The sequence below is a fragment of the Solea solea genome, chromosome 15 (genome assembly GCF_958295425.1).
Source record: "Solea solea chromosome 15, fSolSol10.1, whole genome shotgun sequence".
Classification (NCBI taxonomy): domain Eukaryota; kingdom Metazoa; phylum Chordata; class Actinopteri; order Pleuronectiformes; family Soleidae; genus Solea; species Solea solea.
In genome coordinates, this window is record NC_081148.1 from 5,224,168 (window position 1) to 5,499,773 (window position 275,606).

General features: G+C 39.4%; 11 protein-coding genes across 27 annotated transcripts in view; 8 read left to right on the plus strand and 3 right to left on the minus strand.

Annotated features, from left to right (window-relative positions):
- The window catches only part of LOC131474071 (pro-neuregulin-3, membrane-bound isoform), a 408,827-nt gene extending 384,224 nt beyond the window's left edge, over window positions 1-24,603 (plus strand). Inside the window, exons 6-9 of the mRNA XM_058651810.1 lie at window positions 1,349-1,475; window positions 12,743-12,864; window positions 16,818-17,003; window positions 22,950-24,603. Of these exons, the coding sequence (XP_058507793.1) occupies window positions 1,349-1,475; window positions 12,743-12,864; window positions 16,818-17,003; window positions 22,950-23,574 (1,060 nt within the window). The 3' untranslated portion in view covers window positions 23,575-24,603. The remainder of the gene's footprint in view (window positions 1-1,348; window positions 1,476-12,742; window positions 12,865-16,817; window positions 17,004-22,949) is intronic.
- Window positions 24,604-82,565: 57,962 nt separating this feature from the next.
- Window positions 82,566-87,843, minus strand: cbr1 (carbonyl reductase 1). Its single transcript, XM_058651828.1, has 7 exons — window positions 87,721-87,843; window positions 87,055-87,169; window positions 85,796-85,965; window positions 85,123-85,230; window positions 83,386-83,594; window positions 83,242-83,295; window positions 82,566-82,820 (listed from the first exon to the last, which is right to left on the minus strand). The coding sequence occupies exons 2-7, from the start codon at window positions 87,165-87,167 to the stop codon at window positions 82,647-82,649; spliced, it is 828 nt and encodes a 275-aa protein (XP_058507811.1). The 5' UTR covers window positions 87,168-87,169; window positions 87,721-87,843; the 3' UTR covers window positions 82,566-82,646.
- Window positions 87,844-87,879: 36 nt separating this feature from the next.
- Window positions 87,880-96,405, plus strand: setd4 (SET domain containing 4). 2 transcript variants are annotated; one of them, XM_058652191.1, is made up of 14 exons: window positions 87,880-87,919; window positions 88,915-89,014; window positions 89,137-89,232; window positions 90,334-90,371; window positions 91,719-91,807; window positions 91,891-91,936; window positions 92,030-92,127; window positions 93,732-93,791; window positions 93,892-94,021; window positions 94,115-94,289; window positions 94,732-94,810; window positions 94,939-95,019; window positions 95,639-95,762; window positions 95,851-96,405. In XM_058652191.1, exons 1-14 carry the CDS (start codon window positions 87,884-87,886, stop codon window positions 96,031-96,033), a joined length of 1,335 nt encoding a protein of 444 aa, XP_058508174.1. In that variant the 5' UTR covers window positions 87,880-87,883; the 3' UTR covers window positions 96,034-96,405. The 2 variants fall into 2 exon arrangements, with proteins under 2 accessions (XP_058508174.1, XP_058508173.1); XM_058652190.1 differs by having other exon boundaries at window positions 91,891-92,127.
- Window positions 96,406-97,012: 607 nt separating this feature from the next.
- cryzl1 (crystallin, zeta (quinone reductase)-like 1) lies at window positions 97,013-104,447 on the minus strand. Of its 2 annotated transcripts, XM_058652192.1 has the most exons (13): window positions 104,267-104,447; window positions 103,868-103,945; window positions 103,084-103,156; window positions 102,947-102,991; window positions 102,274-102,342; window positions 101,823-101,956; window positions 101,230-101,341; window positions 101,053-101,073; window positions 99,860-99,961; window positions 99,654-99,769; window positions 98,752-98,857; window positions 98,329-98,374; window positions 97,013-98,035 (listed from the first exon to the last, which is right to left on the minus strand). In XM_058652192.1, the coding sequence occupies exons 1-13, from the start codon at window positions 104,330-104,332 to the stop codon at window positions 97,939-97,941; spliced, it is 1,065 nt and encodes a 354-aa protein (XP_058508175.1). In that variant the 5' UTR covers window positions 104,333-104,447; the 3' UTR covers window positions 97,013-97,938. The 2 variants fall into 2 exon arrangements, with proteins under 2 accessions (XP_058508175.1, XP_058508177.1); XM_058652194.1 differs by lacking the exon at window positions 101,053-101,073 and having other exon boundaries at window positions 104,267-104,446.
- A 415-nt stretch (window positions 104,448-104,862) lies between these two features.
- On the plus strand, window positions 104,863-157,545 carry itsn1 (intersectin 1 (SH3 domain protein)). 7 transcript variants are annotated; one of them, XM_058652372.1, is made up of 47 exons: window positions 104,863-105,046; window positions 111,796-111,840; window positions 112,733-112,792; window positions 115,915-116,007; window positions 116,988-117,051; window positions 117,198-117,358; window positions 117,776-117,961; window positions 119,358-119,436; window positions 119,721-119,821; window positions 119,911-119,974; window positions 120,055-120,192; window positions 120,417-120,511; window positions 120,818-120,957; window positions 122,149-122,271; window positions 122,555-122,704; window positions 123,695-123,835; window positions 123,962-124,049; window positions 124,159-124,298; window positions 132,591-132,727; window positions 132,837-133,114; window positions 133,567-133,787; window positions 134,054-134,068; window positions 135,155-135,399; window positions 135,588-135,762; window positions 135,858-135,944; window positions 136,045-136,193; window positions 136,571-136,650; window positions 136,744-136,916; window positions 137,029-137,074; window positions 137,346-137,467; window positions 138,917-139,040; window positions 139,573-139,770; window positions 147,174-147,295; window positions 147,894-148,000; window positions 148,790-148,891; window positions 148,996-149,077; window positions 149,506-149,604; window positions 149,956-150,039; window positions 150,868-150,951; window positions 151,548-151,679; window positions 151,786-151,866; window positions 152,262-152,383; window positions 152,489-152,571; window positions 153,052-153,135; window positions 153,702-153,766; window positions 153,921-154,029; window positions 154,132-157,545. In XM_058652372.1, exons 3-47 carry the CDS (start codon window positions 112,765-112,767, stop codon window positions 154,278-154,280), a joined length of 5,346 nt encoding a protein of 1,781 aa, XP_058508355.1. In that variant the 5' UTR covers window positions 104,863-105,046; window positions 111,796-111,840; window positions 112,733-112,764; the 3' UTR covers window positions 154,281-157,545. The 7 variants fall into 7 exon arrangements, with proteins under 7 accessions (XP_058508355.1, XP_058508354.1, XP_058508356.1 ...); XM_058652371.1 differs by lacking the exon at window positions 111,796-111,840; XM_058652373.1 differs by lacking the exon at window positions 111,796-111,840 and having other exon boundaries at window positions 139,576-139,770.
- Window positions 157,546-160,287: 2,742 nt separating this feature from the next.
- LOC131474090 (pyridoxal kinase-like) lies at window positions 160,288-181,745 on the plus strand. The gene is made up of 11 exons (XM_058651827.1): window positions 160,288-160,688; window positions 168,373-168,427; window positions 172,442-172,546; window positions 173,336-173,419; window positions 174,654-174,688; window positions 175,037-175,122; window positions 175,767-175,812; window positions 175,939-176,050; window positions 176,155-176,291; window positions 176,394-176,460; window positions 177,020-181,745. The coding sequence occupies exons 1-11, from the start codon at window positions 160,608-160,610 to the stop codon at window positions 177,133-177,135; spliced, it is 924 nt and encodes a 307-aa protein (XP_058507810.1). The 5' UTR covers window positions 160,288-160,607; the 3' UTR covers window positions 177,136-181,745.
- Window positions 181,746-182,478: 733 nt separating this feature from the next.
- Window positions 182,479-190,624, plus strand: plekha3 (pleckstrin homology domain containing, family A (phosphoinositide binding specific) member 3). Its single transcript, XM_058650760.1, has 8 exons — window positions 182,479-182,805; window positions 183,713-183,829; window positions 183,937-184,086; window positions 184,815-184,936; window positions 185,376-185,480; window positions 186,519-186,562; window positions 187,984-188,066; window positions 189,163-190,624. The coding sequence occupies exons 1-8, from the start codon at window positions 182,766-182,768 to the stop codon at window positions 189,270-189,272; spliced, it is 771 nt and encodes a 256-aa protein (XP_058506743.1). The 5' UTR covers window positions 182,479-182,765; the 3' UTR covers window positions 189,273-190,624.
- A 2,920-nt stretch (window positions 190,625-193,544) lies between these two features.
- Window positions 193,545-199,077, plus strand: LOC131474136 (uncharacterized). Its single transcript, XM_058651876.1, has 3 exons — window positions 193,545-193,633; window positions 194,525-194,580; window positions 196,431-199,077. Exons 1-3 carry the CDS (start codon window positions 193,630-193,632, stop codon window positions 197,382-197,384), a joined length of 1,014 nt encoding a protein of 337 aa, XP_058507859.1. The 5' UTR covers window positions 193,545-193,629; the 3' UTR covers window positions 197,385-199,077.
- A 7,522-nt stretch (window positions 199,078-206,599) lies between these two features.
- On the plus strand, window positions 206,600-221,951 carry LOC131473542 (protein phosphatase 1 regulatory subunit 1C-like). Of its 2 annotated transcripts, XM_058650807.1 has the most exons (6): window positions 206,600-206,766; window positions 208,974-209,031; window positions 211,166-211,203; window positions 212,407-212,461; window positions 216,285-216,488; window positions 217,850-218,970. In XM_058650807.1, the coding sequence occupies exons 1-6, from the start codon at window positions 206,629-206,631 to the stop codon at window positions 217,903-217,905; spliced, it is 549 nt and encodes a 182-aa protein (XP_058506790.1). In that variant the 5' UTR covers window positions 206,600-206,628; the 3' UTR covers window positions 217,906-218,970. The 2 variants fall into 2 exon arrangements, with proteins under 2 accessions (XP_058506790.1, XP_058506791.1); XM_058650808.1 differs by lacking the exons at window positions 216,285-216,488; window positions 217,850-218,970 and adding an exon at window positions 220,809-221,951 and having other exon boundaries at window positions 206,615-206,766.
- Window positions 221,952-223,281: 1,330 nt separating this feature from the next.
- Window positions 223,282-255,782, minus strand: nckap1 (NCK-associated protein 1). 7 transcript variants are annotated; one of them, XM_058650798.1, is made up of 32 exons: window positions 255,450-255,782; window positions 250,131-250,148; window positions 244,205-244,315; window positions 240,681-240,767; window positions 240,503-240,559; window positions 239,848-239,990; window positions 239,351-239,441; window positions 239,017-239,154; window positions 238,260-238,308; window positions 238,002-238,158; window positions 237,598-237,654; window positions 237,145-237,241; window positions 236,208-236,314; window positions 235,949-236,081; window positions 235,048-235,129; window positions 234,792-234,850; window positions 234,488-234,633; window positions 233,801-233,933; window positions 233,593-233,736; window positions 232,490-232,629; window positions 232,094-232,225; window positions 231,609-231,827; window positions 230,716-230,846; window positions 230,151-230,248; window positions 229,673-229,766; window positions 229,109-229,191; window positions 228,492-228,572; window positions 228,303-228,396; window positions 228,102-228,218; window positions 226,757-226,866; window positions 226,062-226,151; window positions 223,282-225,342 (listed from the first exon to the last, which is right to left on the minus strand). In XM_058650798.1, the coding sequence occupies exons 1-32, from the start codon at window positions 255,555-255,557 to the stop codon at window positions 225,226-225,228; spliced, it is 3,423 nt and encodes a 1,140-aa protein (XP_058506781.1). In that variant the 5' UTR covers window positions 255,558-255,782; the 3' UTR covers window positions 223,282-225,225. The 7 variants fall into 7 exon arrangements, with proteins under 7 accessions (XP_058506781.1, XP_058506784.1, XP_058506780.1 ...); XM_058650801.1 differs by having other exon boundaries at window positions 233,593-233,712; window positions 240,681-240,773; XM_058650797.1 differs by having other exon boundaries at window positions 240,681-240,773.
- dusp19a (dual specificity phosphatase 19a) lies at window positions 254,914-268,975 on the plus strand. Of its 2 annotated transcripts, none has more exons than XM_058650805.1 (5): window positions 254,914-255,205; window positions 257,432-257,675; window positions 261,994-262,040; window positions 263,600-263,752; window positions 268,693-268,975. In XM_058650805.1, the coding sequence occupies exons 2-5, from the start codon at window positions 257,459-257,461 to the stop codon at window positions 268,873-268,875; spliced, it is 600 nt and encodes a 199-aa protein (XP_058506788.1). In that variant the 5' UTR covers window positions 254,914-255,205; window positions 257,432-257,458; the 3' UTR covers window positions 268,876-268,975. The 2 variants fall into 2 exon arrangements, with proteins under 2 accessions (XP_058506788.1, XP_058506789.1); XM_058650806.1 differs by lacking the exon at window positions 254,914-255,205 and adding an exon at window positions 256,509-256,595.
- Window positions 268,976-275,606: the final 6,631 nt, after the last annotated feature.

Below are 275,606 nucleotides of genomic sequence, written 5' to 3' on the forward strand. Positions count from 1 at the left end.
GTATGAGTATGACTCATTTTGTTAGTGTGGTTAGCTGGTAACTGGTTCATGTGAGGATTCGCCACATCTCTTGTTTTTAGCTGTACAGGGTAGATGAACATCACTGCTCTTTCACGCTACTAAGACTGAAGATAATGTGCATTTTATTTAATATGTATAATTACCATAAACAACCAGACTCAAGAATTTAATATAACATTATTTTCTTTAAAATCCCTGAACCTACCGTAAACTGTTGTGTACAGGACTATTATAGATTTAGAATGAAGCTGACTACGTAGCAAGAGTTGCTAATGTTGGTAAAGTGATGAAGATGTGATCTCCCCAATTATTTGGTGCACTTTGCCCAAAAAACAAAACAAAAACAAACAGCATTAACAGGAAGAACAACCATCTCTGAGAGCTTTGTTTGGGCTGTGAAGTGTTTGAGCTGATTGTTAAACGTGATCTGATTGGCTGATGCTCAGAATGTTGAACATTTGCAATGGACCTGCACTGCAGTTCAGTGGTGGTAGCACTGCTCCATTCGAAGTGAATGAGAAGCATTTATGTTGGCACGTGTGTGTGAATCCAGCGTTAAAGTGGCATTAAATAGTACATACATATATATATATATATATACATATATATATATATATATATATGTATATATATATATATATATATCCCAACCGCTGGTCCCTGGGTCATTGTTTGTCCTTGACTCCCACTGTTGGTTCATAACGTACTTAACCCTCCTCCAAAGTCCTTCCCTTTCTCTGATGCTCTGATCTGATCAGTGCGGACCTTGTCAAAGTCTTTCAGGTCTGTCCTCCCTTATCTTTGAACAGGTTCAACTGCTTTCATTGTACCTGATGTCTCTTGAAGCAGAGGAGGACGCCCATTCAGACAAAACATCAAATACAGTAGAGGAAAACTGACAAAAGAAGACACAGAAATAGACAGTAACAAGTAGCTCTCTAAGCCTTACAAATCACCACTCCTCAAAAGAAAGAACCACAAGAACCACACATAAAACAAGTAAAAAAAATGTTTTACAAAATGACTACAGGAAGGAACCAGTCATATGATTATGAAATAATCATCATATTTAGTAATGTAATGTTCTTTACTATCTTATCAACTGTACATATGTGAACTATACTGATGTGTTACACCAACAGATGCTTTATCTTGTACATTATGTGTATTATACAGTTTAGGAACTCAGCAAGACTTGATGATTGCGTAACTGAGAGCATGTAATGATTGGATGTGGTGAAAGCCTGCAGACCTGCTGAGGATTTAATAATGTGTCTATTAGGACTCCTATGAAGTCAAATCTTCAACATAATCTCTCTGTTTTTAGGAGACGCAGAGAGAAGCTCCAGGCTCATCTGAAGGAGAGTCGTAGTCTGAAAAACTACTCTGCTAACTCCCATAATGCCCTGGATGTCAAGACGAGGTCTCCGAACAACAACCTGCAAATGCATGAGGTAAAAGAAACACTGTTTTTACTTTTGCCATCATGATTTTTCCGTACATCTGATTTTATTACCCCAGAATGAAACTATTGATATCAGGAGCAGGGTCAGCTCTACAGGACCACCATGTTTTTATGGTAGCCTACAATGGACAAACTAACATCTTTTGAGTTTTTTATCCTGTAACTGAATTCTGGATAGGTTCAGTGAGGTGAGGCATAATAAGCTGCAACATGCCACTTCACCAATAAATGTTGATAGATTTTACACACTGTGCCTTTAAAATGCCATTGATTATCAAGAACACTGACTTTTTGTCATGTTTTTTTATGAACTACCATTACCACTCTTTATGTTACATGCAAAAACATCTCATAAACTTCTATTCAGTAATAGTTATTTTTCATTTTCAGTGAATATATGTTTATTATTTTATAGAAAATAAATAAAAAGTTAATTCATTCATTCATTCATATTGGCTAACTGAGGCCAATCCAATGACTTTTTGTTATAATGGGGAATGAAAAAAAAAAGGTTTATAATGGTTTCAGTGGGTATATTTTATTTTCTGAAGAAGGTGAAGAACACAACTATCTGTTGTACACAGTTCACTATTTTAGACACGTCATTAGAGCATAGGTTGAAATGTAATCATAGATGAATAAATAGATATAAATATATGTATATATATATATATATACGTATATATATATATATATATATATATAGATATAAATTAATTGAGTGTGAGAAAGCGGAAAGGTTGTTGTTTTTCTGTGTAGTACGCTTCTGATGCAAAACACACAAGGAAAAGTGTGGCTGTGACACCCCTAATAATTATGATCACAAATCCGACACGTGCAGTTTACTCAGCTTTTTACACCTCAGGATGTTTGCATCTATCATTGAATTCATCAACCCCCTGTAGTCTTCAGCTGCGTTAATCAGTATGCAACCCCATCTTCACCTGGACACTTCCATCAGGCTCACAGGTCTTTGAGCGAGCGAGCAGGCCAGCAATCTTTTAGCGGTTTGGGAGCACAGCGCTGGCGAGCAATGTCATTCATCATCGTCTGAGTCTGCTGTCATCACATTACTCCCTGTTGTGCATCTTTGAGTAGCTGGCATGGAAAACATTACCTTAATATGATTGTCAGTCAAATGCACATCTGCCATTACCTTGGGAGAACGTGTGTGTATTTGTGCACTATCATGCAGAAATTGACCTTTTTTTTATAATGTGTTACCTATGTATACTACACAGGTTTGACAAGAAGCTTTATCAAATAAATTGTACGTTCCCTCTGAGGGCATGATTTAAATGTACAATTATGTAAATGTGGCGCACTGTACAACGAGGGACTCTATCATCACAAACACAATATGCACAACATAGATAAATCCAAAGGCAACAGAAGCAGAGACATTCAAATTACTGGTCATCATTGTTGGCAAATTTGCAATCGGTCACTCACACTGTGTTCAGAGGTGGTCAAGGCTGCATTATGACCACATGTGTCTCGGACATGACCTTGTGACCTGGCCAAGACAGTCACTATCCACTGTACCCTCACACCCGACATACACTGGTTTACATGCGTCATCACTATTACAGTGGGTGCAGTCGTATTTCAGTCACACACAAACACACTGACTTGTCTGTCATTAGTGTTCCAGCAGCACAGACAAAGAGTAATTATGTTGGGATGTGGTTTTGCATTATGTTTTGTTCACGTAAGATCTAGTGATCACTCAAGACATAGAGAGACGTTTACAATTCATAGTAACAGTTCAAAACAGTCCATGTCCTAACTTACATGATTATTCATCCCATTAGTCTCTGCTTATTTGGCACATTACGACATAAAGATCAGCACAGTTTGTTTTTTAAAAAAGTAAACATTGTTACTTTTAGAGCCAGGAAGTTGTGTAGCATTCTTTAAGTCATGGTGAGAAGGTCAAGGTGGATGGATGTGGATATAATCACACTCTGACACCACAGCACATTTGTTTGGGACCTGTCCCCATCCCGTCTCCTATCATCAGTCAACTCAAGTTTCTTGCAACAGTGGGGACATTAGCTCTGCACTGCCAGCACTAGAAATCTTCCCTGATCCTGTTTGTGTGTAAGTGACCCAAGCAGAAGTTCTACAGATTCAAATATCTTCTATGGAAATGGGTTTGGAAATTCCCATTTATTTTTCCAAATAATCTCACAACACATTTGTCCTGAATACTGATACTATACTGAGTTATCAGTTGCGATCATTTGGAAACATCAGAATTGCGCAGGCTTTAGACTGTTATTCAGGACAGCGTGTGAGCAATGTGTTTCATGTTAGTTCATTCTAAGACCATCATAAACTGTTTTCATCTACTTCCAATAACTCTGACTCAAAGCTCAGAGCAGAAATATGCTGCCTTTAAATTATGACATGTTTACTGTTTAAACATGTTTAAAATTCCATTTAGCCTCAGACCTCAACATAATTTATAAGCTCTGAGTTCTTAAAAAGTGATATGTTAACTTTATATTCAGTTTATATTCATTTTATAACCTCTGCCAGGGAGCTTGTATTTTTTGGCTGTGCTTCATATGTTTAAATACGTTTAATGACATATTGTGAGGATATAGGTTTTGGTGGTAATCCAGATAACTGCCTCAGAAGGGACTATCATCAGCCATTTTAGGTAAAAAGTAGGGATGTCACTTTTTATATGAAACTTGGATATCTGTTCAAAGTTGGGGGACAAAGTTCAAACTGGAGCATTAAAAACCCATTTGAGTTCAGAATATACAGCCTAGAGCTGTACCAGACTGTCTGAAGTAATTACTGTGGGTTTCAGCAGAGGGCGTGCCCTGCACAGTTTGGCTATAGATTTAAAAATTAGACAGTAGCTATGTTTACATGTGCAAAACTTCTTCATTCCAAAAAGATTATCTCCGATTGGACTTTACAATCCCATGGTTTACATGGATGCGAAATTACAATTATCTGATTGTGGTGTGCGTACACATGCATCGAGCGTTCATTCAGAATGAACTATTATATGTATATAATAACTAATATTGTGCAGTGTTGTCTTATTCTCCAGAAGTAGAAGCAGAAAAAGAAGAAGCTTCACTTCAGCTTCCGTAGTAAACAAATGCTGCATGTGCGCCCCGTCGCTGTCCGCTATCTGCCTCATTTTCCCTTCTCTTGACTTTGGTTACTTTCATGTTAGTTCATTATTTTTTTATGGAATGGAAATACAGCACTACCAAAGTGGAAATGCGTCATGTTTATGTGGATCTGACACGTGATAGCAGATAGTCATGACTGGATCGAATGACATTTGGCATATTCAGTGGAGCTCTGGTAGGTGACGTCGCACAACCAAGGAAGCCACATCCCATTGACTTATACAGGAGACAGCACATAAATCAGGCAACATCTCAGAAAACTCATCTCTTCGCCGGCTGCTTTCATCATAAAAGTGAAGATTGTAGATAGCTAGATTGTGCCCTGGGATGCCAAAGTAGTCATAGACCCTATAGAGAGGCAGTGGAGAAGGCATCACAGACCTTCACAACCTTGCTTCACTGATTGTAAGAATAATAATAAATAATAATGGTGTCATTCTTGTTTGTGTGTGCACAGGCAAGGGGAATATCAGAATATATTCAAAGGAATAGCATGTAACAAATTATTTGCTTGAATTTAATTGTTGGAAAAGTGACAAAAGCATCAATGAGTGTCTTGTTTTTCGGCCTGTGTCGAGCACACAGCTGATTACGTGTCAGCACCTCACACAACCACACTTCAAAAAACCTCACTTTAAAGCCTAATAAGGACATTGTTGCCCGAGGACCTTGAGTTTGGGTTCACATAGGGTTCATATACTGTATTTAAAATGTAGCCCAAAGTGGACAAAGGCTTGAAAGCAAGCTGTACAGTCTGGCTTTCATGAGGACGATGTGTCAGGTGTGCCTCCTCATATCACCCTCAAACTGAATACAGTGGCAAACTTCCCAAACTTGCTTTTAGATCAAGGGAATGGCTGTATTCCAACCCTCTCTATGAATTAAGATCTTATGGGCTGTAAAATTGGAAATTCTATTATCAAAGTAAAACCAGTTTTAGGTTTGAATGTAAGTTCGAATGTAAAAAAAAAAGAAGCATTTATCAAGATTAGTAAACAAAACCAGCAGCTAGGTTACGTAAAAACCCCAAATAAATCAAAAAACATGATTTAAGCAGACTCTACCCTTGTGTTCAAAGCCTTAGCTATTTCTATTATAAGTACTACTTTTCACTTTTTTATTTTAATATATATATTTTTTTATCTTTCACATTATGAAAGTTAATGAGAGAAATGTTCAAGCTTTTGCTCCTTGAACTCCCTCCTGTCCTTTCAGCAAGGACTTTCATTCAAACTGGTTATGGGTTTTTGAGGCTTTATAAAGGATGTGACTGTGGCCAGCTGGAGTGATTCATCCCTCCTTTATCTCGCAACATAAAATCTTTTCATCTTTTGTTTTATATATACATATATATATATATATATATATACATATATATATATATATATATATATACATATATATATATATATATATATATATATATATATATATATATACATATATATATATGTATATACATAGGAGCCTCAGTTGATTTTTTCAGTAAAACTGAGGCAATCTGATGAAAACTATTTATTTTTTCACCAACTACATAAACACACCAGAGCAAAAAGTACTCCAAATGTTAAAAACAAAGGAAAAACGTTGTATTTTGTGACTTCTGTACAATTATTGCTACTTTATATCACTACTATAAATGCAATATAAAATGAATCATAACTTTGACTCAACAACATATAAGTAAAAAATGTTTTGCATTTTTTAAAATCTGAATATGTGACCTATAAACACACACCCACAGGATGTCCATATAAGGAGTTGTGTATTATTCCCACGGCAGTGTGACCAGGAAGGGTTAATTTGACAGAAATATATAAAGGGTGACATAAATGGGACATTTTCCATGTTTGTTATCTTTTTTTATGTATTCCACTTCCTTTGTCGGTTACAGTTGCATTCTTTGATTGTGTTCTATTTATGTAGATCCTCGAATGATTGATTGACTCATTCTTATTCACGCTTATTCAAGCACACAATAACACAACCAGGGTGTGTTTTAAGACACCTGAACAAAAAAAAATGTACCCATCTAACATTTAAAAACAAAAGCTACTGATGATGTTCTGTCTTCTCTAGAACATAAGTGTGTACACAGAGATCTTTGTCTTTTACATCAAGTTCTTCTGTGTAATCATTCTTTATGAGATAGTATTTCATATTTCAACTTCATGAAGTCATTCATGCTCCATGCACAAGAGTCAAGATCCACTTCTGGCTCGGTGTTCAGTAAGATGAGATGTTCATGATTGTTGTGTTTAGATCCTGTTCTGGTCCGTCCAGGTGTGTGCCTGATTAAATGTCTAGTCGGGTCTGACAGAGTCTGCAGTTGGGCTCACATGGGCAACACTGCGGCTCTGCTGAACTCACACTCACGCAATAACTCTCAGCTTCACGTAAATCACATTTGCTATTTGGAAAATGTGATAAAGAAGGGAAAATCAGATAAGTAATCACAAAGGCAGCAGCCTTAGCGGTGGATGTCTCACCTCTTCTCTCATCTGACACTTAATGAGAAACTACAGTATAGTTAACGTTACCATAACGATTCTGTCACACTACGTAGAGTCAGAATGAGGCACATCTTCATGAGATGGGCTCTGGAATAAGTTTGACGTATTGCAGCTATTTGCTGAGTATAAATGGCACAAAATTGCAAATTATTCAGAGTTTAAAATTATTCAATTTTGACACGCCTTCACTATTCACATTAGGAGCAACCCGATTAAGTGGATGAATTATAAGGACTAGATAGACAATTGCATCATGTGAGGAAAGCGGTGGCATCCGGCGATGGTGAGTGGGACATTTTACTTGATAATAAAGAAAATAAATACAATATAGTCAGCGCTAGAGAAAACACTGATTTTAAAAAGATTAAATGAATGAATCATACCAATATCCTTTAATGAATGAACAACTACAGTGGATTCATGTTAATCATGGACACAGTAGCATCATGTTTCTATACATTGAGCTGCCATATTGTGTGTGTGTGTGTGTGTATTTATTATACTGATATGTGTGTCCTCTGCAAAGAGTAGTTGCACATCCCACTAAAATGTTATTAAATCCCTTTGATGGATTACTACAAGATTAAGAAAAAAAACAATAAATATGTGGATATTTTGGTTTTTATTTAGCGAATTGCTCTAAAAGCACTGATTCATTAATCACTGTTAATTGACTATAATCTCTAATACTAATTTTTATCTTTGAAATGTTCTTTCAAATATTTCATTTGTGCTTTTTGAGGAACTTCTGTTTTTATTCGACTTATTTATTTATTTATTTTGCCTATACACGTCCAAAATCACATGGATTTGTTGTCTGCAGGCAATTAACTACCAAAATGTCTGAACACAAAACAACTCTTGTAGGGTCAACAGCGTAAAGGAGCACACATTTAAATAAATGAGCCATACACAACAAGCTGCTATGCTTCGTCACTATACTTAATAACAATAATATATGTTTTTGTTATTTGTTTGAAAGTTGCTGCTGACAAAAGCAGCAGCAACTTTCCAGTTGTGGCCAGTGAGAGAACATGAGCAGCTCTGATTAGCACCGCAGGTCCATTCACGGCAAGTATTTGATTATGCCGGGAACTAAAGCGTGTCTCTAAATGAGGCCGTCTTCAGCTTTTAACATCCCATCACGATTTCCACAGGTGTTCCACCAACTGTCTGTCACTGCTGCATAATTAAAATGTACTCTATCTTTCTCTGTCATTAACAAGACTTGGCGAGTGTGTGTGTGTGTGTGTGAGAGAGAGAGAAAGAGAGAAATCACACATGTAATATCTGTAATATCATACTGTCCCCAAATAGCCTGTCAGTGTTAAAAAACTTCACTTTACGTGTCACTATCTCAGAGATTAAAACATCTATTACAGAGAGCACACACACACACACACACCAATCCATTAATATACACCGTTACATGTTCCTTCTGCACCACAAATGTCCAGACTTGCCATAAAATCCCTGTCAAAAGCTAAACCGCTGAGATTCCTCGGCCTGCAGCTGCGCGAGGAAAACATTATATTTTTATTGATGGTCTCTATAAACAGTCCGTAATGCTGCGTGACGCATGCACACAGTTTGTGGTTTATTTCCTCAAGCCAAATCTGTTTTCATACGGAAACAAAAAAAACGGATGCTGAAGCGCAGAGTGTCAGTGATAACAGATTGGAGGCACTTTTGCCTTCTTTGAGCTGTTAGAGAGCAACAGATAAATGAGTGTCTCTGTTAAAAAAGACAGAAAAATCTAAGTAATGTTGAGTCTGTAAACTTGGACACCCCCGCGTTTAGTGTGGGACTCGCAGTGGAAATGTGTTGTTTGTTTGTTGATGGTTTTTTTCCATCCATCTATTGATTAACAGTTAACGGATTCTACTCGAATTGATTGATTGTCAGGTCACCAGCACTGTTAAAACTTCATATTTTTGTTTTTATCATATGATAACTTGAAACAATGACGTTTTTAGACTTTAAAGTACAAATAGGCGATTGTCGGGTAGGAATTCATCTATTTAATGTGTAATCCAATGATTTTATTTTGAAATCGGATCACACTTGCAGAATCACAGGTAAAACAATCAAAGCTGAAATATTGTGACTGGATCAAGTTACACAAAAACTGGATTTAACACTTCAGTAGTATCTTACCTATTTCTTCAAACCCCAAATGTCCAGTTTAAATTATGTAGGTCTCAAGTCAGAGTGATTCGGATAATATTTGCTTTACAATCTTTTAAAAGCTCCTGTAAAAATACAGAATTAATCCTAGCTCATTAATTTCCCTCAGAGTAAGTGCTTTTTGCCAAGTTATAAATTAGCCATTACTGTTTCGGGGCTGTAACACCATTGCTGATGACAGCATTCTCCTCCTCCTCCTCCTCCTCCTCCTCTATGGGCCTCACCAACACACAATCACGTACGTTACCCTGCAGGAGCTTCTTCAAGTTTGAAGTGTACTTTCTCACAGTTGACAGGCTCTTACCTATTCTTGTGTTTTTCACTAACACGTTGAAAATAATGTGAATACCTCCACGAAGGTGATTATTTCTGTTCTGTCTTCTCACTCGCTGAGTTGCCACATACACAGCCAAGTGCCTGACTGTCTACCAAACACTATGGAGGAACTGAAAATGTATTTTTTTTTATAATGTTATAATTAATTAATAATTAATTAATTACTTTGTGAAAAGAACAACTTAAAGTTGGTCTTAATGATGAACAGAATTTTTTTTTTTTTAAATAGTTTGTGTGCGGCATCCTTCACCTGAAAACAGGCTCCGTCAAGCAATATCAGATCCTGACTGAGGGAGCGTTTGTGTGTATACAGCAGCAGCACAGGTGGTGGGGCGGAGACAAGAAGTGTCAATTCCATCAAACTGCTGAATGGCTGGCCTTTTTTTAATGGTAGAATTCTCTTCAGAATATTTGTGTATAAATAAATGTATTGCAGGGTCACACAGCAAGACACTGGGAATTGACTGTATGTGTGAATTTGAGAGTGATGGTTGTTGGAGGACACCAGTCACCAGGCACCAGTGGCCCCACAACCCTCATGTGGAGGATAAAGCAGTAGACAATGAGTGTTAGTTTACTAGATTACGTGGAAAAAGTAGTCCAAATACTCTATAGTGACGTGTATATGTACATGTAGCATATGTTGCTGCTGGACCAGAAAAGTACAACTTCAGTGGTGTGAAATGAGCACAAGTCACTTGTGTTTCACTTGGTACCAAATGTAAAATAAGGCCTTAAATCTAAGTGAAAGAGTTACTAATGAACCTGCTTTTTTTAAATTATTCATCTTTTTCCTGCTTCATGCTGAGATATTGTACTTTTACACTAAAAAAAGTCATATTGGGAAAGACCATATGCCACAGTTTTAGCACAAATCAGGCTCCAAATGTCTGCGTGGTCACGTAACCATGGCAACACGTGTGATGCTAATGAGCCTGGTGTTCTGTGGAGAGCCTTCAAAAAGGTATTAAATAAAAAAAGAGTCTCACCTTCTATTACCAAGGTCTACAAATGTCTGTGTGAGAAGGAAAAAACTGTCAATGCCACATCGATGCAAACCATAAATGATGAATCTCTGCACATCTTTTTTATCTTTCTCATTTAAAGCCTGAAACACGTTGTCTCACTTGTTATTTTGAGATTTTCTCTGTTTTGTTGCTGAGTGACTCAGCATTTTTAACAACAGAGCAAAGGGAATGATCAAAGAACTGCTTTGTTTGGGAATGAATATTCAAAAAAATAGTTATAATGGGAGGGGACTGGGACCTACTTACAATGCTATGACTGTATATGTTGAACTTGTGGTATGAAAACTGAATGATGGGAGGAGGGAGGAAAGGAGGGATCAATGTGGATGGGAAGGGGATTCAAATGAACAGAAAGCAATAAAGTTAAAGATTTACAGCAGTGTTAAAGGAAGAGTACAGTATACTCACTCACTCACTCACTCACTCACTCATCGTCTACTGCTTTATCCTCCACAACCTCCACAAGGTTACTTCCTAGGTTCAACCCCCAAAGACGACATGTCGATGCAGCGTCTTTGAGTGAATATGCAAAGAGTTAAACATGAAAACCTTTTAAAATGGTTCAACACCCTGAGACTCTAAAGTGTTGAAGATTGTTTTATTCCCAGGAATCTATTATATTGTTCATATATTTATAAAAAGCGTTACCAAGATGCAGTATAAGTTCCATGAAAGTATGGAGGAGGTCTGCATTCAAATATATCTCGGGGCTTGTAAATCAGCATTATTCAGTAGGAAAGAGTTACATTTCTCAGACATAGTCAAATATTACCAGAAACAAATTGTTCTATTACAGGATTCTGTTCAAGAAATGTTATAAATTACAAAATAGACACAGAAAGGCACTGAGGGCGTGGATTTTTACAAATCAATATTCCCACTGTGCTGCACCAAGAGCTCATTATTGCTAAATGTCAAGTGAGGTTAAATCTACTTAACGGCAAAGATAGGACACGGAGCTGCAAGGTTCCTATGCAAATGCATGGACTGCTGCAGCCGAACTTACAACAGCAGCCCAGTTTCAATTCTGTGCTCCCTTTTTTCACCTTTCCATGTTACACCAATTATGATCCCCCTCCAATCACAAGAGAGATGTTCCAATGTGAATGTGGGAGGTCAACAAATCTGGTGACAACCTGTTACTGCATATGAAAAAGAGTAATGTGTCATTTAAATCCCTGTGGCTTTTTTTAATTGGTTCTGATTAGAAATATTAAATATTTGACGGAATTAAATTAAATTAAATAATTCCATAATTAACAGTGGATGAATGCAAAGACCGTAGATTTGAAGGAGAGACTGTGTCAGTGTCACTTTTGGATCTCACCAGGATGTGACCATAAAATGTTGAATCTAATTTGTGTTTGAATCATTTTTTGTTGATTCAAAGTTCATTATTGTTCAGCAACAGCAAATATCTGAACTGCACTCAAACTCAAGAAAGCAACTCAGGATGAGATGTAAACACCGCTATACTGAGTTGTATGGCGCTGATTTCATATCTTATAGTGACCTCATATGGTTTGAATGTAACAGACATTTATTTAAAATGTAAACACTACAGTTTCAGTACAAATCCGCTGCGTATGATTTTCTTTTTTTCCCCCACAGAATACTGTTCATCCACAGAGCAGGAAGCTTTCAAATGTAACTTGATTCTATCAAGTTATCAGCAGCCTCCCCCTCCCTCTCCCTCTCCCTCTCCCTCTGTTCCACACAGTGCAATTCACCTCAATTGCCCCAAAAGGCCAGAATGATGTTGAGGAAAGTGAAAAGAAAGACAGATATGAATGTAACATTTAGACTCTGGCAATCAGCTCCCAGAATCAAGGCTGCAGTCAAACCCCACCCTGAGGCCTTGCAGAGTGTGAGATAGAGCACAAGGGGGTTAACAAGGGAGAGCTTAAAAATCTCACAATACCCTGCCTAAAAGAAGAGGAAAAAGTTTTATCCTGACTTTATTTCACATGATTTATAAAAGAGCAATAAAACCCTGCCGATCTTTTTTATTCCTCTCATTTGTCTGTGCAGTGCTGCAAACGGTCCGCCCAGGCCCGCCAGGGAAACGTGTGCGAGTCCAGCCTTGCACACTGCAACATCACGACCGCGGCCACACCGTCCGGCTGCTCCAGAGCCACGGCAAAGCACAGCAGGTACGACACACAGGAGACGCCAGTGGGTACAATATGCACGCGGCAACAGGCAGTAACGCAAACAATACTCCCTCCCTTTAATCGGCAGGGACGCGGTGAGAAGGAAAATTTAATCATCTACATTAGAGTGCAGCCAAAGCTAATTGCTAATTAAAAGAAGAATAATAATGATTATAATTAAAGCTATCAGCATGTAAATAAGCACAGCTATAACAGTCATGAAGGAACACAGAAGACATTGGACGGAGATGAGATGGGAAGCACACATGCGGGGATTTATGAGCCGGCACAAGTACGTCAATTCCAGTGAGCTATTTTCTCACACTGCTCATGATGTGTTGGAGCTCGAGGGGCTTTGGCATGTTCCTCAGCAGCAACACAGTCCAACAGACACTCATTCACACCCAAGTGCGTACTTCAGAGGTTCCATTTGTGTCTTTGCCAAGGCTGGATTCTACAATAACAAACAGAAGTGTATGCGGGCAACTTTGAACCTGTGTGAACCCGCTAACCAAAACAGTGATTAGTAACATTCCCATTGCCAGTGGATGTTCGGTCCTGCGCTGGTTTGTTTTTTCACCCCTGCGTGAAATGTGACATCAAACGTGCCGGAAACACAGTGAGTAGCATTAAGAAGGGAAAACAACAACACTGTGGAGCTCGGTGACAAAAACTGTGTTTACATGGGACACAGCTCATCTGAATAAAAGCCTCATCGGAATAGAAATATGGATGAAAACAGGAGGCGAATTGAAATAACTTGAAATAACTTGAAATTGTCGATGTGAAATAGTGGGACAAACTTAGTAAAAAAGAATAATGAACAGACACAAACATGTTGATGCATCAGAACAAATCTTTTCAGAATGAAGACATTTTGCACATGCTAAAATAGCACATGCATTTTTCTTCCCTTAATTAATTGTTCCATTCATCAAATTGATGAGATAAAACGAAATACTGCGCTCTGCTCTGTCCCATGTTGTTAATCGTTCATCACAAAAGCTATGCTGGAAACCTGCAGTGATTTGACCATGGAGCGTTTGCCAAAACAATCCAGTTAACCTTAAGTTTAAATGTTTTGTTTTATGGTCACATTTTCAATGAATAATATATAAACCTCTCTGGCAGGTTTAGTATTTGTATATGTGAAACAAAACCCTTTTGTTGATCCAGATAAAGATGAGAAAATGTGGCCTTGAGGCTTTTTTGGCCTTTGTTCTCTTTCATTATTTCTTTTAGCAGCATTCCTACCTCACACCAGCCTCGCACTACATCCATAGTTGCTGCCAAGATACTCCAAAGCAGTCTTGAGTTAATGACCATTTTCAAGGGAATCGTGGCAAGTTAAACAACCCAGAAATATGATGAACTGACTAAAAGCTCCACTGCTCAAACCTTTTGACCAAATTCCTACAAGCTTTCTCTGTTACATTCTGACTTCTGACTCATTCTGTGAAGAGTCGAGTCACTCAGTGGGAACTCTGTTGCTCCTGCCACAAACAACATCATCATTTATTTGTTTGCGGTGGAATCAGCTTATGCATCGACGAGAACGGAAGAGCGTGTTATGATCCCGTGGTTCCAAACAGCCAGAAAGAACCAAGCACAGGCTAATTGTTTGTTTATACAAAACTCTGCCAACACTCTGAGGTGCAGAGTCTCCAGCACAAATCTCTCTTTCAAAACAGAGGGGTTAAATATGATCGGAGGCTCAGAGCCAGAACACACATTCAAATATAATCACAGCATGAAGCTGCTTCAGTTCACTAATACACGCAGTCTCTTCAGAGGCCTTCACGAAGATCAGAAAAACAATGCTTTTTAATTACTTCAGTGTGACTGATTCACGGCGTCGCCAATATTTAGCTTAGTGAAGTTCAGTTTAGTTTTGATTATGTATGATATATACTGATTATATTGATCCCACATCAGGGAAATTCACTTGTTAAAGCATTAAAATGGTCAGAAGGGATTTAGAATAAACAGTAAAATATGACAAAAGTATGAGATTTTCAAAACTACAGATACAAAATAAGAAGAGCAATAAAATATGACAAAAAGGCATAAAACTATATAAAAAGTTATGAAAAATATAACATAATTGAGATATTTACATACATACAGTGCAGTGACACAGACTTTGTTACTAAAACTGATGTAGGTTTTAATACCAACTAGTAACTTTTCAATAATAATAATAGGAACTGTTGATAAATAGCATCATGTGTCGATAGTTTCATAATAATATTATATCATAATGAAAATTAAGTGAGACTCTGTCTCCAGTATTGGGCAAATCAGAGCCCCAATGATTCACAAACACTGGGTTGGAACCCACAAATGGGTCATGGTAGGATTTTTTTTCTGGGTCCAGAAACAGATATTCAGAATTTTTCCAACCTCTTTTTTACCATTTACATTTATATACTTTAAATAATGTGCATAAGCAAGTTTTGATTGATTTACCAACATTTTAAACAATTTGCTTCCCAATTCAAAAGGTAAATTAGTTGCTACATTATTCTTAAATGTGCTTGGGTCACAACAGCTTAGGCTGCAAAGCAACGTAAAGATGAGTCTCAAACAAAGTCAGATAATGCAATAAATAATGTCAACACGGTATGGAGAGATTGCCTTTGTCACTGGTCACATAACAGTGAGTGCTTCTGGTCATGCTTAGTTGGTGGATAGTGTGGATTAAGATGGAGGGCCTCACTCCTTAAACAGTAACCACCTGGTTATGAGACTGTCCTCCAGCATATCAGCTTACTACTGTGATCTTGTTCTGCTTGCTTTCTACTCCAAGATCTTCTCCAGGAGCCATCTTAAGACATTCTGTGGAACATTATTGCACTTCTGCAGAAGGATGCAGCGAACCTTTCCCTGTCTACTTGGACAATTTTCTCAGACCTGGTATTAGCGTCAATTCAGAGTGATCTGATCACACACAGGTCTGAACACTCACAGTCTGCCCTGAATGTGTCCTCAGATCCGAGGATTTGAGGACACGTCCTGATGTCCTCTGACACCTCAGCATGAGCAGCACTTTGACGTCTGTACAGTCAGACTCGTAAAAGGATCATTTGTCATGATCAGACATGACATCAGTGTGTATTTGAATAAAGGGCAGGTGAAGCCTGATCCAGTCTCATATGAGGTCACAGGATCAGAATCTTTAGAATCCATCAGATCAACAGTGGATGTTAATACCAGGTCTAACCAGGGGCCAATACTTTCCATCTTTCATTTAAGCAGCACAGTCACACTCGGCAACAGAGTGTGTAACTACTATCACCTGGAAAATGAGCTGCATACTATATCTTTCTTTTGCTTTTACGTTCCCCGACTGTTAAGCACGTTGACAGATCCTGTTGTAGATCCCAAGTTTAGTGCCTGGGTTTTATTAGAGGCCATGTATTGATAAAGACGTCACTTCAGACATAATACTGATTACAGATCTTTCACAGGTCCAATTCTGGACCTACTCCAAAACTGAACCATTGAAGAAATGAAATGAAGTTCAAAAGGAAACAATCTAAATCCATACACAGCCAGAGGAGGGTTGTGATGAAAGGCCTCATTAAACAAGCCGCCAAAAACCAGAAGGTGCAATAAATTCAATGAATACATTCTGTCTCACCTTAACAAATGGTGTCTTCTTCCCTTAGATGTTGATGACACGACTTGTAATTAGAGCGGACGGCTGACTCATCTCTGATCCACTTTCATACTGACACACAAACCTGAGGATCCTCAGCAATATAACGACAATAGACTACGAGGGTTTTATTTGGACATTGACCAACTCTCCGCCAGATGGGCAGTGGATATTTAATGAATAGCTACACATAATAAATAGCAACTGTAACTGCATTTGCCAGACACTGTATATAACATAATATGTGTCATAACTGACAATAACGCATGCTTTTTTCTTTTTTTTTTCTCAGGAGTGGGTCGTTGTCTCACAGCCCAGATCAGAAAAGTCGTGCAGCCCATTGGTCAGCTCCACGCAGGACCCCGCCCATTCCCAGAGGAAGACTCAACCCCATTGGGGTATCCAAGTATTCAGGCCCCGCCTACCAACACCTGCAGGAAGTAGACTCAACCGAAAAAGATGTCGAATCACAAAGACGGTGAGGAAGAGAAGTGGGATTTAGGGCGTATTCCAACTTCAAATGTATTGTTACGGAATAAGGTTGTTAAGGTTTCGGGGTTTTCTTCACTAGTTGAACGATTTAATTTTAATTTAATTGTTAACAGTAAATGATTATGAAATATTGTTGTGTTATACATATACTGTACATTAGCCGCATGTGACATTCATGAATCACAAAGGATAAAACTAATGCTGCTTACGCCTCAATCCATGCGCTTCACACCCAGACGAGCGAGTTCACTGCAGTCAAAGTCATCATGGTTGCAGCCACACACACACACACACACACACACCTGATTCACGACGCTATACCCCAGCAAAGTTCCACCTCATCTCACACCTGTTTCCATGGTCTTTGGCTTCGTCTGCTGCTAATTACGTTATTGCTGTGCTAATTAGCTGTTTGTTTGTTTTTTTTTATTACTGTGCTGGTGTAAATCTTAATTACACAGCATGAAAGGTCCAGTACACTATACACAAACTAAAGGGTATCCTTGATTGGTTACATTCTTATCAGCAATTACTTAACTACCACATGGAAATGTGACATCCAAGGTACTTCAAATGGTTCTTGCTGTTCGATGTTTTCTTCCACTAAGGTTAATGTAAAAAAAACCTTGCCATGTTTCTTCGTTAGCGGTTGTGTACGTTGACATTATCAATGTCGTCTTTCTTTTGTTCAGAAACAACAAAGACATAAATCCATTTTCCCCCCGTTGTTTTCCAATGTGCTGAGCGAGGATGACAACGAGGTCATGAAATGTCGTGGTCTTGCTGTACAGTGACAACAGTTGAAAGACGCAGGCTGCACGGCCACGTCTTTCTCTCCTTCACTTAAATTCGGACTCTCTGTAGCAGGGCTACACTCGAGCGTCGTGGCCAGGGGAAATGCGAATGATCAGTGGAAACGATTAGCAAGAAAATGCATTCACCGTGAGAGCTGCTGTGCTTTGACCCATTTTTATTTGGTGGGTCATGAGTCAGTGCTTTCACCACCTGGGCAGACAAGCTTCACTTCAGGCACTCAGGTCCCAGCAGCTCTGGCTCAGGATAAAGCTCCACATGACCCACATGCATACTAATAGGAATAAGAAAAGGAGACACTATCACGCTCCTTAAGTGTCTATGCCCACACACACAAACGCAGAGGGGACAAAGGAATGATTGCCGCTGCCATGTGTGTCCAGTGTGCCCACATTCCCTTTTATCTTAATCATTATTGAATAACTTTTATTTAAATGTCACGATCTAGGGGCGCAGGAGCTGAGACTCATATTTTAAACAGTTTTATGTTGCACTTCCATCATTCTATTCCATTGTGATTTAATAGAGCAGTTTATAACCTTGTTTTGAAAATCCCTTTGTCAAGTTATTATTGTTATTTTTTGCCCCCATAGTCACCCACAGACGTTGTTAAAATGATCGTTTTAGTACGACTAAAACCAGACAGAAATACTATTATTAATGTTTTATTTAACCTTTATTTAAACAGGAATAAAACTCAAGCACAGATACAACCAGTCAATCATCAATCAATCATTTGAATAAAATCCATTTAAATGCATTCAGGCAAAACATCTACAGCCAGATGTTTCCGACTCTTTAAAAGTGTCCAGTGAGACGATTAACCTTGAGTTTCAGACAGTTGTGTAGCTTGTAGCAGGCAGAGGGAGTCGCATATATGCCTTCTTTTGTCCTAATTCAGTACAGAGTAAGTCCTGGAATTGAAAACATGAACTCCCTGTAGTATTCTGATGGATGTGGGCCTGAAGATATGGTGGGAGCATATTGAAATGTGTTAGTGTTAGGATCTGTAAGTAACATCCCACACCAACACACAACAAGCAGTGGTGTGCTTTAAAGTGAGTGATGAAGTGGGCCTAAACTAATCAGCGTCCCCCTGTTTCAAAGACCAGTGGCTAACACTGGTTGGGAGATGATATAGTTTTGCATGTGTACACAAACAAACAAGCTGAAATGGAACATCTTGCCACCTAGTGTTGTGGAAGTGGAAGTGCGCTTGTTTACTGGGACAAGGACAGTTTTTCAATGAAATTTCGTATTCAAGCTGTTGCCGTAGCTCAGTTTGACTTAACAGTCGGAATAGTAGAGGAAAGTTCTGTGCAGCGCCGTGATATTGATATGTTGAAGAGTGTAGAACTAAAAACAATTTAAAAAAAATAGAACGTTAAAGTGTATACATTCGAACAACCAGTAAATGTGTTCTCATGTATTGAGTGGAGGCCATATCAGTAAGTTGTACATTAAAAATGATGATCCTGTATTTTAGGGTCATAAACTCAATGAAGAAGCATGTTGGTAGGTCACATCATGACAGCACGGAACGGTAACATTAGCTGTGACGATCTTTCAAGTTTAAAGTCAGGAATAAAAAGAGAATTAAACATTTACTACACGACACATGAGCACTGTGTGGTTTGACCCTCTGGTTGACTCAAGGGCCCTTTGGTTACCCCACATACCCCAGGAACCTGGTGAAGACCCCTAACGACCCTCTGGTCGGGCCTTTGTGTCGAGTTTGCTCTCTGGGCCTCAGCCAGAATGTCACTCAGGTGTCCTGCGGTCACTTAAGTGTCTTTTTAGTCGGCACGTATTCCCGCGCCCGTACAACATCTGTTCACATTGAAATTCCCTCTTATTCAGAGAAATTCACTGAAGCTGCATTTCAAATCCGACATTTTAAGACATTCAAATGAACAGGTTTCTGCAAAAAAAAAAAAAAGGCCTCGGGTAATTTTTTGCTGAGTCATTCCATTCATTAGTCACACATTTAGGCACTCACCGTGACTGAGTCACTGACCTACACTCACTCAGACACTCACTCACTCACTCACTCACTCACTATCTGATTCAACAGCACAGCAGATGGACACACAGAGAGCGGCATTCCCTCTCCCATTCTGGGTTGCCATGGAGACGTTTGACCGTGACTGCACACACACACACACACACACACACACAGAGACTGAAATAAAGAGACGAGAAGTTTGAATCCCTTCTGGCACACAGGGACAGCACACAGAGATAAAGTGAAGGAGGAAAAACCTCCACCAGCAGGGAAGTAAAAGGATGTGATAGAGGAGTGTGCAGATAGCATGTGACAGTGTAAAGAGAGGCTGCCTGCTCTTTCCCATGCCTCTTACAGAAGTCTTGTGTTATCTCAACAAAATGGCTGACAGGGAGAAAGAGTGTCCCGTGTTGTTACTACTATTTTAAGATAAAGCTGTCTCCAAATCAGCTGACGGAGAGACTGCGTGCAATTTCGTATTCCCGTACACACTTTGCAGATTCTATTTTAGAAACGTGCCAGTTCCTTTCTCTCTCAACCTGTTTTTTTTATTTTTTTCAGTTATTACTTATACGTCCTTGACTTATACGTGCTTGTGTGTAGGTGGCGCTCCTACGCACATGCATGAATGTTCATATTTGACTTCCCTGGAACATGTTGTCAGTGTCACAAGGCCAGTGCAGCACATGATCCATAAAGAAATGATCTGCAGGAGAACAAATGAATGGAAAATAACTGTTAACACGTATGTAATGTAAAAGATAAGAGCCTCGGTCACTTATCTCACCTCACTGGCTCACATCCTCTCCCTCTCTCTCTCTGTAATACCACTATAGTTGCTCCCACACTGCTCCAGGGTCTATATTTGAACTCTGCTTCATAGATTTTTGCAATCTGATTGTGTTTCAACACATCAGAAGAGAGATTTGTCTGTGAATGTTATCTCGGGAATTAGCACCCTCACATCATCCTCTGTTATCGCTGGCACGATCCTCTCTGTGGGCTCGCTAAACCTCCGCTGTGCTTTTCACAGAGAGGTTTTCACGTCTCGGAAAAAATACTGCAGCGATAAAACCAGGATGTGATTTCCTTTGAGTCTGAAAATGCACCTTCTCCACCCACCTCTGTTTTTGCACACCTTGATGGAAAATCTAAGCGTGCGTGTGCATGTGCGTGTGTGTGTGTGTGTGTGTGTGTGTGTGTGTGGAGGGAGGGTATTACAAAAGAGAGAGAGTCAAATTTGGACATAAAAAAGAGTGGCTTTCACAGAGGATTATAAATTATTACATAGAGATAATGAGACACAGCTGGATTAAGTCTCTGAAAACAATGGACGCCTGGTCAGTCTCAGAGGGAGGGACACAGCGAGAGATTATGTCTGGGCTCAAGGAAGTTCGATCAAGACCTGGATCTAGAGCTGAGACTTGCTGAGCCACTTCTGAATGAAAACACACTTCAAATGCTTCAAAAGCTTGAGGTTGGCATCTCTTAAAACATTTTTTTTTTGGGTTTTGAATCCAAATGATCAAGGTCCAAGTTATTTCACAAAAGGCTCACCCAGTAAAAACTAGGATGTATTCTTTGCTTTGTCTTACGGGGAGACAGGTTTTTCCTACAGGAAAGTATAGGTACAGCTTTGTAAAACACTAAAAAAAACAATGATTATTAAGTATACCAGCTCCACACAACTCCCTCATAACATATTATGTTTATGACTTTTGTTTCTGATTTAATTCAGACAATCAGAGAGAGAATATGCCCTTTACCTGAATTATAACCTACGCAGGGTTTTCCTGTAGTTGCAGCCTCTACTTTCTCCACAAACAGCTGCTTAAATAGTTTTAGAACAATATAATATATATGTTTTTCATGTTTTTCACTAATGCAGCCATGATAGGTGTCAGTTGTGTGTATTATTGCTGTTAGAATGTCAATATCGTTGTAAATAAGAGAGAATGCAACAGTGACGCGTACACCAAGCATGTTCAGCGTGTTGCTGAAACCTGGTTTCATAAGCCTGAGAAACCAACTGTGAACCCAGTAACAACGTTTCAATAAGCCCTGCCGCGTTTTACTTTGCTGTAACATTAAAACGTGGCTGTTTACCCGAGTTCATGGAGCCACAACATCACCATTCGGTGTTCAGGCTCAGATTGCATGTGCACAATATAATGAAAATCTCCGAGTGGAAAAGGATCCCTGCAGGGGGCAAAGCAGCAACATGATCACTCACAGCAGTGCATCCTTTTCTCACAAACAATTAACTCCAGAGTCAGTCCTATTCCATTCCAATTAGACAAAAAACTCGTCTCGTCTTCTTCTAAACACAAACTGATAGTAAATCTCAGAAGGACAACTTCTAAATATGTAACTTTCTGCAGCACAGCGGTGAAAGCCAAATCTATTCGTTTGTGGTTGAGAGAGAAACCGTCATTGATGGCCAGCTGTATGCAAATGTTACCAAGCAACCGATGAAAGAAACAAAAACAAGCAAGACAGTCGAGTGCAGATGTGCAAAAACAAGAAGAGAGGAACATGTTTAAGGGATGAGTGCGGGGAACAAAGACCTGAGGTGAAGGTGTGACTTGATGCACAGAATAAAAGCTTGAAGATTTACACAAACTCAGACTAAATCAATTTCAAAGTTAGTGGTCGTGACCTAAAACTGATTATTAGAAATAAGCACACACAATGTGTGACTACCACAGCTGAACGCTTTAAACCCTCCGTGTTATCAGCTTGATTAGGGTTGTTAAATCAATAACATTAAATGTGAACTCGCTGTTACCTCTTATGTCAGAGTGCTATGTGTCTGTGTGCACTGAATCGCATATAAAGAGATGAAAGAAAGACGTCAGACTCATCGTTCCTCTCTTTCAGCATCCACGCTTAGCCTGTGAGATGGCAAAGGGCGGAGAGCTGTCCTTGTGGAAAGGGTTCAGAGCGTGGGAGGTTGAAAAGATGGAGTTGAAATCTCTCTCAAAGACACACTGACTTCTCCTCTCGAGTGCAAAAGTTTATTCTCCCTTCAATAACCTTTGTTCTCTTGTTTGTTTTCTCTGTTTGTCTGTGTCTCGTCTGTCTTTGCTTCCCGTTTCTCGCCCTCCCGAGCAGCCAAATGCGAGGAGAGAACCTGTGCGACGGCCCCACACAAGACGCCCTCCTCCATATGCAACCCCCTGTTGCTATAGAGACGACGTCACCATCTCCCTGTAGCAGCCGCAGGGAGATATCTTTAGGCCCCCGCGCTCCCGCCGAGCACAACGATTCCATTCACGCCACCCGCAGCTTGCGGAGGCCCCTACGTCGTCACGCCCAGTCCCCGCCTCCTCCGTTCCGCTCGTGCTCCATCCCAATCATTCCCTCTGTTCAGTGTCACCATGACAACGAGGCGTCATGTATGCAAACCATACCCTGCAAGGATGAGAGGAGAGGGAAGGCGACACACGTCAATTTGTCGTCCACTTCCTGCTCGTCCACTAGCGGCCAGCGTCAGGACGAGGTGGCCGTCCTGCTGGAGGAGGCGCAGGAGCAGCTCATGGCGTTGGCACTGGCTCACAGGAAGCAGGAAGACGTTGGGATCGGCTGCAGCGGCGCAGCGGCGGCAGCCAGAGAAACTGTTTGCTTCCTGAACCTTAACGGAGGAAGCGCCGCGGCGTTGGGCTGCAACGGCCCGACGCAGACCCAGTTACTCAGCCCCAGCCTATCACACAGAGACCTGGGCCACACCGGCCAATGAGAGACAGACTCCCATGAAGACTTTTTGGGTTTGAGTTTGTGGTGTTCTGCATCCGTGCAACGAGCAATGGAAACGCCAAATTGACAAAAAAAGAAAAAAAAAAGGAAAAAAAAAATCTAATAAATCATGGAAATGTGCTGATGATATGCATAATGTATGGATACAAACCTACAGACACTTCTCCAGTGACCGCATTTACACAGACTACTGAAAAAAGAATATTTACAGTACATGCATTTATTTACAAAACAAGAAACACTTCTACTTAGACAAAAAGAAAACCAAATAGTCTGTCAAATCCATGGTGTTTTTAATTGTAAAAAGAATATATAAATATATATATATAAACATATATGGATATAAATATATGGAATTCAAAAAGTGACCAAGTACAAAGTTGAAGAACACAGGAATGATGTAACGATGTTTTCCTTTTTTTTTGTTTTCTTCTCCCTGTTTTGTATTAACTGTCATCATTTTGGTTCTGGCTCGGAGCTCACGACACGCCGCACATCCGCGAGCCAGGGGTTTGATTCCGTGAACCTGTGCTGACTTCAAAATGGCTACCGACTGAGGGAGGAGCCTCCACACCAGTTTTATCTGCCTCCCTTTTGCCTTTTTGAAAACCTTTCTATTCCGCCAAGAATGACAGTGACCACACTTTGTTGGTTTTAGGACTCCAAACTAAAGCCGTGGTGCAGAGAGGGAGGAAGAGGAAGGGGAAGAAGAAAGAGAGGAAGAGACTTTTTTCGCGGATTGTTACAGACAGCTGAGACGCCGACTCCCTTTTGACCACTGTTTCAAACAAATCTATAATTTCTTTTTTGTTACAAATGATATTTTCACACTTGCGCACACACTCACCTGTGCATTATTGTTGTGTTGAGTGTTGAGTGGACGGTCAGATGAATGCACAGGACCAAGAAAAGATCCAGTGGTAAGAGGGACCACAGAAGATAATCAGACTTTTTAGTTTTCATTTTAGTTTACGTTGTTTTCCATTCTTGGTTATTAATGAACAATGCTGCTTTCTGGGGGCTGGTGGTGGTGGTGGGGGGGGGAGGGACACATGGTTTGGGGACTGAAATAAGAAATAAATGTCTCTGTGTTGTATCCAATGAATTGGAACTTTTTGAATCTCTGTATGAAATTGCAGCCAAATGTCTCTGGTGAAAAAGAGTTTTTTTTATATAATTCTGGTTATTTTAAAACAGCGATTGTGTTACTTGATTGCTTGGATTACAGTTAGACTCCCCAACAGCACCTGTTCAACATGCATGCTGGGTAACATCGGTCTGGATAAACATTTTTGGCCTTTTCTCACACAACTTGGTTGGTGATTACTTGTTCATGGTTTCAGGATGCAAAAACTCTATTTTTTAAAGTGTAGTATTATTCCCATCCTCCGTACTGCACAGCCATGTTTCCAAAGTATTGCTACAGTATATCTACATGTCAGAAATGTTTAAATCCATATATCTTTTTCTTTTTTTTAACATCATTTCTGAAGAGCGGCCATCTCTTACTAATGTCATGAATATAACAAATAAAGAAGGGATTTTACAAAATGATCAGTTTTCACGTAGAGCAAACGCAGCATGTGATTGTGGATGTTTGGGCATCAACTCAATGGGACTAAAGTTTCAGCTTTTATTTAGATGAACGTTTGATTAACTGGGCTTCCATCCAGCTGCTTCACATTTATCACACGTGTATTTCTGATGATTCTATTGAAGTCAATATAAAATCATATTTCTCCATCGAATACATTATGAGCATTATTGTACTTTTATTTAAGGTCAACAGAAAAATACAAGACGGAGTGCCTTTAAATGAAATCCTTGCTGTTGGAAGAACGCTTATAGTAAATGACTCCTGGTGTTATTGTGGCTGTTATCTGGTGATGAATTACCCTCTTTAGGAAGGACCGAATATTTTAGGGCTTCTGGTGTAGGAGGAGAACATCTGGGCCATTTTTTTCTCTGTAATTTTCAGCAACCAAGTTGAAATTGAGCAAAATATCTATGACCAGATGTTTTTTTTCCACACCTGGCAAGTTTTTGTCAAATCTCTAATACCTGTTATGAATTCAGATAAATGGAAATCAGTCTTTAACGATGATTGACCAGATTTGACTGACTGAAAGTGTTGCAGCCTAAAGTGACGCTGGAGTCCAAAGCACATTTCAGTATTTGTGGGTCTAAGTTCTCTTCCATCAAGCTTCTGACCTCCTCTGTGTTTGATGTCAATCATCAGAATGAATATGAATAGAACGTTTCCATTGAGGATTTATTTTGCTCATAATCAAATCTCAACATTGTTGGATGGAACCACAGTTACTGACTCCTGGATGTTTTATATTTTGGATATGAAATAATTTCATAATTCTTTTTTTTTGCATTGATACTCAATGTCTCCATCTTACAGGCATTTTCTAGTGTGATATAGTGTATATTCTCTTCTTTCTATGGCACTTTCTTGTGTGTGATCAACGCTCTTCATTGTGATTCACAAATGCAACCGTCCGGATGAATTAGCTGAGAATTCACTCATCAAACCTTCCCCCATTTTTATTATAAACACTTGAATGGCAAGGCCACATTTATTTCAAGCAAAAAAAATCAAACCTGAGCTTTCGTCTCTTTCTTTGTCCCATTTTCTATTGACGGCTTTCTTTACTACACTGCCATCATTCCCTGAAAAGGCTCGTTTTTCGGTATCAGATTGTTAAACCTCAACAGTTTTGGTTATTTGATACTGAGGTCTATGAAATCCATAATGGCCTCACCTTGATGAACACTGGTGACTTATGGAGACCAGTATGTGTCTGCGCACACACCCGGTGACGCAAACACAAAATGTGAATTTATTTGTTTGACTAACTGTAATCAGTGTATGAGCTTTGAAGAGATAAAAGTCTGTAAGCATTGTGTGGATTTGTTTTCTTTCCCACGTTGAGACGAGCCCAGCAACAACAATCCGGTCCATTTAATCACCGCATTTATAAAAATGTCCTGAGCAATAACTTTGTACAAAAGAACTCGCGGAACAACAACGTGTACATAAACCGAGGCTTGGTGCTTTTTAATTAACAGCTATAACTGCACTAGGGGGGGGAAAACCTGCAGGTACTTCAGGAAAATGTACATCTGAGCATCAACAATAGCACAAGAGAGGAGGGAAAAAAAAGTAATTTTATGCAGACGTCTTGTCTTTGGTCTCTGAACATCTCTAAATGGTTTTTACATGTGCCGGTAATTGAACACTGCTCACAGCCAGGCTTCACATCCTGCTGATTTAACGTTATCAGAAGCAGCACAGGAAGAGGAACGAGGAAGAGCACTCTGCGCCTTCCTCTCTTCATTACAGTCAAACTCTATCCAAAGTGCAATAAGGTGTGCACTTGTGCGAGGGATGTATTTGTGTAAATACATTTGTTTTATTTCACGGACAACTAAGATAGACGTGCAGGAGTTCAAAAGTGCCAGCGAACTTTAGTTTAACCGTGTGTGTTAATCAACAGCTCAGCTGCCTTCCTCTCAACTGTTTTGTGTGCAAGACGTTTAAAAACAAAGACAGGTTTTCTTTACCATGAACCATATACATCACATTATGTATGTGTGTCTGAAGTTCTTTTGATTTGCCTGCTGCCTTGCAGTAATAAGTAACAAATTAATTTATATATATGTATATATATATGTATGTGTATATATATATGTGTGTATATATATATATATATATATATATATATACATATATATATATATATATGACAATAGAGGATAATTATTTCTATTTCACTTTACTGGAACACATCCAGAAAATATGTATGCAGTTTTTTGTTAAAAAAAAAAAGAAAAATTCAGAAGAAAAATAAAACATCCTCTACAGGTCAAGTATTAAGTGTGATCTACCCTTAATTATTGTTACTGGTAAATCCTGTGTTTGCCCTACTATTTAATTCAAAGAAATATCTGCTGTAAAAAACGTCTATTACATACACTACCGGTCAAAAGTTTTAGAACACCCCAATTTTTCCAGTTTTTTATTAAAAATGATGCATTTTAATGTCTCATTGTACTCTGAAATAAAAGCATAGGACAAATAAATAATTGAGGTCAAAAGAAGAAATCATGGAATCAATTTATAAACTAAAATGTATTCTATATTTTGACTCATCAAAGTAGCCACCTTTGGCAGATATAACAGCTGAACACACTCGTGGCATTCTTTCTACAATGGAAATCAAATATTCTGCTGTTCTGGTTCAGGGTGCCTCTCGCTCTGTACAAGTCACCGACCCTGGATCCAGAAAAACAGCGACAGACCATCACGCTTCCTCCTCCATGTTTGACAGTTGATGTCACACACTGAGGAACCATCCTTTCGCCTACTTGACGGCGTACGAAACTCCTGCGTGATGAACCGAAGATCTCAAACTTTGATTCATCAGTCCATAAGATCTTCTTCCAGTCTTCAGTAGTCCCTTGGCGGTGTTTCATGGCCCAGGCAAGCCTCTTCTTCGTACTCTGACGTCTTAGCAATAGCTTTCTTGCTGCAACTCGACCGTTCAAACCTGCAACTCTAAGTCTTCTCTTCACAGTTGAAACTGAGACTTGCTTACTATGACCACTGCTGTCCTGTGAGCTGTTGACTCTCAGAAACTTGTCTTTTTTAATTCTGTTGTGGCTTTGGGTCTGCCAGACCTCTTCCTGTCACAGTTTCAATTTCTCTGTAGGAAAACCCTACATTTTTAAGTGTTATGATGAACTGTCTCTCTTCCATTGTTAATTGCCTTTTTCTTGCCATTTTTATGGTAACACACTACTTTCTGCAGTACAATACTGTTCAAATGATGCTCACAAGGTTACAAGGGGTGCCTACTTACCTTTGTACCATTTCAAGCTATTCATTGGACTTGAATGGCTTGAATTTCAATAAAAAAATGGAAAAATTGGGGTGTTCTAAAACTTTTGACAGGTAGTGTAAATGTATATATATATATGTATATGTATATGTATATACAAGGCCACATGGCGTGCAGCTTGTCTTTTCACCAGATGTTTTGATAAAAAGTAAAAAATGGTGGAGAGCATGCTGTGCACCAAGATGCCCAAACAGTCTGGAACAGGCTCATTTTACCGGATCATGAAAGATCCCGAGGAAGGCAGAGGTGGATCACTGCTATAAAACACCCTCAAAGAGTGATGGAGTGATGGCAGCCTGCAGATGACAGCTTCCACTTGTGATCGCTTTCATATCAGGAGGCGGTGAAATTTGCATCCTTTCCTGAACAGGGGAAACTTACGGTAAATATAACTTAAATATAAAAATGGTCTTACTGAATCTAAAGTGCCTGTATTTTGAGACACACTATGACATTAATAAAGCGAAGTTAGGGGCACCATCATTGTACGTTTCCCCTTGTTTCCCCTTTACGTACTCACTCAAAAATAGAAGTACTGAGTGTTTGTTGCAAATTGTGAGGGATAATCCATTCTTGTACATTCTTTTACACACAAGGAATGTGTGCAAAATGCTGCAAATGTCTTCCTTCTTTTGATCTAATACTCAAAGGATACATTTCTTGCATCTCTTAAGCGTTCTCCGGAATAGAATGAGGGAAAAGTTTATTGGAGAGTTGAAGCCGTAATGCTGCAGCTCTGTTCCCGGCTGCTTCCATACTTGTGAAAAGGGGAATTGTTGCGGATCAGATATATTCAATCTGTCAGGTTCTGTGATATACTGCCAAATCTCCATGGATGTAAAGTGCACGGGGAACTCTTACAGCTTGAAACAAGCAGCGGTTCTATTAATTTTTCAAAAGCTTTTCCTGCCAACATAGCCAGAGTGGCGTGATATCCAGAGCTCTGTGGGCTTTACAGTCTGTACATAATAATACATCCTTTGACCTGAGGCTTCTTCAACGCTTCTATGATTTTATTTAAAAAGTATCTTTTCAGATAAGGACAAAAGCATATTCATTCAGACGAGTGTTTTTAGCTCCACATCCAAATTCATCTGTGTCCATTCTAATGCTCTACAAAGGAGCCTCCCAGTGTGAACAGGAGGTCATTTACAAATGAGAAACAACAGCATTTTTCTTACGATAGATTAGGTGAACTGAAAAAGTATCTCTGGAGCTTTTCCTTCTCAGCAGATAGCTGAGTTGCTCAGCGGATGTGGGTAACTGCATCATCCTGTCCAAAGATCTCCGATTTTGCCCGTCGATACTCAAACACAGCCCAGGAGTTTTTAAACAAAAACAAAAGCACCTGTCCACTTCTGGGCTTCTAAAATGCCACGGTAGTGTGTGCCATATCAGATTTTTAAATGAAAACAGAGAGTTGTATAGATGGAGTTTTAGACCCTTGGTTCAGGTGAGGGAGAAATTTCCCGAAAACTTTATAAGAGGGAGAAAAATGGAAGAAACCTCTGGACAAATCCTCCAGGACAGACAGACGTGTAATAAAACAAAACAAAAACACAAACCTATGACTGCATGTGTGAATGTCGTGTTCACATGTCCAGGATGTAGCCCCAGTCTCCCAAGGTTCTTTCTCTGCCATGTTGCCAACTTATAATTAAGTATATTACTATAGTTTATTCTAATCAATTTTGATCTTTTTTATTGATTCAATGGTTATCTTTGTTTTTCTGTTATCAGTCTATTTCCATTCTTGTCACAACAGTTGTGTTAAGTATAAATCTGTCAACACTCAGCTTTGTCTAAAGAATGATGCAAGAAATGCAAGAGATATAATACAATACAAGGCTGTATTGAGAATATACAGTACATACAAGTGAAAATACTAATCTAACTTATACACATTATATACACTGTTTACTCTATCTTATCTTGTTGCAGGTGATTGATGAGGGTTAGTGTTAAGGTGGATCCTGATTGGTTCAGCAGGAGGTTCTACTATATATCATCTCAGCTATAATGGAATTTCTGTAAACCTCTCACAGCCAGACTATTGTGCGTGTTTTTAAATAGACCTTATAGTTAAAAAAGGGGAGAATCTTCCCTCATGTTACACCCAGGTTTCTCCCATTAGCCATGAATTTAATAACACATATGCATATACAGGCAGGATGTGCATGGTAGTCAAACTTTGCACATTTGATGATAAAAATATCAGAATTTGAAGAGTTAAATACCAAAAATATAATGTAAACTGTTTGTGGTTTCAGTTGTGCTAATTTCCCTGTGCATAAACTCTATAGAACTGTATATCACTGCCATCTTGCAGCAGGAAGATGACACTACAACAGCAGGAATGTGTGTGTGAGTGGACAAAATGAGGCACTCTGTCTTTGAAAAAGGAATTTCAGTTGACACTAAAAAAAAATAACCCTAAAAAGTTTAGGATGAACTCAAATGCATTCATGTTCGTGTCTCCAGTGAGTGTTTTTGTGTGGTCAGGCTGCCTGAGTTCTCCCTTCAACACCTCTCTTCCCTCAAACACACAAATCGGTCCCGCACCACAGTTTAGCTGCTTCAGTTGGATTCAGTCAGGTGGTTAAAATCAGATCAGTGTCTGTGTGCGAGCAAGTGTGTGTGTGTGTGTGTGTGTGTGCGCTCCAGTGCATGTGTGTGTTCTCGGTGAAGGGACCTAAAAGCTTCCATAGTCACATCTTGGAGACGTTGTCTTCTCCGTAATATAAATCACATTTTAGGATGAAGTATACAGTATATAAATTATAACCAGAATACAATAGAAGCCTTTATTGTCATAGTATATTTGTTGACATTCAAATTCAACATGGTCCAATCATAAACAAATTCCAGTCATAAAAACAATGTAAACATAGAATGAAAAAAAAAAAAAAAAAAAACGTGCTGTAGAATAAAATTACCATACATAAAGTATTGAGAATGTCCTTGGGTAATTGTATGTTATTGGCTGAGCAAGTGGCCTTGGGAAACTGTTAATGAGTCTGGTGGTACATGATTTTTATTGACTTATATCACCTTCCTGAGGGCAAAAGGTCAAACAGGAGAAGTCATGGATGTGTGCAGTGCCCTGGGGTGAGGGGTAGGGTGGGGGGGGGGGCATCCTCTAAAGTCAAGGAGATGCAACTCTGCGTGTGTGCGTGCATATGTGGTGATTTATGAAATAGAGGCAGACCATTTGGTGAGACAGACGATAACCACAGCTTGATGCTCCAGGCTGGATGACCTTGACAACGTCTCATCTAAACTGCGTGTCACTTTAAGGTATAGACAGGTGTTATTGATCAATAATTTCATAATAATCTTTCAGCTTGAGGTAAATCATGTGATGTGTGGGAGAGAATGACACTTCTGCACCTGCTCTATGTATAGCCTGTATTAAATATGTCTCTGGAGGCTTTTGACCAATCACAGAGCAGTTCTGAGAGAGCGAGTGCTCCCATTGGCTGTTGCACTATTATTCTGCATCCAGGTCCGTTTGGTAGAAAGATCGCAACTCCAACAAACATTTTTTTTTTTTATGTTCGACCTGATGAAGGGAGTTCAGGACAGATAGCTACTAAAAATATTAGTATTTTAATATCTAAACAATCAACCTTTTATTTAGCAATCCTGCCTACTACAGCTCTAAAACTGTAGAGTGTAATTTCTGAATTTACATTCAAACAGTTGATTAATCCTGAGACGTCCCTGCGCTGTACACGTTACGTGTTAAGTGATTTATTTCATGCCAAGATGGAGGCAACAGCAAAGTTGCGCTAGTAAAGTGAGATGGCTGTGAGACGCATATTATATATGGTCACATTTTATGTATTGTTGTACTTTTTAGTATGAAAATGTGATTTCTGCAAACCTCATCATCAAACATCTTAATATGAATCATTTCATTATAGTAAGGTAAAAAAAAGTGTTGCCATTTGGAGGTACTGTGGTGCCCTGTTTCGCTCTCAGACTCTATAAGTGAGAGCAGATTTTCGTGGACATCCTCATTCTGCTGAGCGAAGCTGCACGAGAAGCACCTGTCGCCTCTTTCGTTCTGTTGGAGTTTGACTGAAAACACAAGTTTCAGAAGTGAATTCTGAACTGTTCAACAAACTTGTCACTCAGCAGTTTAACTGGATAAACACCTTTTGCCCCCGTCCCTGCTGTATACACACAAATGCTCCCTCCGTCAGGTCTGATAGTATTGCTTGACAGAGCCCATTTTCAGATGAAGCATACAAATCTAAATATATTCATATGTGAATCATTTTTTTTTTTTCTGTTTATCTCTGAACCTTTTTGCAAAAGAATTTCCATTTCCATTTCTGTTATATTTTAGTAGACAGGCCGGAAGACACCTGGCTGTGTGCTGCAAGTGTGTGTGTGGTAGGTAAGCGAGTGAGATGACAGAACAGAAAACATCAACTTCATGGTAATATTTGCAATATTTTAAACTTGGAAGTGAAAACCACTTGTCAACTGTGTGGAAGTCTACTTCAAACTTAAAGAAGCTCCTGCAGGGTAAAGTACATTTCCTCAGCACTGGTGGTGGTGAGGCCCACAGAGGAAGAGGAGGAGGATTTCAACTCTTCACTGGATAAACGCTTCTGCTTTGAAGCAGATTTAACGGTTCTTGTTCCCGTGTGCCCCTGTGCTGCCACTGCATACACACAAATGTCCGTTTTCAGAGGAAAAACACAGCATACAAATAATGTTACATCAGGGGTGTCAAACTCAAATGACCTGGGGGTCAATGAACATCTAGTCTGGACAAGAGGGGGCCGGTCTAGAGGGAAAAAGTGTTGCTCAGTAGAGGGTGGACTATAATTATAACACAATATTCCATCATGATATCACAATAAAGATATTCAAGATGGTATTTCACAGAATTTCAAAGTAAAAGGGCTTGTTTTGATATGCAATGTTGTAAACTTTAGAATAATTCATATCAAAAACAAAGAAATTAAACTAGGTAAATGATAATGTGCACAACTGTAATTGTGCCTCAGCCACACACGTTTAAAATATCATCACATCATGATATTATCTGGGGGGCTGCATGTAATCAATTTGGGGGGCCCCGTGTGGCCTGCGGGCCGCCCGTTTGACACCTCTGTGTTACATCATTCTTGTTTACAAAGAGCAAACAGAGGCAGAATAATTAAAAAATGTTAACATTAATGTTAATGTTTCTTTATTTTACAGCTTTACATCCAAACAACAACCACACACACACACACACACAAATGATGCAACAACTTTGATTTCAAAGGTGCTTTGAACTGAACAGGTAGACAGAGACAGAGACAGTGAGGGAGGAGGGAGGAGACAGCGCGGCGTGTAAGGAAAGCAAATCCAAAAGTGCTTTCACACTCGCACTGGTATCCCAATGTGAGAGTGCACATGCCTGACTCAGTTGAAAATGGACACTAAACAGACTTTACTCTGCCAGCTCCCCAGAACAAAATCTGTGTAATGTCCCTGTGATCCGATTAGTGTAGAGACAAGGTCATTGTCCAGAGAATTCACAGCCAGCCAGTGGGTGGTGTTGATTTTCTGTCGCGTCACTAGGAGAATGCTTTAGAATGAAGTCAAAGGTTGTTGTTTTATTATGCTTTTGTTGTTTTGTTTTGTTTTGTTTACATTTTGGACATATCAAAAGAAAAGGCATTTGAAGACATTAAAATGAAAGGCAAAAATCAAAGGTCTGTGTCCAAAATGAGTAGAAAATGAGTGTCATCTTGTTAATTATTTTTCAAGCTTTCCCCTTGAGTAACTATATACAGTATATAATTAAAAAATACAAGAAATATACAGAGGAAGAAAAGCTCATTTGTTCATTCTAGAGATTGTTCCATGAATGTGATACAGTGGTATATGATGTTTGTTTGCGTTTCATAGTGTGTGAAATAGGCCCAGTCTTCTCAGGTCATGCTGTTTTGGTCACTTTTAGGGAAAAAAAAACAACAATAATGTGTCATTGGAGGAAACATGGGCATTTTTTAATAAAATGAGAATGATGTGCTGTGGACAGTTTCCTGGTTATGAATGTGGTTCGCTTTCAGCACAGCGAGGAACCTGCACAAGAGGTCACGAGGTCCAAACACACAGAGAAGACGCGACTGTGTTTGGTCATGACCTGGTGACAGATTCTGCTCTGCTGCTTCATGGAAATCTCACATCTATGTTAACAGGTCACGACCAACCCCATCTACCTACTGGCACTAAGTAACTTTGAGTGATTTCTGTTGTTGGTGTTATTATTCTGCCTCTGTTTGCTCCTGTGAATACAGCGGCAGCACAGGGACAAGAAGCATTTAACCCCAAAAAGCAATAAAAACGTATTTCTGAAACCTTTATTTTCAGTCATATTACAACCTGTATGCAGTCGCCTCACTTTACTATCGCAATGTTGCTGTTGCCTCGTCACTGTATTGACATAAAACAAATGACTTCCTCTCGGCAGTGCAGAAGGCGACGCGGGGGTTTGCTATATTGAGAAACACGGAGAGAATTATGAGGAGCGGACAGGCTTATTAAACACAGTGTGAACTCATTTGACAGCATGTTAGTGACCTTGAAAATGAGCCACCAAAGTCCCAGAATGATAATAGACAAGTCACATTCAAACATGTTTTCCCTGCACAGAATGTAGAGATGTAATGCTTCCCATTGTTGGCAGAAAAGTGAAATATCAATGTGTTTTGGCTGACTGAACCATAATGAATCGTTCCGAGAGAAATGTGCCTGATACAAATGATCTCCTGTTGTGTATAATAGAGAAGAATCTAGTGAATATGGGAAGGACACGTTCCTATGGTCTCATGTGGAGATGCTGGACCTTGGGTCATGTGAGTCATGCCCAAAACGATGTGTTTTATGTGTGTATGTGCACTCAATCTCCTCTAATGGCAGACTTCATCTTCTTTGATAAAACATTCCACCTCACATCCTTTACAACTTTTGGGTAATAAACTGAAAAGCTTTCAATTTCGAGTCGGGTGCAGTAAAAGTGTTTTTTGCTGTGAATGAAATAAAACCTTTCTTTCTGGAGAGTAGAAAGTAAACTGTTTCGAACGCTCACACAAATCAATAAGACGAAGAGATTCTGTGTTTTTTCTTTTGATTTGTGAGACAGGATCAGATCAGGTCCATTTGCACCTGCAGAGCCACAAATCTTCACAGAACACAGCGGTTTATCATGCGTTCCAACCTCAGTATACACTCACCGGTCACTTTATTAGGTACACTTTACTGTTCAACTGTTCCTTAATGCAAATATCTAGTAAGCCAGTCACATCAAAGCACATCGGTGCATTTAGGCATGAAGACGACCGGCTGAGGTTCAAACTGCTGCATTTCAGAAACTGCTGATTGACTGCAACATCTAAAGTGTTGACAGAGAATGATCCAAGAAAAGAAAAAAAAGGTCCATTGATTCTGGGAGGATAAGTCGTGTTAAGGTCAGAATTGAATTGAACTTTGAAAATTTGCAATAAAAAAATCTCTGCAGTTTCTCCCTGGTGAAGAAGATTTTTTTTCTCCAGTTACAGGAGCTGCAAGAAGACGTTCATGGTCAGAAAATACAAGAAGCTCAAGTGTGAAGAAGCTCACATCAAAGGACAGGACCAGACGTTTTCTGAAGAAAGACACAAATCAATCCTATTTAAAGCAGCACAACGTTGATCCTCTCTGTGCTGCCTTCACTGACGTGTGTCTGCAAACATCAACATTAAGACCCTCATTTAAATCATCCGAGCTTAAAGCAAACCCCACATCCAATTTATTCATGTCTTCCCTTTTGAGAATCCAGCTTTTCTTATCTGGTCACAGGTGCTGTTGAGCAGTGGCGTTCATCGCATTTTCAAGGAGCAACAGCTCAAATGAATAAAGGGCAGTCCCGAATAACATATATGTGTAAATAAAAAAAAATTGGCATGTCATGTACTTATTATCTACATATTTGTCACCAATTTTCTACATATTGATATATGGACTGCAAAGATTTTAATTCAAGAAAGTAAAATAAGCCATGTTTTTTTTGAAAAAAAAATTTCCTGACAAGAAAAATAATTTTTAATCTATTTGTACTAGAAAAATAATCTAATATAATAGAAAACATATATAACTTTGTCGTAATAAGATATTACAGGTTACGTCAACCCTTTAACACCAAGAGTATCATAGTCGACATAGTGCACACTTTGCATTACCGTAAATATGCAACGGTGTGTGCTATCGGTTTCCGAAGCTGAGAAGTTGTGTGTCAAATGTGCCAATGTGTGTTTATTACGGTCATTTCACTCACGTTGTTGCAGGAAGCTGGCAAATCAATGCCTTTGTCACCAGAGAGGAGAGCGTTGGAAAAACGCCTGTTTATTTGGCCTGTTTTTGGACATTAAATATGTTTTATACTGTTCATATTTAAAATTCAACACACACAATCTGGTGTACAGTGTTTTTCTCAAAATAAAACTTTTAGGTTTTCTAGTAAATACAAATAACTGCCAGATACTTAAAGTTATTCTGAAGAAATGGGAAAAATACTAAAAAAAAATTAAGTAACAGACGTTATTAAATACAGAAGTAAAATCACAGAAATCCTAAGGTATAAATTCTTAAACTTAATTAAAGGAAGACTTGTTTTAAGTAAATGTTTATTATTTCGCTTGTGATAAGCACAACTTTCTTAAATGTGTGCCAGTGTTGTATATTTTTGGCCTCTTTTTCCTCATTTTAAGGCATGTTGCAGTCTGAAAGTCTGATTATTTGTTTTATTTATCCTATTTTTTCAGTATAAAAAAATGAAGTGACATTTTTGGACATCATTGCACACTTGCACACAAATGTTAGTCACTGCTCCGTAAAAATATTAAATTAGAAACAGAAATCAATAGAAAGGTCAGAGGGCAAAGGAGCAGGTGCTTGAAGACTACCTGATGTCTATCTCCGCACATTAATAATGTTCTGAGGAATCCAGATGCCGATGCTGCAAGATCTGTCAGCCATGTCCTCCATCTTTTCCTGGAGCTCCTGAAGTATATTCTTAGCCCCAGGGAATGAAGAATTCCTCTCTCCTGAGCGTCTGTGCCTGGAAAACAAGCCCCAGAGGAAGAAAACAGTGGAGCATCTGATTATCCAATCCAAACCACGTCAACTGAATCCTCCTCTCAAGGAGAAGCTGTCATTTTGAGTTTGGAACAAACATCCAGGCTTTACAAGCCTCACGCTCTTAAGTGGGTATTTACAAACAATGATTTTGGTTGACACATGAAATCTGCAAATCTGCAAAGAATGTACAAGTGCTCAAGTCATTTCAATCTCCTGTTGGCTATAGAAAATGGTGGTTTTACTTAAAGGAGAATAACTCCTGACTAAACACTAGACTTATAGGGTCTGCAAAATCTAAAACATGGTTGTTGTTTTCACTTATTGAATCAATCAAGCTCATTTACATATAAAGTGGGATCCAGATCATCATATTTACCACAGACTGCTGAACTAGGCTAATATGTGAGCTGAATAAGAAAACGGCGGATTCCTCGTCTCTGCTGTAAGCTTCAGCTATCTTAAGGTTTCTGTAAATTATTTGATTTTTTATGGTCCTGTGTGTAGGAAAAATAAATAGAGCTTAGCTAAAGTGTAATCAGGGGAATCTCTTTATTGTTTCCCCTGTATTTCCTCATTCATTACGCCCTCGATGCAACACTCCTCTGCTTCATTTATTCTTCACTCTATTAACTTTGAAATTTAAAATCTAGGAGGCAACTCCCTTCTGGTTCACAACATCCAATTAATGAGTCCTTAAAGTCATTGTCTCTTGACCAAATCAGAGCAAATGACTAATCATCCTCCTCATTGTCAGAGTAGTAACCTGGAGACCCCCTGAACCCTTGAACCCCTGCCTCTTCCTCCCCACATCACTGCTAACACCCAGTCACTGTCTGTCTGTTTAACTTTAACCAATATTATACTTATTATGTAATTATTCTGGACCAATGTCAGTGACATGTTGTGCAGGAGTGGGGCATCACTCAAGGAAAACACCATTAAATGTTGAGGGTGTGAACACAGGAACATGACATTTCAGCACAGATTTAAAGATCCAAACATTTTCATGCCATGTGGCACTGTATCACCAAAACTGAAGAAGCAAGTACCCGGAGTTTAAATAAAGCTTTATTTAATAAGTATACATTACAATGTACAGACACAGAATGAAGAAAGCCAGGGCAACTAATAAAATAAAATAAAAGTTAACATAAAGAGAAAAGACCCAACAAACGGCAATGGATGCCAACCTGGAAATGCAAGGGTGGTGTTTTGAGATTTTCTCACTCATTTTCAAAGAAAAATATTCCAACACGTTCATTCCATGTGGATAAAACACAGATATGATAAGAAAAAACCCCTGACTGAGCTTGTCGGACTTGTCCTTCTGTGTTAGAGTAACAAACCCTTGAAGCTCAGTCCCAAGCTTACACATTGTCACATCCTTGCTAAATTAAAAGCACAGATGGAACAATAGCTTAAACTGAACTGCTAACCACAAAACGGAGGAGAGAGCTCAACGGACGGACGAAGATGAACTTACAACCAGACAAAGGAAGGGGGAGTGGTTAAATACACTAAGGAATCAGGGAGACAACGAACAAGACACAGGTGAAACAGGTTGGGTCATCACGGAGGGGAAAAGTAAAGTGCACGCAGACAAGGGACAAAAAAGACTTCAAAATAAGAGGAAATTTCACAATAAAATTACAGTGACAACGGAACATGACAGAAGTGAGACAAAAATAAGTGCCAGTTTTTCCCTTATCCATATGCGGCGTGTATGTCTGTTAGTATATTACTAAATCATTAAACACTAAATTATGAAACTTTTCAGTAAATAAAAGATACCCAAAGACGTTAATGATATTTATTTATTTATTAAAATATTTAGCCTATATTAAAATAACCAAACATTTGGACTTATAATAACAATAATAATAATAATAATAATAATATAAATAATAATAATAACAATAATGCTACATTTTATTTCAAGGGCCTTTCAAAAGCCCAAGGACACTCTACAAAACAAACAAATAACAGGATGACAGTAAATGGAAAATGGAGAGGAATTACAGAAAGTATGCTATTTTAAACAGGTGGGTTTTGAGTCTGGATTTGAAGAGGGGAAGAGAGTTCCAGAGATGGTGCTGAGGAGGGCGGAGGGCACAGTGAGGTGGATGGAGGAGGAGGATCTGAGGGTTCAGTCACTTCAGTAGACAGTAATTTCAAGTTATTTTAGAGTTTTGACATACACTAAAATTGGTTATATTTGAGTTTTTAAATGATTGAAAATATGATGCATATAAGTGCATCTCATTTTCATCTTCCCTAATAACACACTGAATAATTGTCTGGAGAGGAGAAGTGCTTGAGACCGTTAATGTCACGACTCGACATTGCTGCTCCTCCTCCTCCTCCTCCTCCTCCTCTGCACTCACCTCTACCTTGTTCTCTCATCAGCTCTCAGGCACCTGTATCTGTCCTTTTACCCTTGTTCTGTTTCTGTTCTTCACCATGTTGTCTAGACTTTGCCTCAGTTGGAACCTTGTTTCCCAGCTCTGAGATTTGTGTCCTAGATATTTCACGCATCCCTCCTGAGATGTACTATTGGGCTTTACTGTGGCACTATTATGGTTTTAATTAATGTCGTTTAATTACATAAACTTCAATGCCCACTGCAATTTCTTCTCCCAAGGTGTCTATACACATTGAAGAAACGGGGGGAGTTTTGTTGTTTTGTTCACAAATTGTATGAGAGTGAGGATCAGGCGGTTGAGTGGGAAACTCATGGCAGAGAATGATGGGAGTTTGTGAAATGACAGAAAGTGACCAAACAGCACGGTGTGATGTGAACCATTTGAGACCAGTGTCTGTGGTCACAAATCACTGCTCAGCACATTAAGTCGAATTCCATGGTCTACAGTGTAAAACGGCCTCCAGAGACTAAAAACCATTTGAGAGGCAGTCAGGAGGAGAGAAATATGTTGGCTTCACTGAGGGCAGTGCTACAAAATCCTGACTCAAATGTCCAAAGTTTGTGCTTGTTACTAATAAAATGTTCCACCAGGAGACACGTGAGATGATGATGACTTTTTTTTTTTTTGAGAACTTGTACAAAACTTTTTTACTATCTGTTCCAAAGTTTTTTTGGTATTTAGCTGGAATAAAATCCAGATTTTCATGAGATATGCATTTTGGGTCCTAACAGGGTGCTTTAAATCAAAAAAGCAGATCATAAAAGAAATATTCCCACTTGGCAGAGGAAGTATGATGAGACTCCCCACCCTTTTTTTTAAAATTTAATAACTCAGTTTTATGGACAAAGACAATAAATAAATAAATGGCGTATGACAAATTTAATATTTCCCCTGTAAGCAGAGCTGAGAAGCTGCAGTCATTTTTATTATATTTGCCCAATCTTCCCCCCAAACACTAAAAGTTGTTGAAGTCATTTACTGCAGCAGAAACTGACGAGTGCAGCATCACTCAAAAATTTCAGAAGTGACAAAAAAAACACATTTTCTTTTCATTGTTTTCATTGAGAACACAAAAAATAGGTTACACCTTTAAGAGTGAATTAAATGTCCACTTGACAAACACTTCTTGCTCTTCGTTAATTAATTTCCTCGTGCTCGTCATGACGACTTGATTAAATGTCAATTAATAAAAACGAGGGTAAATCAAAAGTAAAGGCTGTTATAAAACACCTTGCACAAACCTCTATATCTGTAGTGTCATTAATGTGATGATAACTTTGAGTAACACTGCAGTTAAAAGCTGGATTCATCATTAATTAAGTGTTTAAAGACTGAACTTTGTCAACTTCTCTTCAGCTCTTGGCGATGCACTGGCTTTTTTTTATTTTCACACTGTGGTTGTGGAGTCCTGGTTTTGCTTTGAGCTCTGAGCGTGTTTCAGTCCATTCATCTCATCTTTTGATGGTGAATACAGCTACAGATGATGAATATCGCTTCTTTGAATTCCTCCAGTGTTCTTGTTTGTTCTGATTTGTTTTCTGAATTGCTAAGTGCAACAAACATAAGCACCTTTTCATAAAAAGAGTAGGAACAAAAAATACAAAAAGGAAACTGTTGGCATTGACCGTAAAATACTCTCTTATCTTATGCTGCTCTGGTTTCAGCTGTGAACTATGTAGGGGTGAGACATTTTAAAAAGAAAGTTCAGTGCACACACACTGTGCAGGATCATACAACACCGTTTCTAATTGACATAGCTTCTTTTGAGTTGACCATAGACGAGTACAGTATGATGGTTGAGAAATTAACTTGGCTGAAAATTGAATTGGATTTCCGTAAGAGATGTAGATTAATGCATCCATCTTCCAAGCCATTGATGACATAAAAAATGTGCCGTCTGTGCCGTGGATCCAGCCTTGCTGTATTAAACTCGTTAAGTGGTCGTGCTACTAATGGCCTCCTTACTGCCTTAATTGTTCAGTCAATTTCCTAATGAGGGTCCACTTATAGTCTAACAACATTTGGTGGCATTCAACGCTGATTTATCGAAATCATTCACATGCACTCACTTCACTTGCATTACAAATCCATGGTTCTCAAACTGTGGTACACATACCACCAGTGGTACACATGCTCCCTCTAGTGGTACTTTGAAGAATATTAGAAAATAGTTGCTAAATAATAAACCTCATTTTTGCTAACACCAGCATCTAAAGCATGTGTGAGGAAGAGGACGATGAGGGAGCACCCTTTACAGCTCTGAGTGGACGTGTCATCCTCAGGACGCACTGGAGACCACTTCCACAGCTGACATCCTCTGACAAGCTGCAGTTTGACAGTATTTCTCACTTCTCTGCACATGTTCATTTATTTGTCAGTCTCCATGACAGTATTAGCCCTGATCACCATGAAATGGTTAAAAGCATATTTCATTGCACAGATGCATGAGTAGTGCTCCTCCTATCCTCTTTCTATGTCTCTCGTGCAGACATAAACACGGACGCAAACACACACACATACACATACTGACAGCAGACACCATCAGACTCATGAACGGACACGACATCAGTGTGTATTTGAAAACAGCACCAGAGAAGTCAGATCACATGTGCTGACAGGAGACACATGCAGCATTTATTTGATTTGAACTGTGTTTTTTGTTTGTTTGTTTGTTTTTTAAATGTGTGAGATATCACATCTTTGACCTTGTTCGGACCTGATGTTAACGTCTGTCCTCAGTGATCTGATCATGGCCAGATCACCCGGAACAGTCCCACAGGTGTCCTGAATGCTCGTAGATCCAATCACACAAACCACATTCAGAGATGGTCTAAGGATGCATTTGTCCACATGAATGTTAATACCAGGTCTATATGGGGTTCTCTGTTACTGAAAAGTTAACTTCAGAGAGAAGAGGAGCTGCACTAGTTTAACTGTAGCTGAAAACAGTTGAAAACAGTCCACAATAAATCATCTTAGTGGGAATAACGTGTGTTGAATAACGTGTGTGTTTAAGTGTGTGTTCTGTGAATGGTTTCATTCTCTCTCTCAGTTAAATCAATAATAAAAGACATTCAACAGTCTGTTGATGTCATGGAGTTTCCGCTCACTTCCTGGTTAAGTCACTGATCCTCGCTGGGGCTTTTTTTTTTTAAATGCATCTCCAGTTCCCCCTCACGCTCCCTGCACTTGTTTCTGAAGAGTATAATTAGACACCATTACTGCTGGTAACCAGCACCAACACCGTTACTACTCTAGCATTTCTACCAATATGGCTTTGATTGTGAAATATTAAGTGTTTCAAAGTTTATTATTTCAAAGGCAAACCTGATATAACACAACAACAATTACCTCCGACACAAATATAGATTTCTATGGATTTAGTGTTGTCACTTGTCACTTTCAGAGACCTAATATAATCTGAAAGTAGCTGTGGAATAACTGAATTGTCTCCTTTTCACAGAACATTTTTAAGGATATTTTAAAGGGCGAACAAAAATACAGCTGACACAAACAAGGCTACATGCTCTGGGGTGCACTCGGCTCCACACAACTTCACAGAATTCTGCATGTGCATGACAATAAAATACACCCGTGGCTCTTCCAGAGCAGCAAACTGACTCAGAGTTAACTTATTCACTTGGGTAAGATTTACTATAAAGCATTAACTTTGTAATTAGGCGTCTATTGGTTTGCAAATGTGCACTAAAGAAGAGAAAGAGGTTACGTGTGTCTTTCGCACATGTTGCGTTGTGTATTGTGCGACGTTAAACAGTGGCTTCTATAGCTTCGGTAGTGATGCCAGCATCCAATTATTCACATATATGGAGAAGCGGAAGGTGGTGAAAATGAAAATGTGTGAACAACAGAGGCACAGGGGGGTAAATGAGTTTTCCTTAAGTGTCGTTGTAGCTGGTGTACCAGCACTGACTCACTTAACATGTGCAAGTCCACACATATTGTGCTCTCTAGCTGTTTTCTCTTATGTTACCACTGTGCCTGGAAACTTGTTGTTCTAGTTTGTAATCTTGGCGACCAGAGACTTCGAAAAAGTGTGATCCCATAAATTACAGAACTTCTGCAGCAGTAACAGAATATCTAAACTTTCAGCCTCACATCGGCAGAAAAAAAGAAACCTGATAAAATGATGCGTGTTCTTGTTTATAAGTTGAATACTTGACACACTGAAACTGTCTCAATTATCTTTATAATGTGTGTGTTCTGTTCATATTTGTTTGTTGTGATGTGGTTTTTAAATAAGCCTGTGAACATAAAGATGAATGTATGCATCTGTGGACAACAACAACAACAACAACAACAGATTATTATGATTATATTCTGTTGCCCAGGATAATCTCACCAGAAGTTCAATTTCATAAGGTTTTTACCTGACAACTCGAGATACCAAATCGCCTCAAACCCCACAATGCATTGATTTGTCCTGGAGGCGAGGAGGGCTTTAAGAATGTGAATAAAGACCTGAGGCCACATTTATAAAGCTCATTTACACCACCTTCTACATTTTGGTATTAATTAAAAAAAAAATGTCCTTCACTGAATCTCCTCTGACTCATGTTTACTCACATAAAAGAGAGAGAAAAGAGACTCAGAAAGATTGATAACTAGTGAAATAAAAAAGGTCAAGTTTATTTTTATAGTTTCAACAAAAGTTGGCCAAAGTTCTTCACAGTAATAAACAAGAAAATAAAATAATACAAATATAAAACCAATAAAATAACAATAATTACAAGTAAGAGAATTCTAAATTCTAAATTCTAAATTTGTTTTTTAGAATTTGGCTTGAGGAGAGTCGAGACCTGAACAGTGACTTAAATATCTCTACAGTGTTGGCAGTGCGTATATGGAATGGTAAACTGTTCCACAGATTTGTATCAGCCACTGAAAAAGCTCCATCCCCTCTGAGTTTCAACCTGGATCTAGGAACATCTAAGAGAAACTGGTTGGTTGACCGCTGTGCTCTCACTGGGGTTTCAACACAACAAGATTCTGTTTGCACACACGGATAAGACGGATGTTTTTGAACGAATAAATGAACACTTGACTGATGTGCGCATCCATACACACCCAAAAAAACATTGATAAATAAACTATGTTTGTATTCAGATTCTTGTGCTTCAGGCCATTTAATTTGCCTTACCTGAAGATGTCCTGTCAAACAGACAGGGTTTAGTAAGGAATGTAATCACAATGCCGAACACACTGTAGGAGGATGTGGCAAATGGAAGCATCGGAGGGAAAGACTTTTCAGAGACCAGCATGATCTGCTGGCCAGTGATGATGAATGGCTTGTGAGCCGGGTCTGACTTCCACACACTGTCCTGCTGGATCCCTATCACACTGGGCTCCACATTAGAGAGAAAAGCGTGCACAGAAATCAGGCTTTGTTGGTCCTGACAACACTGGGGGTTTCTGGCAATGGGTTCCTTCCAGAGAGAATTGACTGACAGGTCAGGAATGTCACAACCAACCTTCAGCCGTATAATGCCAGACATTTTCAGAGCTATATTGTTCCAGTTGCCAGTTTGAATCCCAGCTAGGTCAAAAAAAGCGCTGGGGTACTCCTGAGCAAGGTACCCAACTACCATTGCTCCCTCGGTGGCTGCCCGCTGCTACTAATTCTATAGCAAGGTTTCTAGTAGAGGATCGGTTAAATACAGAGAAGGAATTTACCATGTGGGAGTGATAAAGGACTCATTTATTTATGTGCATAATATTTCTTACACAGTGGGTGAACAGGCCAATAAAAAATAAATGTGAGCATTGTCCAGTAAGCAATGCTATAAGGGCCAACTGATGAATGAATTTGGTTTAATCAATAAAAAACATCCATCCATCCATTCATCTTTTACTGCCTCATCCTCCACATGAAGGTCAGGGGGCATTGCGCCAATTCCAGCCGACACAGGGAACATGCAAACTCCATGCAGAAAAGCCCTTGTTCCGACTAAGTCGCAAACCCGGGTCTTCTTGCTGCAAAGGTTAACCACTACACCAACTGTGTGGCTCTCAGTAGTAAACACTTTCATTCAAATAATGTCAAAATTATTTGTGTCACTCACAGTGTAGATTTTTTCTCGTGCACAGTTTTATACACTGCAAAAACAGCCCTACTAGACATAGGCCAAATAATCCTAAAGTGATTTGAATTTCCTTTCTTTAAAGTAAAAGAATCGGCAATTGGTAAGCAAAACTAGCTTGTAAATCTCGCCACTTACAGGGGTTGTTTTAATGTTCCTTAAATGAGGAAAACAAGCCAAAAACTAGACAAAAAATTAAGAAAGTTGTTAGAAAATCAGTCACATAAGAAATGTTAACTTAAAACGAGTCTTCTTCTTTTTATTAAGCTGATATTTAGAATTCATACCTTAAAATGTCTTATAATTGCACACTACCGATCTGTGATAGCCGAGAGTAGAGTCTCTATTTGTTCTTACTCTTAAAATAAGAAAACAAAAATCAATTTAGAATTCTTCCTTGGTCCGGATTTCATGCAAACCATTGTTTTAACTTGTTACTGGTCATTTCAGCTTAAACTGAGACAAAGTCACATATTTGTTTCTTAAATGTGCTTATTTTTTCTGGTGCAAAACTTGCTTGTCAAGATTGTTTTTTTCTTTTACTTGTGTTGCTATTTAATCCAGGGAATAATGTATCTTTACTTGCTGAATTCAAGCAGTGCAGGATGTGACTGACACACACACACACACACACTTGTGTTGTCTTAAGTCTAAGTTTAAGGTTGTGGCAGATTGCAACAGGATTGAGACACGCGTCCCTTCTGTTAAGTGTCCGTCTCCTTTCAGCTTCTCTTTTGTGGGTCTACTGCATACATTTAATGTCTGATACATAAAGTATGGACTGGTTTGACACTTGGCTCACTATAACAACTACAGCCGATGACAGTTCAGTGGATCCACCACACAAAAGTCACTGGAAACAGCTGAGGATGTAACTTCTTGTCAAGTTGAAGTCCAATGTGAAAACATTTCTTTCACAATTTCTGACGTTCTATATATTCACAACTTTTAACTTGGCTCAAAGCTGTGGTTATCATTGTTGTTTGTGTTATTATTCTACCTCTGTTCAGTCTTAGAATAGAAACGATTTAAATGATTTGTATGCTTGTATGATGATAAGACTGTGTTTTCTGTCATACACCCAACCTGTTTATAGCTGACTCACTTTATCAGTGCACTTTGGGACTTTCACTGCAGATCCCAAAAATGATAGGAAAAATAAATTCACAATCACCTTATTTCTGATTAATGCTTGCGGAAGTTTTGTGAGCACCTTCCTCTCTACTGAATCAGCTGTATTGCTGTCGTAGTAGCGCGAGAGTGACCAATAACTTATATAATGATTAAATAATAAATAAAGGTACTATTATTTTGACCTGTTTGTAAGGTGAAGTCGCATGGGTGTGATGTCATAATGCTGAGACGCCCCGGCTTGATGTTATGAGTGTACGTTTGAATAAAACACTGCGAGACAGAGTAGCCTTCCTTAGGCTCTGCAAAAGAAGGCGAAAATATACTATTTTCATTCAGAATGAGAGGAAGAATATATCTTTACACTGGTGAAAGATGAGTATATATGTATGTTATGACACCAGACTCTCTCACACACACACACACACACACACACACACACACACACACACACACACAGCTCTTAAAGGTGCCGCAGCAGTCTTACAATAAGCTTGACTCTTGTCAATTGCATGAAAATGTAAATGTGTGCATTTGTTTCTTACTATGAACATCATTCTGTATTGTAAATAGAAAATAGGCCACATGCCTTTACTCTTTGTGCTGTTATGAATTCACTGCAACTCAAAATTGATGGTGTGATGTGAGGTTCTTAAAGCAAAGGCCACGACCTGATTAATATGCCAGATTTGAAGGGCCACTTCACCCAGTTGATCTAAGTTACATGTGTCATTCCCACAACAACATAGGTTGTTGGGATTGAAAAAAAAATAAAAATAAGATTGACAAAACGTCGACGTCAAAGTCACTTCCTTCAAAGAAAATAAAAGCCCTACACTGCCTTACACCCAGTTACTGTGTTTCGGCCAAGTTTTATGAGTAAAATATCTGGTCATATTTAATCCGACCGTGTAATAGAATGTGAACTCAGTTGAAAATTGTTGCTGTTTGCTGTCTGTGAGATACTTTGTGTGAATTTGCATGTTAAATAGCTTAGTACTGTGACACCTATGACTGATCTAGTGTGTGTCAGTGACACTTTAGAGGCATAAACCACAGCTTTGGACCGTTCCTTTGGTGTGAATGCATGAACTGTATTTAATCATCTCCTGACTAGTTCCTCTTCAGCATATTTGTTGAATGTTTAGAAAAGTAAAAAAAAACTAAACTGTTATTAATATTAATGCATACAACATCAAATTTTATCTATGCAGGAAAACCACAGCAGAATATGAGCTTCTCAGGGCAGAAATTATGGATAAGTTAACAAATGTATACATGTTTAGACAGCTGACATTTGTTTGAAGTTAAAGTGCACTAAAATGGCTTTTCAATTTTTATTTTATGGCAATATTTAGAGAATGAGAGAGATTTTAGTTCCCAAACTGCACATTATACCACACATATGACTCATATGCATCTTCTTATTTACCATGCGTATGATTCATTTTCATATGCATATATTTTTTCATAGATATGGGCATGAACAAGACATTACTGTCATTAATACATGAAGTATGAGTCTATTTAGGCTTTTCCTGTCTTTTAATCTTCACTTCGTTTAGATATTCAGACGTTTTATTCGTCTCCCGCAGCCTCCTCCCCCTTGCCTCCAAAAAAGCCATTTGAAGTTGCAACTCTTGCAAAGAAGCGATTCATTTTAGTCATTAAATCAAATGCGCATTATCTCGCGGCGCCCAAACACACATAAATCATCAGGCATAATCTCGACAGGTAATCTCCTCTCCCCTCTCGAACTTGCCTGTGAAAGTGATAAATAAATATATTTACGGCGCCCATTCAGGAGAGAGGAGGCATCCTTGCAAAATTATGTCATTAGTGCTGAACGATAGCTCCCACTACTGCTGTTTCTGTTGAAAAAACAAGTCGCTGCATTCAATGGGCTGTAGCTCAAGATCGAAATCAATAATAATATTCCTGGGCAAGTGGGTCTAATGGTTGGAGAATCCCATCACCTATCAGACGCCTTCAGGCATCCAGCACTCTTGTGTGCCACTGCCAAGAAAATCACTTTATCAGGCTTCCTGAGGATTTGCTCACACAAACACACACATGCCTGCGGGAGCAAATGCACATAAACACACACATGAGGTTTTGTTTGTGTGAGTCCCAGCAACCGCTCATTATTTTGATACCATTCTTGGGAAAAGGATTAGGTCCATATCAATGACTCCTTCTGGTTTGCAGTCCTTGAGGATGTCACTTCCTCCTCGTGACATGGTTAATGAGACCGCATCTCTGAACACAAGCTTGGAACTCCTCACAGCCGGATTATGTTGCCAAAGGACACATCGGCACGTATACTAGCAGAGCTGGGAATTTTACCCACAACTTTCAAGTTAAAGACAACTCACTCTACCACTGATGTACCGTGTGTCGCCTTATGTTTAATGACTTCTCAAGGGACTCGAGTCAATCATGCTTTTATCAACACGTTAGCTCATCATACGGATATTAAAATTCATAATTAAATTGTTCTCTCAGCTCTTTCATTAAATTCACAGTCTTTAGCTGATGTTATTTACCTGCTCGGTGTTATACTGCCATGGGGGATTGAAATGGGTGGGGGGTGTCTCTGTTGTGGCTGCACTTCCTGGCTTGCCCCTCTCTCCCACGCTCTGCTCCTCACAGGATGCTGCAGAAAAGTAGGTACTCTTACTCAAAAAAAATAAACATACATAACATATAAAAGTAAAGCATTACACATACAAAGGGCCATGTAGTATATAATGTAAAATACGAATGAAACCCAAACTCTGACATAAAACATTAACTCTTCTCCCTGTTACCATTACCATCGCAATGGCCAGGTTTAATTTAGGACAGCATACCCTGTCAGACTTCATGCCCCAGTGAGTTGTATCCACATTTTACAAAGTATACGTTTAGTGACTGAAGTATCCGAATTTAGTGAACTCAGAGAAACTCTCTGTAGACCTTCATGACATATTTGTGGCAAGACATAGATTAGGGGAAAGGTTTCTAAAGTGCTTTCCTTTTCGAAAAATCTCTTGGTGTTCCCAGGAGCACAGTGGCCTCGATAGTTTGGAAATGGAAAAAGTTTGGACTTTTTCTACTTTTTTTTTTTCTTAGCTGTCCATCCAAGTAAAATAATAAGACTTTGGTCATGTCGGTGACCCAAAACCTAATGGTAATGAAAGAAAAGAAGTCCTCTACAATGATGGAAGAGCCATCTTAGCAGCTCTCTATCAAGCAGGACTTTATGACAGAAGGGCTGGGGAAAAAGTCACAGTGAGTAAAATGGTATATGACTAAAGGTCTTTGCACCTGGGACACGTTGCGAATATACAGGACGAAAGTGCAAATAATTTGGATGCGAATTACGATGCAAATTACGACGCATCCTCCCATGCGGGGGGAAAAAATTGCATCATGGTCTGTCTGCGACCAGACCAGGCTTCACACACACACACACAAACACACGCACCCAGGTTCTGCTGTGGAGACAGCAGCTCAGAGTCAACATCCGCAAAATATATTTTGAAGCTTGATTTACACTCACCATCCCACTGAATAATTATCACAATAATAACTTTGATTTCTTCCTTTCACGAAAGCCAAGGTCGCTGTACAAGACAGAAAAAAACACAAACAATCAGGTGGCAAAAACCTGCAGGAACAAGTGTCGCTTCAACACTGATTCAAAAGACTTCAGATTTTTGTGTTGCAGTAGTCCAGGCGTGATGTAATGAAAGCATGGATGAGGGTCTCAGCGACAGAATCAGGGAGCGACGGCCCGGAGTCTGGAGATAATTTTGAGATGGAAAAAGGCGGATTTGGTGACAGATTTGATGTGTGTGTCAAATTATAGAGTTGAGTCCATAATGACACCCAGGCTGCAAACCTCCGTGAACAGTGAGGTGGTGAAGTCATCCACAAAGAGGACCAGATCTCCAACCTTGTGGAGGAGAGACTTTGGAGTGACCACAATCAAACTTTTCCGGCTGTTTAGTTGGAGCAGGTTGGAGGTCAACCAAGATTTTATTTCCTGTAAACAGTTAATAAGAGATTGAGGAGGCAGCTGAGTGGATGGAGATGTGCTGAGATAGAGTTGGGTATCATCAGCAAAGCATTGGAAGTTTAAACCATGGGGACGAATGGTTCAACACACCATTTGACACACAAATCATCGGCTGCTTCTCATGCGACCGACAACTTATAAAGGATACATTTGTGTATCTTTCACGGGTGAGGAACGAGAATGGGCTTAATGGAGCCTGGATAATTGTAACTCAAACACAAATGCAAAAAAGAACAAATAAATAATACACTCTAAAATCATAACAGAAAAACAAGATATAATTCTGATATAGCTATATAGCTTTTGTATCAGCTAATATCACCAGGGACTTACTAAGCAATTTTAACAAATTCTTCATATAATTTAAACAGGGTTTAATTTAATAATGTAAATTATTGGATTAAAGAGAAAAACCTGCTGGAAAACTGGCGTTTCTTTTGCTATTTTGTGTCCAAAATTATCTGCTGTGAATAATTAATCACTAGTCGACTGCCTTGATGGAATAAAATATTTTACAAATAATAATAACTGGAGGGTCACGAATAGATAATCTCAAAACTAATAAAACTGGTGCAACACAAAACTACAACTGACTGACAAAATACTACTATTAGTTCTACCTATTTTTTCTACATATTTTGAAAAATTAAATATTTTATTATATTTTTATATCAGATACAGTATGTTTAAATATATCTCATTTTAGGCTCAAATCAGCAGCCTTCAAGAGGCAGAAGCATTGTGATTCAGGACTTTCTCAGTATAGAAATGTTCATATCCCTCGTTGCCCGGCAACATTTCTGCACTCCACTGTTTTATGAAGCAACAGCAACGTTTTGCTATAAACAAAAAGGGACTGTAAACACAAAGAACCACCCACAAACACCTGTTGCCCCGTCTGCCTCTGCACTGCATCAAAAGTTATATGAACTGCAGCTTTAAGTAAAGGAGGAGTGGGATCTGTTTGTCTCTATCAGAAGGACTTTGTCAGGATTAATGGATCATTGCAATCACCTAATTTATCAGAGATGTTATTCCACACAAGTTTCATCTTCTTGTGGGACAACTTTATAATAAACCAATAAATCAAAACAGATGTTAGTGCTACGATGTCTTTGGCTCAGAAGAAACTACAATCTAGTTTATCTCTTTTTTGAGAATTTATGAGATGTTTCATTTTTGGCCTAATGCTGGGGGGGCGGGGTTTAATAACAAACTTTTCCTCTTGTGCACAGCCCATATCTCCTCATTTTAAGTCAGTCTTTCTGTTTGTAGACTTTGACAACCCTTTCGTCATGTCTCCCATTTTCCTGCTTCACACGAAGCCTCTGCTCTTTCCAAGAGCTCCGACTGTGGCAACAGCAGGAATCCCCAGGGATTGTAGTGGATTAGCATCTAAACCTCTTGTGTGTCTTTGATTCCTGCTTTTATTTCTCCTCACAGCACATTGATCCCTTTTCCATGTGATCTCCCCTCCCTTTTCTCCCAGTCAGACATTTTTTTTTTTTTTTACCTCTTGCACTCTTCCTGCTCCCTTGTGTCCTCTCCTCACCTCACTTGAAGTTTGCACACAGTCCGATGGAGTTCCTCTGCAGTTTATAAACCCACACAAAACACAATTTCTCATAAAAAAAAGATAACACAATTTGTGTTGATGCCACAACCAGAGGGAGGATTTGACAGCGCGTGAACAGACTAATAACATTCAGACATTTTGTTATGGGCCAGGACGTTCTGAAGAAAGCAAGGAAATCCTCAAGCATTGCAAGGAACTTGCGGGTTGATGGAGCATAAGGGTAGAAATCAATATTTATTACAGGGCTGGTTGAAAAGATGCACCAAGAGGCAAATTGACAGTGTGATTTTGTTTTTTAAAAAGGGGGAAAAATTAATGATTAGTGGAGGCATACACTGAGCCATACAAAGCACAATAAGAAACTCTCCTGCAGGGCAAGTTCTGAAATTTACAAAAGTCAGTATGACATATCACTAGAAAGTTTCTAATTTTTTATGCCTCCCTCGTTTGCTTTCACAGTCAACAACTCTTAGTAACTTTTGCCATCTGGCTGAAGTTGCTTAAGTTGCTGTTTGGATGTTTACTCAGATTCCCCTGAAAACTGAGTGCAGCATGTTGATAGGTATAGAGATGTTTTTTTTTGGTTGTATTAATATGTATGACATAGTGTTTATTGCACTGCAAGTAGTGAGTGTCATTGTTTTGATGCTGAAGTGTTAAAGCTGTGAAAGACATTTGCAGTGAGTTGAAAAAATGGACCTAGAAACAAACAATGCATCATAATTGCAACTAAAATACAGGAAAAAGAAGTATTATTTTACATTTTGCCTATTTAATGAATCTTTAATTTAAAGGCCTTGGTATACTTCTGTGAACAGCACGCTTGGACCCAACACACGATTTGCGTCAATGCGCAGGCTGCGAGTGCAGACTGAACTTCCGCCCACTGGTAGGTGGAGTATTAAGCCTCGCTCACCAAGCAGAGAAAACATTTCGACAACAGAAGAAGTAGTAGCCAAAGATAGTCATCCGAGCCTCGACCTGGCGACCCTTGAACCAGCCGACACCCTAACTCCCCTGCCCCATGGACCTTCCAGCTGTAAGCCGCTCGAAACCAGACATGTCCGAGGGAGCTGAAGCATCGTTCTCCTCTCCTTTGGTAAAAATACAACCTATTCCCTGCGTCTAGACATACAGAAGCACTGCAGCTGAAAACACCAGGATACACCCACAAAAAGTAAATTCTGCCGATATAAACATGGGCCATATAATCTTATTCAATCATGATCTCAATTTAACCTCATGACAGTGCTTGTACAATATTGAAAATATTATGTGCTCTACTAACAGCTCTCCCCCAAACATCTGCTAAACTTCATGCCTGGATGAGCCAAATCTGCCCATGTGTGCACCTTGCAGGGGCAGGGAAGCGAAAACTATGTCGTACAGACTGCAGTAATTACTCAGACATTGTTATTTCCCTGGCCTAGGGAAACGTGTGTGTCTTCCTACTTGTTTTCCCAAAGAAAGCCAAAGCCGGAGAGGATCAAAGCCAAAATGACAAACCAAAACTTCTTTTTAAACCTAATCTTACCGGCAAAAAGAAAACATTAAATAAATGACAAAAGCACTTAACTAAGTTCCTAACTTAAGACAGGAGAAAAGAAAGGTGAAACAAAATGGCTTCTCTCTCCTTCTTTAACTTAAAAATGAACAATTTTGCCCAAACATTACGATTATCTTAAATTAACAAAAAAGCTCTCAAAAGCAAATAATCTACTTACTGCATTTACTTTCAAAATTAAATTAAATATCACACCTATACAGCAACTTATACAATCTTCACACGCTAAGACTAAACTACTTTTAATGATTTTGCAATGACACAGAATTCATTTGGAAAGGTAAGGAGGAAGCCCAGAGTGCAGCTGAGGAAGGGTTTTTGTAGTCCAGGCCCCCTTCTCTTCAACCGCTCATGGTGAGTCAATCTCCTTCCAATTAGCCACTCAGTGTGCCACCTAGTTGCTGAGATCCACCTGAGAGACTGGCAAAACTTGTTACCTAGGGTCAAGACACACGTCTGCAGGAGGGCGATATACAACATGGTCTGTGGAGAGGAGTTTGAATCTCACTGCAGCTACAAGATACAGATACATATAGTTTTTATGGACTTATTGATGTTGACTGAATGAAAATTGGATAATAATGCAGAAATAACTGAGCTCAGAATTTCCAGAATCCTGACATTAGTCAAATTTTGACTGGTATAAATACAGTGAAACTGTAATGTCTGTTTGCAAAATAAGTTCTTGCACCATTTTTCTATGTATTTATAAATGTATTAATAGCGCTCATACCTATTCATCATATTATAGTGAGGTTTCCATTATGACAGGTCATTTTGGCTACTGATCACAGTGATAAAGTTGATGTGGGCAGAGGAAAAACATTTTATTTATGCTGTTCACATTTGCAGACTGACATGCAGTGGTTTCTTTTCTCAAGTCACCATTTACAAATGTCAAGACAAATGTGAGATGCTGCTGTGCTGTGAGGAAATGTGTGTTGCCCTTGCATTTTTATCATGTCATTAAGAAATCCAAAGACAGGCAGGAGACACTGGAGGAGGCAGGAGTGTTGGTGACAGCTCTGTGATGGCAGCAGCTCCTGTGGCATACACATGCCAGAGAGACCCACTGTCAACAAGCCAGACCAGCAGCAGGAGGCATCTACATTAAAGAAGATGACTGTCACTGCAGGGCCACACACGGTGTTGTGGTCAAAAAGACCCGGGCTCGCGACCCGGGGCGGAACAAGGGCCCTCTTGCATGGAGTTTGCATGTTGGTTTTCTCCGGTTTCCTCCCAAAGTCAAAAACATGCAATATGTGGATTAGGTAAATTGGACACTATATTGACTGTGAGAGTGGATGGTTGTTTGTCTCTATATGTGGCCCTGTGATGGACTGGCCAGGGTGTACTCTGCCTTTCACCCTATGACAGCTGAGATGGGCACCATCGCCCCCACACAACCCTTATGTGAAGGATAAAGTGGTAGAGGATGAATGAATGACTGTCACTGATCCTCTGTGTCAGCAGTGTAACATCACAACTTGACACATTTAAAATGTGCGTCATTTGATCACTCAAATCACAGCAGGGTTAATGGAACAGATGATTCATGTGCACATCCAGATATAAACATTTTTCGAATACCTGAAAGGAAATAATCAGACTGGTCTCAGAAAAGCAGTATTTAACATTCCACTTGCAGTAATAAAGTGCAGAATATTACAGTCTGCATATTACATATATGGATTTTTTTTCCCCCCTTCTTAATATTCTACAGAACCATAAAATGCATCATAACGATATCTTGCTGCAGTAATTTGGGTTGTTTTTTTTTCCTCCACAACCTCCAAACAGTAGAGAAACTTAAAGCTTGGATTGTAATTGTTGCTGAATAAACAGACGGATCTGTCAAAAACAGTGATAGACCTGCTGCATAACACTAATGCACAAGGAGCTAATGATTCCGTGTTTGTTTTTTAACTGAAATGACGAAGCAAGATTGAATCCATAAATGACACAAAACAACTAACCTTTTCTTGTTTGCTCTAAACATCAGAGCTGATTCAAAATGATTCACTTTGAATGATTTATTTGTTATATGGAGCAAAGAAACCAGAAAATATTGACATTTAAGAAGCTGAAACAATCAGAAATCTTGTTTTAATAATGGAAAAAAGCAATTATCAAAATAGTTGACGATTAATATAGTAATCGATTTATAATCAAGTAATTGTTTCAGCTCTAGATGCATGCAACATTTTTAATTGATAGAATTTGTAAAAAATTTAATTTCTTATTTACATATGGTTTGTTTATTGCTGGCTTATAACTTGCTGAGGGAGTTTTGCGTGTTTGTATGACTGTTATGAGCTGCTTTAATATTCCAGTCTTAAAATCAAAAAAATAGTCTGACTTATGGACTGTATAAGCAACTTGATGTCATCTGTAATTCAGTTTATTTTTTCCTCCTCACTGCTAAAATGTGGATTTAAGCCACATTTGCACACATTTTGAGAAACATTATATTAAGGTGCAATTTTCCACGGAACCATGGCTGTCAAGTGGCTGGTGAAAGAGACAGTTTCTGTATTATACATCTAAGGCACCATGTTATCTACTATGGGCAGCAACGAGCGAGATGTAGTTTTAAATCCAGTCCAATCCTCTTCTTTCCCTCTAAATGTCTCTGTGTCCAAAATTGCTGCTTGCTCAGTGCAAACCCCAATCTTAAATGAAACAGCTCCGCTGCACCAGCATGACAAAAAAGATCTGAGGGCAGAAAAGATTGCTTTTCTTTCTGCCATGGTGTAGCAGTTAGCTGCAGAAGACGGCACATTTAATATTACGGTTCATAACGCCGCACACAAAAGCCGCAGGTATGATTGACGATCAAGCAGTCAGTATTTTAAAGCAATAAACACCAAAGAAGTTCGGCAGCGGTTCATCTTTGACTCAAGTTGCCTTGAGGAAATCACCTCTGTGTGTGTGTGTGTGTGTGTGTGTGTGTGTGTCTCAGTAACAGCCAAAAAAAATGTCAAACTGCATATCAAAAAATATAGTAACAGCAACACATGTCTGCAGCCTATTCAGCACAAGAGCCTTTCACATGGTTACAGCTAATCCTTGACATAGAGCTTTAAACTGAGACACATACTGAGAGAGACACACAAACCATTAGATGCCATTTTGTGATCCAACTTATCACAAATACACACGCACATTCAGTCCACAACTGTCCCTAGAGGACCTATGGATTCTTACTGACAACTGTGTGAATCCCATTCTCTACATATGCCACCTCCCCCATCCGTCCATCTTCTACCGCTTTACCCTCCACATGAAGGTCACGTGATAGTTAATGGTTGAATGGTCTCTATGTGGCCCTGTGATGGACTGGTGATCTGTCCAGGGTCGGCTGGGATTGGCACCAGTGCCCCCCACGACCCTCATGTGAAGGATAAAGCAGCAGAAGATGAAGCTTCTTTCTCACTGGCTCTGCCATGAGGAACATCTAAAACAAGGCAATCAGAGATTCACGCAACAAGCCTCTGTCGGCCTCTGTTGGTCATATTGGCAAGTGCAGAAACACAAACGCACAGAGCCACAAAACACAATACTTCAAGTAAGTGAAGTGAAGTAATAATGCTATCACTGCCTTGATCTTATAGCCAGTACCTGGCTAAGATGTGTGTGTGTGTGTGTGTGTGTGTGAATCGTGCTGTGAAGCAATTCATGTTTCTCCTGATTCTGAGGACTCCGAGGGGGAGTGGTTAGATTATGGTAAAAATCTTGAATAGTTGTGCTTTAAATTAAGGACAGTGATGATGACGATGAATCCAGTAGCTACAAATGCACTGTCAAAACACATGCTGTTATTGCTGTTTTTCCTCACAATTCTCGATATGTGATTTCATTGAATAAAGTGCATTGAATGAATTGCTGTTGTGATGTTTTTACCAAATACCAACAACAAGGAAACAAAGCAAACAATGATAAGTCATCGGACACTAAATAAATTAAATAAGGCAATAAGAGATGGCAGACTTCACCCCATTTATGCAACAAGCCTCTGGCGGCCTCTGTTGGGCATGTTGGCCAGTGCAAGTGGGTAAGAACAGACAGACAGACACACACAGAGATTCCTCACAAACTTTTCACCACATTACAGCCACTCATTTACCATTTTACTCATTTAATGCACTGAACAGACAATTTTTCCTCCCATGCTCCCAACTGTATCCGATTCATAAATCTTTTTCACAGCTGGCATTTGGACTTGTCACAGCAACAAAAACTACAGGTGCAATTAATTACAATAACAACAGTTCCCCGGCAATTAAAGGCACTATAGGCTGTGCATGTCAACATTTTCTGCCACGAAACAAAAGGTTTGCACATTGTTCATTCTGCTCACCTGTGCCCTCGCTGCATTGCACTCATTTATTCCACCTTTTATGACTATCATCATGATATCAACTGCATTTCTGTTTTCTCTCGCACACGTGAAGCGCTGCAATGTTTTTTTACTACATAAAAATCGACAACAAATCGCAAAACAACATATTGTCTAAACAGAGCTGCCACTGGAAACACTAGCTCATGTAACATGGTGTATGTGCTGCGTTACTAGGTGACGCTGGTATATTCGGAGGAATCAGTATTCAAGGTTTTTGAATGTGTCCATAGAATTGACGCGCATTACACCCGGAGACGCCATGTTGCATTCAGTGTGCGCTGTCTATTCCACAGGTAGGTTATGGTGAATGTTGCTCCTATAAATGATATTGCATTTTTGTGGAAAATGCAGAGTCATGTTGTGTTCTCTGTGTTGTTGGAGTGTGAGTCGGGATGATATATTTTGCATTCTCGAGCAAGCTCTGTGCTCTTTATTACGATTTATGGTTGCTAATTGTGTTAGCTCCCGTATGTTAGCTGATGTGAGTGTGCGTCTATTCTGCAGTACACGCTGTTGATGCTACCGAGGTTCATGCTGGAGTGAATAAACGGTCCCGTTACCATCAAAGGTCAACTTTTCCGTCTCCCGTGGTTCTTTCGTGAGACACACTTACTCTCAACAGCAACAATAACAACGCCTAAACACAACACAGTGTAGCGGCAGGCGTAGTGGCTGAGGACCCTCGCCCGAAAAAAGGTGAAACAAATTTAATTCCATGATGTTACTCCTGTATTTCCATTCCATAGCAGATAGCAGACAACGAGGGGACAAGCAGACACATGCAGTGTTTGTTTACCACAGAAGTGAAGCTTCTTCTTCTGCTTTTAATACTGGAGAATTAGACAACAATGCACATGTCAAAAGTCCATTCTGACTGAACGCATTGATGTACACACACCACAATTTTTTGGGTCCATGTAAACGCAAATCATTTCAGAATGAAGAAATTTTGAGCGGGTGGTTTTTTAGTTTAAGGGAAAGTGGAGCAAGTTCCCAGACGCCACCGTGACATTTCATTTGCTCTGCTGTGTTGACTCAGTGGATGTTTTAAAAAGGTTAAAAAGAGCCAGAGATTCAGTGAATGAGGAAGAAGAATGAGGGTTTTTGTCTTTCCCAAAGGGCCCAGAAGCTCATAAGTCAGTCCAGTGTGTCAGGAGACTCCATTCTCTGACTGCAGGCACAACTGTCGACGTTAAAAATGGCTTTGATTTCTCTGCTCCCCAAAATATATTACATGGAGTTTAAAAATAATCCTTCACTTTTTTGGCTCTAACAGCAAGTTAACACCATCAATACATCTGCAGAGACAGCAAACTTACTGGAGGGATAAAGTCATGTTAAAGGTCCAGTGTGTAAAATTTTAGGGAATTTATTTTCATTTGGCAGAAATAAAATGTAACGGATGTCTATTGCACATGAGCTGTGGTGAATGTCATGTACTTTCAATTTAGGCTACATCAGAAGATATAGTTTTGCTCATGGAGGATATAATTGACATGGACAACAGTTAAAAAAAGTAACCAAAATATTTATTGGCAGGAAACCACTCTTCAAATTAACAAAAATAGCTCAGCTATGACTGAATTTATATTTGTTTCATATAACAACTTAGAATTTATCAATAACAACCTCAGTTATAAACAATAGCTAAATAAACAAATGTACACAAGGAATGCTGTTCAAAGTGCAAATGAAATAAAAAAAAAAAACGGCCGAAAGTAAAGTCAACCGTCCAGATCAGTCAGTGTCCACAGTTTGTCCTGAAATCAGTGTGTATTAGTCCTTTAATGTAATTGTTCATCTACCCGGGTAGTGTGATTTTGTTTCTTATCTGTATGATGTAATAGATGTGCTTTCTCCAGATGCTCTTCCGACCTCACACTCTCCACGCATGTAAGCTGGTGCTCTGCTCCATGTTCCTTGGGTCTGGGCTCTAGCTCGCCATCAGAATCGATTCACACACACAGAAAAAAAACCAGCCTGCAAAGAACAGGTTTTTTCCTTTAGATCTATCATTTATCTCTTTTTTAACATTAATCTAAATCAACTGTACAGTATTTATCTTTTTAACTTAAATCAATGAAGGTAAACCATTCACATTGACAATGTATCATATACGGCTATAAAATGAGCCCACACACAAAATGGTGTGTATATGAAATATTATATATATATATATACAGTATATATATATTTATATATGTTCTTAACTTTACCACCGCATAGTGCACACAAATCATGAATCAATTCACATATCAATCCTGTTCGAGAATGATTAATTGAAATCGGTAGACGTTGTATAGCAATAGGTTAATTGCTAACACAGCACTAGCTCTATAAGAAGAGATAATTATCCAAACAGAAATACAAAATTAACCACATTCTCAAATTCAACACACTCATATATACCTCCGGGTGGTTTTAAACATTTTCTCAGAAGTGTAACAGCACATAAGATTGATATATTAATGAAATAAGTGAGTAATTAGCCGAGGTCGGCAGCCGTTAGCATGCTATGCTAAGCGCTAATCATTCACTACTCACCGGAGTTTTCCCTCGACAAAACACGATAAAATGACGATGTCCGACAGGCTAAAACACCTTCTACTGTGCGGATACATTTCAGAATTAATAACTCGAAATAATGTTTTATCCACTCTTTATCTAATTATTAGCATTAACTTGCTCTCGGCTATAGCATGACTGTGTCGTCAGTGTCGGTGGAGGAAAAAAAAAACGCCCGGGGAAAAAAACAAAGGAAGTGCGACCGTGACTAGCGCTTGTGTGTAACTAATGCGCACCCTGCTGGTGAAAATAAGAAACTACATCAAAATACAACCCATTCAACTGTATAGCTCAGTGGTTCTCTATTATTTATAACACCAGAAACAATGACGTGTACATGCAACTGAAAATAGTAAATAATATCTAAAAAGAGTGCATACATGTTATTAACCCTTAGAACACAAAGCATTTTGGTTGTTTTTTCTTTCCATTTTCTATGTTTAAACATACAGGGTATAAGAATGTGCAATACAGCGTGTCTTATAAACTTTTTTTCAGCACAATCTAGGCAATCTGATGAAAAAAATAATTATTTTCTCCAACTGCATAAACACACTTGAGCAAAAAGTACTACAAATGTTTAAAATCAATGTAAACAGAAGTAATCACACTAGTGGGCAGCTGGCCTCTACAACGGTGTATGATGGATACTATATTGAAAAATGCTGCTATACTGCATTTGTTCACTTAGTTTCGGGAAGTACTACTAAAACGATAAATGAACGAAAAGTGAGACTGGAAGTAAGTGTTAATGGAGCTGTTCATTCACAGCTGATAGTCCAGTTGTGGACGATAAAAAACAATCAACTGTCCTGGAGTTTTCAAACTGAAATGGATGCAACAGCCTTTTCAAACTCCTCCATGTTGTGGCTGTTAAACGCCAGTGAAATGTGGAGGGAAGGCGGATGTAGCCTGAGATGTGCACTCGACAAACCATAACCACTGAAGGACCTACACTGCAGAATTTAGTGTAGTACATTTAATCGAATCAGGAAGTTGTCGTCTGTGGTGGGCTGCTCACTCCTATGTGACTAACACAGTCTCACCAACAGTGTGAAATACCTTGTGTAATTGCACTGTAGGCAGTGTTTCTAAATGTAAAGCATCACTGCTGTTCTTGCTTTTCACACAAATCAACCTTGGCAAAAATCAAAGATTCCTTAATGGAGCATTTATGTCATTGAATATTGTTCATTCATTATTTTCTGTGTATTTCTACATTCACTTCACCTGTAGTTCTCTGTTGTGACAATCAGTATGAATCTGCGCCACTGCTGCAAAAGATTTATCTATTTATTTGAATCTTTTGTCGCCATTATTTCCAGCCTAAATGTCACACATGGTTAATTCATATCTGACTCAGATTTGTCTTGAAGATCTGTCGTGCCTTTGACCTCTCGAAATGCTAAGTGGATAGTCTTTCAGTTTTATTGTCCCCTTAGTCATTCCACTACATCAGATTATTAAACTATAATGAAATAGAAAAGGAAAATAATGTTGGAAAGGAAAATGAATTATCATATGAAGCTCAGGGTAACTTTAGTGACAATGAAAAGACTATCTTCATAACTTATTTCTCTTATCTTCTTGCTATTATTGATCAGCGGACCGTCAGTGTTTTCTGAAATCCAATGGGATTTCACTCGTCTTCTGTCTTTTACAGAAGGATTCACTGTTACTCTACAACTTTATTCCCCTCAGCTCTTCGTGTCACAGTCGTCCCCAGATAGACAGATTTCTGATGGAGTGAAGAGATGAAATACAACGTACAGATGTAAAAATAAAAATCAATATTTAATAAATATTAATAAACATAAAAACATAGAATAAAGACTAAAATATGTGAATATGAATTTGTAATGAAGGTGCTGAGGTGCAGCCATTTTGATAACATGTAAATAATGTGCTTATGTGCTTATTCACACACTGGACAAACACAGATGTTTGTTTATCTGACATTTCTTGAGTTTTATCAAATCAGTGAACTGAAAACTGAACATGAGATTGTTAGAGATAGAATTGTCTTTGTTCCCACACCACGCACTACACTGACAAACAACCACACACGCACACACACACACACACGTGACCTTTTCTGCGCTAACAGCTTGAACAGAATAGAGTAACAAATCAAAGACTGTCTTTCAAAAGTTTGGCATATTGACAGCTTCCCAGCAGGTAGAGAATTGCACTCAATAAACCATCTTGGTTGAGAACAGAAATCCATTCGGCTCACGCCTCAACAACCTTTCAATCTATCAGCCATGGGCGAAAAAGGAAAGAAAAAAGACATGGTGGCAGCGAGAAAGATGCCAGTGAGGCATAAAAATACAACTTGCAACTGACAAATCTGAGAGCAAAAGACGAGAAATGAATACACAGATTAGCGTTTAAGTGTTCAGCTGTTTCTTAGTAATACAACATTTTCCACACATGTAAATATGTTGAAACAGATTTATTGGTGCTATATGTGAGAAAAAGCAAGGGTATTGATAGGGACAATCTGGCTTTCGCTCTCTCTCTCTCTCCCTAAATGCACATAAAGCTGAACAATGCAGGATTTTTACCCTAGTTTAAGAGCTTCAGAATCATTGTGATGGTTAAATGGCTTGTTGTGGGGAGATTGGGGGCTGTCTCCGCTCACCAACCAGCTGTGCAAGATCAGGGCTGTTGACCCAGGGTCCTCAGGAGATCTCGCGAAGCCTTGAGTCTTGCGAGAACATGAATTGCTTCACAGCACGACACACACCTTAGGTAACCAGGTATCGGTTATAAGATCAAAGCAGCAATTGCGTTATTTTAGACGTTCATCATGGCAGACCTGGTGAAAAAGAAGCAGAGGAAACTTTTTAGGAGGAAGAGGAAACGACTCAGTGACGGAGCGAGGGGCCACGTACGACCAAACATCAGCTTTTTTTAAATGGCGAGAATTGAAAAGCACAGTGAGGATAAAGTGGGAGACAATGGATGGATGTTGACAGTGGTATCCTAAAAATATGTACCCTGAAACTGTAGGGGGAGCTCTGTTGAGAAAAAGGCAAAAAAGCAACCACAAGACATATAACCTTTTTTATTATTCATATATGACCAGTTCTTAAAATAGCCGCTTCCTCAGCTGGGTGCATACGTCCCTTATGGCTTCAGGTTTGAAAAGCGGGGTTAGAGGGAACAAAGGTGACCAAGACGAGCACACCCACCACAGTAACATATGGGCCGACCAGGTTGTGATACAATGTGATGTGACAAGCCAGGGGAAACCCTGGAGCTACAGCTGAGCTGAGGTCACACTGTAGCTGCAGAGGCATCTGTGGACATAAAGAAAGTCCTGTGAGTCAGCTGACGCTGCTGCGGACACACTTTTAACCTGTTAACATTCTGACTTAATGTGTGACTTTTGATGAAAACACGTCGCCTTGTTAGTAGAAAAGATAATGAAGTCGTGATCCTGACCTCCGTCACACCTGCTGCGCACCAGCAACAATATGGTTCCTGTGCCATATGCATGGGACCTTTTCTGTGCTGAGCTGGATGTTGACATCAACCCTTAAAGATACTATATGTGATATTTCTGCATTAAAGAACAAAAGATTGCTATCATCTATTTTGATGGAAAAGCAAGAAAACCATGCCTTGCCAAGGCGAGGCGAGCCGGGACCATGTCGTGGAGAAGCACTGCATTACAGGCTAAATAGCTGTAATTAGCTGCTCTAGCATGCTAACTAGAGATTATTTTGTTTAAATCTAACATCTGTTTTAAATTTACTGGATTTTGTTAAGAGTAACCAACTAAAAGGCAAATTAAACGTAACCATTTCTGAGCAATTATTTTCTTATATTTCTTTTGACAGTGAGTCATGTTTAGGGGCTGCACGGTTGGTGTAGTGGTTAGCGCTTTCTGCACAGAGTTTGCATGTTCTCCCCGTGTGTGCGTGGGTTTTCTCCGGGTTCTCCGGCTTCCTCCCACAGTCCAAAAACAGGCAATATGGGGATTAGGTAAATTGGTCACCCTAAATTGACCATAAGTGTGTGAGTGTGAGAATGAATGGTCGTTTGTCTCTATGTGTGTGTGGCCCTGCGATGGACTGGCGAACTGTCCAGTGTGTACCCCGCCTATCGGCCTATGTTAGCTGAGATTGGCACGGCTACCCCTGCGACCCACTGGTGGAGGATAAAGCGGTAGATGATGGATGGATGGATGGAGGGAGTCTGGTTTGAGATCACAAATGCAACCAGCATGTCAAAATTATGAATCACATTGGAAGAAAGCTCCATGGAGACCAGCTTTTCACTTCACTGGTAACAGAAAGAGTTTGCAACGCCGCTTGAACCATGCCTGTTATCATTTTACACAAGAAAAAGTGTGGATTCTTGAAATAGACTTCTAAAAAAGCAGAGGAAGAATAAATTCCAATGTCTCCATCACTGCCAACTGGATCTGGTAACTCCTGTAATTTGCTATGTTAGCGGGTGTTGGTGGGTTTTATGACCAGTGAAATGAGCTCTAGTGATGTTAGAGTTGAGCTTTGTTTTGGTCTCCCCCATCTGTCTGTGGGTTTGTTCAAGCCTTATAAGCCGTGTTTCCATTCATGGTCAAATCAAACAACGTATCAAACCAACAAAGCAGACTATTGCTAAGTGTTTTCATCATGGTATGGTTCAGTTTACTGCAGTACTATACGTGTTTCCTTTAGGAATAGTAACAAAATAACCAGAATCCTACTCTTCAGGCAACATTCGCTTGGTTGTACCAGAGGAAAATGGTACGGTAGCTAGCCTGGCTCTATGTTCTCATCCACATTCCCCAGTGAGGAACAGAGAGAAACGAGAGGAGAACCACTGAACGTTGCCAGAGTCAGAGGACAAATGCCGCTAAACGGCGTCCATGACGCCCCCAACCCTAGAAACAAACCACACTAAGGGGGTAAAAGCACCAGGCTTTGATTTAACCACACTAAATTAGGCTGGCGTGAACACACCGTTAAAAAAAGAAGGAAATCCAGTTCTGCAGTTGTACCGTTATACCTTTCCTCAGTCATAATAAATACATTTAATGAAGGCAATAATAGTAAATTGGACTCTTTAATTGGACTCAAGGCCCATGTAGCTGTCCAGAAAGTTAAGCCACCACTGACTCTGCTGGCTGAAGGAAGCGAACTTTACCCCTGCGGCTCTCCAGCACAGGATGAATCCTGTACTATACTGTACTATTAAAAGATTCATGATGAACTTACCTGCCCTGCATTTCCACCATATTATTTAACCCTGATGTTTCCTCCCAGTGCCCAATGTCCATGTGGCATCACAAGAGCAAGGATTATAGGGAAAAAAAGGCAGATAAGGGCTCATGGTCTGTTTGATATACAATGAATAGGCTTGTTACATCGTACAGAGCATTAGTCGTTACTTATGTCTGTTTCTTATTCATTCAATCTCTTCTGTAGAGTCGGTAGAAGTGAAGAATAAAGACTGTAGGAAGACTATTAGTGCAGAAGGTGGAATGTTTCCTCTCTTCACTTTTTCACAGGGTTGACTGTGTGGGTGTGCACTTACTGAATAAGGTGAGCTTTACTTTCAATAACTGAGCCTTGGATTCTTGTGTAAGAACTGAATGTTATTGGATAAAGCATCAAATTAATTGGATTTTCTGACGTTTCCTTGGACTTGACTAAGCATTTGTGTCGTTCTGACGATTTAAAGCTTCAGTAACTTTTCAGTGTGTTTTGTGGTTGTTGATGTTGCAGAAATGGTAAAACGTTATTTGTAAGCTGTGTTCTTCATCTGAAAACAAACTTGGTCAAGCAAAACTATCAGCCCTGACTGAGGGGGCTGAGTGTTTGTTTATCTCTGACATGTAGAGTCTGACATCCACTTTTCCCAAACACAAGCCAGACCATAAATCTTCTAACTTCTTCTGAGTTTCAGTTTCAAAGCCCTGAGCACTGAGCTCATGTGGCTATGTCCATCACGACACTGCGTGAAGCTTAATGTGCCTTTTCTTTCTTTGGATGACACACACTGCTTAGGGTCTCTGGGCAGATAGTCCATAGGGCTCCATATCTCTAAAATATTATTATTATTACCTCTTAACCTGGCAGTGAGCCTCCCCACAGCAACAACCCTAAAAACCTCTTCCTATCTCTAAATTACAGTAGGATGCTTTTCATGAACCCACTTCAACAGTATGTATTTTCTTCCAACCAGATACAGAAACAGCTGAATTCATTTTGAGTTATTGGTTTGTGGGTGAGGAGGAGGAGGAGGAGGAGGAGGAGGAGGGTGTAGTGAATTCCTAAGCTCTGTTTGCTTGCCTGGAAAACATTCATTTCCAGATTGCATTGAAATGCACCTGAAATGCAGGAGCCATTATTACAAATGTCCAGTATGGGCTGGAACTGTGGGCAGATAAATGATCACATTTCAAACGTTTTCGAATCAAATGACAAAATAAGAAGGAAAACCAGAGACACAAAGTGATGACCTAAAACAGGGACATTTTACTTGTTGAATATAGTTATTCCAGGTCTGAATATAGTTGGTAAGGTGCATAATATTATTTCTTATGCTGGCTTACATTCCAGTTGTTACATTTTAATTTATCAAGGAAATGCAATTAAGTTGGTGCACTTTTGCACAATCTTTATTCAGGATTGGTGTTAAATTAACAGATGTATTTTGATTCAAGTGTGAATGGATGATAGAAATGAAAATAGTCTTCAGAACCTGCACTGGTATTTTTATGCACCTCTAAATTACTGACTTTTTTTGTCTGAGTTTAGATTAAACAGGTGATTTAATGTGTTATTTATAGTTGTATAATGTAGCAGATCATTGACTGTACATGTCTAATTTGAGAGTGGATCTTCAGTAGAACAAGCTTTTTGAACTACACGTTGTTTGTTCTTAATGTTTTACGGAATATAGCATATTGGATTGCTGCCTTCTGCTTCTCTTCTGATCTGTTTCATTCTCTTCAAATGGTACCATTGAGTTTTTGAATGATAAGCAGTTTGGTAACACTTTATTAGGGAACACATAGAGTATTCACTATTAACTAGGTGCTCACTATCATGCATAAATAGCACACTAGCCCTTTATTAGTAATTATTGAGCATGTATTAACACCTTATTCTACATAACCTTATTCTACCTCTATTACGACATGAATTAAGATTTTTCCTGATATGTGCTTAATAATATATGCATGTTAGTAAGCACCTAGTTAATGGTGAATATGTGTTCCCTAATCGAAAGTGTTACCAGCAGTTTTACTGACCATATCCACACTTATTTCAAGACCTCCTCTATGTAACCTCATTATAAAAATGACGATGACTGACAAACACACAAACATTGTTGCTACACTGTGGATTCACTTCACCACAGGAAGCAGACAGTTTTATTCAGTTTCACTCACTAATAATTGGAAAAGAACGCAAATGGGGCCTACTGGCAAGCCTTAGTGGGCCCCCAGTCAGGTATGGGGTACAGGTGTGTTCAATCTGTATTGTGTTTAGTGAGATAAGAATGAGGTTTGTACTGTTAATGAGTTTCCCTGGAGGTCAGTAATTGCACCTTGACGATAAGAGTGTTTCCAACAGCTAATATACTGTATATAGACATGGCCACTTTCCTTGGCTTTTAGTTACTTAATCTACCTTTTCATGCAAAAATACAGACGCATGAAGGTTTTGTCAATCGACTTCAGGAAGGAAGACAACTGTACCAACAGAAACGCCTGCTACTGACAATGGAGCCGCAGCTAGAAGAAGCACCAGCCATGATCCTGCACTAAACGAGGCTCCTTCTGCCTGTGCTTGCCAGCAGGCCTTGGCGATTATGTGACTGTGGGACTAAACAGGCGTGTTGAGTTATTCTGTGTGTGACTGTGTCTCTGAGCCAAGCAGGTGAAAAATAACACAAAACCCATGAAAGTGTATGGACTGAGAAATCACTCTTTTAGTTGCAGCTTTGTACAAAGATAGAGATTGTTGTGGACGCTGGATAGGGGAAAGCTGTTGGTGAGCACAACAGATTTGGGGATTGTTTACCTTGGACTCGGAGAGAACCGGTTGAGTACATCGGGCCAACAGTTCCATCTGAACAAACTCGTGAAAGCTCAATGACCACATTCAGCGGTGCCTGCAAACATTACCCCGGCCAGTGTACTTACTGTGATAAAAAATGATGTGAGAGCAGGCCCATCAACAGCTTGCTTGTTGCTGCAGCATGTGCCCCCAAAGTGTTGGCAATATGCATTGTTTTTATTATTATTATTCAACTTAAGTTGCAGCCACTGCGGTGTACATGAGACACACTGACGTGCAGTATGTGATAGTTGGTTGTGTGTCGTTAATTTCATGGCAAACTTTACTTTGCAACTGTTGTTTTAGAGTGTTCATTAAAATCAGTTTTAAAAGGTAAATGCCCAATCTATTCATTTAGTCTGGCACCAGGTCTGAATGAAATGCTTTTTATGACCTTACTGTGAGGGCTACAGACAATGTTTTTTTTTTAGACAACTTTATTTATTGATGGCTATCATGACATAATGATCATTTCCACATATAAGAACCAGGTTTGTGGGACTCGAGTCACATGACTTGACTCGAGTCTGACTTAAGTGGCAAATTTTGACTTACTTGACTTAGACTGGACACACGTGATTTCAAACTCAACCTAGATTTTAGTAAAATTTGTTTTTGTTTTACAGAATATTTACATTTACTCAAATATTGAGGAGTTAAAGTTACAATTTGTTTTTGAAACACGGAAAACACTGGGTGCCTGCTTTTGCGGGCTTGTGTACAAACCTGGCAACCGAGTAGCACCAACACAAGTACATAATTTCATTTGACACTTAAAATATCACAGAGTTAACGTCTTGGCCGCTCACAAGTTAGTCATGATAAGTGCTCAAAACATGCCCTTTTTTTAGCCTAATATTTTAAATGGATTTCCATAGTTGAATGTCATTGTTTACATTTGAGTTTGATCCATTTTTATTTTATATATGTTAATAAACATTTTTTTACCAGAATAATGTGGAATTATGTGGAAAATAGGGCTGTCAATCGCGATTAATCCTGAGAATAAACGTGAAGCTTATAACAGATATTTATTCATATAAAATCATGGAATGAATGTAGAATCGACACAAAAAGTATATTTCAATTCAAAGACTGTTTTGATGGCTTTCTTTAAACATTAAACACAGTTTCTCTCCTGTGAAGTACAAATGTGGCACAAAACAAGGCGTCTTGATGTTTTCAACGTGTTAGTGAATCTTTACACAGGGCCAACTTTTTTTGGGAAAAGCAACAGTCGTGGTGGACGATATGAGCTCATAATGATATATTAATATTCATTATTGATTCCTTTTTTATATGTACTCCATTGCCTCGTGTGAGCTCTTCTGTCTTTATGCTTATTCATTATTCTGTACATCACTCTGGTCCACTGTGTTTGTTTTAAGTGAGTGCTTAACAAATAAAGTTGGATTGGATTGGATCATTTCAAAATAAAAGTGCTTGTTTTAATATGCAACAATATTGACAATAATAAAAAAATCATATTTATGATGCACAATTAACGCGTTACAACTTGATATTGTTTGGAGGGCCACATGTGGCCCCCGGGCCGCAACTTTGGGACCACTGATTTAAATGAATCGCCAAAATGAACGCGTTGGCCTTGAGAGCACGAGTGGAAAATCCTTTTCATCTTCATGTGACATGACTTGTAACTTGTTTGATTCTTGCTTGAAACTTGAAGGTTAAGACTTGAGACTCGTGTGACATACTCCCATCTCTGTTCAGAACTTAAACTACAGACCTGAGCTTGCAGTGATGTGGTCTCCACTGTGACCTTTTTTTTCCTACATGCTGTTTTTAACTTTATGTTTCATGAGCACACACACAGGGACAATACTGCAGTGATCCTGTGGAGAGGACAAAAACCTTTCAAAACACAACGCCACGCAGCACAGGCGGACATTATCCATTGTTTTGACCGTATTAGACAACAGCGACATTGAGCCGTGCTCCACAGCTGGAAACTCGGTGTAATCCTCTACAAATGACAGGATTTTACCAGGCATGAATGTCAGAGCTCCACAACAATGATATCAACATGGTTTTATCTCTGTGCAGCAAAAACATCCGTGTTCAGTGAAGTGTTCCAAAAAACACACACAAAGTGCCAGTGATAATAACTTCACCCTATCAGAGTTCAGTTAGCCGCCCCACAAGCTGCCCCACAGCTATTTCAGGGAACAAACAACTGTCTAATCAGCGCTTGTCAACACCAAATAAGTCGCTCCGGAGTCAAAACTGATCATGGGAGAATTTGTTGTGCCGTTATTAACATGAAGCAGTGGCACCTCAGTGTCTGTGTGAACAGACTTTCCTTCAAAGGAGTCATTACACACGTGCAAAAGCAAATGAGTTTAACTGCAGTAAACGTCAAGGACCTGACATCATAGGACACACTCACAGGAACGTCTAATCAAGACTGTTGAGTGTGTAATTACCCTTCTTAATCTCAAGTTACCATGAGGATTCTGGGAAGTTTGCCTCAGGCAGTGGAGGAGGAAGAGTGCATAGTTAGTTAGCATAGGAGAGAGAGAGAGAGATGCCTGACTCTGAATTGATAATGTAAAGTTAAACTGCCCAAAGAAAACCAATTGGATTTTTAGATTCTGAGGAGGGGTCACGTTACATGGGATGTGTCTTGCTTTGTCAAACAGCGGGGGGATGACTACGCCCCTTCCGGCTGTCTGACAGCATCCCAGCTGCTGTCCCCACAAAACCTTGTTTTTCTGTCTGACTGAACAAAACCTGCTCAAGTGTATTACCAAGAAAACAGTACGGCCCTTTTTGGATAGGGTGCCAGGGTCAACATATCACTATTTCACTGCACACATTCTGAAATAGGACGATGGGAGTCAGGGAAGTACAGGTGGTAGTGGTTACTGCGCGTTAACCTCTGTCTGTGGGGGTTTCATTTGGGTTTGGTTAGTGTTTTCATTAACCATTAGTTTAGTTTAGTCAGTTCTTAAGTAACTTCTTCAAAGCTGTGTTAAATAGCTGTATGTTCCAACTAGAATGTTCACTCAGTGATGTTGGACTCTCAGCAATATTAAAGAAACACTTGGAACCAGAACTCAGGCTGTTTGTTAATAAATAAATGGTCATTAGACAGGATGTTGAAAATGGAGAAGACGATGCTCTCCATTGCAGAGCAGCAGGAGGCCAACAGTAGTTGTGGGTTAAGGTTAGGTTCCTTTCTTTCCATGACTTCACCACCAGCTCAGTCAGCACATATTGTCTGACTGGGGTGCTGGATGATGACATTGTCAAGTATGTGAGTGGACTTCTGTGGACCGACCTGCAGACATTGAAGATATGACTCTGGCCTCAGGCCTAAGTCATGCTGTCTGTATTCTGTGCCAGTAGAGAGTCTCTACTCATTCCCACATGCTCACTGGTTCCATAAAATAAGTGTCAGTCAAGATGCTGCAAGTATGAATCTGGCATAAACCTAGCCACAAGAGGTAAAAGCACTATCACCTTGATACAAACTTCTTTAATGATGTAAATAAGTAACTTCATTTTGGTTCAGAAATCTGAGCTTGCATGTATCAGTGGTTTGCAGAGACATACATTCTAGGCCCCCTTTAGACCTGTACTCTGTGATCAGATAGTGATCGGATTGTGCTTCACCACAGATAGACGTGATAGGTGCATCTATGGAAAGTGTCGCTGGTTCTCATCCATCCGGAGCGCTCGAAGTAAACGTTTGTAAACAAGTTTGTGTCCGGCCACGGATAATGTCGTGAAACCACACATAATGGCGGTTTCTTCTCTGCACACGTTTCTTCGCGTCCATCCCATCATCGAGGTAAACTTGTGTTTACATACAGTGCACTGCAATCACGCCACTGTGTGAACGCAGTATAATAGCTTCCACACTTCTTGGAAGACAAGATTGTGAAGTGTTTCTATGAGAATTTGTGGCCATACAATCTGGAGAGCACTTATGATGTCAGGTTGGACCAGAAGGCCAGACGAGAAGGCCTGGCTCGCAATCTCTGTTCCCATTCATCCTAAAGGTGCTCCATGGGCTCTGTGCAGGTCAGTCGAGTTCTTCCACACCAAACTCCATTCAAACCATGTCTTTGTAGTCCTTGCTTTGTGCACCGCAGCACAAGCATGTTGGAATAGAAAGGAAATACAAAGAATCTAAAGGCATTGACAAACATCTCACAGACAGCAGAGACGTGACAGACATAACATCAAGATAAAACAAGATAAAAATGCTCCAGATGTCACTAATTTAGGGCACAAAATACCAACAAAAACACTAAACAAACACTGGAAGAAATACGATAAGTAAAAGATAAATAGGTCGCATAAAATAGATGATTCTGTGTGTTGATGGATAGCAGCATAAACAGGGAGGTAAGTGCAAGTTGTGAAATTACCTTTTTTTTGATTCTGCTGATTATTTCCAACATAATATGTGATCGTTCACTCAGTGTCAGTAAACAAGTTGTCCTTGAGGTATCACCATTATTTCCTCCATTTCCTCCGGGAAAGGAAAAGAAACCCATGTACACCATAGCCTGGCAGATACTTACACACATACTCCAGTGCACTCTACTTTCTTTATATAATGCATGTCAGAGGAAGCTTTTTACCCAAATTTATCTTTTATTATTATTATTCAACACCACCATCACCCCATCATCTCCACACACACACACACACACACACACACACCATCCATCCCTGTTCTTTCTCTTTTTAAAACATGATTATTCCATGTGGCAGAGGAGCACAGTCTTTATTCTTTCGCTGACAATTACTTTTCATCTATTTTGACACGTGACAATTCTTTTGTTGCACTCGTCCTTGACGCCTCTCCTCCTGGCGTAAACTCGCTTCTGTCAAAACACGAGCTTCTTTCAGAACCAAACACCGACCAGAAATAAATAAGTAAGTGAGGTCTGATTATTTGAACAAGTCAACGCAGTTTTCAGGTGTGAGCGCCTCAGAGCCGGGCACACCACAGTAGACGGGAGTCTTTTTCACCTCGTTCACTTTATTGAAAACAGTTTTCCCTCCTGTGTCATCGCTTTATTGAAAAGAATCAAAAGCTGGGAAATTATCGGCACAAGTCAAACTTCAAAATGTCATAATAAAGTTATTAGTTACAGAAGTTTTTTGACACCTTTGAGACATTGTTTAGCAGGTAGTGTATTTGTCCTATTATGTCAAATGTTTTTCCTTCTATTTTGCTGTATCATGAACCTTCCTCTCCATGGAATAACAGAGAGAGGAGAGGTAACATCAGGTATAAGAACAATTAACATTCATATTATACACGTATAATACAGTATATATATAGGTACAACACATCCCCTTTTAGCTCTGTTGTGGTCTCCACTTTCTCCTGAGACAAATATCGGGTCCTTGTTGACCAAATAAATAGTGAGGCGTTCACCGTATGTGGAAACCACACCGAGGACAGTGAGAGTGAACCAATATTTGACAGCTGCAGCCTGGAACGACTAAAGAAAAGAAGATGTGTTTCAAGAGCATGCACAGCTGTACAATAATTCTCCGTGGATTCGTTCTAAAGACTATTTCACACCCATATCGGTTCTCATTATAGATATATTGATTATACTTCAGCAGCTTACTAATTAATTAAATTCATTTAGTAATTCCACTCACGTGTATATATCATTTCTACCACTTTATCCTCCACATGGGGCCGTGGGGGGCTACATATACAGTATATAGACCACTAGATTAAATTCTATTGTCTATTTTATGTCCTGAGCTTGTTTTCTTGGTTGCATCTCTACAAAGACTCGATTCAATCAACTGCCACTTTATGAGGTACATCTGTTCAGTAGATTTTTAACACAAATACGTAACTAGCTCATCGCATTGCAGCAGCTCAATGCATTTAGATGATGAATTTCAAAACAAGCATCAGAATGGGGAAGAAAATTGGTTTAAACGATGCTGAATGAGTCATGGTTGTTGGTCTGTGTGTGTTGGGATTGTCTCTGTGCTCATACATCCTTACACTACACTAACTATTGTTCTCATTTATTCCAGGTGTTATGGTGTCAGTGCTTGTGGGGGACAGAAATGATAAAACAAAAACGTATGGATAAATCATATTTTGTGATTATAGTGGTTACAGTGCAAAATGTAAAGAAATGTAAAGGAAAAGTCAGCTATATTTCTTTATTCAACCTCCGTGTCCTCCCCCACATTGTTCATATGTCAAGTTTCAAGTAACTTAACTGTAGAAATGTTGAGAAAAGTAAAAAGTTTATTCAGCTCAGCCTTCACTAATGATATCTGTAATTTCCCATTGCAAATTGAACTCAAAGAAATAATAAATGTTCTAAACCACTAGCCAACATTTCCCCCACATTTCTTTTATTTGGGAATAATTGAAAGTACATAATAATACTAAGATAATTACATTATGTTGCATTAAACACATGCATCCATGCTGATAAAGCTAAAATAAAAAAAATAAGATAAACACATTGTTATTTGTGTATGACTGCTGTCCTAGCAACATCATCACGTATTGTACATTGATAAAGTTTTATGCAGTCGACAGCTTGGGCGCACAATAAACTTCATGTAAATGACTTCCTTTGTCCACTAGGTGGGGGTATTTTTCTGCAACTTCAAACCCTGTTCAAACAACTTGGCCCTGTACATTGAAGAGCATATCCCCTGCTGATGTTGTAATGTTGTGGCTCTCTCTTGCTCCCTCTTGTGTGTTTCAGAAGACACTCTGCTCTGTCTGATGTCAGCACAGTGTCCTCTCCATGACAAAGCAGGAAAATAAGGCGCTGCTCCTATAAAGATATGTCTGTGGAGTGGACACACATACAGCCCGCCTGGAGAGCTGACAGATGATTTTGGTTCAGCATTCCCTCCCTGTAGCAGCCACTGACTTTGATGTCGTGTTTATGTCCCTGTGAGAGAGACAGAGAGTGCACATTTGTCAGAGAGGAGAAAGGCAGGAAATGGCACAAAAAGCAGGATTTTTTTTTTTTTCCCCCTCTGTCTTACATTTCATGGCCTTGGATTTCTATTTCTGACGTATAAGCCTGACATTTAATCTGACATTTAATCACTAACCCTTAGCCTCAACCTGACATGAATTAAATTCAAACATGGACCCAACAATCCATATCCTATGAATAAAACCAGAAATCTTTCTGTACGTCTGTCTGTCAGTCTGGACTTTGAGGTTTTTTTTGTTTTTTTTTAAACAACCTTCAGAGTTGATGCCGCATTTACGTCACATTTAGAGTCCATCGGGACTACAGTATATTTTTGTTTTCACAGTAATCACCGTATCACATTATCAATCACAGTGGCCGTGTCTTGTTTGGGGGACTGGCAACACTACAAGTATGATCCCAAACCAGGCCTTCGGGAAGGCGGGGCAAGGAGTTGTCAATCATGGCTACTGATGCTCAAACCTGTTCCTGGACAGTATGGACTGTCTGTCCTTCAGAGAGAACATGAGGTAACAGCAGCTCTCTCTTCCTCTTCCCCATGTTTATGACCAAATCATTTGAAAATCAACCTGAATTTGTGCATCTTTTGTGCAGTCTCACCATTAGATGTCACTAATTCCTACTCACTGGACCTTTAAACTGCATATCTGTTAAAGCGACACAGTGTCGGATTTCAACCCCTTCAGTAATGTCTCACAAGATCATTTGGCAGTACATCGACTTACAACAGGGTGAATGTCAGTGCTGCCGAAGCCTGAGCAGGTCTGCACCACCTGCATTGGCACTATCGAACATCTGGTTTCAGGTTTGTGCCACAAAAAGAACTCCAAAATTCCACTTTATGACAAACGTCACAGCTCATAGAACAACTCTGCTCTTGTTTTCCCATAACCACACATTTTAAAGCCTGTCTGACATCATCCGTTTCATTCATGGTATTTGTCCTATTTTGGTAACCGTAAAATATGAAGCCAACCCTCTGATCACAATGGGTGATTGCTCGCTCCAGTTCCAGAAGCTCCCGGTCTTCACATCCTAGGCTGAAGCTCTCATGCTCCATCTAACCTTTGAACATACATTTCCAATGCATGATAACAAATTTGACAATGACGCCATGTTTGTTGGCTCTCCCATACTCTAGTTAGAATTAGCTATGTTATTGTCACTTCCCATAATTAAAAGAAGGTATCTTTGTGTGTATTAAACCAGCAGAATGCCCCTTCGAATCCTCCTGAATCAGATATTATATCGATAATAAGGTTATCTTTTGTCATTGTTCTTCCTCTCTGTGTGTCCAACAGAAGGTAGTGTTGTCAAAGATCTTGTGTTGAACAGTGAGGACTATAAGAAATGATGTGATGATGATGAGGAGGGACCTTTCATGAGAAGCATCTGCAAAAGAGCTGAAGAGTTATGTACAGTAGGGCTTTACTCCCATCTAGTGGTGAAGAGCGCAAACTGCACCGAGAGGGAACGGCATTGAAGCAAAGACAACATGCCTGAGGCGATGCTGCTTCATTAATACACACTAATATGGAAGTTTCACTTGTAAACCATGGAGGAGATAAATCCCTGAAGATAAATAAGTAAAGCAGTGTTACTGATAAACCTGACAGCAGTCACATGAGAGTAAAGAGGAGGACGATAAACAGCCTCAAAACATTTTTCACACCTCATTTCAAATATATTTCACTGGCACAGACGAATGGGATATTTAAAGAGGGAGTGGCCAACATATTTTTGTCAGATCAATTATTTCATACAAAACATTCAGCGTAGATAGATCGGGCAACTTCTATTTCTCTCTATCTAGCCTTTAGGAAATGAACCAAACTGCTCGTGCTGCTAACAACTATATAAAGCACCCACAGTGGACCAAAGGGCTGTAAGAAAAATAATACATTAAATAGAGAATAAAATCCCACACAAGGCAATAAAACACATATTAAAAACAACAACAAAAAAAAAACAGCCACAAAAAAATGACTTGTATGGGAGGTAGGGGAGCGACACGGCCTTTAAATGATTTAAAAACAAACAAAATCGTTTCAAAATGGATCCTAAAATGTATGGGCAGCCAGTGGAGTGAGGGAAATGTGCTTGTATGTTTGTGTGTTAGTTAAAAGATGGCGGCAGTGTTTGGCACCATCTGAACACGGGCAACGGAGGACACACTAACCCCCACATAGAGCGCAGTAATCCAGCCAAGAGGTGACAAAGGCATGGACGGGCAGATGGTATGGAGAGGAGGGAGGCTGAGGAGGAACGGAGAATCTGAACCCAATGTGGAAATGGATGGGGAGCCAATGAAGTGGTTTCAGGACGGGCGTGATGTGTTGTCAGGATGGGGTTCTAGTGACGATACGAGCTGTTCTGCGAGTTCTGAACCAGTCGAAGTTAATGGAGGGATTTATGAGGTAAACATTTAGGAGCACATTACATTAGTCGAGACGTGACGTGACAAGAGCATTGACCAGGATGGCTGTGGTATGTGAAGGAGAGGTTTCTATCGAGGATGACACCCAGACTCTTGACCTGAGGGGACGGGAGAACAGTGGAGTATTCGATTGATAGAGATAAATTGGAAAGTGTGGATTTGGAACTGATTTTGGAACCGTTTCATCCCTTTTATTGGCATTAAGTTTGGGAAAGTTGTGGGAAAACCAGATATTAATTTCTTGTAAACAGTTGAGGAGGTAGGAGGAGGAGGGTAGAGGTGTGCTGGGCTTGGAGGAGAGGTAGACCTGGGTGTCATCTGTGTAGCAGAGGACACTATATTGCCAAGAGGGAGGAGGTAGATGATAAAACAAAGGCGTCCCAGGACAGAGCCCTGAGGCACACCACTGCTGACAGTTTTCTGGGGAGAGTGGATCAGGACAGAGAGCCTCCATCCCTAAACATTAGTATTCAACTGCCTGGACATGAAACCCAACAATCAGTTGTTTTTATAGTGATTCTGCTACTACAGCTTGAAAGCAATAGTTCAGGGCTTTTGAAGAGTGCTTGTAGTGACAGAGCGCACTGATGTCACTCAGCATGCTGGACACCGTCCACAAACTGTCAACTATCAATGTAAGTGTGTTACCACCCCAGGGTTGTTCATCTATCTGTCTCTCTGGTTGTGTTCAGATTACCAGTCAGTCACGTTGTTCAATTCAAATCAAATGAGATTAATTACAGATGATATTGGGTGCTTCACAAGTGTCTTGCATGTGAAATGTCCAAGAAATAAAAGAAAAAAAAGACCTCTGATGTGAACATTGTTATTAAAGTGGGAGATATGTGAGATGTGGATGGTAGGATGTCTTTTATTGCTCCCCGAAAGTGGAAGGTACAGAATCACAGCACATTTGTGTGTGAGATTTAGCTCTAGACTGTCGAGTTCAGAGGATGACACGCTTCTGTTGAGGGTGATGAATGAAATGCTCAGCCCATGCACTCATGTTGCATGGCCACATGGCAGATACTGATCTCGGACCGTACCGAAGTGACACAGATCTGATTTGAAATGGGGATTGGATTTCTGTGTCCGCACGCAGACCTGCAAAAATCCAAACTGAAAAAAGAAATCAAATATGGGTCACTTCCGCCTGGTAATCTGAACATAGCCTTAGGCTGGGCATAGCTGACCTAAATTCAGCTCTCTTGACAAACTCCTCACACACTGATTACCACCTCCTCGCTCACTCCAGCCGAGCCGTCCTCCCCCGTCTTTGCGAGTTCAGATAAACATCTCAGTCAAATATGTCTTGTTGGGTTTTAAAGCCTTCATCCTGAACCACTTGTGTCTCACAGATCAGTCACCTGCCTCATCCAACCTTGTCCCTTGTTAGAGCAAAACTATGCAGGATTTCTACCCTAATTTAACAGCTTCAGAGTCATTGTTATGGTCTTGTTGCAGGGAGACTGGAGGTCTGTCTCCACTCCACTTACTGTCTGTTAAAGGCGGAAAACCAGCCTTTAAGATCAGGACCCCGAGCACTCAGAAATAGGAGGTCTTGCAAAGTCTTGCGTCTCTGGAGAAACATGAATTGCTTCATGGCACCACACACACACACACACACACACACACACACACAAACCCTAGCCAGGTACCGACTATAAGATCAGGGCAGAGATAATGTTATTTTAGATGTTCATCATGCCAGAGCCAGCAAAGAAATAACGAAAACTGTTGTTGGAGGAAGCGAGGAAGAGGGGGACCAAGTGATGGGGCCACACACGAGTAAACACCAGTAAATACTATCTTTTCCCAAACGCAAAGAACTGAAAAACACAGAAGCATGAAGCATGCCGTTGGGGGGGAGTGTCAGCTGTGAGTTTTCAGATAAAGCGGTAAACAAAGGATGGTGTAAAATATCTACTCGGAAACTGTAGGGGGAGCTCCGTAGAGAAAAAGGCAAAAAAAAAAAACGACTTGCAAAGTTTAGCTTTAACCACTGAGAGGCACTCACCTGCAAACTCCAACACCCTGATGCACCTGTTTGCTGCCTTCCCTCAACATGCAATACATTTGTAAACCTTCATCTGCTTCTCATGTCTCTTTTCCTTTTGTATAAAACCAAAGAGAATGAGATTGAAAGAAAAATTATGGAGTTTTTTTAGTATCTCTTTCTTATCTCCTTCTGTCTGAACGTGATGCACACAGTCATGGAAAACAGGATCACATCGAAGTCATCTGACTGAAACACAAATCTAGTTGTAAATATCATTACAACTTAAAAGTGGTTTAGTTTGTCCATTTAAAAACGTGGTGGTGGTTCGACATGACATGTTTCCACAGAGCACACATTAAGGTACCCTAACACCTACCCTGCACTCATTCTACACTTAGATCCCATCTAGTGGAGTTCTTTCCAAGACTACTTGTGTGTAGCTTGGATAAAAGTGTCTCTAAGTCTCTAAGACTGCACAGAAGTGTGCAGTGTAAAATGATGCAAATAACCTCTGAAATACAAATGATCCTAATGCAGAAATAACGTTTACAGCTGAAGTTCTTGTTCAGGTAAATTACAATCAGCCGTCGATCAAAGCAAATGTCTTATCTCGCGCCACACGTGGGGCAGTGTTGTGTCGATTACTGCCGTATCGCTTGTTGTTTCAGCTTCTGGGGGAATTCCTCACCACAGGATCAATAAAGTAATTACAGTGTTCATGCAGCAATTACTGCCGATGATGACCACGGTCAGTATGATCGTCAGTCGGCATGTGATGGGGTTTCCTCTGTCAGACAGCAGGGATTAGAGGATTGTCATCTCTGGTCATCTCTCTCTCTCTCTCTCTGGCAGCATGTGTGGATTTGTTTTATCTACACCGTAATCAGGGCTTAAGTCGTGTCTGACAGGACTACAACTCCCACACTCGCACACATGGAATATAAAACAGCCTCACACAGTCTGCTGTGTTCAGTGGGGCCACACGGTGTCGTGGTGGCTAGCATTGTTGCCTTGCAGCAAATAGACCAGGGTGCGCGACCTGCTGGTCCTTTGGAATTTGCATGTTCTCTTTTGGAGGTTTTTTTTTCAGGTTCTCCAGTTTCATCCCACGGTCCAAACACATGCAGAGGTTAATTGCATGCTCTAAATTGATCATAGGAGTGGTTGTTCATCTCAGGTGTGTGTGTGTGTATTTATTTAGGACACATTATAAGCCAATGCACCAATAATCAACTAACATTTTACACAATTTTCTTAAACTAGGTGACAAATAAATCAACTATGAAAACAATTAGTTCCAGCCCTTATTTCGGTGTAATTCTATTCAGTATTTTTTGACATCTCATTAACTTTAACCTGTATGTGAACGAGCATTAGTCATTTTAATTTGAACGTTTGAATTTATGTGATGTAATGACTAAATGAAAAGGCATTTTGTAGACCAAGAAAACACATTTATTTTCATCCCATGGTTCATCCTTTTAAGGCAAATCATTACATATCTTATACAAAACAGTTAGTTTTTCTAAAGGCAAGGAGAAATGCAGAACAGAATAGAATTATTAAACCTGTCAGAAAGACATACAGTACATGGACCAAGTACCACTCAAGTTGCCTGATGGTTGTGACATTTTTTAATGCTTTACATATTTATTGCATGGAAGCCAAATGTGTGGAAAGTTGTACTTTTATCTGTTCTACCAGGGCTGAACCTCTTTTTCTGACACAAACTTCCCATGAGGTTCCGTGGCTCCAGGCGGCAGCAGCGCCAGGTAAACTGGAGTCATGGCGCCCTCGTCTGGAGACTTGGAGGCTTTGGAACCGGCCATGTCAGTGCGCACCCATCCTGGACAGCAGGCATTCAGCAAGATCTGTAGAAATGTTAACAATCCATATGTAAGTCTTGATGAGAGGGCCTTCATTTATACTGTTATGTGTGACATATTCACTATAAAATAACTGTACCTGGCATATCATAATTAAAAACTAGAGGTCGACTGAAGAAACTTTTCTCTTCAGAAATCAGTGCAGCCAATTTTCTAACTTTGGGCAATTTTCTTTTTTGCACAATCTGATAAAATCTAAGTTTAATAATAAATGATACACACAATTGCCTTACAACAACAACATACTTTTACTACTATAGTAATCATCTTATTTACAAATAATTAACAAAATGGACAGCCTGATTAATGCAAACAATACACCTACCTATATTAAAACCCCAATTTATTTTACTTTATTTTAGTTATTCATCTTATTAATATATAAATGATATATTTCAGTGATTACCCCGTCATTTGGTCTCTCCCTGGACAGACGACGAGCCAGGATCATGGACAGGGTCTAAAAACAGAGACAAACAGGGGACACTCATGTATAATACATCTTTTTTTTGATGAAAGATTCAAAGCGTGCAGACTGAGCGGATCATACCGTCAGGCCTGTCTTGGACACGCCGTAAGCCGCCTCCGGCCAGCCACCCTGTTTGTGCTCGTTCTTCTTGGTCAGGTCCACAAACTGCTGCATGAGACCCATCAGCTCCTCCTCTGTGATGTCGTCGCTGCGGAGACGCTGCTGCAGTGCTGCGCTGCACTGGTTTAAAGTGCGGGAGCCGACGAAGCTGGAGACGTTCACCACGCGGCCTGAAATAGACACAGTGGTGTTGTTGTAGCCTCTCTCTCTCTCTCTCTCTCTCTTTTGAACTTATTAGTGAGGCCATATTTTAAGGGTTTATGTGAGAAATGTATTATATTAAGGTGTTTGCAATAAACAAATTACACAAGAACAGTTTAAATAGTCAAATTAAACTAATACTACAAGGATTTTATCGAAATTCAACACTAAATCGTACAATGACTACTGCAGTCTCAAAATTATTCAACCCTGTGGTTTTGGGATTCTCTTCTGCGGAACAATGAAACAAAAGGACTATAGATCAGCGGTATGTCTGGAGGAGGAAGAATGAAGCATACGCAGCTCCACAGCTCTGAGCTCTGCTTTGCTTCCTCTGACACTGGAAAATGCCACGGAGTCTGTGAGGAGGCTGAAGCTTGGGTGTCACTGGACCTTCCAACAGGACAATGATCCCAAATATACCTCAAAGTCCACCAAGGCTTGGTTTCAGAAGTCCTGGAAGATATTGGAGTGGCCATCACAGTTGAAACCGTTGAAAAAGGTGGTTGCAGCATGTAAACCCAATAATATTAGTGAACTGGAGGCCTTTGCCCTTGAGGAATGGCCTAAGATTCCTCAGTAACACTGCCAGAAGCGGGTGTCTGTCTCTGCATCATGTTTGCAGCGGGTGCTCAACTAAGTACTAAAGATGCTTAACATGAAGGGGCTGAACAATTGTGTCATTTTGAGATTGCAGTAGTCACATTAAACGTGAAACCACTTGTAATATTAGTCGTGTTGAGCCATTTAAACTGTTATTGTTTGATTTGTTTATTGCAAACAGCTGCTAGTACATTTTTGCCAATGAACCTAATTTCCAGTGGGGGTTGAAACATTTTGATTGCAAAAATCCAAATATTACAAAAATGCCCTGACCACAGAGGGTCTGCAGTGAAGACCGAAATACAGATGGCTGAAAGTGGAGAGGATGTTGAAGACAGATAAGTTAGTTAGTGTAGATAATTGTCTCCTGGACAAAACAATAAGATAAGCTAACACTGAGGTATCACCCCCCCCCCCCAAAAAAGAGAAACTTTCAATGGGGGGGCGTGATTGAGCCATATTGCCATACCTGCATTTGAAACCAAAAAAATATCAAATTCCAATGCCTTGTGTTAACAATAACATTTACTTACAAAACTACATTTTTGTCCTCTCAATACATTAGAGGTTACAGATTAGAGATACTAAATATTTAAAGATTTAAATATGCATCCTGTGTGTATATAGAGCATATTTGCATTTTCTTTTAACTGTTTGTTATTTTAAAACTGTGTGAAATATCTGCACTGAAAAGGAAAAGCTCTCCAAATCTCGTTGTACACAGTATAATGACAACAAAGCGCATTCTATTCTATTCTATTCTATCTCTCTCAATAGGCAAATCTGGAACATTCAATAGCTCAGACAAGTTGATGGGTGTGTATGACTGTGCATGAACACAGTGTAATATCAGGTATTCTTATTTCCACTTTGCCCACTTGCTGTACACCATACCTCCTGCTTTGATGATGGGCATGAAGTGAGTCAACATGTCTCTGGTGGCGAAGACGTTTGTCTTGAGGGTCACCTCCGCCTGGACGTCAAACGGAGCCGTGTCTGCCACTGAGGACAGATGCAGAGAGAGGGACATCTGGTTTACAGAAACTTAAAAGCAGCTTGGTTGAAGTATTTTCTCAAACCCAAATAATGCAAATAAATAATGAACTGCACTCGGAGAACGTACCAATCATTTTAAGCAAACCATTTGTCTGAAATCCAGCCCTGTGTCTGAGACACTTTTGACTTTTCACTTTTCTGGCTCACCAAAGTTATTATAGAGCTAAATCCTTTTTAATTTACTTTAATAGTTTGGCTAATTCATACAGAATTATTTTCTCTCTATTCAAAGTCAAATGTTTTATGGGGAAAAAAGTGTATTTGTGATTGCAGGAAACACATGTTTAGTTAATAATTAAAGGGAACAATGTGAAAGTTCAGGCAGCTTTTCTATTACTATAACTTGAACCACTGAGCCATTCCACTCAAGACCAGGACAAGACCAAGACCATTGCACTAACCACTATTAAAAGTGCTTGAAGTGGTCGTCAGGACTAGATAAGCACTGTGTAAATATGTGGTATATATCTAATAAACAGTGTATTAATGGAGGGTGTCAGTGTAATCCTACCTTTGAACGCTATCCCAGCATTATTGACGAGGACATCCACACCTCCGTACTTGTCTTTAAAGAAAGCTGCAGCGGTGGTGATGCTGTTCAGGTCGTTGATGTCCAGCTGATGAAACATGGGCTTCAGTTCCTCTGAGTTCAGAGACTTCACTGCTTCCTGACCGCGGCCCCTGCAATGACAGCAACATGATCACATTTCATTTAGTCTTTTTTTTTGAATGATAATTAATAAATACAACGTTAATCTGAACCAAAGAGCTCACAGTCTTCTTTTAGAGTTAGTATTAATTCCCTTAGCTTCAATAAAAGAGCCAGTAATTCAGTGCAAAGTTTATTTCTGAACTTTGATTGGTCATAGCGTGTTTAAGCAGGGGGATGAGATGATGGAGCCCGCCCCGGGGCACAGTCATGGAAGACTGCACTTATTATTATGACTTTTTATCAGTTCATCCAGGGGCCACCTGACTCGTTAGACCCCCTTTGGCAGTGCTGTAGCATGAAATTAAAAATATTTATGGAAATGAGAAAGTGAATCTGTCACACAACAATCTTTCCAACATCAGTTAATGAAATTAAAGACTCTTTGGTCTGTGCTACGCTCTTAATTTACCCACTGGCTTTTTTAATCAAAAGATCAGAGCTCAATTTTTAACGTTTTTGTGATAATCCGAGTGGTGGAACTTGTAGTTAATAAGGCACGCAGACAATAATCACTCTGTAACTGTTTTTTTTCTCCCCCCCCCCGCCTAAAAAATGATGGAAAAAAGTGACACACACAAGAGGAAAAATACAATAAACATCAATTAACATCAACACAATAAGCGGCTTAAAACAAGAAGATGATGGCAAATAAAGTCAAGTAAATATGAGTAAAAAAACTGAAGACGGCATCTCAGAAAAGCAAAAACTATATATATATATATATATATATATATATATATATATATATATATATATATATATATACATACATACATATATATGTATATATATAAAAAAACAACTATGAGGAAAAACAAAACACTAAAATGAGGTTGAAGAAATACCCATGACATAAAAAAAAGTATAAGAAAGACGACAAAACATTAAGACGTAATGTAAGTAAAAAATAGCCCAGATTAGGAGAGAAACCCAGATTAGGGTGATGATCTTGAGATCAGGGTCAAAGTTTTTAAAGTTGAATGAAAACAGTGTAATGATGATGATGATGATGACACAGCAGACAGTGTGCTGAGGTGTGGTACAGGTGAGATACCTACACGTCTCTGGCAGTGATGTAAACATCTCCTTGGAACTCCTTGCAGAGCGCTCGGACAATGGCCAGACCAATGCCCTTATTACTGCCCGTTACCACGGCAACCTTGGTGGACATACCTGCATACAGAGTGACATCTGTGTAAGCTTTATACAGTGTGTGTGTGTGTGTGTGCGTGTTGCCGAGATAAGATTTGCTGAGTCATGGTGACAATATAGAAAAAGACAAAAGTGGACATGAAAATAGCATAATATATGCAGCTCAGAATACAACATATTTACATTTTAATCTTTAAAGCGCAAATTTACTTGTAATAAAATATTCTAAAAACAAGGATAAAACGTAGGCGCTCGTGCCATCAGGTCAGAACTGTGGTGACTAATGACATCCAGACTTGTCGCGAGCTGTTCAGAAATCCGGTTTTTCGGGTCAGAGACAAACAATTTAACCATGAGCTTGGATTAGTGCAGCATATGTAATGCAAACATGGAATTTTTTTAAAGTGAATACAATTACATGTCAAAGTTCTAAATGAAAGAGTCAGGACTTTTCCCCTCGTTTTCTGTTACATAACGCAGGTGCACAGAAAAACTACCGGTTTTCATTAGCAACCTGGAGCTAACTGAGCAACTAGTTAACTGTTGGTTAGTTGACGGAGTCTTCTGCTTACTGTGAGCTGGTGTGGACCTGGTGAAGGCGCGGAGAGACGAAGCGGCAGGAGCAGTGAGTGTGTGTGTGTGTGTGAGGAGGAGGAGGAGGAGGGAGCTGGATTTATGCTGCTGGAGAGGACTTCTGCGCAGCACCACTGCGCATACCCGGAACCAAAACACCACATGGTATGGGTGCGTGAGGACTATTATGCTTTACAGGTCGGATTTTTACTCTATTACAGTCATATAACCGTGCCGATAAGTAGACTGGGTGTTTTTTTTTATATTATTGTATATTACTATAAGTGCAGTGTAAATGACGACTCTTTTTAGATTGTATTTTAGTTTGAAATGTGTAAAAACCAACCGGTGTCTGATATAATCCTCTATTTTACGTCGGACCTCCGTTTAGGGACCATTTGCTATTTGTCAGTCACCCTCTGCTGATTTTATAATGTAAGAATATACAGTATATACATTAAACCATAACATTTCTTAATCAGGGAATATGAATACATGAGTGATGATAATGATGAATAAAACATGTTTTATAGTCATGCAAGATAACTATTATACGTTTATTATAGATATGCATGATTATTAAAATTGCTTTTCTCCTTTAAATGTATATGTCATGTGACCTAGGGGTCTCAGGTTAAAAACAGTTTTTCTTTTTCCATTTACAAGTTTAAACTATAATAACATTGTTATTCGTACTAACCATTACAACAAGAGATTAGGTTACAATCACAAAGCCATTGATCATATTATATTCTTTTTCCCTGTGGCAGATGATGCTGCTTTACTGTAACTAATCAGCTGACCTCTTCTTAATTGTTTACTTTCATGTGGTAACCCTAACCTCTAACTAACTATGGGATATTATGGAACAAAGTAACTTTATAAATAACCTGAAAAATAAGAATCTTTAAAGACAATTACAAAGAAAATCAAAAGCAACAAAACAGCCAAACAAAAAGCAGGACAGGCAAAAAAACAAAGACGGATAGCATGGATCATAAAAAGGAAACAAATGGACAGTCTAATATTAAAATACAGGATTATCCAGTGGGCACACTATTCTGTTGGGTGCAAGCAGATGATGAAAGACCTTCAGAAAGTCTGCACATGTTCTAAAGTAAACTTCTCTATTCAACTGTAATGGTGAACGTCTGTCGAGTTGCATTCACTATACGTTTGATTGTTCACCACAGGGGGTCCCAGGTCCAGGTGGGGTCATGAGGGGCTGCAGCCGTCGAGCTGGAAGAGCTGCAAGGAAAAGGAGGCAGAAATGTGAATGCCCTATCCAGTCAGGTATTGCATATAATGTTTTTACTTTCTACGATGGTTTCAGTTCTGTGTTTCAGCACACTCTCTGTTCTGTTTCCCACTGCTGGTCTCTCCCATCACACCTGACCCTTTCTCTGTCTCTTCAGTCTCTCTGTGTCACCAGCCACAGTATGTGAGGCTGATGAAGTTTCTTCACCAGCGAGGATTCACTTCAGCACTGCTGCAGCCAGCCCTCTTCACTGGTACAACTCTGCTTTCATCCTTGTCCGTTTGGTGGTTTTTAGATTGTTAGCACGATTATGCAAAAAAAAAAAAACCTGTTAAACAGGTTCCCTGCACTTTGGTGGAGAGACGAGACCTGGGGCTGAGGAAAAATGCATCACATATTGGTGTGGACTTAGTGCAACTCCAGGCTGATTTGAAAGAGGCTCCATTCTCCTGGGTTTGGAGAAATGCATCATCGTAAAGGCCCCACATTTCTGTTGTGTCGCTCAAGGCCCAGACCCATCTAAGTCTGTGATCAGTGCTTGAATTAAGTTCTAAAATGTGGAGTGAAGGAAGGAGAGAAGCCCAGATTAGGGCGATGATCTTGAGATCAGGGTTTAAGTTGAATGAAAACAGTGTAATAATGATGATGACACAGCAGTCGGTGTGCTGAGGTGTGGTACAGGTGTAGATAAAAGTATGCAGATAACATAAAATAATCTCTCTCAGTTACACCTAAAACATCTTTATACAATGTGTGTGTGTGGGTGGGTTGCCGAGATAAGATTTTGCTAAGAGTCATGGTGACAATATAGAAAAGACAAAAGTTTTATGCTATGAAAATAGCATAATATATGCAGCTCAGAATACAACATATCTACATTTTAATCTTTAAAGCGCAAATTTACTTGTAATAAAATATTCTAAAAACAAGGATAAAACATAGGCAATCGTGCCATCAGATCAGAACTGTGGTGACCAATGACATCCAGACTTGTCGCGAGCTGTTCAGAAATCCAGTTTTTCGGGTCAGAGCCAAACAATTTAACCATGAGCTTGTATTTGTGCAGCATATGTAATGCAAACATGGATTTTTTTTTTTAAAGTGAATACAATTACATGTCAAAGTTCTAAATAATAGAGTCAGGACTTTTCACCTCGTTTTCTGTTTTCTGCAACCTGGAACTAACTGAGCAACTAGTTAACTGTTGGTTAGTTGACAGAGTCTTCAGCTTGTCTTGTTAAGTCAGGGACCCATCAAAAATGATTTTGAAGCTGTTGATGAAATGCTGTCAACATTGAAAGGACTTTCAATCGCAGTATTTATATGTGTGTGTTTTTTCTCCTTTGTCATGCAGACACAGGCAGAGGACTTCAGACTCTCAAAACTATAAAGGTAAGCTGTCTAATCCATTACTGATGTTGCTATTGTATTTGATTAAAGTAGAGCTGGAACTCGGGCGATTACTTATCAATTACCAAGTTAATTATCAACTATTGTGATAATTGATTAATCGGTTTGAGTCTTTTTTTCTTTTTTTTTTAAATGATCAAACAAACTTTGAGCTTATTAAATGTGAATATTGTAGGGAACTAACAATTAACGATTTTTATATTTTCTCCAATAATCGAGCACTTGTTTGCTCCATTAAATGTCAGGAAATGTTGAAAAATGTTGATCAGTATTTACTAAACCTGGAAACAATTCACATTTAAGACGCTGAAAAATTGGAGACACTTATAGAAACACTCAAACCGATTCATCATTTATCAAAATAGTTGACGATTCATTTAGTAATTATTCAGTAATCGATTCATCAAATAATTGTTGCAGCCCTAGAATATTATCTGGTTTCTTTACTCTATATAACAAAGAAGCATTAAAACTGAATAATTTTGGTTTGTGAACAAAACCAGACGTTGAAGAACATCATTAACTCCAGGTTTTCCACTTTCTTACAACAAGTCGTTTAATCTAACAGATTAATTGATTATGAGAATAATCGTAGGCTGTACTTCTTTGATATTATTGATCAATAAAGCCAGTTGCTGTTCCACTACAACTACAGCCCCTGCAACGATTCCCTACACTCCAAAGAAATTAAATAAAGAATAAAAAAGACAATAAAACACCCGTCCTCTGTCACGTGATTGCATCAGTCCGTGCTCGTCTCGCTGTCCTAAGCTCAGGAGAAAGAGCTCAGATGCCAAAATAAGATTCTTTTTACAAACTGCAAATAAAATTCAACAATCGAATATTTTTCTTGAGATCCTGCCTACTGCAGCTTTAAACAAACCACAATAACATGCTATGAAGTGGTATATACAGTATACAGAAGGTAATGCTGGTTACCTACTAACTAAGCAACCAACCAACTAAAAATGATGATAATAAATACACTCAGATTTACGTTTTACCTTTAGATGACAAAATGAAAAAGTAATAAGTAAATGTATCGCCCCCCTTTTTTCCCTCTCATTCACAGTCATGGATTCTGTGATTATGTTTCATGAGCTGATTTTATCAAGTTAATTAAAAAGGAATTGTATTCGAGCTTAACTGATCGAGATCTTTTGTGGCAGAGGGTTGATAAATGAGTTTGTCGCCCAGTCGAAAGGCTCTCGACATGTGATGCTTCACGTAATGATGTGTCCTTGACCGAGTGTTGTGCTTCAGTGGAGCGCAAACCTGTAAGTGAGCCGTGATTCTCGGTGGCTGTGTTTAAATGTGTTCTTCTGTCAGCCTGGTCAGCTCATCGTCTCCCTCCCTGCTTCCTGCCTCCTCACAACCTCAACTGTCCTGAGCAGCTACCTGGGACACTATATTAAGAGGTAAACACAGAAACACACTTTTCCATGACATGTGCTTCATATAACAATGGGATATGTAGGAGTCACTGTTTTTGTCTCCGTAGCTGGAAACACCGTCTCTCTCCACTGCTGGTGCTCTGCGTGTACCTGGTAAGCGAACGACACCGGGGAGAGACCTCTGATTGGTTCCCCTACATTGACGTGCTGCCAACCTCCTACACCTGCCCCGCCTACTTCACACAGACTGTCCTGGCTGTTCTGCCCGCCGACGTGCAGAGGCGAGCTTTAGAGCAGAGGGAGGCGCTGCAAGAACTTCACTCCTCCAGTCAGGACTTTTTCAGGTGTGTTTGGTTGTGTTTTTAGGGTGTGCAAAGAAGCCTGTGACCTAGAGCAGAGAGAAACATGATCTTTATTATTGTGACATCACCCAGACCAGTGCTGTATCTACAATCTCTTAGCAATCTTAGCTAAAGTGCCCTCTTGAGTGGTAAAAACATGAGGAAGTGCCCGACCGGCTGCCAGACTGTAAATTAAAAACAAATATTATTTCTAAAGGAATGCCTTTCTAGTGGAGAAAAGCAAACTTTGTTTTCCTATTCCTTTGTCCTTCCAATCAAAAATGGTGCCGTTATGTCTCATAGGGTGTCCTGAGAGGAAATTATATTCGGTGCTGTATAGAAAATGCCCATCCTGGTGATAGAAAGTGATGCTGTGATGTAAAGGATGTCCTTGTGTAGGTGTGCACACGTGTGTTAGAATGTGGGAAATTATATCCCAGTGGTGCCCAGTAGATGCCCTTTTAATGTTCACCCCTGCCCTTCCAAATGTCTGTGAACACCACTGCAATCAGCCCATATTCACTGTTATTGGCCTTTCATTAAATAGTACACTAATGTTTGTCTATGCTATGTGTATATATATATATATATATATATATATATATATATATATATATATGTGTATATGTGTATACATATACATATATATACACATATATACATATGTATCTATCTATATATATATATATATATAGATAGATACATATGTACAGGGCCGGCTCTTGGCATAGGCGATATAGGCGGTCGCCTAGAGCGACCGCCTAGAGCGACCGCCTAGAGCGACCGTCTAAAAAAATTTTTTTTTTTTCAATGAAAATAAAAATGATTTTCTATTCCCAGTCGCCCTCATTTGTGTGTTCTCTCTTGAAAATAATAAATATTAACAAATGAATAAACAATAATGTTCCTAAAATGTGGTGCTGCTGAATCACATGACGGGTGACCTCAGGGTCAGAGCAGGGATCAGAGGTCAGGTCACAGACAGGTGAAGCTTTTGTTATTAACGACATGAAAAGGCCGTCCAAGCCCTCGGGAGCGCCCCCCCCCCCCCCCCAACACACACGGGGGGGGGGGGGGGAGGGGGCACCGGAGAGCAATCTCGCCTAGGGCACAAAATTAGGTAGAGCCGGCCCTGCATATATACATATGTATATATGTGTGTATATATGTATGTGTATACATATATATATATATATATATATATATATATGTGTGTATATATGTATATATATATATATATATATATATATATATATATATATATATATATATTGAAGAGAGACCAAAACTTAAAAGCTATTATTATTTTGTGGGGGGGGGGGTTATTAATTACTTCAATTACACAATATCAGTATGTTGGTTATCAGTCAAATTGTTATCTTAAACATTGGTAGTTGCCCAGACTTTTACAATAATGCATCATTACATGCAAGGATAAAAATCTTAAATCCTTAAGGGAGCGGGGACAGTATTCATCCACATGTTCACGTGCCTACACAAGTGCATACCACGAAGCAGTACTTTGTGTTTGTGTGAACATGTCGTAACATGTCATTGTTTAGATGAATGTAAAAATCACTCTGTGATGTGATTTATTTTTGGTCCAGATCCCTGCAGCCAGTCCTGAGGCAGCCAGCAGAGGAGGTGTTCACATATGACGCTCTCAGGTGCTTACACACACACACACACACACACACACACACCACGCAGACACACACACACATGCATGCATACACAATATGTGTCTGATTCTTTCTTTCCCACCAGGTGGGCGTGGTGCAGCGTCAACACACGCTCTGTCTTCATGTCCCATCCATGCAACCACTTCCTGTCTGGACAGGATGTTTATGCTTTAGCCCCTTTCCTGGACCTGCTCAACCACCAGCCTGATGTGCAGGTAAATACATGAATGTTCAACTTTACATAAGCAATAGTAGATTCTATAGATGTTGTTTCCTTTATGTGCACGATGTGTTTTATTTTTCCTCAGGTAAAAGCAGGTTTCAGTGACGTGACAGGATGTTATGAAATCAGAAGTGTTTCCGGGACCACGCGCTTCCAGCAGGCCTTCATAAACTACGGCTCCCATGATAACCAGCGCCTGCTGTTAGAGTATGGCTTTGTTGCCCCCGGTAACCCACACAGTGTGGTATATGTAGATGCAGGTAAACTACGGTGAAACGCTGTAATAAACTGCAAAAAAACTTTATTGTGATGTAGTGAAAAATATCCAGAGCTGTATTTATATAATTAGTGGCCACGTGTAGCATAAATTTCCAATTTAGACCTTGTATACTTACATATTACATCCTTTTTTTGTTTGTTTAGTTTCGATTAGTTAAGATTGTAAATCACCATCAGTTGTATTTCATGGTGCACACACATGCTTGGACTAAATGTTCACGTTCATTTCTTTTTTAAATGCATGTGTTTTAATGCTTATGTCTGGAAACAATAATAAAAAAAGGAATATTAATGGTTTAAAAAGGAAAACACATTTGTACAAGCTATGAAACACTAAGATGTAATTGATTCAAGTGTCAGTGTAGCCTTGTTCCTATTTAATTTATAATATATATAAGATGTTGTACCTGTTTGTTCCCTCAGATCTCCTCTGTGATGTTTTAAAAGGCGACAGGAGTTTGAACCAGAAGATGAAGTTCCTCAAAGAGAACGACTTCGTTCAGTAAGTCCCCGCGATTTAAAAACACTGCTTCTGCATTTCTGGAAACGTGTTTAATCTCTTTGCTGACAAACTGTAAATGAAGTCACGAGCTAGGTCACACCCCCTCGTCTCCTCTCTCCTCCTCTCAGAAACCTGACAGTATCCAGTGATGGCCCCAGTTGGAGGTTGATGACGGCTCTCAGACTCTTGTCCATGCCACAAACGCTGTAGTAAGATTTGAATTTTTTAATTTTTATGCTATGTAGCAGTAGAGCTGCAGCTAACAATTATATTCATAATAGATTAATCTGTTGAGTATTTTCTCGATTAATCGAGTAATTGTTTGGTCCATAAAATGCCAGTGTTTGTCAAACCTGGAAATGATGATGTTCTCAAATGTCTTGTTTTGTCCACAAACAAAAATGATTCAGTTTTGATGATTTCTTTGTTCTGTGGAGCAAAGAAACTAGAAAATATTCACATTTAAGAAGCTAAAACGATCCGAAATCATGTTTTAATCGTGAAAACGATTAATCGATTATCAAAATAGTTGACGATTCATTTTGTATTTGATTAATAATCGATTATTCAACTAATTGTTTCAGCCCTAATTAACAGTCCAAAGAGCATTAAAAGCATTTTTGGACATTTTATTCTCTGTATCTCACACATTTGTGTCTTAAGAGTCTTTGTAACAAGTTGGTGATGAAAGTTGTTTATCAGTTGTTTTGCCTGATAAAGATATGTTTTGGCCCAATATTCAATGCTTGGAAAGACATACTGGTCAACCCCTGCTGTAAAAGATGAGGTCAGTGTATATACTGTATTAAATGTGTGTGTTTCTTATAGTCACCAGTGGAGGGCAGTGTTGCTCGGCCAGGCGGTGTGTGAAGAAGGGGAGGAATGGAGCGTCCTGATGGCCGAGAGACTCTGTCAGCGACTACTACGAGACACACGTGCAGCTCTGGATAAGGTGTGTGCACACACTCATCATTAAGTGTCACTCTAACCAGTGATGTGACTGTGACTCTGTGTGTGTGTGTGTGTGTGTGTGTGTGTAGATCTCTGAGCTCCTGCAGCAGTGTGACCAGTCAGTCAGGGAGCAGCTAGACGTGGTCCACTCACTACGACAGGAGGAGAGGTGCCTCCTGGGACGCTGTCTTGAAGTGCTGCGAGGCATGATGAGACGACCAGAAGAGGAAGAACTGTTGCCGTGCCAACCTGATGTTGACGCCGTGAGCTGACATCTGAGCAGAGCGTTTGCCAGTTGCATCAACAACAAGCAAGGTGATTTGCTGTAAGTGGTGACGCCGGACAGACCGAGTCACGTGTCCGTCCAACTTTTGTCAAGGAGCTGGACGACTTGACCTCTCATGCTCGTCGACCGCTTTATCCTCCACATGCGGGTCACGGGGGGGCGCTGTGCCAATCTCAGCTGACATAGGGCGATAGGTGGAGGTCACACCCTGGACAGATCGCCAGTAGAGACAAACAACCATTTACTCTCACACTCACACCTACGGTCAATTTAGAGTGTCCAATTGACTTCATCCCCAATTCGTGGACTATGGGAGGAAGCCGGAGAACCCAGAGAAAACCCACGCACACATGGGGGGGAGAAAACGCAAACTCCATGCAGAAAGGCCCTTGTTCCGACCGGGTCACGAACTCGTCAGCAGTAATGGTTTTACTGGGGCCAGTGTTTTGTGAGATTCTTTGAAAATCTAAGACATTTTAGTTAAAACATAAAGTGGTGAAGTAGCAGACCTACTGGGTCATTATATCTGCAGTTCACCTCTGAGCCACATGGGGGTGCTTGAGTCACACTTTGTGCCACATGAACTGGATGCTTGGTAAAAAACAAAAGGCTCTTCTGAAGAACAGGCTTCAGCTAAAGTTGTCCAAACTGCTGCCCACGAGGTGATGCATGAGTGTGAGGCAGATCCACCGATCACACAAGCAATTAATATGTATAATTCCTTTAAAAACAAATATCCTGTCAATTCTGCCTGCCTGAATGCAGTTGTTTTATTTGTGAAGTATTTGCAGTGTATTTTGTTTTCAATAGCATGGATAAAATGAATGTGTGATTTATTTATCAGGTTTGTCTGTTTTACCCATTCAAAAATAAAACTATACTAGGTGTTACAAAACCAGCACAAACAAACCTTAAATTATGCAAAATCATGTGTCGTGATTTGAAAAAAGACACTGAATGCTGCATGACTTTGAAGAAAAGCAAACAATTTACACATATTTATATTTTTTTAAATCTTATTTTTGAATTCACCAGCGGGGACGACCACTGATTTAGAGGGTGACCACAGGCACCACCAAGCACAGGGTAACTAACACCTAAACCTATAGGGTGTATATATATATATATATATATATATATATATATATATATATATATACACACATACAAATATATATATATATATATATATATATATACACACATATGTACACACATATATATATATTTATACGGTAACTAACACCTAAACCTATAGAACTGACTTTGTACTTGAGACAGAATTATGAAGAAACAGAGGATTGTGAAGATAAGGACTGATGTATTTCTAATTTCTCGTTTTTTTTATTCTTTTATAATTAAATGTCACAATACATTAATAAAAAAAAAAGCTTCTCTTATTTCCCTTCAAGAGTTGTATTTTGTTAATGTAACTCACCTATTACATCATAACACTTTTCTGACAGCAGCTTAAAATGCAGTCCTTCTTTTGTAATTATTTAAAGCAATTCTTTGTCTCTCTCAAAACAATTTGTTTATCGACTCAGTTTTAGGCTCATGAATTCAGAGAGACAGAGGATGCAGAAGCCTCGACGTGACATGAAATCACACATATTCAGAGGCTATGTGTCAAATTTAGAGTCTGGATGTGGCCGACGTGTGAGCGGATGGAGCCGTTTCAGAGCACGATTGTGGCTATTAATATGAGTGTAATAGAACAACGACAGTTAGAGCGCTCTGTCCTCCACACGGCGCTCGCTGAGACGGATGTTTCAGTCCCAAACATAACTTAACAACTGGACGTGTCCATAAGCTGCGTGAAATACTTTCAGCCACTGAAGCGTGGGCTTCATGCCTCGTCTCCCATCACATGCGCGTGTGATAATTTCGTTCAGAGCTGAACAACAGCCTTTTTCCTCTGTTGACGCTGGACGGTCTCCATGGCAACTGTGGCCTCGTAAAGAGGTACTGCCTCCTCGGGCTGAGGTCTGGAGACACAGATTGAAACCAGACAAACAGATTGGATTAGATTAGGTTTGATTAAGAGTGTGTGCATCTACAGAGAGAAGGAAACAGCGGATGTAAACCCACAGTTCTGGTAAATGAGGTGTTGAATAGTCAAAAATAGAAAACATAAAATGTCGATTTTACTCCAAGTTAACATCCTCTTCTATATTTAAAGTGACACCAAGCAACTTCTGAAATTATTGTCATAAAGTGAGGAGCCATGCAAACAAAAATGACCAGAAATCCTTGTTGAAGATGACTGGGCTTGAGTTACCTGAGTACTCCAGTTGACATCTTCTCCACAACGTCCTTCAGAATGTCTGTGAAAAGGTTGTTAAAGACCTTAAAGCAGAACTATGCAGGATTTTTACCCTAATTTAACAGCTTCGGAGTCATTGTGATGGTTAAATGGCTTGTTGTGGAGAGTTCAGGGGCTGTCTTCACTTCTCCTAGCCTTGCAAGATCAGGACCTGAGTCCTCAGAAACACAAATTGCTTCGCGGCACTACACACAAACGATTGAATGGTAAGAAATTAAAAAGACAGAAGACAATGGATGGATGTTTACGGTGGTGACGTAAAAATATGTACTCCTTAAACTGTAGGGGGAGCTCTGTAGAGAAATGAAGTAAAGTTATGCTTTAAAGAAGAAGGTGTGGGTCGTGTTCAGTATCACACTGTAAGCACAGAGAGGATACGGAGGTATCTTCCCTGCTGAGCTGATGATGCTGTCCAGACTTCGGGATTGAGGAACGACACGGAGGCGGATTTTAAGTGCAGTAATCTGCAGTCTGGAGGATCCAGCTGTGAAACATAAAGAGACACAGAAACACAATGAAACTGCGGCTGGTAGAGACAACACACACTTCCATCACTGATATGTACTTGTTGTGTGTTGAGGCCAGCACTGTTTGGGTTAGGGTTCACATCCTGGTCCAGACCTTTCTGCATGGAGTTTGCATGTTCTCCCTGTGTGTGTGTGTGTGCGTGGGTTTCTCCTAGTTCTCCAGTTTCCTCCCACATGTATTGCCAAAAACATGAGAGCTTTTTTTTCTAAATTGCATAAATAGAGCAAATAAATAAACAAATGTACTCATAAATGACAACAAGGCTTAGAGACCATGGCACTTTTCACTGGGAGTGACCAGGATGGACAGGATCAGAAATGAGCATTTGAGTGAGGGACAGCTCGGGTTGAACAGTTTGGAGATAAAGTAAGAGAGTCACGGTTTGGTCAAGTGCAGAGGAGGGATAGTGATTATATTAGACAAAGTACGTTGAAGATGGAGCTGCCGGGAACAGAGAAGGTTCATGGACGTTGTGAAGGAGGACATGAGGACATTTGGTGTAACAGAAGAGGACACCAGGGATAAGACAAGATGAGGACATTAGGTCCAGTCTTGATCTGTATCTTGCTGTTGCTGCCCATAGTTCATTTATCACAGTGTCTGTGTAGTTTTAATCTTGGCCTGATAATCTGACAATCTCAAACTAATCTGAAATGAACCTCTGAATTGATCAGAAAATGAAAATGATGCACAAAATACTGTCCACGTCATTATTGGACAATGATATCATTTGAGGTCTGACTCTCGCTCACCTGCAGGTCTTGATGGGATGTCACCCAGTGTCCACCCACTCCCAGGACACTGATGATGTCATGTTTGTGTGGGCGGAGTTTCATCTCCTCCGGTTTTTCTTCTTCAAGCAGACGAACTACACAAACAAACAAACACACAATGAAACGCTGAAGGGTATAAGTCAGGAAGCCAGTGTGATGTTTTTTTTAACAATCACAGGTTTTACCTCCAGAGTCTACGACTATGTCCACTCCCTGTCCTCCTGTCTCCTCCAGCACCTGTGGCAGCAGGTCTGATGAGCCGGTGTCGTAGACTGGAATAACTCTGACTGCAAAAACAATAACGGAGCCACAGGATCAGTCATGAGTGACTCTAATTCACAAATGTCAAACTGAAAATTGTCACACAGTGTTTTCAAATGTTGCTGCTCACCACAGGGTGGCAGTCGTTTAACAATTCCATTACCATGCTTTTACAGCAGGGGTCTCAAACTCAAATGACCTGTGGGCCAATGACGGTCTCGTCTGGTCAGTCGGGGCCAGTTAAGAAAAAAAAAAGCCCAACTTTTTTGGGAAAAGCAACAGTTGCAGTGGACGTTATGAGCTCATATCATCAATATGCCGTATTAATTCCTTTTTTTTTATGTACTCTATTGCCTCGTGTGAGCTTTTCCGTCTTTTACTTCTTCTGTCTTTTATCCATTATTCTGTACAGCACTTTGGTCCACTGTGTTTGTTTTAAAGTGCTTTACAAATAAAGTTGGATTGGATCATTTCAAAATATAAGTGGTTGTTTTAATATGGAACAATAAAAAAAAAACATATTTATGATGCAAAATTTATCTATTCATTTAAAAATAAAAACATATAGAAATGACTCGTTACAACTTGATATTGTTTGGAGGGCCACATGTGGCCCCCAGGCCACAACTTTGAGACCATTGCTTTACAGGATGGCTGCTTTATCACTTATTCATGAACAACCTCGAGTATCTCCTGATACTAATATCAGTCATGTTACACCTTTTATATTAAGAAACTATTAACAACACATTTGTACTGATGCATATGCCATGTGGCCATTTCAAGTGACAACATTCTCCAACTGTGTAACAAATATTCTGCTCCCACAAAGACGAAATAAAGCATAACATGAAGCATGAAACAATATATAGAATGTTTTGATCCAGTGATGAGTGACCAGTATTGGACCGTTTCTGATACCAAGTATCACAAAATGCTTTTCTTTTTAATTATCTTTCTCAGGCTACTTAAAATAAACACAAAATCATAAAAGCAGCCTGGTCTCACACGATGGGTCATTTAATATCATATACCAGTGTTAAACAATCACTCGAGGTGTTAAAAATCCAGCAAAAGGCAAGTAAAGTGTGTGAAAGATGGAAAGAAAAGATCTCACCAACTAAAGGATCCTGAACACCTGAGGAGAGCGTGAAGGTGAAGAGACGGAGAGGGAGAGGGAGAAGGAGAGGAACAAGGACGCAGAGATGAAACAAAGTGTGAAATCCAAGCAGGGAAACATCTCACAGACATTTTGTGGAAACTGGGAAAGTGTCGTGCAGACATCGCTACAGACCTACACTGGGCCGCAGCTGCTCCAGGAATGTGTGTTTCTGTGCAGAATGGGATGTTGTCAGGACCTTGACGCCATGGTAACAGGCCAGCTGGATGCACATCAGGCCAAAAGACTGAGGAGGATGGAGAGGAGAGATGGGCTCAACTGCATGGGGACCAGAATTCAGGCAGCGCTAAAATTCCTCAAAAAGCTGTTACTGCGCTCCTGGATGACACTGCACTTTACACACAAAAGTAACCAAGATGTCCAGGGCTGCGACTAAGTATAACTTATAGTCAGTATCGATAAATCAGTTAATTATTAGGTGTTTGTTCCATAAAATGATGAAAAATGTTGATAGTGTGGACTAAAAAAACATTTGACCATATTAAAAAAGATAATATGATATCTAAATAGTGTTTATTTCCAGTTATTTGGTTTGGTATTTGGTTACATTGTGTGCACATTTGCACATCTGTTCTACGTTTTAAACTGGTTTCATTGTTTACAGCAAAGGCTTGGCTCAACAATTTAGTACTCAGTCAATAATTGATTACTCGATAAACTGTCGCAGCCCTGATGACATCTGACTCTTCCCCCCCCCCCCCACATACGCTGGCTCCGTCCATGACGAGGAGTGTGTGTCCGGCTGCCATATGAGCTTGTGTGTGCAGAGCGGTGTATGCGCACAGACCGTCGCGCAGCGCTGCAGCAACACACACCGAGCTGAGCTTCTCCGGCTTCTGCACTGAAAGACACAAACGGAGAAACACGAAACCTCATCATCATTGTCCTTGGCTTTAAGTAGAAGACAAGAGTTGATGATGTGCATAGTTGTGCTGCTTTTCAACTCCCACCACAGCTTCATTTGTGCTTTTGGAGAATGTGACGTGCAGAAAGGAGGCGGGCAAGGAAAACATTGAACTTTCTAAACTGGTGAGCTCAGCTGCCTCTTTTGTGAGCACACTTATCACACAGAAAACCCAGGAAAGCTGCAACATGAAATCAGAAAGAAGTGTCATCCAACCAGCGTGTGTGTGTGTGTGTGTGTGTACAGTGTATTACCCAGGAAGTGTTCCTCAATGTCAATGACATCACAGAGCCCAGAGCAGGATGAGTCCAGAGGAAGGATACCTACAGAGACAAGGTGGAGGTAAAGCATGATCATCAACTACACCTACACATATAATATGTTAAAGGGATAGTTCAGGTATTTTGAAGTGTGGTTCTATGGGGTATTAGCAAAGTCAGATTTTTCGGCATTTCTCTCACTGTTGGACAATGTTTTCCAACTGGAAACTGAAGTTTATAAACTCACTCTCCCAAACCAAAGTCTGCAGGGAAAATCTGTGTTTTTATCTCAGGAACTTCAAGAGCCTCATTTGGTAAATGTGTGTCACACAGACAAATTCCAACAAAGGATTTCAGACACCAGAGTCACAAAATGACACATTTTAATTTACTGATGGAAGCAACAGTCCATCCTGTGTGTCATAATGTAAAACTGACTTTGCATTTAGACTTAAGCAGGTGTTGATTTTATGAGATGAGCCTTTTGTTAAGTGGCTAACATCTGTTTTTCCTTGTGTCCCCACTGGCAGACGTGTTTTCAGGGAGTGGGAGCCTCCATGTCTCAGACTTCTTGTGCCTGAAATTTTAGAAACCCCAGGAAATTATACTTTTGTTGATCATATTTTAGATTGACCGATAAGTATTTTAGATGTGAGAGCTGTCTTACCTACAACCTCGTCGTCCGGCTGGAAAAATGAGACCTTGTCACCCACTGCAGAAAGACAACAGGCACACACGTTGTTAAAAAACAATGCTGACTACACAATGTGTGGACGCTCACCACTGATCACATGTTTTTATGACCTTGCAGGACAACCCCGGCCACCTCTCTGCCAACGGGGATCAAATCTCTCTGGACCCCGATGTCAGCGAGCAACTGGAGATAAACAAAAAGGAGTAATGAACTAAGTTATTTAAATTCAAGTATAAATACTTTCATTTATATACTGTGTATAAGGGTCTGACAACAGATCACTGACATTGGATGCAAAGACACACAGTGTAATGTATGGACTACTTTGGATCAAATATAAGGGGATATGCAAAGGTATTTCAACAATATGAAAATGTAGTGATGTTCTTTACAGCATCTCATTTATGGTTTTTTGTTGAACATTTAAAAACATAAATAACCACAACTAAACTTGTAATAACCATGTTTATCTTTTGAGCAGTTGCAGATCATTTTTTGACCTAACTAAGCTATTCATAAATAATTATGGATTGAATTTGTTGCTAAAATATGTATTGATCAAGTGTGGTGATTCCAAAAATGCTCTCAGTTTAAATCCCAGTTTGCCCCTGAAGCTTTTATGTGACGTCTGTTGTTGCCTTCTTTGCCACCTGGTTCACCCCCACATACACAAATTCCTCAGGGTTCTTTAAACAGATGTTTTAAATGTAACGCTTGTTGTTTGTCTGTGTACGTTGACCCCTTCTTGACCCTGTGTCCAGATTGTACTCTGCCCCTCACCCCATGTCATCTATGATTGATCCCATGGATGGATGATGGATTTGTGGTCTTTTTTAATTTTTCTGGTTATTTTCTAATGTGGTAACAGATATTTTATCACAGTCATTTTATTACCTTGAGGTCCAGTGGGCTGAGTCCACATGCCTTCACCTGAACTCTGACCTGATGGCTGCCTAACACATCTGGAAGACTCTGGAGGGAAACAAATGGTCACACAGAGACACAGGGTTTCAGTGAATCAGGTTCACGTCAGCTTCACGTGCACATAATTCAGTACTTTCCTCTCCAAACTGTAATAAATCCTCTGTCACACAAGGCTCAAATGAATAGCTATTCGTTTAGCTTCTGCACGTGACGGACTGGAATAAAAAGCCAGAAAAAAATAAAAACTGCCTCTACTTTTTCACACATTCACGTCCATTCTGTTTCTTTCCCCCCATCTGCTGTTTTTAATATGAAGTCATTGTGACTGGGGTTGTCAACATGAAATAATTAAACACCTTAAAAACTCACCGTTTCCTGGATGACAAACTTGGTCTCAGCGTTATTCACAGCAGCACGACAATATAAACCTTTCATTCTGTTACACAGGTAGAAACAGAATCAATCCGATGATCATATTTTATGTGTTCCTCTGTACAAGACGACGCTGTTGTTCCGGATATGCTACACAACACAAAATCAGCTGAACTCTTCTTCTTCGTTGCGTTCGATCTTTGGGGAATTGTATTGATATGGTGATTATACCGCCCTCTATCGGACACTTGGTTTACTACAACCAAATCGTTACTGCTATGTGAGCGTTCCTAAAGACATTTACCTTTACTTCATAAAATAACTATGCAATTTATGATGACCTACAATATTTCTATTCAGAATATTTTCTATTTAACAATATTTATCGATGCATCTCTGTGTCAGCGGTTTGATTCTGTATAATCTGGTAAACGCACTGGTGTTTTTGTCATTGTAATACAAAATACAACCACCAGGTGCGCTAGTCCTTCGCCCAGCATTCCCATGTTGAGCAAATGGCTCGTGAGCTGTCGCGAGATAGTACGTACGTATTATGGGTACACTGACTTCTCGCGATACGTGAGTGGCGTTACCCCATTTTCCAACTGTCCCTCAGTCGGTCGGAATTTCGGAACCACTGTAGAATCACCGGAAAGGGGTTTAGGTGATTTAACAACTCACTGTAGAAGAACCTTTATTAAACCCACAGTACTTGGTCTGATAAATACGCAACGAGCCACTTTATCCAGTATTTCACCATGGAGGCTGAACTATGAGGTAAGCGCTCAGTGTAGTATGTGTGATGTGAAAGACGCTAGCTTCTCACTGGTTAGCTTGCTTGCTAGCTTGCGTTAGTACATCCATATGAGCGCGGCTACTTGATCGTTTAACCCAGTAACCTCCTAATGTCAGCGTCTAAGCGTCGTATTCGTCCGTTAGAGAGCTGTCTCACATCTCTCTGTGTGACAATATTAGAGCGGCAAGAAACTGTGAGATGACCCAGGCCAGCTACTACTAGCAAATGTGATTATATTAAATCACTGCATCTGCACTGCCTGACTGTGTCCTAAAGCTATCATACCGATTGGTGTCATCTGTGCGTAACCACCGTAGTAAACCCATTGGCAAGGTTGCTGACAGGTAGCAACTTACAGACTGTACGTTTTCTCAGTTAAGTCATCGTTTGTTTGCTTTGCGTGACACTCGATAACAATCACAGCCTTGTGTCTCGCTACCTGTCAGGTCAAAACACCTGAGCAATGCCGACGTTGTTGAACGTATCCCTTAGTCACGCCAGGTGAGTCTGTAGGAATGATGCTGGAGGTGAAGGTGATTTGTTAAAAAATACTTTGCTATAAAGAGAAGTTAACACTCTGATCCTACGCGGGGTCAGGTATATATGTAGCGTTTAATTGTGTCAAATCAGAGAAGATTCCATCAAGGTTTCCATAGTAACGTGGATGTTGATAGGCCCTCTTTAAAGGTGAAGACAGTGCAGATGATAACACCATGTCCAGTGAGTTGAAGTGCACTCAACGCTGTGCACCTTCTTATATAACTATGTTGATAAAATACCATACTCTAATTCGGAACTGAACAAATTATTTTGTGTTCATGCTTTTAAGAAATCCCCCAAAGGATTGACTCTGAAATGCAACTAGTCACATTTGCATGCTCACCAGTTGTGCAGGAGGAAAAAGCTAGTTCCTTTAGTCAAGTTAAAGTATTGACTCCACTCTGCAGAAGTTGTTTTAAAAGTAACTATATTCTTTGCTAAAAAGTGGTTTGGTTATTATACTTTATATGATGTACCTGGATCATTATTACATATGCATGAATGTAAAAAACAGCACCATGGTAACTATTTATTATTTCTCCTAGTGTATTATAATTATGATAAAATAATAGATCAGTTTATTATGAAAATATTTATTACTTGGCTCTTTTGTAAAGTCAGTAATGTTCTATTGTCAATTAAATGATGAAATTTAGCATTGATGCGATGATACTTGCAGAAAGAGACATAATTTATTGTATAGGACATGTGGCATTACAATTTTAAGATGGTGTAGGACATAGGTTTGTTTTGTTTTACAAAAACATTCAATTTTGTCCATATACCGTACATATGGACGGCATTGATATATTCTATACTAACAGGTACGTTGCATTTTTGTGATAGGACAGTTAAAAGTTCAACTGTGGGCTGTAAACGAGGAGTTTCAGTGAGTTAATCTAATCGGGAAGGTGATTTTGTGCTCCCGCTGCAGATGACCTATAAATAGAATAACAATATATAGAGAAGATTATTGTAACATGTCCCATGACTGCATTCAACACAGTGAAGTGTTAATTTGAAATACCAGAAAGTGTGCGGGTGTGTGGTGTTAAACAGGCTTAAACTGTCTGGATAGATCGAATATGATTGATTCAGTTTGGGTTTTTTTTTTAATCCACATCACACGTTTGACATCATGACCTTGAAGTTTGAACCAACCCTCTTATATAAATTAATTCACATTATTTGAGTTTAAAAATGTATATAGCTGCTGCATATGAGCTTATGACCTCATACTCAGTTGTACATGTAGTGTATTACTCTTCCTATTTTCAGATTAATTATTTAATCTCTGGGTGTGTTGATCATGAAAGTAAGTGGGGTGGAGTGGCTCAGTGGTTAAGACCGGTACCCTGTGTGCAAAAGACTTCATGGTCGCAAGTTCAACTCCACCCCTGGCAGGTTGTACTTAAGTCGCTTTGGATAAAAGCGTTTGCTGAATGACATGTAATGTAAGTTACCTCTCCATGTAGCTGTTTAAGGGTTAGGACTAACAATAGTGGCCTTGGCTCAGCTCAAGGCCATGAGGGAAAAACAGCTTTTTAGAAAGCAAATTTATTTTTATAAGCAAAGAGGGAATGAGGCATAAATGTTAAATGTGCTGAAAATATGTGGGATAACTGCGATCTGCAATATCAGTGGTGAATGTTGCTGTGTGACATGAGGTGAGGTGTTGATCCAAACCAAAAATGATCTGTGCTGTCAGGCTGAGAGAGAGAGAGAGAGAGAGAGAGAGAGAGAGAGAAAGACAAGAGAAGGACATTTCTTATAGGTTGGAGAACCCAGGTGTTTCCAACCAGCTTAAACACCCTGGCTCCACCCTCCAGGAAATCTACTGCACAGAAGGAAAACAAGTTGTATAAATACAAACACTAACCGTCACAAACAGGCTTTTATGATAATGGAGTAGACTGACTGCTTCTGGTTTAGGGATGGGCGTCCATGTTCGATTATTGGTTTGGTTATGAAATGTCTACCATTTAATATGACTTTGAGTATATATACAAAGATACATTAAGAGACTGCTGAAGCTTTGCTTGGAAGTCTTGGGGCTGCAGGGTGTATGGAGCCAATTAGGTTTACATTTTTATTTACTTTTAAATCTGTTGTGTTGTGTTGTCGAGCCAGATATCATCAGATAATAAACACTGGCTGTCAGCTAGCATTTTTACATGAAGTGCTCATCTCTATTCTGGTTTATTTATTGTTTACATTTTGCATCTTTTAACTGTTTAACTACAGTTACCTGGTTGGGGTTAAACAGATAAGTCACATACGTATTAAATATACACTACACTCTATTTGCATGTTCATTGTAGAAAGAGCAAGTAAATGAATTATTGGTCCCTATGTGCTTCAATTATTTTAATTATCATCCATGGTATTTGTGTAGTATATATTGTGTAGTACTAGCATTAGCTGGCTGTGTAGGCTAGTGAGCATGTTGGTGAGAGAGGTGGGGAGGAAGGTGTGTGTGTGTGTGTATATGCGCAATTGAATTTGTTACCTCTTTGGGACCTTTTCTGGCGAAGTTCAAGGGAATTGGGCTTGTAACTGCCGTGTTCGAATCCTAGGACAGGGGGTGGGGTGCCCCTGAGCAAGGTACCCAACCCCCATTGCTCCCAGAGCACAGATAAGTGCTGCTCCTGCTTCTGGACTGTGTGTGCTCACTACTGGTGTGTAATAAGGATGGGATGGAAGGATAAACGCAGAGGTCAAATTCACTGTCTCTACTTGCTGTGTGTGCAAATATAAGCAATTGTATAAGCAAAGTGTGTGTATGTGTGTGAGTGTTGCATATATTAATACCTCCACCGCCTTGTCACTCATCAAAAAGATAAAGTCTGAGTGGTTGCAATAAATTATTTTCCTTTATGGATTAATCTGCTAATTGATTGGTAAATCATAACTGAATGCTTTTGTCTATATAATGATTATACATTATCATTATAGCCTCCAAACCTGCTAAATTAACAGGTATTTATACTGTGTTCATATTACCAGGCTGGCGTGACTCCTATCTGAAATGTCAACATTCAAATCTGATCTCTAATCAATCAGATTTGAATCAAATTTCAACAACGTAGCTGAGCATCTGAACGTAGCCTTTTAGATGCTTGTGTTGTAGCTAACTTGACAAACTCAATTCACCTTTGTTATATTTATTGGAGAGGCCAGCAATGACATGTTATAAGAGTAATTCTTCCAGTCTTTCATATTAATCATAATCATTTATTTCTTTTCTTATTTGTATCTTGCACCACTTTGATTGATTTAAATTCACAGCACATCGTCTAAATGCATTTGATGCATTTTAGCTTTTGATTCTCCTGCTTTTCTTCTCAACGTTGCTGTCTGGTATTGTAGGTTGTAAGTTTTTTTGTTTGTTCCAAGTGTCTCCACAACAATATGCAGTTTCTTGCTTCAGAGTCGTCTATTTGGCATCAACAGCAAGTTATATTTCTTCCAGCTCAGTGATGCAAATAAGCAGCTTGTGATTTAATTTGTTGATTGCACCGTAATAGTATTTTTGTTGCTTAATGTTGAATCTTTTGACTGTGACTTAATTAGTTATTGTCACCACTTCCTTATTAGGAACTCAAAGGGATCCATTATTGGACGCATGTTCTTATGCATAAGGAGTGGGTTTTAACCCTTCTGTTACCAATTCTGCCAGCGACGACAGGATTTGCCATGCATACCTCTCATTACCGTAACTCCCAGACTCCCAGACTGAAAATTCAAAAGTATGCCCTATGTCAGCTGAAATTGGCACAGCACCCCCCGCGGCCCTCACATGGAGGATAAAGCAGTAGAAGATGGATAGATGGATACAGGAAAGCAGTGAAATAGAGCTTTGCGCCCATGTCATTACGGTAGCCCTCAGTACTCCTGCTGAACCTCCGTCCAATCGAAGACAAGATTCACCAGCGCATCACACGTTTGTGACGTTAGCTTCTCTGTTTCTATGTATTTCTTGAACTTGTGTTTTCTTTTTCTCTTTCTGATTGAGAGCAGCATGTTCATTGTCACAATGGAGGGAATAAGTAAGACAGCCTTAAGGACATTAACACTTTTTTTTGGAATGTACTGTACTATTAAGAAAAACATACACCAAGTAAGACTTTAAAAGGCTTCATTTTTGAAGCATTGTTAATTACAGTGATGTACAGTTTTCCCAAATTCATTCAGGGGGAAATGGGAAAGAGGAATATTAAAGGAAAACGAGGGGGAGGGGACAATGAAAGAGTAGAATTTGAACACTAATCTGTATCATGTTCTTCAGTGTGTGTGTGTGTGTGTGTGTGCGTGTGTGTGCGTGTGCGCACGCGCACATGCAAAGGCTTAAACAGACATCTGCCACCAGCCTTGATAACAGATCAACATGCTCTAATTATACAGACTAATCCTTCAAATACAATACATGTATACAGTAAAAACAGAGCATCAAATCCTCAAGTGCTTATGATGAGACGGGAAATAAAAGCATGTTATTTGCTTCTGGAGCTATACACCATAACTCATTTCATTTCTATTGGATATTAGGGCAGCAACAATTACTCGATTAATTCATCGATTATTAAATTAATCGTCAATCAACCAAATTTCTCTGATTTCAGCTTCATGTGAATATTTTGTGGTTTCCTTGCTCCTTATAACAAAAATAAATACATTTTGCCTTGTGGACATTAGAGAACATCATTTTTACTGATAAACACAGTATAATCGAGAAAGTAAACAACAGATGGTTTTGGTTGCCTTTGTGAGACATCTTTTAATGTTAAACGGTTGCCTGCTCTTGATACATTTTTGCAGGGCTTTGTTTGTCATCTTTCTGTTTGTTTTCTTGAGCTGTTGTAGTAAACTGACACTTAAAAACAAAAGTATGTGGGGATGTGAATCAATGTTTTGGAAACCTTTGGCAATGTAAGCCCTCAATACATTTTGGCAACATCAGAACTAAAAGTCCCAGTTCCTGACACATCATCTAAGGATGACATTGTCTTCTCTGCTGCAGTGTACCTCTTCCTGTTGCCTCTGGTAAAGATAACAAATTAGGAAACAACAAATGACAAAAACTATTCAGCCGTGACTGTTTTTTTTTATTTTTCCCACTAATTTGAATCATTTGAGGTATGTCCTTGCAATTGTTATATATATTGTAAGGTGCTTTTACATAATTAACAAGCTGGTTTGATCTCCAGCTTTGCTTGTTGAGCTTCACTCGGTGAAAAATCTACTGTAGCTGCATAACTGCTTTAAAATTCTCTCATTGGCAGCCTTGTGTGTGTGTGTGTGTGTGTTTGCGTAGGGTGGGCTTTGTTCGTCTGACCTAGTTAGGCTGGCTACTTTGTCCTCCCTCTCTGATGTTAATTGGACACACAACCACACACACACATACACACACACACACACTCCTCAATAGGCTAAATAGGCTAAGAAATATTTTAACTGCAAGAATGGTCTTGATGGAAATGTCTACACGCAGTGGTTCTCAAACTTTGAGAAAATATTATATAATAAATATACCATATTATTCGCCATCGTTAAAATACAGTGGTGTAAATAGGTCGAGCAAAGTCAGCTTCGGACTTATCACAGGAGGCAGATTTATTCCCAATAAGATAAATTGCTCTCTCATCATCATCATTATCATCATCCTCCTCTTCCTCACGTATACTTCAGACACTGGTATAGCCAAATTAATTGATTGATTGAAGATGGAGCGAGAGTTGAGGTGACTGTACTCATTTTTGTTTCATTGTTTTGTTTATTGTTTGTTGTTTCATTTTCTACGCACTCCCGTCCAAATTCCTCTGCTCCGCTCTGATCACATAGATGTTGCAGTGGAGTTTTACGGCGGTGTGAGCATTTCAGGTTAAATTCCATCCACCTGTGGATGTGGCAACAGTCTGAGTCACAAACATACATCATCCACTGAAACTCAACAAAAATACAGAGAAAGATACCTGTGTAGTGAACTAGCTAAAGGCTTTTTGTGATTTAGGTGAACTAGACTCTAACTTGAGATTTCTCCTATGTTTCTCCACAAGAAATCCAAAGGTTTATGGTTCACATCCCGCAATGAAGAGTCAGCAGCTTATATGTACTCTCAAACACCCTGATTTATTTTTGTCTGTGGTAATGTGTTCTAAGATTATAATTATGTTTTGTCTGCTGGTCACAGGGAGACAGGTCTGGATCTGATTATCATACCTCTACTCGAGCAGAGGTGTGTTTTACTCTCGCACACATTTATTGTCACATTTTCGTCTGTGAAATAATGTTTTTGTTAATTTTTCCAAATGAATAGTTTATCACATAAGTAAATGTAATCAAATTGAACAAAAGAGCTGTCCCGTCAGGCGTATAGAGTTGTTTTTTATTATTATTTTGTTCATTGACTTTTATTTAACTATTTGTTAATGGGGAGTCCAGTCTGGACAGATGGAAATTCTGACTTAAAGCTCATGGAGAGCTTATTATCCGCCAACAATAGAAAACTAATGTTCTCTGTGGTCAACTCCCAAGTGAGGATGTGCGTAATTGAGTTAGTGTGAAGCAGAGCGACTTTGAAAAGAAGCATGCCCTGCATAGATAAACTGTTGCTGCCCTGTTGACATGCATATGCTTAGCTGACAAACGGCCCAGTTTCCTGTGGGTGGACTGGCATTTAAATGTCAACACTACACGGATACATTTTCTCACTCTCCGAACTTTCTTCATGTGGACTTAAACAAAATATGAGATAAAATAAATTCAACTATGTATACTTCACTGAAAGAATAAGTTTTTTTTCTGTGTGATTGTTTGTGTGTGCATGTATTGCTGCGTCAAAATAAACTTCCAAGCTACAGCAAACATCATCCTATAAGGCTTACTTGGCTAGAAATTCTAGAGTGGAAAATTAACTCCAGGCTTCTGCTGAAACATAATTTTCTCTCACTCTGAGTATGTTTACTGTATCAGCACCTTTATTTGGTCCCTTTAACCTGCTCTTAAACATTTAGTATTTCTAACCCGACTGACAGAAACCATTGCAGGCATTGTTTTTTTTTAAATTCCCAGATGATACTGGTCAGTTAAACTTCTCATCCGTTTATTTTTTTTAAAATGTTTTCCAGGTGTTGTGCAGCTGCAGACGACTGAGTGAACCATGGCACAGTTCCCCACCACATTCGCAGGTCAGTATAGTGTGTGCATGACTGACATGATGGAGAGGTAGAAGCAGAAGAAGAGTTGATGGTCAGCCGCGTGTGTCTGCTCATATTCAGTGAGGGAGAGAGAGGGTGCATGTCAAATAACTGATTGCTGCAGTTACTACTACAGTTACTTCTTCACTAAGCCTTTAGCATGTGTGCAGCAGTGAAAAGAGTCCCCCCCAGTCAAACAGTGTTTTGCTGTGCCACGTTCCATTCTTCATATACCGGGCTTCTTGTACACGGAAAAAAATAAATAGCGGCTTTCTGTATGAACAGGTATACCGGTGCCTAGCACTACTGCAAGGCTATGAGAAGACAAGCCATGTTTTTCCAAAACCAGTTAAACTTCCACATCTGAAAATCTGTATGTAATCTATTCAGGCAAGATACAAACTAATGGTTGACCCGACAGTAAGACAGAAGTGTAATTGACCCAGAATCAGAAAAAGTCACTAATGTGACAAACCATTGGGGACAAAATGAGTCCAAATATCATAACACTAAAGAGTGGACATATGATGTGCTTGTCTCAGACACTCAAAAATTGTTTATCTGTTTTCATGTTGTCTGAAATATTGATCATTCATGTAAAGTAATGGACATGAGTTGACAAAATAGACAGTTGGACAGTAGCAGTTTCCAGAAAATTGAAATGAAATGAATAAGTAATTACTAATATCTTTGTATGGGTTTTTATGTGATGTGAATGTGAAATGTGGCGTTGGCAGAAGTGGAAAAATGTCTGTCTTGGTTCTAAAGAAATTACGTCCCTGGAATTGTAAATGCAGAGAAATATGACAGGATGAAGTTATTGCTGTCGATCTAGCCCCTTTTCCACCAACATTTCCAGAAACAGTTGGTACCAGGAACTTATATAAACCCGCTCTGGTTACAGGCCATGATGTGATTTTCACCCCCCCCAAATGTATTACTTTGCGTCACGCATGATGTGCATGGGTGAGTGTGTCATTATTAGCACTTTCGTCCTGTCCGGTGTGCAAAGGTCTTTAGAACGATACAGGCTTTCACATCAGTGTCTCAAAAGTCTTTAATAAGACCAGAAAATGTTGAACTAATTAAACTAATGGCAATTTTCCACTACATGGTCCCGGTACGATGTGATATGGCACGTTTCCTTTGCTTTTTCCATTAACAATAGTACCTGGTACCTGGTACTTTTTTTAGTACCTGCTCTGGTGAGGTTCCAAGCGAGCTGACTCCCAGGCCACTGACTGGTCAGAGTGCATCACAGGAAGAGGCATGAGCAACACGTCCGACACAAGAATCAAACCTAATAATGCCGAACTGCAGAACAATTAAAAATTATTACAAATCCTGAAAACTTGCGTTAATCTCCAACATTTAGCAAGGATGTCTCAATATTTAGCGAAAGTTCAGTTCAGTGACTGTGTCAGACGAAGTCTGTGCTCCAGTCATACAGGAAGTACTGAACAAATCTTTTTAATTAGATGATTCTAATGATTCAGTTCACTGAAAACAAAGTCACTAGTCACTCGTTTGTGTGTGTCGCTTGTAAAACAAAGGCGTGCCGAGGTGAGCAGAGACTTTGTAGTGGAAAAGCGCCAGTTTTTTGTTTTGTCACAGTTAAACATACAATGTGTGACATTTTTGATGGTTATTGACATAAATTAAATATAATACCCATAAAAATGTTTGAGTGAGTGTAAAATGGCTTTAAAATGTAAGCCCTTTTATTTGTACTTAAGAAAAAGACCCTGCTTTATGGAGGCAGCCATCTTGCGACACTATGATCCTTAATCAGCCCTAACAGACAAGAGGAAAGAGGAAGTTTGGGAGGCAAACGATGACCAACATCCTTCCCTTAAGACAAGAGTTCCCCTTTGGATACCATATGTAGTCTCACCATTAGATTTGACTAATTCTTACACACTGGACCTTTAAAACCATAGTTGTATACTGGATAATACCCATGCATGAGACTGTGTTCTGATCAGCTACATGAAAATGAATCAACAAAATACTCAATGTCACATGTAGGGCTAGGCGATTAATCGATTTTAAATCGAAATCTGATTTATTTGTTTGGACAATGTTAAAAAACATTTTTCTCATTTGTCCTTTTTACTGCGCTCACTCGCTCAGCTCCTGTTCCCTCTGCTCCATTCCTCTCCCCCTCCCCCCACTAGTTCACTGACAATATCAACATGGCAGCGTGCCAGAAAACAGCGATAGTGCCGTCACAGGAAGAGACGTCCGACACAAGGATCAAGCCGAACACTGCCGAACTGTAAATCAGTTAAAAAGACTTAGGGACAGCACCGCTGATCGCCGGTGATCGGCGAGCTGCATAAACTGCCGCTGTATGTGACTATATCAGACCGAGTCTGTCCTCCGGAGACCTCCGAAACTAGGAGAAAGCTGAACACTGCCGAACTGTAAATCAGTTAAAAAAGACTTAACAATCCTAAAAACGTGGGTTAATCTCCGACAATTACCAGGGAAATGTCTAAAATCTCAATATTTAAGCATCACACTGCCGCTGTATTTCAGTCCAGAGTCTGCACTCCGGTCATGGAGGACGTACTGAACAAATATTTTTAATTAACTGACAATGAAAACAACTGCTTTACAAGTCACGAGACACTCGTTTGTGTGTGTGTGTGTGTGTGTGCGCGCGCTTGTGTGTGTGTGAAGAATGTCATTCATTTGCATAATTATAATAATAAATATAATAATTATTTTGTATTTAGTAGTTATAAAAAAAATCGATTAAAATCGAAAATTGGATCTGGTATAAAACAATCAGGGATTTTTATGTTTTGGCCATATCGACCAGCCCTAGTCACATGTAAGTGAGTCAGTTGTGGGGAAACGCACCAGTCTCTGACTCAGTCCCTCATTCATTCATATTTTTCTTTCCCCATCAGCCTTGGAGTCAACGCCCTTAAGTGTTACTTAATAGAAAACAAGTGGAACTGAAACTCATGACAGACACATTCTTCTCGTGCCTTTTTTTTTTTTTTAACTCTGTCTGTGTCTGACTTAGTCTCAGCCTTTGAGTTTAGTATCTGACCTTTTAAACAGTGTGTCTGTTTCTTTTCTTTTTTGTGTGGGTGTGGCAGGTCCAGATGTGTTTCTAATCTCAGTGGATGAAAGAGCCAAACATGATCAGCAGTTTCACAGCCTCTCTCCGACTGCCGGGGGTTACATTACAGGTAACTGCATCCCTCCATCCGTCTAAACTCATCTGATTTACACAAACCGCAGGAAGTGACACATTAAGCAGACAAAGTCAAAGAAAGTCTCCTTGAGGCCCACGCTGTGCTGCGTTGTAAAATGTATATCACAGTATAGTTTGTAGAATTCAAAGTAATCACAATAAAGGAAATTACTCCCCTACTCCTTTTTATTGTGTGCAGCTATTTCTTTTGTTCCCTATTTTACAACCTCTTTAAGGTGGTAATGTCATACCATGATTTACTCTTGTATATTAGGCATAGTGGTACTTTAGGCTGAAGAGAGACTCGCAGGCCCAAACCAGTGCTGATGTCAGCGTTGTTGTGCTACATGTCACACCTTTGATTGTGAAATGCCTGTAAACATCAGCATTATGTCAGCTTTATTTCCACATACACACACGTCGCAGACGATGACAAAACCTTGTCATCGGGGAATTGTCTTTCTAGAAGTTTAGTTTAGTGTATTGCTGACCTCCACAGGTGTTCTCACATTACTCTCGCTTTAAAACTGTAATGTCTTACAATTCAATCCAAAGAGCAGAACTATAACGCTGTCTGTTCTTTCTTGTTTACTGCCCGCATTGCTCTGAGGCCACTTTTGGACTTCATGAAGTGTGCCGATTAGATCTGCAACTCACGTTGTTATTTTCAGACTTGATAAATCTGTTATTTTTACAATTATTTTATCAATTATTTTCTTGATTTCTAATGATCTACCAAACTGTCAAAGTAGTTAATTTAGTCTGCAATTATTAACCATTAATCATTCAAGGGGAGGCCTTCATTACTTGTGTATTTAAAGCAACACTAAATCCTAATTTACATTGAAATAAGCTGGTATACACAGGGTAAAAAAACCAACAAAAAAAACATAATGCTAGTAATATAGGCCACCAATTCCTTTCCCATTGTGCTGTGTCCTGTGATTTCACATCTTGTTCCTGTTCGTTTGACAGGTGATCAGGCCAGGAACTTCTTCCTCCAATCAGGACTGCCCCCTCCCATCCTGGCCCAGATCTGGTTAGTCACACAGCTGTGATGTTGCAACTAGCTAACAAACTGACAAATATTCATCTTATTATTGTGACCAGAAGTTAGAGAAGTTGCAAGTTTGGTTGCAGCAGTAGATTTTAAGTTCATCTTCCTGACCACGTGTGCACCTGCAGGGCTCTGGCTGACATGAACAGTGATGGCCGCATGGATATGCATGAGTTCTCCATTGCCATGAAACTCATCAAACTGAAACTCCAGGGTCACCCTCTGCCCCCAACACTTCCTCAAAGTATGAAACAGCCCCCCCTGCCTTTACCACCACAGAGCGGCTTTGGTAAGAGAGATACACTACAGTCTTGTAATTGTTTATACTGTGATGATGGATTTGCTGCTTACAGTCAACACAGAAAAAAACACTGATGATAACACCTAGATGATATATTTTACCACTAATGTGGCAACTGTTGTAGATCAGAGTTTTTTCTAACCTTGAAAACAGGCAGTGGTATTATACTGCAGGATGAGTCACTCTTTGTTTTTCAAAGGTTGGATAGGAAAAGTTTGCTATCTGTATCTTTGTTATGTCCTCCGTACTGGTCAATATCAGAATAATTAATAATGATCCTCTCTTTAAGGTTCTCCTTCACACTCCATTGGCTTGTCTAATTCAGCCTCAGAGAAACATTGTAGGTTCCTCTCATGGAGAGATAATGTCTGTTCATCATCATGTGCTGCTTCTGCTTATTTTCAGGCCTGCCTGCCATGCCCCCCCTCCCTCCTCCTCTGACAGGCATACCCCCTCTGCCCTTACCCCCCCTCCCTGTCGGGGTGTCTCCCCCTCTGGTCTCGTCTGCCCCACCACCCCTCCCCCAGCCCATTGCCAATGGAGCCCCTCCCACAGGCATGATGCAGCCCATCTCAGGCTTCTCCCACCCAGGTAACATAACATTGTGTTGAAAACCAGTGGAAGCTCAGCTTCAATTGATTGATTTACTGTTAATTGACTGTGGTGAGTGAGATGCTGATTGGATAAATGTGTCAAAATCATCACTGCCAGGGAAGTTCAGCATCTCTGGGACTAAAGGGAACAGTTAGGGATGGAACGGTTCACAAAATCCACATTTTGGTTCATGTTCTGTTGCTTTTTTTTCTATTTTTTTATACTCTAAAAATACCATGTATCAGATCTATAGCCTAATAATTAGATTTTAAATTTTTTATCAGATGTTCTTAAGGATGTCATGCAAAAACTGAAATAATGAGGCAGCTTGATTAGGGATTAAGCACATCATTGTAACAATCCAGAGATTTTGAAATAGTAAGAGGAGAGGCATTTACACGTTTATATATTTATCCTAGTTTCCATTCTGTCACTGCTTGTGTCAGTGCTTCAGAAAGATGCTCACTTGTGTGGCTTTCATAAAGGGGGCGGGTCTGCAAAACGGAGCTTTTCATCTCCCACTCCGAATTAATGTAACGAGCAGTCACAGTTAGAAAACTTTCAGTGGCCCTGGAGGTCCATCCATCTGTAGTAAGAGCCACGTAAGCTGTGTCGGACAATTCTTTGACAATTGGACACAGTCGGGAATTACTGTGTTGCTGAAGTGACAGCGGGATGGAATATTATACCGCGGCTCAAGCACTTAAATCATATGCTGAAATCCTGCATCCTCCACGGCATAAGGCTGAATATCTTAAGCTATAAACACCCCCATTGCTTTACTTATGCCTGTTGTAATGCTGCGTGGAGCAGAAGTTGCTCTTTCTTACCCGACTCCCTCTTCCGTGTGCTGTCAAGCGTCACACTGGGGTGATGTCTCTGCAGATGCGGTAGCATATTTCAAGTGTGGCCGCTAGCATAAGTAATACGACATAAACCGAACGGTACACACGTGTCCCGAACCGTGACAAGCATACCGAACGTGACAGATTTTTTTTAATGAACTGTTCCACCCCTAGGAACAGTGTATGGGCACAGATGCTGGGCTGATACGTGATGATTGGAGGACCTGTCTCAAAGCTAGAACCACTTTTTGATTGACAGTGTTGTAGAAATATACACAATACCAGAGCTTTTACTGTTTTCTGCAAGTGAAGTCTAGACACAAATAGCAGCCCGTTGTGTGATATTTGCTCTGCAATATAGCCCCTTTTCTATTTGTACATATTATACACTATAAATATTGTTTGGTCAGACCACCTCTGCACTACTCAGCTCACACACAAATACACACAAATGCTCCTTCAGTCAGGTCTGATAGTATTGCTTGACAGAGCTTGTATTCAGATGTTTGATCCAACAGCTTAAATGTACTCTCTTTCATCTCTCTCAGCTCAACCTGTCAACAAGTCTTCTTCGTTTAATCGTTCCAGTACCAAGTTACAGAAGGGGTCATCCTTTGATGCTGCTGGGTAGGTTAAGTCATCCAAAATGTTCTATAAAATGAGATATTGTATGGTAATAAATTGTTGTATCTTTTAAGTATTTTTGTATTTTTAGCTTGTGTGGTTCACTGTTAAATTACTTTGTGTCTTTTTATTCTTTTTGTAATAAATGTAGGTTGTAAACATAGACAACATATATATATATATATATATACATATGCCTTTATATCCCTTGCTTTGCTCTGTGATTATTCCTGTTGTGTTCATTTTCTCACTCATTTCTTTTTTTTATTCTTTGTTGTTTGTCCCAGCAGTCAGCCCCCCCCTGACTGGGCCGTTCCTCAGTCCTCAAGGCTGAAGTACAGACAGCTTTTTAACTCTCATGACAAGATGATGAGTGGACATCTCACTGGTGCACATACACATATAAATCATCATTTAGGACAATATCCGTTATCACTTTTGCCACATCATTTCATTTTGTGTTTAAAAATGTTTCAGGTCCCCAAGCTCGCACCATCCTGATGCAGTCCAGTCTTCCTCAAACCCAGCTCGCCACAATATGGTCAGTGCATCAAATAACGTGTGTTCGTTAAAATGAGAAGATTTGAATTTAATAAGACAGTATAACATTTTCTCTTTTAGGAATTTATCAGATATTGACCAGGATGGGAAGCTAACAGCTGAGGAGTTTATCTTGGCCATGCACCTCATAGATATGGCTATGTCAGGGTTACCGCTCCCCCCTGTGTTACCACCAGACTATCTCCCACCCACATTCAGGTAAGGAATGTAAACAACTACCATAAATAACTGACTGACAGCTGTATGTTAGCATCACACAATAGGCGCCCCAAACCTTATTTTAAAAAAACATTAGAAGTTGATTGAAGTAGGTCAAACTTAGTTTTTAAAGCTTCATGTTTTACAAACATCATAAACCCGATAAATATAAATTTATACCTTTTTTATTTTTAACATGTTTGCACTATGTTTTTCAATGAAAGGCGTGTGCGAAGTGACAGTGTTCAGTCGGATCAGAAGATCGTCCAGGAGGAGCTGGAGGAGGAGATTGAGAGCAGCCAAGATAAGAAACTACCAGGTTTGTTCCTTATAAGCATTGAAACTGGACTAAACATCATGTTACTCTTGAAACTGGAACGATATCTAATTCAGTCTTTGATGAGCATGTCGATATTACTCTAATTAATGTTGAACAGAGACGCATTAGCTACAACAATAAGTCAGTTTATGTATAGGTATGAGGTGTTTTATCAAGTCTTTTGGTGCTTTAGCAAAAACGTTTGTACATGTTTTTTCTTTGTATTATATATATACCTATACCCTTTAAGTGCTACTTCTTGGCCTCTGTAAATTCTTTATATATTCTAATGTTGGCTCTCCACAGTAACATTTGAGGACAAGAAGAGGGAAAACTTTGAGCGGGGAAACCTGGAGTTGGAGAAGAGACGTCAGGCTCTGCAAGAGCAACAGAGGAAAGAGCAGGAGCGACTGGCTGCACTGGAGAGAGAGGAGCAGGAAAGGAAGGTCGACTGTCTGTTTCCTCATTTCTTTACTGCCCTCACTAAAATTTGAATTCTTCATGGTTATGGCTTGTGTAATAGACATTAATCCTCAGCTGGGATAGTAGCCACAGTGCTGCCTTTGTTCTAGCCACTATCTCATATAGTGTTAGTCACTAAAACCCACTTCCCGTGTGGTACAGTTTCCGATATGGTCAATATCTACCCATCTGAGCCACAATGCAAATTTCGGTGCCTGAGCTATTGCTACAAGTCACTGTTTCCTTCGCATCAGCTCACTCAGTTTGCTGCTGGAGGCAAGAGCCAGCGTACATGAGCAGCTCTACCAGCTGCAGCACAGTTGTTGCCGTTCTGTCCACAAGCTCTCTGTCCACGCCCACGTGGTGTTAAAGGCGAGCTGTGCGGAACAGCAGCAGTTTTATTTGAACCAAAATCCTGATCACTGGGTCTTGGCAGGGAAACTAAGTGCCACATGCCTGCTGTGTGCTTTTGATTTGAATGTCTGCTCCCTCCTGGTGTAAGTAGATCCAACACAAACCAGGAAGTTATGTGTATTACTTACTTACTTAAGCTCTTTGCTCCTGTCGTAGCATAGGCCACTGATGACATTCCAATCCAAGTTATGCATATATGGTGATATCTTAATTAGGTTTGTAAATGGGTTAGGTTTTATTTTCTATGTGAATTGTCTTTGTAAAATAGTTATTATACATATTTATAGTTATATATTTAAGTGGTTTATATAGGCTAAATGTCCACTTTCATTGCTGTAGAATTTATTTACTCAGTTCAGACTGGCACTGTTAAAGCACCAATACCATTTGAAAGTACAAGTTTAACACGGGAGTTGGAAAAACACCAAACCCAATACTTGACAGTAACTCAGTGGTCATCTTTCAACTGGACGGTTGTGGATTTAATTCCCAGCTGTGCTACTCTAAATGCCGATGTCGCTTTTGCTGTATAAATGTGTGCGTTAAGGTTGTAAAGCAGCTTTGATTGGTCATCAAGACTAGAAAATAAAAACAGACCATTTACCAACACTGTCCTTTTATGTCATTAAAATGTCCATATGATATTTAACTTTATAAGAAGCTGAAACTAGTTGAAACTTGAAATAAAAAAAAAGGTGACTACTCATAAAATGATGGATTTGTTTGTTCTGTCAGCTCATTTTTGTGTGTTTGTGTTTCAGGAGCGCGAACGTCTGGAGCAGGAGAGGAGACGACAGCAGGAACTAGAAAGGCAGCTGGAGAAACAGAGAGAGCTGGAGAGGCACAGAGAGGAGGAGCGACGCAAAGAGATAGAGAGAAGAGAGGTGAGAAGACGAAAAGACGATTACCTCGTATCAAGATTTCAACTGAAGAGTTCTAATTGTGGTGATGATGTGTAATTACATCTGATGCAGACAACTTAAAAGCCTTTCACTGCTCAACAACACCCACTGCACATGTCAGCTCTTGTATTTAAAGCTTCAATGACACTCCTGCAGCAGATCACATGTTATGGAAAATGACACATGTAATATAAGTATGATGCAGTTTTAAGTCAATGTGTTGTGAAAATAAACAGAATTTTCGTTGTGTGTTTTATCTGTCTAGGCTGCTAAGCGTGAATTAGAGCGCCAGCGTCAGCTGGAATGGGAGCGCCAACGTCGGCAGGAGCTTCTGACTCAAAGGAACCGAGAGCAGGAGAGTATAGTGCTGCTGAAAGCCAGGAAGAAGACCCTGGAGTTTGAACTGGAGGCTCTGGTAAGCAAACACAGGCTTTCACACTTACTCACATAATAACACCATATGATTTTGAGCCTGAATTTCACCTGCAATTTTGCAACTCACTTATCAAAGCTCCAGTTGTTGATCCATTAGCAGTTTCTTTAGGGTCTCTGATCAATTTCTGGCCTGTTGGAATTATAGTCCTAGACAGAGCCATGTATCTGAATTGGATACTGTACTTTTAGTTAAACAGTGATGTATTTCATTTCCCAAATAATGAATACATTATAGTTTTAGTTCAAAGAATATTTATTTTGTTATAAAGAGCGTATTTATTGTTTTATTTTTTTGTTTATTTTTTTTGGCTACTCTACCCACCTCTAGTCCTAGACGTTGAAAACTCAGGCCAGTCATAGACCAGGACGAGGTTAAGATTTTTGGCAGAACTCCATACAGGAATAAAACACTGGTCCACCACTGAGAAGGGTAGGGAGCAATGCAACATGACATAATGAGGCAGAGATTATAAACAGTTATTCAACAAGAAAAGCCCTGCAGTTCATCAAAAGACAAGAAACGACACAAAATGATCTGTCACTTTTCGCCTCTGGCATTTGTGACCAAACACGGCTCAGAAACAAACTAGCCAGGGCTCCTTTTGGTGGAAGATCGTGTCGTGTATACCCCACCATTCCCATCAGTCATGTGGGGTGATCTCTTTCCCCATTGCAAGATAGCAAATTGTCAAGTGTACTGACAATACTGACAAAAAGTGTACTGTACAGCAGTCCTAAGACTTGGAAGGTCATGAACTTGGCTTAAGGAAATTGTGTAAACAGAGGGCACACGCTCAGTTACCAACTTAAACAAGTCACTTTACTTCAGAGAGTTAGTGAGGGGACATGCATGTGTGTGTGTGGCATGAAAGTAGAAGCAGAAAAGAAAAACAAATTATTTCTGGCACCGGTTACTTCATACTGTACCCATTTTCATACTTATACTCATTATTTCCTTCTTGTTCTCTAGAATGATAAGAAGAACCAGCTGGAGGGCAAACTGAAGGATGTTCGCTTTCGTCTGTCAGCTCAGAGGAGAGAGGTGGAGCAGACCAATCAGACCAGAGAAACACGCATCGCTGAAATCACACTATTACAACAGCAGCTGCAGGTACACAAACCCAGACAGACTGGTGTCACATTGTACTGATTTTATGTAGAACATTTTAAAATATTCAAATGAGATCTGAACATGAGCATAAGTTTTTTCATTGTTTGTCTTGATATTGCTGTTCAGGACTCTCAGCAGTGGCTGGGGAGGCTCATTCCCGACAAACAGAGTCTCAATGACCAATTGAAACAGGTTCAACAGAACAGTCTGCACCGTGAGTACAGCATACACTCACATTTACTTTACATTACATGCTATGCTTATGTATGAGTTTGAATAATTACCCTGAGCTGATGATATACTCTGTGTGTTTGTGTGTTTAGGTGACAGTCTATCATCCCTGCAAAAGGCTGTGGAGCAGAAGGAGAGCAGCAGACAGCAGCTCAGAGAGCAGCTGGACGCCGTGGAGAGAGAGACGAGGGCCAAACTGCTGGAAATAGATGCGTTCAACACCCAGCTAAAGGTAAAGGGCTCCTAAACCTGAACTTAAATACAGGAAAAATATAGGAGACCAAAGCTACAAGAGCTTAGCAGGTTCCAAGGGTGTATACTGGAATGGGGGAAAAGGAATTTCTTAATTTCCCCCCTGTTAATGGAATCTGGAAGAGAGCTTTAAAGCTAGAACATATAATCCTCTTGGAAAATGTAGAATCTAGGGTAAAAATAGCTTTTTTTTTGTTTTAATTGGATTTAGTTTATCTTTCATTCTAAATTATAAATGTGTGGCTTTCCTGGTTAGGTCTCCTTAGCTCTAACCTTAGCAAGTTAAAGGTTAAAAAAAATAACTCTCATAAAAGACATTAGATTACTTTGATTCTTCAGTTATTGTAGATGTAAGAGATACAGGCAAGATCACTTTATTTGTACTACGTAATACAGCATTCATATCAGTTTATATTTGTTGTTTTTGTTAACAAAGCCATTCATACTGAGTTCACAAAAGTTGGAAGCTAGTTAAGTGTTAATTCTAAATTTCTTTAAATAATTATCTGCATTTAAAACACAATAAAGTTGTCTAAGGGAACTGATATTTGTTGGATTAGCCTTAAATTCAATACACGTTTTAATCTAGTAATGCAAGTAAATTTAACAAGACTTTCAAAAACAAATCCTTAAAATATAGCAGTTCTGTGATGCATTGCAATAGAGCTCTAATAACTAATACATCTGGATAATTAAACAGCTCTTTCTCTCTCGCTAACCTAGTAACTGCTTTGCTAAATTAACGCTCTAAACACAGGAATGGTGTTATGACTGTATGAATCATATAGTCACAAACCTTTAATATTTACTTCCATGTAACTACAGTGTCTTTGTTTGACTTAATGTTCATGGGTTTTTCTGCACATTAATGCTGGAGAGCGCTAGCTGTGTACTTGAATGCAGAGTGGTTTCAGTGGTTCAGTCAGCTGCTTCATTTAACTTTTACATGAACTTAATAGTGGAGAGGAAGATGGAGGGGTTGTAATTGTTGCTCATTAGCCTTGTTATGTTGTGCAGATTAGTTCATGTGATTTTACACAGAAAAAGGGGTTAAATCAAAGATAGTAGACTTAGACCTTAGTAAAGTAGTCTCAGTGGTGGTGTTTCTTGCAGAACAAGCCACTGAGATGAGAGCTATCTTTGACTATAATGCCTTCCGACTACCTTTCTACTCCACTCTCCCCAAACTCTTATTTTCTCTCACTGCTGCTCCCTCCTTTGTGCTGTATACTGGTACACTGGTACTCTCCACACTCCTCCTGCTGTGATTTTGCTTCCACTCTCTGTACGTCTCCATGTTTAATTTCTGATTTTTCGATCTGTATTTCTTAATGATTCATTTATTTTCTCCCCATCAAATTCTTTGTTTGTTCCACATAATAAACCCTTCCTTCTATTTTTTTTCTGAACCTTGATCTCCTACATTGGCCTTTTGCTTCCTTGCCCATGCCAGTCTCTGTGTGAGTTCTATGCCAACCACTGTGCCAGGATAGAAGCCCTGCGACACCAGCTTCAGGAGGAACAGAGTGGGAGACAGGTAGAGCACATTGCCACTGCTGGACTGGAGTGGTACAGAGCATAATATCAAATGAAATGATGATTACCCTTGTGCCATTCATTGATATATTGGAGCAAAAAGCAACTTTTATATCTGGACAGGACCTGCTTAACCTGATATTAGATTATCAGAGATGGTAAAACACAGGTTGTTTTACACTGTCATGTCAAACTACAAACTGCAAGCGACAAGTACTTCAAACACTTTAGGCTTAGCCACCTTAAACACAGACAATTGAGACTTTTAAAATGCCTGGTTTGTGCAGGCATTTTTGTTTGACACCATTTGAAGCCTGACTGCAACCATTGAGCTGTGAGTGGTGTGACTGCTGACACTGTGACACTACTGATTCTGGTCCACTGTTCTTTTCTGGTCTCACAGGCCAGTGATTAACACCTGTTTAAGAAGCACATAGTACTGAATACACACTCAACCAGACTGAATACTGACAGAATAATTGCATTTTAGGCAAACTGGGCATTCTTTATCAACATTCAAAGTTGCAATTAAAAGGAATGGAAATGATAAGTTGTACCTCTAGAGATATTTATAGACCGCATTTATGTTGTACACAAAAAGATAAACACATTTATCTAGAAACTCCCTTGTTGACCCAAAACTCTGCCATAAAACAACTTATTACTCACTCGTATCTGCTATCCAGTGTAGATAGTTCATTTAAAATGGTCTCAGTCAGTATGTTTACATGCACAGTTTAATCAAGCTAAGGCCGTAGTCTGACTAAGACAGGCGATTGGACAAGTTGCATGCGGAGGAGGAAATTCATTTATTGGTCGAGTATTTCTGACACTTTAGGTGGCGCTGTATCTCTGTATAAACTAGTTTCCCGTTTACCTTTACGTCCCAGAAAAACAAACAACAAACAGCGAGATGGACGGTGAGATGGATCGTGTTGTGGTTCTGTATGTTTCGTATCTGCTCTACATGTTAATTGTGATACAAATTAGATCAAGCATGGCTCTTGTGGTTGCTGTGTTGTTCAAAGAAAGCTGTCACCACCACCGTATGCTTTCCGTACTGCAGTTTATAAGTCGTCTCCTTCTACTTCCGGGGTTAAAAGACAGGGGAGGAAATGTTAGTGCATGCGCAGCTCGCCATTTCAGACTCCATTGCAGGAGTAATCCGACTATGAATCCGATTATCCCAGTATTTTAGTCCGATTAACCCTTAAAGTACACTGATCGCAGAACGGATGCACTGTAGATTGGATCCGCACCGCACTGCTCCGCCAATTTACACCGCCTGCGTCTCACAGCTGGAGTCGTGAGACTGGGTTTTCTTGTGGTACGTTTGCAACCGGCATACTTTGACACATTGACTAGAATGGATATGTATCAGCTCCGACACAGGATCGGAGACACAGTGCAACTGTTCTGCAACCAGCGTAATTTGGGGGAAATTAAGACTGGCTCGATTTTAATCAGACTAACTTGTTTAGCTGACATTAAGAAAACCAAATTATTGTCTCAGTCCGACTGAAATCGGACTTTTATCATGCATGTAAACACACTGAGTGACATCCTTCAGTTAAAATCCATGTTAAATCATTGATTAAGCACGCGTTTGCTCAGTGACATAGGTCTCTCAGTCTCAGGGTCTAACTGGAATCAGGTGCCATAACTCCTCAAAGAGGTGGTCCTCTCTGCTCGTGAGGCTCGGGTGTTTGTGGGTGAATCACTGCCCCCCTTCACAAAAAAAAGTTTGTGAGGTGATGTAGCCAGGAGAAAGAGGAATACTAATGGTAGCAACAGACAGGAAGTTAGCCAAAAGATGAAATTGCTGATGGCAACTTTAAAGGTACCATCATCAGCAACACTCAGCAACAGTACATTATTCATCAACGTGAGTCACAAGGGCCTCTCCTTCTTTTGTTCCCTCTTTTGTTCAATATTATCACTTGCATCAGGGATTAAACTGTCCGTCAGCTTCCCCGTGTATAGGTGTTAAATACAAATTAGAATGCACAGAAGCAAGTGAACTCACCCAGCAAAATGTAACTGACCGTAACCGTGTCTGTGAGTGTGTGTGTGTGTGTGTGTGTATAGAATGATTGTGTGTCTGCACTGTGTGTATGTACATATGTGTGTGTGTGTTCCAGTGCAAGGAGCAGGGACAGCTACAGGAGTGTGTGTCAGCCAGGGTGTGTCTGGTACTTTTCTGGTCTTTGATCAGTGACTCTTCAACTTTTCTTTCTCTTCTCAAATCATATCTTCTTTGCTTTTCTTTACTCACTTTTGACCACATATTTCACCTCCTCTGTCTTTTCTCTTCCTACTTCCATCTTTTTCTCTGTCAGGCTGGTGTTAGCTCACTACTTAGCCAGCTGGCTAATACTGCTTTCATGTTTAGTGCTGTATGCAGATATGATGCTAAGCTAGCAGTGATGTTGTAGATGGGGAGTCTATATTCTACTAGAGAATGTTTCAGCCAGACAAGTTGAAACTAGTAAAACTTTATGAGGCTAATTTGCTGATGCACTAAATTTGAGTGAGTTTGTCCACGTGTGCATGTTTTTTTTTGGCATATTGTCTTGTCATCACTTCCTGTTTCAGGTGACTTTGGCTGTGTCTCAATTCAAGGGCCTTCTCCTTTTGGAAGATGCATTCTGTGTGTCCTCTGTGGGCGGTTGGCCTGCGTTGGCCATGTATGCTGTAGTGAATAAAGTGAAATAAAACAGTCTAGCCTAGTGGAGATTTCCTTTGCATTACTTCCGTTGCTTAGCAGCAGAGGTACAGCTAGAAGCGGAACAAATCGCTGAAGACAACAGTTTTAAAGCCCATTAAGATCTTAACATGCATACTGTTGGGTTCTAGCTATTTAGTTGAGTTGGTACTGGACATTGTTTGTTGTTTTTGGCCTACACTTACATCTCTACACCATAAATGTTTGGTTTACTTAAATCACAAACTCCACAATTTTCATGCCTTTTCTTGTTGAAAATGAAAGCTATCGTGAAAAGCAGCTATGTGTAAATTCATATCTGTCAGAAGAGCAATAGGTCGACATTTTATCCTCTTTGGGTAGAAATAAACAGCAAATAAAAGAGCTGAAATTCCTTGAGTAGAAATGTAAAAAAAAAAAAAGCCACTGTCTGGATGGAGCTTGTCTTGCTTTTGCACCATTATCATAATGTTTTTATGTCACATGATGATGCGCTGATGTTATGCACCTACCCAGTGGTACATTAGAAGTAAGATGGTGGCACGTGCAGTTGTGAGGCTCGGAGCACAGCAGCGCTTTTGTTTATTTTATTGTGTGCTATGTGTGTTTTTACATTGTACTTTATATTTATGTGTATTTCTTGTTGCTAGTGTCTGGGAGCCACCAAACAAATGTTGTTGTATTCTTATACAATGGAAATAAAAGTCTCTTATCTTAATTCCTGGTGTGCAGACATGTAGAGTAACAGCGTCACCCTGACGAGAACTCTAGCATGTTAGAATTTAATTTGATGTGCTCCTGGACATTGACCAATAGTATGAGAGAGTGATCTGACACGGCATAACATAAACATAAACATTAGAGAGAGGGATGTTGCTGTTAGTTGGAATAGTGAGGCCGAAGAACATTCCGGTGAGTTTTGGCGACAGCACCACTGACTCTTTGAGGTCTCCTCAAGGGACTACCAATTAAAAAACAAAAATGTTGTGAGAAATAGCAGAAGCACTACCCACAACGCTTTGGTAGCCATGATTGACAACTCCTTGCTCCTGCTCGATGATGACCTATGAACTTGCACAGTGCCGTTAACGATGATTGGTCAGGGTCATACTTTTAGTGTTGCCAGTCCCCTTAATCAAGACACAGCAAGAATCCGTGCCACAGTGATTAATAATCTGACATGGTGACCATACTGAAAGACAAAAATATCATGAAATCTGATCCCGACTTGAGTCACTGCATCTCTTGTCTCTGGCACACAGTGAATCCTAGGTTACATAGAGGTCTAAAGGATAACTGTTAGATTCATTGTTGCTTGGCGGTGACAGTCTTTTCTTCCGTATTTTGTGGCGTCTGCAAAACGGGACAGCCCGAGTCGTGGCTGCAAACGCACCTTGAGGAAACGGCCCCTGCAATGAGACACAGCTTTGGAATTCTCTGTTTGACTTTAATCGTCCGTCAACCTCTTCTATTGATTGATTTTGCTTGTTTCTATAGGCGTCTTGATGTTGGTTGTTTGGCTGAAACACGACAGCTGCCTTGTGTTGTTATAGTAACAGAGTGGTGTTCTAACGGCACAGCTGGTTGTCATGACTACACACACAGAGCTGCTTCCCCTCTCCCTCCTCCCTACCCCCACACTTTTGTTTTTGTTTACCTCTAACCCCTCTTGTTTACCTCTAACACCCAAACACACTGTACCTCGTGCAAGCTTCGCCCCACCTCTGTGAGCAGAGCTTTCTGTTTGGTTTCAGGTCTTTGCCAAGTTTAGTCTCAAAGCCACTTCCAGTGACGTCCCCTCCTACTGAATGATTTATATATCATTTACTTATTAACATTCACACTTTTTTTTCTGCTAAACATGCTGGTATAAATCATAAGTCATATCTGCCACTGACATTCTTGGTGCATAATGTACATTTAAGGAAATCTTGTGTTGCAGAAAATAGACTAATTAAAACTGGATGCACTAGTTTTGAAGGTGTTGTTGACCGGAGTGGTCCTCTAAAAACAAAAGTCAGTGCTCTGCTTGTGGCTTGACGTCTTTGTCGTGTACCCAGCAAGTGTAGTAGCAGAGTCACACTGAGAGTAATCTACAGTCATAAATCACATCCCTGCTCAGACAGAGAAACCAGATCATCACTGAAATTAAGAGAGCGAGAGAGAGAGAGAGAGAGAGAGAGAGAGAGAGAGAGAGAAAAGAGGTTGGAATAAAGACCATTTTACTGAATTCCTTGTTTCTTACTGCTTTCCGATTATTCATAATGTGCACCAAAACAACAGCAGCATCACTGTATGATCTGTCACAGGATTTCCTGGTCTTCTCTGAAGACTGGCTGAATATAAACTTGCACAATACTATTTGTGGAGGTGCTCAAACAGCAAAACAGCATTGTGTGAACAAAACAATGACATGAATTGACTAGCTTGCTGTTAAGTCAATACAAATTTGCCTCCTCAGGCCTAATTTGTTGTGCACAGAACCCCCCCCCCCCCCCATCTTGGTAAACTTAGTGAGTATCCCCATTGTGAGATGAAGCGTCAGGAAGAGAAAGAACTGAGGACCTGGATGTTGTGAATAGAGCTCTGGACATTGAGGTCAAACAACCAAGATACCACCTCCGATATAACCCCTGGCAGGAAGGGCAGCCTGTGGAAAGGGAACTTGGCTTGTAACCGGAAGGTCGCCGGTTCAAGTCCCCACCAGGTCGAAAGAGCTGGGGTACCCCTGAGCAAAGTACCCAACCCCCATTGCTCCCCGGGCGCTACTCAGTGTGGCAGCCCACTGCTCCTAATTCTAGGATGGGTCAAAATGCAGAGAATAATTTCCCTAAGGGGATTAATAAAGTATGTAAAATTAAAAAAAAACAAAAAAACATGTGGTTCATCCCATAGACGTATACACTAGAGAGCACACAGGCTTTTTTACCGGACCCCCAGGATGCCAAAACAGTCAGAACCAGGCTGGGGATCTGGTAAAAAATACTCTGCCATACTAGAACGATCCTCCATCTTCACTTTTATGATTAAAAACAGCTGTCAAAAAGACAAATTGATGTATGTGCTGTCTACTGTATACATCTAAGGGTTACCTACCAGGGGTGAGTGTCAGTCACGTGACATCCAGAGCTCTATTGGCTTTAGCTGCTGTATTCTGGCTAACATGTCAACTCATATCCTTCACTTACATCTCTTTCTCACGTTCTAGCACCTGCCAATGAGGATTTGAGAGAGAGAAGTGAAAGGAAATGTGTTTTTTTCTTTTTAAATTCTGTGGAAATGTCAGACCAGTTGATTTAACAGCTGATACAGCTGTTCCACACTTACACACATACAAAAATGATGTTGCACAGGAGTGATGTTCTGCAACTGAGGATATCCCATCGCTCAGCTTTGTCATCTCCAATATGTCTTTCGTAGATGGTGTAGTATTGTTAGTGATTTTGGATTTTATCTTTAAAATCCTTTAATAGATGGGGTATTTATACTTGATAAACTTTACTTCCATGCAGGATACACTGGTGTATCTGTTTCCTCATAGCTCCTCCCTGATCCTCATCTCTTTTTACCTGCTTTACTGGCAGAGTGGAGATGTTTCTGGTTCACTGGAGGAGAGAAGTTGTGAGGATAAAAATAATTCAAGGTGGTGCTGGCCCTAACTGCACATTTTGATGATTGAAAATGGCAGTTGACAATGCGATGGGTGACATCGCAGTGGGTTGCCCTCGATCTCTTCCACTGTTCAGTCCAGGTAGATTTATACAGCATCCTCTGCTGTTCATCAGTTTTGACTTCAAAAGCTTTGAGCTGCTTACCAACCATATTTTATGGTTTTTCCATGGTTACCAACAGGGCTGTCACCTCAGTGAAGGGGCGGAGCTTGCCTTGATCAGCTGACTAATACACACTTGCTACCGCTGTTGCTGTTGTTCTTGTGTGGTGTCGACAGAAACCCATAGCAACCAGCCCCATTGATCCCCCACTTCCTCCTCCTCACCGCTGTCCCTTCCTGTATCCCATGATACTTTGCAGGAGCTACGGGAGATCCACAGCCGGCAGCAGAGACAGAAACAAAAGGAGATGGAGGGAGACACACACACACTGACACACACACTATCTCAGATACACACTCCGATTGAGAGGAAGTCACCTGAGCTGCCGGAGAGAAGGTGAGATTGAACCACACCCGAGGATTTCATTGGTCTTCTGAATTAACACGTTAGAATGTAAGGTATTGCTTTTCAGTATTAACCGGAATGTTTCTCTGTCATCCCACAGGTTATCATCAGACGAAGGTGTTTCCTGGAGGGATGAAGCGGTGAACTCTGCCCCTCAAGCTCCCAGTCCAACCTCCATCTCTGCACCTGACGCCTGGCTGAACAGAGTGACTCAGGAAGAGGAGGAGAGGAAGAGGAGAGGGACAGAGGAAGAGGAAGAGGGACGGAAGCGCTCGGGGTCAACAGAGGAGATGGAGGATGAGGGAAGAGGCAAGAAGGACATGCAAGATAAATTAAACAAGCTGTTCAGCCAGCCAACTGACCCCTGGGGTTCAACAGGTGTGTGTATGTGTGTGTGCAGGAACAAGAGTTGTGATAAACTGCATTTGATGCCATCACTAATGTTTATGCAGTAGAAAATGGCCAATACAGTTGCACTCAATTCACGTTCAGTGTGTTCAAACTGAACGTGAATTGAGTGCAACTGTGTTGTACCGTCACTGGACAGTTGGATTGACTTGCAAGAGTACCATGAGTAAATATAACCCATAACCTTTTATCTGGGGGAAACAACAGTGCAATCAACAACTCAAAACAAGTGATAACCGTGTTTTCAGAAGTTACCAGGTAATCTCCCTCGCTTACTTTCTTCCCCACCCTATTCCAACACATTGGAAGAATCTCAACACTGATTGGCTTTTGCGCTATAAAAATGTTTCAAAAATGTAGATGATGCATGGAACTCTGTAGAAACTCAGCTCTTATGTCTGTGTCTGCTCATGAATCTACAGTGGAGAAGACTCCAGGACCCAGTCTCTTTGAGAAGACAGGAGCCTGCAGCTTTGACCACCAGCAACAGCAACAGCAACAGCCACAGCAGCAACAGCAGCAACAACAACAGCAGCAGCAGCAGCAGCAGCCGCCAGTGAAAGTGGTGTACTACAGAGCTCTGTATCCATTTGAAGCTCGCAGCCATGATGAGATCAGTATCACTCCTGGAGATATAATCATGGTAAGTATAGTGTATTTACAAGTGTTCATAACTGTGTACATGGAAACAATATGATGATGGTTTACTGTGCAGTTGGCACTATGACAAGTCATTTTCTCCCCTGAATAAGTTCACCTTTGATCGCTGAATACACACAGTGACATGTTTATACTTGTGTGTTTCACTCTTTGACTCTTGTTTGTTTGGTGTGGAAGGTCTGTGTGTATGTATGTGTGAGACTCTGTCTGTATTAACTGTTTCCTCTCTCCTCTGCTGTGCTACTGAAGGTGAAGGGGGAATGGGTAAGTTCTTGCCCCCCCTCCGCCCAGTGTTGTGCCTCCACCAGTCATAAGAAAACACTCATTTGAACTTTTGCTGCCAACTCATGTCATCTTCATGTTCATTCATCTTGCAGTCGATGAATGTGTGTGGCTTTTCTATTATACAATCAAGTCATTCTGGTCAATTCTGTAAATGTGCTTGTTTTGTTTTCATGGTTAGTGTTGGTGAACTGTGAGCTAAAGAAACCTTCACAGTCTCACCTCTGATCAAATAAAGATATCATTGTTTCCATAGATACGCATCCACACAGACCTTGCCCTGCTGGCCGATTTTTTTCATTTTTAAGAACACATTACATTATTCCTACCCACAGATCAGTCACTCCCTACACTGGGCTGCTTTACATTCAAAACCTGCCAAACTTGCCTGGAAGCAGACATGCTACTGTGTTGCAACCTCAGTTTCAACATTGAGAGAATTGAGCTGAGGTTCATCCAGATTTGTTACGAATGAATCCATCACTAATGGCAGTGTTTGCTACAAGGCTGTCATGTACATGTCTTTTTTTTTCGGTTCTATTACTTCATGGAATTTAACTCTCAATTTGTTGTTGTCAAAGCTGCTTTCAGACATGCGTTATCATTTGTTTGGAGGGTCTGTATGTGTGATCGTAAATGTCTGCAAAGGTTTGCTCCAGACATTCTCTGTAAATCTTCCTGCCACCTCCCAAGTCAAATATGCTGATAATGGCCAAGGTTGTATGAGAACACAACAGGAGAACCTTTGACTAATCCAAAAGCAAAAGAGTGGGTGAGCTCTCTGCTTCCTGCATGATCAAGCCAGGTGCCACCCACTCGCCTGGATGCTCTCGAGATTCTTCTGCTGTTTTCATTAAATCTCACCTCAACGGCAAAATCTAGACAATGTCTGCACTCAGTTCTCTGGACATTATGCAAAGTTCATGTCTGAAAACGGCTTCACCGTGGATGTTGTTGTTTACACGAGTGAGCTTAATCTGAACTCGCATTCATCTCTTTTTATCCATGACCTATTGAACCTGCAGACTTCATGTGTATTATTCATAATCCCACCGCTCTGTGCGACAGGTGGATGAGTCACAGACGGGTGAACCGGGCTGGTTGGGAGGAGAGCTCAGAGGGAGAACAGGCTGGTTTCCAGCCAATTACGCAGAACGGATACCAGACAGTGAAGCGCCGATCAGCCTGCGAGCCACAGCCTCGGCCACACCCACCACTGCCCAGCAGCCAATGTCCACACCTCCTCCCGCACCTGGGCACGCCTCTTCTTCCGCATCCTCTGCTAACAGCAACTGGGCCGACTTCAACACCACGTGAGTCCAGCTGATGCTTTTTAGAGCCAAAAGTAAACAAACACCAGGCTTAAAAGTCTGGTTGAAAACAATGATGATTCAACAATGATCAAAAATGTGCTTTGCTTTACCTATAATCATACCCAACTGTCAGTACAATTGATATATTCTGTATTAATATGAATATACATGTTGGTGTATGTCTGCAGTTGGCCCTCAAATACAGCCAGTCAGTCAGACAGTGAGGGATGGGACGCATGGCCGACCTCTTCAGCCAGCCAGAATCCATCGCTCAGTGTTCCCTCAGCGCAGCTACGGCAGCGTTCTGCCTTCACACCCGCTACCATGACAACAGGCTCCTCTCCCTCACCTGTGCTGGGACAGGTAAGGACAATACGTTGGCTTGTTTCTGGTGTCAAAGATGAGCTGCGACCTGTTTCTACATAAACATCTCAACTGGCTGTTATTGTGTTTGTCAGGGGGAGAAGGTCGAAGGTCTTCAGGCTCAGGCTTTGTATCCCTGGAGAGCGAAGAAGGACAACCACCTCAACTTCAACAAAAATGAGGTAGACGAGCATTCTTCCATCTTCAGATTTCAGTGGACGGTGTTTTATTTTTGTTTATATAAAAGATTATAGATTTATAATCTTCTTCATCTTATCGTAGATAATAACAGTGTTGGAGCAGCAGGACATGTGGTGGTTAGGTGAACTCCAGACCGGACAGAGAGGCTGGTTCCCCAAAAGTTACGTCAAGCTCATCTCTGCCACCATGACGCCCCCTGTTGCTGCCACAGTACGCAGCAAAAACACCAGGTAGGCTGGAACGCTCAATCAACAATTAATTAATCATCATGTCAAATAAATTACAGTAATCTTCTTATGTCAGGGTCAGATTCATTCCTGGATTCCTTTTGCCAATTACAGAGCGACCAGGAGGTCTGAGTGTATCTTTTTTTACTTTATTTACAACTCCTCAGGATCGTACATCAACTTTAGTTCCTTCATGAATTTAAAAGTTACTGTTAGATTTCTGAGGTGAAATCAACTGGAATTCCAGGATAATTTGTGTGGTAGACGTGAAGTAAACTTCATGTTATCATTGTAAATGTGAGGTTTTCATTCCAAACTTGATTCTTGATAATGCAAAGCTTATTTGCATTTTAAATGCATTTGCCTTCTGTGTCTCGTAGTGAGTCTGGAGTATCGGAGAGTCCTCCCAACGGAAAACGACCCACTCCTTCTCCACCTAAACCTTCCGAGTCTGGAGAAGGTAAAATATACTGATGCATGCACAAAATGTGTGTGTTTGTGTTTACAACTGACATAGTTGACTCTGTTCCCTTGTCTTTGCACACGTGTGCAGAGTACGTGGCCATGTACACGTACGAGAGCAGTGAACAAGGGGACCTGAGTTTCCAGCAAGGAGATGTCGTCATGGTTACCAGGAAAGAAGGGGACTGGTGGACAGGCATGGTCGGGGGCAAGACTGGAGTCTTCCCGTCCAATTACGTTAAACCTCGAGACTCAGCATCAGAGGTAAGAGTTCATTGAGAAGAGGTTTGAGCTTTGACTGCAGTTGTGTTGTTGAGTTCACAGAGTGAGAGAAACATTCACCTGATTGTTCATCTGAACTTTGCTTTTGTTTTAGGCTTTGGGACCAGCAGGGAAGACTGGCAGCTTGGGAAAGAAACCAGGTGACCTTTTTCTTACTTTATGATTATGTTTTAGTACCTGTACTTTTACCATGTCACTAAAATCTGTGGTTTATTACATTTCATAAGAGCTTAAATCTACATTCAAACATTTCTTTTGTCATGTTTCAAGATAAATGCTGTCAGAGATTGATTTACTCTCACTTCAAACTGCATCTACACATTAACCCTCACACACTGTCCAGGCTTCAGGTGCTATGAGAGCAGAACTCACCTCATCATCTTCCTCTGCCTGTCTTTTTCTCCCCCTCAGAGATTGCTCAGGTGATCGCCCCCTATAGTGCTACAGGAGCAGAGCAGCTGACGTTGGCTCCTGGACAGCTCATCCTCATCAGGAAAAAGAACCCGGGTGGCTGGTGGGAGGGTGAGCTCCAGGTATGCAACTACATGACAACTCCATATCACGATTCTCAATACTAATCATCAGTAAATGTTCATTTTAAACATTAGCATGATGTATGTACTTTTATATTGCATGTTTATTATTGTTTATAGTACTATACAATACTAGTACTATACTGTTAGTGGATTATGGGTTGCTGTGTTTGCAGTATAATAAGCAAGGTATCTGAGAATTACCAGATACTGTACTGCATGTGAATGCATGACGGTAAATCTGCTGCAGCTTCACATTGAAAGTATTAAAATATGGTAAAGGCAGCATATTTTTGCTATAATATAATCGGCCTTTCACTGTAATGTAAATCAAGAGATCAGAGAGAGAACTAGACTTCTGCACCTTGTCCTGACCCTGTTTCCAGCCCTGAGGAAATTGGGCCCGTGAAGGTAGACTTTGACCAATCACAGGCAAGCTCAGAGAGACAAGTCAAACGTATTGTCTGTTCTAACAAAGCAGGTGTATGTTTACATTCCTTTAGTGGAAATGTTGCTATTCCGTCTTTGGGAACCATTACTTATGCTGCAGAGCAACCTAATAAAAAAGGACAGAGTTTAAAATAGAAACAGATTATATACACACATGCTAACACAAGCATAGAGCTCCAGATGTCAATAACTCAGTTTGCTTCTGCAAAAATGAACAACACCAGTGGTGGTTTCAAGCTTTAAGATTTCATTGCACACTTTTAATCCACAGAGATGGAGCAATATATCACTTAACTTGACAGACCCCAAATCTGACCCCTATAATGCCCCTGCTGTGCACTAAAAGCATGTTAAACGAACAAGTTATTGAAGGTCAGATTCTATCTCTGATATAGAGTTCTCATCAAACAAGTCAAATCTGTTTCCTGTGCGTTCCAATTGCTCCTTTTCCTCGGCTCGCTTCAAGCACATTTTACAACAGTAATGCATCTCTGCTGTCTCTCTGGATCTTTGGGTATCTGGTAAAACTCTCCCTTTGCTTCTCCCCGACTATCTTGGCATTCTGGTTAACTTGGTCAACATTAGCATTTTTACTTTTAATGAACACAGCCGGTGAAGACACTGAATTGTAACGCCCTCCTTACAAAGGATTTTACGGTAAACGCCTGCGCACCGACGACTCAGGCTGATTTGTAAGGACATTAAAATCAGGTTTTTAAAATAAAACAGTGAGAGCTCCGTGTCTCTGAGCAACATCCCAAAATGTTAGTAATTAACCCTCAATGGACAGTCAACTATTTTTCTAACAAAACTGCCCACTACTTTTATCTGGCAAAACAACTTTTCCCTTGTTATGATTGGGCTTCAGTTTGAAACGTTTATCTGGAAACTGTTAAATGTAACTGTCATTTTATACAGAGACTTATTGCGTAAAACAAGTCCGTGTAGACGGTTCATGTGATTCATGACCACTAACGTTCTGTATTCTGGCTGGTTCAGGCTCGGGGGAAAAAGAGACAGATTGGCTGGTTTCCGGCCAACTACGTGAAGCTACTCAGTCCCAGCACCAGCAAGACGACGCCAACAGAGCCCACGCCTCCTAAACTGGCTCCTACCAGCACAGGTACACACTCACAGTGGATTATAGTTACCCTGCAAAATGTTTGTGAAGACCTGAGATGATAACATTTGTATTTCATTGTTTTTTTAAGTATTTTTAAAATCAGTAGCATGTTTAATTTACTTTGATGTAATCAAATTAATATATTCATCTGCAAATGCCCATTTCCTTCATTCATTTACTTCCAGATGAACCTTAATAAATTAAGGAAAACATACATTTATGTCAGTATTTCATTGGTTGTTGTTGGTCTTTGAAACAGGAGAAGCTCATTTCAGGCCCAGTTATTTATGCATAAATTCTTACATAAATTCTGCAAACAAACAACTAGAACAAGGAAACGCGCTAATGTAAAACTGAAATGCTATAATAGTGTTTTTATTTACAGTGTATACGTACAGTAGGCTGTATCGCTGAGCAAATAACACACGACGAACAGCTTATTGTCAAACATTATTGTTAAAACCGTTTGATATCATGTGACTCTAAAGCTGGAAATAGTAAGAAATATTTTCCGTCCTGTCTGTCTGTGGAGAAGCTCTGTGTCAGGTGATCGGCATGTACGACTACGTGGCGCAGAACGATGACGAGTTGGCCTTTCTGAAGGGTCAGGTGATCACCGTGATCAACAAGGACGACTGTGATTGGTGGAAAGGAGAGCTCAACGGAAGGGAGGGGCTGTTTCCCAGCAACTACGTCAAACTCACCACAGACACGGACCCGAGCACACAGTGTGAGTGTACACTAACACACACACGCACACACACACACACTTCAATCACAGAACACATTCAGAAACACCACAATAAACATACTCTGTGTGTACACACTGAAACACACACACACACACACACACACACACACACACACACACCCCAGAGCCAGGTGTGGAGATGCTGTCCCTCTCTCTCAGTCTTTGACCCTGAGGTGGACTGAGCTTTGACCTTTCACCTCTGACACTCTTTGAGCCTCTTTGATAACCTGCCAACCATGCACCACCTCTGGGTGGTGTTTGTGTATGTTTGTGTTTATGTGCATGTGTGCATGTGTGTGTATGTGCACAGCAGTGTAAAAGTGTTTCCTCTTGGCCTTGCATGCTCCCTCAGCATGGTCTTCTAAAGGCAGAGCAGTGACACGCTGACCGTAATTGATCTTTTCATCTCTTCCACTTTTGATCAATCTGTAATTTGATTTCATGTTTTTATTCAATAATTAAGCCTGTAAAAATCATCCCAGTGACAAGAAAAGCATCCAGTTAATGTTAGCTTCATATTTAGATGAATCCATGAGCAACAAACTTGTGACAGAGGAACTCTATGACTATTAGAATAAATCATTCTTTTTGGCAAAACATAAATAAATTGAGTAATTAAAAGTAATATCGCCACTCAGACATGTTGCTTCTGCAGCTAAACAGAATTCAGAAGATTAAACCTCATAGATCTGGATGATTTACAGATACAACTCTTTAAACATGGGTTTAAAGAGTTGTGAGTTTACAGTAGTATGTTTTCAGGCATGATATGAGTCCATACTCGGCTCATGTTGATATTTATTAAATATCACTGTAAGACAATTGCTACATTTGGTCATTTTCAATAAGACGACACAATATATCATTTGAGCAGCATCTTTGCGCTGTGCTCTTGTTCTTTAGTCAGGGACAGGCAGTGTGAAGGTCAATCAGATCAACACATCTTTTGTTCTGCTTCATTCCAAACTCACATAGCTTCTCTGTCTTATCTTTATACATTTACTGAACATACTTAAAGTCTTGTTTAACTTCAGTTGAAGGTTCCTTCTTTCTTTCGTTAGGCTAACTGCGTGTGCAACAAACCCCCACTATCATTTTTGTTCTCTTCAATTACTCTGGAATGAAACTACTATTATCATTTAAAAATGCATTAACTCCTCTGTTGCTCTGTTTATCTGGTCAGCACAAATGGAGATTTTCAGTCACATTCCGACTATTAACTGGGAACAAAAAGCTCTGTTAACACTTTCAACTTGTCAGTTTTGTTTTATTTTGTTATTTGTCACCACTGTTGTGTCTCGTGAGTAGTAAAGTCTGACACTACAACTCAAGTTTACACCGGCACGTCAACTCATCACTCGACTACTCAGTGATATGCATTTTAGGATGTTAGCATGGATGCAGGTCAAGTCTGAAACTGAGCTGAAACACTCATTAAGATGCAAATTGATTTTTTTTTTATCTGCAATACAATATTTTCACAAGTCATATACAGAAAATAACCGAAATCACTGAGCGACATGGCATTGCAGTATCAGGGGTTTTTTTCTCATATTATTCTAACCTATAATTTAGGAAAAGTTTACTTTGCTTTTATTGTCCCAGATGCGAAAAACGCAAATATTCAAAAACAAAAAGTACAAAAACGATTTTGCACAATTCCAATGAATCCTAAAATACTAAGAATTGTGTTGTGAAAGTTTTGAATATTACCAAAAGTGGAAAGTCAGCCACATTAAGTCTGTTGTGTTTGACCAATCACTGCATAAAACAGTCCACAGTAAATAACCACAGACTGACTCTGTCCTAATATGTGTTGCCTGCTCTAGATCCTGCGCTCCTCCGCTAGATTAGACCACACCTCCACACTCTCTGTTTTGCTGCACGCTCCACCCACCTAGCACCCGATTGGTTGTTGTTGTTGTTGTTGTTTTGTTTAGTTGTTTTTGTTGATGTTGTTGTTGTCGTCCTCTCTCTAGGATCATATCATTACCCAGAACCCCCCTCTCCTCAAAGCCCTCAAAGAGACCCACTAGGCCACTCAACCAATGGGACAGCACCAAGAGGTCACATGACCCGGAAATGGCGACTCTCCACCAATAGAAGCCAGAGAGAGAGAGAGAGAGAGACAGACAGACAGACAGACTGTAACGTTAAAACGCCCAGTGGTGGCGAGAACTCTGTCTATGCATGGCTCTGACTGGACTTGGCCAAACTCTGTTTATCTAAAGGCTCTGGCTCCAAACAGCACTGGTCAACAGGAGGGAGATCAATAGTCAGGACTCCTCACTAACTTTCCTCTCCTCCTCTTCTCCTTTCCTCACTCTTTTCTCGCTTCTGTCTCTTTCGGCTGGAAGGTGTTAAGAGGGAGGGAGGGAAGGAGGAGGGGAGATTACAGGAGAGCAAAAGAGGAGACATGACTATTGAACTACTTCCTCCCAGATTGGACTGATGATGACTGTATACACACACACACACACAAACACAAACATTAACATACAGTAAACACACACACAGGCCTGTCTTAACATGGTTCAGTGGATAGTGGGTCATTTTGTGGCTTCATGAGAGAATCTGTCACAGGATTCTTTCGCTTCTCCTCTTTATTTTTCAACTTCTATTTTTTAACCTTGCTTCCATTGGTTCAGCAGCCTCACTCACCTGTCAGTCTAAAGTGTTGGCCACGCCCCTCACTAACCCCTCCCCCTCCAACAGCTTCACAGAACGACCCACTATCTGCTGGAGGACAAGTCTCAATGATAGTCTTTTAGGCTACATCCATACCTGTTTGTTTGTTTGTTTGTTTGCTTGCACAATTTCTGCTCCAGATACAACCATTGTCAAAAACTGAGCTTTAAAAACTCTGTTTTTATTCAAAAAGTCTGGAAACGATGATGCAGTGACCTGAATTACCTCCCGTTGGGTTCTTATGAGCTGCGACTCAAGTGTCAGCTGTGAACCCAAAACTCCGTTAAAACACTTCATCGTCGTTCTAATAATATAAATCATGCTCTTCAGTTCCACCATTTTAATTTCACGATGGTTCAGTGAAGTGACAGCGAACGACTGCAGAGGAGAGAGTCAACTTCCTGTTTACACTGGTATGTGTGAGCTCCGTGAACCTGAGGGGTCATGTGATATAAGGCTGATGCAGATTACCTCGGAAACAGAACTTGACTAAATACAGGTCTGAAACTGATTTTCAATGAAATGCTAACGGTATGGATGTAGCCTTACTCTCCTCACTTCACCTCTTCTCTCCTCAAAGCCAAAGACTCTTCCCTTTCCTGCTTCCTTGCTTCCTTTTCCTGTCTGTCCCCTCCACACACACACACACACACACACACACACACACATACAAACAGGAGATGAGGAGAGGTAGTTTTGAGATGCGTCCCAAAGCAGTTAAAGGCTAACTTTCTACCCTCGCTGCTGCTGCTGCTGCTGCTCCCCCTCACTCTGTGGTTTTCCAGCCAGTCTCCTCTTGTTTTTTTGTGCTTAAGGCAAGGAGGCAAGGAGGCATAGAATGGGGGGCTCAGCAACTGGAATGGGACTCAGCCCATAGTTCAGAACTAACGTGGAAAGCTAGGCTGCAACTGTTTAGCGTACAAGCTAACCTAATCACACGCAACAAACACAGTACGGTACTGGTGCACACACACACACAAACACACACACACATTTCTCACACTCATGTATGGTGATAATGTTTTTAGCCATAGTTGTTTAACATTCTGAATATGTATTAACTTTAAATGATCAATTTTTATGTTCTGTTGGGTTTTTATGTTTGTTTACATGTTTATCTGTTGCTATGATGATGAGACGCTGTCACGTTTTGTTTTTTTGTTGTTGTTTTTTTTAGGGTGAGACACTGACATGACACAGATTTGGTACTAAATATGTTGCAGTGGAACAAAATTGTAATCAGAAAAGAAAAAAAAAAAAACATGCTCGTATATGTCATTCCAGATAGACTGGCATTTGAGAGGATTGATGCCACGCTCGTGTCAGTATGTCAAAGATTTGACCTGTAAAATCACATTTACATTAGGATTATGTTTTCACTCTGACGGTTAGAGAGGCTGCCTCGTAGGCGGGAGGTCGGTGGTTCAAACCCCAGCCAAAGACGTGGAAAATGGTACCTCCAGCCTCTGTGTTACCACTTAGCATTGAGAGATATGCAGGGGAAGATAATCTGCCACGGACAAGTACTACTCATAGCGTTAGGCACTGACGCAATGCTTATGACCGTTATACAACACTACCTTCTTTTAGAGGAGTCGCTTTGGGAACATCACTCTTTTTATTTCATGCTGACGAATGTCACTTTTAAATATGAACAAATGAACAGACGCTCCATGTCCCCGCCCACCCCTGCGCTGCTGCTGTATACACACAAACGCTCCCTCAGTCATGTCTGACAGTTTTGGGTCCAGTGTGTAAAATTTAGGTGAAATTATAAAGAAATATAGGAGGTAAAATAATTATGATTCATTTTTTTTGTACAATCACCACATTGTATGAAGAGAGCTTTTCTATTTTTATCAGGAGCAGCGTGAGCTCTACAGTAGCCCACAATGGACAAACCTCGTCCATCACACACATATGGTGGTGTGGGGATATTCATCGGCAACATGAAATGATGCTGAACTTTACACACTGTACCTTTAACTCCAGCACAGACATGAGAGCAGCAGAGATCATGTGGTCGTAAATGACGCAAACACGTTTCCCTGAATATCCAAATATTCTTTTAAACAGTGTAGATATTTTTAGTTCACTATCTTGTGATTCTCGAGCTTTACCTTGGTGAATCTTTTTCACATTGTGACGCGCAACAGAAAGTGTTCTAAGCCTCCAAAGGTCTCCACACTTTTAGTTCCCTCTGCACTGTAAAAACAATGATCGTAATTATTTCACCCCCCTGTGAAAAATGATAGCGTTACCTGTGAACAGTTGAGCATCGACACTGAGGCACGGGAGAGAAGACTCGTACGCGAGCAGGTGCTACTTCCTGGAATCTGCTTCCATTCATTCATAAATGGCAGCTTTTCGCCGCCTCGTATGAAACATTAAGCGCTGCATCATCATACGTCATATTTTCTTATGTGTCATATAATCAGCTTACCGGGTCAGTGTCGCAGGTGGACTGACGGGTACAGTTACCATGGTGACGCACACCCCACGTGTTATTGTTGCCACTTTTTTTTCCCACAGCGACAAAACCAGCTTTCTCTTTGTTCCCATAGCAACAGACTATAGTATTACAAGTAGTTGCCATAACAGATTTCTATTGTTTTGTTTTGTTTAATCCAGATGACAGTATTGTAATTTTTAAAGTTTACCCTTCAAAAAAGAAAAAAAACAAACACAAACAATGAAATGAATTAAACCGTTATTGCAACTTTTTATAAAACGAGCAATAGAGTTATTATGATTATGATATTGTTATTAACTTGCTTGGATCCCATTGGCTCCGCGGTGTGTCAGTATTGGAGGTGAAGCTCTCTGATTGGTTGACAAGTCAAAGACTGTCCGTTGTTTGCGAGGCCGATACTCGAGGCCCCAGATCCTTGTCTCTCAGGGTCAAAGAGGACGTTTGTGTCCCAGTTTGGTCACCGATGGTCGACACTTGTCACAGTCACAGTCAGTATTCTTTAGATTAGAACAAAGAGACCGTCTAAACCAGAGCCACGCCCCCCTCTGCGGCCATATTTGTCCCCATCTGCATCATTTGTGGACTAAGCAGATGAACACACACACACACGTGCGGCTCTGGTTTAGTCTGTTTAAAAATGAAAAGCTCTGTATGAACTTTTGCTTCATCTGACGACTGGTGATGTCTGATGCTTCATGTGGATTATAAACAGCAACTGTGATGAATACGTGTGAACGGATTAACATGCCAAGCCAAATGTAACCTGACTGCACTTGGTGTCAGTGCGTGCATGAATGAACCAGTGAGTGAGTGAGTGAGTGAGTGACTGAAATAAAGCATGATTGAGCAAATTAATGGACATAAATGGTCAGATGGAAACGCATATAGGAATAAAAAAGGACACATAAATGAATGAACTGTACAGAATGTTAGTCGAGAGCGTAGCGTCGAGAGTAAAAAGATGTCCCGAAGGTTTTATTGGTGGAGATTTGAATGAAGTGGTGAATCTGATTGGTCCTGATGATTAAACGCTCTGAGACAGACTGCAGTCGACTGGCTTCGTTACTCATTCACTCACACACACAAAGTTTCTGTCATTTATACATAAACACTGGATTTTATGTTTTGTTTAAACTGTTTTCTAATAAGATATTTTAAAATATTGTATATTTATACATATGTATATATATGTATGTATGTATATATATATATATATATATATATATATATATGTGTGTGTGTATATATATATATATATATATATGTGTATATATATATATATATATGTATCAACCTAACAAAAATTCATCTGGTTGGTTCATTTAATATGAAAGTGTATTTATGCTGCCCCTGGTGGCCAAAAACTAAATAATAAATGTAAAATATTATATAATATATAATAATAAAAATATAATATAATAGTAAAAGAAAAAAGACCACACTCTAATGCAACTAGGGTTTCCAGGAGGTTTCCAAAGACTTTCCATGGGATTGGGAACTCAAACTCTGGATTTTTGGAAATATACCAAATTAGAAACTTTCCAACTGCAGCAGTGACTCTCTGCTTTAATTGCTTTCCAATTCCTCTGCAGATTCAGGATGTCAGTGGCTCTTTAAAAGGTTCAGGAAGTGAAAAATATCCAAACATCTTGATAGATTTTAAAATCTGTCAATAAATGAGTCAATCAATCTTATTGGTAATCTGACAGTTTGAAGATACTTTTCATGACAAAAGTGTGATTGGAGTGTTAGTAGATACTGAGATTGCAGGTCCCTAGTTTTTAACTTAATGAAAATCCTGACATTTAATGAGATATATCTTGATATAAAGTGAAAACTTAACTGTTTATCTCTCACATGCAGACACATGTACACACGGAAGAAGCAGTCACGACCCTGGGGTCGTAAAAGCGTGTAATGTTATGCATTCGAATAAGAATAATGAGGGAAAAGTCTATAAAAACTATAAAAAAACCTCTGATAAAAAAATGATAAAATTTAAAACACATAATTTGGCGATATGAACACAAACTGAAAATAAACTGCACCAAACCCTCCTCGACAGCTTGTACCACTGTACATCCAATGCCTGTATCTCGTTTTACATCAGGTAAGTATGTTCATCTAAAGTATGAAAGCAGGTATGATCGGATAATAGGTTTTTAACTCATTCCATGTTTGAGGACGTTTGGTTTGACAGCATGTGTGTGTGTGTTTCCAGGGTGCGCTGACCTCCATCTACTGGACATGCTGAGTCCCACGGAGAGGAAGAGGCAGGGCTACATCCACGAGCTCATCGTCACCGAGGAGAACTACGTCAACGACCTGCAGCTCGTCACAGAGGTGAGAAGAACAAGAGGAAAACACAATCACACTATTTAACACCAAATATTTAGATCTAGTCTGCAAAGACTTAATCCACTGTATCAGTGGATTATTAGGATATGTCAGAGCGGAGATTTATTTAATCTGAAGTTGTTTATTAATATTTATAACTTAATAAGAGAGTGGATGAATCTGTTTATTTGCACAAAATAGTTCATAATATGATTTAAAGCAGGTATAAGCACGTTCATTTACTCATATAAAAATACATATATATGTATTTATATACTTTTGATGGAGGTTTTGCCTTTATTCATTCATTCATTCATACATGTTGTACTATGTTGGCTCTCTGTTAAATAATATACAGACCAAAGCTGACTTGTGGTTGAACTTAGTTGCTGATGGCTGCTATACAATAAATAACAGATATGGTTGATTGTCATTCTATTTCGATTTTTACACTGTTTTATATATTTTAGACATTTTTTAATTGACATTAGTTTAGAAAATTTAGAATTTAAACTTAAAGTTAAACTTTGTAGCTGCATAGACAGTAAAAGTCAAATCAAAGAAAAGACTGATTTTGTGCCTGTGTGTGTGTGTGTGTGTGTAGATATTCCACAAACCTCTGTTGGAGTGTGAACTGCTGACGGAGAAGGAAGTGGCCATGATCTTTGTCAACTGGAAGGAGCTCATCATGTGCAACATCAAACTGCTCAAGTAAAAACACAAAGCACACTGAACTCATTCACACACACACACACACACAATCTTTAACACCGAGCATACCGCAGACGACAGTTTCTGAAAGCTGAGAAGTTGCAAGTCAAAGTCAACATGAGGTTATTATGGTAATTTAGCTCACGCTGTTGCAGGAAGCTGGAGAATCAGCATCTTTGTCACCAGAGAGGAAACAGTTTCCATTTTATGTTCAGTTTTTGGACATTGAGACAAAAACTCAAACGAATGTTATTTTAAATAAGTTTTATACTGTTCAAATTTCAAATTGAACGCGCAAAATCTGGTGTTCATGTTCAACTGCAGTGTTTTTTCTATATAAACGTTTTTGCTTGTCCTCATTTCAAATGTTAAAATACTGTTTTAACATTTCAAATGTTAAAACAGTATTTTAACATGCACTAAATTGTAAATAACTGCTAGATATTGAAAGTTATTCTGGAAAAATGGGCAAAAACAGATGGACATTTTGAGGCTTAGGTGTTAAAGGGTTCAACAGCAAATCATAGTTCTATATTAGACATTTATTATATCTATTAACTTTGATTAGTCGTTTGGTCCATGAAATGTTAGAAAATGGTGAGAAATATTGATTTTTGTTTGAAAATAGTGACGTTTACAAATGTCTTGTTTGAAATATTCAGCTCACTCATAAAAGAGCAAAGAAATGACAATTATCTTCACACTTTAGAAGAAGTGTTCTTCACCCACGGTCAGTCGATGAAGCTTTGACTCAGTCATACGTCATCGTCTTCATGTTGTCTGTGGCAGAGCTCTGAGGGTGAGGAAGAAGATGTCAGGAGATCGGATGCCTGTGAAGATGATCGGTGACATTCTGACCAACCAGCTCCCTCACATGCAGCCTTACATCAGGTTCTGCCTCTCACCTCGTGTCGGGCTTCATTTCCACTTTGACTAATTCAAGTTTGATGTACATTGTACTAATCTTGTGTGTGTGTGTGTGTGCGCGCGGTCAGATTCTGTTCCTGTCAGCTGAACGGAGCCACGCTGATTCAGCAGAAAACCGACGACAACCCTGAGATCAAAGATTTCCTGAAGGTACAGAACACGGACACACACACACAGGTTTCTCACTTATTCACCTGTAACAGTCTCTAACAATTATAATCATTATCTCTCTGACACTTCAAATTCAGCAGTAATCCAGATAAAACGTATAAAACAGGCTTTAAAAAGTCCAGGGTGTAGAAAGTGAAGATAGAATATATTGTACTTAATTCTTTTTGTTTTACCTTTCCCCAGAAGGAGTCTTTAATATTTACACCAGGAGCTGGGTCAGCTCTGTTTTACAGTAGCCCACAAAGGACAAACTAAACATTATTTGAGTTTTGATGCTAACTGAAGGCTACACACTTGGAAGGAAATTAAACTTAGACAGCAATCACTGTTGCTACATGTTGCATACTGTATCTTTAATTCTCCAAGCTTGCATATTGTTTTTAAATCTCTCTCTCTTTCTCCATCAGAGGTTGGCCATGGACCCCAGGTGTAAGGGGATGCCTCTGTCCAGTTTCCTGCTCAAACCCATGCAGAGAGTCACACGTTATCCACTCATCATCAAGAACGTACGTTCCTTGTGTCGTTCTTCTCTTCACGTTCACAGAAAATGCTCTGGCTGACGCTGTCGCTGTAGGATGTCAGAGATCTGGCGTGTCTCTACTCATTTTTACAGACTGTCTGTTTATGATAAGAACTGTCCTATATGTAAATGCTCTGTATTTATATGTAGTCTTGATGACCACTCAGAGCGACCTGGGGTTAAGTGTCTTGCCCAAGGACACGTCGGCATGTAGAATAGCGGAGCCGGGAATCAAACCCGCTAACCGTCGAGTTGAAAGACGACTCGCTCTACCACTGAGCTAACTGTAGACATGCTGTAAGACATACTGTAAGGTTCTTTCTTTCTGTTGTTACAGACCTTAGAAAACACTCCTGAGTCACATCCAGATCACAGCCACCTGAAAGCTGCTCTGGAGAAAGCAGAGGAGCTGTGTTCACAGGTGATGCACGCACACGCACACACACACACACACACTTATCAATGATATCAGGCAGCAAGCGTGAGGCGGCTCTACACAGGATTGGAGAGGCAGCAGAAAGAGCCTCTTGTTGGCGACGGCACATAGGGACGAAGAGGCCTGGAGGCCTGGAAGTGATGGGCTGTGACTGGACGACCACTGCTGACTCACTAACTGGAGGGTGTCGCGGTTAATGGTCCAAACACCCAGAGCAGGCTGGGCACCGTCTGACGACATCAGTTCCAGGTCAAAGGCCACAGTCGTTCTTAGGCGCGACTGCATGTGTGGCATCCTCGGATCTATGAAAACAACTAACTGTGTTTATTTACTTTAATAAATCAATTAAATCTATAGAATTTATAAAAAAATGTGTTCTTTAGGCTTCCTAATTGATTTATTTTTTCAGACCTGAAAGCAGATGCTTCACATTAGTTTCTTCTGACTTGTTGGGCAAAAAGCTTGACTTTAAGCTCATTGCTCGTAAACCATACATGTACTTAACATGTTAAGACATAAAAACCTAGTACGACATAACATCCAAAGGCGGGTTCGCCCTGGACAGATGGACAGTCCATCACCATTCACTCTCACACTCACGGTCAATTTAGAGTGTCCCATTTACCTAATCCCCATATCTGCATGTTTCTGGACTGTGGGAGGAAACCGGAGAACCTGGAAAACACCCACGCACACACGGGGAGAACATGCAAACTCCATGCAGAAAGACCCTTGTTCGGTCGTCATACTGTCTGTCATGTTCATGAACATTTACAGGAGTTTAAAAGTGTGTGTTTGTTTGTTTGTGTTTAGGTGAACGAGGGCGTCAGAGAGAAGGAAAACTCGGATCGTCTGGAGTGGATTCAGGCTCATGTTCAGTGTGAAGGCCTGTCTGAGGTGACTGCAACACACACACACACAAACACACACGTACAGTAATTACTGTACTGTAATTGAGGAGGTTTTTTGTGTACTTGTACTTTTTAAAGTCATTTTTAAAAATGTATCATTTTACTTTTACTTAAGGAAGTACTGTACTTCACACTACATTTTAAATCGCATCTGTTACTGAGTAAACAAGTGAGTGAGTGAGAAAGTTCAAGCATTTGTGACCTTTGACCCATTTTGACTGATACATTATGTGTTTACATATTTCACTCTAATTTGTAAAACAATGAACATGAGATTTGTGTCCTTTTTACACGACACAAGAAAGAACCCCAAGTAACTTTTTCTCTGAGTAAATTTTAATTTTTTAATTTTTGTTTACTTTAACTTACCGTTCATTTTTAGACCAGTACTTTTACTTGTACTTACGTTTAATGTTGTGGAATATTTCATTTCTTTCCACATCTGCGTGACGCACAGACTGGATTTCGACTGGAATCTGAGTCCCATTGTGGTGCCATGACAAATCAACTGTATTTGAATAAAACATGAAAACATGAGATCCTTAGAACTGGACTAATTCTCTCTCTCTCTCTGTTCTTCAGCAACTGGTGTTTAACTCTGTCACCAACTGTCTGGGTCCCAGGAAGTTCCTCCACAGTGGGAAACTGTTTAAAGCCAAGAGCAGCAAAGAGCTGTATGGTTTCCTCTTCAATGACTTCCTGCTGCTGACACAGGTGTGTGTGTGTGTGTGTCTGTGTGTGTGCGTGTGTGAGCACGTGTGCGCGTGTGAGTCACTGACAGTATATATATATATCATTTATATCTCTGTCCCTCTCACAGGTGACCAAACCTCTGGGCTCGTCCGGGTCGGACAAAGTCTTCTCCTCGAAAACTCACCTGCAGTACCGCATGTACAAGATGGTAAGACAACAAACACACACACACACACACACACGTTTAGACACTCATAGACATAAAGCTTTCCCTCGCCCAGGGGTCTGCTACCTGCGGCTGCAGAGCCGTATGTGGCTCTTCAACCCCTCTGCAGAGGCTCCCTGTAGCTTTGTGAATGTTGTACTTAAGTTTTTGTTGTATTACAACACGGATAATTGACGCGATAAAGAGCTGTGAAAAACATGTTTAAATATTAGTACTTCAGTTTAAACCTCACTTACTGAACCCTGCAGATGTTTCCTCGATGTCCTGGTAAATAACTGTGTTCAACTGGACACAGAGCACGGTTCCTGCAGTTTCCCCGCGTGTCCTCTGTGTGTCTCTGAATAACTGAGCCGTCTTGTCTCTTTTGTCTCTTTCAGCCCATTTTCCTAAACGAAGTGTTGGTGAAGCTGCCGACGGATCCGTCAGGAGACGAACCTCTGTTCCACATCTCTCACATAGACAGAGTTTACACGCTCAGAGCCGAGAGCATCAACGAACGGTCAGACACACACACACATGCAGAAACATACGTTTGACACCAGGACAATTTTATTCCAGACGTTGACACAGATGTTGATTGTGTTTATCTTTATATTTGATGCAGGACTGCCTGGGTTCAGAAAATTAAGGCTGCTTCAGAACTCTTCATCGAGACAGAGAAGAAGAAGAGGGAGAAGGCTTATCTAGGTACTTTTGCTTAATGGTTTTGATGATCTTCCAAATCAGTGTGAAATGATGCCTAAAAATTTGATATGAAGATTTACTGGATTATTGGGGAAAATATCCTCCTTGTTGTTGTCTATTGTGTCTACTGTGGAAGATTTGAAGTAGATCCTGCAGTGTTTATGTTCTGGGGAGAGAAATAGTTTGTTGTTGTTGATGATGATAACAAACAAAATCAAAGAAGCATGACTTGTTTGTGTGTTAAAGATTTCTTATGTGTACAATCACCCGATTGTACACATAAGAAGATAAGAAGATAAATTTGTAGATTCACCAACAGTGAAGTGTGAGGTGATGGATATTCAGCTGCAACATGCACCTTCACCATGTTGCTAAATGTTACACACTGTGCCTTTAAGGGCATCGTTGCAAGTGGAAAAACAGTTCAAATGAATAATTGTAATTATATCCAATAACAGCATTTGATGTGTGTGTGTGTGTCAGTTCGTTCTCAGAGAGCTACAGGTATCGGCAGACTGATGGTCAACATTGTGGAGGGAATCGAGCTCAAACCCTGTCGCTCTCATGGTAAGTACAGTCGTAAATAAATGACATATATTACATCGACCATGCCTGTAAGACTAAGCCGACTTTCAATGACACCATCCCGTCCCGTCTCTGCTATAACGTCCAGGACAAACCCCTGTGAAATGTCAGAAATATTCACGAGTGCTCTTCAGCCAGGGTGTTGTCTTAAAGGAATATTTACCCGTTGGAAAGATGAATATCTATCAAAACTGGGTCATCTATGTAGTAGAAATGTGAAATAATATTTGAAAAGGGGAGGGAAGCACTGCTATTCTAGCAATGCAAAGCCACATGCAAACGGTGAAGTATTCCATCTTTATTGTTGTGTTTGTCATGAATGGATCCCGCCGTCTTTTTCCATTTGCTGCGTGTTCTGCTGCCAAAACTCTCTCTGTTAAGCACAGCTACATACTAGTACAAGACAAAGTCCAAGAAAAGTTATCTTTGATCTTCTTTTTTTTATTGTTTTATTTGGTTCAAACAAAAATAGTAACGGTAGTTTAGATAGTAGCTGCTGTTATTGTTGTATAAACAATGTTCAGTTCATGTTTGTCTTTTCTTTCCAGGAAAAAGTAACCCTTACTGTGAGGTCACCATGGGTTCCCAGTGCCATATCACAAAAACATTACAGGTATGACTTTACACATTATTACACCTTTTTCCTTAATAACCTTTTATTGTTTCTAGTTTATTGAGGAGAGTTGTTGTTATTTATGAAGAATCTCTGCATCTGTCTCTTAACCTGGCACAGAATTGTAATAGACGTTATTGTCTTTTCTCTGCAGGACACGTTGAATCCCAAGTGGAACTCCAACTGTCAGTTTTTTATAAAGGACTTGGAACAGGATGTCCTCTGCGTCACTGTGTTCGAACGAGACCAGTTCTCGCCTGACGGTCAGTAATAACAACCCATACTCAGATTATCTGCTCTCCATAAAAAGGGTTAATGTTTGTATCGTACGTTTTCATGGCACGCTTTGTGTCTCCCTCCCTCAGACTTCCTGGGCAGGACAGAGATTCGGCTGGCTGAAATAAAGAAGGATCAGGGCTCGAAAGGACCGATCACGAAGCGGTTGCTGCTCCACGAGGTTCCCACGGGAGAGATTGTTGTCAGGCTGGACCTCCAGCTCTTTGAAGAACCATAAACTCAGATCAGGACCAAATTGAACTGGACTGGACTGAAGAGGAAGTAAGACTTGGTGAGACTGGACTGGTCTGGATTATTTTAGTCTGGTCAGGTTTCAGTGATTCCGTGGCAAAAAAAGAAACTAAGATAAATCAGGAAAAAAATCGGAAAGAGTCGGAAATCAAATGCAATAAAACACGTGTCAATAGAGCTCCCGTAGCCATGCACACAACTAAGGTAGGATACTACACTGTTCACCTCTGTAGATGTACTGTATATACGAGACAACACCTGAATCAGGGCTGTTTTCATCATGAAAGTGGAGATGGTGGATATATGTTGTGCCAAAACAGTCAGACACAGGCTAACAGGAGAGCATCTTACCGAATCACTGCTATGAAACGTTCTCACAGCGAGCAGAAGACGGATCATGCTATCATGACACATACTTTGTTGAAGATACTGCAGGTCTGGAATAATGTCCTCTCCAGCTGTTTCCAACCTCATAACATTTGGGGCACCCCAGGGTCATTATAGGGATCAGATATATTCAGTCTGTTTTTGGTATTGCGATATATCGGTCGATCTCTGTGGATTTAAAGTGCGCAGTAAACTCTGACAGAGTGACATCCAAAAAGACAACAAAAAGATGCACTCCCAACATGTGACAACTTTAATATGAAACTCATCATTCAATGATCCTGCCTGTTGCAGCTTTAACTCATAGTTCTTTTCATAAAACGAAAAGAAAAGCAAACCAAGACACATTCAAATTTGATTTAACACGATCATTTTGTGTCTGGTCAGAATTTCTTTCCCTACACTAAATCGTCACGTCTTAAAAGTTACGGATGTCTAACTGTTCTTATAGGTTAAATTACACCAGTTACAGTGATGGCGGTGAGGATCCAAGAGTCTTGTTTCTGTTCCAGTCCAGTCCACCTCTGTCCTGCTTCAGTCTGGTCCGGTACATTATTAAATCCAGTCCAGTCCTCCATTGGAGGGAGGTCAGGCGGGTCTTTTTCCTCTCCTTTTGCTTCATCAGACAGTCTCACAGAGACTCCAGTGACAATCCCAGCCCTCCTCGTCTCAACAGAACCACCCAAAACCCCTGTGTGTGTGTGTGTGTGTGTGTGCGCGTGTGTGTGCGTGTGTGTGTGGGAGCCTGAGAGACTGCTTGTTCCAATGACTATACTGAGTGTCAAGACGGACAGGCTAATTAATGGTACGTTTTGGTGTACTTTTGCTTTTTTTACGCCAAGTCTTAAGGTCAAACTCTTCAGGCTTTCAGTGTTGAGGTACTGCATGTAAAGGGAATTTGGAATTCATTTGGAACTTATGTACAGGTTTAATGGGAATAAGCTGCAGCTATAGAAAGACTTTACCACAGTATATGACAAGTGTCCGGTGTACATAAATTACAGACATGCCTAAATGTCCCTTTGATAGTAATATTGCTGATGATAATATGGCCGAAACAGGGAACAGCTAATTTAAAGTGAGGTACTGTAAAAGGAGAATGTCTTAATTTTCTTTTCTTTTTTGTTTTTTTGATGTTGACTGCACACGGAGGGTTGTATTTGTAGGTGATGTTCATCACACAGTTTACCTCTGTTGTTTTACGCTGCTGCTGTGTGGAGCTGCCACAGTGGCCATCGCTATGCAGGAAAGTAAAATCATAAAACTATCATGGTTCTTAGAACTGGATTGACTTGGGGGCCCTGGAACATGCCGAGTACAACAGAAATACATTTTTATAGAAACAGCATTTTAGAGCATTTCCACACACTGACCCTGGGAGAGCTTGGTGTTGGAATACTTGTACTGTGCGGCGGCACTCCTAGCACTTTCAAAATCTAGAGCCGAGGAGGACACGACTCAACTAACATATGTCACACGGCGGCCATTTTGAATAGTCAAAAGTAGGACGTTTTAACGCGGAGAACCAGTTCAAAGAAGATTAGTGCAAATGTAGTTTCAGCAGAAGGTGACGGCGAGGTGTTTGAGAACAGATTCTTCCACATTTGGTGTTTGAGTCAGTGCATGTGTGTTTTCAAAGTTCATGTCGATATCAGGCTTGGGATGCACATACACTACTTTTTGCGTTGGGTAAATTAATATTTGGTTTGGGTCTTGGGTTGTAGGAAAAGTGGATTCAGATTGTGTTATGGCAGTCACAAGCACTTAGTGTCCGCTAGATACAGACCAATTTAAATTTGTATATTTTGAATGACTTTTCCACAGGGGATTAGCTTTTAATGTCGTTGAAAAATGTCCTTTAGTAAAACCATTGGGATAAAAACTGTTTTAGTGAGTTAATATGAGGGGCCTCTGCTGTAACTAGATTGTAGTTTTCAAATTAGCAATAGCCTGCTAAGCTTGCTAGCCCCATGTTTATATCAGTTAAAATGTGAAAAAGTAACATTTTTGAGACAAATTAATTTTAACTTAAAAAGGTGGTTATTAGTATTCCTTTTCTTTTAAAAAAAATAATAATAATGATAAAAGGTTTGTTAGATTGAATCCTTCTGGTGCCTTCACATGTTGTGTTAGCTCGTTCACAAGATGGTGCCAAATGAATGTCAACCATTATTTTCCTCTTTACTGACATAAAAAGAAACATTTTACCAAGGACACCAAGGTATCACCTTCTGTTTTCAGTGTTCATATCATTTACTTGACATTATTTGTTAAAAAACACAAAATCAGGAGCGATGTTGAAAGCAGCATTAATCTTCCCCGACCTGAGTGTTCAAAATGGCCGCCAGATTAAAATCCAGTTGGTTCTCTCAGCAGAGTTGTATATATGTTAGTTAGTTAGTTAGTCAGTAAGCTACTTGGCCTGTAAGTAAAATTAGTCTTTTTTTTTTATTTAATTCCACGTTTACAGTCATGTACTGAATTACCACAGAGATAACCGATAGTTACCTTAGTGACCAGCCACTGTCCAATCAGAAGTCAGCGAGGCTCAGCCAGGTGCAGAATCTTGACTGTGGAGGAAGGTGTGCATGAATGTGTGTTTCCCCAGACTGAAGCTGATGATGATGATGACGGTGATGGTTGTCATCGTTATTATCATCGTCCCGTCGACCCCGTACCGCCCTGTACTGTCGTCGCCTCTCCTTCTGTTTACCTTCCAGGTTGTGTATAATACTACTGCTATCTGAGAGTTAATATATGAACGCTACAGGGGGCGAGAGAGAGCCTGCTGTTAATTATCACTGTAGAAGATGATGTACGTTGTTGTCTTTCAATGTTCAGAATAAACTTCAGTTGGACCAAGACTGCAGATGTCTGCTTTGCTGCTTCCTCGGAGGAAATTACTCTTTTAAATGTCCTTAAATTCAAGGAAAGGGTTAAGTAAAATATACCAAAACACCCTTTTATGTAATTTGTTGAAACCCTGGGAACATTGTCTGGGGGGGAAAAGGAAAAAGAATAACATTTAGTGTAGCTGTCTGGAAAAGGTCACAAATACAACAAGACACAAGGCCCCCTCATCAAAGACTGCTTTTCTTTAGGATTATTGTGATAAACCACATATTGTTTCCCCAATACAATTTTATAAGGACATGAAGAGGATTTTTTTAATGATAAAATTAAACATCCCATGAATAAACACATAAGCCGTGGTTGTAGCTGTGTGGACACAGCACACACTTTTTGAATGAACACAATGTATTTAATATTGTTTGTATTCCTTTAATCAATTGATGTAAAGTGTGAAAAACAGACATAGGTGTTTGCAAACACGTCAAAAAGAATCTGCTTCTGGAACGAAGAATGACAGTTTATACTGTATGTTTTTAATTGTATGATCATAACCTTCAAAGTCATTTCTTTTCAAAATAGTTTGAAAACTATGGATCCATCTGCAATTTAGTTCTTGTTGAGCTCATGTGCAACAACATGAACTGAAAATACCCAAGTCAAGGACAAGGCAGAAGCTCTCCATTTTTTCTCCTGCCGGGACCCTTTCTTGTATTTCCCTTGGAATAAATTTGGCTATAAATTGTTTAATTAGAAAGTGATCTACGAACCATGTCAGATTACAAAATTGAAATGGATTTAAATGGTCTGTATTTACACAACATAGCACTTTTTTCCTCCATTCAAAGCTTTTCACTCACATTACAGCTCATTCTTTTATCACACATCTTTCATACGGGATTAACACACAACCTTCAAGTTGAAAGACAACACTCTCTACCACTGAGCTACTGTCACCCCTAAATGTACTATTTGCTATACTTTGTAAAGTATTTTGTAAAAGTAGAACAGCATTTACCCCCACCATCGACATACACTTACTTTTTAAAATGATCTCATCTGGTGGGCATTATCAGTGCATTTAATGTTATTTAGGACCGCCTGCATTTGTTTACTCACACTTTTTTTGTGTCTTCAGCTGTAAAATCTAAATGAACAATTTATTTCTCATTAGGCAGTAGTCTGGAATAAAAACATTCAGTATATTCAACTTCCTATAAAACCCAAACTATTCAGACTAGAAATAACCGTGTGCATCCAATAATGTGATTGTGTGTGTGTGTGTGTGTGTGTATCATGTTGTGGGGATCTAAATCAGTGCCACACTTTATTGCAAGTCAAGTGTTCAGGACGTGTTTGTATGCTGTTAGAACCTCAGTAGGAATCAGGTTTAAGGTTGAATAATGGAGTTAAAATGGTGTAATGAAATGTGGAGGACACATCAGCTGAATGACAAATGTTTCCTCCCCTGTCCTCACTGAGGTCAAGTGAAGGACCAGTTTAAGCCAAGCCAGATTTTCAGAGACACCTGTCAGAGGAGACAGCCAAGCTCCAGAGACTTTATGGAGCTTTCATCAGTTCACCTTCACCAGTCAGAGAGAGGGAGAGAGGGAAGAGCGTATAGAGTGATTCAGTCCCACTCAGTGTTTCATATACCGCTGTATCAGTGGCAGGCCCTGGAAGTAAATATCCCCTTTACATGTCAGAAAACCCCTGTATAATGTGTTTAATTCTTTTCAAGACTCAGTACCTCAGGACATTCTTGCTCTGACGCAACTTTGTAAAGTGAAAAGTGAACATAATGACCACTGTCGTTCATCTCATGTAACTGTAGCATAATCTGGTGAGGATCATCATGACTTAACCTGTCATGTTTGATTTATAGCAGGGAATCAACTTGCTCACCACAGGAACTCGCTTCTTACTTGCTCGTGCGTGATTTACACCAACTACTAATGGGTTTTGATGTTGTGGGGAAAATGGGTTTGTCTGTCATCATCTCACATCATCCGGCGGCCAGTGTTTCAAGGCCCCAGTGAACACCAGGTGGAGCTGTCACATCTCGATCTCTCTATTCGAATCCATTTGTCTTTGTCCACCTCTGTGCTGTGCCTTCCCGCTCCCGCTCAGTGACACCTGCATTTGTATTCTGCATCTGTCTGTATCTCTTCACGGCCGCCGGATGAGTCGTGTGGTGACAGTGGCGGTCCTTGCCAAGTCAACCCCCTCAGTCACGACTCTGTAATAAACACAGAGTGAGTCACACAACCACAGAATGCACACATTGACAAAAAAAAACTGAATGCAGCACTTTTTTTTCAAATTTCAAAAACCTACAAAAATAACTTTAATTTTTTATTTTATTTTAGAACTGCATTTATGTTGTTAACGTATAGCAACATCTGAACAAAATGGATGACATTATCTATGCAAACAACAATTCGGCTATGTTTAAAATCAGAAAATATTACGACAGAGTCATAAATTAAAGAGTTATTTTCGTCCAGCTGTGTACATCAGAAGGACGCTCTTACCGAATTGGCCCTGTAGTTACGTCATCAAGTGTAGGTAGTCACGCAGGTTGCCTGTGCAGAATAGCGGCGTGGGAGCTTGTATCATGTTGTTTTTTTAATTTGTCGAGTTGTTGCAGTTGCACGTGACAACTTATACTACTATTTTCTGGGTCTGTGGTTAGTTAAATGAATACAACAACAGCTGTAAAACGATTTCTCCTCGTGAGTGTGTGTATGTGTGTGTGTGTGTGTGTGTCGCCCCCATCATCACGCCGCGCTCATCTGCAGCTACAACCGTCACAGTGGTCTCTCACACACACACACACACACACACGTCCACGCAAGTCTATGGTTCACACACACACACACACACTCACAGCGCTACCCTGCTGGTGACAGACACAGCTGGTTAGCTAGCAAGCTAATGAACGTCGCCTGTTATTGAGCAGCGTTGTGTTCGGATTTGTTTCTTTTTTGCCCCCCTCCGTACTGTTATGTTTAGACGTGATTATCGCTGAAATTACGGACTGTCTGCATCTCTCCTCGGCTGACCGGGAGCCGCCATGGAATGCCGTGTGCTGTCCATACAGAGCCATGTAGTCCGGGGATATGTGGGCAATAAGAGCGCCTCTTTCCCATTACAGGTAAATACAACCTCGCATGCACCCATTATCGGACACCTGACCGGGAGACACCCGGACACGACCCAGTCTGACACGCTCGGTTCACCGTCACCCACGCTAACTGACCAACCGATTTAAATGCTGGGATTTCTAACGATAATTTCGTCGTTTTAACTTCATACCATGTTTGCGTACGCTTCTTTATGGAAATAATGAATGTATTCCTTCTGCTGTGTTAAATGCTGAAGGCCAAATGATGATGTGTTCGTAAACGGGCTGTGAAAAGGACAAACATAACCGTATTGTAACCTAAATGTCAAAGCAATAAATGCGAAGACACCCTGTTCCCCCACATAGATAAATACCACGTATGCTGTCTTGTTTTACATGTTAAGGGGATTCATTATGTGAAGGAAAAACACTGTAGTAGTTACCTGTCATTGAGGTTGTCCGATAATGGACCATATGCTCTTCAGTGCATGGTTTCAAATCCTTCATTTCCTCTGTAAACTAATTTCACAAGTGCCATATTCGTGTCTGGTTTGTTCACGAGAGGTAGAACATTTGTGTGTGTGTGATAATGGAGCTAATCAAATGACCCCTATTTGGTGAAATGGATAACTAGGGTTGTTACTCTCAGGTCAATGCAAGTCAGGGTTCAGGTTTTCCCCCTGTTATCCTCTCAGTTAGTATTTACACTGGCCAACAGTATTTGTAAAAAAGTGAGCTAATTATAATCTTAGAGGTCAGAGAAGTGAGTAGCCACATCTCGACAGTGGCTCCCTCAGGTTTCCATCATCTCACAGCAGCAAACAGCTGGAATGCTCATAGTTTGTGTATGGGAACATCTATTCATCTATTCATCTATTCATCTATTCTAGATGTCAAATCCAGCCTCATGCCTTTGATAAACTGTGAGTCCTTAGCATGGAGATAACCAGTCCAGCTATTTAATGCTTTAGGTTTATAATTAACTTTCACAGAATGGGAAAAAATCCCATAGGTTTTCCGTCTTTATGTCAGAGTTGAGCTCTGAGTTGAGCATGTTGCCAGAATATGGTTTAAATTCAATACAAGATGTTGACACACTAACATTTTGTTGTGTGCTTTATATAAAGCTCATACATCACAACTTCCACCAGTTATCCATAAGGATGCATTGATTTATCAGCTATACATTGGTTTAGGCTGTTTTGTTTTAATTGAATAAGTTATTGAATAAGAGGCTGAAATGGCCTTTCTTGATTAAAAGTAGTATTAAATGTGATTTCATGCATTTGTACAATTTGAATTTGAGGTTTTTGTGGAAGAGTGTGTTATAGTGTTAAGGGCTGAAAGACCTTACAGGTCTAAAAAGTAAATATACAATAACGTGGTTAGTATCTGTTTATTATCTATGAGTACAACTCTATAGCTGTGTTTCCACAATGTATTTCCAAAGAAAGCTAATTTGTTGGCTAAGAAGAGTATGACCTAGGGTTAATGTTGGTCAGGCATATCTGCAATGGAGAGCTCTATGAGCCACACAAAGGAAAGCCTTCCTCCTCCTGAACTCCAAAACCTGTAGTGTATAGCCTTTAAATAATAATAAAAAAATATATATATATATTATATTCAAACTTTTGTCAAATGGGTTAGCTATGCTGATTAAATCCCATCAGTGCCATATGACTCTGTGTTTCTCAGTGTAATGGTGTTTGCAACTTGTATCACCAGGGCAACATTCCTGCACTGCACACAGGAAGTGAGTAGTTTGTTGTCAAGACAGATTGACGCAAAAGCAACATTGTGCATTCTGCTTGTGTGCACCAAGAGCGACAGAGGACTGGTGTTCTGCTTTGTTCTTCCTGTATGAGGATGATGGTAAAGACTTAATGAATTGTCTGACAGTCTGCTCGGTCATCGATGCAGAATTCTCATTGATGGACCATCTGAGACTATTTGCACATATCTGGACCTACTGTATCTTAATAGCACTGTCAGGATGGGAGAATGATGCTCCTTTGACCGCATCCATTCATCTCTGGAGCTCTAGAGGACATTTTTAAACAGTGACAATAATCTTTGCCTGCTGCCTGTAAGCCAAAGATACAGTGACGGTTGCATATGTCAGTTGCAAAAAGTTTGATGGCTCAGTCTAAATATTTATCACCAAGCTGATGTGGTCATTAAGGCTGGGCGATGTGGCTTATAAGTGTATTCTGGAAATTCTGAGGTTATATCCCCATATATTAGATATATGGAGATATAAAGCTGCACACTCCTTTGGACTCATGAAAACTTTTCTTTTGTGATGTTTGCACTTCTGAAAGGAGAGTGACAACACGCTGTAAATACACTCAAAATATCTACTGTATTACATGCTTAAAATACAGTTATTATTACCTTTCATTTCTGATAATACCTGGTTTATGTCTTTGACTTTTCAATGTTTAGTGAAAGATATTTGCGTATCTTAGAAACAATGAAATAGCCTACAAATATGATCACATTTAGCACAAATAATTAGGCTTAAAATGAATTAATGTGTTAATAAGTGACATTTTTAAATGTAGTTTTATCCATTCCATGTATTTTAATCAATATTACTATGTATAGTTAGTGTATTTCACAGATGTATTCAATGTAATAAATATGATTATCAATGCAACAGCCTTTAAAACCAGGAAAAGTCATCACAGATACCTACATAAAAAAAGTGGTATCAGGATATCCCTAATATTTATATCTCTTTTATGACAAAAGTAGCAGCTATATGTGGGTTTATCATACATTTGTATACAGTTGACTCATTCTATATTGCCACTAGAGCAGGTTCACCTTTTGTTTTCTTCTGCTGTTTTGTTTGAATCAAACCACCTATGTGAAAAACATGACAGAAAAAACACACTCTTTCAAACTGAAAAAGCAAAAGCTCTTTTCCAGTATTCAGTTCTAGCACTATTTGACTCTACTCTACTCTGTTTTTCTGCTTTTCCATTCCGCCTGTTACCTGGTGCTTTTTTAGTACCTGCTCTGACGAGGTTCCAAGAGAGCTGAGCCGATATTAAAATGTGACGTCAACAGACTACCGGCCACTGATTGGTCAGAGTGTCGTCACTGGTGTCATGAACGTGACGTCAGACACAATTAGAAAGACTTAAACATGCGTTAATCTCCAACATTTAACAAGGAAATGTCTTAAATCTCAATATTTAACAGAGGAGTCTAGTGTATTTAGTGACAGTACTGCTGATCCCACCGTGTATGAGTTAGATAGGAAGATAGAACAAACAGAAGTAGGAGAATTATATCATAGTTTCATTGTTCAGCTCTAGCTGGAGCACGTAAAAAAAGCTGCGTCTATTGCAGAGTCTTTTGACGTGGGAGTGAATACTGATTTTTATTTAGTCCCACTACAGACAAAAAGGACATGTTGGTGGGTGTTCGTGGGTCGCTTTGATGGATCACATCTAAATTGTTATGTTGCACATCACTACACTGGAAGGTGACCAAAGCAGGCATTGATTTGTATCCTGTGTTAATGGTTAATGTCACAGCTAATTGTTTAAGCGAGTGATCGGGACAGCCGGGAGCGTGATGAATGATGAACTTTTCCCTGTTCTGTTGTTTCTGTGTAATGAATACAGAGTATGAACCCCACCACCCCTGAAGAAGAGGGGAGGGGGGGCCAGGCATCAGTCGATTAACCTGGTTTGTTAAGCACTTGCAGCTTTTGAGTGGCTCTCAACATGCGTCTTGTTCTTCAGTCTATAAATAGAAAAACAAATGACTTTGGTGTTGAGTCATCACCTGTATAAACACTCTCTTTTAAGGTATAGTTTAAACAGAGTGCAGAGCTTTACACGCTGAAGAAGGGACTAAAAAGAGCCGGCGTATTGAAGACAAAGCATTGATTGGATATTATGTGAAAGGACACAGAGGTTATTGGCTTCTCTGTTGTCATTTCCCGTTATGGTCCCTAATGATGACAGCAGGATGATTGCTTTGGGGCTGTAATTGCCTAATGTTTTTATAGTATGATATTTTTTTCCACGAGCAGCAGTGTGGCACCATGTATTGACTGTGAGGCTACAATACACGTCCCGTCGTCCTGAAAGACACAGTCACTTGTTGTAAGAAGTGCATGGTCTATTTTTAGCCCGCAGCAGCCGCGATGTAGTTTGCGGTTATATCCTAATGGCTGCTGCGCTTTGATGCATTTCACTCAGGGTTCAGCCATTAACGTTTTTGCTGTTACGCCCGATTAAAGCCTGTTTATGCTAAAGGATAATGTTAATATAATAATAATGGTTACCAGTTCAGCACAATCAAGCTTTCTTGCTCTATAAATAAGTTCACAGACCATATTCATTTAGAAATGATGTGAGTATAAAAAAGTGTCATCTGGTATCCTGAACACTTGCATCATGTCTTTACTGAAATTCTGGAGGAAATTTGAGAAACCAAACGAAGAACTTTTAAAATAAATATATGTCTGTTTCTATCTCTTTTTCTTTGTATAATAGGAGTTTTAAAACCTATTCATCTCCAGTTATTTTAATCAGAATTTGACAGGACCAGAGTTTCTCTCATCGTCTTTTACATATCCACACTAAGCCGTTGCCTTTTTAAACTTTTTTTTTTTATGGAGAGCTTTATGTTACCTACATTTACGGAAGCTTTAATTTTGACTTGCATCAAAGGATATTATAGTCTTAAATCCAAAGAGACAGACCCCCTTCAGGCACCATGTTTTATGCTGAATAATATCTACAACTAATGGCAAATATTGTTTTCTGGACACCTAAGTTCTCATTACATATAAAACATCAGATCCAGTCACAGAGAATAACACTTATCTCAGTGTTTTTCTGTTGAGTGTTGCAGTTTGTGAATGAGCTGCCACTGAGGCTTGTATACATGAAAAACAACCTTGTCAGGCTGTTAAATAAAGATCTATTTAACAGGAAGCCCAGGGGTCAGTGAAGAAGAGTTCTCTCAGTTGTCAGAGTAATAACCATGATTCATTTGGTGTTAGAAAGATAAGGGATAAAATGATGATCAGTGACATCGTCAGTGCTCGTGCAGGGTTTCCCTCTCTGTGCTGTCAGGACTGAGCATCTCATTCTTGTCACAAGGCAGTGGGATGAATAAGCAGGGCTCTGATTGGCTGCTACAGGGTTCCTCCTAGTGACGTCACCTCAGATGGTGATAGGCTGCCTTAGAGCCAGACTGCATAGATTCAGCTTTCAAACAGAGATTAAACTGAATTTTAAGTACCAGTGGTGCCTTCAGGTTTTTTATTTAATGGTTACAGATTTCTTTCTGTGGCTCCTCCTCACAGGGTCCAAAAACACGCAGATTGGGATTAGGTTCATTGATTTTCGATGTGGATGTGTGTGAATGGTTCTTTGTCTCTGTGTGTTGGCCCTGTGATGGGCCGGTGACCTTTCGAGCATGTTGTCTGCCTCTGTCTGATGGGTTTGGCTCCACCTTCCCCTTGACTTTCTAAGATGCATGGATGGATGGAACAGCCAATGTGAAGAAGTTATTATGTCCAGTCTTCCATGATCCCCCACTGCCTCTGTCATTTGGTCAAACGTTTGGTTTGTCCACCAACAGTATTCTCAAAACAAAGATTCAGCTGTTTGCCGTGTGGAATATTGTTTAGTTCATAATAGCACGCTAACAAATATTTACAGCTTTACATTAGCAGTACAACCACAGAGAAATGCAAGTAAAAAGGTTGATACAGTGTCCAGCATTGTTGCCTCACAGGGAGGAGGTCACCGGGTTTCAGATCCCCGTTCAACCTAGAGCCTTTCTGTGTGGAGTTCACATGTTCTCTCCTTTTTCTCCTGGTACTCCGGCTTCCTCCCACAGTCCAAAAACATACATCTCTGTATGTTTGCCCTGTGATGTATCCTGCCTTTCACCCTATGTCAGCTGGGATTGTATCCAGCTCCTCCCACGATCAGCCTGTGTCGTGACAAAAGTGATTGGCTTTAATTAGCATTTATTGCTAATTAAAGCAAATCACTAGTGCAGTAGGCATTTGCCAGGGAACAAAAAAAAAATGCATTTAATTTGATGTGAATATAATACTTACAAGTAGCCAATTGCAGTTTCAACAGTCATGAAACAAGTCTTGGTGTACTAGGAGCTGTCATTTTATTTGGTGCACCATGTAAAAACCACCTTTCACCCCTTTTTACTTTTTAATTCAACAGCAATAGTTTTAGTACGTTGTACCTTTTAAACTTGCAATTGAGTGTAAATACAATTACTATAATGATAACGATACAAAGACTTCATTGAATATTTAGATTGACTGTAGAAAGACAGCGTTAGTGATAGGGCACACTTTCCAAGGATGTTTCACTTCCTCCTAGAGAACGTGGCATTATATGAGAGGTAAATATGTATTTACCCCTTGTATGAAAGGAGAAAATCACAAAGATTAGGAATATGAGGAATTTCACAAAAGAACAGCAAATAGACAAAAATGATGCACATTTATGAAGTGGTCTCCTACAAAACTGATGAAATGGGGTCGTGTCCTGTTTTCTTACACCACACACAGAGGCTGGCATGTTTCCTGTATGCCTCTTGCTGGTATTTCACCTTTTAGAGAACATATTATACCACATTTGACAAATCTTTTCAAGGTCAAAGGGAGATTGTCACTGCCACTGTCAACTCTGAACGCAGCAGATTCTTGTTTCTCAAATTTACAGTCAATTAAAGAAAACAAAGAACCCATTCACCCTGCCTCCTTCCTGCTTCAGTCCAATTAAATAAAGTCATTCAGATAACAATTGACTGCATGTGGATGAGTCATCATGTGATGTGTCTTTTCTCTCTGGAGGACATCACAAAATACGTTTTGTAACGGGTGCACATTTCAGTTATAGTTAAACTGAGTGGATGCTGTTTTTAGGTCCTAGATACATGTTTACAATTATGTCCCATGATGAGGCAGAAAAATGTTTCTATTGGTGTGTGTCCTGGCCATGTCAGGATATTATAAAAGAGATGATTGCTGATTGGCATGAGAGGTTGGGTGTCCTGTGGGCCCAAGTGTCTATGTGAAGTACCTGTTCATATTTCTGTTTTGGCTCATAGAGCTCCGATAATAACTAAAGCATGGAGAGATGCACAACCACATAGAGGAGCAAGGGGATAAAAGTCAGATCAGATGCTGGCAAGAGTTGGTGTTGATATTGAGACGTGCAAAAGGTATACAGCGGTATTGTTAAAATGTGTTCCATATTGAAAAAACACTATTAAATTGAAATATTTTCAACTAGATTAATATTTAAATTGATTAAAGTAAATCCAAAACCTTGACAAAACACTTCAAAATAGACACAAATTTAATGAAAAATATGTACGAAAATCTGTGCAAAATAAACATGAAATACAGTTTAAAAAGACATCAAAAATGTGCAGTGTTAATAATAATAATTGCACTAATAATAATTAAAAATGTTTTTATTTATAACCTTCAGATATTATATATTGCTTATATAACTTCTACTCAATTTTTTAGATTTTTTAAGTATTAGTTTGAATATTGATATAAAACCAACTTACATTAAAGCACTTAATTCATATTAAATATTGTGAATCTCGGAATCTCAACATGAGGAAATTTACTGTTTGTAATTTACTGTTCTGTCAGATTTATGACAACTGCCTCCTCTCTGTCTCCTGTTTGCAGGTTTTAGGGTTTGAAGTGGACTCCATTAACTCTGTCCAGTTCTCCAACCACACAGGTAAGCTTGGTTTTAAAAGCATAGCTCTGTGCGTGTGTGTTTTTATTTAGAACGTGTGTGGGTGTGTATGAGTCACTGTGTTGTGTTGGTGAGCGTTAGAGAGATGGTTGTCATTGCAGCCGTGCTCGTGTTGAGGATGATGAGTTGACAGATGTGTGAGTCAGGTATTTGGGAGGCCACAAACTTCACAGCCAGTGTCACCAGAGACGCTTTCAAACGGTGATGCTGTCGGCCACTAACTCCATTCCCAGTTTACACAAGCTTGGTGTCGCTGTGTGTCAGATGCTGCAGTGATGACAGGTTAGACTGGAAGTTAGCACCACCCCCTTCCTCTGGATTATCTTGCATAACACTTTTTTGTAGTGGATTTTGCAACCTAAACCGTGCCGTGCCGCGCGGAGGCGACGTGAGCCAGGACCATAGTAGTAAAGGGCCACAACTCTGCACTGTCGTGCATTGACGGGTGGTCTCGTCTCATGTTATTCATTCAGACTGAGCTTGAGGAATGAATCAGCTGAGCGCTGTGAAAACAAACACATTGGCTCAGCTGTTGCTTGTTGCTTCTCAGTGAATAAAAGCTGATGTCCCTCAGGTTCAGCCCATTAAAGTTCACTACTTTAACGTGTTGTTTAGACTTCCTTTTTTTCAAATGTTGTGGAACAGCTGATTTCCTTGCACGTCAGGATTTGCCAGTTCTCTGTGTAGAAACAGGTCTTCATTCTTCATTCTTTTGTCCCGCCTGCATAGTTTTTTGTTTTTTTTTCCATTTTGTTCAGCTTGAGTATCCAAGTAATCATCATGTATTTCATATATAATTACCTCTACTCAGTCACATTCAGTTTAAAACCAGAAAAGGTCAAGCAAGCTGTTTACCATCTGAGTGAACATAATTGTTAGTGTTGTATAAGTTGTTGTGTGGGTGAGGGCCATCAGATGCAGAGACAAACGAAATGCTGTTGTTAAAATGTAGCTGATTGAAAGTGTTGGATTGTGTTAGATAAGAGTTTCCTGTGACCAAGTTCCTCTGCAGAAACACTCAACTGTGATTTCGTCTTTATTTACAGAAAAGTAGTTATGCACGACAAGCCACAGTCTTTCTGGTTCAACAGTTGAGTTCAACAATTGTTTTTCCTGATTTTATTCAAGAGAGAATTTTAGTTTTTAAGTGTATTACCTTTACCTTGCTGTCTTTGCTGCTTTGACACCATAGATGTGCACTAATACAGCTGAAACAATTACTCATCAACTATTTTGATAATCGATTCCTCAGTTTAAAGCTTTTTTCAGTATTAAAACAAGATTTCTGATTGTTTTAGCTTCTTAAATGTGAATATTTTCTCCATTTGTTTGCTCCATATGACAAAGAAATCATTAAAACTGAATCATTTTGGTTTGTGGACAAAACAAGACGTTCGAGAGCATCATCATTTCCAGGTTTGACAAACACTGATCAACGTTTTTTAACGTTTTCTGACATTTTATGGACCATACGATTACTCAATTAATCGAGAACATAATTGACAGATTAATCCATTACGAAAATAATCCTTAGGTGCAGCTCTAATAGTGAATTATCATATCTAATCTAATCTTATTTTAAATGTATTCAAGTGAATGATCTTCTTAAAGTTTTTGAAATTAAACAAAACTGTAAAAAAAAACAATCCAGGTCATGTTCTTAAACACTGTAAAATAGTACAACTCAACCCAAATTAGCCTAATAAAAGAAGCAGCAGACCAATTCGTCTCTGATTGCATTCTTAAAACATGTAGGTGACGCTCTGAAGAGATTTCCCATCAATTCTATGCCTTCTTGTGGTTGTGCTTATCACAGGAATGACTTTACATGAACCAAAGTCAGGGACATCATGTTTCCTTTGGTTAAATCGATATTGTGATGTACTGCAACACGACTGTTTTGTAATGTACTTATTATTGTTGTCTTGTGATATTGTTAGTGTGGGCCATGGATTGCTTATCACATCATGGTTGTACCATGATTCAAATATTTCAATACGGTTTTGATATCAGTATCTAGACTTCACTACCAAATCCTGAATGATACCACTTTTTATGAAATCCCTTATTAGCAAATAATAACATGAGACATTACAGCAACATTCTTAAATATTAGCTGGCCTCTTAGCTAGACTTGCAGTCCAACATGGAGTAACTGTATGCTCTCATATGTATTCTGTGTGCATCAGTGACTCATTAAGATTTTCTCGACATATGCTTGACTGTAGCAATGAGTTTCTTTGGAACAGTTTTAATTGAAGTTTATGGTGTAATGGGCAAACATTTTACCAAGACCAAGAAACCTAAAGGATGTTTTTGGAGAGACATTTTCTTTGTCTGTGTTGTATTATCTCTTAGTAAACTGTGAACACAGAGATGTCTGCCTGGCTGTGGCCCGATGTCGTTAGATTGTGTCATGGTAAAAGTTAAGCTATGTCCAACATTTAGTCACACGTCGCACGTCTGGTGTAAATCATGTTACTGTGAGTGACGTTAACCAAGAAATGCCTGCGACTGAGGTGCTACTTTAATCAGATCTTGTTGGAGTTGGAAATTAAAATGTTAAATCCCGCCGAGCAGACTGTGTAATTCGGTGTGACATGTCAGAGAAGACGGTTGCACGTGTGAGGGTGAATAGAGAGAGGGACACGGGGAAAAAATGAATCATAATGGAGAGAAGGGCGGAAGGGGTGGAGAGAGAGAAAGAAAGAGATGGGACACAGCAGTAAACAGCAGCAGGCACTGTGAATTGCGACAGCAGCGAATGATGACGTCAGAAGCAGCTCTTATCTGTAGGCCTGCTTCATTTTCTCCCTCACACATACACACATACACTACACATCTCTTTCTTAGCCCCTTTGGCTTTCTCCCTGCTTGTTGCTTAGCAACCAGAACCCCCCCACCACCACCATCATCACCATCACCATCACGTGACCCGGCTGTGACTCACCTGGAGCTGCGACATCATCGGCCTGCAGCAAACATGTCATATGCAGACAGACGTGCACAAATGCAAAGTGCTCTCACTGGCCTTTACATCATATGCAGATCTGTGCATACAGCACACACTTATGTTATATACACATACACACACATGACATAGGTATGTTTGTCAGCAGAAGCTCCTCTGTCACCAAAAACTATAGGGAGTGAGGACATTTTGGTTAAGGTTAGGATAAGGAGCTCAGTAAGAGTGCTGTTTGAGAATGCATGTGTGTGTTTTCTTGTATTTGTGACCCCTTTGGGACCTTTTCTGGCATACACACTGACCTTGTCAGGACAAGTGGTCCTCATGGAGTCCAAAACCTGGTCGTAATGAGGCAGAAACTAATTTCGAAAGGAACTGGTTTAAATTTAGGGCCAACATTTGAATAGTGGTTAGGTTAAGGTTAGTGTTAGGTGGAGCTGGTTATGGTTCAGGTTACGGATAACATAATGCAAAGCATCTCAACATGAATGTAATAAGTGCAGTGTCCTAAAAGGATTATCTGTGCAAACTTGTGTGTGTGTGTGTGTGTGTGTGTGTTCTTATTTTGTTGCCTCTTATTGTTAAACAATGCGAAACAGGTGAAACTGTTGTCAATATGTGTGTGATTGTCTGAATGCTGATTATGTGACTGCAGTCAGACAAGATGCTGTATTTGTATGTTGGAATGAACTTGTTGAAGTTGTTTTTGTACCAGTGACATTTACAAGTATCAGTTCAGACCAGTAATCCTTAATTTAGTAGAAATGTATATATTTATATAGTGATAAAAATATTGGCTTGTTGTTATTATTAATAGTAGTATTGTTGTTTTATTATTAATGGTATTATTGATGAACTAGCTATAGATTGTAATGATACAGAAGAGTATGAATCTGTGTGTGTTTGTCTCTCTCTCTGTGAGTGTGTGTGTGTGTGTGCGTGTGTAAATGTGCTAGACATCTACAAAACGCTTTGCACAACATGTGAGTCAGCAACTTGGCAAACACGATCACTTCTCCTCTCTGCAGGTTATTCCCATTGGAAAGGCCAGGTGTTGACGGCAGACGAGCTCCATGTTCTTTATGAGGGAATCAAACTGAACAATGTTCACCACTATGATTACGTTTTAACAGGTAAATAGTATGTTTGGATATTTTTTAGTAAGACCAAATCTTTCATTAATTTATAGTCAAAGTCATTTTTGGTCAGATTTATCATCCAAGTGAAAACATATTCAATGAATCCAGCTTTAATGTCCCCTCCAGTTTCTTTACATTAGTACTTCTCTAGCTGAATTCTCTTAATCAATCAAATCACGAAATGATTATTTCTGTAACCTAAAAAAATCTTTAAAGTTGCACCTTACTGGAATGTATTATAGGACTACAAAATATTAGGAAAACATGTAATTTGCAATATTAGGATGATTATAGGACTTCTTTTAGGGTCACTGCTAACGTAGTACCAGACAGTGATTAGCCTGCTCAATGTGAAAGAAAGATTAAGTGCATTACTTCCATTCCAACAACTAAAGGTCCCCCCCCCCCAAACATGTTCTTCTTACCTAACACAAACATCTTTGTCTACCTGGATTCTTGAAATTAATAAATGAAAATATCAAGTTTAAAAAGTAAAAATCCAACTGCAGTGCCTCTCATTGCAATTCTCTAAGCAAATTAAACTCAAATGTCTTTGACCACAATATAAACATGTATGTATGCACATGCTGATATACTGATGACACATTTTCAAAATAGTGTGCAGGTCTAAAGTTTAAGCATTGCTTAATTAGTAGTAAATACCACATTATCATCCCAAAGTTACTGCAGCTTCTCTGCCTTCTAGAGCTGTACCACTGATAGGCTGACACAATCATTCTGTTTGTATATGTGTATGGTTTCATCTGTGTGTGTTGTGTGCAGGGTATACCAGAGACACATCCTTCTTAGAGATGGTGGTGGACATAGTTCAGGAGTTAAAGCGAGCCAATCCCAACCTGGTGTACGGTCAGTACTGTTGTGAATGTATGTTTTTTTTTTTTTTTGTGGAGTCACAGTTTTGGAAGGACTTAAATGTACTGTATTTATACACTTGAGAAAGTAATTGCTGATTCTCATGGCCTGTAGCCAGCTTCAGGCACTTGTTCTTCCTAAAGGTTAATTAATGCAGTTTGGGTAATGTGCTGTTTCTGTTGCATCAGTGGAGATGTAATATGGGTTGCACTCAGAGTGCACACTTTGCAAAGTGTAAACGCATTTCTGAAAAGTTTTTTAACACATTCAAGCTTGACTCTGACTTTTGCTGCATTAAACAGTAAAGTAGTTCCCAAAAATGTTTGCTTATTAAGACTACGTGGTACTTGAACATCACATGACCTGGCCTCTGAGTTCACACAGTCATCTCTGGATGTTTTTGAAACGTCACCCTCGCAGATGTCCAGGCTTTAGCTGCTTAAATGGGAAAATAACTGCATTTGCTTCCATTTATCCCATTTTTCATTTCCTCGTGTACTTTGTATGTTAATAATCTAATAATCCCTTTTAAAAATAGCTTTCTCGTCATGTGACTTACTACTGTCATAAAACCAATTTGAAATTGTATTCCTGTAACAGACAAAGGGAATACATAACCTCTTTTTTTCTTTCATCTGAATATTTGCTATTAGGAAAGTAGTTGTAGTGGCAGTAGGTGATTATTAATACACCATGTATGTCGTGGTACCACCTCATAAAGTAGTTAGTAGTTGCCAATTTACACATCGTCAGACAACAGATGTTTTAATAGTTTTCTTTAATATTCAGTAGTCAAATAAAAACATTTCTAAAGCACATTCAAAAAAGCAGGGTTTACCAAAGTGCTTTACAAAATAAAAATGGTAAAAAAAAAATCTCCAGGTCTTTAAAAGTGATTTAAAATGTTTGATAGTTGGGGCTGTCATTACATCTCTGAACTGCCCTGTGGTGTTTACAGATTTATAGTGAGGCTGTAAACAGAAAGTGCAGAAATGTTGTTGTTCTCTCTCAGATCATTTGATATACATTATTCTGAAAGGTTATTAAGGAATTATGGATCAATACCACCAAACAGATCCCTGCCTTCTGTACCTTTTGATAAAGTTAGTGCCAAAAGTCAATTAAAATCTAAGCCAGGTTGATGCCTCCTGTCACCATGGTATTCATTTATTGTGATGATTGTGTCCGTGTTTATTGTTTGACTTTGTTTGTTTGTATTTTATTTCAGTATGTGACCCCGTCCTCGGCGATCATGGATCTATGGTGAGGCTATTGTCAGTTTATGCTCCTTGTGTGTCTTTGTTAATGTCTTTTGTAATTTGATAGATTTTAATGTGTGGGACAGGGTTTTAGTGTGGATATCTGTATATGTGCATGTTCGATGTGTTGTAGTGTGTTCGTGTTGTGGGGGTGTGATACAAGGATTTTCTCAGACTTTACAGGTTTACAGGGATTTAGATCATATTCTGTCGGTTTGCGCTCACGATTTAAAGCCGTGAAAACAAAAATCAAAGCAAATCTGTATTTAACTGGGTGTGCAGTTCTTCCTCAGGCTCTATTTCTGGCTTGCATTATGTATCGTGACTCTAACAAATGCATTTTGATCCACAGTACGTTCCGCAGAATCTTTATCCAGTCTATAAGAACAAGGTGGTTCCTGTTGCTGACATTATTACTCCAAACCAGTTTGAAGCTGAGTGAGTAGTCATTGACTTAATGATGTGTTAAATTGTTCATAGTGTTTCAGTCTATGTGACATTCACCTGTTTTAGCAGAAACTGTCTTTATGTAATGCCACACATTTTGTTATCAAATACCTCCATTTTGTGGTCCCAGAAACCTGGAAACTAATAAAACAAAAATGTGCGTTAGCTTATCTCCTCCACAATAACCTTGTCTACTTAAAACATGACACAATTGTAACTTTATCTAACCTGTCTCTCATAAAGAAACAGTTTGTTCCAAGTTGAGAAGCTTTATAATGCCTTTATATAAAGTCATGCCCAAAAGGGATGATGCCTTGTGTTGTATGGCTACATGTTACAAATACATATTTTTTAAGTAACTACTATTTTCAGTACATGTCTGAGAGTTTCTGCAACAATTTAAATTACATTTTAATAATCTGTATAGAGAAACAAGCACATTATAATGCATGGATTTATAATCTATGAAAAACCGTAACACTGAACCTCAGTAAAAGAGAGATCTGTGTCTGCTCAATTCAAGTCCAGTTTGACTGTGGAGTTGCTCCACCTAGTGGTGCCTCACTCTGTCTTCAGTCTGCCCTGCAGATGTCCTTACACTCTTTCTGTGTTCCTGTGTTTCATCATTGTTTCAGATTACTGACGGGGAAAAACATTAGCACGGAGAAAGATGCTGTAGAGGTAATGAATTAAGTGTTAATCTCATCCTTCATTTCATGTTTGCATAGCTTCTTTGTTTACAGGAGAAGAAATGTTGCTGCTTACATACATGATGCTGCAGTATCTGACTCTGCTGACTGTCTGTAGGTTATGGACCTTCTTCATGCTATGGGCCCAGACACAGTGGTCATCACCTCCTCTGATCTGCCCTCCAGACTGGGTGACCGCTTCCTGGTATCACTGGGCAGCCAGCGCCATGGTAGGTGATGTCTTAAAGACGACGCTAACTGTATGTGTTTGTCCGTGTGAGGTAGGTTTAATTCCGTTCTCACAAACATGTTGTGCCTCTGTTCCGCTCTTTAGTTCGTCCAGACGGCAGCAGGACAACACAGAGAGTTCGAATAGAAGTTCCCAAAGTGGACGCCGTCTTTGTAGGAACTGGAGACTTGTTTGCTGCTATGATGCTTGCGTGGACACACCACTACCCTAATGACCTAAAGGTACAAATGCACAGCTACTCAAGCAGCTGGAAGACAAGCGCACACACATTTTAACACAGTCAAACACGTAACAGTTGCTCTGTTTTACTGTCTTACTCCCAGACGGCCTGTGAGAAGACGTTTTCAGTGATGCACCATGTTATTCAGAGGACCATATCTTATGCTCATGGTAAGAAAAGCCCAAAAGTCTGTTTTTATACTAGAGACAAAAAATATTTCAATTTTAACCACCTTTGAAAAACAAAAAAAAAAACCTGAATTTTCAAATGTATGCATAGATTTGCAATGGTTTCTTTTTTTAGTCATAGTGATTAAATGTTTAGAGTGACATGCAGATGCAGTATTATGAATGTGTGCATATATGAAATGTAAATCTGCACAGAATGCAACATTTTGCTCTATCTTTGCATTTTTCATGACGTGCAATCTCCTCTTACAGCAGTTCAATATGTTTGTTGTAACCTTTTAAATGCCTGGTTAAGGAGCTCAGGTTTATTATCAGACTTTTATTTCCTCTGCCAATGCTTGAAAATGTCAGACCTGCTGTAGTTTCAGCTGCTCTTTTGTTATGTTTTAGCCACACTTAGTAGTAGTATTGGAGTGGTCCCTTTGTTCTCAAGTTGATAACTAACAGTCTATGTTGATAAATTGCAGAAAATGGCTTTAAAATTATCCTTATTTATTTATGCCTGTCTCCCCCTCTCTCTCTCCCTCTCTCCCTCCCTCAGAGTTAGCAGGTCCTGGTCGGAGGCCCAGTCCTCCACAGCTGGAGCTGAGGATGGTTCAGAGTAAAGCCGACATAGAAGACCCTGCTATAGTTGCGGAGGCTACAGTCATATCCTAACATTAGTGACCCATAAGACTCATACTAACCTTGTCCTCACCCATAAATCTCTCGACTCCTGTATCTCGGTAAAATCGCTCTCATTGCTGTGAACCTTAACGTAAACACCACCTCATCCAGACTCTCCAAAAAAAAACAAAAAAAACATTAGTATTGTAACTACTTAAGCCCCTAAACTCCTCAGTGTCCTGATCCCTTAGACCAAACCCTTCACCTGCAACTCTTAGACCCTTGAACCCAAACCCTGTTTCAGAACCAGAGCCATGGATAGACAGAAGGTGTGTTCTGTGAGACTGTGGTGGCCACTTTTTGCCTCTTCTCTAACAGGGTATGTGAGTGGAATGCACGGCTTCTGTTTAACGGAAAACTGAGGGGCTGAAGTGTTGTTTCTCACTCTGACGTTTATCTAATATGTAGTAAAACAATTAAAAAAACAGTAAGATATAAGATGCTCAGATATTGTTACAATATAGTGTTTGTTAAATTCAGATTTAGACAAAAGGTGCTGGCATATGTTATGGGAAAGATGGAGTGAGTCTTTGACCGTTAAGACCTATTCAGGTGATTACTTTTGTGAGGAGTGGAAAGTTGGGAGTGAGGAATTAATACGTTAACCGAGAGGAGGTGGTAAAAGTATTTTTTACCCTCATGGAATCACACTTGATGATATTTTAATACATGAATCAAAACACAATGGGAAAACTTAACAATACTATACACACACGTTATGTTATGGCTCTGTTTTTAAAGAATATTTTTAATGAGACACAACATATTTTTTAAGTATTTATCCAAAATGGTAAATGGATTCCAGCTACTGACTGTTTCAGTGAGATAGAATTGCTCCCAAACTCTACCTCTAAATTATTAAAGCTGTAGTCCGTAATTTGTTTCTAAAACACTGTTTTAGTGTAGCCTGCTATTTCAACATTTTTCTCCAGTTTTATTTATTGACAGCTATCCGGACATGTAGACAATTAAAAACCCCCACCAAAGTGTTTCAGAAATAAACTACAGACTTGAGCTTTGCCTTTAAACTTTGCCTACTTTATTGCTCTATTACTGCCACTCCGCTCAGCTCACATACTCTGTATTATATTTGACTGTGTTGCACTCTAGCGATGGTCCTCCACACCAGTTGCCAAGTAGCAGCATCGCGCCGGTCGTACTGTCAACTTGTAAAGATCAGTCACTGTTGATCTATGGCTCTGCCCCACCACTATTTCAACCCCCCTCCCTGTCTTACAGCAGTGATGTAATGTGACCAAGTCTTAACCCCCAAACCCCCTTGACAATAATAACAAAGGAAAAAAAAACGCACAATGTATAGTTGATGTATAGATGTTGTACCATAACTGTATTGGACCATCTGTATGATATCTTCTATCTGATCTGTCTGTTGGACCATTGTGTTGATGCTACTGTACTATATACCACACACACACTACAATATCACCCAAATCAGAGACATAATTATGGGCTGGTTCTGGCTCTGTGGACAGCACCAGTGGCTCCAGGTGCTGTCACTTTTAGTAATAGGTAACTGTCTAATAATCATAGTTTATAGTTAGAATCTGTTTCATCTCAACTTAAAGAAAAATATGGACACCTGGAGCTGTCAGAGCTGCCCCCAGCTGAACATTCTTAGACCAGTCGAAAATCAGCTGCCTCAGCGCCAGAACTGATCCACAACATCATAGCTGGGTGGTTCCCAGCCCAGCTCTGGCCCAGAACCTTATATCTGAGAGTTGTGCCACTGAATTTAGTGGAGGCCTCGAGACTCTCCTCGACACAGCAGGAGACTTCCCCGTAACCTCCAAATGTCTGTTGTGGAAAACGCAGTTTTGATTCACTTCACACTCCACTGATGACAGAAATGATGACAGCCACTCGAGTTTCAGGAGTGTTCTACATTTAAAAATGAAATACCAGATTAGAAAAGAGTTGAATATGTCATGTTTGTCTTCTCTTTAGCGTCTTTTACAGTCACATAATCAATCTGTTATGTGTAAAATCACCATTTCCATGTGTAAACTTAAGTGATATGTATATCACTTTAGTTTAATACTCTTGCATCTGGGAGTATTGATCCAACCAATGTTTAATATTTTTACATAATGATTTTAAGATAAGTTTTGTGTTGGTTGGTGCTGTTGAAACTTGGGATTTTCTTGTTTCCCTCTGGCTGAGCAGTAGGTTTGAAGTAAACTACAGTAAACTAGCAAACTTTCCTCCATGAAACAGTTGCGTTGTCTTCCCCTGAGTTAATTTGACTCAGTACAATCGATCTGAAATGATCAGAGTTATCTTTAATAATAATTATTCCAAAATAGCTGTCACATTCTGTTTGTCACTGGAGTGTGGTGGGGGGTGGTGATGAGAAAATGTCATGAGCCAGTTTCAACTCAATGATGTTGCAAGAACTCAGCATGTGCCTTAGCCCACTGAGCTACCAGGGCACCACAGCAGAAGAGATTTTCACATTGTTTAGGTTACCTCAGAATAGTTTTCTTTTCTAAATCCCTATTTTCTTCCTGGTTTGAATGTTCAACAATCTTTCAACAACAGTAAACGGCAACAATGTGAGTGAACTCTGCTTGGCAACATCTCACACTTAACTTGAGGCTTAAAAAACAAAACAAGTATCTCTAGATACTGTCAATGTCCCACCTGAGCTGGATGTAAGGTTCTGGGCAGACCAGTGTATTTCTGTACTGCTGTTGTTTCTCTATGGACTGTACTGTGATACTGCCTTAGGAACTTGACATTATACAACATCATAATACTGCTCACTGAGGAAGAGGAGAGAGGAGGAGAGGGGGAAGGAAGGGAATGTGAGACCACACATGCTGATTTAGGGTTGTAAGGCGTTACATTTTTTATTATTATTAGTTTTTTATGCATTGACACAAGCCATTCTCTTCAAATATCTTTGTATTTTCCAATTCAAAACTGACATGGATTCAGTTTGCAATTATACATTTAAACAGAGAAGCTGAAATCAGCAAGTTTCACTTGATAAATGACTTAAAACGATTAATCAGAATTGTTTTTAACCCTCTCTGATTTGAGCATGCGGTCTCATTCTTATTAACCGTTACATATAATGTTGGTTTTATTACGTTTGCAGTGATATTTTACCACTGGGGCACTGATTGTCATATCAGTAACCAATCAGCTTTCAGCTCTGCTAAAATCAACATGTGCACTATCACTGTCCGCTCCTCTTAACTGACCAGTTGTACTGTTAGGTCAAAATGTGTCTACCTGTTGTGTGTTGTTTGTGAGAGTGTGTATGTATACATTTATATATACATACGTGTGTGTGTGTACTTTTTGTGTGTATGTGGGTTAGGGTTAGAAAAGAAAAATTGCTGAAAAACCTAACAGAGATGGAGGATGAGAGAGAAGGGGGGTTATTAGTATATAGAGGAAGTGATGTGTGTCAAAGAGGACAATCATTCTGTGATGGGACACATTGTTGCACATTTTCCTCCCTGACCAAAAAATAAATAAAAATAGAGGACTGTTATTGCCCTGGACATGTTGAAATGGGGACATTCCTTCACCCCTCGTGTCTCCTTGTGCTCTTCCTCCCCTTCCAGCCACCAAAATGCAGTATCTCTCCACGCCACTCCATTCGCCTCCTTGCAGTGTCAGTTGTGTCACTAGATTTAAGAACCTTAAATGTTGTGTGAGTAAATGAGTGTTATATTGTACCCCAGCTTCACCCCATATATGCCTTTGTTCTATACATAAGTACATACTTGTCTTTGGATAGAAAGCGACGCCATCTGGGTAATGGCTAAGGAGGGAATCAGGTAATGGATGATTAAATCCAGAAGAAGACAGTAATGTAACACATTACAGAAAGCCAACTGCCATTAAACACCACCACTAACTAGAAAATGATGACACATTTGCTTGACCGTCACAATCAACAGCACAAGTAGCTCTGATTTAACGTTTTAGAGATTAAATTCCTGTTGTGAAACAGTAGTACAGTATTTATGAGGACAGAGTCACATGGAGCTCTGTGCCTAACTGTTATTTATTCTCAGTGGTCTTGTAAATGGTTTGTACCGCCATCTACTCAAAAAATGATGTCGCTGCTAAATGTCCAACTTTTCTTCTTCAGCCACTTTTGTGCTGAGCACAGAGCATTTTATTGACTGCTGAGAGTTTGTGGGCTCAGAGTAGTTGCCTGTAAACTGGTATTATTAGGTTGTTCAACCTAGTAAGTTTAAAGAAAGAGCTGAAAGCTGCAGAGTTGGGATGTTTGAGTAGTATTAGCAGTTTTAGCAACCCTTTCCCAACGAGGTCGCTTCAAGAAACTTGATTATAGATAAAGGAAAGAGGTAAAAAAATAATTAACATGGCTTTGTTTTGCTTTTCCGCCTCTTTGTACCTGTCGTAATAGAACCAACCCTCAACCCCTCTGTGGATTGATTACAAAATGTCTGCCAAATAGGAGAGAAGAAAAAAAAACAGATTCCCAACCATCTTGTCTTAGACTGTGGTCCTCTCCTCCTGATTGATGGTTCCATCTCCACCATCTTGTTTTTCCTGTTCTTGGTGGCCAAAACAACACAAAACAAAAAAAAAACAAAGGAAATGTAATAATCATTGTTTGGTAACTGTTTTTAGTGCTATGTTTTTGGAGCGTTACAAGTATTTTCTAACATGTTACAATAAAAGATTGTAGTGTACAAATTCACGTTTATAAAATATATATAAATAGATATATATAGATATATGAAAAATGTATGTTCTAATGCAATAAAGAGAAAATAAGAATTGTGAAAAATTGACCAATCTCATCATTTCTATCTTGATATATTTCTTAATTGTCTGGGTCACGGTTTTAAAATTTGAAATTTATGTGACACAAATTCAGCTCACTTTTTTAAACACCAGAGCGGGTGCTTTAATTTGAAATGCACCTGCAAACTATGCTTTTACATATGGAATAGTTAGGAATTTAGAAATGCCAAGTCACAGGGTCCATTCCACAATCCACCTCATCAAATATGGTATTTGTAAGTCAAATTACTATTTTTTTTTTGGCCTATTACTACTAATTATGTCACACTTTATATAAGTGTCTAAGACCATTAGCATGTGGGTATTGTTTTCTTGCTTTTTTGAAGGATGCTATAATGCTACATTGTGGATTTCAACTGACATACAACAAGCCAAAGCTTGATTTCACGTCAAAATGTTAATACACCTGTGATGTAATTGTAGTGCAAAATTCAGCAGCTGTGGTTATATTATTTTACCATATTTACTTCCTGGTGGCATTGTAACTTTTATCAAACGTTTTTGTTCCCCTGCTAAAGTGGTCGCGCTGGGCTTCCGTATAGCAGCTGCTGTTGTTGACATTTTTTTTTGCTTCTATTCTTTGATTATCTTGACAGTTCACCCCACAACAAACCGCGAGCATGTCTGGAACCCCACGAAACAAACCACTGATAATTCACACAGTTTTAGAATTACATCAGCTGCATTGACATGAATGTTATATTCTAAAACGTCATAGGAAACTGTAGTAGCTCGGTTGTCTTCTCGAGCTACAGCGGTTAGCTAGTCAGCTAACAGGTTATACCAGCCGTTGTTAAAGTGACACGATGGAAGGTATTCTGTACAAATGGACGAATTATATGACGGGTGAGTTACCTTTTCGTTTGTTTAACACGTATTCCAGCTCACTGTCTTTAACAGTGAGTCTTTAACTGTCTTTAACAGACAATAAGTCAAACCTTAAATGTTGTTTTCTTCTAAGTTAGCTACCAGGTTGTGAAACTATCATGTTTTAACTATCAACGTCTCAGCTGATATCAGTATAAAACCCATGCTCCGTGACAAAGTTATGGCAGTATCTTATTAATACATTATTTTTCAATGAGTAAAATTATAGTCATCATCAGCTTCTGCAGCTAACACTTGATATTTCAAAATAAAAGTAGTAGCTGAAGTCCAGTGGTGGACTTTTACAGTTCAAGAAAACCTCCTCATTACAAATTTGTTTTTAGCAAAGTGTACTATTTGAGTCCAAATACTTAACAGGCCTTCACAATATCTATGGTATAGATTCCTTAAAACCACAATATGTGAAAAACAAACAAATGTGAAAGCATATCAGTTTGTTAAAAAGATAACTGCATCTTAAACACATGAAGTATGAGACGTGCAGATGCAAAACTGATTAATTTGCCAGTTATTGCCTTCTTATCACTTTGTCCTTGAGGAACATAAGACATTGAGAGTAAAAGTGGAAACTTGCAAAACATTGAAATATTAAAGTCCAAGTAATTCACAATTCCGCCAAATATATAAAATAAGCTCATGATACAAAGACAATATAACATTGTGGCTGAATCAGTGGCAAATCCTTGTTCAAATGTTTTCCAATTAATTCATGACTTTATGTCAAACACTTTAGTTCATTAATTTTATGCCCAAAGCTGCAATAAGGTTGTAGTATTTTTTGTTTGCAGCTCTTTGTGTGTTTGTTTTATTTCATATTATTTTGAAGATGTACAGTTTAGTCATTGAGTTTGTTGTGTGTCTTCAGGCTGGCAGCCACGGTGGTTTGTCTTAGAGAATGGAGTCATCTCTTATTACGACTGCGAGGATGATGTCGGTAAAGGAAGCAAAGGATCCATCAAGATGTCAGTCTGTGACATTAAAGGTTAGACTGCTGCATGAGTTACCCCACCTTTTCACAACCTTGCTTAATAAGAGTAAACACATCCATCAAATGCTGCTAATATTTATGTATTTTATTTTACGTTTCAGTTCATCCAACAGATCCTACACGTCTGGAGTTGATAATTCCCGGCGAGCAGCATTTCTATGTCAAAGCAGTGAATGCAGCAGAGAGACAAAGGTGGCTGGTGGCTTTAGGTTCATCCAAAGCTGGATCACTGGACATTTACAAGCACAAAGGTACACACAGACACAGACACAGTCTCTGTCTTCCTGCTTTGCTTTTGTCATTTCTAAGGCTTTCTCTGGGAGAAAAGCACCCTGAAACCACTCAAAAAGTTTCAAGTACATCCATGTTAGCTGCGCTGCAAAGCTTCACTTGAACTGAAACCAAATGTATTGTAATGCATTCTTGTAAGTGATTTATGGTAAACTATTCAAAAGCTTAAATGGTCCTCTACAGCTAGGAAAAAGGAGGATATCAACACATTTCAATTCAAAACTAATGAATGTCATCAATATAATGTCATGGACTGATTGATAATTCACATACTTTACAGTTAATCAAAAAATTCAAATATAACTGGCCAATATAATAAATATAGAGGCCATAAAAAGCCTTAAAAAGCATTGGTTTGGGTCAGAAAGTGTCATTAAATTGAGTGAGCTGTCATGAGACATATGTCTTAAAAGTAGCAATATAAATGAGAAAGAGGTAAATGTGTGTAGATTAATTTAACCTGTGATGGCCAGTGCACTGTCAGTGACATCGACCCTGCCGGTCAACGGTCATTGACTCTTATGAGAAAAGTATTACACTTCTCTTATAGGGTCATGACACGCTCATAAATCTTAATTTGAATATATTTAACACAGCACACAACGAAGATGTGAAACATGACTAATTGGTTCTTATAGTATCTCACTAAAGGTTTATTTGACTTAATGTTCCAAAATTCAATTTCAAGGTCCAGATTGTCTAAAGACAAAGATGTCTGAGCTGCGTCTGTACTGTGACCTCCTCGTCCAGCAGGTCCAAACGATCCAATCACAGTACAGCACTGACCCCGAGGCCACGTCCCCCTCTGAGGTAACACAGCACGTCACGCACACATTTCTTTTGATTGTCTGTCACAGTTTCACTATTTATAGTTAGCATACACTGTGTTTTACAGCAGAATGATGTCATCTACTTTATCACTGGAAGATTGAGTTTATTAATTGATTAGTTGATTGGTAGGAAATGAATTTAGTTTTATCAGGTAAATTAACATAATTCAGATAACTATGGCCTATATTATAACATTTTGTTTAAAAGTAATAAATAATGAATATCAGATATTGTAATTAACAACCATTTTGAGTGCAGCTTCGTTGAAGAAGATAACAGTCACCAGATCAGTCAAAATGACGTACAGATAGTGTTTATTAAGAAGTTTGACTGGAAATGTGCTTCAAGGTGTGCTTCAGCATTGGACTGTGTGTGACACAGTTATAACTACAGGTGATTGTTATGACTCTCTCTCCAGGCATCTCTCCTCAGTGCGACATGTGCAACTTTTATCAGGACATTAGAAGAGTGTATGACCCTGGCTAACCACAGTTTGATGCCTGAACTCCGACCTCCTGAAAAGGTTTGTACACTTCCTCCTGTTCAGTCCTTTATGTTTCCACAGACTTGCTGTTTAATTTCAATAATCAAACAAACCTTCATTTATACCAACACATGCAGTGTACACAAAGGAAAGCAACACCTCCAGGAAGCTATTTTCAGACAAAACAAGGCTCCTATTGAAGAAAGCCATCATTTAATGTTTAATGTATAATACACAAATATTTATGACAGCGCTATCTTTGTAGTATTTTTTAGTGGAAATTAACAATCATTATTAGCCATTATAAAGATGTTGGGGTTGGAAATACAGGGTAAGTTAAGATACAGTGCTTGACACAATAAATATCATAACATAATATCATGATCATGATCATGATAGTCATGATCATGATTTGGTCATCTGTTGTTGAAAGTCAACAACAGATTTCTGAGCCTGTACAGAAAAAAAATGTCCTTCAGTTTCCACTTCAGACTGAAACACCAGGCCAATGTTTTTAATTGTAATAATTCTCACTGGACACTGGAGTTGTTTATCTTCCTCTCATTATTTCTACTGGGATATTTAAAGTGTTTGGAAAATCATTTCCACAGAACGTAGCCATGTCTCTGCTGTATTGTTTTCGTCAGTGTTATCATGATAGTGTGTATTCTTCATCAATTTCCCAACGTCTGCGGGATGAAATGAGTTCTAAGCAATCTATCTTAATAATACCAAACAGAAATCAAATTAAACAGATGTGTATTGCAAACCAATTAAAAGAAGTAAATGATATTTTCATAAATTTGCTGGTTGTGTTAATCACACTGTATTCTGCATGCTCGTTGGCTCGCTGCTTAGAGGAAACAAAAGTTTATGAGTGGTGAAGCTGTAGGCGTCGCACCATGTGGACATTAATGACCATCTGCTCATAGATGAAGTTCACATTATCTTTTATTTCTCTTCCCTTTATTGCATCTGTGTCGTTAAAAACGCCCACATTCAGGAAGCTGCAGGAGTCTGTGAACGCTGTTATATCAACATGTGTCCTCTTCTTGTCTTCTCTGTGCTTCTGTCCAGATGAAGAGGTCAGTCAGTCACCCTGGGACTTATAGCTTCGACAGGTGAGAGACACTGATGAGCTTCTCCTACCACTGCATATTGGAGAGTAATTACTATATCACAGTTTTCATGCAAACATGAAGTCCAAAAGTGATAAACGTGATGAAAACACTATTAAAAACAATGACACCAACATTATCTTAAAGAGAGCTGACAAAGATGAATTTCTCCAAATTAAAAGCCAGATTAAAAGATGACTTGTTTAAATACAGCACGACACGCCTATTTTATTAGTTTAGCACATTTCATACACTGAGGCAAAACTGTTATAACAGTTTTAAAACATTATAAAGTTACAGAAGTTATGTGCACACAGCAAAAAGGGGTTAAAAACAGATACAAGGAAATTTCAAGATACAAGAAAAAGCACAATAAAGTCACACTTACAAAAATAATAATATATGACACAAGTACACTTTGACTTTGTAAATTTCAGCTAAAATAATAAATGAGTCCCTGGATTATGAAAAACTGTGGCCTCCAGGGGGCAGCATTGCAACACTGTGAATAACAAAACTACCACTGGAAAAGTCTGTTACCCTTAACAAGACTCAACGCAATGATTTCTAATATCGTAACTATATGTTTTTGTTTTAGTGACCTGGAGTTGTTTAAGAATAATAAAATAGAGTTTTAGGTTTAGTTTAGGTTTGACATTATCATTATCATCCTGACAGCACTTTCAGCGACAGCACATCATTATTGTTGGTTACATGTTAAGATTTCTGGTTACCCTGGTTACATCCACACAACATGAAAAATGAAACGGTGAACCAAAATGGATAACATGGATAACACTTATAACATTTCCATTGACTCTCACAACCAGGCAGTAAAAAGTGCTCAATTCTTGTGTGGGCTGACTTTCAAGGTCAACAGTATGTTCTCTGTGTTGTACTCCTCCACCTCCAAAGTCTCAAAATATGCTGACAGAGAAGGTCACCAGTTCTTCCCCTGACCATGGGAAATAAATACAAATAAAGGACTGATCATTTTTTTTGTCTCAGACAATGTCCGATCACTTTGTCTTGCATTTTCACATTTTGCAAAGTCTTTTTCCAGTTTTTTAATCTTTTCATGGTTGTTTTGAGTCTCAGTTTTGATAATTTTGTGTCTCTTAACTGAGCACTGAGACTTTTTCTTGCCTAAATAGTTACATAATACTATCGTCCAGAGCTGCCCTGACCAACCTGGCCTCTGGAACTGTGACAGTCCACCTTCTTCAGCTATTAAACCGTGTCTGAAGCACATGAAAAACAAATGTATTGTGATTATAAACCAGTGAGAACAAGACGTAAAAAAAAAGTATTTTGTACATTCCTTCCAAGGATACTTAATTGTCAGAATGAAGTCGTTAAAACAATGAAGGATGTTTAATGAGGTGGGAAAGTTGACCATCATAGGTGTTTGTTCCTCTGCTCAGGTCAGGTGTGCTAAAGGAGTACGTGAGGTCAACCGGGCGCAGGAACCGGACGTGCTCCGACAGCTCTGTTTATGACACTGAACGTAAGGAACACTCACCGCTTTTGTTTGTACACACATTTGCATAATGAACGTATGTGTTTCCATCCTCTCTGTGCACTATGCCTGTTACGATACATGTTTGTGGAATATTCCACCAACAGTTTTTCCCCTAAAGTGCCATCAGTGGTGCATCATCATGCCAGTGTCCAAGACTAATAGTCATTGATCATATTTTGTCTGGTCTTAGTCCTTGTCTTATTTCATAAAATCATAAAAAATTTGTGAAATCATTAGCTTCCATGATTTTACCTTTTTGAAGATGTTTTTTTTTGAAAACGCACTATACTGTGAGATTTTTATGACCATTTTGTAATAATGTTGACAGCTTGCTCTACTTGATTTTCCTGGATTTCACTCTGGTTTGACAGAAGTGATCACTACACTCTGACTTTTTAATACATCACTGTATATATTATTATCTCTATATATATATATTAATTGTGCAAAATGGCTTTTTCCCTTCTAACCTTTGTCTTTATTACGTCTTCCGACTAGTTAAGTGTGTTTATGTAAATTTCCCCATTGCGGGAGTAAGATTATTTTATCTTCTTTTATTGCACTTAGTCACATTTTGCCGTTACTGTATACCCCAACTGAAAATGAAATAAAAAACAAACAAACAAAAATATGGCTGCAAGCAGCACTGAACACATGTCAGGGTGTGGAGTGACTTTGACTGCGCTAACTATCAATCATAGAACGTTTGGTTGTGATCGAACCTTCTATTGTGAAGTTATAAAAGTGTCATGTTTTTCGGTAAGTTGTCAGAATTAGCAGCATAGGCTTTGGCGCCCCCTAGTGCCAGAGCTGTGTGACATTTGTTGAAGCTTTTGATAAGTATCAATCCTTATCTTACCCAGAGTGACCTCACCAAATTACAAGTGGATAGCACTAAAGCTCTTGGAGTAACATGTTCAAAAACCGTCAAAGTGGGCCCATTCACATGGCTGTTTGATCCAAAATGGCCACCTTCCTGTTGCGTTTAGGTGACAGGTCCAAGAGTATTTTTTCTAGATCTTATCGTGATAAACATGTATGCCATAAACCTTTAAACAGAGACAACTCGCCTTTGTTTCAGGTGTGCAGTCCACTCTTCACAGTGACCCGACCTCCATTCCTGAGGAGAGAGGAGCAGGTTGCAGTCCAAAGAACACACCCACTGACACAGACACTGACTTGTCCATCTGAAAAAAACAACTCACATCCTACAAACCAAACCCTGCTGAACTCAAGACGAGAACAAGATGTCATCTTCAATTTAAGGATGAACTGATTTCATGGGCAGTCCCTTTTTTCCTCACCTGAACTTTGTAAGTGAAGCAGATTTTTGGACTGTGAGCAGAAGCCTAACAGGAATGATGAGTGATATACAAATGCAGTAACATTTACTGCAGTTAAGCCCAGGGTCCATCTGTTTGACTTTGTTAGTGGAGATTATAAACAGATTACAAACATGTGAATAGCTAAGAATTGTAGTTTTGCTGACGCCCTTGCTGGCGTCATCTGAGATATGAACATGTGCCACAAAAGCGTCTTTTTCTGCCTTTATATTCAAAAAAGTAGCAGAGCTTTTCCTCTGTAACTTTGTCTCCGTTCTTCTTCTGGACGTCCATAGTTGTGCTCACGCAGTGAAAGCAAAGGAAACACAGGAACGTTTAACGCTCTTCCTGCCAGTGAGAGTGTAGCTGAGGACTGTACCACTGCAGCGTTGCAGTCAACAGGTGCCAATGATCTACATTAAATGTGCCATTGTTCTTTTTCCTCCCAGCAGACCACCATCACCATGGTATGGTCATGCTCAGCCAGAAAACCGTCACGTAGAGAGAGACGTTCTACCGTCGTCTCTTTTGTGTCGTGTGAAGGTTTTTACCTGCACTCCAAAGACGAGTCAGAAAGTGAATGAATTGCTGTGAATGTGTGCGAGTTGCTGCCTTTGAATGTTTCTTCAGTGTTAACTTGCCTTCTGGTGGTGAATTCCTTTCATCCATGATTTATGAAGGACGGTGGCTGTGGAAGCTCAACACACTGCACTTTAAGAAATGAAAATGAACGACACTTTACAATTGCCAATTTGTTAACACTACTTATCATATAAAGCACTCAGTGTTGCCCGTCCTAATTCCCACTACACAACATTTAATACAAATAAGTGAGTCACAAACCTGTTACAGCTAACCTTACCTGTCTTCTATGAGTTTGGATTAGTCGTCAGACTCAGAAATTGGTCATGAATCTGCAGCATTTTTTTATATGTGATTGTTTTGTGTTGTATTCAGTTGCATTCACCTGTATTTTCCCGTCATGCAGTGCACTGAGCTCTCTGCATTAACACGCACTGTCTGATTGATTGATTGATTGATTGATTGATTGACAGAAACCGATGCCTTTTGCCCTCATTATTTTCTTGTGTCAAAAGAATTAGTTTTATTGTGACTTCCCTCTGCCAAAGCAAACAACTCAACCCGTCTGTGCTACAACTGCCTCTCCTCTTATGTGATGAATCGCTGCTACACTGGGCAAATAAATGAGAATTATATTAATTACGATGTTTGCCTATTGTGCATTAAAGCTGCAGTACGCAGGATCCTGATTTACAGTAATCATACATTAATTGTTTGTTAATAATCCTGTCTAATGTACTTTTATTTTTTATACTGTAGATCAATAAAAGAACAGCTTTTGGGTTGCCAGGTTGTGAAAGAACTAAGTAGCTTAATCCATTAGAGTGATATTGGTGGACATAAAATAATGACCAGTTTTAAGGGTAACTAAACCCCTGAACCACTTTATTCAGGTGTAAACCAGCATTTTTTGCTGATCCAGGAGCAAATTCTTACAGTGTATCTACTGCCTCTCTGGTGAAACACCAGCTACTGCACATTTTGTCATTGGCTTTTTTTAGTCCACTCTTGTGTCACTGAGTTGGGCTTGATGACTGTCACCAACGACAGTCATCCGAGCCTCGAACCGGTTGACAGCCCCGACTCCCCTGCCTGACGCACCATTGAGCTGATGAGCTGCTCGAACCAGAAGTGTCAGAGAGATGAAGCATTGTTCTCTTCTTCTTTGCTCGGAATGCGTCCTATTCCTTGTGTTCAGACTTGTACCGCCACCCGATGGTGAAGTCGGATATTACAAGACCCCGAGGCGCGAGTTCAGCAGTGTACCACGGCCTTAAGTATTGATTATATTGGACACAGAAGATGGAGCTGCCGGACAGGAGGAAGGAGGGATGACCACAGAGAAGGTTCATGGATGTTGTAAAGGAGGACATGAGGACAGTTGGTGTAACAGAAGAGAGGACAAGATGGAAGCAAATGATTTGTTGTGACGACCCCTAAAGGGAGAAGCCGAAAAGACAAAGAAGAGGACATTATGTCACGTCATGTTTTAGTAACTGAAGAGAATAGCAAAGTTGTGCTGCAGCAGTTTTCCTTTGTTGAACTAAACTAACTGATCCAAGTCTAGTTTTGTGCATGACTGTGTAAACACTTGCAAAAGACACTGAAGTAGTGATGTCACGTCTTTAGTGTAGAGAACAGAATCATCATGTGAGTTAGAAACAATATCTCACCAAGCATAAAGTGTCTAATCATCAAATAAACACAGCACTCTCTCTTCCAAATAAACTTCATCTCACTTTAATCTCAAGACAATTCTGCTTTAATAAAAATGTTCAAGTTCATCGTGTTGTCGTGAAAGGACAGCCTCATAATTCAGTGGTGAGCAGAAAACAGTTTAACCGTCTGTTGACAGGTCTAACAAGCAGAGTCTGCCCAAGGCGTAAGTGAACTAAGCGTCTGCTTAAGGCCCTCTGGTCAGTTGTTACCAAAAACACACTTTATTACTAATTATTTGTGCATAATGTTACATTTCTGACCATTTTTGACTGCAATTTCAGTACACCTAAAACAATCAGCACATGATACATTAGTCATTTTGTATTTTACTACTGTTTTTCCTGTTTGTGTTTGTAAACTGTGTGAGAGTATTCCAGCTCAGTCTAAGTCATTAGATGCTGTAGAGAATCATCAGCTGCACTGTACATGGACAACATCACAGAGAGCAGAGAAACCCAACAGTTCACACAATGAACAAACACTAGGCATCAGTGGAGAGAGAGAAAAGAAGATGAAATCTCTGACTGAACCAGAGTCAAAGATGTGCAGCCGTCTGCCTCGACCGGTTGGGGTGAAATGAAAAATGGGGGACAGAGGAGAGGTCGAGACAGAAGAGAGAGACCAGGAGCAGATATTCAACAATTGTATCTCGTTTTAAGTTTAGACAGGACGGCTGTGAGTCAGTGATGATGAATTTATAGAGCGACAATGTCATTTATACAAGCAGCCGCAGAGATTGTTGACAAACGTGATACTGATATCGACTTTAATTATAGTATTATAATAATAATGAAAGTTTAGTCACGTCTCATCTAGGAGGCTTCTTCAGCTCTGACTGAAAAAATCCAGGTGTTTATATTTATCCTGAAGGCAACCTGGAAACCTGTTGTTAAGTTAAACAATGCTGGTGGTTCACTCCCTGCAGCAGTTTCACCTGAGAGACGGACTCTGTTGTTGTGTGAGTGTTGATCCTTTCAGGACAGAGTTGTAGGTGACTGATAGTTGGTGTGTAAGTCTGCCTCCTCTGCTGAGTGATGCTTTCTCCAGGTCCTTTACACTGGCCAGGATTTCTACATCTCTCGTCCTTTGTCCTCCAGATGAAGGTGGACACCTGGGTCATGGCTCTTTCTGTGCTGTGCCATGTGTTTATACAGTGGTTGTTTGGTCTTTTTTTATTTATTTAAACAATAAAGAACTGATGAACTGATTACATAGGACAGACAATAGGAGAAAATTAGTGTTTGAAGTGGTGGGAGGGGCCTGGAGCGTTATCCTCCAGTTTGTTTACACAGGGTGTGTGTGTGTGTGTGTGTGTGTGTGTGTGTGTCCGCCAGTTTTTAGACACACGCACAACCAAACTCCTGATGTAACAGAATTATAGTTAATGTAACTTCCTTACAATACTGCCTTTAATGTATCAGATTGACATCTGTACCGTATTTTATTCAGTGAGAACTCCATTCATTCATTCATTCATTCATACCTCTAACCGTTTATATAACTGTATTTGTTGGTGTTTTAGGTCACGTAAACTGTCTTGTAACTGCATTTCTGGTGGCATATTAATGCTAAACTGAAGTGAATGAGATATTTTCATACAAAATCACCAGGATCTTTGAGAAGATTAAAAAAACAACATGATTCACGGATGTATTTAAACTGGACCAGACTGCTGGACAATAGTCAAGATGTAATATTAGCGTTAAAGCCAAGATAATTATCCTCATGGATTACTTTGTTATTACTTTGTGTAATAACACAAATACCATTTCCCATTTTCCGTGTGATTCTCCCTCTGTGTGTTTTCACCACTGAGTGTGACCCACTCTTGTGTGCTGCTCTCACACAGGCGTGACCTCACAGGTAACTGACAGGTGACTGACAGTCACACACAATCCTGGACCTGAAGAGGACCAAGTGAAAGTATGGGTAAGCGTCTTAGATTTTCAGATTAGATTTTTTTCCCATCCAGTTCCTTTAATGTTGCTATTTTTTTTTAAACATTTTGTGAATTTATTTAAAGAAATAATACAGACGTCATTATGAAAAATGGCATGAAACAGGCATGTTTCAAGGGCTAATATTATGCATTCAATAGAAATTGTTTTATTATATAATTTTATAAGTTTAGATACTCTAGTGGAATGTAAAGTGTTACCAAAAAAAAAATAAACTAAAACACCTTATCACTTATTATCTGTGCATAATGTAACATTTCTGACAATCTTTTTCTTTTCTATATCTGTTGATATAAATCTTCAGTAAAATAATTCTGGCCAAAAATATATTTGCTGACTCAAAAATAATAATCTGTGGTCCTGATCATAATTGTTTTTTTGGTAACACATTATTCCCGTTGACAGCCTCTCAGAACTGAGTCATCAGAATCAGAATACTTTTATTATCCCTGAGGAAATTGTTTAGTTACAGTTGCTCCATGTCATAATTTATAAATTAAGAAAGTAAAGTACAGTACAGTACAAGAAAACAATTTAATTCAAATTATAATATCACAAAAACCTTGTTTAAAACAAGAATGGGAAAAATATACAATGTGTACAGGACAGGAATGATCAATATGATAATTAATAAATGAACTGGATGTATCTAAAGATGGGAGTTGTGACATGTGACTGCTTTATGTCATAAAGTTTAGATTTACTTTTGTCAACTGTTCATAAAAATGATCACTTATAATCAATCAACAAACCAATGTTGTGGACTGTTGTGTAGTGAAAGGCTTTTCCAGTTGTCAGTGCTGTAGAGAATAATCAGCTGCTGTTCTCATGTTTATTTGTCTCATGTCACACTCTGGATCAGACTCTGCAGACTTGACTGAGCACCAGCTGCAGCCTGACGCTCCAAAACAACCAAAGGTACGTTTATGTCCACAGTTCAAAGATCAGCTGACGTTTCACTGCAACCGTGTCATAGAAACACAAACTGTGACCAGTAATAGTTCAGATGTTGCTTCTCTGCACGTTTGTTGAACAGGAAGCGTTTATGTTAACATTCTGTACAAACACTGACTAACAGTGACGTCCACTTGCTTCAGTCCCCACTAAAGCTTTTTTCCCCCATCACTATATTAAAACGTATAGAGTGTCTTATATTCTTTTTTTCCCACAACCTATAGGCAATCTGATGAAATCATTTTCATTTTCATTTTCACCAACGATATAAACCGTGTATTGAATGTGTGAAATATGGAACTATGTGACAGTTTATGAACAAACATTTAATAAATATGTAATTTTGTGATTTCTGCTGGTTTTTTTTTCTATACTATATAAAATGAATCATAACTTTGACTCAACAACACATAAGAAGACATGCATTTATAAAGCCCGAAGATGTGTGTATAAACACACAGCCCCAGGATGTCCATATAAGGAGTTGTGTATTATTCCCACGGCAATTTACCAAGGGTGCACCTGGATTACGACTTGGTTTTAGGGTTAGAATAAGTTTTAGGTTAAACTCATGTTTAGGGTTAGGCATTTAGTTGTGATGCTGTCTTTTTGATAAAAAAAAAAACTTTCTTAAGAATGGATTTAAAAGACAACAGTGATGTTGGGATTATACAGGAACTTGCAATTTTACTTTTAGTTTATGTCAGTGTTCTGTTTTTGTTTAAGTACAATTCTGTCATTTCAACTTAAAAGGGCTGCCTTAAAATTCTAATTTAAGTAATTTATCTTAGCAACTTTTCAAATCATCTCAATTAAACATCTCTTGTTGTGCAAACCTCTGCCATAGTTTCAGTCAACCTTTGGTTTCAGTTAAATCGATTTGCATTTATTCATTGATTATGATTTATGTTGTAAATGTGTAGATGTGCATTTAAACATAATTAATGTTTAAGTACTAGAAAATAAAATTTACTTTAACTTCAACTCCCATTTCCCATTTTGCAGAAATAATGCTTAACCAACCCTGAGTTAAATAATTGTAAACGAAAAACTGGTTTAATTGAGGGTCTTTAGGGAAGTCAAGCCTCTGAAATTTGAGAAGCTCCTTGATACAATAAAAGAATCAAGCTGTTCTTTTCCTGTATCCCTTGTTACTTTGCCATGCACACCTCTTATTACCGTAACTCCTAGACCAGGGTCAGCGGAGATTGGCACAATGCCCCCGCGTGACCCTCAGGTGGAGGATGATTGATACCAAAAAGCAGAGAAATAGAGCTTTGCGCCCGTATACTTGTCATTACTGTAGCCCTCAGGAAAGACCGTCACCATCACAGACAAGAATCACGAGCACGTCATCATGATGGTCGTAAGAGGGCTAACATATCCTGGTCCTTTTATGACTCAATACTTCTCTTACATAGATGTGTATACTGATTAACTGTTATAAGTATCCAACCCTCATGAGTCTTGAAGACACCAAAATTGAGGGTCCATCGACAAATCACTCTGTTATTACATTATATCATCTCAGCGAGAAAAAAACCTTTATAAACTATCTCTACAACTCAGTTTCTAAACAACAAATTCCTTTTTTCTTAGGCATGGCAAATATAATGTGCTAATAAAGAAGCTTTCTTTGCTGAAGCACGACTCAAGTGTTTCACAGTCAACCAAAGGAGATGAGCACAAACAGAGGACATTTCATAATCTTTAATAATCTTATTGTTCACTCAGAGGAACACAGTCTGTGTTCCTCTGAGATGGTCATGTTCCTAACTGTGTTAATCATGTCCTTCTCTATCTTCTATATCCAGTCCACATCAGACTTTGACAGTCTCTCTCGTTGTGCCGCCTGCTACAACCCCAGGATGAACTCCATGACTTGGAGAGGGGAAGGCGGTGAGTCAAGCTCTTCAGCTGGAGACTCCGGTCCAGAATTAAGCTCAGACTCAGAGTCAGAGTCAGAGTCCAGCTCCAGCAGCAGCTGGTCTGCTGTTGAAGAAACACCTGAGGAGCCTGAAATGGAGACACGCTTATCTGCACATGATGCTGATGCAGATGATGCTGAGCCTGAATCTGCAGGTGGGGATGCTGATGGACGGGAGGGGACAGGAGAGACGCTGGACCGGCAGCGAGGAGAGAGAGGGACCAAAGGGAGGAGTAAAAGTGCTCCACTCGTCAAGTCTTTGACCCTGCCTCCCTCTTTCACTCCTCACCTCAGACCTGTCTCCCTCCTGCCCCGCCCACGAACCATGGTCTCCACCCTGCACCTGCAGGTGCTGCCCAAGGTTCACAAAGATGACACCGTAATCAACATCTGCCAACAGCTGCCTAAGAGACACAAGGGAAAATCTGAGGAACGTTATGGAAGAGGTAAGGGAGGAGAAGACGGAGACGGAGGAGGAGGAGGAGGAGGAGGAGGAGGAGGGCAGCAGCAGCCAGGGAACTACCATAAGCCACAACCATTTCAGGTGGAACACATGATGTTACCATGGCAACAGAGTTCACAACCGATGTTACAGCAGCAGCAGCAGCAGCAGCAGATGTCGTATCCATACCAACATTTCCACCCTGTATCAGCTCAGGGTAAAGAGTCATCACCTGCTTTACACACACAACCTATGTCACACCTGCTGACACCGTACACACAACCGCAACTGTGGAGAACCAACGCACAACAGACACAACATCTGCACACACTCCCTCCACAGCCATGCTGGTACTGTCACTGTCTGCACAACAAAGCTCCCGCGTCTAACTTTTGGTGATTTTTGTTCTAGTTGTTGTTGTTGTTGTTGTTTTTCATCTTCTTCTTCTTTCAGATTCTTGCTTTTAGGGCCATCACAGAGGATCATCTGCCTCCATCTTGTCCTATGCTTTGTGTCCTCCTTTATTACACCGCCTGTCCTCGTGTCCCCCTTAACAACATCTGTGAACCTTCTCTGTGGTCTTCCTCTTTTCCTCCTCCATCTTCAACATCCTTTGTCCAATATAATCACTGTCCCTCATTTCTAAACCGGTCCATCTTGGTCACTCCCAACGGAAATCTCAGCATCTTCAGCTCCGCCTCCTGTCATGATTGAGTTTTTTTGAGCAGAATTTACTTGTTTTTATTTCTGTGTTTTCAGTCAGTCAGTCAGTCAGTCAGTCAGTCAGTCATCATTTAACGCTTTATCCTCCACCAGAGGGTCGCGGGGGTACACCGGGGTACACCCTGGACAGTTCACCAGTCCATCGCAGGGCCACACACACATAGAGACAAAAAACCATTCATTCTCACACTCACACCTATGGTCAATTTAGGGTGTCCAATTTACCTAATCCCCATATTGCATGTTTTTGGACTGTGGGAGGAAGCCGGAGAACCCAGAGAAACCCACACACACACGGGGAGAACATGCAAACTCCATGCAGAAAGGCCCTTGTTTCAACCAGGGGCTCGAACCTGTGTCTTTTCGCTGCACTACACCACCGTGTGACCCACCGTGTTTTCAGTCATTGTGCTTTAATAGCACAATGTTACGTTTGCGTCCGTCTGTCTTTTAACCTGAAATTTCTAAAAAAAAATGTACAATAAACTGAGTGATTTCCAGTATGCTAGTATTCATAGGTGTCCTGAACAAAACCTAGTCAGAATTGATGGAAAAAATGTCTTTTTATTGCAACTCAAATTTCAGATTTTTAGTGAGAGAGTGCAAAAATAATGTGGAACTTTTACTAGAAATGTCTCTAAAACTGTTCTGTACAAATATATGATATCCAGTATGCTAGTAGACATTGATGTACTGAACACAACAGTCAGTCCTGGTCAGAATTTGTAGAAAAGCATGTTTTTATTGAAACTCGAATTTGAGAATTGTTTCAAATTAAAAAGGTTCTAATGTTGGACTTTTACTAGGACTTTTAATAAAACAGTACAGTGAAAAAGTCTGATTTCCAATAGACTAATAGATATCAATGTTCTGAACACAACGCTATCAGTCTTGTTCTTAACCTATAGAGCACTCTCTTTAAACATTTGCAGGTGTTTATATTCTCAGTGAGTGGGTCAGGATCCACAGATGGGTTGCTGGAGATTTTTTGGAGAATTTGTCATCCCTTTACTTAGGATTTATTCAATTACACAAAAAATGAAGTGATTACTCAAAAGTGTTATATCATAAGCATTTTGTTTTTGTTTGAAATTTGAAGTGACTTCTTCTTCTTTTCCTTTGGGCTGCTCCCTCTTCAGGGGTCGCCACAGCGAATCAACCTCCTCCATCTCACCCTGTTCTCTGTATCCCCCTCTCTCACACCAACTAACTTCATGTCCTCGTTCACTACATCCATAAACCTTCTCTTTGGTCTTCCTCTGGACCTCCTGCCTGGCAGTTCCAACCCCAGCATCCTTCTACCAATATACTCACTATCCCTCCTCTGTACATGACCAAACCATCTCATTCTGGCCTCTCTGACCTTATCTCCAAATAGAGATGTAACGATATGAAAATTTCATATCACGGTTATCGTGACCAAAATTATCACGGTTATCAATATTATCACGGTATTGTTAGATGTGTTCAAAATGTTCCAAAAGTACTGAACACACACACACTGAAATCTTTTAACCAAGTTTTATTTAAAAAAAGATATTTTATATTATATGATTATTATTATCATTATTATTATTATTATTATTATTATTAATAATAATAATTATCATCTGACTGACTGACACACACACACACACACACACAGGTCCTCATTCTGTGTCGGATAATAATTAAGTAGCAGCGGTCGTACACAGCATAAAAATAAAATAAAAAAACACAGAAACAAACACATTTTGGTCTGCTACGGTACCTGTCGTCTGCACACTACTCGCTTTCGCGAGACAAACCATGACGTTTCCCACTATTCCGAAATCCCGTTTTTGTTGACTTACCCGCTGAAAAGTTGTGTGTGGTGGTCACGGAGATGGCTCATCATATTGGAAGTGGCTTCGCGCCACGAAGTTCGCGGAGATTTTTTTTTTGCATTTTCTGCACAAGCATTGATTGTCTTGAATTATTTTACTCTCAACATCCTTTAAAAATACAAAATATGCCCAGATTTCTGATCTTACGGGGGGGTAATCTCTGGAGCAGGTGGCTTCAGCCGTGTTGTCGCTGGACAGACAGTGCAAACTGCGCATGCGCGCCCGCTTGAGCGAGTGCCGTTCAGGTGCTGCTGCTTCTCCAGGAAATGAGCAGTATCACTGTGAGTTTTTCGGTAATCAGTTGCGGTAATCAATCACGGTTTTAACGATAATTAAAATTTGAAACGGTATGATAACCGTCGGGAATTTTACCGCGGTTTATCGTCATACCGGTAATCGTTACATCCCTATCTCCAAAACATCTAACATGTGCTGTTCCTCTGATTGACTCATTCCTGATCCCATCCATCTTCGTCACTCCCAAAGAGAACCTCAACATCTTCATCTCTGCTACCTCCAGCTCTGCTTCCTGTCTTTTCCTCAGTGCCACTGTCTCTAGACCATACAGCATCGCTGGTCTCACCACTGTCTTGTATATCTTTCCTTTCATTCTGGCTGATACTCTTTTATCTCACATTACCCCCTGACACTTTTCTCCACCCCTTCCAACCAGCTTGAACACGTTTCTTCACCTCTTTTCCACAATCTCCACTGCTCTGGACTGTTGACTCTAAATACTTAAAATCCTCCACCTTCTTTATCTCCACTCCAATTGCCAATTCTGAACATCTCCCTTATTCATCTCCCTTATTCTTCTTCTCCATTCCTCCATTCCATGACTGTGATCTCTTAAAAAGTGCGTCCTCATTGAAGTAAAAGTGTTAAGACGTTGTCTACACTGATTTTACACTGAACTCTCGTTACTCTGTGTGTTTTTAGTTGTACATTAGCTGTAAGTGGAGCACGAGAGGCCTTCTTGAACTCCAACTCAGACTTGATTTTGACGCGGGTAATTGGGCCTCGAGACTGGACTGTAGGTCATGGGTAAATGTGAAAGGTTTGATACGTTCCATCCTCACAGGGCTGTAAGTCACATGTATCTCACGTGTATCTGCAGCCACAGTCTCTAACACAAGCAAAGTGTACGTGTTTGTCAGCAACAGATAGATTTGTGTAGTATTAGGACGTCTGTTCACTTTGATCACTTTGTCAAAGCCTCACCATACTTCTAACCAGTTCTGGTCTCCATGAGGACTACTGGTCCTGACAAGGTCAGTGTTTATGCCAGAAAATACAAATACAAGCCCTCACAAGAGGCTCTTTGTATGTTGTGTGTATGTGTGCTTTGTTCCACCTACAGTAGCCACAAAGTCTCTCCAGATGTCTCCACTGAGACAAAGTGTTTCCACTTCAGCTGCCAGCTCACTCACTGTGATGTGACGTCATCGGTGGCAGAGGATGCAGGTTACTGAGGCAGGGGGGAGAAAGTGAGCATCATGTAGGCAAAGTGAGGACCCACACGCAGTGTTCAAAACATGAAAGTTCATTTCTAATAAATAACACCAAGTTACTTCATAAAGTTTTGAGACTATAAACCCCTCTGGAAAACTGTGGTGTGAAGTATAGGCTCAGTCCGTCTTAGACTAAGAAACAAACTCCATCTCTTTTGGCAACAAGTGAAGTTACAGGTTTCAGACACCCCCTGGTGGCCGGCTGCAGTAAAGGTCATCAACAAGTGATCATTTCTCACATAAATTGGTTATTTGATTCTATAAAAATGATGTGAAATGTCATAATGGACGAGAAAAGATGGCAGCAAATTGCAATTCTATAATATTCTGATCATATTTAACACACTTTAAAATAAAATAAAGCAGATCCGGGTTATGTGAAGCATATGAGTTCATGCAATCTTTCTTGCACTCATTTTTATTCAGTCGTTTCTTTGTAAGTTTGAAGGTTGAATAAATAAAAAGGATCTGTCCTCTTGTCTTCTTGCCTCGTGAGTCTGAGAACTTGAGGAAACTTTAAAACATAGTTTGGAAATGATGTATATCATACATCATATATAAGTAGAGGGAGGTTCAGAGGTGTCGCTGACTTTGTGAACACTGACTCCTCTGTGCATGTTCTGGGAAAATGTAGGTGTTTTATAAACCTACACAGATTCCATACACTGATGTTTACTTGACAAATACAAGCACATAAACACAGATGTGTTATTGTTGACAGTGGACAGCGAGCAACTCCAAATAGTAATGGGCAATAGTTGGAGGTGTCTTGGTGTTTCTCATGATTACGATTTGTAACATTTCTAAAACACTACACTACAACAAAGGCCAAGTTTATTAAAAAAATAAAGCTTGGGTCTGTTGCTTTGTTTCTGTAAATCTTTTTATTATTATTGTTGTTATTTCAGGCTACAAAGTTGACAGAGGAGGAGTGTAATCTGCTGCTAAGAGATCTCAACACCACTCTTGTTCAATTTAGCATATTAACCCTTAGTGCTTTTTTTTTCACCTTTAACAAAAAAATGTTTTTTGTGTTGTTGAGTCAAAGTTATGATTCATTTTATTTCACATTTTTAGTAATGATAATTGTGCAGAAGTCACAAAATAGACATAATTTGTTCATAAAAAAGAGCCAAGTTAACTCACGTATTTCCAAATTTCACAAATTCTATCTAATTTTAAACATTTTGAGAAGTTTTTTTTGCTAAGGTTTATATAGTTGGTGAAAATGAAAGAAATCAGATCAGATTGCCTCGGTTGTGCAGAAATAAAGGATAAAAGACACTCTATATTGCACATTCTTATAGCCTCTGTATATACTGTATGTTTAAACACAGAAAAAAGCTCTGTGTTCTAAGGGTTAAACACAGTCTACTGGACACCATCAAGACTATTACAGGTTCAAATTCGAGACAGCCCTCTATGCTTGCGATGCCAGGGGAGGGAGAGGACACTCTGATGCACATGCCATGGTGGAAATGCCCTGGGATACAAGAATTATTGGCTGGAATTTGTGCTCAGACTGAGTGTATCCACAGACACACAATTCCCTTCGCTCCTAGGTTGCGCCTCAGATGCAGAGTGGATTGATATAATTATAAATCATATTCAGACCTATGAACAAAGCAGACATATTGTATGCTGAAATGGAATAACTGAGTATCCCACATTAAGGACACTGATGGAATTTTGAGTTATATATAAGTCTGTTGACCTCAGTCTTTAACCCTTAGAACACAGAGCATTTCGGCTGCTTTTTTTCCACTACTATATTTAAACGTACAGTATATACAGAGGCTATAACAATGTGTAATATAGAGGGACAACCTAGGCAATCTGATTAAGAAATAAACAACTATATAAACACACCTGAGCAAAAAGTACTCAAAATTTTTAAAATTGTTAACATTTTAATGAACAAAAAGAAAAGAAAAAACTATTCTATTTTGTGACTTCTGCACAATTATTGCTACTTTGTATCTCTACTAAAAATGCAAAATAAAATTAATCATAATTTTGACTCAACAACACGAGAGGAGATGCAAAAAAAGCACATTTTTAAAGCCTGAATATGTGACCTATAAACACACACCCCCAGGATGTCCATATAAGGCGCTGTGTATTATTCCCATGGCAATTTACCATGTGTGCACCTGTGGCACAGATCTGTGCATTCATTTATTTGTTATGTTGCGTTTTCTGTTGCTATTTTAGTTTTGTTTGCACTGCAAATATGTTCTTATGTCATTAAATATGACTTTACTTATTCATATTTCCTATTGTAAATGGCTTGTTCTATACTGTTCAGGTTCTGTTGTCTTTGTCATGATGAAACTTGATGACAGTAACAATAAACTATAAATCTAAATAGAAATATATAAAAATAAACACAGTAATAAACATAAGCAATCCTCTCATCCAGACCACGTGTAAGGCAACCTGCCCATGCACTCGCTCACAGCACATAACCACATAACCACATAACCACAGACTTCCAAACTACTGAATGACGAAAGAAACTTAGCAAACAAGTTTATTTGTATAGCACCTTTAACAGAAATTTAATCACAAAGTGTTTTTTTCATTAAAAGTGGTCACACAAATTAAAAATGACTTTAATCAAGTCTGAATTAAGAGAACATAATAATACAAAAATAAAGAAAAGTATAAAATAAAAAAAGAAGATCAGCCAAATTGTAAAATAAATACGAATGTTAGTGTGTAAACATGTTGTGATACCCCCCACTCTCTAAAAACCATGTAAAACCTGCTCAGGCTTGTATTGTAAGAGCTGCATTTGTTACATAAATAGCGTGACATCACACCAGCATATGACAATGTAGCCTGAAAATAAACAGAACAAAGAAGAATGTGACACTGTAAACAGTGTTGTTTGTTGACATGTGTGCTGCTCTGGACACAGCTGCCATCTACACCATCTACACCATTTACACTATCTACACCATCTACACCACATGTGTCAAACTGGTGGCCCGGGGGCCACATGTGGCCCTCCAATCGATTTCATGCGGCCCGCCCACCACTGTGCAAGGTGATGGAATAGAGACAGAATATAAGACTTAATGTACAATAGTATAATAGTAATAAGACATTCGGTTGTAATCATTGCTTTATTAAATGTACTACACTCAACATGAAATTACATATATTTAAGCTGTATTTAATCGCAATTATCCTCGTCATTATTTGCTAAATTTTCAATTCAATTCTCCGTTTTTGTGCATCATAAATATGTTTTTATTGTGAATCATTTTATATCAAAACAAGCACTTCTGCAATTATGTCTAATATCATAATGAATAATCTTATATTGCCCACCAGCTACTAAATAGTTGTTTTTTTCCACTTGTTTTCCTCTATGTCGGCCCCCGCTTGACCAGACTATATGCTCATTGGCCCCCAGGTCATTTGAGTTTGACACCCCTGATCTACACTATTTACACCACCCCAGTGTTGTTGAGTCCTGAAAACATACACGTCTGAAAATGCTGCCAGCTACGTTTTATTTTGAAATGTTTAGTCTTGAAAGACTTGACCACTGCATTAACGTCCTTATTGATTCTTATTCACCACAAGTCGACTAACACTTTGTGTCTGTTTTCCTCAGTGGTGTACGTGCTGTCCTTGTATCTACAGCATACGCACACCGCAGAAGGGTCAGAGTTTCTGTATCAACACTTACAAGTGCACATTGATATTCAAATTGTGTGCTCTTTTTTTGTTGGTAATTGTGCTGGTGGTCTGGCAACACATGCCTCTTTCAGTGTGTGTGTGTGTGTGTGTGTTTGTAGCACGTGTGTGTGTGTGTTTGTAGCACTTTACTAGCACTGCAGGCTAATGCGTCACAGCTATCAGCATAGAAAGACAAAAGCAAGTGTTTTCAACAGCCTGTTCCTGCATCTGTAGCCACTTCAGAGGACAAAAACAAAGTGTTAGCCTGACGCTCACATTACTCCCACTGGTAAATGAAAGAAAAGGGCACACTACACCACCGCCAGTGTTGTAATGTAACAAAGTACAAATAGAATAGAATAGCATTTGATTTAAATAGGGACAATACAGTTAACATCGTTCCAATATAAATAATGCAACTGTTTTGCTAGTTTGCAACCCTTGTCCCATGAACAGTATAATAAAATATACATGATCAAACACGTTAAAACTACTCTAAAACACAGAATCACATAACACGTGTATGCATGTGTGTAAATGCATATACATATTCACTACAAGCTAAACTAGATTACACTCAATAACAATTGTCAGTGATAAATATAAGACATAATCAGTACAATCAAATGTGATAAAACTTGCTAAAACTACACTTGATAGTACAGTAAAACACAACTTGCAAGTAAAAATAAACCTTCTATACAGTACCTAAAACAATGAATGGGCACAGCTCTGTTTTTCCTTTTAGTATCATATACTTTAAGACTTTTACTTAAGTAATATTATAAAAAAAAAAATGACTTTAACTTCTACTAAAGTCATTTTCTGTAAGATACTTTTACCCTTTGGTAAAAGTATCTGGGCATCTCTTAGTCAGGCTGCTATAGACCTAGATTCCTGTGGTGCACTCACTCACTCACACTCACCCTCTCACACTCATGGTATGAATATGACTTCATTACCATTAACCTTGTTCTCCCTCTCTGTCCTCATCTTGCAGGCTGCAGGATCCAGATCCAGTTTCGGGGCTATTATTATAATCATTAGCAGTAGTATTTTAAAACTTGAGTACATTTTATATCAGAAAATGACTTTTGATACTTAAGTCCAGTAAATGTCATGTACTTTAAGACGTTGACTTAGATAATCTTAAAAAAACTTACTTCAATTTCCACTAAAGTCATTTTCTAAAGAATCCCTTTAAGGTACTTTCACCTCATCATTTCTCTCATAATTTAAATTCTTTTAAAAGAATGTTCACCATAGTTGTTTTTCATGAGTGTTTTGTGAAACTAAAGCGATACTGTATGTTTTCATGTGTTGTCAGTGTGAGTGCAAGTTATTGCTGTTCTAAATGCAGTAACATAGTAATATGTTATGGTTGTTCATGATGGTTCATGATAGTTCAGTGAAAAACATTTGCGTTATTTAGAGCTCGTTAGTTGTTTAACAGGAAAAACACATTTCCAAAGCTCACATCATGTTAACCCTGTAAAACCGCATTACTATGTGCAAATGTGTGTAATTAGTTAGTAAATCAGTCACAGTGAGAGCAATTAGTTTGGCTGCTGTGCATCTGAGAAGCTGCAGCGTGGAGTGTGAACAGTAGTTTTGTTTATATCGTGCAGAATTATGTCACAATAATCAAAGGACACTTCCCTCATATTATTTCACTTCACTTCATCAGAGTGTGTGTTTGAGAAATGCCGTGATGACTTAGCTACATTTCTTTTCTCTCTCTCTCTCTCTCTTAGTCTGTCAATTAGTGATAATGGACCCCAGCAGCCAAGAGGAGGCCACTCCCTCTCTCTCTCTTTACTCCCTCCCTCCTCCTCCCACACACACACACACATGCTCTCTCCCTCTTTCTGTCCGTCTTTCCTTCTATCAGTCACTCAGTCAGTAATAATGGAGCCCAGCAGTCCCAAGAAGATCCAGTTTGCTGTGCCTCCACTGCAGGGACATCTGGACCCTCAGGCTGCCGAACATGTGAGCATGTGTGTGTGTGAGTGTGTGAGTGTGTGAGTGTCACAGAGTCGGGGTGGAGAGTGCTGTGGCTTCATGAATGAGGCTTCTATCTGTGATCTTTTAGAGGAATTTTCAGTGTGGGTGCAGAGCAGCATGTGTGCATAAGTCAGATCCTATGGAAACTGCTGCTGTTGTGTGTTTTGCAGACTGGTTTGTTTGATATTTGTGAGTTTTTGCAGAAAAATAACCAGAATTAAAAAGTACGAGCCACTTTAAAATACCCTTTAATGCCACTTATATTCTTCGTTTTCTGAAATATTGATGTTAACCCTGTTTTAAAATGTCCGTTATGTTTTATTCATGCACTGTTGCTTGTTTACTTTACAATGAGCTGTTGATGTAAATGGGAGCTCAGAGACACTGAAGATACAGAGAGCTGCAGCTAATTGCAAGTTAACACCCAGGCTCTTAGGGCATGCAGAGAGGTCATCTCTCACTGACTGAGAGTAAACGTAGAATGATAGCATCATATACCGTGTGATCTTGAATGGCAGCGACTGGCAAAAGAAACATAGGCTGCTCTCCGTTGCAGTGGGGAGTAAAAACTGCTTCCTGTCAGTTTCTGCTGCTGCTCTTTGCCTCGCTGACGTCTTTAAGAAGTGTTTGGTCACTGGAAACCGGAAGTCGTTCATTTATAGGGGAGCCAGTAAATGATTAGAGCCCCTCTGTGCCTGTTTGGAGTCTCTGTGTTGGAAACTCTCCGCGTTCTCAGACGTCAAAGATACACTGAAGCCATGTATTTTACGACATAGTGTCTTGTAAATGCTGTCGCTCCTCCAAGGATGACGGTGAACATTCCTGCACTGTGGCAACAATGTTCACATGATACTAGAGCTGAGTCTTCACCTTTAAGTTAAAGACATCATTGGTAACATTTCTGCATTGAAATATCTCATAAATGACAAGACTAAAAGTGACTTATTTTGTTAACCAAAGCATTTGTAAATACACATAAATCTGTGTTTCTATTCAAGGCCTTTTAATGATATCATCTCACAAACTCCTATCAGTGCAAGGAAGGAAATATTCAGTACTACTAGTAGCCAGTGTGTTATTACTAATGGATCATAACTACTCACAGCCGCCTGTGTCCACTCTCCATGTAATGCTTAAATGCACAGGCAAATCAAACACGACAACAACTCCCTTTGCATCATCAAACCATCTCTTTCTCTATTGTTTTGATTGAGAGCTGGAGATGACATACTGTGCATTAAAATCCTATTTTTACATTGGTTTCTCACACTGTAAGACTGTGTCATATTTCCACCGGCTCGCCTCGGCACGGCACGGTTAAGTTGCGTTTCCACTAGCATAGTATCTGGTACCAGGTACTTTTTTTTAGTACCTGCTCTGGCGAGGTTCCAAGCGAGCTGAGGCGAAACTATGCGTGACGTGGTCAGACTGTCGGCCACTGATTGGTCAGAGTGCCGTCACAGGAAGAGACGTCCGACACAAGAATCAAAGCGAACAATGCCGAACTGTACATCAGTTAAAAAGACTTAACGATCCCAAAAATGTGGGTTAACCTCCAACAATTACCGGGAAGATCTCAATATTTAACAGAGGTGTCTGGTGTATAGCGACAGCACTGCTGATCACGACTGTATGCTGTATGCTGTATGTTCTTTTGTTTTAAAATTCATCTTAAAATGTCATTTTAAACATCAACATATTATAGAACACAGAGTATCTTGAGTGTTAATTACATGTTATTCTCAATAATAATATATACCTCTATAATTGTGCCCCATTACATAGGTACAATTATTATTATCATGTGGGAGGAGCTGGAGCCAATCACAGGGCCGACATACGGAGATAAACAACAACAGTCACACTCACACACACTGTGTGGAAAATGATACTGTATTATATTCTTCAGAAGTTATTCTGGGATAATAAACTCAATTAGGCTTTCAAAGCCTGAAGTAACACAAGTTTAACAACCAGAACAGACACAAGACTGAGTTTATCTACGGTCAGTCAGGATCATGCAGCGTCTTCTATTGTGTGTTTAAAGCCTAATTACTGGGACAGCGAGGACTGTTGGAAACATGAACATGAACAAATATAAGAAAATCATTCAGAAACAAATAGAAGATTTTTTTTTTGTCCTATATTTTTGTGAAGCAAACTTTAAAACTATGATTGTGTGTTTCTCTCAGATCCGTCGCAGACGACCGACTCCTGCCACTCTGCAGATCTACAGACAGCCTGGCACAGGTAAGACTGGAGGGCCGGAGAGAGACAGACAGACAGACAGACAGACAGAGAGAGAGAGAGAGAGAGAGAGAGAGAGAGAGACAGCCAGACAGACAGACAGACAGACAGACAGACAGACAGACAGAGAGAGAGAGAGAGAGAGAGAGAGAGAGAGAGAGAGACACAGCCAGACAGACACACAGAGAGAGAGAGAGGGGTTACAACTATAATGGAACCTTTATTAGATTTGCCCTGCAGCATTTTGTAAGGTGATCCTAGTGTTCAGACTGGGCTGATGAATGCCTAAACTGTGTGTGTGTGTGCGTGTGTGTGCGTGTGTGTTCTCATAAATCCTGCTCATGCAGGGAAAGACTGATTGAATAATGGGCCTGATTCCACTATGTGAGCTCAGCTCAGTGGGTCTGGTTCTGTGTGGACACCTGAGGTCTATTTTTCTGAGTTCTGGCAGAGTTCGTCAGCACATTGAGCTCAGAGCATGAAACCTTTAATTTAAAAGGTTAAAAATAACATTCGAGTTCTTGTTATTAATGTATTGATTGATTTTATTCATTCTGTGGACGCTGCACTAAGGGTTACGTGTGAACTGTAGGTGAACAGATAACACTTAGTGCTGCGCTGATTCCTTCATCATATTTGGCCAACATTCCACAGTGAGTGACTGTGTGTGTGTGTGTGTGTGTGTGTGTGTGATGAGATCCAGCTTGCAGCTGCAAAAACAATGGCGTGACCAGTGTTTTTAGACTTGAAACAAAGACACAAGCGCAGATGTTGCATTGTTTTTTTTTGTTTTTTGCGATGAGATATTTGTTTGTTTTGTTTTAAACAGAATCTCACAGTTTCTAAATGTTCTCATTCAGTTATGAATATCTTAGAATCATGTTTGCTCATTGTTTCTTCTCCTGACTGAGCCAAAAAAAGACACTGAATGTGTATTAATCCGCAGATGAAAACAGTCCCTCGTAAACACATCTTTTTAAAATACACTCTGCTGCTGTTTCAGAAGAAATGTTTAAAAGTGAAATTATAAACAGAATGTGGGTACACACAGGAACTGAGTAGAATCTGATTTGGGGGCCCCTCACACCAGCTTTTGTTTTTGTTTTTTAACCTTAGAGGTGCAGTGAAATCACTTTTAAATTCAAAGTGAAGCACAAAGTGTGGTATATTGTACTAGGATAGGAAAATAACAACAGCAAGTACACCAGCAGACGCTGTATTTGCTGTGAGTAAGTAAACCAGGTTAATGGCTTTTCTTCTTAAACCTTTAAGAACAGATGTGCAAATGTGTGTGAAATGTGCAATTTTCACCAACAAACTAAAGCCAAATAAGTTGAGCTGAACACTATTTAGATATCTTAATATATCAGTATTTCTATACTATGGTCAAATGTCTTCTTGTCCACACTCTATTGGGGGCCCATCTGATCAAGGGGCCCTGAAGTGTATTAACTTAGATGAGCACATTAACACAGCTAAGTTTAGTCTTGACTGTGTTAAAGACGTGCATTTCATTGCATTGAGAAGCAAACAGGAGATCTCTCAGGAGAAGGTTATTTTGGGGTTTAGATGCATCACCTATGACAGTTTACAACAGGTTCACAACAGAGGTCTATAGGTCAGGCCTGGACACTGCATTGTTTGGGCTCCGGGCAGCCCAGAGAATGTGTATCTATATATATATCTATATATATATCTATATAGATAAAGTAACAGAAGAAAATACTCATGTTCTTTTCTTCTCTTTTTTAAAAGGCTTCTAAAGGTCAGAGAGTTTAGCTTGTGGCTAAAACTAAATATAAAAGTCACCTGCAAGTGTTTAGGGGGTTATCTGTAAAGGTGGTGATTATTTTGACCACTTCAAGGAACTCCTGCACACTCCCATTTTAAAACAATTTAAAAAACAGCTTCTGCTCTCATCGCATGACATTTATCCACAAGCTGCTGGTTTGGGACGCGATGTCAGTGTGGCCTCAGGCCTTAGAGGAGAGAGGCCGCTGACGCTGTCAGAGCCCACTCTTTAAAAAAGGAAACATGTCAGAAATAGTGTGTTTGTTGCTGTTGTTGTTGTTTTTTTTAAAAAAAAAAAAAAGAAAAATAGAAAGTGCTCACTGCTGCTGTGTCGTCTCTCCTGCAGATGTTGGAGATCAACACAACGCCAGCGCAGAGTCACAGGTTTGTTTTCTTTAAATGGCTGTAAGAACAAACACACACACACACACACACACACACACACACACACACACACACACACCTGCAGCTCGACACAGTCAAAGTACATCTCTGGATCAGTGGTGAACCAGACTCACCAATCAATATCAGGGAATCATACAAATAGATAAGAACTGCGTTAAAGCCACCGTCTGTCATTTGATTCTTCATCTAATTTGGTGAAATCCTCCGTGTATAAAATAAATAAACTACATTTATTTATATATTTATCTATAACTATATAAATAAAGTTGTCAGGAGCCTGACAGAGTCCAACTGACAAATAACACAGCGGCCGTCCAGCTGCAGTGCGTGTGAAACGACCTAAGATTACATTTTTTTCATTGTCACAGAAGACAGAGTAGTAGCCATGGCAACAGCTGAACACAACCTCAGTGTTGCTTATGTGTGTGAGTCAGTTGATTTGGACAATATGTAATCACTTAATGTCAATCATTCTGAAGAATTTTCACACATCCTAATTATTCTCACCAAACGCTGTGTAAGGAAGTAAATATACTTGTACTTGTACTTATAGTTTATTTTAATTTATTCGTTCAAACATTCAAAATAACACAATATAAAAAAAAGAGAGAGACAATTACAAAACAAATGAACGAAAGTCAAAACGTTATAGTGTTGAATCATTTTCCTCTATTTTCCCAGAGGGAACAGAAAGCTTGTTTGGTTGCAGGAGATGAAACTTTGCGACTTCAACACTTCAGGCTACATTTTGGGATGTTTGTCAGACAGTTTGAAGATGTGAGGGAGGTCCAGCTGCTTTGTAAACAGCAGCTGTGCTCATTTGCTCATTTTTTAACATTACGAAAAACTGAAAATAATCAAGTACGAGCTAAAACACAGTTTGAGGCTGCTGTGGAAACACTGATGACGGCCTCATTAAAGCACAGATATAGTGTAGTGTGTTCTACACTTTCACCTAAATGTCACACACTGGCCGTTTAAACAGAACACTTGTTTACTTATGTTTTAATTGTCACAAGTTTATCAGACAGATAATAGATTCTTGTCAGTGTTTGTGTTTCAGATAAATGACCTATGAGTCAACGACGTCACATGTGGTTATTCACATTTAATCGTTATTTGAGTGGATGTTATTTTATCAGAACATTTCTTGACATTGTTCAAATGTCCTTGTTGTTGCAGGAGTCAGACGCCTCTCAGAGGAAGCAGAGCACCTACGTCGCACCCTCGATGAAAGGTAACCACGAGGCGTTCCCACGATTCCACACACTGTCTGATCCTTTATGACATAATTGTACGTAAATGTGTCGAGACGATAACCATTAGGAAGATTTATTTGGTGCGATTTGCAGTTTCACTGTTCACGTTTCTTACAGTTTGTCACTGAAATGCCTCTAAAATGGCAACAACTAAAGGAAAAGCAGGAATTAGAGCTTTGTCTTTCTTTATAAAGTAGTCACGCAGGTGTTTTTTTAAGATGAAGTACTGGATTATTAAACCCAGGTTGTTTCTCTTGGTAGATGAAAGCATGAAAACCTTATTTGATCAGTTAAATATCAAAGATTTTTAAATAGATATTGAATGAGAGAAGCTTCTATTAATACACTGCATGTTTGTTTGTGGGCCTAAGTTAATGATTTATAAGTGATCTGATGTGTTGTGTAAGGCGTGCTGCAGCTGCATACACAGTGTCTCCTCTGCTTCATAGTAACTATATGTTTGCTCTCAGTATGGAGCTTCTGTTTGCTTTGCTTTACCACATGACGTTTGTCTCTCTCTCTGTCAGTCTGTCGCAATCTGTGGTTTCACCCACTTTTGTTCTCTTAGTCTTGGTTTTGGTCGGAATTCTTCTTCTTTATTTTCTTACGTTCTCAGATCTCTTATTCTCATGAATTGGGCGGAGTCAGGCGGCTGAAATGTTTTCACATTCACATGTTGTCGCCAGCTTAGTTGTTAAATATCAATAACAGAATCTTGCAAGGATTGAGATAAAATATTGTGGTGTAATTGTAGCTTAGGAAACACATTTCTGAATTAGAATGAGTTATTTTTTTGCACACACACCAATTAGTGATAGTGAATGTGATCTCTGCATTTAACCAATCACACACACACACACACACACACACACACACACACACACACACCAGGTGCAAGAGCAGTGGGCAGCACTTCTCTGCACCTGGGGAGCAGAAGGAAACGAGTACCTTGCTCAGCCATTGACCCGTCCTGGGGTTTGAACTAGCAACCCTGGTTACAAGCCCAATTCCTTTAGTCTTGGCCATTTCTTTTCAGGAAATAGACTTCTGCAAAGCAGAATTATGAGAAAAAAAAAACATGCATCAGTGGACAATGGACAAAGTCTCCTCAGATCATCTGTTGTGTCTGAACTGCTATTTTTGTTATAATCCTGCTTTAAAACTGTCAGTTGAAAGACAAAGGCTTTCCACAGAATTCAAGTTATATTATGAAGAATATTCCGGCAATATTCTGTATTTTCTGTGTTAGGAAAATTCCACTTCTTCTGGTTATTAACACCTGAATATAATGACTGGATTTACATCTGGGAGAAAATGACTTCAGAGCTGAAGGTTCATTGTCTTTTTCATCAGAATGCATGTGTTGTTGTTGTTGTTGTTGTTTTTGTTGTTGGCTGACTGAATAATGACATGACAAAGCAAGTTTGTTCCCCGAGTTAAAGACTGTGAACAGTGTCTTTCTTTGGGAAAAAGAACTTTCCCAGACAAACAGCACCTGTCTGACGGCTTTTATCACTGAAAGACTTGCTGTTGTTGTTATTGTTTTTAGCTTCACTTGTGCTGAATAATTGATAAAACTATCAAGAAGGAAAGCAGTGATGATGCAGTCTGAGGATGCAGCACTGCTGTTGCTGCTGCTGCTGCTGCTGCTGCTGCTGTTGCTGCTGCTGCTGCTGCTGCTGAAGTTTAGAGTCCTCGCTGTAAAGCAGCGCCTGGAGAGATGCTTGTGTCTTTGCTCATTTCAATCGTGCAGTTGTTGACACAGCAAACACAGCTGGGTGTGTCACTTTTAACTACAGGGTTTGGTCAGGTGCAATGTTTTGGCAACGATTCCAAAGACAGAATTTTACTTTACTGTACAACATTTTAGTAATAGTAGAAATACCACGTTAACTTTTGCAATTGAGTAAAAGTAACAGTATTTGCAGAGTCCATGCAACAGTCTACTACATCTAGATATTTTATAACTGTGCCTATACTGTATATTTTGTGTAATACACAAATAGTAAATCATTGGACAGATGATGCTTCTGAAAACACTTTAATTTCACTATTAATCACTTAAAAATAATACTTACAAAAAACAATGGACGCCTGCCAAAAGTAAAACAAATACATGAACAGTTTACTTAAGTGCAGTACTGAAGTAAATGTACTAAGTGACATGACATCATACCACTGGCGCACTAATATTTAACGCCCGTGTACAGTAGGTTAGGGGTCACAGGTCATGTGTTTGTCATATGTTTCACTCCTGCACAAAAGAGTAGCAGTCGCTCTCCTACATATACTGTATATATATATATATATATATATATATGTATATATGTATATATATACAGTATATATATATATACATATACATATACATATATACTGAAATATTCTCCTCAAGTAAGTAGAATATTTCTACTGGTCTAAAAATTAACTCAAGTTAAAGTAAGGCAGTAAAATGTACTCAAAGTAAAAGTTACTTAGTTACTTTTCTTGTGTCATGCAAAAAGGACTTTTTAATGTGTAGTGAAGTGCAGTACTTCCAAAAAACATACTTAAGTCAAAGTAAAATTACAAATTTTAAAATATTTAAATTTACTTTACACAAAAATCTACTCAATTACAGTAATGCAAGTAAATGTAATTTCCACCTCTGTATATAAAGGACAAAGTCTTCCTCGCTGAAGCCAAACTGGAATTAGCAATAATGTTAAACAGCCACTAGGGGGCAACTCTATTTGAATGGAAGTCAATGGGAAAATTAGCCTCTTCTTCTCACTTGATTTAGAACATCAGTAAACATTTTCCTGACGAGTAAATGGTTTAAATGCTAGTTTCAGTTCTTCTTCAATAGAACGTGATTGTTTGTGTGAAATTTGGTCCATTTAGGATATTTAGAAAATAAACAATTAAGTACAGGACATATGAGTGGACACCAGTGTGATGGACAGCTAGTGTGGTCCAATAAGAGCCTGATTGCAGGTGACACAACGTCAACATGGCGTCGGCCAAATCACGACTCCAGAGGCCTCAAAACAGAAGTTCAGATTCTGACGGGTGACGTCAGGACCGGCTGCTTCTTGAGTTAAACTAAGTGGATTTGCACAATACACGTTGATCACTAAAATTTGGAATGACAATTGTCCGTCTAATGTGTGTTTGAATGTGTGTCTTAGTATGTGTGTGTGTTTATGTTTGCAAGACAATGTGTACTTTAGGTCAAAAGACAGGAAAGAAAAACATGATGGTGCAAAGCTCTGAGTGCAGCACTAATTTGGTTCCGGGAAGTGTGTGCAGTAAAAGCTTTTCTTTTATTGATCTTGCGTATGAGTGCGTGCGTGTGTGCGCGTGTGTGTGTGTGTGTGCGTGTGTGTGTGTACATCATAAATCCCTCCAAACGGGAACCAACGTATTGAATAATCTTCCAGGTTCCATTCTGAGAGCAGTTCACGTCCTGCAGGTTCAGGAAAAAACGTGTTTTATTTATTAATGATGAGGTTTCACCGACAGTTACTGTTCCTATTCAACCTTAAAAGTAAAAAAAACAACAATCTTATTTTATTTTCTACTTGATCACAGCTGTGAGTCGTGTACTTGCGGCTGTTTATCATGTTTCAAGATTCTTGTGAACTATCTTTAGATATTGCAGATTGTTTTCTTTTTTTTATTTAGATTTAATTTCAAGTCATACATTTATTTTATTTTTCTTACTTTTGGCTCCACCCCCAGCCTCCCTCCCCCCCACTCTGTTGCGACATGCGTGTAGTTGAAGCGTCTCTCCACAAGAGGTGCTCTTCTCTTCCCCAGAGCTTCAGCTGGGGGTGGAGCAACATCTATTGGGCGGGGCTCTGTGTGACACAGACGGCCAGCTGAGCCCAATCACAGCGCAGCTCTATGCCACTGCTTCTCTGTGGGCCAATCACAACGGGCCAGAGGATGCCAACGGGAACGAGGCCAGTCTGCCGTTAGCCAATCAGGAGAGAGGAGTGGCAGAGAGCAACAGTTTAGGGGGTAAACATTTTTTTATTAGATAAAAAGAAAACAATGCAAACACACAGTGGACAGCAGTGTTTAAACTCAAGTCCTCCTGAAAAAGATCAATATAATGAGAAATAAAACATGAAACATTTACACAACTACAGCTATATGTATATATACATATATATATATATATATGTACAGTATATATACATATATATCCAATGTTACATGTTACTGTAGCACCTCCAACAGTAGCAATTATTCACAAATCCCAAATTGCCTCATAGTTCATAATATAATCTGTATATAATAATAATAACAGTATAATCTGTCCTTAAAGGTATAGTGCAGGTTTTTGGAAGTGTGCTTATATGAGGTGCTGACACTTAAGCCCTGTTCAGACGTGGTATTAACAGCCGTCCTCAGTAATCTGATTACATGTGGATAGTGCGAAGTGAGACTGTTGGCATTAAGATGGATTATCCTGTGAGACCATTAGGATCAGATCTGATTTACTGTGAGAACAAAATGATGTGTTTAATGCACAGATTACAATATAAAACGATATTAACGCTTAAACTATAAAAAATGTGTTAAAATAAAATGTAGAATGTACATTATAGACAGTAGTTATAGTTAACGAGTAAGTCTCCAGGAAATGTGTGTAAGAAACCAGACTGTGTGTGATGAGGTAAATAAATCATATGGTGATAAGTGTTTATATCGTAGGTCACTCACTCGCAATGAAAACATGGGAGTGACGGGGGAATGCAAAGTAGAACGATTCAGCCACTTATAAATATAAATATGTAATAGAGGAACCTTTCCCTACGGTTGTGTCACTTTGTAAACCACCCTGTAGATACCAAAGTTCAAAGACACAAGTGGTCGTGTTACATCACTGCACACAGGAGTAGCTGATACAAGCACACTTCAAAAAACCTGAACTCTCCCTCAGGAGGAAAAACTATCAAAAATACGAGGGCTTAAAAGTTTCAGAGAGTCAGAGGTTGGAGGGAAACGTTAATCTGAGAAGCAGGTTTTTGTGAACACGTCAAAACTTAACTGCAGGTTTTAACAACCTTATTATTTGGTGCTGAGCTTATATTCTGCAGTATTTACATCATTCAACAAGACTTAGAAAATGATTCACACACATGCACACACTCACTCTGTGTAACTAATAATTCACTGCTGTGTTGTTTACATCACTAAGCGTCTATGTTCTGTAAACCTCCTGAGAAAATACTAACAGCACTAACTCATCTGTCTCTCCCTCCTCCTCCTCCTCCTCCTTCTCTGCTTCTTCCTCCTCCTCCACCTTTCATCATTCTCGACCTTCTTCTCCCCTCCTCCTCCTCTTCTTACCTGTCTCTCCTCTTCCTCCTCAGATTTGTCACAAGACCTTAAAAAGGGAGCGTCCAGTCCTGACTCCGTGTCTCGATAACCGCCTCTCGTTTTGTCCTCTTCTCTCTCTGCTGTTCATCTGATCTCATTAACACGCTGCGCTGCATCACACACGTGTGATGTGTGTGATGTGTGTGTGTGTGTGTGTGTGTGTGCTGGCTTCCCTCTGCTTCATTCACTCATAAAAACACAGAGATTTTAGTTCCACGTCCTGCATCAGTGGGGATTTGCAGGTGATGGTGTGGTGGTGAGGCTGTGCTTGTGTAGAAATGGCTGTGAATAAAATGATGCTGGAACATTTACTGAACGTCTGAGTTCTTTATCCTCATGTACAAAGAGTCACAAGGTAATCAGGTTACACAGTTATTAGTCACTTTTCTAGTCAGTTATTTTACATGTCAAAGAGCAGCATTGGCAAATGCTATAAAGTGTTTATCTGTGGCCTGTTCCCGCTTCAGTTGTAATAGCTTCAATAGTTTAACTCTTCAGGTCTAAAGAACATGAGGACGAGAGGTTAAAATAAAATGTAAAATCCAGTTGCCTGTAGCTTAACACTTAAAGTAACCATGACCTTCACAAAACTTTTTAACAATGTAAAATGAAGACAAACTCAAAGTTCTACATGACCACCAGTTTTGTGTGTTAAATTTGAAATGTGAATAGTATTAAACATCGAGCTCTCTCGTCTCTGGTGACAAAGACACTGATTCCTTGTCTTCATGCAACAGCGAGTGAAATTACCGTAATAACCACATGTTGGCTTTGACTTGCAATTTCTCAGCTTTCAGAAACTGTTGCGCAATTACGGTAATGCACAAACGTGTCGTCTGCGATACCATTGCTGTTAAAATTGTTAACGTCACAATGAAGTTGAAGAGTTTGTCACCTTTTGGACGACATACTATGACATTTTAGTGACTTTTTGGGCGACATACTAAACTATGACATTTTAGTGACTTTAAGGACAACATACTAAACTATGACATTTTAGTTACTTTTTTGGCCGACATACTAAACTATGACATTTTTGTCACATTTTGGACGACATACTAAACTATGACATTTTAGTGACATTTTGGACAACATACTAAACTACGACATTTTAGTGACTTTTTGGACGACATACAAAACTATGACATTTTTGTAAAATGTTGGACGACATACTAAACAATGACATTTTTGTAAAATGTTGGACGACATACTAAACAATGACATTTTAGTGACATTTTGGACAACATACTAAACTACGACATTTTAGTGACTTTTTGGACGACATACTAAACTACGACATTTTAGTGACTTTTTGGACGACATACAAAACTATGACATTTTTGTAAAATGTTGGACGACATAATAAACAATGACATTTTTGTCACATTTTGGACGACATACTAAACTATGACATTTTAGTGACATTTTGGACGACATACTAAACTACGACATTTTAGTGACTTTTTGGACGACATACAAAACTATGACATTTTTGTAAAATGTTGGACGACATACTAAACAATGACATTTTTGTCACATTTTGGACGACATACTAAACTATGATATTTTGGTGACTTTTTGGACGACATACTTAACTATGACATTTTTGTCAAATTTTGGACGACATACTAAACTATGACATTTTAGTGACTTTTTGGACGACATAAAGTGACTTTTTGGACGACATACTAAACTATGACATTTTAGTGACTTTTTGGACGACATACTTAACTATGACATTTTTGTCAAATTTTGGACGACATACTAAACTATGACATTTTAGTGACTTTTTGGACGACATAAAGTGACTTTTTGGACGACATACTAAACTATGACATTTTAGTGACATTTTGGACGCGAACTAAACTATGACATTTTAGTGACATTTTGGACGACATACTAAACTATGACATTTTAGTGACTTTTTGGACGACATACTAAACTATGACATTTTAGTGACATTTTGGACGACATACTAAACTATGACATTTTAGTTACTTTTTTGGCCGACATACTAAACTATGACATTTTAGTGACTTTTTGGACGACATACTAAACTATGACATTTTAGTGACATTTTGGACGACATACTAAACTATGACATTTTAGTGACATTTTGGACGACATACTAAACTATGACATTTTTGTCACATTTTGGACGACATACTAAACTATGATATTTTGGTGACTTTTTGGACGACATACTAAACTACGACATTTTAGTGACTTTTCGGACGACATACAAAACTATGAAATTTTTGTCAAATGTTGGACGACATACTAAACTATGACATTTTTGTCACATTTTGGACGACATACTAAACTATGACATTTTTGTCACATTTTGGACGACATACTAAACTATGACATTTTTGTTATTTTGCTCTACCACTGCTCTACCATTGTGGGTGAGGTGGGATGTTGGCTTACGCAATTCCAAAAAAAATTACTGAATGTTTTTTGCAGCCTATATTTGCAGTGGCTAACATTGTTGCCACAAGTGGACAGGAAAGTGAAGTGTGAAAGGGTGAAGACATGCAGCAAAGGACAACAAGTGGACTCAAGCCCGGGACCTTTGACCTATCATACCACCAGCTCCACCCATCATACAGATTAGATTAATTGGAAACTCTAAATTGCCTGTAGATGTGAATGTGAGGGCCAACGTCAGTCACCCTATGTCAGCTGGGATTGGCTTCGGCTCCATGTGACCCTCATGTGGAGGACAAAGTGGTAGAAAATGAATGAATGAATGAAGAGGAAACAACCGACTGAAACTGGCTTGAAACACATGGATTTTGCTCCATACGTTTGCCTCTGTGGGTAATTTGTGTCTCATGTGCTCATCTATGTGTATGACTATGTGTAAGTATATGACAAGCACTGAATATGAATGAGTTTAGTGGTGAGTTTGTTCAGTCATGTTAATTTCAGTGACGTGTGCTTGTGCAGGGAAGCTGGAAAGCTCTGTACCAGAGGAGGAGGACGAGGAGGAGACGATCATCGCTCAGGGAGACTGATCCAGAGGAGAAGTTTACTCAGACTCCAGTCTGACATTTTACAAGAGCGACAGCTGTAGGACGGGACTTGAGAGGAGAGAGAGTTGACTCGGAGCATGTAGTTACACCAGCTTCCCTTATTCTTTACAAAGTGACGTGGAAACAGATGTGACTCACTCACCTCAACACGAGGCAAAACGCGATGGTAAACACGGATAAACACACGTCATCAGTCATTCTTAAAACAGCCAGACAGATTTGACATTTTGTTTTTGTAATACAGTAACTTGCTGTCATTTCTTTTCCACTTTTAAATGTACACACATTTTTAGTTTTGATTTATTCAAATAAATAAAATCCACAGCAGATATAACCAATTATTTGTCCCTTTAAAACACCAAATGATCAATCATTTTCCTAATAATGTGCCATTTCCCCCCCCCTGTTCTTCAATCAATAATTTAGTTGAAATGAAAAGACAACATGAGTGGAGACAACATCATATAACTTCAGTTTCAGTTCAGCTATTCAATTTGAAATCATGTGAGCAAATCCTCTGATTTCAAAATGAACTAAACAAGTTATTCAATATTTGAAGCTTTTTATTCCTATTTCTATATTGGAGCACAAGAGGCGTGGCTACACATGTCTCACTGGTTATGTACATGATCAGTGTTTCAGGTACTAACACTTAATAATAAATACAAATATACTGTACGACATCAAACAGGAAAAGCACAGGTCTTTATTGATCTTTATCATCATTATTAGCTTTAACAGAGACAACGTTGTTTCTTTAATCACTGAGTGGAGTTTTCCAGTTCCTCTTTAACTAAACAGAATAAACCTTCACAGTTAAACAGGAGTTTACAATGTGAGCAGCACAAGTTTCATCTGAGTTTAAACAAACTACAAAACTACAGAACGATGGAGGAAGTGATGAGAGCGCATTTCTTACTGCTCTCTTTTTTCTCTCCTTTCTTCTTCTTCTTCTATTATTCTGTATGTGCATCATGTTTCCATAGACTTATTCTATAACTAACAGCAATAAAATGTCACCGTTGATTTTGTACACAATAAACATTGGTATATTTGGCCTCTTCTTTTGTTTTCTTGGGGAGCCCCCTGCTGGACTGAGTGTGACACAGCAGCACTGAATGTGACACCTGGTTCATTCTGGAAGCTGGAGATGATGTTTTTATTATCATCAAGTCAAACAAATACCTACTTTTGTTTAAAATGCAGTTAAAAGGGTTTAAGAAAAAACAAAACATTATGACGATGAGGTTTTAATGAAAAGGTGTATCTCTACCTTTTTTAACTAAAAGACAGTGAAGTAGCCTGATATTAAAATTTAGTTTGATATCTAATAATCACAAACATTATAGAAGTAATGTCCTCTGAACGGCTTGTTGGCTGAGCATATTTGACTTATTGCTTTTAGGTGCTGCTGCAGATTGGACGAAATGGAAATTGGACACATATAACCATCACTGAATAAGTCACACACTTTCATAGCTACACTTGAGTTTGCCTTTATTTATTTATTAATGTTTCTTCTCCCTTTAGTTATTGGAGTTATAATAATTTAGATTTTCTGTGTATGTTCTCTTTCAGATGGTTTAGTCTTCTGGTTTGTACAACTTGATGAGGTCACTTCCTTCCTCAAAGTGTTTCTTGCACATTTAAAATTAGAACGCATTGATCATGTCATAATTATTGGCTTCTAATTAGCTTGATAGATTCAGAAATGATTGCATTGGATGTAACATTTAAATGTGGCTACCTGATAGTTTTTATGTTGTATTGACAGGTTACAAAAAGGTTGTTTACACGTTGTGTGGGATCCTGTTTCTGACACTTGAAAAGTAAAAAAAGAATTTCTACTAGTAAGTCATAATTATGAGATACTTTGCCATAATTATGACTTACTAAATCAAAATTATGACTTAGTATCTTATAATTATGAGCTAGGTATGTATTCTTTTATTTCCAAATTGTGGAAACAGGCTTCCATACCAATGAGTTTTAGCTGTAAACTTAATTATACAACTGTACTGTATTATTTTGAAAATACAAAAATGCAGTATTTTAATTTAATACATGGTGTGGCTGCTGTATTTTGTAGTTTCCTTTGATACTTTTATTAACTGGGTACTTTAGTTTGAAATACATGTTCTTTTTGCCCATGTGCTCTCTGGTATGTTAAGGCCACAGTAGTTACATTGTGGTCTCACCAAAGGATTTCACTAACTGTTATTAACTACACACTGGCACTTTTAAGTCAAAACCAACAGGACTTATTTGTTCATCATAGCAAACACGTTTCGTAGTTCTGTTTAGAATCATGTGACTGAAACACCATGATAAAATGGTTTAACTAGAGAACCACAGTCTCAGCTGAGGCAGGAAGCAGGAGCCTCAGCTCTGACACAGCCCTAAACTTTATTTTATTCATGTCGTTTAAGTTACACGGTGGAATTAGAGACACAAAAATAGGTTAGAAAGAAAAAGAGCAACCACCAGTCCACATCAAATGGCAGAAAAGTGTCTTGTAGATCTGTCTCACAAGCTTATAATGCAAACCACAGGACAGATGCACAGTAGAATCACAAACTCTGCAGCTCCTGTGTCATTTTCAGACCGTCCCAGGTGAGAGTGCAGTCCTGAGCGAGCCATGTTCAGTCTGAGCTGCTGTTAGTACATGAGCAGAGGAGCCGACACAGAGGAAAACATTGTTTTGTTTAGGTGTCTCAGGATGAAGCCTTCGCCGCATTCAAAAATAAAGACACCACATTTTTGTAAAAGTCCTCCATCTTTTCACAAAAGAAAAATGTAACCATCATCATCAGAGGACACAGTTTTTCAAACATCATCCAGGTGAATACTTGTTATTTTTGTCTTATTGCAGCACAGGTTTATTTTTTTTATTTTAGGACTTAGTGTTATCTGCAGTGTTCTGACAGTGGAGTGTAAATATTAACATCTCTGCAAACGGTTAGAAATCTGATGCAAGAATTCAGCAAATTGTCCCACAATCAAAAGATAAAATTGAGCATTTCATCCTCTTCATTCACTTCTAACTTTGTTAGAAAGTTTAATTATATTTTGTCCTTCTGCACTTGTTTTTTTTTTTTCAAAATGGATTTTCACTTTACACCACTGAAGAAAAAGAGCGCCACCTGCTGGACCTCGACTCCTGATCGCCACTATATTTCCACTGCAGTAATTTAAAAGTCCTCACGTCACCTCTTCTGTTACTGAGCTGCTGCAGTGACAAACCAAACATTTCAAAATGGCATTTTTTCCCCCATTAATGTTCCCAAACACTTCACCACTTCCCAACCCTAATACACAACTTTTTAGTGTCAACACATTTGGCAAATCGTCATCATCATTGTCGTCATCGTCGTAAAAAGAACAAAACAAGAACATTGAAAACAGACAAGTTCAGTTCACATCAAAGTATAGAATACAGATATCATATCTTTACCCACAAAGAAAGATTGTTACGACTAGCTAGAAAAAAAGAAAAGAAAGTGTATTTCTGCCCGTGTGTGTGTGTTTACTATGAAATGCTGAAAAATTAGTGTTTGTAGTTTTACAGATGTTCAGGATGTTAGTGTGTGTGTGTATAATGTATACATACGTGTGTAAACTTACATTAACAAGCAACAGGTCTTTCATTATGAACACATGACCCCGCCCTCATTGATAAAAGCAAGAAAAAGAAAAAAAAACAACCCCACATCACATCAGAATCATTTGCATTCCCAAAATAAGCATCCAAACCGTCACCACTAAAAATCTTAAACCTCTCATCAAAAACAAACAAACGAAACAAAAAAAAGAATATTTTATTATCAACTATATATATAACTATATATTTATATTTTTGTTCTGTTATACCAAACAAACATGTGGTATATTATGTGTTGCTATGGTTATGGTCCCTGGCAACATCATGAGAAAAGTACAATGAGTAAAATAAAGACACTGATCCCCAACTTCATCCAGCTAGTGTGAGTCTGTGTGTTAATGTTTTTTTTTTTTTAGGTTTATTTTGACGTCTTTGTGTGTTTTTACATGTTCTTTTGGCATTTTTTTTTTTCTCAAATGTACAGTATTTGTTCTGTATTTAGTGTGGACTTGTTTTTAAATGCTATACTGTTAGTGTGTCACTATTCTCTCGCGTCGACACCGACGGTGTCGCGTCGCTGCTGTCAGGATGGCGCGTTGAGGTCGCGTCGACATAGTTTAGCGTGTTCTAGTTTGTCTTTAGTGTATGATCTTAGTGTGTATTCGTTGCGGTACAAGGTGGCAGACAGCGCGGTGGAATCGAAGGCCTTCGCCGTGTGGTTACTGTGCGACTACGCGTTAGCGCTGATGCTCTGTTTGTAGACGGCGTGGTAGGCGTTTCGCAGCAGGACGTAGGGGAAACAGGACTCCAGCAGGTCCATGGTCAGGAACGGGGACTCCTGCACGATCTGAGACACAAATAACACAAAACACACACAGTGTCAGATGAATAATAATCACTGTGTTTTTAGTGTCTAAGGCTAAAGACGACCAGATGCATTTGGTAAATAAAATAAAAACACTGGAGGAGTTTGGGTTATAGTTTCTTCTGCTGGAGGACACGTGAATGCCCCATGGTGTGCCATTTATGCGGCATTTAAAGGTACAGTAGGCAAGATTTTTTTGATACTGATTAAATCTGTTGTATCATGAAAAACTCTGACCAATCACGTGGAAGTTCTGAGAGAGGAAGGGGGCTGTTCCACTCCACCTCGTGTAATTATAGGTCCTTATGGTGAAATTATTACTACTCCAGCACAGGCAACAACTGCCTACACTGCAAAAAAACCTAAATAAGATCAAATTTGGACAATAAAACAGATGTCAAGAGAGATTTGTCTCTGTGCTCATCTGATGAGGAGCTCAGGACAGAGAGCTGCGATTGCAAAACGAGAGTATTTTATTGAAACCTGAACCTGAAAATCAACAATCTACTATTACAGCTACAGTACATAGCCTCTGCACTGAGCCTGCTTTTCATCATATCTAGGGATGAGCACAACAGATGTACACAAGGATCCAGAGGCCGTCCTGATGCACACATGTGGTTAAAAGCTATTCCAGTATGTCCAAAATGGTTGTGTGTTTGGACCAAAGAGATGAATAAAGTTTTATTTCATTTTCTCACCATGTCCAGCAGCAGGTAGACAGATTCTCTGTTACGCGTCGTCATCTTGTCCGTCTCCTGACCGATCTTCAGCAGACTGGATGAGGCGAGCTATACACACACAGTAAACACACACACACACGTGTTAGAATAGTGCTAAAGTCTTTAGTGGAACAAGTTAGTTTTCACTGTTCAAAGCACATTTGTGAACGATGAGAAAAATACATTTTTATTTCAAACCAGACTTGTTTTCCATCAGCTACTAATTATTAGATGTGTCTGATGCTCTTGTACTTTCTAAGAGTTTCTGAGAGAGAGAGGCTTGAAGAAGTGTGTGAACAAAACCAGTGACGTTGTGACTACGATCATTGACTTTTCATAAAAATCAAAGCACTAAAAATAATCTATCTTCACAGTAAAGGGTACAGGTGAGTGTTTAAAAATGTGTTTCTCTCAGCTTTCATTGAACCCCTTTTTCTTGGGAACAATAACATGTGGAGCCATGCGACGAGATCATAATGTAAAAGGTATTAAGTTAATTTTGTTATGAGTGGCATATGAATTTTTTAAATTTTAACCCTAAAAACTCTCAGCAGCGTATGTCAAAGAGATCAGGTGGAAAAAAATTAAAATTCCCCAGACTGAGGCTGTCACTGACGTGGAGAAATGAAAACTGTGAAAATGTGATAGAATTCAATAATATTGATTTGTCTTACAGCCAGGAACTCCTTCAGACGGTCCTCTATGCTTCCCTTGTGGATGGTGAAGAGAGCAGCAGCGATCTGGTTGATGGCTTTGGCCAGGCAGTGGATGTTGTTACAGTGACCTGTAGGGGGCAGCAAACACTGTGTTACTGAAACTGCGTTTTTTACTGATACTGTCCTAAAGGGGCTGTGTGTAAGAATGTCATTTTAAGAAAAAGAAAAAAAAAAAGTTGGAGTGGAGAATTTTGAGACCAGCTCCCTCTGGACAAATCTCAGCAGAAGACACTTCACAAGTATCCTGCTGCACGAGCCGAGCATCATCAGTGTCTCTGTCACAGCAGAGTGTTCATCAAGGACAAAGACGTGTGTGTTTGTGAGACGCATAACAAATGAGTGTATACATACATACGAGTGTAATTATAAGTTTAGAATGGTTAGTTTGACTGTCGTGAGACGGCGCCGTCGGGAAAGCCAATATTCAGTCTGCATACCAACACTGAGGGAGCCCATTACAAGTCATTATCCTTCTCAACTGTTCCTTATTAACAACAGCGCCTTTCATTTCAAGGTTGTTAGGAGCCAATGTTTTCATAATTCACTGTTGAGTGACGAAACTCTTCGATACCTGTTTAACTGCGGCAGAAAAAAAGAAAACAAAAGATCAGGTTTATTTAACTGGATGAATCTTTTTAGTGAAATAAATAAGGTTAAACAGGTCACGGGAGTAAATTGTCCTTTGGTATTTTCATTATTGAAAAGAATAAGTAATGAAGACTGTGATGTGATTTGTGTGCACACAAATGAATCGATGTGAGGCCACGGGGTCAGCCTCATTGACATGCAGAGCAGATGCAGTAGATTATGTTCTCGACAATGTGGAGTGTTTTCTCCCGCGCTGCTCTCAGACTCTCCACAGCGATCAGTCAATGGATTAGTCCAAGGACGGAATACTAAACAGCAACGACTACGGTAAGCATTAACTCATTTGAGTCTTTCTATTAAAAAACAAAACAAAACCTTTTTTTTTTGTTTCTTGCTTCTTAAATGTGAGAATAGTCTAATTTCTAAAGCAGTTTCAGTCTTGACTGTTTCAGGCTTATATAACATGTTCACTTAAGAGGAATATGACTTTCAAGCGGCCACAGCCACAAGACAATTTAAGATTTGTAAGGTCACAATCACTTTGACCTATGATGACCAACTGAGTCTTTGTAGCCAGTCTGAAGAAATCCTCTAAAATAGTTCCTGCGATATTGTGCTCTCAAAAAACAGGACATACCATAACCATGTCTGCAGACAAAATCTGAGCGAGCAGTGATTTAAAATAAAATGATTCATTTAATTAAAAATAGCCTACCTTCAATGGCGGGGCTGTACTGGGACATGACGTTGCTGGCCAGCGTTGGCAGTGAAACAGCCACAAACACCATCAGCAGGCAGGCAATCTTATACTCCTCCTCTGGACTGATGTTCTCTGCACAGGCACATGAAGGAGGTCATCAGGTGATGCCACATGTAGAAGATATATTCAGTTTTTACTGCCTTGTTTGTGTCTCACCACTTTTCTGCGAGGACAGAGCCACGACCAGAGCCGGGTCGATCTCACAGGGCAGACCTGCAGCGGATGACAGCTCGTAGACATTCATGGCCACCTGGAAACACAAGACAGGATATTCACACGAACGCCAGGAGAGGAGGGAACATCGTCTCAATGCTGACCACAGGTTTGTCTGCGAGTGTGTGTCACCTTCATGTCTGTCTCTCGGGGAATGTGGTCTTTGAAATCTTCCACCGAACTGACGAGGAAGGGAATGTGACAGGATAAAACCTGAGAGAGAGAAAGAGATGCAGCATGAAAATATTAAGAAGTATAGATGTAAAAAAAGGTAATTTTCAAGGAAATATAAGGGGCCATTCCCAAGCAGCATCTTTTGCACAATTATTTATTACAAATCAGTATTGGATACACGCGTCAGATGCAAGGCACAAACAAGAGAGTCGAAGAGGAGCTTGTTTTTCTGGGTTTGTCCAAAAATATCTCTACTTTTTGGAAGGAATGCGACGAGGTGAATGAGAGGACGCACACAGACACCACAAGTTTTCTCTTTTTTTCTCACACGTATCTAACAACAAAACGGGAAAAGTGGTGCTGGTTAATGAATTCAGAGAGACTGCAGCAACTTCAGTCATCACAGCAGCTCTTAAGCCAGAAGCACCTCGGTTAGAAACCTCTGGCTTCTTCCATGGGAATGGCCTCTCACCGCATCATTTTGTATTCCTTCAAAACACATTTTTCTACCCGATATCACATGTTTAATGCACATGATTTGAAATGTGTTGTGTGTGTGTGTGTGTGTGTCTTACATCTCTCAGAGCCTCCTGAGCAAGGGAGCGGAAGGACAAGATGACTCCGATGATGGTCATTCTCTTCAAAACACTGTCCACAGCTACAAAGAGACAGGCAAACAAGTGTCATAAATAAATACCCCACTAATCAATACAGTGATTTACACTAAGCCTGTTGCACAAACAGCTCACTAACAGCAGCAGCAGTGAGAAGAATCGCTAGGAAATACCACTATGTTGAGTTTTATCTGCAGGTTGTTAAAATACAAATGTTTTGGGACCACAGCGCTCCGCGTGTAGACAGATGCACTCGTTTCAACACAACAGATGACCAGGGGCAATGTCTCATTTCAAAAACACTCCGCTAATGTTGACACATATTCACTTGTGTTTTTCATACAAATTTTAAAGAGTCCTTAGGTTGTTTTTTTGGAGCCATCTTTCCAGTGACCTGTAACAGAGCAGCTGTGCTTCAAATTCTCCCTCAGATCACTTGATTTACAAGGTTATTGTGGAATTATTGATCAGTAGTTCTAAGCTCACGAGAATGTGTGCGTGTTTTGAGTGTGAGCGAGAAATTACAGGTGAGTTTCTTGAAGAGCGCCGCCATGTGGTCAGGCTTGTCGAAGCTTGTCCTCATCTGGGTCAGCACCTCCATGTTCTCCACCACCAGTTTCTGAATGGAAGACAAATGCACAACAGTTAGTGATTTTTGACTTTCATTTCCTGTATTTCCTGTATTCAAAAAAAAGAAAAAAAAGGACATAATATTGGGACAATTATTGATCATATATGCAAACAAAGCTGCAGATGAGTTTGAAAATGTGTGTTTTTGGTGATAAAATATGCAATAACTATGTTTCTGTGATGTAATATACATTAATTTAAACTTATCTGCTGTGATCATGTTTGGTTTTAACTTAAATCTATATAGAAAGGGGACTTCTATGTTTGTGTGGACCAGTTTGACCTGTCAGACTGAGGACATTTTGTCTGGTCCTTGCGACATCAAAGAGCCGTTTGAAGGCTTGGACTTGGTTTCACAGCTGGTTGCATGTACCTTTAACTCTGCGACCTGTGACGAGATGTGCCACATCAGACTCTCGCTGAGGAACTTCATTCCATATGGTCCCAAAAGCTCCGACAGCGAACGCATCTCTGTGAAACCACACACACAGAAAAATGATTAAAAGTTTCATTTTACAATCCTTAGAAAAAAAATATAACGTGTCAACATAAGGAAAAGAGAAGCACAGTATTTAGTTAATTTAGCTAGAATGTAAACAAATGTAAACAAAATCATGAGGCAAATTTTGGTGTCTGCATCTTTTAAATCAGTTTTTTGAATTTATAAATTCTGATTATTAACACATTCAATTTGAAAATCACAGCCAGTCTTCAGTATTGCTGACCTAACTTTTTACTGAATGTATCAGTTCAGGCACGGTCTAAGAAAAACACCTAAGGCTTAAAGTGTATTTGTACACATGTGTATTATTTTAGAACAGTACTGTTCTGGTTTGAAAGGAAAAGAAAAACCACAAAGAATTCTTATGTTTACACATCGCGTAACATCGCTTCATCCCCTCTGTGAAAATACAAATTTTCTGAATGTGTGTCTGTACCAGAGATGTCCGAGTACTCCTCTGCATTGAAAGTCAATTCATTCTCCGTGGGCAGGTTGACAAAGGCCTTCATGGCGGGAAAGTATGCGATGTGTCCGTTACTGACCTGACGGAGCAACGTCTCCAAGTACCTGAACACACAAAAGACTTTGTGTGAGTGAGTGAGACATTTTTTTAATTCATCCTTCACCAAGTGTCTGGCTCCACAGAAGAGTGTAAATAATGAATTACGGAAATTAGGCTGTAATTCCAGAAATGCATTATTTACACTCTTTTGTGGAGAGTGTAAATAATTTCAGAATTATTTAATCCAGAAACCAATTGAGAAATTAGGCTGTGCAGACTCTTCCTGCGCACAGTAAATCTGTTCAACACCACAAGGCATACAGTCAACCACACTGTATATGTTCTAGGTACTGGGCAGGGCAGGTTAAAGAAAAATTAGGCTGTAATCATGCTGACAAATATATTCGAAACAAATTTAAAAAAATATATATATTTCTAAAAATAAGGGTTACCAAGTACTGAAAGATTTAAACATGCACTCCTGAATGCAACAACAAAGTAAAAGAAAAAACTAAATAATATCCACAGTCATGAACTTTAATGACAAAAGGGCCCCACTGCTTCAGTGGCCAAAATAACTTAGCATGACATTTAGATGTTTGTGCTACAAAAGCGTTTTCCTGCTGTGGAAAAAACCTGTAACAATGAAATGATTTCCATCTGGAGAGCAATAAATAAATACGAGTATTCTCACACCAGGAAATCTGTTTCAGCAGTACAAATGGAGATGAAGGATATAGCCCTAATTTAAAAAATTTTAAAGATGTTTTTTCTTTCATTTACCACATGCTTGTTGTTACAATATGTAGATTTACAGGTGAACGTACCAGTTAGTGTAGAGACTGGTGATGGTGGGTTCCCCGTGACTGTCCAGGTGCTGCGTCTGCTGCAGGAGGACGTTGTTGAAGACCCGGGTGATGTCAATGGTGACGTAGTTCTCTATGGACTGCAGCACAGTCATGTAGGCGCGGACGCTGGTCAGTAACTCACTGGGCTTGGCGATCTCCTGGGTAGCCTGGTTGTACATGGTCATCCCCACGATGGACCTGGAGAAAAACGGAAAGATTCCAAGATGTCAGTTCAGCAACAGCACATTAGAAACCTAGCAAAAATATGAATCAGTAAAATCTGTAAATTTTTTATTAATAATAAAAATTTAAACAGATTTAAACATTTATCAGTACTGAGTATATTTTCTTCTTTCAAACCACTTGCATACTTACAGTATGTACTGTTCCTAGCACTGACTATTGATTCTTGTCATTCCTAGAAGGTAGATAAAGAAGCTAAATCTAAAGTAAAAATGACGTACTTTGTAAATCGGATCTCCAGGTGAGAGGTGAGGTACTCTCTCGGTGTGAACGTGTGCTCCCACACCACCAAGTTGGGAACGTAGTTGATGGAGAAGCAGAGTTCAGATAACGCTGTGTGGAGTTTGTCCAGACTGGAAGAAGAAAAATAAAAAAAACACCAGGTATTATGTAACTTTTCTGATCGGTGAGAATATGGTTGGTCTTTGCAGAAAGCAAAAAGAACATATTATAGATACATGAGTAAAACCACTGAATTTTACTGCGGTAAGTGCCACAACAAACGGAATAAACCTCAGACGCAACAAAATAATTTAAAGTTTATTGCATTCCAAAGAAGAGAGAGGGAGAGAGAGGGAGAATGAGTCACAAACACATTGAGGTCTTTGGTTACTCACTTGGTGACTAGCAGCCTGTTCTTCCTCATGCTCTCCACCCCCGGCTTCTCTCGCTCAGGCTCACCCTTCTTCCCTGTTGCCTTCTTACTCTTCTTGTTCACAGCCTGGCTAATGGTTTTTGCACAGTGTTTGGGGAGCAGCTACAGGACAGGCCAGTAGAAGAAGAGAGAGAGAGATGGTTGGAAAGAAATTAAGACAAAATACAGAAACAAAGAGAAAACTTCACTCAAAGTAAGATGAAAAATCGAAGAAATGTTCAATGATATGGATCCATGAAGGATGTGATATGATTCACCAACTATAATAGTCAATGTTGCTTTTAATGTTGCTACATCAAATTGTGAAACAATTTGTTTGGACTGTTACTGTGTAGAATCATTTCACAACAAACGCTTGCTCGACTTGATTCGTTTTAATGAATACGCAATGTTTAAATTGAACTGTTCTCAAAGACTCTTCTGTCATCTATATACTTTGACATTTTAGGATCACCACTCACTCGCTTTCTAATTTTAATGAGAAGATCGACATCACTCTCATTTTCTAATCAATACCACTCTCAGCCTAGTATTTGGCTGGGACCAGTTACTTGCTGGGAATCTCTGCTGGTTGCCAGGCAACTGATCAGAGCCAAAATGAATATAGTCCAGCACATAACCCAACATGAAACTGAATTGTCTTTTTTTTGCTCTTTGGCTTTTCATTGATCTCCTCTTCACATCTATGGCCCCCTTCATACCTGCCATTTTCTGTGATTTCCTTTGGATAGATGCATTGAGGACGGATTGTTAACTGATCTGTCAAATCACTTTGGGGCACAAAGGATGTGACGCTGTAGTCTGCTGCTGCAAGTCTTTGCAGAAGAAGAGGGGGAGTTTATGCAAGGGAGGGAGATCGTCATTGGTTAGCGACCAGATCTTGATGTGGATTTCAGAGACGCATGTTCATACCAGATGTAAATGCATGTGGTGAAGCGCTATCCGATTGCTATCCAATTACAGAAAACGCATCCTAATGTCAGGTGTAAAGGGGGCCAAATAGAATAACTGCATTTCCCAAAAATGACTGATCAAGTGTCTTCCTTCCTGCCTCTGTGTTCCTACCTGGTCGCTGAGTGTACATTGTTCAGTGCAGATGTCAGTGATCAGGTTTCTGGCCTGTTTGGCCATTTCATCCAGAAACATGTTACACAATGACAGGCTCCGGTCCCCTATATGGTGTCGCTGTGGAGGAAGACAAGAGAACCACTAATCAAGATAAATAATTACTGTTGTAACGCAGGTGTGCGCGAGAGCGTTTGTGTGTATTTACCTCCTCAGGACAGAGCTCGTGTGTGCAGGACATGAAGTGTGTGCAGAGCAGAGGGAAGCAGATGGAGTGTCGGCTCTGAGAGGGAAGTTCCAGACACTGCTGAAACATCTTCTCAAACGCACGGCTGTAGAAGCTACACGCACACACAACAAAGAACATGGGAGAACATATAAACAAGTATTACACACTACTACTTGAAGTAAAACTATTTTCGTTATAATATTTTGAGTCTCATTACATCCAAATAATTTTGCTTTATTAAAAAAAACAACAACTGATTTTTGCCACTTAACAAAAGGCTCAGCCCATTAAATCTATGCAAGCTTAAATGTTTAGCATTTTGAGAATAAGTTTGCTGTCTAATGTCATCGTTAGAGAGCCTTTTCCATATGGAAAGTGAAACTTGTGTTGCTCTGTAAATGGCTCATCCCCCACACCAAAGTCCATAGAGAAAAACAGGAAGTTAACACTACAGCACACATAGTTGTTATTTTAGTGATGGAGACAGCAGTGATGTGATATTTTGAGGCTTCTTTGTAACATCACAAACTCATCAAACAAGGCAGCAGTAGCCCAGAACAATCCCATGTGCCCACAATCTAAAAACACAGATTTTCTCCTTGGACTCTGTTTTGGGAGACTGAGCTTCAAAAAAACTCCACTATCCCTTTCATGTGTGGGGCTCACCAGAAAATGGACAAGTCTGATGTCTCCACCAGCATGTCCACCAGAGAATCCACCATCTTTGTGTGGAAGATGATGGTGTTCATCATTTTACCGAGCTCCTTGTGGTCAGCTATACCAAGACTGGCTTTGGAGACACTTGTGTAGGCCTAAAGAGAGAACAACATCAGAGAAGGTGGGAAGAGGACAGAAAGGGAATGCATGGAGATAGAGGGTGAAGTTAATGGAGGTCATATTGCACTAGCAGAGCCTCTCTGTCCTTTATAAATATGTAAAAACAATTTAAGCTCTAGATTAGTGTGAATACCTGCAGTCTGAACCAGTCGAGCCTCATGCCTCTGAAGTCAAACACCTCTCCGTCCTCCACTGGAACACAGAAGCACACAAGAGTTAGCTCAGAATTATTCACATCATCATTAAAAACACCCAGATCACAAGTCCTACTCTTATAAAAAGGAGTTTAATTATTGCTGCTGCCTCTACTTTATGTAATAATACTGCAATACGTCTTATTGTCAATGATACTATTTCAAGTTTTAATAGTTCAAAAAGCAACGATTTACCTTGTTTGACACTGAGAGAGGTCATAGTGTTGACAAATGAAGACATGATAATAGACTCGTCCTCTGGACACACGGACAGGTTCTGTTCCATAAAAGACACATTACATTAGAAAGACGTGCAAAGTGGAAATATGGATTATATGGAGTAAAAGGCTGTCAAGGTTAAAAATAAAATAAACATTAGCATTTAAATGTCAATGTTGATGATGATGATGATGATGATGATGGTTAGTTAAGGTAAAATACTCAACATGACAAACTGTTGAACATCAAGACTAAGAATAAAAATCTCCATGATTGCACCGTACAGTTTTTTTCTAACAAGCTCAGTGGCGAGGGTTGTTTTGATTCCCGCCTCCACTAGTCAACATGCCAATGTGTCCTTGGGCAAGACATTAACCCCATGTTGCTCCTAATGGCTGTGCTGACAGCGTGTGAACGGGTATGAAAGATATGTGATAGAAAATGTGCTGTGCATATATGCACTGTATGAAAATGTGAGTGAATGAGTGTGAATGGCAAAACGCAAGGCATCCGAGTGGTGATCAAATCTAGAAAAGCGCTTTATAAATACAAACAATTTACCATGAAATACATAGATGTAAAGACAAAAGATAAAAAACATAAAATGTCCTTTTAATTACTTTATGATTATTTGAAAAAGAATACAGATGATAAAGACAATCATATCGCTTTATATTACTGTTTGAATTTGTTTTATCAGCTTCAGTACAGAATGACTTTTGAAACTCAAGCAAATCTTTAGTTATTGTTGTACGTTAAAATATACTACGCTTTCAGTGCAAACTAAATAAATGTGACTGTGGGGGGAGGCCACAGGCTGTTATTTTTCAAAGATACAGTTCAATCCAGTAAGTCCGTGTGAGTGTGCTGTTCATACCTGCACCAATTCGTTCAGCACCACAGCATCAAAACCAGACAGGTATTGGACGTAGTATCGCTGCATCACAGGACCGTACTTCCTGACATGAGCTCGGAGTTCTTCCATGTAGAAGATCAACTCTGCTATGTGTCTGCAAAAAAAACAACAAAATTAGACTGGAGCCGCACAAGCTACGCAGAGAGTAGGCAAAGAATGTAGCGTGGTCTATTCAGGCCTGAACCTGGACTGTGCATTAGCATTATTCATGAGTGCGTACTTGTCAATGAAATCATCTGTGCTTTTCTTTTGGATGTTGTCTGCATGTCGAAGCAGCCATATTATCTCGTCTCTGGCAAAAGACAACGCCATGAACACAAATAAAGCCTGGTGGGACAGAAAGAAAGAGACAATGTCAGAACAAAAATAATGGTGAAGAAGAGTAGCTGGCTATAAACTGTATCTTCCAAGGTCTGACTGCTATAATGTAAGATAAAGACATTTTTCACTGTTTATTGATCTCCTCATTTCAGTGCCAGGGATGCTGAAATGGAAAACCGCTGCCACATTAACATTAGCAAATTGAGCGACAATTTAACTTGGCCAAGTGCTCCTCCCGATTTTTCTCAAGATCCGTTCTATTCCATTTCTTTTCTAGGTGCAACAATTAGTGAATTCATTTGCATACTTGCCGATGCCAAATTCAGCATTTTTGGCAGTATCCCCACACTGGCATCAACACCAGAACATCTCCATCTAAAACAGCAACCAATCTCACCAATCTTTATGTTTATTTATGTGGGTCTGAGAGGACTGCAATTTCATCTGTGCTGTATGTCGTACATATAGTACATTTGACAGATAAAACTACTTGACTTGAAGTATATCCTATTAAGTATATCCATAAATATGTTTTTGCATAACTGCTTTAATGAGTCTTATGTAATTAAGGCAAGAGCCTTGCTTTATGGAGGTCGTCATCTTGTGTTGAAATTTTTCCACCGCAGTCATAAAAACTAAGCATTTTTGCATTTTTAATCAGAAAATGAAGAAGAATCAGTTTATTATAACCGGCAGTCTCACCTTACTTGTTACTTATCCTTACACACTGCATTTTTAAGTCAATAAAATTATTAAAGGAGTTAAGCGTCTTCAAATTGAATCTCAGGTTATTAAAGTTGTTATTTCACTTTTTACTGTGGTACTTTTTTTATTACCTTAGGACCTAGCAGCCCAGGCTGATCGGCTAAAACAGTTGCCAACTCCTTCAGAGCAGATCTGAGGAACTTGCGTCTCTCTCTGTGCATGGAGCCTCTGCAGAGTCAGACAGACAGAGGAAGTCAGAGCCGAGCATCAAAAAACACAAGCAGCTTGTTAAATGTTATTTTGACACTTTCAGAACAATCCAGTATGGAGGACACAAAAAAAGTGAGCGGATGACAGTAAGAGAACGAGGAAGAGGATGAAAGGGGAAGATGGAATAAGTAAGGAGGATAAAAGCAGGGATGGGGGGGCAATGAGGGGGAGGATAAAAAAAGGAAAGAAGACGACATCTGTGTGACACTGAGAGAGACACAAGAGGATACGAGGAAAAATAAAACATTGATTAAAAGGAAAGCAGAAAAATAAACCAATATAAAAATAGTGATATATGACGATCATGTACATACGCGTGAGAGAGGGCCTGTTCTTTACACTCTCTGATGTCGTTGATGCGTTTGTTGTACCTAGAAAAAAAAAATAGGAAAGAAGAATTTGTATTACACTGTGACTCAGCAATATTGTCTTTTAGTATCTGAGAATTCATTTCAGTCAATCAAATTTTGTTTGTATGGCCCATAATTGCAAATTACAACATGTGTCACAGTAGAAGATTGTCTGTCCTTAACCCTTGCCAACGGTGAAGAAGAACGACCTCCACTAAAATAGATGTGGTATTATTTGACATCTATCAAATATTGTATTCAAATTCCTTGTTTTGTCTGACTGATTTAGGAGATACATCTAATACAAATCTACCAAAACTGTTCCGTAGTCTGTGCTGCTCCGTGTTTACAGATGCAGAGACTCTTACCCTCTGATGTTCACAAACAGATCCTCTGCAGCCTTGTGGATGTGGAAGACTTCGTCCCTGAACAGACAGAGACAGGTGGAGCTTTGCAGAGCCAACTTCCACAGAGACAAGGCTGCGGCGTCACTGTTCAGCACTGCGTGACACAGGATGAAACCAACTGGAGACAGAGAAGAAAAGCGTATTTAAAAATGGAGCGCGGGCAGAAGCAGTTTGAACAACTAGAAACCAGAGTATCACAGAAGTTTCTACAGTACTCACAAACAATCCACTTCTCCATCGCATCCAGTGACAGATATTCACACGGCATCTAAAAGACAAGAGAGCCAGGAAGTGAGTGAGGCTACATCCACACCAACATGTTTCAGTTTTGAAACACTAACTTTTGGTTTGTTCACATCTCATGTCCATAATGGATTTTTATTCCCAAGGCCCTAAAACAGACACTTTTAGGAAATGCAGTTGTTCATGTTTTAGTTTTAAAAATCTTTGGCTGTGTTTTAGCCTAAATGAGCAGAAACTTTTGGAAATGATGACATAAAAAATTTGCTTTGATTATGCATTATCATTCACGGCATATCCTTCCCTAGTTCATCACACTCCAAATCACAAGCGTGTCTGATGAGTTCCACTTGTTGTTGTTCTCTCCACACGCCAAGCAAAAACAATGCAGTCTATGCACTGCTGAGCTTTCAAATGCTGTGGGATACACTTTCTGGTTACTTCAGCACAGGTATGACCAGTGCATGTTCATTTACGCACTTATGTGATGTGTAAATATGACTAGAGCTAAAACATCGATCTGGATGCAGATCATATATGCTGTTTTTAAAATGCACATAGTCTGAGAAATTGAATTATATCAGTGGGACACAATGTTGCTGTTTCCTTCAATTGTTTGAATTATTATCGTATTAAACAACAGAATCTCAGAAAACTCCTGCTAAGATTATGGATGCAGATTTAAGATTAAATAATAAATAATTTCAAACATTTGGAGTGCAGTGGTCATACTCACAGTGTCAGACTGAGCAGGATTGAGCATGGTGGAGGGCGCAGAGATGAGGGAGAGCAACTGGGCATTCCTCCACTGGTCAGCAGACAGGTTCCTCCTGGGGTAGACCATCTGAAGACTGATCAATGCGTCTGACAGGGACTGCAGGAGAGGAGAGATGAAAGTCTGAACTGTGTAAAAGTATGAAATGTTTATCCTTATTTGTACATAAAGATCTGCAGCATTAGAGAGTCTCAGTGAGATAGTTTTGACTGTGTTGTTCTTTTAATTTAATTGATATTTCACCTCTCAGAAGAAACTGTCTCACAGTGTCAACTGAACTACACATCTCTCCCACCTTTCCATGTGGAACAAACTCCTCCATCATCTTCTTCAAAGGGTTTTCATAGTCCACGATCATCTGGCCCAACCTAGGATACTCCCGGTCACTGCAACACACACAGAATGAAGAGCCCATGTGACTTCCGCTGATAATCATAACAGTGATTATGCTGCTGCATTGTACCATTTGAGAGTTAATAGGGCAATAATTTACAAACTGGACCTCATTCTCGAGTGAATAAAACCTGAAACTAGTAAATGAGACCATGAATGCCTACAGTATTTAGTGGTGTTATGAATCAAGTCACAGATATGGTTGTTATGTCATATAATTGCATACAAACTGACTTCTTTTTGCAAACAGTGGAGTCACCCAGTGATGTAGATCAGGTTGCAGGCACTTCAGGATAAGCCTCTCTCTTTATGGGCCCAATGATTATTTTTATCTTTTCATATACAGACAATGACCTGTGTTTTGATCCATGGGAGGGTGATTGTGTGTGTTTTGGTCACCTGGCTCCATGCGTCATCTCGTGGGCGTAGTTATACAGTCCTATGATGGCTTTTCTCTCCTCGATGCGAGACAGTATTATCATCAGAGTTGTGTAAGTCACCACCAGGTCTAGGTAGTTCTTCGTCAGGTCAAAATTCACCGTCTGGTAGGAAAAAAAGCAGACGTGTTTTCAGAAATGATCGAATTTTATTTACCATTATACTCTCTCTCTCTTCAGCAGAGAGAAATAAGGTTTAACAGGCATCTTGTTATTGATTAGAGTCACAAACCCCAGAAAACTTTCAGAGAGCACAAACCTCCACCAGGGCCGCTCAGTTGCAGATCAAGATCTGTATATCTATATGAGGTAATATGAGATGTTTGCCTACAGCAACACTAACATTTTATAGTTATTACCGAAAATGTTAATCTCTCCAATCTCTCAAGGGTCATGACTCAAGCCAGATTACCAATCTAAAAAAAAAAAATAATTTCTTCTGTGGAACTTAACCTACATCCCCAGAACAATGTATCAAAATCTCTCCTTAACTTTCAGAATTTTGTTGCTCTGACAGATTTTTATTGGTTTACATTAGATTTTACAGATTGAGTAATGATTAATAATGTGGACACTCAAGTGTATTCGTCAATGTCTTGTTTAGACTTTGCACTTACAATATCAAAGAAGACCTGGCAGGCATCGATGGTGTTCAACAGCTCACACACATGGTCCTGTTGATATAGATATATATTTATATATATAAATATATACACATTCTTCATTAGCATCACCAGCATGTATTCATTCACATTATACAGTACTGTGAGAGCTGGTTTGTGCATGTTCTCCTACCTTGAATTCCATGACATCTACGAACGTGAAGTAGTAGAGAGCCAAGTTTTTCAGAATCTCTGACTTCTCCTTCTGCAGCTGAGCCAGCTGTTGCTGTTAAAACCACACGACACAGTAACACAAAGTCAGAAGAGTACACAAGTGTGATACACACAAAATCATTTACTCTTATTTGAAATATACCACTCTGAGTTTCTATGTCCTGTGAGAAACTGTCCAGGAAGGTTTGATTCTGAGCAGCAGAAATGTTTCATATGCTTGTTATCACATCAACCTACAGTAAATATAACACTTTGTATGACTCCTCTATCATATATACACAATCTGTCTAATTATCTCTCGCTCTAGATCTCAGATTTTGGAGCTGAGCATTTCTAAATTGTTATATTTACTGTATGTAGACAATGTGACAATCATGTCAAACATTTCATGTCAAGTTGTTTTATTTTCGTCAAACATTCCTATCATCTATCCATTTTCTGTCGCTTTTTCCTCCACACGAGGGTCGTGGGTGCGCTGTGCCAATCTCAGCTGACATAGGGCGATAGGTGGGGTGCACCCTTGACAGGTCGCCAGTCCATCACAGGGTTACATATAGAGATGAACAACATCAATTTAGAATTTAGAATGTCCAATTTGCCTAATCCCCAAATATGCATGTTTCTGGACTGTGGGAGGAAACCGGAAAACCCGGAGAAAACCACACACACAGGGAGAACTTAGCAAACTACAGGCAGAAAGGCCCTTGTTCCGACTGGGTCACGAAACCGGGTCTTCCTGCTGCAAAGGCAAGAGTGCTAACCACTACACTAGAGCTGAATCAATTACTCGATTAATCAATTACTAAATGACTCGTCAACTATGTTGATAATGGATTAATCGGTTTGAAACTTTTTTCAATGTGAATATTTTCTTAATTTCTTTGCTCCATATAACAAATAAATCATTACAACTGAATCATTTTGGTTTGTGGACAAAACAAGACGTTTGAGAACATCATCATTTCCAGGTTTGACGAACATTGATCAACTTTTCCTTTTAATGTTTACTGACATTTTTTGGAGCAAACGATTACTTGATTAATCGAGCAAAAAAAAATCGAGATTAATAGATTACACAATAATCGTTAGTTGCAGCTCTACACTACACCAACCGTGTGGCCTATATTTTTTCATTTGCTTATATATTTTCTTTTTAATATGAAGTAAAACCACATTTGGGAACTAAAGTCAGCTGTATTTAAAGTTCAGCATCTCAGAAAAAAAAGTTTGACCAAAGCCAGAACAGTCCCGGATGCGTTTGCTGAAGTTTGTTAATATGAAAAATTCAATCAAAGCACCAAACGTTAGAATGTCTGTCTGTGCTTGATAGATGGAAATATGTACAGCTGTGGGCTCAGTACTTATTTTTTGCAAAGCATGAACATGAATACAGCTTTAAAAGACTGTCACATTGAAACTGGCTTCAAAGTCTGGTGAATCAAAAGGCAATGTGAAAGTATTTTTCCATTTACATGTTAGCACTGACAGAAGTACATTGCATGTAAATCTAACCCATCCGAAGAGTCAGAAGTGTGGCCTGAACCGAAATGTGGAAAGAGGAAAAAGTGCAGGAGAAGTGTAGAGGGAAGAGTACGACACTGCTGCTGCACCAAGGAGATAAACCCTCTGTTGAACAAAGTCAAGTAAAATCTTTTTATCATGATTTTAAACCTCAAAAATTTTTTTTAAATCTAATCTACATTCCCACGTTTTACTGCATGGAGGTAAATGTTTTTTACTGCGTATTAACTGATAGACACAATAAATTGTTGTATCCAAAACACCCCTTAGTGCAGGCAGTCAGTTAAATATTTAAAGAGCCAGGCAGTCATCTAACCAGCCACTCAGCAGGCTGATAAGCCCAGAAACTAACCAGCCACACAGTCACTCAGAGGATGAAGGAAGGAAAAGCAAAGAAGCCATTAGCAAAGAGGAGACAACAGAGCAAAGTAAAACACGCCGCAAGAAGCTTTAAGAACAGATACAAAATACATATTGCTGCGAAAACTAAGGTACATGAACTAAAATATAAAAATGTTACAGGAACTTAGATACAAAAACTTACCAAAAAGCACAAATCCGGAATAAGCCATGTTTAGCATGCAAAAAACAAACAAACAAACAAACAAACACAGAAACAAAGCAGAAAACAACGTAAGACAATTTATGCACAGTTATACAGAATAAAGCAGTTAGCAACACACACATATACATACAAACAGCTTTTTGCTAATTAATGACAGCTTCACATCAATACATAGGCCAGAAGCTATGAGCTAAGCTAAAGGTGCGTTTCCACCGCATAGTTCCAGGATCTAAATGTCATAAGAGCAGTAAAAAACTCTCACAAGCAAATAATATCACTGCACGCACGCACGCAGATATTCACGTATGCCTGTGCAATATGGGTTCTGTAGCTGTCTGAACTGCTCAAAGTTGTTTAATATGCTTGTGAGGACCTATATATATTTACTGCTCTCACGACTTTTGACATAAAAGTGACGCCGTACCCACACACAAACGCACGGTGCACTGTGAGTCCAGAGTGTGTTGCTGCTGCTGTGTCACAGTCAGAAAGCTATATATAAAGTTGTTGTTGAGTTCTCCCAGTGGAGGTTTAAAAAAATTATGTGGATGTTTTGATGAGTCACTGATGCAATGAGAGAGAAAAGACAGCCAGAGAGTGCAAACAGCTGGTGAGTGACATGGCGGAGCTAAAATAGTGAGCTTACAGCAGAGCTAACAGAGATCTAGTTCCTGTGGTGGAAACACACCTTAATAGATCAGAATAAAAAAAAAAAAAGTATAATAACAATAATATAAATGATGAGCAATCATTCAGATTAGTTCACTTGAATAAGATGGACATACACGCTCGCACGCACGCACGCACACACTCACACACACAAATAAACAAACAAACCTGTCAAAAGAAAACATTTCATGAGTTTTGATTGGTTAATTATGACAATTGGCAAAAAAACACTGTAGTGATTAATCAATCAGTTAAATTGAAGAAATTAAACACCGACTCATTTGATAAGTTAATTATTTAGTCCAAAATGTAATGATTTCATCTTCTCAAATGTAATTATTTAAAAATTATTTTATTTCACTGTAGCAAATAAAGAGATATCAACTATACCACTCCCACTCTCTAAACTAAGAAACTCACCACATACATAAACACATATAATTTTCTTTAATATTAATATTAAAAGTTCAATATACAGTATGTTCAAAATTTGTGCAAACAATGAAAAACTACATCTTTTTTTAATACTTGAAATGTCTCTGTTAAACGTGTTGCTTTTCTGACCATAAACATTTTTACAAATTTCATTCGGGAGCTTAATTCTAAAAATGTTTAACAGTGCGATATTTATTAGAAATATTATAGATATTGGCTATTGTTTCTGTTTTGACGAATGTTTTGTTGTGATCATTTTTATCATCCTTAGCCTTACGTGCAGGTTTACTTACATTATTATTCCGTGTCTCCACAGCAGGGAACTTCCTGACGATGAATTTAACAGCACTCTCCAAGTTCTTATCGACCAGATAGGAGGGCTTGGCCTTGGGGTCGCCACATGCCTGCAAAGGAGAGGAGATGAAGAGGTGAGGGGCATCACAATTACAAATATGGTGAAATAAACTGTTGCAGCTGAAACCCCCTAAACTCTTTCTTCTTTATCTCAGCATTTCTGACTCAATTTTCTTTCCTCAGAGTCTATCATGTTAGATGTCTGGTCGTCACCAGGGAAACATTTAGTGCCGACAGTAAAAAGAAACGGGTTTATCTCAGGCAAAGATGTGGGGGGGAGATGGATAAAATAATGACTCCACTGACATTTAGTGACGTTTCCAGACCAAAGGCATTTTCGGGACACACAGAAAGCTTGATGCAGTGACCTGCAGTGTGAATGTCTGATTTGATGTTTAGATGTGAACGTCAACTAGGAGATTTTAGACTTCATGCAGAGTCAACAGGGAGGATTTCCACTTTGTTGATTTATGTGGTTTTCCTGTTTGGATAAACAAGATTCAACTGAACTGAAGAAACTGAACTTATCAGTGGTTCTCAGCTGCTGAGCTGCGGAGAAACATTACACAGCTGAGCCTTGATCCTGAAATGTTTATTTTAGATTCATGCTTATTGTAGAGCCATAAGCATTATGGTGGTTACTTTAAAATCTATATAGATTTGTAAGCACCAAAAACAAAACTGTACAGATGTGTCAACTACAGCTGCAACTATAAAATACTTAAAGCTACAGTGTGTCAGCTTTGGTGGCATTTACAGTAGCTCTAGAAATTTAATAGCAGGCTTTTTAATCATGTTTTTTTTTTGTATATAACCATTTTGTTACTTAGAAGATGAGTAAGGCTGCAATTTAATCATTCCAAATTTAAATTTTAAATTTTAAATACAATACGCTAATGTTTCAAACTGAGCTCTGAATCTTGGATTAGAATATAGTAGTTCATATTTTGATGGTATTCTGTGTGGTAATCCTCAATGTTATTTTAAATTTTTAGTGGTAAAATTCACAGCTCACAAAAAAATGTTTTATTAAATATTTTACCCAAAGGTTTCAGCCTTTCTCTTGAGACAACCCTATACTGTGGAGGTGAAGGCCACTAGAGGTTTTTTTTACAAAAGTTGCAACAATTTAATGATTTGTAATTGACTATAAAATAATTCACCAAATATTTTTTGATTAAAAAAATACAGGTTTTTTTGTATTTGTTTTTTTTTTTTACTGTATTGTGTGTCCCAAAAATAATAACCAGTGGATGTTGAATTGTCTGCAACACAGAAAGGCTGAGATGCAGCGAGAGAGTCCTAGGTGACGAGAGGGTTTCAGTTTCAAACTCTGTCTGAGCCATCACTAGTTAATGCTGCCACATGACAGGCAGAGTGATGGACGGGTAGAGTGAAGAAGACAGTGAAAGAAACAAAAAAAACAAAGAGAGAACAAAGAGAAATACACAGAGGAGGAAGTCAAAGTAGGGGTCACACAGACAGGTCAACTAAGAAATGACTCAGGAGAAATGATGTTGAGGGAAAAGGCAGTGACAAAAGGGTCAGAGAGAATTTTCTTTCTCTGAATGTGTCGTGTAATCTGCAGCAACATGAGTGGCAACATTTTAATTATTTCACTGCATCTGCAGAGCTGATTTTTTTCCTCCTCATTTATATTCTCATCGACATCTCAACAGGTGTCGCAGTATCTGCCTAACAACACTGACCCTGGCAGGAAGCAACAGTGCTCATGCATTATGGGAAGTGTAGGAGTGAATGGTGGGGAAGATGTGGTCCATGCATGGGTTATAAATGCATAAAGTTTCTTTGCTATAAACACAGTGGGACATTCCTCGAGGGGGTCAGTGACTGTTCTGACAATTCAGTTGTTCCTGGTTGAGGTTTTCAGTTCAGAAATTGGAAGCAAACATTTGAACAAAAAGTACATTACTAAAATAAATACTACAACACTAAACTGTGCTATGAATACAATGTTTGTACACACAATTACATATCACAGCTACCAAACCAGCAGACCTGAAACAATACCACATAAACCCAGATTTCAGTTTGCATGGCATTGAAATATTTTCAGCCTCAGCCAGTGCAAAATGAAACCGCAAACAGCAGCACATGCTAGTTCACACAAACAACACTTGGAAAACCTGAAACACAAGGATCAACATAACCATGATTGATACAACTTTCTATACCACTATTGTGTTGTGTTGCCTTCACACCAAACGTAATGCAAATTTTTGGATTGCTAGTTTGGCCTCATTTAGGATTACGTGTTGGCATTAGGGGTGTCATGATTCTCCAAATTCTCAATTCGATTTGATTTAAGTCTCAATCTTTTCTTTTCTCTTTTAATGCAGATAGGTCTGCCATTTTTAGACGTAGTTTAATCTAGGATGATTGGTTTTATGTTATGATAACTCATTATAACAATATGAATGTAATAACCAGTCAATTGGAAACTAACTGTAAAAAGAAGAGAAGTCATAGAGAGCCATGTAGCTCTGTGTTGCTCTTAAGGTCCAGCAATCTGTTGTTAAGGCCACTAAATCTGCACTGACCTACAATAACATTATCATACATGGAAGTACCTTTGTAGTAAGATGTGACCTACTTGGCATTTAATACACTAGTTAATACAGTGGTTACAGTACGCTAAATAAATGCTTAAATCAAGGGTTTTCCACCACTGCATAAGGTTGCATGGCTGATGCTACAAATATATTATACTATAGTCGTAGTTATAGCTTTGGCGTGAGTTGAACTTGGAATGGGGACAGAAGAGTTGCCTGTGTTAACAGAGTAATTTCGTAGTTGCGTCTACATCCTTATGATACATGTGGAGATGTCCTGTGATATGCTACATGCAAATAACATAGCTTACACACTGTGGTTATCTGTTGTTGACATAACTCAAGGGAAATGCAAAATATTTCCACATTGGAGTTCAGTCAGTGTGTCACACAAATCAACAGTTGCTGTGGTTACTATTAGTTGGCATCAGCTTCTGGTTAGCGAGAGGAGGTAGCATGTAGTCCTGCCACACTGGGGGCGTGGTTAAAAGCCCGATTCCACCTTTGCTTTCGAAGGTCGAGAGTGTGACATTGTTTCGATCAATATTCTATTTACAATCTAGATAACTGCAGGATTAAGAGAAAAAAAAAACCACTGATCACAAGGTTGTTAAATGGTACAAGTGTACTTGTCCAAATTATCCTGATTTGCTTACTCGACAAGCAAAATCTACTCAACTATACATGTCAAGCTAATCACTGCTAGTCTGTAGCTGCAGTCGTTTCAGGCACCAGACACAGACATGCTGAGTTCATGAAAAACAGCTGAAAGTTCTCAAAACACGAAACACAGTGACACTCAGAGGGGTTCCACACAGAAAATCACACAACACTAACATGAGTTCAAAAACCATCAATGACACAGACTGTACCTTGAGGCCTTGTGCACACTTCTCTCACACCTGAGCAGATTTCTAACATCAAGAGCTGTCAGAGCTCATCATCAGTGACACTGTTGACTCAACAGCTACTTGTTCAGGTCTCAGTAAGACGTCGGCTAAATACAAACCAAATTAACAAGGACTCAAGATACAACTGTGAAATTCATGCAACAGCTAACCCAGTCTTCCTCTGATGACAACACAGCAGGAGCCTCACCTAGTACAAAACAGTACTTCTTTCTAAAATGGCCATTAGTACGCAATTACACTTTGACTGACTCGAGGGAACTGTGGATCATAAACCTATGTTTGTCATTTTAGAGTGAACAGCTCAAATAAATCTACAATTTTTTTTAACATGTCTTCCGTAGACATTCTTTCATAGATAGAACCTTTGTCATGTAAGAAACAAATTCAATATTATCATCAATCTTTCTTGTTGAATTTTCTGTTTATGGATGTGCTGCTGCTGAATGCAGCCAACTTATATTTCAGGAAGTCACTTAAAAAACAACAAAAACTAAGGAAAGCAACAGTTACCCAGTTTCTGTATCACACATAATAGTGACATGACTGACAAAGAGAGAGAGGCAATTAACAACACGCTGACAAACATTTGATGTAAACACCTACAGGCAGTAATGTACACTTACAGCTAAACGTGAATTTTTAAATGGGCTAAAACATGTAAAACCTCCCAGAGGATCATTGCGTTTTTAAACTAACCAGGACTAGATACCTCTCTTAATATAAAGCCACACCAAAACAGTACCTCACCAGTTGCATAGGCCTAAGTAAATTTACATCCTCAATAGGGCTGCAACAAAACAACAATTGATTACTAAATGAATAAACAAACTATTTAAATAATCGATTTATTGTTTGATTGTTGAGTGTTTTTAATAATTCAAACACGTTCTCTAATTTTCCTGCTTCTTTTTCCTGGTTGCCTTGCTCCATATGACAAAGATTTAATTAATACTAAAAGTAATGTTGGTTTGTGAACAAAAAAAACATTTGAAAACAACAATTTTTAAGTTTGGGGAACACCAATTAACATTTTCTGACACAACACATTAATCAATTATGAAAAGAATGGTTAGCTGCAGCCCTAATCCTCAAATATTAAAAAAATATATATATTTTACTTTACTGAGATGTTGAGGGCAGAATTGGTTGTTTGGTTTCCTGGCACAGAAGGACAAAATAAACTTCTGTAATTTAAATGGCATGACATTGTCAATTAGTGGTGGTGGTGGCTGGTGCAATAAGCTGGCTGGCTGGCTGGGTTTGGGTGGGGGAGATGGAAGGATGGATGGAAGGGGAGGAGCACAGTGAATGACATGTGAGGGCATGGGAATAAGCTGAGAATCAGTAGTGGTCAGGGAGGAGTAAGGGAGCTGTTGCCCGGATACCAGAACAGACCTTAGTCTTGCATCCACCATCGTTTCTCCACTCCAGGTAGCAATTAACAGCTGAGGTCCCACACACTGACCAACATACGGCAGGGGACTCTGGAAACAAATAGCACTGTGCAGGGGAAACCTACATCTGAAAACTAATTATGGATGCTAATTACGAGGTAGAATATTCAAAAGACCCCGTGGCATCTTTTCAGCCATCCCTCCGAGTCCCAGTAATCCACTCATAAAACAAACTCGTCTGTTGTAGCTCTCAGTGCTCTCTCATTTTTACAGGAAGGGATTTACTGCAGCAAAAAATGAAATAAAAGAATATAAAGAATGGATGGTCTCACATCAGTAGAAAGAGAACCACTAGAGAACTACTAAAAAAAGTTAAGAGCTGGCTGAATGCCCAAGTGCCTGCTGGCAGTGCAATACTCCCAATCTTCAATCCTTATCCTTTTGTATTTGTCAGTATTATATCTAGGATAACTATAAGCTGTCTAGGATCATGATCATGAAGAGGTAAATCTCATGTCAAATTAGTTATTTATGAATTTGAGTAAAATACAGAAACTTAAAATCTATTCCTTTATTTTTGAAAATAGCAAGAATGTTTGTAGGGTTCGATTCACACGGACTGCTGCCACTCTATTAATGCACTCATCATTTCATGTTCATAGGATGTGGAAAAATGTTTAAAGTCTAGTTTGAACTGGCCAGAAATGTATCTGCGTGAAATTAAAGAAGCTTTCTGTTCACAACTAGATCCCAGAAAAAACATGAGAATAACTTTCACTGAACTTTGAGTGGGAAAAAGAAACTGATGTGAATTCAGCTAAGCATGAACAGATTCTAACGTGAAAAGGAGTGGGGGCACAAAGGAGAAGACCAACAGATCAGTACAGGTAGCCAGGAGAAGGGAAGGGATGGGGAGGAAGAGGAGGGAGCTGAGGAAGGGTGAGGGGGGACGGATTTCATCAGTGGAAGGTGATAAACTTTGCAAACCTTCCAAACTTGTCCTTGCTGCATAGGAGAAGGGGGAAGCATTGGAACGGAGAGAAGAAGAGAAAAAAATCAAAACAAAGACCCCACCCAGACAAACTAACTGGTTCAGTGGTTGCAGACAAATACACACACACACACACACACACACACACACCCTCACACACACACATGCATGCACACACAAACGGTTTCTGTGCAGGCATTATCTGCCAGTCTAGCATATCACATAAAAAACACACACACTGTACTGACAAGTCACCATCTCGAAAATAATACCAAGTATAGTAAGCCTACCTACGCACCGAGACGCACTGAAAAGAACATGTTCATTTTAAGACTGCAAGGATGAGCTGAAATAATAAGGTTGTCACTGTCAGCAGCTCCACTGTCTCTGAGACGGAATAGTGTGAAGAAAAAGTTTGATCCCTTCTGTCTTCACTCCACACTTCTGCTTGATGGATGTTGCCAAGTAACTAACAATGCAGCACTCCGTTCCTCACTGGAGCACTGGGTGCTTCACTTAGGTTTAAATTTGTTATTAAATGGTTATATTGACATGAAACTAAACTTATTTGTGGACACAGATCTCACTGCCCGATTCTGTTGTGTACTGTACCTCTGATGGCATTTCTGAAATAATTAAGTCCAAAGGATCATCGAAAACTGGGTTATTCTGGTGGTGAAGCAGCAGCAAGCAGGATTTAACATGTAGCTTAATGCAGGTCAAGAAAGAGGCCCTTCTGCTGGAGTTCAGAACACATGATGCTTAAAAGATGGAGTAGGCAACACATTTATGGTCAAAAATAACTTTTCAATGTACTGTATATCAAGCAATCTACCTTCTCTAAACTGTTTCTCGAAATGCTGCTAAAAAAAATCAATAAAGGGAAAAAAATAACAAACAGAAAATTAGCTTAACCTCTTAACTATTAGCATTGTGCCCACTCACACTGCCTAGCCATGGAACATTCTCAGAGTTCAATATACTTTAATGAGAGGAATTAGAATAGAACACAGGACTAGCAGAGTGGTAAATACTGTTTAAATTATTTCTGTCAAAATCAGCTGGGGTAGTCCCCAGCAGGGCAGCATAGTGCTAGTCACCAATAATTTTGATGTTCTGAATATTTTTCTATAGATGCATAAAGCTGGAATAGAGGGTGCAAACTAAATTGAATAATTGATCATTTACTTATGGATAGTTGCCATCTGAATCATGATCAAACTAAATGGCAAGTGGAGGAAAAAGGTTTTTCTGCAGGTCCAACTAAAAGTATCAGTAAGTAATTAAAACAGCAGTGGGCTTAATTTTACTCTCACACTCCCAAAACACTTTATCAGGACCATAACACTAATACTGGGCCATTATTGTATTATTTAAGTAGCCTTTGTTTGTTTGTAGTGTGACTACACAAGATGATGGAAATATTACTCACTTATTTTTTATTGCTTACTCATTTTGCTCCAGCTGCACATTTATGCTGCCAGTCTCCTGTCACATCTCAAAAGTGTTTGCTCGAGTCAGATTTGTTGATTCAGGGACTACAGTGAAGTTCACTGCACATGGTCAGCTGCACTACACAGCTAGGGCACATGCACTGCAAACAGCATGTTAGGTTCATAAATTCATGCTGTTGATGAAATCCATATTTCTTAGACCAGACCACGTTTTCCAGTTTTCAACTATCCAGTGTTGTGACTTCTTGTCCACTGCAGCCTCAGGGCGTTGTTGGCTGACAGGAGATGAAACCTGACGTGGTCTTCTGCTGTAGTAGATCTGTCCACCTCAATGTCAGATGTGTTTTTCCATTCTGAGAAGTGTCTCTGCTCACCACAGTTGATAAGCGTGGGCATTTCAGTTACTCTGGCCTTCCAGTCAGTGTAGCTATTCTCTGATATCATTGATGTGGTGTTTCTCTTGCAGAACTTTTCCTCACTGCCACAGTGAACGTCATTGGTATTATGTTTTTCCACATTTTTGATGTGAACACTGACTGAAACTTCTGCTCTGTACCTGCAGGGTTTTATGCATTTTACTACTTGCAAACAATTGCTGTTTGGATAAGTACATGAATAAATAGTGGCAGTTGTACAGGTGTTCCTGATAAAGTGCTCAGTGAGAGTGTAAAAAATGTGTTTTTGGATTTCCTCCTGCAACCTCTTTACCTCCACTGACTAGATAAAGCACTCACACTAAAATACCCTATAAGAAACATCCATCCATCCACCCACCTTCTACCACTTTACCCTCCACATGAGGGTCGCCAGGGGCTGTGCCAATATCCCTGTTTTAATTTAGATTGTGTCAGGGAGGCATTTGTTTAACTTCCCTGCTTTCACGAAACAAGCTTTAATCAAGAAAATTCACATTTCATTTCAGCTATTTTCTAAACTGAAATGAAGATCTGATTTTTTCAACCATCTAATAGAAATAATGCTACAGAATCTTGCTGGAATTTAGAAAAAATCTGGTATAGCTGCTACTGTGTTTGTACCTTACAGGTTACGGTGCTAACTATCCTGCTTTTTATAACTGCACTTATAATTAATATAAAAATAAAAATAAAACAAATACTACTTTAGGAGACTATGCTGTTTACCAGAGTATAAGCAAAGTAAAAGAAAGTATGTAAGAAGCACTGTGTCCAAGACAAAAATATGATGTTAGAAGGTCCACTGGCTGAAAGTTAAGCACAGCAAACAAACATTTTTAATGTCATTCAGCGTAGATTAATAAAGGTGACTGAACAGGAAAGTGAAAGGAACAGATTTAAAGGTTTCCTGCGGCTAATCAGTGGGATGTGATGAGTGATTACACTTAAAATGAAAAAAAAAGCTGTGATCTTACCATGATCATATTAGCGTTATTGACAATTAATTGCTCTCCCAAAGGCATAAACCACAAACCAAGTCTGTCATCTGTGTCGCCATGAATCTAGTTTACACCACTGTTTAATTAGTTTGGTAGCAGTTCACCAAGGAATTTATTTCTCTCAGAAATAAAGTGTTTAATTTACTCTCAATTACCACTGATGGTGCCAACATCAGTCCAGAATGATATCACAGATTATTATCCTGATTCTTTGATTTCTAACTTTGGGATGCAAGTAGATACTGAAAAGTTTGCTAATATTCACAAGGTAAATGGAAGCTTTAAAACATGTGAATAAGATTTCAGGGTAGATTACGTTCAGAAGCGTTATGTGAGGCAGCTCAGGACAGATATATAGATGATGGGACAGACAGAAATGAAAAAGGAAGGAAGGAGGGAGGAAAGGAAGGGCGTGTTAGGAATAATTGCAGCACTCTGATTTTATCCTACTGCTCCAACTCTCTTAAAACATCTACAAATTAAAGTCAGATTTGTTAAGATAAAAATGTTATTTTATCAAAAGTTCTTTTTCAATTTCTTCTTCATTGAGAATCATATTCAAAGAAAACAGTACCAACAACAACACCTGGTGCTTTAGAAATAACTACACATGACTACACAACTGCCAGAAAATAGGAAACAGTATGGGCCTTCAGACATCTTAATGTCTACTCTGAACTCTTTATAACTTTGGTAGGACATAACTAACCTCTTTCACACTCTCCCACTTTTGTTTATTCATCACACACACCCAAGCACAAAGGCTTGTTCCACACAAACAGACCAACTACTCTTTTCCTCCCACACACAAACCATTAAGCATATACACATTTCAGAATCAGTAATTGTGTGTTACACTTTACATAACTGTGTGTGCTGTGGAAGTGTATAGAATAGATAGATAGAGTGTCTTAAATGATTCTAGATATCTGTGGAGAAATCAATCAATGTCTAACAGGCGCTCAAGGTGTTATCAGCTAAAATTATGAATCAATTACTCAGTTGAGTGAGCAAGATATTATAAGGGAACATATATTGACACTGGGCCTTTAGTGTATCTTTTTTTTAACATGGTACATCGAATTTTTGGGATGTTCTGTTCAGATTCTTTAAAACTGAATTCTTATAACCAGCGGTGGAAGAAGGATACAGAATATTACTCAGGCGACAACAATGAATCAAACAGTTAAATGTAATGAATGTATAACAAGGTAAAGTACTAATTCTACAGTAAGATTATTAATAGTAATGGAGCAATGTTTAAGCAGCACATTTTAACATGATTAGACTATGTAGTAACATAAATCTGGTGATTCCTAAACTAGAGACTGAGGCACCACACAGGGTAACATGGTAAATCTAAATAAGAAAATAAATATTGTGCTTATAATACACATATATTTAACTGTATGTCAGATATTGGACATCTATTATCTACATGAAACCTGGTAGGAAGTTGAAAGATGATATTGTCAATGGTAAATATCATAAACATACCAAGTGGCCCAACCAGAGACTATCAGTATTTTAATATGTACATGTATGTGACAGTAGGTTTAAAATATGTAAAGAAACTAAATGAAAAGTCAAGTAAAGCAAAGTATCTCAGAATTGCACCTAAGTCAATACTCAGTTTCCTTCTACCACTGCATGACCAATATTTGTATATTGGACCAGTAGCTTAAGTTACTGGTACAGTGATTAATGACAGATCTTTGACACACAATTGCTTTCGCTTTATTTTCATACTAATAAGCAATGGGCTACGTGCTGCTAAACGTGAGCTTTGTTGAATAAAGAAAAGCTGCTAAACATATGCGAGAGGCTTAAGAAGCAGACAACAGCTACATCTGTGGTTCGCTGTTTTGATCTTTCCGTGTGGAAGAGACGACGCCCGACTCTTAGCTTAGCTTATATTAGCCTGCAGCCGCCGCCATTACCAGCCGACGGCAGCTAGCAGCTACTTACGCTTCAGCAGGCCTGACGGTTTCTGGAGATTAATTTCAAAAATTCCGTTCTAGTAGTGGCTTTTGTTTATTAATAATTTACATTTCTGCTATAAAGACGAGAATTAGTTTGTGTTTTATCAAATGAAAAACCAGTTTACACCGTAAAACCAATTAGCAACTTTACCGCAAGCTAACAGACGGCTAGCTGCTAACAGTGCCCATATCCTGCTTCCAGAGAAATCATTTGGGATAACGTAAGTGTCCATGTGTGCCAATATGTATTTGTTTATAAAATATAATTAACAACGGATGATATATAAGACACCAAGGTTTTTATAACCAGGCGTTTAAGGACAGTTGATGCTAGCTAATCAAGCATTCATACTGTATCACTGACATTATTATTGACACTGGTGTGGATGCAGGTGCAGATGCGTTTTTCTAATGTGTGTTTAACGATACTATAATGTGAGTGTGTGTGTGTGTCTGTCTGCGAACCTTTTTGATATTGTAAACACGGGTCAACATCCCGATGCCTCGGTCGTTTAGGATGGTTAGTTTTTCTGCCAGCTTCTGCTGGCTAGGCTGCATCACTCCCCGAGACATCTTCTCGCTGTTCAGTTAAATCTCCAATTAAGTCCGGGAATTAAAAAAGAGAAATCACAGATCTCCACACGCTCTTATAGAAGGAGGTGAAAAAGAAGCAGTGCTTGATGCAGTTGTTAGATTTCGCCCATGTTCAGGTGGTCGGGGACAGCGGCTTCCTGTACTCCACCCCACCGTCTCCCTGCCTGTTTTTTCGGTGCCAGAGATGAGGAGTTGTCCTGGTTTTCTCAACTAGGGCTGGATCATGCTGCGTTCACGTGACTCTCGTTAATCGTACAATCTTTTCTGTACATCAATTAGAGCAGTACACCATTGAAGTAAACAGATACCATTTAAACCAAAACATTTACCAACCTATTAATAATCATAACCTTTATTGATCAAACTCTGACAGTATGCAGTGTGTTGTGTTGTGGATAACAAAGTGAAAAATCACATTTTACCAGACATCTTTTTAGACTTGGCACTGTATGGTTTTGTTTCCCAGAAAAAAATAATGTATTTTTCCAAATAATTTGGCAATTCAACACGTTTTTGTCTGAAGGCCACCAGTGGGCCTTATGCATATAAGGTACATTAAAGTGCAAACAGTATAGACAGCTCAATGAAGACACACAAAGATAACACAACATCAACAACTGTTATGTACGAGTCAATTAACAGCAAAACAAAGGAAAACTAAAGAGAGAAATGTGTATGTATGTATAAAAAAAGGATTAGGGAAAGACATACATACATTTAAACATGTTTATTAATGGATATTCCAACAGTAGTAGTCTAATACAGTTAACACCTGGAATAATATATATCCCTGTTAGTAACCCCCTCTGTTAGTTTATACGCAAGTGTCAAATTGTATACGCATAAACAGATAATCTTGTCGTAAACTGGGATTATTTACTGTTTTACCGTGAGTCCGCGAACGCATCATGTTTTTGACGCAGCTTCCGTCTCGACTGACGCTCGCTCAAAGCCTTTATTGCTGCAGCACAGATTCTGCCCCGTGTCATAAACGCTACCGGTGGTATTATTACAAATGTAAGATTAATGAAACTAATATCTAAAGGTTGTCTGTATTTTACCTGATTTCAAACCGTTTAGACCAGGTGGGTGGGTTCAGGGAAATGACTAGGCTTCGTGAATCAGCCATCACTATCGGTGGTGGCAAAACGTATTACAGTACTCACACATTTTGTTGAAGTAAAGATGGAAACCACAGTGTAGAAATATGTGTTACAGCTTTGTATTAACATTGTTTTAAAAGACCCGGATTTAATATTTGATGATTCAAGAAGAAACACGGAATTAAAAATACAGAAATGAGAAGCACTCGTCACCATTCAAGTGTATGGTATTGATTAATTATCTCTTTGTCATATATATATATATATATATATATATAAAAAATATATATATAGTTTAATACTGTTGATAATGTTGATAGATTACATAAATTTAGTGTTGTAAAAATGACAACATTGACTTCTGAAATGTAGTGGAAAAGAATAATCAAAAAGTATAATCATTTAAAAATGATATTAGGTAAATCTGGCCATTTAATGGCTTACTTTACAATTAAAGATTTCACATTTTGCACATGAGTTCTGTGTTGGCAATGAATGGGCCATAAATTGAAGTTTGCCAGCTTATCATACTCACTTTTTTCAGTTGTCATATAAAACTGTAAGACATTATTACACAAATTAAACTATTGTATCATTCTTAAAAATGGCTCTTCCACTGAAAAATATAAAAATGAATTTGGTGTATTTTATTGGTAAATGTTTATTTTATAGGCTTCTTAAGTGCTGAACATAAAAACATTTTGTTGTTTTTATTTTGCTTTACCTAACGCTGACTTGTGTGGGCTTCAGTTTATTTCAGCTGTAAGCCCTGGTGTGATGCATTCGCTGACTCAGGAGATCCAAGGGTTCTCAAAAAATTGCCTGAAGAAACAATGCACTCATGTTACCACGGTGACAGGCAGGAAGCTGGTGGAGAGGCGGCATGATGGTGCAGAGCAAGTGGAAGAGCTGGAGGAGGGAAATGGATGTGGATTTGTAGAAGATAAAAGTTTGGACCTTCAAGTTGGTGTCATTAGACCCTATCTACTACTGGGTAATATCCTTACAACTTCTACTACTACTACTACACAGTAACTTTTGCATGCAGTGTTAAATCAAGTGTATTTGGTCCTTATCAGAATTGGTGTTAAATTAACTCTTTCCCATATTTTAGACTGCAACATTTACTGTGTACTTGTACTGCTTTCCAAGTGCTATTTTTACCACCACTAATGCATTCACCACAACAACTGCAATACATTTTCAGACCAAAGTTATCACTACAGCTGATGCTACTTCCATAACTACTACATCAAAAATAATTACTACCTCTGCCATTAGTACACATTAAAACAGATATTTTAACATGCCCTTGTAATGCTACCACTACACTACCATTATCACTTATCTACTGTTACTTTTATTTTAATATTAGAACTTTGAGAAAAGTTAATCACCAACAATCTAATTTGTTAAAAGTGAAACTTTCAATACAATATGTTTATATATTTATAGAGTAATACAATCTGTAAAGGACTTTAAAGGACTGTAAAGCCATACAAAAATGGTAATTTAGTAATTTAGTAACTTGTACTTATCTGAAATAAGACACTCAAAACATGGGGTTCACACTATTGATGTTCTACAGTCTTTATCAGATAAATGAACTCAGGTCTCACCACAAGATCTAAAAATGGAGCTTGGGTCACATGACAATAAATGATCATCACATACGGTTTACTGTGTATACTCTCCCTGTTGGTTAGTACACTGTCATCCTACAACAACTACCATTACTGTTACTACTACAACATGTTACGCTGTACTAGTAAATGGTAAATGGAGTATATACAGTATATTGTGCTTTATAATCATTGTGTTATTCACCAGCCGTACCTTATCATGGAGCTCGGAGGAGCTAGAGATTGAACCACTGCCTTTCAATGTAGGTGACAACACTACTATGTCATAAGTGCCAGTTCTTTAAGTTCAGAGTTCACATTGTTGACATTTTAAATATGGCAGAGCCCAAGGTAAAATGGAACATTGTAATTTTTGTGCAGAGATGTTTTAATTCATATTAGGAACATTCACAACGGACTATTTTTGCGTTTGTGTTCAGTATAATGTGTGCATTGCATTTGTGTTTGCGTTCTCACGACATAAACATTTGAATACCGAGCACATCGTTTTCAATGTCATCAACACGGGTTCACAGACACTGAGTGTGAGCCAGCATGCACCCTGAAACTGAGGAAGCGAGATGGAACTCAGCCAACATTATATTGATTTATTTGATTACACCTCTGCTTCTCCTGCTGTGACCTGTCAAACTGTCTGCCATGAATAAAAGCCTATAGACCAGCAATGGTTTATTTGAAGTAACATTCAGCCTCATTGCTCGTGTTACACAGACAGATATTATGACATGTTTGTAGCAGCACACTGTCAGTTTTTGTGGGAAAGTCTCAGTGGACCTTGCAAGGTTTTAAGTGTCCAACAGTATTAGTTTCGTGCCATCTCAGTTGTTTCAGTATTCCAGTCCACAAAGGCACGAGGTTGTGGTTTGGGCCCTAATAATAAATATATAAATAACCCCCTAATAATGAATAAATCAATGTCATTAATTTTGAATTTGTCTCAGGGAGCATGGTGATCTGTCCTGCAGCTGGAGGATGCAGGATGACACCCTTACATGTCAGCATGTATGCGTCCTGCTGACACGTCCTTGGGCCTGACATTGAATCCCCTCCCAATGCTGCGGCGCTGTTCACGTCTGCAGCTAACACTGCGCTTTGACCTAACTGCTGTAGAGAATCAAAGGCAGAATTTCTCAGCCGGGATCAATGAAGTATTACATCTGTTGGATTACATCGGAGTGACTTTTTTCCTGCAGGGCTTCAGTCCTGCTTTAATAGCATGAAACGGCTGCTCATCTCCCCAAATACAAGCTAATTACTCTACATATCACCTCTCTGATCATCTAACAATGAAATACTCGATTTTTCTTCCTTTTGTTGAACCATTTTGAGGCTATCAGTCACTTTGGCAGGCAGCCTTTTGTCTGATGCCCTTGTTATAGTTGTCTTATCACGTTCCGGTCCCCCATGAGAGAAGATGTGAGCTCGTACTTAGGGCATTCAGAAACTCACACTGTAATTTCAATATTTAATGGAGTTGCAGTTTAATATTCTGCTATTCTACGGTAAATAATTATGATTATGAACGCAAACATGTAAAGCAAAATTGTAGACTTAGAGAGCAACAATTCTAGCTGTAAATGATAACATGTCTCCTTAAATATCTTTATTATGTCTTATTTATAACTTCTTTTTAAGGAAAAGCTGGACGTGAAATTAAGTTCTCAGCTATTTCTGTTCTATACACAGTGGAGCCTGTTCTCTGTGCTAATGAAAAAGTTTTGAAACTTGAAACAGAACATTTTGTGAAGGAGGTTTTTTTTTTTTCTAAACCAAAGACTTGCTGTATGTGTTGCATTTACTGTGTAATCAAACATTCAGTTACAACGCACAAGAAAAATCTTGAATTAGCCGACTTACTGCAAAGTTAGTCGCTCAAAGGCATTAAGAGCAACCTGAAATTCAACCGTCAAGCAGATACACAGGATATTACTTTTTGATATAGAATACGGTAATGTTTTGTAAACATTTGATACTATTTTAAAAGAAATACACCGACACTGATATGCATATGTGCCTGAGCTGGTTTGCCTCTAAAGATCCTCCACCCTTTGGATTCAGATTTGTGTCCAAACCTCCATGAATTTGGCATTATATGAAAATGACTTGGCTAATACTAAGAGTGCATATTTGCTAAGATAATAAGCTTCTGCTGCTGCACAGAATCTACTCTGGAAATATGATTGAAGCCCCACAATCCTATTCTGTCTCCTGCCTATTTATTTCGTACACATAATTATCCGTCCCTTGCTATTTAAGACCACCATGAGGAGTTGTTTGACAAATTGAAAGAGACTGTTGTTCATTCTGTTTTAAGTGTCTCCTTCAGTGATTATCTGCTTGTCTCTGCTGAGACGGTCATTTGGGTCGGCTTGCTCTACGGTCTCTCTCGTTTTATTTCCTCCATTAATCTTTGAGCTGCTTCCTCTGCTGTATTAGTCATTCAAACTCTTGAAGGCTGTTGTCATGAAAAGTGCCCTCGCTTGCTATTTTCAAGAGAAAATGGAAAAAATTCATTCTCTGCAGCTGTATAAATGATTGGATGTTTATTTCAGCAGGTTTTTTTAAATACATGTCTAGTGCTACTTTACAAATCATTTGATTCCTTCTCTGTAGAAAGCCATTCTGCGCATAGTTTCTGCTGACTGATATCTTCCCTTCTTTGTGCTTTAGCTGAGTTTTCTGTCAGTATATTTTAGTCATATGGATGGAGATACAGTGTCTTGTGACTTTTGTATTCTTCTGCTGAAGTTTTAAAGTTGCAGTGCGTCATTTTAAGTGTTTTTTTGTTGTTGTTGATGATGTTGTTATTATTCTGCCTCTGTTTGTTCGTTGTGCACAGAAACTATATGTTACGTTTATTGCTGCGTCAAGGGAAAAGGGGCGCTGTCAAGCAACCTGACTATGGGAGCATTTGTGTGTATACAGCAGCAGTGCAGCGTTTATCCCATTACATTACTAAACAACCAGGTTTTCTGAGTCATAGAAGTCACTTCTGAAACTTTTAGTGGATGCTTCTTTATGTTTTCACTCGTACACCATCATGTTTGCAGCCGTCTTAATTAGTTGCTGTTACCTGAAACAAATCACTTCCTGTGTGAAGTGATTTGTTGAGTATGAGATCCAAACACAGCTTTACTGAGAAACACAGAAAGAGTCATTTGGAGCTGATGGACTTCAGAATTGTCACAGTATCACAGTATAGGATTACGTTGCTATGTTTTTAAATATTACTTGGTTTATTTATATTACATTTGTTTTTACAATGAAGTGATTCATTACTCAGTTTAACAGTTGTCAAAACATATTTATGTAGTGCGAGAGGAGACGTGGGTTGACCCAGGGCCTTTGTGTTCTCCCTGTGTGTGCGCGCTTGAGTTTTCTTCATCCTCCAGTTCAAATAAATGCAGATTGAGTTTAGGTTAATGGGAGAATGGGCTTTAGATTTGAATGTAAGTGTGAGTGAATGTTGGACTGCCTCTTACCTACTGTGAGATGGGATTGGCGCCAGCTTCCCCCACAAATGGTAGACGGATGATTGACTTTTCCTGATTCCAAGGATGACACTTACAGATCACTTACTTTCACTCTACTTACTAAAATAAAATAGAAATAGTTCTAGTTAAATTAGTGTGTGGTGCATATGAATGAAGTTGTTCTTGTTCTTTTCAGGCTCTCAGGATGCAGCCCATGACAACGACACCCTGCAGAGATATAAGGTCAGTAAAGAGGGATCAATAGAGGCTGGCATGCCCTTGCCGGGTTGTGATCATATGTGTGGTGAGATTAGAGGTGTGCTTTACTTGCATGTGTGCATGAGCCAGCCAGTAGCCAGAGGAGCTTTGTGACTCATGCAGTGACAGTGTAGCTCAGTAGAGGGAGTAAATGATTACAGTAAGTCTCAGCGCTGCTCCTCCACATCAGAGAGATGTGACGACTCCTCCCTGCAGTGGCTGCTCCCAAGCACGAGCATAAATTGCTGCCTGTGCAGTCTCAAGATGATGAATTGGAGAGATTACAAATTCCTTCACTTTCTGTTTCTGGGATGAAACCTTGACTGCCTAATAACCAAACCAACCATAAATCCCCAGGCAGCTATTAAAACCCAGGAGACTTGATAGCAGGCCCAGAGGACGCTTTATGAAAACCTGCTGTTACTAGTGAAACATTTAATAAACATTTAATGGCATCAGGATAAAAAGGGCAGTGCACTAAATGTGTACTTTGTGTGGAAATCTGATCTTTAATCTCGACTGTTGATGCACAATGAAGACATTTACATGCACATCAGCCGTAAAAAAACGGATTATCTGCATCCGTGCTACACCGTATCTTACTCTCTCACATGTATAACATCATATCCACATTTCTGTATTGGCTGACGTTGCTCAGTGGCTGAGGATAATCACAGTTGGTCTGTCTGAACTCTACTGCGTAGTTAATCCTGCTTGTTTCACCAGCTTCTTCATCTTTACTGGATGAGAAGTGCAAAGAAAAATGTGTCATCTGCATTGTGTAAACATTCAGAAGTGTTGAGTTTCAGAACGTGATAAAATGATCGTTTCACACTATTTCGCTTTTTTCCCTCAATCATACTTTGTCAAAATATGGAAATAGTAGATGTTAAAGTTTATGTTGTATAGTTTTATACATTATATAGAAATGTCCATTTATTCTCTTTCAGATTGACTTTGTAACATCTGAAAACTAAGTTAAGTTACTAGATAAATAAACATGAAACCAGGAATTCTGATCTGGTATTTAAGTACTGTGTGTTATATAAGTATATAACAGAACTCTAATCTCTACAGATATAACGCCAGCCTCATCCTTTAACGAGAGTAAAAATAATGTTTTAGCAGATGTTTGATGCCGTGTGAAAAGCCAGTGAACATCACTACATTGTTGAGATAAAGAGGAGGAGAGATTTTAGCCCTCTGAGGCTAAAGCTAAATTTAAGCGAGAGTAGACAGATACTGCAAAATGAATTGGAGCCATCTGTCTTGTTTCCCGTTTCCCCCCTCGCTTCTTTTCTCCCTCTCGCTCACACGTTCCTCTTCATCTTTCCCCCCTCTCTCATCTGTCAAACCCTTTTTTTCCCTCTTCCTCCTCGCTCCGTCTTCGACCCCACTCCCCCAGCCACGTTCAGATTGTGTCATGTCATCGATATGGCTGACAGACAGAATGTGCCTCACACTCGTGCCGAGGCAAAAACAGCCTTTAAAATGAGTCAATATTCAGGGGGTCATTTGCTCTCTTTTGTCTTTGCATCTCTCAGGTGACTCATGTGCTAAATGTGGCCTACGGAGTTAATAACCTGTTCCCAGATCAGCTGGTGTACAAGACACTCCAGATCCTGGACCTTCCAGACACTGACATCACGTCCTATGTTGGGGAATGCAGCTCCTTCATAGACCAGGTTCAAGAGCAGGTAAACACGGGCAGGCAGCCACACACACACACGTTTCTAAAAAATATAAATGTTACTGATTCCACTGCATCTACAAAAGCGAAGGTGGTCTCTGGTCAGAAATGGTAGCATGCAGTGACTTTGCTTCCTTCACACACAGGATACATGTTCCTTTGTCCACACTGTAAATCAATTCAAGTGTAGCCTGACACAATGTGATTCCATTGACCAGAAAAACCTGAAGGGCATTTAACCATCATATGCTGCTGCGGCTGCTGCCTGAATATCCACAGGCTTTTTCAAAAGCGTTTCCACTTGGCTCCACTTTGACCTTTGAATTCTAGGCGGTAAGAATGGCAGGTGGAGTTCACCATGGCTCTATTCATGGGACCTCCTCCTTTTCAATTTTTGTGTATGAAAAACACCAAACACTGTGACTGTTATAATGCGGATGATACACTATATATATATATATATATATATGGGTGTATATATATATATATGTATATATATATATATATATGTGTGTGTATATATATGTATGTATACATATATATACAGTATATATATATATATATATATATATATATATATATAAACATACTACTTTACTACAGAGCTGAAATCCCATACAAGGTTTTTCAAATTCAGCTATCTATCCCCTAAGGGACAAAGACAATTTAATAATCTCTTGCATTTATTTACATTATAGTATTGTTAAAACAACAAGTTTTAGTGGCCGGAGGCGTTTGCACAGTACTGTATGTTCAATCACTAATGCAGTTACTCAGTTTGTGTCCTCACTAAGACAAGAAAGTGGATCACGTCCAGTTCTCAGATCTTTACACTGGCTTTCTGTCCATCATATGATTGATTTCACACGCTTGCTGTTTGATTGTAAAACACTGGCCAAAATAAATTTTTGAACTGCTGGTGAGAACATGGGGGGGCAAGTTTCTGTGCAACACATATTGAAATAAACTCCCATAGAGTTCTTTTAAATCAAAGATGAAGACTTCTCTATTTACCCTTTTCATTTTATTAGATCACATAACTTTTCATTTCTTGCTCTGCGCCGCTGTAACTTTTATTTTCTATTTTACACCCAACAATTTTTTTTTTGCATTGTCTTATATCAATTTTAGATTTTGTGTTCAATGTTTTTCATAATTTATGTTTTAATGATTGCTGAGAGGTTTCCTGCAGTCTCGCAGCTGTCCTGGCTGAGACGTACGTCAGCACATCAAATATTTGCACAGACAAATAAACAAGATGCAGCTTGTGATTAAATGAGATTTAGTTATACTTGTAGGAGGAATTTGTTCACCTTTGGGGAGTTAGGCAGGCTGTTGCCAACCTTAATGCTGAACTAAGCTAAGCAGCTGCTGGCTGTAGCTTCATATTTACCGTGCAGACATGAGAGTACTCAATCTTGTCAAGTGACTCTCGGCAAGAAAGCAAATAAGACATAATCTAAAAACATCCCTTTAAGTCAAAACTATCAGTATTATCATCAAAGTGTCGGTCTTGGTGTATAATTGGATTAATATCATCAGAGGGTTTCACAGTGGTAGGTGGGCCTCTACAGGGGGCTCAGAGCAGTTTCAGGGGAGGCTCAGTGAAAAACTTACGTTAGTTCTAAGATAATCAAAAGGGTTTCTGCGGGAACAGATTAATTGTGTGATTTGGTTAAAGAGATTTAACCAGAGTCAGATCATTAGGTGCCAGAGGACAAACCTTCTTCTTCTTTTTTTTTAAACCAAGTCTGAAAAAATGTAGCAACAGCAGTCTACACTTTGACAAAATTCCTGTTTTAATCATGGATTAAATGGGATTAAATTGGCTTTTTGACCACTGGGGATGTGTTTAATCTGCATTCACTTCTGACTCTGCTATGCGCACAGGTGTTATTGGCCTCAGTCCCGATCTGCATTAGTGGGGATGCAAAACCTGTGTGAAAATGCTAAACTGTACACTTCCTGCTTCATTTGGGGCAACGAGCCAAATTACAGCATAATTTACAGTGCAGCGCTAACACGGCCATTCATCATCTGGCTGTTAGCATGGAGGCTTTTTTAGTAAACCTTACTTTTTCAGAGACAGTTCTCAATGTTTTTATTTCATCCTATTTCCATCTCATTTTAAAAATACTCAGTAACTGTGGAGTTAGAATGAAGTAAGAAATAAAGTAAAAAAAAGTAACGTCTGTAAAAAGTCTAAAAAAAATCCTCTGTAACATCTTCCAATTTGTTTTGTTACCACTTTCTTTGTGACGTCACCTTTCACATATGGGTGTCAAAAAAACACCCCAGGACAGAACAACCATTGTCAATGGGAATAGTGTTAATGGGCTTTTTTTAGCAGCTTCCCATGGGTTAAATAATCCCGAGTATACCCGCTAATGTTCTTGTGAAAGAGGCTTAAGAGAGAGTGAGGGGCTGACATTTTCCTCATTTTGTTTTAGCTGATTTTTAATTTTTAATGTTCTAGTCCTATGAATGTTTAAACTGTGTAACAATGTACAAATAAACAGTAAACATATTCATCAGACAAAAGTAAAAAGTAGACTATTTCTTTGTAAGATGTAGCGAATAGAAGAATAAAGTACCCTTTTTTTTATAGTACTTCAACAGATGTAGACACATCAACACAAGATTCACAGCCGTAGTCAAACACCGTCGAGTTTCATCGTTTTAGCAGGTAAATCTATTTAAACTTTTCTGGATCTACTTTTCCCCCGAGAGGCTCCTGCAGCCTAAAAATGCCTCTCTTTTTTTTTAATATGTGATGAATTTAACATCAGTGTGTTCACACAGCTCGTCTGCTACCTTACTGTGACACGTTTACACACATCTAACAGTCGTTTATCTGTAACCCAGCACAAGGATGAGATGGGTGGTCAGAATACCTATTAAAAGAGCATGCTGGGGTCATTTGATGTTGAAAGTCAAAATGTGTTTTCCTGGTAGAAACTTGCTTTTCTTTCTCTCTCGCTCACTCGTTCTGTGTGTGTGTGTGTGTGTGTGTGTGTGTGTGTGTGTGTGTGTGTGTGAGGAGATTGACCGTAAGCAGAACATAATGCGATGTGAGCACTGATAAGGAAACATCCGACTGGAGCGCAATCAAATAACAGCAAAACAAGAAACTCTGACAAAACCAAATTAAGTCTCCATGTTTGCTGTGATGGATTATCTGGCTCAGGCAATTTTCACTCTGTAGACGTTTTCTTTTTTCCATACAAACACACACACATATGCTGTATATTTAGAGCGAGGGAAACAAGGCCTGATAGTAGACTGCGGACACCAGCAAAAAAAAATATTACAAAAGAGCAGAGAAACCTTTGTGATTGATAGAAACCTATTACAGATATAATTCTCTGTATGTTCTCTGTGCGCTTCATTTCATTGTATTTTGCCCCGAGGAGCTGTCTGATTGGATTATATTGTTGAAGGCCAGGCACAATAACATTGATAACATGTCAATTACAGCAACCAAAGTGCTGCATGTGTGTTCAGCCAATTTAAATCCGCTGTCCCTCAATGGGTATTGATCGACGTGTTAAAATCAAAATGTGCCATACAGTGTCTGTTCTGCTCCATTTCAGCCCGAGGAGAGACTCTGCTGTGGCGGGAGGCTCCACGTTTAATATAAGAGACAAACGTGTCAATACGCTGCGCTTCAGAGCCCAGCCGTGGGCCTGCACACACTGTCTAAAGATGTGGCTGGAATTTTAAAAGTTTATTTTCAGCCAGGCACTCTAGGCAGTAAAATAATTACATCAGCATTAATATTAATCGTATCACACATTTGAGCTCACACAGATGCAGACAGATTTATTCTTGCGTCTGGCTAATGCTGTTCTCAACGATGCCGGGGAATCAGAAATTGCAGATGTTCACAAGTTAGGAAATAACTGTGGTTTTACACTCATTTACCAGGAAATGTTAATCATCTTTGAAAAAATAAACAGCCGTGTGGAATATTTATTTCTCAGATATCAGGTCACATAATTGCATATTATAAAGAGAGCTTTCGTTATCAGGGACAGGGACACTGTGATACTGTACATAATGTAATCAAGGTGTTGATGCTTGCTGTTACATCACAGACTACATTTTCATTTTCAGAAATAATAACAGCATTTCTGAGTATTCTTGTCATCTCAATCAGATGACACATTCACAGCAGTGAGGGTACACATAAAGGTTCCAGGAATATGATTTTTTTTAAACGTGCCTTATTCAAATGAGGTTAATGGTCGGATAACTTGTGTCCATTCAATGTTGTTGACTTTTGAGCACAGATAAACGGACTAAACAAAACTCCTCCGGCTCTATTTTATTTGAGCAGACAACAGACAACACAGAATCCAAAAAGATTCTTGTAATAGTTTGAGTGAACTCGCCCTTTTTTAATCGCGAGTAAATACGTGTTATTTGCCTGTTTGCTTGAACTGAACCGCCACTGAACATGCTTCAGTTCAGACAAATGCCATGTTGTTGCTGCTCTGATTTTTCTATTTGACCACTTGAACATGTGGAGGTTGTAATTTCGGGGACAGGATTCCTGTCTTTTATGCCAGAAGCCTTTACGGCATAACAATTTAAACCTAATCACATGCATTGAACTTTGTTATTCCGGTTAGTAGATTCTGGGGACTTTTCTTTATATTGACAATATCGCCCACTGCATTAGAGTGAGTAAGGAAGATGTTCAGATCAGCAAACTGTTCTGTTGGCAGAATGGCTGAAAATGACCCAGTGGTAGTTAACTTTTATAGGAGCTGTAAACAGTTTGTATCAGGTTTCTCTGGCGATGAACTGCTACTGATACTCCATCCAACAAAAGCAGCTAATTTAGGCGGTTTATGGGCTGTGAATATGTGCAGGTTAGCAACGATGGCTAATCACCTTGGAGTAACTCCCTCTCTCCCCCTCTCTCTATCTGTCTCTCCTTAGGGCGGTGTGGTGCTGGTCCACTGTAACGCTGGTGTGTCGCGCTGTGCATCCGTAGTGATTGGCTACCTGATGCTGAGGGAGGGGCTGCTCTTTGAAGATGCGTACAGCCAGGTTAAGCTGGCGAGGCCTTCAGTTCGCCCAAACCCCGGCTTCTACCAGCAACTACAGAACTACAAACCATGAGAGAGGAGGAAAAAAAACAGCCTCACAGGACTGTAACAACAAATCTGGCAGAACCACTACACACTATTTTGATATTTTAAATTAAATCGTCTAATTTGCAGCTTTGTATTTTTCCTGTATGCCAAATGCTCCGTGTGTAATTTGCTCTAAAGAATGTATACTGTAGGCACAAAAGTATTTTGTCAGTTAACGTCAGTTAATCTAAGTCTAACCTTTGTGTCAAATTGGAGAGGATGTTCCTCTTAAAATAACGTGTTTGTGAGGTCACAGTGACCTTTACAATTCAAAATTCAACCACCATATTGTAATCCGGTCATCTTTGAGTCCCAACGAATGTGTGTGTGAGATGTTATGTTCTTAATTATATCATGTTCATAAACACATAAGGCCACTTTGACCTTTGACCTCTACAATATATTCAGTTCATCCACTTGGACAGTGAGCGTTTGACCTATACCCGAAGAAACTCCCTTGAGGAGTCTTTGAGAGGATGAAAGGATTGATTAATGGAAGGATGAATACACTGATGGATGGATTGGTTCAAACATGTTAATTCAGGCAGTAACCTCAAGCGGATGACAAAATGAACATCAAACTATGACCTGGCCCTTAGCCGTTTTTCTTGCAGAGGTAACTTCCTTCCTCTCTCGGCAAAACAACATCCATTTTAATGGCCTCGCAGCTGCATTGTCTATCAATTGGGGGAAGTTTGCGGGTATAATCTCACTCTTTTGAAACAATTAGTTTGTAATTAGCTTGTCAGATAGTGAGGGAAAAACCCAGCTGGCTCACATTGTAATCAGCAGATACCACAGGGAGGAGTTCCTCACACTTAATCCTCACAGCACAGAAGGTGTCGTAGCTGCATCTTCACTGTGTCGTTTAAATCAGCTGAAAAATAAAGAAATGACATATGGAATACCCATAGTAAAATGTATACAGACATTGTAGACAATGTATTCTTATGTATTATATACAGTACATATATATACAGTATATATATACTGTATTATATATGCATATGTCATATATATGAGTAGAGAATCAGACAAACTTTTCACAACCAATCAGCTTCAGAAAACACAATGAACAGCTGGAAACGTTAATTCCTGTTTATGGAGTTTACTTACAACGGTTATATACACTTTATGATTACATTTATTCATGATTTATGATCAGGGTTACAGTGGGCTGCGTATGAAAAGGACACAATCATTCAGCTCCATTTTTATTTAACACAATATTATATTTGTTTTCTTTGCATATTGTAAAATGATGTGCTTAATATTTAGTGTTTTTTCCATGATGTTGCCTGAGTGTGCTTTTGCTTTAATTAATTGCGCATTACAAGTTGCTCTTCTGTCCTTGTTGAATGCATTTCTTTAAAACACGGCATATGCGGTACACAGTATGTTCTCATATCTCGTACGTTGTTTCAGTTGCATGCATATTCAGTGGTTTCTCCTGCACGCACAACATACAGTATATTATTTTAAATCTATTATTACATTGTTTTTTATTCCCTGTATTTTTCATCCTGACACATTCTGCCTTTAAAACAGTACACAATCTGTGCTGGGTTTCTGCGCTCATTAGAGACTGCACAGTATTTGTCCTTTTTCTTTAAAAGAAAATAATGAAAATGCAGCGTTGCACTTTGTGTCAGCTGCAGGCTGCTGTCCCTTGGTGGAGGCAGAAGCCTGCAGGTTGGTTATGTGCCAGGGACTTGGAGGAGGAGATAGGTTCTGCCAAATGTGTTGCTATTCCTACTGGTCCTATAAAGGTCATAGATATTTAACACCCCCTCTTTTAAAAGCCACTGTAGTCCTCTGTCACTGTGAACAGAAATATCTGGAGCCTGCAGTGTGTGTTTCTTCAATAAATGTGCACTCGTCTCCCGATCAATGCACAACTCTGCCTGTTTAAAGTCTCAAGCTTTGAATAACAGGTGAATAAAACAGTGAACCGTTGTCTGACTAATGGCCACAGAGCCAACGTGCAGCCCATGACAGCACTTGAGTGTCGGGGAGTTTGGCCTTTTCTCTGGTGCTGCTCAATGGTGTTTCACTGAAGAGTAACCGCTCTGAAGCCAACTGTGTTTCCCCCTGACATTTTTGTGACATTTCACCGTCTGGATGTGACGGCCCACAGCATGGCACAAGCTGTCCCATCTGCAGGGTCTCCTGGGGTCCAGCCACCATCTTATTCTGTGCAGCCCCTGAATATGAGACTAATGTAAAAGCCGGGTGACATACAGGAGGACAGAAACTTCAGACTGAAGCAGTGTACTATTATTATTATTATTATTGTTATTATTATTAGTAATATTATTATTATTGTTATTATTATTATTATTATTATTATTAATAATAATAATAATAATAATAATAATAATAATAATATTATTATTATTGTTGTTATTATTATTATCTAGCCTGTTGGTTGTCATTAAAATTGATGAACTGCAGACGTGACCAGTGTCATAGAGTAACATTAGAGAAAGGTCCAGTCATAAAAGTCCGTAAATATATAAATAATACCTGCATTAGCAGTTTCTTAAGAGCATTTCGTGTGAGCAAATATGCATAAAAGCGTGGTCGTGTATATGTCATGTGCATTCATGAAAGAGCACATTAACATGCGCACTCATCATGTAAATTCCATGTTAATGTTGAATACATTTATTTGGTGGTATTTTACAGTCTCTGTGTGTGTGGGTGTGTGTGTCTGTTGCTGAGACACATGTATGTAACCCTCACCACACACTCTTCACTCTTCGCTATAGTGCAAATGTAATGAGGCATTCCTTTTTTTTTATTTCTTTGTCCACTTAAATGTGCAGATACTGAGAATGGATTGGCCCACATTAGCATGAGTCCTATAATTTGTTTCCCTGTGGGTGCATATGTGATATATTATTAAATAAACTGGGCATTCATTTAACACACAGTGCTATTACTTATTTTAATGATTTCCTTCTTATCTCCTCAGCCCCAAGCATGGACTCTTAATCCAACAGCAACTCTCCTATTATCTTTATACTGTACCAAAAAATGCAAAAAACACACGTATCAGACTTAAAATGACTGTATTAGTAACTGTAAAACCGAGTAAACAATATAAACTGATAATTAAAAAACACAAAAATAAATGAACAGGGAGTAAAATGTTAGAATGGTTTGTTAGAGGCATTAATCTGCAGATGGTAGGATTTCAGGCTAATAGCAATATTGGACAACATAGAGGGAAATTTATCAGCTAAGCCTCTTACTGTGGACTTTATTTTCTCAAAGCACCACCAACAATATTTAGTCAATAAACCTGTGAGAAACTCTGTGGGGGTCTTAACAATTTCCGACTGAGGGAAATTCTTTCGCGAGCCAACGCCGTCGCACGTGTGGTGATTGAGAGTCGTTCGGTGAGCAACGAGGAAGGAATCATTTAGTTTATTACTGAATTAAAACGGAGACGCGCGCAGTGAGTGTTTCAGATGCAGATGACCAAAATAATGTGTGTGTAGTTTCTGTAAAGCTCATCAATGCTTAATAATGCTGCAGTGGAAACTCGAGCAAACCCCTGCAATCATAAACATAAACTTGGCGGTTGTGTACTTTTACAGAAAATTCACTTGGACCTGTGCGTCGAGCAGTGAAGCCAAGCGGGTTGTTCTTTTTTGCAAAAAGGTCATTAGGTCCATTTTTAACAAGGTCTAGCTGGTATGAGCAATCATCGCATGAATATTAAAGCTTTGCAATTATAAACAGCTTAAATAAACTTTTTAAAACATGAAAATAATAACTTTTTAACCACAGATGGATGTCCCTTAGGTACAAGTGGGAGTGTGGTTTTAGTCAACTGTCCCTGTGGGGGTCATGAAGTTTTATACTAAAAGAAACTGTGTGAAAAGAGGAAGAAGTCTTCCAGTTCTAAAGCCTTGGGATTTGCCGTTGACCAGGCACCGGGACAGTTTTCAAAATGGGAATTTCACAGATGTCACATGCTGCAACTGTAACATCCTGAGTTGTCTTGTGTTCTGTTTCCTGTTCTGTTCAAAATGTTTATCACCTCAAATATATATATGTTTCAAAAAACACCTCAAACTAGGGACTGAGGCCATTTACTCCACACAATGTTCACTGCTGTTATAAATGAAGTGAGAACTAAAAGCTCATTTTCCCATAGACTTCCATGCAAACAACCAGCAGTCGCCCCCTGGTAGCTATTCGATAAACTGTTACTTCTTTCTTTTACCTAAATATAGGAAGACTACATCAAACTCTATACACAGACTTGAAACTCAATGATGACCAAAGTTAGATACACATACAGAAACACATACTGTTTGTAATCTGTGCTCATTACATTCATATAGGTGCGGAATTTCAAACAATGAGGGAACCTTTTTATTGAAAGTTGGTTAAAAAGATGCAACTTTTACCTCTTTTTTAAAGGTCCAGTGTAATGTTTGGGGTGGTTTATTGAGAGAGATAGAATGTACTACCTGTTACTTAGTAATACATTCTATCTCTCTCAATAAACCACCCCAAACATTACACTGTTGTTTATTTAAGTGTATAATCTGTTTTTTTGCAGCTTTTTTGCAGCTTTAGATCACGTGTTTCTCATTATGAAGCAGAGGTTTATAGCGCAAATGAACACGAACAACATCCAGGTAAATTTAGACATCGCGCTACTTCACCGTGACATGACTTTGCACTGCCCTCTATGGGATGTTTTCTATAAGAGCAATGCCAACGTAAAGAGTGGCGGGAAGTATATGGGCAGTCATGACTGATCTCTTTTTGTTCGAAGCATAACAGAGAAACTTAAGGCTCTATTGAACATATATACATCTATCTAAAAAAAAACCTGAACAATTTCCCTGTGTCAAAGTTGAATTTTCATCCAGCGACATGTTCTTTTCTTTTGTCACCACTAAATCTTAATTTTGAGAACATGAAACCTACAGGAAGTGAAATGGTGTTTCATCTTCCCAAGTTGTTTTTCCCACATCTGCCAATTCTTCATTGAGGGAAACAATAAAAAAAACAAATTGCGGCGCACTGGGGCTTTTATATTTTGTCAATCTCTTGAAGATGGAGTTAAGGTTCTGAGGCTCTGGGGAAATGCTGAAGTATGTGCACAGTGTGGAATTGGAAATAGAGAAAGGTTCCCAGTGCTTGGAAACAGCTTTTTAAATTCAAGTCCAGCAAACTTTACTTTAAATGAAAGTTTAATCCATGTTTGCTGAAATAAATTTCTAGTTAATGGACAAGGCTCAGCTTAAACGTGGCGAATGGAGGAAAAAAAAAACTGTGATGAGAACGCTTAGGAACAATCAGAGGAATATTTAATGTAGACAGAAATAAAAGGAGGCAGTGAAAGTGAATAAGTTTAAATGCCTGCTGTCAACCATCCAAGGTAATGGACAGTGCACAACAGAGGAGAAGCAGAGAGGCAGGGTGGAGTGGGTGGAGACGGGTGTCAGGGGTGATGTGTAACAGAAGGACAGCAGCAAAAGTGAAAGGGAAGGTCTAACAAGATGGAAGTGAGACCTGCTATGATGGGAGACATTGGCACTGCCGAAAAGACAGGAGGCGGAGCTGGAGAGGCCGAGAGTTTTGTTGGGAGTGGCCGGAATGGACGGGATTAGAAATGAGAATATTCGAGGGACAGCTCAAGTTAAACGGTTTGGAGATAAAGTGAGATTGAGATGGTTTGGTCACGTGCAGAGGAGGGACAGTGATTATACTGGACAAAGGATTCATGGATGTTGTGAAGGAGGACATGAGGACAGTTGGTGTAACCAGAGAAGACAAGATGGAGGCAGGGAGAAGCTGAAGAAGTTTAAAGTTGGGGTAGACAGCATGTAGCATTACTGATTAATACTCGCATAATATGTAATCGCTATAATTCACCAATGATGTCAATCAAGTGATCTGAGAGAGAACTAGACCTCTGCACCGTCTCCAGGTTCTGTTTCCACCACTGGGAGATTCTGCCCTCTGACAGCAGACTTTAACCAAACATAAGGCAGCTCCAGAGAAGAAGAGCACTCCTATTGGCTGGTTGCGTGTACACGTTCCTGTGGTGCTAAGGTCGCCGTTCCAGCATCAGCAATAACTACAGTGCTGAGCAAGCTAGAAAGACTCTGAAAGAGTCTCGGACAATGAATGCAATAAAAGACGTCACGTCATGTCAGATGGAGAGATAAGCTCAGGTCGTCTGTAAGGACAGAGAGCCTCCATGCCAAAGTGTTAGTATTTATTTAAACCCCTGAAGATGAGACGTTTTCCAGTGATCCTGCAACTACAGATACAAAAAAAAGAATTGTAGCGTGTAATTGTGAAATTGTAGAGAAATCCCACGGGGTTTATTTCACCCCATGTGGGTTAGACACTTCTTAACTGGAGGATATTATCTCTCTCTGACTCCAATTCAATGTGGATCACAGAACAGATGATATGTAAATGTCTGGAAGACTTGACTTACCTAAACTGTTGTGTCCTTTTAAAGATGTGGATGTCTTGGTTTTTGTGATTCTCAGTGTGAGTCAGCGCTGTCTCACCCGCCTGCCCAGCTTCTTACTGGCATGAATCAGAGATACAGTATCTCGCCCTCACTCGCCTCCCACGGAGGATCGATCACAAGGTTCTGTTTTCTTTTTTTCTAAAGCACATTGCTTTATATCTCTAACCTCTTCTCCTTCTATCCCACCTCTTAGATCTTCC

What these genes read in the sequence shown, in the direction of transcription:
- cbr1 (XM_058651828.1), bottom strand. Translation starts at nt 87,167, where the DNA reads ATGTCCACCAAGGTTGCCGTGGTAACGGGCAGTAATAAGGGCATTGGT. An exon ending in TACATCACTGCCAGAGACGT is followed by an intron (nt 85,966 to 87,054) that starts GTAGGTATCTCA and finishes CTGTCATTGCAG; the next exon opens with GGGCCGCGGTCAGGAAGCAG. An exon ending in TGCTGGGATAGCGTTCAAAG is followed by an intron (nt 85,231 to 85,795) that starts GTAGGATTACAC and finishes ATCTGTCCTCAG; the next exon opens with TGGCAGACACGGCTCCGTTT.
- setd4 (XM_058652190.1), top strand. Translation starts at nt 87,884, where the DNA reads ATGGTATGGGTGCGTGAGGACTATTATGCTTTACAG. An exon ending in TGAATGCCCTATCCAGTCAG is followed by an intron (nt 89,015 to 89,136) that starts GTATTGCATATA and finishes CTGTCTCTTCAG; the next exon opens with TCTCTCTGTGTCACCAGCCA. An exon ending in AAAGAGAACGACTTCGTTCA is followed by an intron (nt 94,811 to 94,938) that starts GTAAGTCCCCGC and finishes TCCTCCTCTCAG; the next exon opens with AAACCTGACAGTATCCAGTG.
- cryzl1 (XM_058652192.1), bottom strand. Translation starts at nt 104,332, where the DNA reads ATGAAAGGTTTATATTGTCGTGCTGCTGTGAATAACGCTGAGACCAAG. An exon ending in TCAGCAGGGAAGATACCTCC is followed by an intron (nt 98,375 to 98,751) that starts GTATCCTCTCTG and finishes ACCTTTTCACAG; the next exon opens with ACATTCTGAAGGACGTTGTG. An exon ending in ATGTCAACTGGAGTACTCAG is followed by an intron (nt 98,036 to 98,328) that starts GTAACTCAAGCC and finishes CTGTGTCTCCAG; the next exon opens with ACCTCAGCCCGAGGAGGCAG.
- itsn1 (XM_058652372.1), top strand. Translation starts at nt 112,765, where the DNA reads ATGGCACAGTTCCCCACCACATTCGCAG. An exon ending in GTTCCCCACCACATTCGCAG is followed by an intron (nt 112,793 to 115,914) that starts GTCAGTATAGTG and finishes TGGGTGTGGCAG; the next exon opens with GTCCAGATGTGTTTCTAATC. An exon ending in TGCAACATCAAACTGCTCAA is followed by an intron (nt 148,001 to 148,789) that starts GTAAAAACACAA and finishes TGTCTGTGGCAG; the next exon opens with AGCTCTGAGGGTGAGGAAGA.
- LOC131474090 (XM_058651827.1), top strand. Translation starts at nt 160,608, where the DNA reads ATGGAATGCCGTGTGCTGTCCATACAGAGCCATGTAGTCCGGGGATAT. An exon ending in GCGCCTCTTTCCCATTACAG is followed by an intron (nt 160,689 to 168,372) that starts GTAAATACAACC and finishes TCCTGTTTGCAG; the next exon opens with GTTTTAGGGTTTGAAGTGGA. An exon ending in TCGGCGATCATGGATCTATG is followed by an intron (nt 174,689 to 175,036) that starts GTGAGGCTATTG and finishes TTTGATCCACAG; the next exon opens with TACGTTCCGCAGAATCTTTA.
- plekha3 (XM_058650760.1), top strand. Translation starts at nt 182,766, where the DNA reads ATGGAAGGTATTCTGTACAAATGGACGAATTATATGACGG. An exon ending in AGGCCACGTCCCCCTCTGAG is followed by an intron (nt 184,937 to 185,375) that starts GTAACACAGCAC and finishes CTCTCTCTCCAG; the next exon opens with GCATCTCTCCTCAGTGCGAC. An exon ending in GGGACTTATAGCTTCGACAG is followed by an intron (nt 186,563 to 187,983) that starts GTGAGAGACACT and finishes TCCTCTGCTCAG; the next exon opens with GTCAGGTGTGCTAAAGGAGT.
- LOC131474136 (XM_058651876.1), top strand. An exon ending in ACGCTCCAAAACAACCAAAG is followed by an intron (nt 194,581 to 196,430) that starts GTACGTTTATGT and finishes TTCTATATCCAG; the next exon opens with TCCACATCAGACTTTGACAG.
- LOC131473542 (XM_058650807.1), top strand. Translation starts at nt 206,629, where the DNA reads ATGCTCTCTCCCTCTTTCTGTCCGTCTTTCCTTCTATCAGTCACTCAG. An exon ending in ACGCCAGCGCAGAGTCACAG is followed by an intron (nt 211,204 to 212,406) that starts GTTTGTTTTCTT and finishes TTGTTGTTGCAG; the next exon opens with GAGTCAGACGCCTCTCAGAG. An exon ending in CGTCGCACCCTCGATGAAAG is followed by an intron (nt 212,462 to 216,284) that starts GTAACCACGAGG and finishes TCTCTTCCCCAG; the next exon opens with AGCTTCAGCTGGGGGTGGAG.
- nckap1 (XM_058650797.1), bottom strand. Translation starts at nt 255,557, where the DNA reads ATGTCTCGGGGAGTGATGCAGCCTAGCCAGCAGAAGCTGGCAGAAAAA. An exon ending in ACGAGCTCTGTCCTGAGGAG is followed by an intron (nt 233,737 to 233,800) that starts GTAAATACACAC and finishes TATCTTGATTAG; the next exon opens with TGGTTCTCTTGTCTTCCTCC. An exon ending in CCCGAGAGACAGACATGAAG is followed by an intron (nt 228,397 to 228,491) that starts GTGACACACACT and finishes TTGTGTTTCCAG; the next exon opens with GTGGCCATGAATGTCTACGA.
- dusp19a (XM_058650805.1), top strand. Translation starts at nt 257,459, where the DNA reads ATGCATTCGCTGACTCAGGAGATCCAAGGGTTCTCAAAAAATTGCCTG. An exon ending in ACACCCTGCAGAGATATAAG is followed by an intron (nt 262,041 to 263,599) that starts GTCAGTAAAGAG and finishes TGCATCTCTCAG; the next exon opens with GTGACTCATGTGCTAAATGT. An exon ending in TAGACCAGGTTCAAGAGCAG is followed by an intron (nt 263,753 to 268,692) that starts GTAAACACGGGC and finishes GTCTCTCCTTAG; the next exon opens with GGCGGTGTGGTGCTGGTCCA.